The 229,418-nt window shown below is 43.1% G+C and overlaps 7 protein-coding genes across 8 annotated transcripts; 1 reads left to right on the top strand and 6 right to left on the bottom strand.

The window, feature by feature from the left end:
• Window positions 1-5,857: 5,857 nt before the first annotated feature.
• twist2 lies at window positions 5,858-9,196 on the bottom strand. Its single transcript, XM_079170348.1, has 2 exons — window positions 8,514-9,196; window positions 5,858-6,351 (listed from the first exon to the last, which is right to left on the bottom strand). Exon 1 carries the CDS (start codon window positions 9,041-9,043, stop codon window positions 8,549-8,551), a length of 495 nt encoding a protein of 164 aa, XP_079026474.1. The 5' UTR covers window positions 9,044-9,196; the 3' UTR covers window positions 5,858-6,351; window positions 8,514-8,548.
• Window positions 9,197-20,350: 11,154 nt separating this feature from the next.
• LOC306704319 (uncharacterized protein) lies at window positions 20,351-21,827 on the bottom strand (the record flags this gene model as incomplete). Its single annotated transcript, XM_079170612.1, has 2 exons — window positions 20,351-20,388; window positions 21,248-21,827. 2 exons carry the CDS (start codon window positions 21,825-21,827, stop codon window positions 20,351-20,353), a joined length of 618 nt encoding a protein of 205 aa, XP_079026738.1.
• Window positions 21,828-53,578: 31,751 nt separating this feature from the next.
• asb1 (ankyrin repeat and SOCS box containing 1) lies at window positions 53,579-59,569 on the bottom strand. 2 transcript variants are annotated; one of them, XR_013767298.1, is made up of 6 exons: window positions 59,349-59,569; window positions 58,367-58,505; window positions 57,206-57,508; window positions 56,237-56,619; window positions 54,370-55,206; window positions 53,579-53,909 (listed from the first exon to the last, which is right to left on the bottom strand). XR_013767298.1 is itself a non-coding variant. In XM_079169855.1 (5 exons), exons 1-5 carry the CDS (start codon window positions 59,443-59,445, stop codon window positions 55,076-55,078), a joined length of 1,053 nt encoding a protein of 350 aa, XP_079025981.1. In that variant the 5' UTR covers window positions 59,446-59,569; the 3' UTR covers window positions 53,579-55,075. The 2 variants fall into 2 exon arrangements, 1 of the variants encoding a protein (XP_079025981.1); XM_079169855.1 differs by having other exon boundaries at window positions 53,579-55,206.
• Window positions 59,570-61,616: 2,047 nt separating this feature from the next.
• On the bottom strand, window positions 61,617-80,716 carry traf3ip1 (TNF receptor-associated factor 3 interacting protein 1). Its single transcript, XM_079170494.1, has 16 exons — window positions 80,565-80,716; window positions 79,260-79,328; window positions 76,911-77,072; window positions 75,602-75,730; window positions 74,984-75,388; window positions 74,828-74,899; window positions 74,335-74,358; window positions 73,738-73,813; window positions 73,292-73,312; window positions 72,176-72,263; window positions 71,124-71,210; window positions 70,744-70,879; window positions 70,628-70,658; window positions 70,450-70,526; window positions 64,204-64,421; window positions 61,617-63,951 (listed from the first exon to the last, which is right to left on the bottom strand). The coding sequence occupies exons 1-16, from the start codon at window positions 80,685-80,687 to the stop codon at window positions 63,786-63,788; spliced, it is 1,884 nt and encodes a 627-aa protein (XP_079026620.1). The 5' UTR covers window positions 80,688-80,716; the 3' UTR covers window positions 61,617-63,785.
• A 1,092-nt stretch (window positions 80,717-81,808) lies between these two features.
• agr1 (anterior gradient 1) lies at window positions 81,809-87,720 on the top strand. Its single transcript, XM_079169596.1, has 8 exons — window positions 81,809-81,903; window positions 82,511-82,627; window positions 82,864-82,927; window positions 83,249-83,301; window positions 84,026-84,102; window positions 84,557-84,620; window positions 86,109-86,192; window positions 87,321-87,720. The coding sequence occupies exons 2-8, from the start codon at window positions 82,534-82,536 to the stop codon at window positions 87,368-87,370; spliced, it is 486 nt and encodes a 161-aa protein (XP_079025722.1). The 5' UTR covers window positions 81,809-81,903; window positions 82,511-82,533; the 3' UTR covers window positions 87,371-87,720.
• Window positions 87,721-98,712: 10,992 nt separating this feature from the next.
• Window positions 98,713-206,136, bottom strand: adarb1b (adenosine deaminase RNA specific B1b). Its single transcript, XM_079170623.1, has 12 exons — window positions 205,992-206,136; window positions 167,616-167,691; window positions 137,660-137,700; window positions 116,168-116,242; window positions 112,255-113,180; window positions 110,536-110,650; window positions 108,989-109,157; window positions 108,654-108,799; window positions 107,875-108,043; window positions 102,944-103,125; window positions 100,422-100,600; window positions 98,713-100,136 (listed from the first exon to the last, which is right to left on the bottom strand). The coding sequence occupies exons 4-12, from the start codon at window positions 116,193-116,195 to the stop codon at window positions 99,960-99,962; spliced, it is 2,091 nt and encodes a 696-aa protein (XP_079026749.1). The 5' UTR covers window positions 116,196-116,242; window positions 137,660-137,700; window positions 167,616-167,691; window positions 205,992-206,136; the 3' UTR covers window positions 98,713-99,959.
• An 8,566-nt stretch (window positions 206,137-214,702) lies between these two features.
• Window positions 214,703-215,632, bottom strand: LOC306704018 (olfactory receptor 6B3-like; the record flags this gene model as incomplete). The annotated part of the gene is made up of 1 exon (XM_079170228.1): window positions 214,703-215,632. One exon carries the CDS (start codon window positions 215,630-215,632, stop codon window positions 214,703-214,705), a length of 930 nt encoding a protein of 309 aa, XP_079026354.1.
• Window positions 215,633-229,418: the final 13,786 nt, after the last annotated feature.

The following is a 229,418-nucleotide window of genomic DNA, read 5'->3' as shown; positions in this document are numbered from 1 at the left end:
GTTTGGGGGATCCTCGAGGTGACCCAGTCAAGTAAAGTCCACGAAATCGGAGTAGGAAAACGCCTTGGCAAGTTCTTTTAAGTTTAAATTTGTTGCTGACAAATTTTCTCAACAATTTCTGTATTTAATCTTCCGTTTCCCTTAACTTATTTTATTCCAAGGATGGAAATGTACGTTAGGGAGTCTGCGACCATTTGCCGTTCTTTCCATTGGATGTTCCACCAGTCCGGTCGGCACCTCTGACCCATAGCATGTTTGAAAAGCTGCGCAGCGTTTGCTTGTCTTGCTACTGTATGTGTTTAGTCTGGTGTCGAGCGTGCACGGACATCAGAAGGGCAGGGACACACGAGGCTGTTGCAAACACTGAGGCTGGGGTCGCTGTCGGGCTGGGTGTCGAGAGCACAAGCGCCAGTGCAAAGTTCACACACGTGCTGCCTAACAATTCTTCTGCTTGATCTTAAAGATGGAGGACGGAGCATAAAGAAAAGACAGTGTTCCTGTTGTGTGAATGATTATGGGCAACCTGTCACTTCTGTAAAAGGCCAGATCACAACTGGAGGAAATGAAGGAGAAAGAGAAGAGAGACTCTGGCACTGAAACTCTCCTTCGGGCTCAGCTTTTTCTGGCAAAGAGAAGGTTTGGGGTTTTTTTTGCCCGTACGGTAAAACATAAGGAAAACATTACCACAGCAGATAGTTAATGGTATTCCCCTCAAACCGACATGACCAAAACTGATCAAAATATCTTCTATTTGTGTTTTTTTTTAAGTATTATTCAGCATTTCCTTTTTGTAATTTAGACTCATTTGTATTTCAGAGTTATGGATCCTGACATGAGGTCACTCGTGGTCCAACACCAGCTTTTTCGATAAATCGATAAATAAATGCATTGCATGGTCTTCATCAGTGCATGGCATTTGCTCAGCTGTCATGGAGAGGAATTTGATGAAGACCATGTGATTTGGTCAAAAGCCCCGGAGAAAAATCAAGTATATTTTTTTTCCCTCCTTTTTGAAAAAACAATTCCAATGGTTATAAAAGAGATGAATGTTTAACAGGGACCTGCCTTTTCTTTCGTTCTGTCACTTGTTTGTTTGCTGCCTTTAAGCCGTAGCACCAGTGTTTGAATGTTTTACATTAAAGACGAGGTTGCATGGTTTAGATCTGGAATACAAGCCCTGTAGCTGTTGGTAGATTGCTGCTGTTGTTTGGTTTGAACTCTGCCTCCCGGGGGTTCATCAAACAGCCCAAACCACTGTACGCAGACTATGTTTGAACAACGCATGGCCATTGGCATCTGTGACATTGTGCCCCCTTTTCACTTTTGAATATGCTCGAGTATGACACTTTGTACCCGGGGAAGAGTCTTGGAACTTGTCTTTTTCTTTTCTTTTCATCAATTTTGAAATGCAGTCCCATTAACATTTCATCCTTAGAAGTTCTCCAGTGAAAACAAAGGTGAGGAGGTACAAGACTTGGCTCCTGAACTGGCGTGACCCACTGACCTCCGCTGACCCTGACGCTCATCACTGGTGCTAATTACGAGCAAAGGGGGGGGGGATGTCGGTATATTACCCTACCTGTCTCCTCCACAGCCTGCAGACGAATCAAGTTTCACAGCATGAGATGAGGACGATGCTGGAACTGTTACTGCCTCTTGGATACAAATAGAGAAGAGACATGTACAGAGGCATGTCTAGGGAGGCCTATAGGTGCTGCTCCGTGGCCCCGCCTCAAATGTTTTCCTTGTTGAGAGGACATCTTCCAGCTTGCCCTTCATCTGAACTGGTTAAGAACTCTGCAATTATTCTTTGGCTAACATTGCTGACGCTAAAGTTAGAGATTTTCCAACTTTGTGGATACCGAGATGTAACAACCAGTGCTACCCCTTCGCTTCAGTCCACAGCACGCCCTTCTCAGCGAGCCACCTCGCTGTAAAAGCACCAGACAATGCCAGTGGAGGAAGACAAGGATGGATGATGAAGGATGATTTATTCAGGGAATGGAACAGATGACGGACATGAGGAATGAAGCCGTTTATATAATGTTGTTCACAGCAGTTGGTCTACACTTTGTGCGTGTGTGTCAGATGAGACCAGATGGACAGAAGACAATGCCAGAGGAGAAGATGTGCTGCAGGGCTCAGAGCCAAGGGCAGAGTCATACGCATAGAGAATAATGCAGTGCAGACACATTCCCATGCAGAAGCTGCTCAGCTACAGGTTATGTTCACATTGTAGGTCTGATAGCACTCAATGTTTATTGTTAGATGTATTTTTTTATTTTTTTGCCTAATTGAGTGTATTTCTGAACACAACCCAGATCCAGTAGTTGAAACAGCAAATGAACAACAAAAGCCTTTATGGTATGGACAGTTTGTCACAGCAGACACATTAATTACCCGTCACACCCCACAAATCTGCACAAACTATTAAGATATCTCACAGCCTGGATCTCCTCCAGGGTTGTTTTCTTTCAGCCAAAACAAAAACAACACGACAGCTCAGGCTGCGTTCACATGGCAACGTGAGATTAAAAGATAGTTTCACAGTATGACACAAATCCATTTCATGTTTCTGTCTGAACAGCACCACAGACGAGGAAGGAAAACATCAAACTACCAACAGGTTGCTTTTACACCGTATTTCCTGTCCGATGCGATAAAGATTTTGGAGGCGAGAGGAGGACATCTACTCAGCCATTTAAATAAAGAAGCGAGCGTCAAAGGATTGGGAAACGGAGGAAATTGTGGAATCTTACTTGGATGAAGAGAGAGGTATGGATGCAGATGTGGGCACTCAACATGGTGGTGTTATTTACTGTCACTGCATGTCCTGAAGACACGAGGTGCTGTTTCACAGATTGCAACGCGAGGAGGCTTTAACAGGTATGAGGATGCCGTTTGAGAGCCTCACAGTGTTCGACAAAGCCAATGTCATTTTGTTTTCCCAACATGCAAAGCCCTCTCCAAGGTTGCTTTGAGGCCAAATATCTTGACTGAGAGAAGAGGGCTTGTGACTGAAAGTTGATTGATTTTAATCCTCATCCTTTTCAGGTTATTTTTGCTTCTGTTTTCCATCAACAAGAGAGTGCATCTGGATCAGACAGAATTCAGGTGTGCCCACTTTGTCCACAGAGATGAAGTTTTAAAGAAGAAAAGAAAAAGGAAGCGCTGGCCCTGAGGTGTGATGATTATGCAGAGGGGGCCCTCTAGAGCTGGATCACAGTCTCAGGGAACCTGATTAAATGATGGAATGAAGGAAAGGCAGAGTGCAGCTGAAGAAAAAGACCAGAACCACTGCTAATTTATTTTTCATCCAGGCGGCCTTGACAGCCGAGGCTCTGCCAGGTTTCTCTGAACCCTGAGAGGCGTCTCGCTCTCGGCCCCACTCCGTTAGGTTTTGTCCGTTAAAGCAACTGCATCAAAGTTGCTCTGGTAGTTTAGCCGTCAAAATGTCTGCATGTCTGCACACACCAATGCCAAAGCCACCCACGTTATTTTATGTTTTTTACCATAAAAAAACATTATCTGAACGCAGCACCTGTTTCTGCATGTTAAACAGCAAAGATATGAGGATTTGAAAATATATAAACTTGTCAGCGAAACTCATCGAATAAAGTGCAACACAAAAAACAATCATTTCAGATAATATGGAACATGCTGGTATAAAAGTATTTCTTGCCCAATTTTATAGAAAGATTTAACTTTTAGTTTTTCTTGTTTGTGTTTTAATTATTAATCATAAAAGTAAGCTGTTTTCGGGCACTAACTAACACTATTATTAAAATGAATGATCTTGAAATGCACCTCATTTGATCCGTTTAACCAAGAGATCCTGAACAGCACACAATGAGAAAAAGAGAGCGAGAGATCAAAACTTAAGTCTGAGTCATGCTTCATGTATGGTCGTGGTGGCGGCTGAGACAGCTGACTTTCAGCTTTGCCAACACACACACACACACAGGAAGTTGAAAGTGGCGTAAGGCTAACCTTAGATTTTTTCTTATTTAAATTTTTACTGAACCAGCCGAACACCGAATACTGTTTGAGGCACACAGAGTGTAAACCTTCACTTTATTCCCTTTTTACTGCAAATTAAAGTTTTGTAGCTTTTTCCGTCTGATTTTACGGGAAACATCTGGATCTCTCGCACCGCTGGAGAAGTGGCCCCGGGTGATTCTGTGCTGCTCAGCTGTGAGGGCCCGGGATAATGAGCAGGTTTCAGACGGGCTCTTACGGATAAGCCAGCGTAGGTAGGAACCACCGTGCCAAACGTGCAGGACTTCTGCAACTTTGACATGTCGTTATGAAAGCTTTTCAGATTCTACAGAGAATGAGTGTAGACTCCAGCATGTGTGAATTCACCCAGCTGTACCGGTGTGTGTGTGTGTCGCTGCAAGGACTTAATGCATGCAGCAAAATTAGAATTAGTCACAGAGATCCCAATGTCACACATGTCTCCATGTCACATAAATCACTCAATTTAAAAATCACGGCCTTGAAATGAATACAGCTGATTTCCCTTTTTGCCTCCTTTAGCCACACTGGTGAACAATAAGATTATTAATAAAAAAGCAAGGGACACATGACTTGCTCTCAGCTCATCATCCACCAAAGGAATCACAGAAAAAGGGAAGAGAGTGTGTGTTAACTCTAATAAATAATGGGGGGGTTTGGTGCATCAGCAGCTGGACTAGAAAGCCACTGTTCTCACAGGTGTTTCCTCTTCAAACCACACTGACCTTGAGAGAATCAGACATACTGGCAATACCATCAATACTTTAATATTTCTCCAAAGGTTCAGGCTTTTTTTTCCAAGAGATTTTATGGCGTCCTCGTCGTGCCATATGTAGCATTTGTCATCCCCTGAGTGCTTTTATTTTGTAAAACAGTTTCCCAACTGGGAAATGTCTGACTGGCATTTCCTGGCCTGTTTCCATCTAAGATCCTAACGTAGATTCAATGCAGTTGAAGTGAAAGTTTAGTGTTTGTTTTTGCTGGTGATAAAACGATTAAGCTGTTTAAAAGTGCCACTTGAAAGCCAAGATTTCAACGGTGCAAAGTTTAGCTGAGACAGCAACAGAGAGCCAGCCTACCATTTTACACCAGAGAGCCCCAACGTTAACAATGAGGTCCTTTCAGTGTTTCGATTGCATCTAACTATGTCTGGGAAACGGAGATGTAAACAATTTTAATGCTTTAAGAGTCCGCGGTAGAGAGTCAAAGGAATGAATTCAGTCGTCTCTTCTATTTCCTGGCTTTTTTGTCAATAATTATTATTTTAAAGCTGCAGGCTGAGAGTTATTGTCCTTATCTGCGGTCGTTGGGGCTCCCTGCTCGTTAAAGAGCCCAAAGGCATCGCCATTTCCAATGATTACTCGTTATTCAAGCGGACAAGCATTTTATATGGCTGAGTTTGAAACTGGCTCAAATTTCCTCCACTGTTAATGAAGCTGTATATTTTATGGCCCTTTTTTTCTCTCTTTTTTTTAAGTCTGTGTTTTCTTTCCATAACAAGAGGAAGGGGGGAGAAAAGAAGGGGGGAGATTTTCACACCCAGAAGTGAAAAGAATAGGTGTTGTTGTGCTGTTGGTCTTTTTTTCCTCCCCAATCGAGCAGCCATAACCTGACACGCAAAACACATTGTTTTATGCTTCTCTAAATATATATATTTTTTCATTATCATCTTGTTCGATGCAAATTTGCATGAATTCGACTCGTTTTATTTGACTTTATTCAGCCTAACTAAACGCCATTATGTTAAAGATTAAAAGAAAAGAAAAAAAGCAACCATATTTTGTTCAAAAATATGTATTTTAATAAATAAGCAAAAACAAAAAATGCACATGGACGGAGTTTGGAGACTTGCTCAAGAAAGTCAGTGAAACAAATCCATGCAGCAAATGACTCTAAATTGCATTGGTCCCTTTACAGGCTACAGGCGTACTTACACAGGTATGTACAATATGCATTCATCTATATATATTTATACTTTGGTTTAAAGTCTTTGAAAAACAAAATATATATATATTCTTCTAAAAACGATTAAAGGATGGCTTTTGTTGAAATACAGGCCGAGCTGTTCTCTGAAACATCTTTGGCCTATAAGCATCGCAGGTCTGTCTTTCCCCTCCTCTCTCTGCCACAAACAGCTCCAGACACTCAGAAGCAGTGTGATGAATCTGCATCCACACACACACACACGCACGCACGCACGCACGCACGCACGCACACACACATTCCCCAAGAGTTTGTAGTTGTGGGTCACATTACGTCTCTCCGCCATGCCTTTGAGGTCGATGGGTTCTTCAATAATCCCTTTGGTCTTCGTACTTTGTAGAAGTAAACAGTCTGCAATGGAGAGAAGAGATACATATACAAATCATTATTTAAATGCAAACTAACTGGGATGCATGACACCTATTGATTTTGGCTTTGTGTTGTGCGGATATATACATTTTGTTTTACATTCACTGGCTCGCCTAGCTCGTGGGAAGTCATTAATGAATCAGTGATTAGCCACTGAGCTGAGTAAAACCACATGGCGACTGAAAAGCAGGAAAATAGTGTATTTTGAAATGTAGCCCTACAGCTGCAGTTAAATACAGAGGAAGAAACACACACACACACACACACACACACACACACACACACACACACACACACACACACACACACAGTTTCTCTGGCTTTTAGTTTGAAACACCTGAGTAAATTCACGCGTTTGCATTTCACTGTGGATTAGTGGACAGTCCTGAAACAATACAATCTAATTCCTCAGAGCAACATTGAGCCCAGAGTCATAGAAATACAAAAGCTCTATCAGTATGGTCACGATTTATTATATTTTGACAGGCCTTTTTTTCATGTTTGTGAATAACATCCACATGTGGATGAATATATTAATTTGTTTCCCATTTTAATCCTAGAAACCAAATGAATAACATGTATTCCCTGAGAGCAGAGTACCTCATGAATGAATGTGTATGCCACATATTATGATAAAGAAAAGGAGTGTTCAAAGATTGATATAAATGCTTCAATGTTATTTTCTTTAACATTCCATTCAACTCAGAAAAAAAAAATACCTTGTAATTTACTGTGCTTACACAAATCACTGTAATGACGTTTATTCGTCTCCCCCTCGGCACCAGGGTTGGTTTACAAGACAACAAAGCCCCGCTGATGGGCGGTCTGCTAACTACACGTCAGGCCCATGAGAACCAAACAAACCCTGCTCCTATATTATTCTAACCAAAGTGACATTTAGTGTCACCTAGTCTGTGCTCTTTCACCAGTCAAACCATCTCACAAGAAGCAGCCTTAAACTACATTACTAACCTGTGCTTTTATTTTGTAATGATTTTGTAATAATTGTCAATTCAATTACTATTTCAGCTCAAACTGACTTCATAAAAAAAAGCGGGGTATTTCCTTGTCATTTGGTCGTTATGTCACAATTTGGTATAGATGGTCAGTGCTGCCTGACTTCGCTTTATCTTTCACCTCTGTTAGCAAATGGAGATTTTGGAGCTTCCGCCAGTGAGAAGGTGAAAGCCAACGTTTCCCCATCGCTGACCTGGACTCTCACGACGTGAGCGAACCGGGCAGCAAATCTGCAAAACAACGTGACCAAATCCCGACTGCTCGCCATAATTATTTTTTTTATTGTCTTGCACTGGATTTAACTTTCATGTCCACCCGAGCTGCCCATTCCTGCGGTCTCCGCACAGGAAAGCACTCTATTGTGGATATAAATTACCCGCGGTGGCACTATGCAGCTGCGTTTTGGTGCGGCCCAGAACTTTTAAGTTCTGTTTTTTTTACCTCTCATTATTATGAAATGCTGTTAAGAGGGACTGAAAAAGAATTAACTGCATAAATCACAACTGGTTGATTTAAAGCGTTTCTCGTCAAAAATAAAAAAAAACGGACTTGTTGTCCTTCCTGGTCAGCGATGCATATTCTCGATTCTGCGTGACACGTGAAAACTATTATTTGTTGTGTTGTGTGTAGCTATTATTCATCTGAATTTAAGCGTTATGTTTGACTGTTTGCTTGAATGTATCGACGTGTAATCTGATGGACCGGTCGTCCATCAGTGGGCCGACCCGGCCTTGCGCGCAGCAGCAGCAGCAGCAGCAGCAGCCACACGCAGACGCGGAGTTGCGGCGTTGGAAAGATGCTGAGGCCTCGGTGTGAAATCTGTCACACGCATAACAAGCGCGCGCGGAACATGCGTGCTTTCGAACGTGTGAATTAAATTTGCTGGTGCAAAGCTGATGCGCACGAGTTTTGGTAATCAGTTCAACATCTGGGAAAATTCACAGTATCCGTGAACGTCTAGGAGGCAGACCTCATATGCACATCATAACAATATATTATATCTGTGTCCATATTAGTAATGCTCTTTTGAATCCCCTTATTCATTCACCATTTGTACAAAAGAAAATCAGAAAAGCACTACAGATATTATTATATGAATGTTCTTCTCTTCAGCTTGTGGTACCCACCGCTTTGGCATTGTAATTGAAGGTCTCTCGGGGCGCTAGTGAGATGCTGACATGGACCAAGCGCCCTCCATCCTCCACACGGAGAACGCGTAGCTGAGTCTTTCGTGCGCGACGTAGCTGCAGCTGGACATCTTGTTGTCCATCTCGTCGCTCTGCAGGACCTGACAGAGGAAGTCAATGTATCTGGAGGCGAGCTTCAGCGTCTGTATCTTGCTGAGTTTGTCCGAGGGCAGCGTGGGGATAATTTTGCGCAGCGACGAGAAGGCCTCGTTCAGAGACTGGGTGCGCTGCCTCTCCCGCACGTTGGCCAGGCACCGCTGGTTCTGCAGCTCCTCGTACGACTGGTTGCTGCTCGGACTCGGTTTCTTGACCCGTTTCACCGGACCCGGGCTGCTGCCGCTGCTGTCCTCGCTGGACTTCTTGCTCTGCCTCCTCTTCCCCGGGAAGCTTTTCTCCTGTCTGTCCAGCTCCTCCTCGCTGGTCACCAGACTATCCACAGGGGAGACCGGAGAACTGGAGCCCTCTTCCATTTCTTTCTTGAAGAAATGCAAGGATAGAGCAGAAAACGCGCCGTCCACTTTTGAAGCCGTGGTTACAAAAAAAAAATAAAAATGTGTCGATATCCGTAAAGATGAGGGGAATAATTTCAAGATGTCTCGCTCTCCGCTCCTCTCGCTTCGGAAGAAACTGGATTTCGAACTTGAGGTTGGCACGCTTCTCCTCACGCACTGAAGTTTTTTCCTTAAATTCTTTTGGAAACTTTATCCCGGTTTCAGATGCTAAATAGTTTTGAGAGTGGAAGGGGAGGGGTTTGGAGGGCGGAGGGGGAGTTAGTGTGCGTCCTGGTCCGCTAATAAGCAGGAGGGACCAGTCGGTTTCATGTGTCTGCTGGGATGTGACTGAAACAACGCGCTTTATTTACTGTTCGTTTGATTATTATTTTCCTATTTGTGTACGATCCGCCCCATCATCAAACACGCTATGTTTGCCTTTATTTTATTATTGAAACCACAATTAATCAAATTGTGAAATATATGATTAGCCTACATACAGTCCTGATTAAACCTCTTTTACGCATTTCTTTGAGTTGTTTTATTCATCTTGAATTATTGAATCTTTTGTTTAGGTCATTAACAAATATTTATGCAATTGTATGTAATATAATCATATAATTTCCTCAAAAAATATGTCTCAAAATCTCTAGGAACAAGTATATATGTTGAGGGGCTGTAAAGTGAAATCTCAGCTTGAACCACGGCTCTGTCTGCAGGGCCTTTCAGTTCAAACCGTCCATAAACAGTAAATAGTGTGTTTTTCTGTGCACTCGGGGCGATTTACGCACAAATTCTTCGGAATTGTGGAAATCTATCCGCTTGATCTATAATCGAATCAAACCCGTGCGCTCTCACAGTTGCTATAATGTGGAAGTCAAACAGGAAAGAGGCTTAAACTAACCGAGGAGCTCTCCGGTTTCTGCGGATACCTCCAGTGGACGGTTTCTCCATGCGTTTTGTCAGCGGTCCACCTCTTCATCTGACATGTCATGTTTCCCCGACACAGAGCGGCGCGCAGGTGGCTCACATTATGGAGCTGACTTTATCCACTGCGAAAATGCAGAATATGTTCAAATCAGCTGACCTCTGAGGTTTCTGTGGTTCTATACTGTTGTGGCTTTCTTGACTATAAGGACAGTGTTCTTGTGCTCCCAAAAATAATGCAATTTCAGCAGGCATTTATTTTGCAAAACGTTTATTGAATCAAATTGACTTTTCTTGACACTAGAGTGAAATGTTTAATTCTGAATACATAGTTTTAAAGATAAGACACTCAGCATCCTCTGTCCCAGGATGTCGTGCATTCATGATTTTGGGCTATACAAAATAAATGTATTTAAATTGAACTACATTACTTTTGCTTGTAATAAGACACCTCTTTAACCTTTTTGTGCAGTATAGGTTATTTTACCCACAACGTTGGATGATGTTCCTGAAATGCTTAAGGAAACAAGGCTTCAACTGTTAATGTGAATCTGATAATACTCACTAATTGCCTCTTATTAGAGAGCAATTTTGCTAATTTACACTGTAGTGAACACTTTAGTTCACCAAGAGTATCTGAAAATAATCAAACTGCGTGTATCTTTAGCGCATGTGCCCATGTTATGTGTGCTCTACCCGTCCGGGGAGAACTGGAAAGTTGCACAACATTGTTTTGAACCCATGAGTGCTCGTTTGGTACTGGGACATATCCTGGTTTCCCCTTGAAAGCTCCACTGGCCTAAAGGAGACCCTGGTCTGCTTTGTGTTTTGGGTTCCCCTGGTAATGGTGACTGTCACTATACTTTTACTCAGTGCCAGGGCTCTCAATTCAGAGCTGCATGCCTCCCTACAGGTCCAAACGTGTGGTTGCATTCTACTGGTCTCCCTCTTTATAAAGCAGGTTATGTTTCTCACAAGAAAACAGGAAAGTATTGCTCAAATACGTGCAGCGTGTTGGATGAAAGGAGGAACATGCACATGTGGGAGAACGCACACAATCACACACACTTTCCCTCATTATGCCCTCTGACCTCCTGCTCCCTGGCTCAGCTGCAGGAGGCCTCCGTGCCCAGGGGAGGAGGTTCTGAGCGAGAGGCTGATCCTGCACAGTGTCTGTGAGGTATGGGTTCTGCATGTACACAAAAGGAAAAAGAGCAAAGAGGGGCCCCTGGCCAGCACTTTTCCATCCACTGTATAATACTCTGGGAAATGATAAGCTAGCACGTATTCAGGCAAGCAACGAAATGATGAGGAAGACAGTTCCCCCGGTCTCAAACTGATTAGAATTCATTCCCGATCATATTCCACTGCAAAAGATTATGTGGAAAAACTGCGAGAGAGCTTGAGCGTAATAATTTAACATAGATTCTTGTAAAACTGGCCCCAGCAGCACACGCAATTGTTGTTATTTAACTCTGTTTGTGGTGTAAAATATATTTAATTTTGAGCTTTCCCCATCAACGTTGTTAGATATGGAAACAGTATACTGAACCTCTCACTTGGTGCAGTGGTTTTCAACCAGGGATCAGACAGGGGTCTGAGGGAGTTCCAAAAGGGGTCCCCAGAAAAAAAGGGGAATAGTTTATTTTCCTCATTTATTTCACTATAGAAGTGAGACTTATGTGAGTGAGAGTACTGAGAGGGAATACTCTGATCATTGTTTTCATTTCCTTCACAGTCATCTCCTCAACTCAACATAAGGAGGGAATATTGTAATTGACATCTGCAGAACAGGATGAGAAGGTGAATAGTGTGGTGATTAGACCCCGTCAATCTATCAATATATATCTCAAAGGGGTGGTGAAGAGTATAATAGGAAACCCCCCTGTGGAGTCTACACACTGGTGGTAGTGAGAGGAAGAGAAGACTGAGGGTCTGAATGTGAGGAGGAGAGGACTTCTGATGAGCTCAACCTTGAGCACCTTCACACGATGACTGGAGGTGAATGGGGTGCAGGAGGGCTGGGCGATTTCTCCTACAATGACAGGCGACAGCCACAGAGAGGAGAACTGATTTAAAGTTTTGGCGCAGCGACGTGATTGGCCGACGGAGATCGTGACAAAATTAAGGTCAGCAAAGTCTGTGTCAAACTTTTTGAAATGGAAATATCGGCCGTAATACCCATAAGAGGAGGTTTCTGGCTCGTTGGCTCTTTGTGGATGTCCATAAGTGATTCATGTTTATCTCACCCGACGCTCATTGGAGAAGAGAGGAATTTTCGGCCTCTGTGGTTCTCGCTGGAACCCCCTGAGAGCGATAAAGGGAGCGAGAGGCGGAGAGGCAAAGACAGCAGAATGAAGTGAGAGACAGAGGGTGTGGAGAGAGAGAGAGAGAGAGCGAGGGAGAACGATGACCTGCCTCCCAGATCAAAGATGAGCTTGGGCCGTAATTCAGCGGGGCAGAATTACGTACTTCTGTCTTGTCTGACACCTTTAAAACCAGCTCCACATGAGTCCAGGCCATGGCCTTAATAAGCCCAGATCCTCTCTGCTGTCACATCAGTGAAAACACATCCTTGTCGCATGCCACGGTCTTCTGCCTTCACGTCAACCTCATAAAGGGAAACCACTGGTCGCCAGACAGGAAGTGAGGCAGAGAGGTGCTGAGGGATAAAGAACAGGTTCGAAGAGAAGAAGAAAAGAAGGATACGGACGCTGACGGAGGAAAGAGGCCAAATGTATGGACGCGTGATGACTCCCCATGTCTTTGATCTGATGGAGAGGGCTACGGACGTGTGAGGGAAGTTATGGAAGGGGTGATTTGTTAGAGTCTGTGATGAGTGGAATTCTGCTGTCCATGTGCCTGCCAAGATTGGTTACCTTTGACTTCAACCCCCACAAACACTTGCGAGACTCACCCCAAATGATCTTGGCGAGAGGATCTAAAGCCGTGGCCTGTGGGCTGGCATATTTCTGCTTGTGTATGCATGTGTGTGTGTGTGTGTGCGTGTGTGTGTGTGTGTGTGTGTAGGTGTGTGTGTGTGTGTGTGTGTGTGTGTGTGTAGGTGTGTGTGTGTGTGTGTGTGTGTGTGTGTGTGTGTGTGTGTGTGTGTAGGTGTGTGTGTGTGTATGGGCTTTTTAAACTCATGTACAGTATCCATTATCACCTGATTATCGAACGCATTGTCTACATCTGTCTTTCCATACATGCACCTGTGTGTGTGTGCGTGTGTGTGTGTATGTGTGTGTGTGTGTGTGTGTGTCAGAAAGTGATTCAAGATGAACTAAAGATGTTGAGCAGTGAAAAAGGCCCAGCTGGTTCTCATTGTGCAGAATTGCAGGATTTCTAAGGTAATACAACAAAATGAATTTGTGCTTGAATGATACATGGTAGCTCCATACTCATTAGCTTTGCACAGTGGCCGAAAGTGTGGTGGTAAATATTGAATAAAACATTTTGATTTGTACCTGCAAGAAGCGAAAAAACAAACTTCACAAACAAAATTAAGACTGCTAACAAGGACTGGAGTCCACCATGACAAACACAACAGCCCAGCTGCTTCTTTTGTTAGACTTTATCTCATTCTTTCATGATATTGTAAATGCTCACCAGAGTTAAGAGTAAAATACATCAAACTTTTTTTCTGACTAAAAGTAAACTAAAACCAAAAGTGTACTGGTCCCCTCAAGTTTGTCAAACGCAAAAGTGATGTCTGTTTTATTGCCCAGTTGTTTTCCAGCAAGTTGTGAAAATGTGACTCACAAGTCGGTTCTGAGGAAGAGCGTCAGACTTGATGGCGATCGGAATTTAGTGTCGAAGTAGTATGAATGAAAAACATTGCAGCCTTTATATAAAACGTCAAAGGAAAAATAGTTTCAATCGCCTTTTTTTTTTTTTTTATTAAAAATAGTTACTCAAGTTCTTCTTCAGCATGTCGCAGCGTCCCAACGTACGTCAACGCAGACTTTTATTTATATGAAATTAACCAAAGTGGGACTTAACATTATCAGCCACAGGCGGTGTTTCTAATAAGGGCCTGTACTTAGCAGAGGCCTCCACAGTGAGCGAAACAACAGGCAATATCGGTGAAAGGTACATATTGGGCAATAAAACCATAGGCACCTCCACTCATAGAGTCATTCCTCGGTAACTCGGTAACGCCGTGTGCCCATTCATTCATATACATGTATATCCACACTTCTCCTTTCTGCTGCCCCAGGGCCGATGACAAGGTGTTTCTGAAATCGCATTAGGGGCCCTTTCGTAGAGGTTTCATTGGGGAGTGTGTAACAGCTTGAAGCATTTAGGCTTTGTTTAATACGATGCAGATTGCCGCTCGCTGCTTTGTCTCCTGTGTGGAAAGGAGCCCGGGATGGCTGAGACCCCCACTGTCAGAGTTTTCTTTGATATCTGGAGATGGAAGGGGGAAAACGGGGCAGAACCCCCCCCCCCCCCATCCCCTTCTCCCCAACACACACACTAACACCACCACCCTCTAAAACCTGTATGCTCAGTACCTGACTCTGCCCTGCTGCCCTGTAGAGTTATGGCCGTCCAATGAACAAGCCGAGCTTTGAAGTGCAGCTCTCCGAGGCTTTACACCCTACGGGAGACGTGCGTGGTGAAAAGACATCATGATGTACAGTACTGTGTCCATTTCGGGGCACATGCTGGATCTTTTAGGTGAGGTAGCCCGGTTCTAAAACACTTAACTGTTCATCCAAATGAAGCTGGAAAATATCACTGCATGAAAAGACGACCCGTTCTGGTTCACAGGGCGGCAAATACCGACGCTTCGTCACGTCCCTCGACAGGGCACCCTTCAGCGTCTGTATGAGACGTGTCAACCCAACCATTTCAAAAAAAGCTATTGAGAACATATCTATCACAATAATTTCACATGTGTATTTGTCCAAAGTGACTTACATTACTGTTTTCAACCAGATACACACAGTGGGATCAATTTGGGGCTTCGTTTGGACGTATGGACCAAACCACCTACCCCTATGATTAATGGTCGACCTGCTCCACTATGCTCTGCTCTTCCATGTATATACTCACACACGTGGATTAGTTGTGGAGGGCGCACATCGGTATGCTGTTTATTTCTTTCTGTTTATGAGTTTTGTCCAAGAAGAGAGAACTCTCGGCACAAACCTTTAATTCAACCCACACTTAACTCAAATGCGCTTCATTGACTTGACATTGACGAAAAACAGCGTTGCCAGAGCAATTATGTTGGCTATAACACAATTATATTCATTATGCACGTACTACTTCCAGAATCTGAACTTTAACCGGGGCCAAACAAGAGCGGCGGGGTGGGGGGGCGGCGGGCCTTGTTTGATAGGGTCAGAGTAAATTTGCAGAACAAACCACAGAGAGACTGTGCACTCGGGTGCTGATGGGGCAGCCTCCTGCGCAAATAACGCAACGTAATTAGCGCTGCACTTGTGACCCTGGTGCCAAGGTTAGCGTGGCGGTTGGCCCGGGTTCACAGCGCAATGTGCTTTGGCCAGGTGGCCTGGCTAGACTGGGCTGCTGCGAGGTTAGACTAGATTAGTTTTGGGGGTAGGCAGTGCAGGAAGGCTGGGCAAACAGTAGTGGTGTTTGTTCTGCTGATTGGCCTGGGACAAGTAGGGTGAAGATCACCGGATGTCAACATGGGGTGGGGGGTGGCATTTACAGTCCACTGTCACTCCCTCAATGTCACCTGTGTCACCAACAACACCCTCCGCTCGGTTAAAGACTGGACTGTTAGCTCACCCTGAAGCTACAGGGCAGTGAATCTTCTCTGTGTGGCCCACTCCAGCAGAATCATTTACGAAGTTACACTCTGAGGGGTGTGACGCTTGTTTCATTTCTCAGCTCACACGGCCCACACCTCAGCGCCTGGTCAGCTGACACTGTTTATTTCCCTCCACCGCCGTTCTAATCCGAGGAGGAAATTATTGAATGTTCCAGTGCTCATCTGAGAAGGCTTCAAATGCGTACCCCCCAGTACTGTACTGTTTGGGGGCCCTTGAGCGCAGGCTCCCGGGGACGCATTGTAAAGAAGACACCGCATTTCTCCCACACACACTCTGATCCGAGTTATTAGCTCTGAGGTCGAGAGCGTGGTTTTGTGAAGAGGAGCTGTAATGAGAAAAACAGGTGAGCTATTTAACTAGAGCTTCACAGCTATTAAAGTGCCAACACACTGGGTCACCATGGCGATGAGCGAGTGAGGGAGTAGTCAGCATTTCTGTTTTTTTTGAGAGGGGTGGATGTTTGTTTTCTCGTCATTTTCTTTTTCAGGCCGTGAGTCTGTTTCGCAGAACTCATTCACTTCATTGAGTTTTCACAAGAAACAAGACATTTCTCAGCAGATGTGCTGCACAGATTATGAACACTGTTGCACAATTTCAAATACTTCACTTCTAAGAAAAGGAACGCCAGCACAGGTTGTGGCTGTAAGAAGCTCACACTGTCACAGCTTGATATTCATAAATATTTTGATCATAATAACATCTGAAGCATTATAAACATTTTCAACAAAACACAGACGAACCTTGCCGGTATTGAGACAATCCTTCTGCCCCGTGCTTAATGATGTACTGTTCATGAGATGTTCTAGATGCAGCATATTGAAAATGGCAGTTTTGGGAACAGAAACGTAAATGATACATCGAATTAAGAGCGCCTAGCACCCAGCCTGAAGTTGGCATCTTTTGTACATTTAAATCAGGCTGGATGACGCTAAATATCACGCCACCACAGGAGTCTGTATTTGTCTTTCTCTCACTGTCTGATCATCTGTGCAGTAGCAGCCATATTTCTGTCTCTAACAGAATGTTTTTTTCTTGTTTGTCATACAGCAAGTGATATTTACGAGGTACCATCATATATCCTGTTGTATTCTTTCCTTTTTTGGCCCTTTTGGCTTTATTATAGACGGGATAATAGACTGGAAAGGGGAGAAAGAGAGGGGACGACATGCAGCAACGTTCACGTGAGTGATTTAAAAAGTTTCTGGTGTCAACATTTAGCCACAGAGTTTTCCCACTGACAGCTTTTTGACCCTTCGACGGGGCTGTTTCACATCTCCTTCAGCCAGACCCTTACATTGTTCCAACAGGATGTGATGCACTAATTATATTTACAAGTGCAAGGCCCAGACTCCACATTTACACCAGCGTGATAAACACACCTGCCGGCCGATGGCAGAACGGCCTCTCTCTGTTTGTCAGTGGTAAGTCTGCCGGATGTTAAATCAATAAACTACCTCAACACAAATAGAAAAAGAAGCCTGATGCAGTCCACAGACTGGAAGAATCGTGCTCATTTTGGCCCCCAAAATGTTCCGCTTGGCTGAATCTCATCTGAATGGTATTCAGTGCTGTTCCCTAGGGCTCAAGATCTCACGGTGAGTTTTCTGAACATTATCCATTTGGTTACTTGAATACACAGATAGTTACATGAATGGCTGATTCTATAGTTTGACCAAACACAATTGTAGCTTTCTCTGGAGCTTTCAACCATATCTCATGAGCTTCACCAGTGAATCGAGTTTGCTCAGTTGTCCTGCAGAATTTTAAATTTCTTTTATACTTTAAAAAAAGTATAAAAGAAATGAAAATAATTAAATACTTTGTGTTTGTTTCCTTTGTTATCTGTAAAACAGTGAGGAGTGTCTGTAATGCTCTTCTACACTTTCAAAGATATGAATAAAGAATCATTTTAGTTATTACTTTTAATTTGTTCATCTCAATTACTTGATATGACGTCATGCAAGTTAACGTGGTGTAACACATATTGAAACATCGCCCCTCAGCAGCGAGAGACAGTTGACTGGTTGATGATGCTGCTCCAATTGTCCCTTTAATACTTAACAGATTTCTTTTTGGACTTGTTTGTAAGTCTGCTTGGTATGTGCAACAAATACTACAAACACAGAGCTTAACAAATATCAGACTTTGTCAGGACAGTAAATTATTAAAATCTGTCTACAGCTCAAAGCTCTTGACTACGACACAAAGCATCAGAAACTCCTACATGAATAAATCCCTAAATAAATGAAGCCAAATAATACCACTAGGGGGACTCGAGGGTCCCTGAGCACCTGAGTGCCACAAAGGTCACATGCAGTTTGATGATTGGCTCCATCACATGCCTTGGTGTAATTCAAAATATTGTAGGCAATACTTTTGAATATCCAAATACAATGCTACGATACAGCTCTAAATTATATTTCATATTACTTTTATTAAATCATGTTCTTCGGGACAACCTGTTTCTTATGTAACCCAGGGTCTCTTGTGTGCATTTACATCAAACAGGTGTACAGTGCAGTACAGTGTGTAGACAGAGTCACCGCAACATCTGTGGCACCTGTAAGAGCAGTGACTCACTAAAGTGTTTGAACACGCACACGCTCACACACAGCGGGGCAATGGGACAGCTTTTCTCCCCGAGAATCCACTCGTCCAATTTAATTTTACTGCACTTTTGCTGAGTGCTAATAGGCGACGTCTTTGATGTTGATTTGCGTCCCGTTCATTCGGTCTCCAGAACAACTAGGGAGCCATTTGTGATTTACCGTGACCAAAACTCCCAAACCAGATATTCAGTAACAAGGTATGTCTGTAGACGTGATGTCTCATAACTGGGTTGCTTCTTAATTATTGCCTAAGGGCTCTATTACTGGCACTAAAAAATACACGTGTAGGAGAAGAGTCTGTATGTTGTTGACTCCCTTCGCCTGTATTACACATCCGACCTGCACCCTCGGAGCAGCATCTGTGGACTGTGGAGAGAAACTACCCAGCCGTGACATTTAATTTCACCATCTTTACGTGCTTTACATGCTGCGTCATAGAGTCGGATAATGACACTAACAGTCATCTGAAGAGGCTGAGTAACATTTTGAGAGTTAGCTAGATTGTTACAGTGCATGCAACTGTTCTATTTGACCGACTGTTTCCCCTCTGATACTTCTGATTGACAATTTGAGTTGACTATATTTTCTAGGGATTGTCAGTCTCCATTACTATTGAATGGATTGTCATGACATTTTGTACATACAAAGGATGAATCCTAATGACTTCCTGCAGTGCCACCATGAGGTTGGCGTGTAAGTGAAGTGTCTCCACCATCGTTTTTTGCATGTATGACCATGAAAAGTTTTCATTTACTTCTATGACACCTGTAACATTCCTCCCTGATCCAGGTCATGTGTGAGCAGAGCGCTCCATCTGGACCGTCCTGAAGTGTTGACTACGTTTATGGGGTGTTTGGTTAAACATAGTCTTCTGGTATGAATAGAAATAACCAAATCGGAGTGTGCTTTTGAGTCATCTATAAAGGTTAACACGAAAAGAAATCAGGGGCAGAGAGAGGTGATATGTCGGTGCTTGAATGACCCCTGTAACAGATTAAAGACCTCAATACGGAAAAAACAGGAATCAACCATGAAGAACATGGAGAAGGTGGGAAAAGATGCTTTTTATGATCCTGAGTGGAGATCCTTGTTAAGAAATACATAAAGCTGTCACAGCAAGGCTTTTCTGTGGCGAAGCATTTAAGGAAAACGACACTTTCACAGATCCCGGAGTAGTCTCACATGTACAGTAAATCACAAACAAAAACAACAACGCTCTCATCTGCATTACACATGAACAATAAATAATCACCGTTTGTTGGAATACATGTCCAAGAAAGTAGAACGGGCATTTTGTCATAAATAATTAAAATTAAAATTAAATACATAAATAAATAATTCAACAGCTGACAGATGAAACAAACAGTACACTACTAGCCGTATTGCCATGTTTGGAAACAACACCTGACATGCTAAAACACATTGCACCGTTCTGCTTCTCACGCCCATTGTCTCATTTACATGATCAAGGCTCTTTTTAACACATCGACTCACAGACTAATGAGCGGGAGTCCAAAAAACACTTCAGCGCTACATGCAGAAGTATGAGCCCTTTACAAAGTCCATTCAGTCTCATGCCAGTGTGCCCCCCCCCCCCCCATCTCTCTCTCTCTCTCTCTCTCTCTGTGACAAGTGCCATCCAATTGGGCAAACAATGCCAACCCTCTTTCCCTCCCCAGCCGCAGAAACAATGGCTCTCAATTACCAGTCAACAATAAATTAGAATATTAAAAGCGACGGAGGACGAAGGAGTGGGGTGAAGTTGAGAAAAGCCTGAGGTGTGTGACCCGATGAGAAGTCTGCAGATGTCGATCAGTCGGCTCTGTCATGCAGGGCCGGCCGCCTGTCTTTGACATGTGAGAGTGTGAGAAGAGGGAGGAACAAACTTGAACCTCCTCCCCGCTGCCATCTCCACACTTGGGGTGCCCCATGTTCCTCGGTTAATCCCACTTTATCCAAGAGAGGCGGGCTGTCAGGTCTGGGAAACGGGCGCACGGGGGCAGAGGGAGACAAAAGCAGGACAAACACATAAGTTTTGATACATTTGAATGACTGTTTAACAAGTCCTAGGTCTGGGGGGGGGGGGGGGGGGCTGGGGGCACACTTACTCCTGAAAAGCGCCATGAAGAGGCTTCAGAGCAGATTCCCACAGAATTAGTTAAGTGCAGGGAGGCCGTAAGTATACAGGTAATTGTGCTTTGGTAAAATGAGGCTTCATTGAGGATGAAACACGCCTGGGGATAAAATGTGCAGCAAACACACAGCAAGCTGCTTAAAATGACATTTTCTTCATGTCGTTACACTGGGATCACCGTGAAACAAACACACAATTGATTATGTATGTTCATTGAAAACCGTTTGGTTTGAATTCACTATTAAAGATTTATAACAAAGACTAAAAAAGTATTTTACATAGTGTTCATGGTGTAAATGTGTCCTCTATATCATGGTACTCTGGCATATTTGGCTAATCAACATAAAATCTATTAATTAAAGTTAAGATCAGGTATTTTTATGTTTAGGTGTGTTTACAACATGCCTTATTTTAATGTATATATATATATATATATATATATATATATATATATATGTTAATATTCTCTAATATCCAGAAAAGAAGGTCTCTTTTGCAAACATGTTGAAAAAACCTGTAGCCTATGCGTTAAGAGTGATGCGCTGTTAATATAATTAATTGATAATTGATAATGTTCCAGCCAACATATTTCATTTGGCTGAAGTTAGGCTGAACATTACCCTGATCTCATTTGCAACATCAGTCAACTCGGTCATTAGTTCATTACAGTTTGATTGTGGGCTAATGAGGGGGATCAGCTCACCGCTTGTGTTCCAGATGGCGTCGGTGTGATTCTTGTAGCCGTTCTTCATGCACTCGTCCACGTAGGATTTGGGGTCGCAGCCCGACACGAGGATCTCCCTCAGCAGGGCGATGTACGCGATGGCCAGCCGCAGACTGTCGATCTTCGACAGCCGCTTCTCGTAGGGAAACGTGGGTACGTGGCAGCGGAGCTCCTCGAAGGCGGAATTGATGCTCAGCATCCTCTTCCTCTCCCGGATGTTGGCGGCGTGTCGCTGCACCTTGTAGGGCGGATGGGTCACCAGCCGCCGCGCCCTGTGCTTGGTCACCTCCAGGGGGTCGTCCATGGAGGAGCCTTCTCCTTCCGTGCAGACGTCCGCCCCCGGAGACTGCACGTCGAGGTCGGTGAAGGTCAGCTGCGCGTCCGGGAACATGGACTGACTTCCCAGGGAGGACCAGGGCGAGAGCTGGCCGGCGGCTGTGGTGTAGTCCAGCAGGAAGTTGTCCAGCTGGGTCTGAAACTGGAAGTTTTGGTCCATTTGTCCCCAAAATGCAAAATCCTTCGTGCCATCCTGGTCGAAGTCAAAAAGCATGTCCTCCATATTTTATATTTTATAAACGCAAAAACACAATGATTGTGTTTATTTCCCAGTCTTGGCAGAGAGCGTGTTTTCCCTTAACAAACTGGCAACAGCCTACCTGCATGTGCCTGAATCTCTGCTGCTGTGTGACAGCGTCTCCTGGATTAAATACTTCCAGGGCCTCCGTGTTTCTCTGTGGGTTGCTCCGGCCATTGTAATGGCTGAAAGGGAGCTCTTAAGAACACTTTACCCCTCCTTGTGGATCGCTCATTGCTTTAAAAACGAATTACAATGGAATCAGTTGATCTCCAAACGACAAAAAAAGCGGGGGAAACACGTGTCCAATTATAAACTTCCCCTCAAGTAGTCCCGCTAATATTGACAAAAAACACTCAGTATTTAGCAGACGGTGAGGGGCTTGTGCCGAGCATTAAGGCGCAGCAGGCCGCGCAAACCCGGTGGCCTCTGAATGGGAGTGTTTCATCTATTAAAGCTCCGCGGACAACAAACACTACTGTCAGAAACACGTGGACGCTCTTTGTTATTCAAAATGTAACACGATTTGAACGGGGTTAATTCTGGTCTAGACATATTTGTACGCACTGGAGTCAGAAAATATCCCAGCAGGATCACCACAGTTTCTTCCCACATAATTTGGGTCTAGTAGCCACATTTATAGGCTCCTAATTTGCAAATGATATGATCGAATACATGGCAAACCATGGAGAGGGCGCGCGCTGTAATTACGCGGGGGTTAATCAAATAAGCGAGTTCTTTCTTGGAGGTTTGCACGGAGGGGAGCGCGGGGACGAACTCTAATTGAAAAAGGCTGAGTGTTTGTCAACACATGGTTTATATTCGACAAAGTCCTCCAGGACGCCGATTTGAATGGAATCTGTTTGTTGCAGCAAACACACGGCGGTGCGAATCCTTCTGCTGCGGAAGGGGTATTTATAAGGAGGCAGCAGCGGATCTCACCAGCTTTATCCAGACCGTGCACCTGATGCTGTGACAGGTGAAGCACGTGAGGAACTGCTGGGGGCTTTACCAAACAGTACCGCTTCGCGCGTGAAAGAGTGAAGGCCAAAATCCCATCGGCATTCTTTTCAGTGGGTTTGATTTCCCAGCAGGGACCTCGGTGTTTGTTTCAGGAAACACATCAAAGTTGCTGCTAATTTTCTTAAGGATCGAGTAACCTGCAGTTCCAGTGTTGCTCTAACCTCCTTTTCCATCCCGCAGTTCAATTAACCCATCAGACTGACACACAGGCGAAATTAGAAAGGACAACATCCTGATTAATGGGTGCGTTGTTATCGAATCCAGCATCTTGTTTCTAACTCTGCCAAAGAGTCAGTAAATCCGTTTGGAGTGTGAACCAGGCACGAAACGAGAAAATGTGTGCGTTGTGTTTAAAATTACAAATTTTGGATTAATAAGGCGTCATCGAATTTAGTTTCTTTACATTTCTAATCCCGGATGTCCTCTGATAGTTGTTGGGGATTTAATCGGCTAATGGGGGGAACTCACTCTCACTGGGTTTAATCACACAGGGGCTCTCTGTGGCGTGGAGCTGTTTGAGCTGTATTTTCAATGAATGAGTGCTGCTACATTTTCAGAATCAGAATCAGAATCAGACTCAGACACGGTTTATTGCCAAGCATGTTACACATGCAAGGCTTAGTGATTGGTGCATAACTATAAACTCAGTGCAATAGTAAAATACATATTTAAAAAATAGAAAATACGAAAATGTACGATAAAATATGATAAACAAGCAAACAAACAAATAAAGAGTACGTTAAGACAAGTACTGTATGTTATTAAAGTGGCAAATTAGTATTTAAAGAGTAGTTTTGCACAGGTGTGTAACTGTCCTGAGGATGTAAGTGTCCGAGTCAGTGAGGGTCCCCTGCATGGCTACAATGAGTCATATTGATAACAAATAAAAAATAAAAATGAAATACGTGGTATTATGTGTGAGCTCTAGGTACTGGTTGATTCAGATAACTAAAATGATCCACGATCCAGAAATGATCTCATTCCATAAAAGCGAGTTCAGGACTCAGGAGCTACTCAGTAGCTAGAAAAAGATCCAGATCCAGATTGGCTCAGTGGTGCGTCGTCTCTCCGCAGACAGCTTGTGTTGAGAGGTGCGCGGGTCCCTGTCAGGACCTTCTGCCAGCAGGCTGCCAGCGACATCTCTCTCCCAGCTGACGGTCTTTGGTTCGGTTTGGTCCGGGCTGAAGAGACGCGCCTGTCAGATTCAGATCTGCTCCTATTGTATAAAGGACAATTCAAGAGGACTGAAGGGCCTGAAAGGACCGATAGCAGCCCTTCAGCCAATTTGAAAGGAATAAGGAAAAAGTACAAACAGAATGATGAACTCGCCACAAACACTGAGCTGCGGATATTTGGCTTTTATATCTCCCGATAGAGAAATGGAATCTTTTGTGTGTGCTTGTAAACAGTTGTCAAAGCCTCGAGTCAGTGTGTGTTGTGCGTGAACTCATTACACTGCGGCACCAATGCGTGCTCCTCCGACGGACGTGCTGTAAACAAAATAAGAAGAACGTCCAGGAGGGTCGGACTGCGTGGACAAGTCTAGTGGGCCATGGGCGCTGCGCGAGGCCACATGCTCGCAATTACGGACTGCGGGTTTTGAAGCTGTTCCCCACCTGGGAGTCACTGCATGGAAAACAAGGAAGTTAATGGAACCGTAAATCAAACGGATCGGGATTGATCCGCACCTGCTGTTTCATGTCCTGTATAATGTTATGATTTGAAATCAGTGACATATTTTGGGGGGGATTAGAGTGAGCAGTGTTAGCTCACACAGGGCTTGTGTCATTTCCGACAAATTACTGTGGTGTGTTGCTTAAGTCTTTCAGAAGCAGAGCCAAAATACATTACAATAATGTCAAAACCCTCTCTCTCGCTTTTCTTTCTTTCTTTTTTCTCTAACACTTTCACTATGTCTGTTTCTGCCTCTTGTTAGCTCTCTCTCTCTCTCTCTCTCTCTCTCTCACACACACACACACACGCACACAAACAAACACACAAGCATGTTTACTTAGGTCTCTTCTGACCTAACCCTAACATTTCCTAAGTTAAGAACACTCTATAGCTTAACTTTCACAGTAAAAGCGACAGACATGAGACAGTCCACCAGCCATCGGCGCAACGGCAGAAAGACAGACTAACATTTCAGGGTTCTGTTCAGTGACGCACGTCTTGTTTGTTTGGCCACAGGGCTGATACACATCTTGGTTCTGAAATCCTCTGGGATCTCTGCCTTGGCTGCTATGAGAGAACGGCATGGCAGCCGAGTGGTGTAATCTTCTGCGTCGGCCACAAACAGCTCTTTGATCCGCGCTGGGACCGAGCCATTAGGGTGTCACGGCACATTGAAGCGATAGCTCAGAGCAGAAGTTATCCTTGACCACAGATTAGGATTCGGATAGCCTCAGGCCTTTACCTTTAATTAAAGGTAGGCCACATTCGGCATTACTGTAATGCCATGAGCAGTGTGTGCCCAGCATCAAAGGGCACGCCAGTCAACTGAAGGGAAAATGATGCAGGAAATGCCTCGACTGATTGCATGCAAATCTCTCCTGCATGCGAGGCATTTGTGGATTTGGGGTACCATTGGCTGGTTGTGGCATCTTCGGGGGCGACAACACATGTGTGTTGTGTGATCCTGCACATTTGTGTGACGTGTGCTTAAGACAAACTCAGGTACTCCTAAAAAGCCTATACCCAAAGAAATGAATCTGATTCTGATCCTTAAAGTTAAGTAGCAGCTTACTGGCTCCAAGCCCATTTCTGTCTGCATTTCAGTCCGAGGTCTGGTCTGGAAAAAGCATCATGGTCATAAAGTGGGCCTTATGCAAACACCCCTCCGGGGGCACCACCCCTCTCTTTGGACCAGCTTGAGCCTGAAGCTGGATGTGAGCCCCCGGCTTGATAGAAACACATCAGTTTGGAGCATGGGTGTGCATACGGTGCATGACAACAGGTGGTATTTAGATAATACGACATTATATGTGTGCACAACACATCATAAGCGTCCCCCCCTCCTTCACTCTACTATCGTATTTATTAATCCCAATCTGTGCATTCGTTGTGAGACTTTTGGCGTGTGTCCTTGTGGAATGCGTGAAAGGCCACAGAGCCTATATGTGAGAGGACTGATCTGTAGGAATGCATAGACTGAAATCATCAGTTGCGACACCTGCAGAGTACCAGATGTCAATACGATTCCCCAAAAATATATCGGCCCACTGCAAAAGATGGAGGTCCTTGTCAAAAATAAACTTTGTTCCCTTCATTTGGAATTATAAACTGCTTCTTTTTTTTTTTTTTTCATATTTCCAGAGCTCAAGGACAATGAAACTCACTCAACCCGTGAAATGGCCATTTTAACTTTCAGGTCCACTAAGAAAATATGACATTTCCATGACAGCAACAATACACTGGAGACAGGAGAGGTTCAATCTGCCTTCTTTTTCAACTGCAGCACTGTTCAACTGAATTTGTCTAGTGTAATAATCAAACCAACGTGAGGGCATCATGTCCAGTTCACACACATTTCTGTAATGAGTGACAGCAGCATTTTACAACCAAATAAAAGTTGAGAATCTGATTCATGATTTGGTGGATTTTGGCAGAGTATACCAAAACCACTCTAATAGTTGAAAACTGAAGCAGCAGAGGTTGAAACATCCCAGGCTGTTCTCATTCACGATTCATACTTATGAGAAGTAACACATTATAACTTGTATAACCATTTAATCGAGAGTCAGGAAGTCAGGTGACGTAGTATAAAGAGCGACTAAGTCCACAAGAGGAGACTGCTGTTCCTGTCCTGTGAGAAACCAAAAGTCAACGTTGATTTAGTTTAATTGAGGTTTCTTACATAATCTACTTACCTAACTAACGACACATACATACTTATTTCAACCCAAACCGCAATCTTTTCATTAGATATCATACGAACCTCTGTATGAGGATCCAATGAAATATCCTGACTTTTAGCCCGTATGTGTCATTACCCAGAAACCCTGGATCCTATTTCTCATAATGCAACTTGATGCATCTTTCATTAGACCCTCCCTGCCTCATAAATGCCAACATCTTTCAAACTCCAAATCCGAAATTTTTAACACAGACTTTCTGTTTCAGGTTTTGAATCTCAAGCAAAAATTTAGATAACCCTGATGACATCATCCAGGCTGGTCTCATCCAGCGTTCGTAGCTATACCTACGAAAATGAATGTGCCGTAATTCATAGATATTCCCGAAATCATGTAGTATGTTATCCAGGTAGACATGACCAAGGAAGTTAAAGACTGGAAAAGACCACACAGGCCGGGCGGGAGGCTGATGGGTCAAACAAACACCAATCTTTCACCCAGGAGGCCGCTGCTCGTTCCCGATGTGAAACGAGAAGTCAACTTTGATTTATTTGACACACAAATTGTGTACTTCAGTAACCTCACTTTTGTAGTTATCTTAACCCTAACGACGATCTTTTCCTTAACCTAATTTAATATGTTTTTTTCTTGTGAAGACAAAAGTTTATTTTGAAAAGACTGTTTGCATGTAACGAGCGAAACTTGACAATAGTTACTGGCTTTCGTAGGAAAAAGCACAAAAATGAGGAGTAACTTTTCATAAGATATCATACCAACCATTGTATGAGGATACACCTTTACTTAAGCCTTTTAAATATTTGAGTCAAAGAAGAAACCTCAAAACCAAGTAAATAGTGTTGTTGGGTGTCAGGTGAAAAACACGGGCACATTATACGCTGTAGGGATTTAATCTGATAATCTCAGACACAAGATGCCGTACGGATATTTTCAGTCGATAACTGTAGCCCGACAGGGACTGGAATATGGATGATTTCTATAGCCGTGATGATTTTGTTGCGTAGCCCGAATCATTTATGGAGACACTCTTGCTGAAACCAGATGTGAATTTGCTCCTCCTGCTACTCCACTTCCTTGGAACAAAACACTGTCAGGTCCATAGAGACACACACACACACACACACACACACACACACACACACACAACACACGCACAGACACACACACACACACACACACACACACATATACACACACACACACACACACACACACACACACACACACACACACACACACACACACACACACACAAGCCTGATACTCAGGAGATGGTCTTAACAGGCACAAGGGCGTCTTAGGTCACTGCAGAGACATGCCGGTGGACACGCTGCCCCTGAAGACCAGCTGCTAGCTTTGTTATGCACCATTTGTCTTCATCTCTCTTTGTCCTCACCTCTGTTGTTGAGGTCAGCGAGGTGTTGCACGTTTTCCCATCTTGATTAAGAGAAAATGAAAGACGCCTTTTTATTCTTTTCAAGGATTGAGCAAACTTTCCTCGGGATATGATTTAGAGCTGAAAAGAAACGCTGTCACTTAGGACATTCACACTTAGGACGGTCCTTTGCTTTCACAGGCCGAGTGGTGGATAGGAAATGGTGTCCAAAGGAAGGTGATTAAAGAAGATAGCCGTGGCTGAATTGGGAATAGAGCTCATCGGACACAGAGGGTGAATATGTTGTTGAATGCTCAGAGACGAGAGAGACAAAACAAAGAATGCAAACAGGGTGCATCTCTAATGTCACTCTATAGTCAACTGGGTGATTATCTGATAATCCAATTATCTCTTTTTTTCTGATAGCATGAATGCTTTCCCTCTGGTGACAGATGCTCTAGTCTACGTCTTTGATGGGACAGATCCTTCCCTGACCGAAAGGGGAATGTGACAAGTGCATTGGCTGTTTCCATTTAACCCTGATAGTTGGATGGATGGATGGATAGATGGATGAATGGATGGATAGATAGATGGATGGATGGATGGATAGATAGATGGATGGATGGATGGATGGATAGATAGATGGATGGATGGATGGATGTGCTTAGCGCCACCCCTTCGTGTCACTTCTGGTTGCAAATAACCAAGATGGCAATGGCCAAAATTGCAGATGGCTTAAAAGCTACAGTTCAACAAACCAATGGTTGACGTCACGATGACTACGTCCACTTTTTTCATACAATTTATGTTTTCAACAAACAAAAACATGGGAGTGCTTCTTAAAGTTTAAAAACATTTTTTTTACATTTCAGTATGAAACGGTGACCCCAGCTGACTCATCAGGCCCCATGATGGAGCATCATACTGGCCGTACTCCATCTCCAAAAACCAATACATTTGTATGGTTAACATCCTGCATGGGTGAAGATGTAAGGAGACACTTAACTCAAAACAAGTTTGTTTTCACCAAGCCAAGCTTTCACTCTACCAGAACTCAAACCCTTAGTTGCATCATCTCACATCCGAAGGGATCTATATACTTGATGAACATAAGAAATAATTAATTGCTTTTAATTTACATAACAACTTTTTTGTGTATTTGTATACTATTTCCATCATGACAAATAATCCATCAATAGCATTAAATATATATAGTCCAGGAAAAGCCATTGTATGTGCCAAAGAGGCAGAGGGTTGCAGATTATGCATAACTCAACTGGCATATGACAAAAACATCCCAACCAGGGGGAAATTCCTGCTCTTGCCGAGGATATAGAGAGAGGAAAGAGAGTGGGTGCATAAAGGAGGAAGGTTAGGCTGTTAAACATATAGAGACCTTTTCCAAACAGGTCCCATCTGAAAGAATAATGACGGCTCTATTATTTTTCCCAGAGTTGTTGGCACAATCTAGCCAAACCTGCATACTGGAGAAGAATAACAACTGCACAGAGGCACCCTGGAGATTAAAACAAGTTCCACGGAAGCTTGATCACTGTGGTCGGGTTTAAAGATAAAACTAGAAACTGACTGGGGAACGATGAAGAAATGATTGACTGAGTTTTTGAATCATCCACCAAATGCTGGAGAGTCACTGGTCTGGGGATACAGTTTCATGTTGCAGCGGAAGATATAAAGCTCATGACTGATTTTCATCCGATTCATATCAAAGTCTTGCTTTCAGCTCAGGCTCACACGATCTACAGTCGCCTGTACAGTCATGCACACCGTGTGAGATGGTGTGCATGACGAGCATTGTTGTATCTAAAGCTGGTGGATGGAGAAATATTTTAACTGAGCATCTGCATTCATTTTACATGTAGTGTCTATGGTCTCTTTTATCCTACAGAGACAGCAGATGAGGGAAATTAGCCTCCCAATGACATGCAAATTACTTTTTTTAGGCTGATCAAAGACTGAAACCAACTTATCTACATTATTTAATGATAATAGGTACCAACAATGCTCAATAATTGTTTCCTAAGTTAGCTAAGACTACTTGACTGCGGCCTCATCTACCCTCAAAATCATTCAGACCTCAAGCCTGGGAGGCACGCAAGCATTCTTGATCAACGGGACTGAATTAATCCGGCCTTAGAACAAAAGCAAAGTCACACATTACGTCTCACACCAAAAGTTTCAGCATCTGAGAACAATTAAACGTCTGCTTTCCGTGAGAGGCTGATTTGACAGTTGCAGTGAGGGTTGGGGGCGTTGGGGCTGGGGCTGGGGGGGGGGCACTGCCTGCACCAAATCATACCACCAGACAACACGCATTAGCAAGGAGCCCTGAGCAATTTTACGTTACAAAGTCAAAGAAAACAGCGTTCAAAATAAGAGCAGCAATTTGCAAATGTTCCGATCCATTTGCAGACGTAAGAGGTGCATTCCTTGCTGGCACACCATGCTCCCTCCCCATGCACCCAAAGCCTTTTTTTATTCCAAAATCACACCAAAGAATGAAGTTTTGTCTTTGGGATGCTTGCACTGTTTTGAAATGCAGTGCCAATCATCCTATTTGTCAAAGGGACAGTTCACCACAAAATGAAAAGTACATATTTTCTTTTGTGGTGCGAGTTGCTGACTTTTGGAGATATCTGCCTTAGAGATGTCTGCCTTCTCTATATGGCACAAAAACAAACATTTGAGAAACTCAACAGCAATGTCTCTTTACAAAATAAGATTTTATTATCTTGACTACATGAGCTTGAGTATATATATTTATTTATTTTGTATTTATTTGAGTCACAGACCAAAGTGATTTGTCTTTGTATTTTTTACAGTCCCATTATTTGGAGATAAGGCAGACATCTCTTTGGCTGATATCTCCAAAACTAACAATGTGGATTGATAAATAGCACTACACGGAGGAGGAAAAAAATGTTTTGTTGATTTTCAGAATCAGAATCAGAACCGTTTATTGCCATGGTATGTTGAACATACAAGGAATTTGACATGATGGGAGGTGCATAACATTTAACAATCAACACAGTGCAAAGTAGAAACATATTACAATTTATAGAAAGATATAAATAAAGTAAAATATAAAATAAAGTGAAATATAAAATAAAGTGCCTAACGGACAGATAACAGGACTATAAACAATGAACAGATAACAAGAATATAAACAAGTGAGATGTGAGTGTAGTGTAAAAGTGTTGAGTGTATTAGAAGGGATGTGCAGGGGAGTGACTGGTAGGAAATTGTCTTGGGGATGACAGAGTCAGTGGGGGACCCGGGCTCTGTTAATGAGCCCGACTGCGGATGGGAAGAAACTGTTCATGTGGCGTGAGGTCTTGGTCCTGATGGACCTCAGCCTCCTTCCAGATGGAACGGGCATGAACAGTTTTTGTCCAGGGTGAGAGGGGTCGGGTACAATCTTTCTTGCTCGCTTCAGGTTCCTTGAAGTTTTGCAGGGACGGCACATTGCAGCCAATCACCCTCTGAGCAGAGCGAATGATGCACTGCAGCCTGCCCTTGTCCTTGGCAGTGGCTGCAGCGTACCAGACTGTGATGGAGGAGCAGAGGATTGACTCAATGATGGCTGTGCAGAAGTGCACCATCATTGTCTTTGGCAGGTTGAATTTCTTCAGCTGCCTCAGGAAGTACATCCTCTGCTGAGCCTTCTTGGTGATGGAGCTGATGTTCAGCTCCCACTTGAGGTCCTGGGTTGTGATGGAGACCAGGAAGCAGAAGGACTCCACCGCGTCGACGGGGGAGTCACACAGGGTGAGAGGGGCTGGTGGGGCTGCGTTCTTCCGGAAATCCACAAGCATCTCCACTGTCTTTAGAGCGTTGAGCTCTAGGTTGTTCAGACCGCACCAGGTCACCAGATGGTCAGTCTCCCACCTGTAGGCGGACTCATCCCCACCAGAGATGAGTCCAATGAGGGTGGTGTCATCCGCGAACTTCAGGAGCTTGACGGACTGGTGACTGGAGGTGCAGCTGTTTGTGTACAGGGAGAAGAGCAGAGGGGAAAGAACGCAGCCTTGGGGGGAACCGGTGCTGATGGTCCGGGAGGCTGAGACGTGCTTTCCCAGCTTGACGTGCTGCTTCCTGTCATACAGGAAGTCTGTGATTCACTTGCAGGTGGAGTCGGGCACGTGGAGCTGGGAGAGCTTGTCATGCAGCAAAGACGGGATGATGGTGTTGAAGGCAGAGCTGAAGTTCACAAACAGGATCCTGGTGTAGGTTCCTGGGGAGTCCAGATGCTGGAGGATGAAATGAAGGGCAAGGGGTGAACTGTCCCTTTAAATATTCAAAACAATAGTTTGACATTTTGGGAAAATACACTAATTACCCTTTTAGATGAGGAGATCAATATTAAAGTCTGTATGATAAATATGAAGCTACAGTGGTTTAGCTTAATATTAATTAGCAAGCATTGGTGGTAGAGGTGGTAAAGGTGCTAGCAGGTGGATTTTGTTTCTTTTGGACTAGCTGTTTACACCTATATTCAGTCTTTATGCTAAGCTAACTGTCTGTTGGCTGTCGTTTCTGTACCATATTAGCAAATGAGTGTATTTTACAAACAGTTTAATTAACTATTTCCTTACAATGCTGTGCAAGGCTCCTAACCCCCAATTTCCCAGTCAGCAGACGTACACCGTGGCTATGCTAGGAAGCTCCCAGGTGTGAACTGTAGAAATTTGAAGCAGGGCGTTACTGAAAAGGAACACATGTGCTCGGTAAATCCTCCCCTGATAAGCAAAGTCAAGAAGATGCTGCCCATGTCAAGGTTTAATTAGATTATGCTCCAGTCAGCCTGTCTTCTTCCACAGAGAGCATCCACTCGCTGGGCAGAAGAGAAGAAAGTCTCCCATAGAGCCTGTGTAACCATAATTGACCTCTAACATCTAAGTGCTTGTGGCTCGATGCTCCAATCTTACACTGCGAGAAAGAAGAGAGAAACCAGCACATCATGAGCTGAGGATGGTTCTGTTTTGTGCCTCATTAAATGCATTTCTAATGTCTTTTCACAAAGTAGACTCCTTCTTTACTCCATCCAACGAGGAGTTTTCTGACCTCTTAATTAACAGCAGCTCATCAAGCTCATGGAGTGTAAAAAGAGGTTGACTTCATCCTGGAATAATGCGCTTTTTCCATTTGAGACAACCCCACCACCAACACACGCCCCAATATGGATGTTTGGATTGGATTAAATGGCTCATGTTGTAGGTGTTGCCATCTAACTGCTTTATCTGCTGCCAAGGACTAAAACCCCTTATCCTTGAGTCTGCCTAATCTTGGAACGTTTCATATAGACAATAGCGAGCAAAACTGTAAAAAGAAAGACAGAGAGGAAGTGGTAGGGCGGAGGAGAGAAGGAATAGAGACAGAAAAACAAAAAGGTTTTATCAGAAACAGACTGCTAAACATAAACACCAATCACTTGACAGGAGCCGAAACAGGAAATTAGATTCCCAGGAGCTGGAAAAGGCATCCATGGGAGAAAAATTAGCATCAATGATTCATTGTATTTCATCTGCCACAGTTGGACGAGGAAAAGGAGAGTGGAGAAAATAAATGAAATAGAGAGGGAAACAAAGAAACATAGAGATGAAGGAGACATAGAATGGAAAGAATCAGCCAGAGATGGAGGACAGAGTGGGTCAGGACGAAAAGACACCCAACACACCAGGGCTTCTTCCCTGGCCTGCCAGATAACACACAAGCTTCTGTCTTGGCTTCACCGAAGTCGTTTCACCAGCAGCTTTCCCCTTCATCATCTCTGCATCTGACTTCCAGTCCCTCTTCATGCACACTGTGAAGAGACTGAAAGTTGGAGCACAGAAGCCCAGCTTGCCACCATAATGTGTCCCAAAGACTCTACAAAAAGCCAGAAATAAGTGCAGCAATATTAAATGAATCACACTCCAAGTGAAGTGAAGTCAAAGAAAGACAAGTAACGTGAAATAAAGACAATAAATTATATTATCTCAGGATAACAGCTACAGTTTTGTGTGTGTGTATTTGCTTGTCATCCAGTTGATTTTATGCACTATCGCATTTTTATAATACTATTCCTTTTGAACAATTGATATTTTGAGAGATACCCGTTTTTGCTAAGAATTAGATGAGAAGATCGACACCGCCCTCAGTTATGTCTGTTGAAGCTACAGTTGGTTAGCTTACTTTAGCTTAGTTTAAGATTGGTAAACCAACCCGGTAATACTGAAGCTTGGTCAGTGCCCCTCGGCGTCTGATAACGACGCATCAGACTTTCAACTAACTTCCTTGTAAACGTACGTTATTATTAGACGTTCAGAGGAAGTGACGTAGTCCGAAGTGTCGAAGTAGTTCTTTAATAAGCTCATTCCTAGACGTATCCAATGACTTCATCATTGTTCTCTGTTTCTGTTTTAATAAGACTTTAAATACCAGTGTATGGGGGGTCCTGGGAGATCCCAGTCAAAAGCACCAAATTCTGCCAATGCAGTTTTATTAGATGAAGTACAACATATATATAGATAGATGTTTGCCATGGGGGCTAATTTAAAGTATCACACAGTAACATGGGGGTATAGGCACACTGCCAATCATTTAGAAGAAGACAGACCCAAATGAATCTATTTAAATCTATGTTTAATCCATGAACCATTGCTGTAATAATTAGTAATGAAATATTGTTGTTGTTTTTTTATTGCTGTTTCTGTTGCCTCAGAGTAAAATGCTAAAATGTTTTATGAGTAAATCCTCATGTGCTCTATTTTCATTTTACACAATATGCAGATTAACTGTAACTTTCCTAGAATAAAAGAAAATAAATTGAATATATATATATATATATATATATATGTTCAGATGGCATTAATTACATAACTAGTAATGTTTTGATAAGAGATAAGAAAAAAAGAATTGTTGCTTTGATAGGTGTTCCTTACAGTAGTTTATTATTGTCCGTGGTCCTTGGTAGGATGAGGGTTAAAACATAATTTCCCTTGGCTGGACATGGTGTTCAATTTTCTTCAAGTCTGAAGATTTGAGAAACAATTTAGAACTGTTAATCAAAAATTAATATTTTTACATTTCACACAATACTTGAACCCATATGACAATGTGTTGAGTGACAGAAGCTCCACTGAGCCCCTTGTCGCCTCCTTCTCTCCGCTCCTTTCATTTGTCTCCTCTGAGCTTCTGTCTTGTGGGAGGAATCTAGTTCTGAGTGTCTCGTGGAAATGAGCAAAACATTTTGGAAGCCACTGTGATCAATATCCTCGGTGGATTTCCTGCTGAGTCACCTGAAACGCTGGAGCCATCTAGCCAATCTGATGAGTCATTGCATTCTTGAAGCAGGAGTCATGACTTGTCACCCAGCGAATTAGAGCGAACACCCAAACCTCCCAATTATTGGATTAACATCAAAAAGAATTTGAGTCAGCTATGGCAGAAATGGTTCAAAAACAAACTTTTTGTCAAAGTTGTGTGTGGCTCATAATGGAAACCACAACAGAATACTTCAAGTGAAATACTTTTGGTAAGGGTTTCCCAGTCCCAAAAGCTAACCACTGGAAACACAAAATGTAATAACGGAACATTAAACTCTTGTTTGACAATAAAACCGCTGAGTCTCCCGCTTGAAACGTAACAAAATCAAGCTTGACAAGAGTTCCTCAAGGGACCCAGTGAAGATGAATTGATGCTCCTACCGTTTTAGAGAAGTAAGGGTAGTTCTTGAAAGATAATATACAACGTAGCCTAAAGTGGAGGAGGACTGAAGCCCTGCTCGTGACCTGCTTTTCTTGAATGTCTGACCTCACAGCTGCCCCCTCATAGGCAGGAAGAAGCTCGGCCGTACAACCTGGAGATGAGCATGAGGGGTACGCGGCCAAACTGGCAAGACTCGTCGTGTTTTAGGGGCAATGAAAAATAATTTCCTCCTGAAGATGTGCCCCAGGGGATCCGGCTTGGCCCCGAGCAGAGGAGCGTGAGCCACGCAGGAGGAATTCCAAGGCGGGGTGACTGAGACCATGAGAGACTCTGGGAATGTCAAAGACAGACAGTGGTGTCAGGCCTCTGTACCCCAGACCTGTTTGCTCAATACCTGATTAAACTGCACCATGAAGGAATTCAGCATCCAGAGTGGAGCACGAGTCAAACAAAACTGGCATGAAGTCACTAATGTGCGGCGCAGAAATGTCAAGTGGGACAATTCTATTTGAAAACCACCTTTTGGAATATATCATGTAATAGACATACTTTCTTAATTTCACAGTGATAGAATGCGACTTTGCAGATTCCAGCGTCTACACTGACGTGCTGTTCCAGTATTCTCCTCTTGTTAAATCATCATTTGAAGCCTGGAAAAATTTAAAAAAGGCCAAGATGGAAAATCCTCCTTCTGGATGTCCATCCATTTGTTTCGATTGAGGACACAATGGTTGGTATTTTTACAGGGCATCCACTGGTGTTCTTTAAGTGATTTCAGCAGTATAGGCAGTGGTGGCTGGTGGAAAATGTTCTAGGTAGGGCCATCCAATCAATTTCAGCAAACACCCCAGTATGATTTAATGTAAACAAATTAAGGTATCAAACACGCATTACTACTTTGCAGTTAAATATTCAACAATTATTCCAACACAAAAAAATCAGTAAATAACACTTTGATAAACACGTCAGGACATCTTATTTTAGTCACCCTCACAGGGAATTCAGTATAATATATATCATATAATAATATTCAGTATACTATAAAACACACGCTTATAGATATAAGCTATGATGAGTTTTCACTGTTAATTTACCATCTCAATTAAATGTTGATGCCTCCATGACCAAGTTGTCATGAAACTATGTAGAAGAAAAGATGTTCACTTTGCTTAATATGTAGCTTGACAGAGTTCTCATGTGTGCCCTGGTGTTCTCATGTTTCCTTACCTCCTCATCCCTCACTCCCTAACTGTCCGTGCTGGATCTGTCCCCGGTGTTTTAAAAAGCTAAATAAGTTATTAGCATGAATGCATCCAGCTAGCCAAACCTGTCTGGTACAGCTAGTAGAGCAGCTTCATGTTCTGCTTCCCTTTCCCGCTAGTCTGCTGTCTGATTGTGAGGTCAGGCTGATCTGGGATCAGCTCTTTCACTGTACTTTCTCCTCAAACTTCTCCTCTCAGACGGGTCTTGGAGGAGTAGTGCTCGCCTGTAGAGACTTCTCCTGACGAGAATGCGCAGCTAGTGGGGCCAAAACGATTTGGCCCCACTCTGAATCTATTTGAGGACGCTGATTGGCTAAATTGTATGTCACTCATTTATATCTTTAATCAGCGATTGGCTAAACTGCTTCATAGACCCGCCTCGGTGGGGCCAGCCCCACTAGTTGCGCGTTCTCAGACGTGCACACAAGCGGAGATGACGAGCAGACAGGCTGCATACAAAATCCCCTTCAAAATAAAAGCGCAGGATTTTATTTTTTTTTTTCTTTCGGGGCTCAAGGTGGGGCCAGGCCCCATGGCCCTCTATTGACCATCCGCCACTGAGTATAGGCATTAACTACCGCCGTCTGTTCTCACACAGGAACACATAGTACATTAGCAGTTGCACCATCCACTCAATTGGTGGATGGTGCTTTATTTCTGATGGGGGAGACAAGACACCATAAGACACAGCCAGGTCATGACCCTTACAGAAGCCAGCACTCTGCTGTACTTGTGTGTAGAGTTTTCCACTTTCCCAGGCGCTTGTTTCAATACCCAGACTTCAAAGAGCACTTGAAAAGGTAAAGCTATCTACCCAACCCCACATCCACTCCCCATTCATGTAGGGGGAAAGCGGAGCAATGTGGTTCACATTATTTGATAAGCATCCCATATTCTCAAAGGTATTTTAATGACCTGCGCCGAGTACTTTCATGGTCCTGCCACAAACTCTCCAATGACACTTATGGAGCCTGCGCATGGAAGGGTCTTTGGGGGAGAAAGGGCTACACAATGACACCCGGCACGAAGACATCGTTCCGTGTCAAGGAGAAGAAGATCGGTTTTCCTTTTCTCCCAGACCACTGGTATTCATTATGTATCTTCTTTTTCCGTCTGTCCGTTTATTTTTCGCTGTCTGGAGATGTCAGGGCAAGCGTGTGTTCTTCCCCTGCCGTGACTGTGCGAGTGTGTACCGATGGCCGTCAGGAGGGACACGTTGTGTATTGTTTTAGGCCGTGTGGCGAGCCAGCTGTCACGGATGGCCTTGACCAGGTTTTCCTCCGGCCTCTGAGTTTCTCAGACGTTACAAGTGCGGCCTGTGAGGTCTCTGGCAGCCGCGTCAAACCGTACACTGATAAGTTTAGACCGAAAACAGGGGTCCAACACAACATCAGCATAAGGATTCATCTGAGCCATGACGTCGGCCACCCAAGCACTGCTGGCAGCATGTTACGAGTGAGTCAGTGAATAGATTTTTAAATGTTTATGTCTCATATATACGGTATAGATAAAGTCATTCTAATGGTGTTAAAACTTCACATTACTTACTTTCATTTTGGTAGAAATAGAATTTATCCACCTATCAGCAGACAGGTTTTTCATAGAGATTGTCCATGTTGATCGTCAACAGATTGCTTCTATGGACAGTCCTTCAATGAAGCCAAGTGATCTAAAATAACATCCCTCAGCTTTCAAACTAACAACCATCCCAAACTTGTGTCATCACCTTCGAGTTACACCAAAGTGATTGCACAAATACCCAGCGGCAGCAATGGGATATGACTAATAAAAGTTACCATAAAACAAATTAATCAAGACATTTGACCTCTTTGGAGCGTGAATGGGAGGTTTCCCAGCTGCAATGTCTGGCTTGGACAAAAATTCTTGCCACTTTCCTAGTCTCCTGTCCCGTCCTCTCGTCAGCATACAGCTGCATTGTTTGCCTTCATCAGGCTTAACCACAAAAGCCAAGTCTCACCCTTCGGGGGTTGGAGTTCGGCCTCATTTACCGACATCAGAGTTTGTTTGTGTGGATGAGTTATGGACTTACTCTGCTGGTATGTTCTTCTGTGGTGATTACAAAGGCCCATACAGTGACTGGGAAGCTTCCACTAAACCGTCACACAGCGACTTCTTTGTTTCAGAAAGACTTGCAGGAGGTGGCTCTTTACACAGTAAACACCCCGATGTCCCGACAGCCCCACTTACCCCCCTACTGTAAACCTGCCAATCCCTCAGGGCCACCTGGCACCTCAACAGAGTCAAACAAAAGGGCCTGCATCAAAACACGAGGCTTTTACTGATGGATCTGGAATATGTATTTCTCACTCTTGTTCGTAGTGTGTATATTTTTTTGGGAATGGAATAATACTTCTGAGAAGCCACATTTTCCTTTCCTCCAGGGAGCTGCAAGGGCGGGGAGCAGGAGGGGATACCGGTCACGTTGTGGTTTTTAAGGCAAAATTCTAAATTTTCTCTGATCTGTTTCGAAACAGAGAGCGCGGTCCAAGTGACAATGCCCGGTGTCTTTGCATGATTCCCTTCCTTCTTTCATGTCTGGGAAAATGTGTTGTGGGTTCCCCAGCGTCAACATATTTTAATTTGAGTGTAAAATGACAGAACCATGTGAATTGCGAGGATCGATGCATCATGATCTAAATATGCATTTCGTGCAGAGTGCAGATTTGACTTGCTCTGTTTTTTTTAATGCCGAAATCTCTGTTCTAGTTTGAGGGAGATGAAACAGGGAAAGAATAGCATTGCCGGAGCAGTAACCAGACGTTCATTACTAATAGACCAGATGATAACTGTGTTCATATGTAGAAGGCTCTTTGAGCTTCAAAGAAAAAAGAAAAAATAATTTAAACACACACACACACACACACACACGCAAAGCCAGATAATGTTAAACAAGTATAACAATAGATGGTAAACAACAACGTCCTGCCTGGTTTGGTTAATTCTGCTTCACCGCCAGATGTGCAAGGTTTGACAAATAAGAACACAACAGGTGCCACGAAAAAAATGATCACAAGCGATTTCTTGGAAATCTATTTTGTTTTTATCTTGAACTGTTTTGTAGTAACATTTAGAATGATTTAGATTTGTACATTTGTATGGGCGCATGTGTCATTTTACTTTCTGGCAGCATTGTATATAGCCGAGTTTGTTCTGAAAGAAAGAAAAACATTGTCATGCATGCGGGTTGACAGTTTAAAGGGAGCTAAACAAAAACAAAAGTATAGAAAGTCACCAAAGTGAACCCAAATGACTTAAACTTGTATAATAACTTGTATACTCACATAAATACAGATCCAGCGTACTAACAAAAAAACACGTTTGGGATGGATTATGACCACTCAACAGAACCGTACTCATGCAGCTATGCTGACGATACAAACATGAAAATAATCTCTGTGACGATTCTAAAGATTTGGTGGAGCAACGTACTCAGACCGAATGCCAGCTTACTGGTTCATTTTGTGCAGTCCTGTTTTTCAGCTTTCCATCAAACACTGGTGTGTCACGTACTGAGTTGGAATATGAAAGGCAGTATAGTTTGAGCAATGCATAAGTCTCAACACAGCTGTTTGATCATTATGCGCAGAAAGAGAGTGGGTGTGATCGACATTTGGAAGAGTGAGAGACATAAAGAAGTTGGAATGGAGGAGCAGGGCATCAATCAAACAGCAGCACGAGAGAAGACCTTCACCGTGAGATACAGAGTTCAGGCCTTTCTTCTCCTCCTCCTCTCCCCTTTTTCTTTCTTTCTATCCCTTTCCTTTCCTTTCTCTGCATCACCCTCTCTGTCTTGTCTTTGACCCTCTTTGTTTCATGCAAAAGCCGGCATGTCCAGACGGAATAGATTTGGAGGACCGCTTTGATCCTTTTGTTATGATCCTTTTATTTGCCTCAGCCACATCCTTCTCTCTGCTGCAGCCACCCCACAAGATGCTTTGAATTAGGCCGGAGGATGGGACGGTGGGAGAGGAGGTGGGGAGGGGAATGAGGGTTGAGTGATGCTGATGTCCAGTCCTGAGGACGGGACCTGATCCGGGTCCTTAGTTTAACCTGGAATGAACCGGGGCACACAAGAGTCCAGTCAAAATTGTTTTCTGCCTTCTTATCTTTGCTCTCATGTGTCTTACAACGTTTTCTATATACTGTAAGCGTGAACTAGATTGCCTCAAAATATATTGATTAATATGCGCTGATATGAAATAACATGCTGTGTGATGAGACTTAGTCATTGTGCTGTTTGGATGTCTGAAGAAGTCAGTGAAGCTGAGGTGAAGATGTTCTTCTCTTTTGAGGTCACTTCCTACAGTGGGACCAGTCTTCTTGTCTATTTTATATTGTCTATTGCAACAAACAATTAAACAAACACAGGACTTTCATGCAGGACACCACTGTTCATGTCCCATGCAACGCTTAAAGTAAACATCAAGTTTAGGTATACCAGGCTCTTTTCCTAAACCTATAGCAAAGTGTTTTTTTCCCTCAACGTAACTTCCTGTGAAAACCGAATTTTATTTTGAAAAGACACTATGCAGGGAACGGTAGAAACTGACCTGCCATCCCTGCCATGTGACATGACGCTAGAGGGGAACCTAGAGCGTCATAGTTTGAAAAGTTTGGAGTTACAATGTGTTGATAATTTATTTTGTATGTAAGTCTTTTTCATCCTTTCTGAGTGCACAAGAAACTAAAGTGCTCCTCGGGGTAGTTAAATATATATATATATATTTTAAGTTGCTCTTTCTCCTCATACATATCTTTTAGAGACATTTATTAATTAGGTGTACATTGTTTCCTTTCAAACACCTGCTGCATGGAGCTTTTCATGAGAATGTACTTTACAACGCTGTGCAAAGCACCGGACCATTCAGTGTCATGGTTCAACTAGGATTGAGATTGGCTTGAGATAATATGTGCCTGCCCTGGTCTGAAGGAGATACATGACTGTTGACTTGCACTGATACAGAGAGCAGTCTGTGATGGTGCAAACACTAATTACACTATGCAGAACAGAAAACCTGGATTAGAGTGACATCATGAACACAGATTAAGGGATTTATCATACAGTGTAAAACATCTGGAATTTCCAAAAAATTGCTTAGTCACAGCAATCCCCCCTCAAAATTAATTTACCATTGCAGTTATTTTAGCAACTAGTATCCAAATAAAAAGCTGCACCTTCACCTCACAGTGAACAACTGAGTGTCTCGCTGGGTAAAGATACAGCGAAGCGATGAACATGGCGCTGAGAAAATGTCTCCGTATGAAGGAGCCCTGGAGCATTCAATTAAACTATTGTCGACAGACATCCCAAAAGATTTTGCTGACATGGGGTGGTTGTTTGATTCATTAAAACTGGGATGGGTACAGACAGGGCAGTAAGTATAAAACAACAAGCCACAACCAAATGAGGTTTTACAGCCACAATGAGTGTTTTGCCATGCTATGTGGTGGAGGCTTTTTTTTTTATATCATCATCTGCCTCAAGTGCTATGAAAAATAACATTTTTGTTGTTGTTTGTGTTTTATTTGTAGAGTTTTATGAATGTGGGTTTTTTTGTATTATTTAGTGATGTTTTATCCAAGCAGTAATATAAATATTCACTCAGTCAATATGTAGCATGCAGAAAATAGAGGCATATCACAACTAAGACTTGCAGTCATTTTCACTTGTATTGTTGTTGTCACAAAGTCAAATTGACCCAGCATACTGTCCTGTGGTACCCCATCATCACTTGTGAGAAGGTTGAATCGGTATGAAGAGAGCATTTTAAGTGCTGAGTAGTGAAATTGGAGTTTTTTTAAAGAGGAATTTGACGTTTTAAAAGCTTAGAAAAATCAATATCACGCCACCATTTTTAAGACTTTTGTTTGCACTTCAAACATGGGTATACCATTGTGAGATATTACTGACACTAAAATGTGTGTATTATTTTACACGTTTGTAATCATAATTACAATGGCCTACATAATGCATCCATTTTAAACGCTTACATAAGCAGCAATATCACAATCATAATGAAGATTTTCAGGCGCTATTAACTTTTTAAATCAAAAAACAACGCAGTAGAACACATCGTTACATGCAGAAAAACAATACAGGCTAGGCTAACACTTATCATGTCAGAACAAATATCTTTTGTCATGTTGTTTGCATTGAATTTTGTCCGTGTGAAAAATGCAATCATGCAATTCAATCATCTCAAAATGTATTTAGCAAACACTATTTAGCTCCATTGCGGTGGTGGCAAGCGTTAGTGCAGAGGAGAGGAAGTGTGCACGGGCTTAAGACCTTCACCCACATGTGGGACACATTTGACAGGGTAAACACACACACTCACTCACACACACACACACACACACACACACACATACATACACGTATCTGGCAGCAGCACTGTCCATCAAAGACAGTGTCAGGAAAAAAAGAGCTCGCCACATTGCATGTGAAACAGTCATACACAGACCAAAGCACATCGTATACCCTCTACAAACAATCTATATAGACTCATACTGTACACACACTCCATCTGACACCTTTCATATTTCTTTGTATAAACACACATTCACCCTATCAACAACTTCCTGGCACATGCAAACACGTCATACCCTTTCATCCGAGAAATGTGGCGGCCATTACCATAGGATGCGGCTGTGATAAATAAAACAGGATCAGAATCTGAAATGTTTATGTGGTACGTTTACTGTTATAAAAAAAAGCAACCACAGCAGGCCTGTTTCCTACCTTGTCTTCTAACAAAGACCAAACTGAATATACACAAAAACAATCAGCAGCAAATCTTACTGTAGGCTGATTGTTGCACATGCTCCCACAGAACCACATGTACACACATTTGAACACCTGCAGCAGATTCAAACCGTACCCTGTGATCTCCAGCTGTGAATTCAGAATCTTCATCGCAACATTTTCATTGACAATCATCATATCCACGAGGTGAAACTTAAAGAAATCTAATCTCAGTGTCACTGCAGGCAAACCCTGTGTCTGAAAAGTGAAGATAATGCTGAAGTGCCTCGATCTAGCATTCCTTCTAATGGCCATCAGGTTGCAAAAATATTGTATAGACGTCTATGAGAAAATCACTTCTCACTTGATTTATTTACCGCAGTAATGTATTACCTCAGTAAACATTGTAAACATGAGTTTATGGTCTCAATCACTAGTTTCAAGTCTTCTTCAATACAGCATGATGTATGATGTATGATCCTTTAGTAAATGATGGTCCTATCTAGAGTAAAATGGACCATAGCTTGGCTGGTTGCAGCCACAGCGTTGTCTAGTCTGGGAGTTGGCTGTAATGTAACTTTAGAATTAACCCTTTCACAGAGTGCTTTCAGTTCATGAAAGTTAATTGTTACATGTTTTCTGATTCAGCGTTCGATTGTACTCAGCTCCCCCCTCTCGTGTCAGTACTGGTTGCAAAAAGCAAAGGCGACAGCCAAACTCAAGGCTTCAAAACAGCAGGCCACAAACCAATTGGTGACCTCACGGTGACTACGTCCACTTCTTATATGCAGTCTATCGTAATAATAATAATAATAATAATAATCTTTCAAAGTAAACATAATGCTTTAATTTTTAAATCCTAATTTATTTCATATTCCTTATACACTGCGTAGCGATTACTGTATCTGTGGAGAGGTTTTGATCTTGTGTTGTCTTCCTGGCCTTTTCTCAGATTTGTTGTTGTGCCTCTGGACTCACATTTTAATGTTCAACTAGAGATTCTATCTGCACCAACATCCCCAAGAGGACCGACACCAGAAATACGAACCAATAGAAAATTAGTGATTATTAATATATTGATGCGAAAACATTATTGCAGGGTAAAGATCATAAATACAAATGTTGCTTAATCACATGACTGCAGCATTTTATATTTTCACCCTTTGACTGCATTGGTGGTGGCTCCCCACATATTTTTAGTTACACAGTAGCCACGGGGCCCCCCGAGGCTCCCACTTGCGTTCTTGAACCACCACCTGTCCACCTGTCACTGACGCACAGATGCTTTGACACACCGCAGGACTCTCCCACAGAGCGGGGGCGTGCCAGTGGGTGAGAAAATAAGAGAGGAGGCATACTGCGGTCAACAGAGCATCCTTCGGTACCTCCTCCAGCGGCTTGATTAAAGAGACGGGTTGTGCTAATGGCTGCCTGGCTCTCAGACCACAGGAGAGGACACGTCACAGATAACTCAGCCCAGAGAGGGGAGAGGAACTCTGCCTGTCTAAACCCCATCGTTAAGGTCTGTTTTGGGCTTGGTCTCCCTTCAATCGGAGACACTTCCAGGTCAATCAACTCCAGGGGTTGATTATTTTCAAAACTATTAACGTTGGTACATTCCTATATCCCATCCGAGGTTTCAAAGCCTTTGTTATTATTCAGCTTACATATTCATTTGGAATTCAGTGAACTAACTGCAACCATGTGACAACCAACAAATGACACCGGACACATGTTGCACATCATCCCATTAGAAGGCTGAGCTATTACTTTATCAGTCAATATAATTGTAAAATTATATAATTTATTTGATTAACTATAAACAATAATTATAGGCAAGGTCAAACTTTTTGACCTAACAGTAGTTTGCAGACCACAATGAAAGGTTTTGTGTGTGTATCTGTCATTCTGGAGGTGTTTGGAGTGAAGTTCTAGGTAATAATGGGGAGAGCTATATATGCCCTGCTCTTACCCATCCACTTTTATGACATCAGATTCATACATCAATGTAAACAAACCCGAGTTTACTAGCAGCGGGCAGTTCCATCAGTTCCTGTGTATCAATAAAAACACGGCATCTGCCTTCTCTTTAAGGTCAAACACTGAAATAACCTCTCACTGTAGTGAGTGGAATGCACAGCGCTAGAGATGACTTCAAACGTAAATCAAGTTACCCTTCACACACACTCACACACACACACACACACACACACACATACATATACACACTCCCTGTTAGCTGGGACTCTACAAAAAGCATCAGAAACCAAAGGAGCCGCACACTCCTCCATGGAATTCACTGAGGACAGGATGTTGGCTTCACAGTCACGCAATGCTGCACTCATCCCAGCCTACACTCTTTATTCCCATTACACATTATATCATCATGTATCTGTACCAAATGCTAAACACTGCCAGAATGGATCAAGACCTTGTCATTGTTATTCTGTTTCTTCAATTTATTCGACAATTACTGATGTCACTGTCATTTAGTGTTTGTTTTTTCGCCTCATGCAATTGTGCTGGAAACAAGTGCAAATGTCTCACAGCATATGAAGAATGTTGCACTCATTTAAGTTAAACCAGGTTTTGTGTTTCAGTGACAGAGTGAAAGGCTTACTTTCTGAAGTGTTAGAGCGCAGTTTTCCTGTTGCCAAACCTATTTCCCTTAATGTCCTTTTTTAAACTCTTCTTGCTCTCGCGAGCAGATCTTGGAAGCTGCTTATCAGTGGAGGAAATGCTCGATTTGATGTGGTGCTCCACTGTGGCCTCGCAGCCAAGCCTGTAGAGGCAGAAACATGCAAACTGCTTGCAGACGTTTATTTAAAGTGTAAGCATCAGCATGGCATTTAAAACATATATTATATAATATATTTTAATATTCTTCATGCTACATTTTTCAGTTCATTGATCCCTCCACTACAATATTAATTAAACAAGTCTTCTGAATGAGCAGCCAAAGGGAAAGCAGTGTTACCAGCCCATTCCCATCAGTACAAATATCACAACCATTATTACCATTATTGTTATTTTTGCCACTTTCCAACAACTGAAAATTCAACCAACTGGCTGGGTGTGAAAGTAAAGGCCCCTTTATGCTGTGTAATTTCTGTAGGCAGATCTGATTTGGATTTGGCGCCCAAAAACATCCTGCTGCAAAATTCTGACAGCAGCAAAGACGATGCAGGCGAAAGAAAAAAGGATGTTTGTAGGAAAGAAGACAACCTTGCTGAGCTGTATAGCAGAAAACCTGCACACATGGATGATGCAAGCTGATGACATCACTCCGCTATCATACACATTTTTTCTTTTTTCTTTGTAGCTGCAGCTGCATCGCATAACCAGACTTGTTTAGGTTTTATTAGCTCTCCATTTTCTAATTATTGCTGTTGCACAGTCAGAAGCTCCTGAAGGCCTCATACAAGTACTTACGCCACTTTTCATTTGCGCAACGGGGTGTATTTAATTAAACACAAATGTATTCATACCTACATTATAAGCATAACATAAATTGAAAATAATGAAGTAATTGAACCAAATTTTGACTCAGGGCTCTATATTAGAAAAGGCCTTAGTATTCGGTAAGTACTCAACTTAAGGTCCTTGTCATTTCATTTCATTCATACATTAAGCCTTTGAGCACATTACCGAGCAAATTTGCAACTGACCAAACTGCCACATCGGAATTGCCACATCTGAAAGCCTGTGGCCTTGGGGCAGTTGCCCAATATGCACAGTTGGTATGGGTCCTAGAGTTAACTGTGTAGACGCATCTGCTCTGTAAGTCAAAAACCTCCTCCTACTCTATCATAAAGAAAGAATACATGTTATGGTGACTCTTTTCCAAAGTGTAAAGCAGCTGATTTGGTGGAGAGTACCTCTGCACCTCACTCAATAAACCTTTGGTCCTCTGCATTGTTATATTTAGATTGTCTGTTCTGTCAAACTGCCCCCCTGATGCACAGTAGAGAAAGTGCGTCACTGTCAGCTCCCCCACACCAAGAGATCAAGTGCTGTTGTTTTGCATCAGAGACATCTCCTCTCGGGGGAGCCAGGCCCCGTTTTCCATGCCCGCAGGTTCCAGCTCTGGTGTGGGGTTCCCAAGGCCTCAGGAAAACCCAGTTTACAACATTCCCACAGTGGTGACCACCGAACGACTCTCTTCCTCTTCTCCCCTCTTCTGCTGAACTGGGCTTTCTTTTTGCCCTTGTTGTTGTCAGTCAGCGGTTTGGGAAGCTGCCCAATGGTTCCTGGTTCATTTAGTGAAGGGGACAAGGAGGAGGGGGAAGAGGAGGAGACACACAGTACCCCTAACCCTGCCATCCACAGCTCTACTGGTTTGTTCCCCATCCACGACATCCCCCTCCCCTCACGCACACACACGCACACACACACACACACACACACACACACACACACACTCTCCTAACCACTTCTCAGTGGTGGAAAATCCTTCCCATGAGCGGTCCGGCTCTACGGAAGTAATTAAACATGGGTAGTTTGGTGTAATGGACATTGTCATGCTGCCATTAACTGATCCCTAGGCTCACAAACTCAGATACACAACATAATGTTAGTACATGTACTAAAAAAGACTATTTATACCTAAATGTTCTGTTTTGACATGTAGAAGAGCAACAATCAGTCCACATGCTAAGCAGGTTCATCTCAGTATTTTAGGAGTGGAAGCGAACAGTCTTGTTTCAGTGTTTAGATATCAAGATGAATCAGTGAAGACTGACATGAATGACATCATAGAAATAGCCCACTACCACCACTAATTCACATTAACCTCAAAGCACAGCTGAGGCTGGTGGGATGCTTTTAGTTGAGCTGGTATTTAGTCATAAACCAGTTAGGCTACTGGACATAGCTACATTTTGACGTGATGAAGCATCAGGGGATCACCAAACCTATGAGGGGAACTTGGGTTTCTGTACCAAATCCCATATTAAACCAATCAATAGTTGTCAGTCTGAACCAAAGTGGTGGACAGACCGACCTAGCCGTAGAGCCACACCACTACAGTTTAGAAACGTAACTGTATTTTATTTGTATGAAATAGTTTAGTGTCTGCTAGATTACATGTTGAACAAGCACAATTTTCATCAAGCTCTCATTCCAGTAATGAGCTGATGATTCTTCATAAAGCCTAATTAGCAAAAAACCTATACTTCATATGAAGTATTATATGATTAACAGGGCAGCAAGAACAGAACCAGACAATCAGGTTCACAGTCCACTTCCTCCTTTCCCATCATCACTGCAAACAAATAATTGTTAATATCAGTTTATTGCAATCTGTCTTTTTTGGGGGGTCAAAGATATCACTTAATCTTTCTACAGCTTCACAAGTCCATGTGAGAAAAGCTTTAGCATACATGCAACATGGATACTTCACTTAAATAGGAGGGAACTAATTAAGAATAAGTGCCAAGTAACAGACTGTGACAGTAATTACAGAACGACTTGACATCCTTCCTGCCCTTGCCACATTTCACAACTAACGTCTCTTCAGGAAAACAGTCAAATTAAGCCTCATTAAGTGAGTTTTAATGAAAGCCCTCAGAGGGTAAAGCCCCTCTGAGGGCTGGAAATATAGTATTTCCAACCATATACTGCTTAATTATATCAATAAAGCTGAAGGAATTCCCTGTGTGTGCTGCTGGAGCACTGATTGAGTGGTTTATAGAGTAAGATGGCCTTAAAAGAGGAAAAGTGCTTCCTGACATGCAGTTGGGATCCAAATCTGTGGCATTACATGTTTGGCACAAAATTGAAGTAGAGACAATCTTGCATTGGGATCACACTGGCCGCAATGCTAAATCAGGCTAGGTGCATAAAGTGGGAGGGCCAATAGTAACTTCCCCACTTCCTACTCACCTACTTCCAGCAAATGCACATCTTTGAACTTAACCTTCATTTTGATGTCAACTACACATCTGTAAAGTTGAATGATTGCATTTTGTGGTCAAAATATCTGTCCACAGACATACCGACACAGATTCACAAGATAAATACAAAATTCATAGTATAGTATGTAAAAAAGAAATGTCAATAAAAAGTCAAAGTATATGTCGTAAAAGAGTCATAGTATAGTATATAATTGAAATGAAAAAAGTCATAGTATAATATGTCGTAATGTTATAAAAAGGTCAAAGTATAGTATGTTGTAAAATCTCATAAAAAGTTATATTATAGTATGTAGTAAAATCTCATTAAAAGTCATAGTATAGTATGTCGTAACAATTTCATAAATAAAGTCGAATTAGAATATGTCATTAAAATGCTATAAAACAATCATAGTATATCATGTCGTAAAAGAATTCCATTAGAAAGTTATAGTAAAAAACAATAAAAACGCCATAGTTGAGTTATCATCAGAATGCCATGAAAAAAGTCATGGTCATGTATTGTATAGCATAGTATGTCATAAAAACATTGACAAGAATGTCGTAAAAATGCAAAAGTCATTGTATAGTATGCCATGAAAAATGCAAAGTATATCATATCATAAAAATTACATAATAGGCATATAGTATAATAAGTATTCCCTGAAAGTTCTATAAAATACTTCTCGGGAACATTCCCTGAAGGTTCTTAAGTTAACCTCTAGGGATCCCTGAAGGTTCCCTATAGAACCTCTAGGAAACGTTCCCTGAAGGTTCTTCAGATAACAAACGAATACTAGGAAGGATCGTTTGAAGGACTCGACTTGGAAGGACGTGTCCTACCAGGAAGCATCCTTGGCTTTGAGAAACACCCACAGACTCCCAAGGTGAAAATAATACCAACGTCACGGCTGGTAAAGATTATCAATATTTTCATACTTCATCATCCACACCCAACCATTCCTGTTCAATTAATGGTGGTATTCTTGAAAGAAAAACTCAGTTCAATGTTTCTATGTTTGGACAAATTCCCCTGTGCTTACTGTAGTGTGACAAATGAGAAAGGGGAGAAAAAAGGAGCTTGAACTCGATAAATCTTGAATAGCACTGACTCAGAATACCTGTGTGCGTGTGTGTGTGTGTGTGTGTGTGGTAAACACTCAGTGATGTGGTCATTGGAGGAAACCGAGAGTTCCGGAAAGCCTGAGGAATGAGATCACTCGAATTAAAGCGCGTGGCAATTACCAAATGGTAACAGGCTACTCAGCAGTGCAAGTGCAGGAGAGCAGGCCGCCTGACAACAAGGCAGACACAAAGCGATCTGTGGCGGAACCACTTAACAACTTACAGTAAACACAGCAAACACGAGTTTTGATCGAAACAAACATGACTTTTACTCTCCTTTCCACAAACAGGGTCTATATTTTGTTCACCAAACACCATAAGCGCACGCACACACAAACACACACAAACACCACGCAGAATTTTATATGAAAACACCAGATCCGTGGAAACAACCTTTAATCCAAAAGCTGTGTTTGCCTCACGAGGCGAGCTGCACTGCACTAAACATCCCTTTGCATGCTGGTGCCCACTTTAAGCGGAACACTGCGGTGATATTAGAGGCTGTTGAGATTTTGATTGCTGCTTGTGGCACAAATAAAGCTTGGAATGAACCACACCATTCAACTTTTCTAGGCGGCCAGGGATTTTCTGGAGAAATAAACCTTTTACCATCTCCGTTTCCCCTTTTGTTGCAAAAGCGTGACAAAAGGAAGTGACTTAAGTGTTTAAATACTGCCAACGCTGATCAGGATTTGAGGTTTTCATGCGCAAATCAGCCAATAAAACACAATTTGCATAATGTTTAGCATTCAGCCGGAGTGAGTCTGTCATCTTGTGCTATCATTTTGTTCAAGTTTGTACTTCAGCGGTGCTGTCTCACTGTGGAATAAAGCTCTTTATGTGAAATCCCTCTGATAACTCTGCAGGGTGCCTTCCTGAATAAATGGTGACATAAAATAAATTTGACTTGAAAGAGAAGTCTCTTGCAATGGAAACTCCCCACAGGAAGATAGTGGTTTACCAAACTGTCCAATCTCTTCACTCTGCAAAGGGGTTGATTCTGTGTGTGTGTGTGTGTGTGTGTGTGTGTGTGTGTGTGTTCTGTTAATGAAAGACTTGCTTAAATGAGTTCTGAAAGGATGAGGCTCTTGAGGACACATGCTGAGGCGGATAGAGAGAAAAGAAGAAGAGGAAAAAGAAAGAATGAGAGAGTCGGAGGTCAGAGATGGGAAAGAAAGAGAAATGAGGAAAGACGGAGGGAAGGAGAGTTATGTTGAGACGTCTGCCACGCTTGAAAGGAAGACAGTGCCATCTAGAGACCTCATGTGACAGTTGTGCATTTTTATGCACAGGCAAACCCGTCACTTTCAAGCATGGATGGTGTTGTTATTCACGAATAAAACAATGATTAAGTCACCTTCATTTGTTTCATGGATAATTGAACTGTCCCATGAAAGCCTAACTGCTTTTTACAGATTGATTCTTTGAGAAATGAATGATTCTTTGAAACATGTTTGCAGGAAATCTTTAGTCCCGCCCAAGGCTTTTTCAGAGCGTGACCCCGTCCGTCTTCTCGAATCTTTACAGGAACTTTATTGGATTGACAGGCCTCTCCTCCCTCGGCCCATGGGCCCCCCCTGCTGCTTCCACTCGTGGTTCCCAGGCTCTGTATTTTCCACAGGGCCAGTTGGGTTTTCACCAATTTGTGGTTCTCGCAAACATTCATAATAACTTGGCTCATTTATCAGCTTCACAACGATAAAAAAAGTCACTATCCAGAGCTCCATCACACTTGTATTGTACTGTATTACTCTCTCTGGAGGATGTCACAAGTTACGAGACAACAGGTAAAATTTCAATTTAGTGTGCAACACATTACAGCTGTTAATCAACATGGTCGAATAAAATGCCTTATTCGCACACAAGGCAATTGTATACTGATAAATGTTGTCATTAGAGAGAAAGTAGCCCTCTTTTTCTTTGAGTTTCTTAACTTTCTTTTTATTGTCACATCTATGAAATTTGAGCTCTGCATTTAAACCATCCGAAGCATTTAGGATCAGTGGGCTGGTGTGGAGCACTTAGTCTCTCTCAAGGACATTTCCACAGGAGGAGAAGGGGATCGAACCGCTAACCGCTTGTGATTAACAGACGACCCGCTCTGACTACTGAGCCACAGCCGACCCGGCTGTCTCTTCATCTTCAGATATCTTCAGATCTCTTCTTCAATATCCACAGAGGGCCAGTCTGCTCACCTTGACAGTTTCTGTTGCATTTAGACATTTAAGGACACAGTTTTGGAAACAGACACGGGACCTTAATCACTCAACTATCCCTGGACATGTGCCTGTAAAAATGATACATTATGTACTTGAGATGGGGGGGAATTTCCCTCAAGAAATGATTAACTATTGTGTGCTGAAGCTTTGCTGCATAGAAAACAACAAAACATCTGCGGGTTGTGTTGAACTGATATTGACAGAGGGGAGATTTTCTTCCACTATTTATCCTCCAGAGATTCTGTCCATGACACTGACTCAGATATTTGGGACTAGAACAGAACGTTGTGACGGGTTGTGAGGACACGAGAATGAATCGTTTTTGCTAACAGAACAGGAAGCACGGAAAGTGATCCTACTTTTGGTTTCTGCTTTCTCGCGTCCGTGGAAGCCCTCCCATGTAGTTTTAGACAATAAACACAAACAGGAGAGAATATAGAATTAATCTACATGTACTGTATGCACACAGAAATGAGACACACAAAGCAAAATGGGCTGATATTTTATGTTGACCAGGAACAAGGTGTGAGAAACGACACAAAGCCATATGTGCAACAAACACGCTCAGAAGCCAATAGGTGCAACAGACTCACAGAGAAGGCAGCTTTCTGGGCAATAAATACAAAGTTGATCTATTCATCATGAATAAGTTTCATTCACAGAAAGAGTTTTGTTAAATATGACTCAACAGGGCAGGTTTCTCAAAAAAATAAATAAAATAAAGCATCTTGGCGTTAAGATGTCGTCGGCTGGAGAAGTGAAGACGAGTGAAGACGAGTGAAGACGAGTTGGTTTGTGAAACAGGAAGCTGTCACCTGTCAGGTTTTCTACATGATGGTAACATGTACATAAGTAATTAGACCTTTTCTCCTGCTTCATTTTTTAAAAATATTAAGCTTTTGTTAATTTTTCCTCATTAAATATCTACAATTTTATTTTTTGTATTTCTGGTCTGATCAATCTTCCAGGACTTTTTCCAAAAGTCAATGTTAAGGCACATGGATAAAATAAGAATCTATCTCCACCCAGCAACAAATGACAAAATGAAAGTGCTTAACGCATCAAAAGAAGCAGAATATGAATCTAATCTAGAGAACACGTCTTTATCCTTGTGCTTCACACCGGTGATCACTTCTAATACAAGGCATCTACAGGGTAAACTTAAAGGTGCTCCATACGCAATTTAGAGCATTTCTGTTGCCTCTCAACGGCTCTCAGCATGGCGATGGCTGAGCCGGCGGCTTGCAGCTAACAGTGCATACAAGGAGAAAAGGGCTCACTGTTTACCTGTGGGTGGTGCCGGAGGGTGGGTGCTATGCATCCGCAACAAGCCGCTGTATGAGAGCAGAGCAGAACATTCCTCCACTATATCGTCACATAGATAATAGTTGTTTGCTGCTGTATCAATGCTCTGGATATCCAATGGAAGACCTTTAAGAATACAGGGTTGCTGCACATTCTTCCAATCACTCTGGCTGAGAGTTGGTGAAAGACCTGAAATCCAAGTTTACATAAAACAGATAAATGTGCAATTCAATGAGCTGGATGTGGGTAGTGTGTTTGTCCCTTTGAATGGAATATTTAATACATGGCATGCTAAGTCATAGCTTCTCACAAAATGACATGCTCACTATGGCTTTTAAGCTGAAAAGTGCTACTTGAAGCAGGACCAGAACATATCCGGTGATTCAGGAAGTCACAAGTCAAACACTTAGGATACACGTATAGCTTCCACAAGCCAGGACTTACTAAGGCTTCTCTGATAACTTCAGGGGCATTTCAATACATTAGTATAATAACAGGAAGATAGGACTATTATTTCATTATTATTTCATTTTGAAAAATAATATTATGAACTGTCTAGCTTAGCAATTAGCATACAGGGATCCCAAAATCTCCTATTTGTGTTGTGTTGTGATATTCTGGGAGTTTTTTTGTTTTTTTTCCAAGGTTCGGGTCAGAGGAGCTCTGTAGAAGAAGAGAATGATGGTTGTCAGTTTTGGTGAAGCAGGAAGTTCTTGATGGGTTGTGGCAGCGGTAACGAGGGTATGTGATTCAGGCGATTTTTGCCCATTGCTTTGCGGATCCTGATGCGACACAGGTTTGTCAGCCTGCGAGGGCATCCTGAGAAGACACAAAGCAGAGGTGGATCTCCTTAGCAGCTGCGGCAGAACCACACTACAGGTTTAGGTAAACCCTAATAACATGGTACAGACCAGTTTATTATGGGTTTGTTTTTTTTTGGGTGGGGGAATTTTTGCTTTTATTTTACAGATGTCAGTGTAAAAAATGGGGGAAGAGAGAAAGAGAGGGATGTGGCATGCAACACAGGTCCCAAGGCCAGAATCAAATCCGTGACGTTGTTGTTATATAGCGTGAAATGTAACAATCAGCTTCACTAAATCTGAATCTTTTCACGTGTTTCTTTGACAGCCATGTTGTTAGTTATGTCAGCCCGTTGCTTTTGTTGTCAGAGCTGTGAACAAATGGTGAGACATAAAGTATAAAATGCATTAAGGGGTACTTGTGACATGTAAAGGCAGCTATGTTTCTGAGTTTATGTATATTATAACCAAATAGCATTACACTGGAAAGGTTTTCTAGTCCTACTTTGAACAACCTGTGTCATATGGGCCTTTTACACAGCAGGCATTTATATTTAAGAAAAGCACACGTGTCACTAATAACATAATAAATGATGGCTCAGCTCTATTCAAGTGTCTCAACAGAGAGCCAGCATGAACAATTCTTAGGGGAATTCCGATTACCTCTCACTGGCTTTCAACATGTCGACGGCAAGCTGGCGGCTCATAGCTAACGGTGCTAATGGTGCTAACAGCGCTGACAGTGCAAACTACAGCGACGGTGTTATCAGCTGTTACCGCAGCATGAGAGCGGTGAAAAGCAGCGGCCTCGAGCTAATCTCACGTGCACTAATATGCACTAAAAACACACACTGCCAGACCTGCGTCTACTTTACAACGTCAAGATGTCTTATAAGAAAAGGACCAATGGTGCATGTCAATTAAACCACAGTTGCAACACAAGTTATTTAATTACTAGAAGGCTGTGGATTGTCAGTTTCCAGGTGTAAATGTTTAGCAGTGCTTGGCTCAGCGAGGTCGTTTGCTCTTTATTCACAGATGTTACTCACTCCTCGCCTCCAGGAAGACCCGCAGCGCCTCCGGATCCACCTTCCTCCGATTGGGAGCCTCCAGCTCCAGTCCGTCCCAGGGCACGAAAGCCGGGTCGGCCCCGTGGTCCAGCAGCAGGTGGACGAAGGCCGCCTCACATCCGTGTCGCAGCACGGCATCCAGCAGGCAGGAGGCCAGGCCGCGGGACAGGGCCTCTTGGCAGACGGGCCCCGTGTAGTTGAAGTCAGGCTGAGCGCCGGCCTGGAGCAGCAGCCGGAAGCAGTGGAGGTGGTGGTAGGCCGCGCTGATGTAGAGGGGACACACCACCAGGGTGTTGAGGGTGCGAGCGCTTAAGAGGAGCCGGGGACCCAGCTGGTGGTCCATGTTTACATCAGCTTTGAACCTGGACGGAGGGAACCATGGACACGGTTTAACTTTTTTTAAACCTTCATGCCCTCTGAAGAAAATACACGTATAGGTTGATTGCAAAGAAAATCGTCTTGAAATAAAACATTTTGAGAAGACATTCTTAACTACAGATGTACGGTCCATATTTAGCCAATATATTGTGCAAACAAGCCGTGTGTACAACAAAACATTGAGGGTGAAATCAATCCGCTCAGAATGTTTCTTCTCGTTGAATATTTATGTGTCCATGTGACTGCTGTCCCACGTGGGCTGCTGCTGTTGACTGGTGGGAGCCTATGATTTGTTTTTGCGCATTCTGGGAAAGTTTAAAGTCGTAAAACAACCAAACTGTTGCCCGAAGCAATGGAACATTTTGTACCACACAGCCAGTAGTAAATCAAAACGCTGACCTCTAGATAATCCACTGCATAAACAAAAGATAAAACTAATGCTGTAAAAAGAAATAAAATAAAATAACGAGGAGGCTCAAAGATGGACTAGTTTGGCATGGAGAGCACCACCAGTAGTGGGAGAGGAGAGAAAACAAAGTGACAACACTTACGATCCTCTCCTGCCCTCACCTGATGAGCTCCTGCAGCACGTCCATCCTTCCCACCCGCGCGGCGTGGTACAGCGGAGTGCTGCGATGGTGGCGACTTCCGTTGGGGTGGGCTCCGGCCTCGAGGAGGATCCGGACACAGTCCAGGTGACCGTTCACCACAGCTACGTAGAGGGCCGTTTGACCTTTCACGTCGACCAGGTCCACCATGGCGCCCTGGGCGATCAGAAAGGCCACGCAGGCGGCGTGTCCTGCCGTGGCGGCGATCCGCAGAGGGGTGCAGGGCAGACAGCCACAGCACCAAACAGACTTCTCATTGATGCGCCTGGCACCAAAGGGGGAGAAGGGAGTCGTTATTGGTCTTAATGCAACATGTTGCATTTGTCATGCTTGCACTTACGTTTTATTTTCTTTAATAATAGCAGGCCAATGACCATAAAACCACATTAAAAACAACAAAACTTAGCAAAGTCTTTGTGGTCATCACAAATTAAATATTTACCACAGCTACCTGCTAAAATGAACTGCTTTCAACACCACTACCACTGCAAGTTGGATAAGGCGGGGCAGGGAGAACCCAATGAAGAAAAAGAAAAAAAGTGTTTTATTGAAATAACAGCATGTTGTAAACCATGTGGAATGGAGATGAACTGCCCTAAGCCGGTAATAATGGGTTGGCTGGGTGTGGAGTACGAGTGCTGCATACAACCGCTGTGGGATTGGGGTTAAACGAGTGCTGACCGCTCTACGATGGTCCCGCCTGGCTCTGATATTGTGAGCATTTACACGTTTCAGCACCTGTATGGACGCTCTCTCTATGCCAGAGAAGTATTACAGCCCCACCGTGGGCCACCAACAATAAACCACGACGCACACATTGAGGAGAAGGACGCGTTTGGTTGTAGCACCGTAAGGGCAATGAGGATGAAAGCTCCCAGCGTGCGGCCGTGTGTTATGCAGAGACTGTTGAGGGCATATTCTGTACGGCATGTGCTTCTCTCGGGCCGTCACTCACCGAACAAACCCACACAGCACCGAAAACCACAAACCACTTAGTGCCAGACATGAGCACTCTGGACAGAAGCTGCCACTTCTGCAGAAAGACGGAGCACGCAGCGCGACGGTTGAAACAAACAAAACAAAATCGTATTTGATTCATATCATGACCATCACTCCCTCCCACCGTCTGAAGCTGTCTTCCTGCAGCAGGTTCCTCAGGGTGTCCAGATCTCCGACATAGGCCGCATTGTGCAACCGCATGTCATCCTGCTCCAGGGGTTTGTCGGAGAACTGCTCCTGGAGCCATTCCTTCAGGTTACGGCCTGGGGAGGACACACAGGTAAGAAACCGCTGAACTGTGGCTTCTTGTGCAACCAGCGGAAACGCCAAAGCACTAATGCTCTGACGATTAGTCGTCTCTTAATACTTATTCGTGCTGAATGACTGATGAGCATATCCCTGGTACACAACCAAAACAAAACTGTTTTACAGATCTGTCCATTAAGTCAACTGATTGATTAGTCGACAAACTCGTACGAGTGTTCATCTACTAAGAATTTCTTTGGTCGAGGACAGCCTTAGTGTTTGATGTGTCAGACTGTACAGGATATCGTGAAAATACACCAATCAATTATTAGAGAATCATGCATTTGACAGTGCTTTTCTCACTGCGTATTAATTGGTTGCATAACTGCATAACAAGTGTCCCTGATGAATGTGGAAAGAATCAGTCATTTTGTTGTACAGTGACTCCCTGAAACCCTCATGGACAGCTGGCGGTCCCTGGGCTCATATTGTGGGAGCCACAAACAAGACAAGAGTTGTCCACAGTAACACAAAACACCATAGAACTACATCAAGACCTCTCTGAAACAAAACAAGCTGCCTAATATAATTGCCTCAGGGCTATGTGGAGTTAAATTGCATTTTATTGTGCACTTGTTGAATATATGCAGAAGAGCTCTCATGGTCCGAATGCATCCATTACAACTCTGTGACGACATTGGGCCACACCTAATTAAAAGGGAGTCAACCTCAATAACAACACCTCTGTGTCACTGTTACTGAAGTCTTCCTGTTGTTGTCTACCGCCGTCCTGCACGTGGAGGATGCACGCAAACACCCCTCGAGAGGACCGATGAATCATTGGGCACATTCACGGGTACCTGCTGCAGTGGCGCTGGGCAGATCGGAGACGGTGATGAGCGGGGGGAAACTGATACTGGGCGGGTCGTCAACATCAGCCTCCGGACCGTCGGCCATGCTCCCGAAATGTCACACCGTCACCCTGGAACTCTCGCTTCTTCAGGCAGGAGATCGACACCGGTTATAACAAACGAACAAGAGAGTCAGATAAGAGACAGTCAAAACACACTAACGTGACTGTGTTGACGACGGAGTCTTGCCTGCGTAACTTCCTGACTGCGCTCAGCTGAGCGGATTTAAAGGGGAAACGTCGCTTTAAATGCCCGAGGTTGAAACTGTTCAACACCTTATAAAAAGTAGACAAATAGTGTCAAATATTCAATTAAATTAGCTATACATAAACAATTAAAAAATGTTTATGGTAGATTATTATGTAAAGAAATACTTTCCAATGATACATTAAAAAAGTATTGCATGAAACACTAATATCAATGTAATAAAATGAGGTTCTTTAAATCCCAAATTCGGAAGAAAAAAAACTAATTTAGTTGATCTGAAACAAGTATAATTTAAATATAAAGAGTCTACAATATTGGAATCGGCCAATGAATGACCTCTTGTTAGTTTTTTGATGTTGTAAAAATGTAATAAACACAGGACATGTCCTCAGCATCATCAAGAGTAGTCCTTAAAGTAACAGTATGTAGCTTTCAGGGGAATCTATTGGCAGAAATGAAATATAATATGACTAAGTCTGTTCCGTTTAGTGTATAATCACCTGCAGATAAGAATCGTTGTGCTTTTGTTGCCTTAGAATGAGTGCTTTATATCTACAAACAGCGGGTCCTCTTCACGGAGCCAGCCACTGGGTTTTCTCAGTTGGTTATGACCTGCCACCTCCCCGCCACACGTCTCCAAATCCTACACACTTCACCTTTAATAGAATAGTGTGGCTGATCTAAAAGGTCATGGAGCAGTACCAAATGAAATACCGGATCCAAGGAAAGGAGTTTAGCCTCATCAGCTACAGTTAGGCATTCTGTTTAGCTGCACCTAAAATGTTGTGTCCACCGTCTTTCTGACTGTTGATCTGTGGGGAGTCATATTTGAGTGGGTAACATACACCAGGGAGGCATGCAGCCACTGAGGCCCTGGTGGTGCTCTAAAAATGCATGGACAGGTCAACACCTGCCCCGTGTCCCTAAAAGTGGACCGGTCTCTAACATACTTCCACCTCTGTAAAGACAACGCTGTTTCATGGAGGACAATTCTGAAATTCAGTTGTATTGATCATCAGATATCAGTTCATGGGGCAGTGATTTGCAATTATAATTTTGAGACGTACGTCATTAGTTATTGTAAGCTTGCAGCCAGATTCAAACCCATACTATCACAAGACCTGGGCTCATCCTACTGATTGCAACCATCAGAATAATGAGCATTCAATAGTAATTTAATTAAGGCTGGACAATGTCAGATCGGAGAGGTTATGTGACCGCTCCCAACCCCGGCATTGTGTTTTATCCACACAAAGTGTATTTAAATTATTATTAAAGTAAAAAAAAAAAAGTGATTGGGCCAAACATAAGGATTAGTGGGTAAGTGTAGACAACAAAAGTGAAAGTAAAAGATGTGGTCACTCATTAGCAGCCAGATCCATTGTAGAATTCAAAGGCTAAAGTCAACTGAGTCTTTTTTAAATAGTGAAGATTAAAAGGGAAACGCAGATGGACAATGGAGCTGTCCTTTCCTCGGACTGCGCTGTGGCCTTATCTTAATCCACCTGTTGAGACTGGGGCCAGCGTCTTTGTCCGTGCCTTCTGCTCGGGGGGCCTTCACATAAATCTCTGACTTGCATCACAAATGCTCCGTCCAAACCTTGCTCAATAGCTGTTAAAGGGGCTTCCTAATACGCTTTGTGCGTGTTGCAGCTGTTTCATGGCTTGCCAGATGGAAAAAAACTAAAGTTGCTGCTAATGTTACTTGAGGGTCTCAAAAAGAAAAGTTCAATGTTTTACTTCTGTCATGTCGGAGTGGGCTTCAAAAGAAAAGGAGTCCCGTTGAGAGTGTGACTTGGCCGTGCCAGACGCCTCAAGGACTTCACATGAACTCGTCAAAATCATAAACCAGGGCCGTTTATCATTTCGCTCACACTGTAACTCCAGCGATCCAGACCTCTCATTAAGTCTCCATTATAAGGCCAACTTTTCTCCCAACTACTCTCAGCAACAGTCGCCACTCTCCTCTGACTCTTAAAAACAACAAGAAGAAACAAGTATTTACTGCAATGTAACCGTTTATTTCACTCCACTACAAAATTATAGAATTATCTGAACTATGATACAATCTCCACATATACATAATGTACAGTTGAAAGAAACAGAGATTATGATACAAGTACTTTACATTGTTTCATATAAGACACATAAATACGCAGGGTCTCACATTTCCACAAGTGGTGTATGTAGTTTTCAATAGGTTACTTTGATTATAACTGATGGACTAAATATAATACTGACATGAAAAAGAAGTAAAATCAGACCAAATGGAAGTACATTTTAACTTTGGAATCCTCAGTGACTGGCTCTCAAAAAGATGAATGAATAGAATTAAAAGTACCACAGAAGAAGTGCAGCTTTTGAAAGATCGATCGGAGTAACTTTGCTTCGTTTCCTGTAGCTGTTGATGCCCATGAACATCTCTTCCCACTGCTAACTTCTGGTACCTGCTGTCTGTTCTGCCAGAGTAACAGCTTCCAGCTGTATTGAGGTGCTGTGCCACCGATCCTCGATCGAGAACACGTTGGTCTTACGAGGAATATGAAGTGGAAACCTGTGTGTTGGGCAGATGTTTTGGAGTCTAGCTACTGGATGTATGGTTGTCACATTAATTAACATCTGGAAAAAAAAGCTTAGTGAATAAAAATAAAAAAAATAATAAAATAATGGATTCATCGATCCAACCAAGTCTTTTTAAAATATTTTGTGTGAACACTTGGGAGTCGATATCTGAAGTAGAACTAGAAGTAGCAAACACACTTGTGCAATAATGACAGCAATGTGAAGTTACATCGGTACTACTTAAATATGTTAACTGCATATTCACAGAGAGATAGGCCACTATGCAAGGAATCACGGCTGACTAGTCTGATCTTATTTTGTTATTTGAATTTCATTCACACATTATTGGAATTTTAAGGAAAACCGCAATCATCAGCCGAGTATTGCTTCAGAATGTCATATTTGTAAAGCACACTTCTTAAAGTCACAACAGGAGCTAGTAACATTATGGTATTATTATTTTTTCCGTATTTATAAAGAATAGGAATGAAAGTTTACACAAAAAGTTGCCATCTGACCAAACATTGTCTCCATCCCAAGAAAGAAACAATTTGGCAAATCCTAAAGTAGAAATAGCGTGCAGGGATCTCCACAATGGCGGCGGTCTGAGTATTGCTTTTTACAAGATGGGATATGGTTGTTGTAAGCAGGAAAAGGTTGCTGAAAAACAGAATCAATCTTTTCTTTTCTTTTTTTTTTAGTAAGAGTAGCTTGAAGAAGACGGAAGCTTATAGAAAAATGTTTGGAAGCAAAAGTAAAGCTCAGTAGGACATGTAAAAGGTCCCAGGACACCACATCATGTCACATACATTTCAATAAACTAAACCATCAGGACTCACACATAAGTCCTACATTTCTCCATGCAAGCCCCAGAAATATTTGAACACAGGAATACTTCATTACTGATGTATAGCTAGGTCAATAGCACTATAGCAGATGTAATATTCACCTTAGAAACAGCACGAACTAGATCAAAAGACTGCTTCCTAAGTTCCCTTCCGCCAGGAAAAATGAGAGGTGAGGCAATGAAACCAAAACAACCACAATGTGCCACGCTTTTGTTTTGCGAGGTTAATAAAAATACAAAAATAAACAAGTATATAGGTTTTAGAATTGGGTCCAGGGATTGCTGAGTGCAGAACAAATCAAACTTTTATGTTTCATTATTGTGTATTTTGGAATATACAGGGCTTTTAAAGATATCACCAAGCATTACATGCAACTATTAAGTCTAACTGTGCACTGACTCATTCCACAAAGGCATCATTACAGAAAAGGGGTAAACGATGGCTACGGTTAGTGTGCAGAGCAGGAAGGTATTTTTACTATCAATTAATTCAAGCATCCGTCAGTGACAGCAGATATTAAGAGTCAGACCTCCAAGCCATCATACAGAGCTTTTATTTACCAGCACCTGACTGATGGTGCCTGATATGTTTGGGTCCATCTCCTCTTCTGACAAAACCCCTCAAAGTGCAGTGTTTGGTCCCGTCCCACATCACCTCCAAGAAAAAAACTAAATGGTTTTACCATTATTCTGAATGAGACACTGTTCATCCCTAAATCCTCAGTGCATTTATTTAGTACAGTTTTTCTTTGTAGACCTTGTTTCTCACTTCAGGGCCTGGAGGAGAAGTTGATTCCCGTCACCATCTTCTGGATCTTCTCCTCATTCCTCAGTATGTTGGACCTCACAGCACAAATCTTGTCCTGCTGGTCCTTGATCAGCTGCTCCAGCTCAACGAGCTCCGACTTCAGAGGCTCCACCGCCCTGTCTGTCTCTCTGCAGCATTAGCACGCAAACGCACGTACGAACACACAGAAGGGATGATGAATTACATAAATATATAACAATAACATAAAAAACAGGTTGAGAATGTGTCCACCGTGGCCAGAAAACACAGTAACGGAACAATCAGCTGTTAGAAAATGTTACTCAAGCAGCCACCTTAGAGTTGCTCATCCCTTTTAATTAAAGACTACAACGAATCGCACAAATATTTAAAATGACGTATGGTGTGCGAGGCGACCTCACCTCTGCTCCTGCAGCAAGGCCTGTGCGTGCTCCTTGTTCTCCCGCCGCCAGGTGTGCAGCTCAGCCTGCATGGCGTCCATGTCCTCCTGTATGTAGTCCATGATCTTACCCAGGGGCAGGGCGCTGCGGCACACCGTCTGGATGGATGAGCGGAGCCGCTCTATCTCCCGCGTCACCATGTCCCGCTCTTTCTTCCTTGCCGCTTCAGACACCACGTTCTGGAAGAGAATGGGGGGCGGGGGAATCGTTAGCGCTGTCGACTTACAAACTTTTCTAGGAGTGCGCTGTACATGTTGGTATTTCAGGAATGATTCATTCAATTTCAAATGCAGATGCAAAGTTTAAAAAAGGCATAGAAAGATGTTTTCAGCGGACAGCGGCGGCCGTAAGCTCAATAGTGTGGCCGCTCACATGCACTAAAAGCAAGTCCGGTTATGCCAACAAAGGATGGAGAAGCTCTTATAAGCACACACACTGAATTCAGTCTAAGGTAGACATTACTCCACTATATCTTTACATTGCAAATAGTTGTTTGCTGCTATATTAATGCTCTGAATATCAAATGTAGCACCTTTGAAACAAACCGTGTATCAAACACACAAAAATCACTTGTGCTTCCTGAGACCAAAACATAACAAACCCTCTTTAGGAATTCTACCTTTGCCAGCAGAGGCTCAAATGTCCAGAACCAGAGCCAGGCTGCATTTAGTGGTTTAGGATTTCAAGGCTAAAAATGTTAGGCAGGAATTCCACCAACCTAGCTGTATATATAAAGATCAAAAGGTGCTGCTGAATTGTGTTGGCCAAATGTAGGGGGACTGGTTGATGAAGGCCTCCAGTGTATGGTGTGTGTGTGGTTGTTGGGGGGATGGGGGGGTTCACCATATCCAAATTACACTCGGTCCCTCAATGGCAAAAAGGAGGGGGGAGGTATCAGGGATAGCCCTCCCTTGGCAGGGAGCAAATCCAAGGATGTTTGCTCAGCTGGGCTTCGCAAGGCCTTTGAGTGTGCGTATGCGTGTGCGTAATGCGAAACGCACGCACACACATACATACACACACACACACACACACACACACCCCAAGCGAAGGCGAAGCATACAGTTGGACACGCACAGCCCCTCTGCACTCTCGGTCTTTAAGTCTTGTTTATTTTAGTAACAAGCTGTGGCAGCGGGGTTATTTTACTACAGTATTGAGTAACAACTACTACACTTATGGCTCCTTTCAAGTTCAAGCCGTGGGCCAATTTATACCAATCGGCTCCACAGATGGGAGCACCTGCCCTCGCGAGGCAGCGGGAATCATATTCACGACGGTGTGTAAACCGAGTGACAGCTTCCTCTTCAAAACACACAGCCTGTCACACACGCTTGGCTTGGCTGGCACATACATCCTTATCGAAGCCATCTCTCAGAACAAACCAAACAGCTCAGCAATTACAGTTTGAGAAGGCGGCTTGACTGGACACGACCACACTGCAGGAATGACATCAAGCGTCACCGTTTTGCCATCGTGTCTTTCACAGGAAGGCAAGTACAGATTTCCGACAGCCTCGCTCTTTGTTACCTACTTGAGGCGGTTCAAGAGTGTGAGGGGTTGAAACGCCTGGGCCCGGCGCTCCCCATAACAAGGTGGGTGGCTTTCCACTGGGCGCTCTGGACCCGGCGCAGCTAGACAAACACTCCACGGCTCATTCGGCCCGCCTGGCTGCGGTCTGGTCTGCGCGGCCCAGACGGGACCCATGGCTTCATTCTATTTGCCGTCCTCTTCTCTACCCTGCCCCTCAACCCCCCGCCCCCCTCCCTCTCCCTCTCCCTCTCTGTTGGAAAATAATAATAAAAAAAAAAAACTCGGAGTGAAAACATGACCCCTAGTTCGTGTGCACTCTGTCCAGGTGGATATAAATCACAGCTTTATGGAGGTCTCTGTCGGGGTCTACGAGACCTGTGTGCTCCTAGTTTTCCTTTTTCTCACCCAGATCACAGAACAATATTTAGACGTGGTGACCGCAGAGGAGCAGGAGGTGAGAGAGAGGAAGGGGGGGTGGAGACGGGAGGAAAGGTTTTCCCATTATCTCAGACAGTGATGAAAGCCCCAAGCAATGGGGAAAACACAGCCACTGGCTGGAGCTAGAAAGGGCAGGTGGACTAATAAGAGGGGGGGGGGGGGGGGGGGGGGGGTCGTCGGTTTTAAGAGTTTTAAACCTACAGAACTGTCTTGTAGTTTGAGATGTCTCCATCTTGTGGAAGTACGTAAATAAATACTTTCATCTTGTTTTCATCAGGACTTACTGTACGTTGTTGGACTGCAACTAAGTTGTTGAGTTGAAATCTTTCATCTCAACTACAACCTCTCTGCTTAGGTCTCCGTCAAAAGGAGGGACAACAGGATGAAATTACTTCACCCGGTTATCGCAGGTCCAATCGGCTTAATTTGCAAGTTCGTGCAAATATGTGATTTATGGACTGGAGGCAAGAGGAAGACATTCCTCAGTCTCCTTAGTCTCCTTAGACCTTAAAAATGGCGCGCATGGACAGAAGTCGTCAGTGGCGGAGCAACCTCTGAGTATAATTAGCTGGGAAAGCAATAATTTAAACGCTAGCTGACAGCAGGAGATTAGCCTCCGTCATAGGGAGAGATGCTTCATTACTGGACATTAATCGGCTTCACTTGGAGGATGAGAGACAAGTGTACAAACCTCTCGTTAGAGCCGTTTAGCCAACATTCAAGTTGAATCAATGTAAGGTCAAGTTTAGGCTTTGCTCAAATGTCACTCTTTATGAACTCAAGCGAACTGCTCTTTCATCAAAGACACACAAAAAAAAACATGCAACAGCTTCAGAGCTTCTGGGGAACAATTCTACTGGCTACTGGTGACCATTTGAAGACACTGATGCACATCCCGGTGGTTTTTAGAATGTGTTGCCCCGTAGGAGATCCGGTGAGCGAAGCACAGAGTGAGTATGGGGCTCTGGGACATTGTTTATGGGCTTCCTCGTCATTTTTCATAGCGGGCCACTCACAAGTCTAGCTAGATCATAAAAATAGCTTGGAGTCAGTGAGGTGAGGAGAAAAGCTTACGGCCGCTGAGGTTACAGGATGTTGTTGTAAGGCCACTGTAGCCCCTTGGGGAGACAATTGAGATCACCACCCCAGGGCTACGAGGTGAACTGACAGAAACCTTCCAAAAGGTCCAACTGCAGAAACGGAAACTGGATTTCTTTTTTTTCAAAGAGGTTGCTCATCATTCAAAACATTTTCGTGGAGAGAAAAAGCTATTTTGAAAGGTTGGAAGATACTACTCCTGATCCTAACTGTGCACGTTTGAGGTCTGGCCGGCTGACAGACTGCGGGTGCTTCAGGTAGGTGGTACTCATAAACCTGACCCCATGCCTCTAACGAGTCAATATGACCTCCACAAAAGTAATATGACTAATGGAATGCCACAGGGCCATTTCCTTATGTTTCCACAAAAAAGATGTTTATAAAGACACAGAGGTCTGCAGAGAGGAGTATTTATTTTCTCGACAATTCTGCAGAGAGTATTCTGGCCCTTCTGCTCCGTGACTCTCACTCAACAGCAATCCATTCGTATGCCACAGGGTTTATTTATACATTACAAACCTTCATCAAGGCTAATTTGATGGGGGGAAAGAAAAGGGGGAGAAAAAAAAAAAAGAGTACACAAAAAAAATCTTATGAAAACGCAGCTGCTGCAAGGGGCAGATTCTGTCTAAATAAAAAGAGAGCTATCTTGGAATAATATACAATACCGCCGAGGGGGTCATGAGGAAGGGCATCCCCATAAATATACAGCAAATTCTTCAGTCACACACACTGTGGTGGGACACGGCGAATACAATCATTTGCCTGTTAAAGAATTCCCAGTATTTACATTACTGCAAAGCGGCGACTAGGCACTGGCTTAAACAATAGCTAAAATAATTCAGAAATGACAAAGAACATAAATTACAATGCGGGTAAGAATGTGTAGTTTGGATTTTCATGAAATAAATACGAAATGGTCCAAAGGTCGCCATTTTTTTTTTTTAACTGAACGTGATGCCGGATCTTAAATCAGGGTGGTTTGTGACTCTGTGTTTTGATAAACATCGGCCTTTAAGAGAATGAATAGCGGCAGCTGGAATCTCAAACCCGTCCGTCATACCACATTGAATGAGGAAGCTCAATATTTACATTTTTGACCCTGCGTGTTTTACCGTGATTACAAGAAAAAAGAAGAAGAAGAAAAAAACCACTCAATTAGGTTGACCTCTCCACCCTTTCATGTCAGGAAGGAAGTCATTACAGTTCTTTATACAGCTGACGAGGTAAGGCCAATAATGATGGAGGGCTGGACTGAACCGTTCCTATGTCCAGACATACCTGTTAGAAGCTGCGTGTGCACACCGTACAGGATACTCTGAAAACTGAGGAGGCTCCATTAAGAAAATTAGGATAAACTCTACAAGGCTATGCAACGCTCACGTTCCACAAAGAGCTCTTCTATTTTGGATGTTTTCCTGTGTGTCTGTGCATGCATGTATTGGTGCATGGGTTCTTTAGATTAAATCTTTTGAAGAGAAGAGTTGAGGTGGGTCGTAGGAATGGGGCGATATGAAAATGTCACGTCTTTATTCTGGCCAAAGTAATTGCGATTCACAATGTAATCCCGATAGTCATACAAATATGCTTAAAATGGCACCAAAGCATACAGGAATCTCTTTAACTTCATTAACAAATGGTTGTTTTGCTTCACAGATAGGACACAGATCCTTTTTATGTGAGAAACAAACACTTGAATAAGGTAATAATAAATCATAAAGGTCCACCTGCATAAATTAAGGATACATTTTAGAAAAAGCAACATTGCAGGAGTCTCTTCTTTCTTAGCCTACATATTCATTCATTTTTTGAGGCTCTATTTTTCACTTCTTCATCATGATAATGAGCTAGAGAGCTTTTTCAAGTCGTGACAATATTCATGATTATCCCGATAATGGAAATTTACCACAATCTAATTATTATGGGTGTATTATTATTGCGATCCACGATAGAAAATCCTACATCGTCCCATCCCGAGTGGGTAGAGGTATGTAAAAAGTACACACACACACACACACACGTAAGGTTGGTTAAATGCCTGGCCTACAAATTCCCGTCAAGCTATTTCAGCAAAGCTTGAGACAACTTCAGGTGTGAGTTACGAGGGATGCTGTCTGAGGCCGCCGTTAGGAGGAGATGGATCGGGGGATTTTTCTTTTTTGCATGAGTGACGGTCCAAAACAGAGCATCCATCAGAGTCAGGGTGGTCAGCTAGGAAGGGATGCCGGGAGAGTATGCTTCAGTGAAGAGGACCACCCAAAGCAAGACAGCGTACGCCGCCTCACACCACGGACTGCAGACCAAACTGTAAGCTTCACACTGATTCACACTCAAAATAACAATGAGAGATGGCTCTCTCTTCGGCTGATGAATAAACTGACGGAGGGGACTGCATGATCAACAGCAGTAATGCGTCACTTTGAAAAAAAATAAGAAGTACTAAGTACTAAGTAATAAGAACTAATATGAAGTCTAAATCAAAGAGTTGAGAAGAAAGTAGGAACTGTAGAAAGTAGAAAAACTGATAACTGAGTGCATTGGAGTTTAAATGGAGGACTGAAACCGCACACGGGTTGTGCAGTGTCTGTTTTCTGGAATAACCGAAGTACACACTAGGGGAGGGAGTGTGAACGGCCAGAACAAGATTGCTCTGAAAGCTAGTCTCCAAGATGGCAGATACCCCTTAAACTGTACACAGAACAGAGGAGTCTGTAATAATACAACAAATTAAGCATACCTAAGACATTGAGCAACCCCAGAAAACAGGCTCCAGACATCTTGATGTGTGTATCAATTGCGTGTGGTCTGTCAGAGGCCACACTTGCTTGTCTGGTTATTAGCCCCTCGGCCTCACCGAAGGGGAGCATATTTGTGGTTACGAGGCGGTGCAATTACACCTCTCCACTCCATTTGTTTATATCTTTCTTTGGATAATAACCAGTGTTGCACTGGGCCGTTCACTGCGGTTCCAACATTTGCCCCGGAGAGCAAACCTTCCAGAGAGAGACCGGCTGATAGAACGGATGGCGAGGTTTAAAGGGAGCTCCGAGTCACTGATGAAGGGTGAGCGGAAGAGAACTAGGCTGATACTGCCCTCTAGAGGAGAAGCAGAATAACTACTGCTGTGACTGCACGTACCTGCTCTTTAGACTTGGGGGAGGACGGGGACAGTTCATAGTCTTTCTTGGTCTCGAGGATCTTTTTCACGAGGCCACCTACAGTGAGAGAAGCAGTGAGAGGACCGGTGAGAAATGTGCTTCCTCACTGCACCAGGTTATTAACTCAGCAAGAAGACGACCAGGATACGACCGGGTACCATGTTTGTCTTCACTGTCGAGCTCTTGCCCCTGAAATGGAAAGAAAAAAATGTATTAGATAACTATCTGATGTAATCTTATTGTATTTGAACAACTCGCTGTTCAAGTCACTTACCACCTCCACCTCAGGAGCATCTGAGGGCGGAGGGACCGCCTCCTCCACGAGAAACTGCTCGTCTTCATCCTCCTCATCCTCAGACAGCATCTTCCCATCCATGATGACTGGTGCTGAGGGCTTGGCACTGGACAGCCTGGTAGGCAGACAGAGAGCGTGACTCATCTCTAACTGAAAACTAAGCCTAGCATTCACTGTAAGAAGAGACGTGTGCCATCTTGTAGACACCTTTGTCCAGTGTGACTGTTGACTGGTTAGACCTGCTCTATTATAACACAGTTATCCATGTCTCACTGACACTGGCAGGGATGACACTGAAGAATGTATTGAGGAAGAAGAGGAGGACGTATGGCATTAGTGAGCATGTGTGGTGAAGTCACCTCTCAGCCGGGGTCACTTCTGAGTAACTTTCCTGTTTCTTGACTCGGGGAGGTGCTGGACGAGCACTGCCGGGCCGTGGTATTCGCCTGTTGTTGCAGATTAAAAAAGGATGACACACATAACTGAAATAAGATGTTACACGAACCATTTTGGAGCTAAACATGGGTGCATTTATACAAGTAATTTTCCTTTGGCTTCACAGGCTATGTTTTAGTTTTTTCTTGACTTCCTTTACAGGCCAACTCTTCTGTTAGCAGCTCTCTGTGATTTGCCAGATGTCGACTTTGCGACAGCTTCACTGAGTCGTTCACATTTCAGGATGATAATTGTTGCTCGGAACACAAAACACGGAACAAAAACAGCGATAATGCAGCTGCCCAGCCAATCGACTGTCTCCGATTAATTGGTTAAAACACAGAACTTAAAAGGCAATGATTCAACTGTGTAATCTACTGGAACAGGAACAAACCAGCCTAAACTTTAAAGAAATAAAGAAATTGGATAAAATGCAATAACATTCGTCCTACACACTAAGAAATTACAAAAATAAATTGCCCAAACTGCAGGCCTGTTTGTCCATACTGTTCAACACCTACGTCCTCTCGAACGGATGACCTACTGCATAATACAACAAAAAGAATTGGAAGAGCGACGATGGGAAAAAATAGTGTGCAGATTTAGCCAATGAGACAGATCCTTCAGAATTATTGTTCTCATCAGGTGAAGAATTGTCATAAACAAAAAGAAAAAATAAGACATTACCACATAATTGAAATAACATCTTAAATCTTCTTAAGTTTCATAAGTGTATTATTTATTAAATGGCTACTGTACCATATTGCATTACATTTCGTTGAGCCTGGTATACATAGATGTGCACGTACATGTTTGACAGATAATTGTGAGAGCAGCTTAAATAATCAAAGTGAGATTTCTTTTATTGTTTGACAGTTAATGGGAGCTGTTTTTTTTGTTTTTGCTAGATCAGTACCCTGTACCTCAGCAGAGTGCTTGTTAAAATGAGTAAAGGTTGAGTGTTGACTCTACGGACCTGGAGGCCATGTCGGACGGCACTGAGGAGCCTGCAGTGTCTTCATTTTCCTGGGGAGCAGGTCTCTGGGCTAACAGAGCATCTCCGTCTGTGAAAGGACAGCAACGACTTATAGTTAGCTCAGTGTAATACAGCAAAGGATTAGATCTGCCCTCCGCATGGTGGACGCTGACACTAGTGTACATACCTTTACAACAAGTTCATACAGTACCAATGTTGCTTCTATGGCTTAAATGCTACCAATCTGACAAAGCTACAGCTAGTTCAAAACACTGTGGCAAAAGGACACGTACATCTAGCATTGTAACTTCAGCCGTAGCCGCCGTGCATTGACTTTCAACCCATTACGGCTGATTTGTGAGTTCTCCTTCTAAAACTCCACGAAACCCTTTACATACTCTAAACTCTGAGCAGGAGATTTGGGCTTGGAAAGATTGGCTCATAAATGGATTTTATCCTTTTGGACTTTACTCTTAACGTATCTGGAATTTCAAACTTTTTGTTTATTTCTGCAAATGTCCTTAACTCACCTACTGCTTCTACTTGATTGTTCACCTCACTGTGTAAGGAGGGGGGATTTCATGTGGTTAGTGGATTCTTTGAGCATTTTCTCGTTGTCTTCTAGGAGAGTTTAGTCTAGGTCGGGAACCGTTGCTTTAGTAATCCTGTAACGCCCTTGAGACATTGTATCTGATATTGAGCTTTACTAATAAACCTGACTGACTTGCTCAGACACCTTAAAAAAAAAGCATATTGTTGCCCTAAAGCAGTTAGAATGTCACTCAGTCCCTCAGTGAGTGATTGTACTCACTCTGTGACTCAATGTCGAGCCTGAACTCAAAGGAGCACTCTGACTCATTGGGGAAGACACTTCTTTGTCCCTTGATCCTTTCAGTACTGAATCAGTAGGGCGCTTACTTAAAAGTCACAACCAAATATGGGTTATTTGGTGTATTTATGGAATTGATCAATTTCAATACTGGCGTTTTCAATTATTGAAATTTACCAAGGCAATCCTCAAAATGCATTTTAGATCAAGCACACCAATGTTGACATCAATTCACCACATGGAACATTCTCGTGTGAACGTTAATGAGACAGATAGAGAACAATTACCTCCCTCGCTGTCAGATTCATCTGTTGGAGAGCAGAACAAGAAGAGGCATTGTTAGTTTCATTACCAGTGCAACTCTGGAAATCGTTACAGATCAATGTGACATGCAAATATGGAGTATGAAAAAAACTGAACCAATAGGCCGTTTATTTGAAAGGAAAATGTTTTTCTTAATGTCAGTTCTATGAAGCTTTTGTTGACACTGCCAACAGTAATCCTGATGAGTCACTACTACCTCCCACTAAGTGAAACCAGTCAGTGATTTTGTTAGACGAATAAAGTGCGCATAGAAAGCCTTCAACTGTAAAATCTATTTGGACATACTAAGAGCCCCTTTGTCAATAATTAAAGTGCAGTTACTTTAGACAGCTGGTATAACCTATGTGAGGTATGCCTCATTGGTGTAGCTGATTAAAATATGGTGCTGGGGGAGAAAGGATGGGATTACCTTGACCTCCAATTTTGGGTCTCCTCCTCTGCCCTTTGGCAGATGCAGGCCGAGGTATTCTAGCTGGACTGTCAGACTGTGAGAGAAGCAAAGACAAGCAGGCAAAAGATACAAGTTTAGGACAATAAGCGCTGAAAAGCAACACATCACTCACTGGCTGCTGGGGTGATTTGGAGGAGCGCTGTCTTGGACCTCTCTCTATTGTGCCATCCTTTCATGGTCATTCAGCATTTTCTTTGGTAAGATTGAGGTACACTGAGGTACGGTATAGTACAATTAGGCCCCAATAAACATGGGAAATTATTATTTAAACCATGCATACAGACAGACCTGTACATGCTAAATACAAAAGTTAAAAGTTATGGGAATTCAGTTGGTTGCAATCTGCAACCCCACCACTAGATGTCACTATATCCTACACACTGGTCTTGTAAACTAATGACAAACATACCCTGAAGTATCATACTAATCATAAAAAAACATTGGAATTTAATGAAGAAGTGTAGTAACCTCCTGTAGTGCACTACAAATTAAAAAAGCAACAAAGCGAAACTAATGGAAAAAACAACAACTGTGAATCGCAGATTAAGATCTTACCTGATTCTCAACTGCTTCGGCAGGCTGCACAGGATAAGAACACAACATTACATCACACACACCAAGTACTCACATTTAGCAATTATACAGATAATAAGAGGAAACAAGACCTCACATGTCGGCTAAATACTATAGCCCAAATTAGCACCAAAACAAGTAGCCAGCAACCAATAGTCACTGCATTCTAAACAAAACGCACTGTACTGTAAAGCTCTAATGTTCTATGCATTGTGTTTCTGCAGGGTTGAATACCTCATCATCTGGTTTTGGTTCCTTGCAGGAATAAGAGGCACAACATTAAAAAAATTAAAATAAAAAAGGTACAGAAATGTCAAGTTTAACTTAACATGTAAAATCAGAGATCAACTCTATGGGTCTGAATTGGCTGACTTGGCGTACAGGAAGCTCTGCCACACCATAATTACAGATGAGATAATCAGTTGGTTCAAACAATGTATCATGTGTGAAATTCCTGCCAAAAGATGGAACTTACCGCTGGCACAGGTTTGGCTGTTTTGCTGGGCTCGGGGCTGGCTTTCTGCTGTGGTTCCTCTGACACTCTGGCCTATGCACAAACACACACACAGAAAGTAAATAATGGCATTTGTTGCTAACATTTAAGGTGTGAGTGGGGTTACGGTGGGCATACCTTGCTATTGCCAGTCTCTCCACTTTTCTTCCTGTCTTCCCGCTCTTTGTGTCGCTCTCTCTCTTTGTCTCTGTCTCTCCGCTTTTCCTTGTCTCTTTCCCGTTCTCCGTGAGAATCTCTCGTCTTATCCCGGCCTTTGTCTCTCTCCTTGTCTTTTTCCTTCTCTCTGTCCTTGTCTTTGGCTCGTCCTTTGTCTTTGTCCTTGTCTCGTTCCCGGTCCCGGCTCTTGTCTTTGTCTCGGTCTTTGGCGTGGTGGTCCTGTTCACTGCGGTGGTGCTTTTCAGAGCGCTCCCTGTCACGGTGTTGCTCCTTCTCGCCGTCTCTGTGCCGGCTCTCTTGCTCTTTGGGCTGGTCTGGGTCCTTCTGGTCCCGGCTGCCGCTGCGCTCCGTAATGGTTTTCTTCTCCTGGAATAGTTCATGCCAACACAAAGGGTGAGGAGGACATAACGCCAGCCTCAGCTACATGCTGGGAAACTCATCATTTGATCATTGCGTTTATTTTTCAAACCAAGCCTGCAGCTTGCGAGGCTACATGCTATCACAGACCGTACATTTCACACTAGATGTAGGATTGAGAAGTGTGTAATTCCATTATTAGAGTGGACGGAGGACTCTCACCTCTTTATCAAGATGACGTTCACGTCCCTCCCTATTTTCCTTGTCCTGGGACCTGGAGGTGCTGGCCTTGGTCTTTATGTCCACCTTTTCTCCTGCAAGCACTCGCTTCACTGCATCGTCACTGGACATCTGTAAACCAAGAACAGGACAATCCTTCAGTTTGCACTTCTTTCTCATTTGCTTTGGCTCAATTCATTTTGAAAACAATAATTTCAGATCTCCGGATCTTTCTGAATTGACCCATATCTGTCAGACATACATGTACAGGACTGTCTCAGAAAATTAGAATATTGTGATAATCCCCATACGTGTGATTTAGTTTACTGAACCAAGCTGAGTGTTTTTCAAGGCTCAGGAAACCCTTGCAGGTGTTTCGAGTTAATTAGACGATTCAAGTGATTAGTTGAATACCCTACTAGTATACTTTTTCATGATATTCTAATATTTAGAGATAGGATATTTGAGTTTTCTTAAGCTGTAAGCCATAATCAGCAATATTAAAAGAATAAAAGGCTTGCAATATTTCAGTTGATTTGTAATGAATCCAGAATGCATGACATTTTTGTTTTTTTAATTGCATTACACAAAATAAAGAACTTTATCACAATATTCAAATTTTCTGAGACAGTCCTGTATATGACCGTATATGAAAGATCAACGGTGGGCTTTCTGTTTACTGTGTATATAAGAAATTGCTCCACAAATGTATTTACTGTATACATACATACTCAGATTACCCATTACTTATCTGAATGTTTCTTACTCTCAGAGCTTAATGAATGTTGGCGATTGTCATGTATTTGTGAGGTTTTCATTTGCTCTATAGTTAAATAAATCTAAAATACTATCTCTATTAAATCTAGGATGTCTTTTAAAGAACAAGAAGAAGAAGAAGTTGCATAAAATCAGAGAGGAACACGTACATTCTACATGTCTATCAAAACATTGCTTCAAGAACAACTATCCCATTGGGACCAGCTCATCTGTTTACACTCCTTCTCCAGGGTTCAATTAAAATACTTCAAAGTTTTCCTTGTACTGGGGTGGCTGGACAGTATTCTCAAGAGTACAACATTTTGATGTGAAACATAACACACATTAAAAAGTATTTCTTTTAAATGTAGCGTCATTATGATTTCGCTTTCCCAGAATGGAGACTAGAGACATTTGAGAATTGGAAAGTGAGCGTTTTCAATTTCCCATTCATCTTTTCAGTTTGTGTTTATGTGTGTGTGTGTGTGTGTGTGTGTGTGTGTGTGTGTGTGTGTGTGTGTGTGTGTGTGTGTGTGTGTGTGTGTGTGTGTGAGACCTTGTTGATGCAGCACTTGGCCATGGCCTGCAGCAGCTCATTGGTTCTCTCAGGCTCATGTCCGGCCACAATGCGCGCTGGCTTTGCCACCAGGGGCTCGCCACTCACCAGCATCACGACATCTATCGCTTTCTGGAGGAAGATGATCTTGGAGTCCTTCTCCTAAAAAAGGAAAAAAAGATGCTGCGATGAACGGGAGAGATAAGAGATTGGATGTGGTTATGAAAGCAAAGGAGCTCCAGTGGGAGTTAGAATGATTACACCCTTGAGGTGTGCATGATCTTTGCGAACTATGTTCTACTTTATGTGGAATACAATTCGGAATATGAATAGTCGTGCGTAGTTGACTCCGATTCCTCTCCTTTCTTGGCCAAACTATTTAAATAAACACATATCTTACTTTGAAAATAATTTGTTTGTGGCGTAATGGTTAGCTTTCTGAACATGATATCTAGCAATCCAGGAGCCAATGTTAGTAACATGTTGGCTTTTGTAAGGCAGCAGGAAAAAGGACATGTAACACCTGAATTTATAACAAAATCTTTCTTCAAAAAAAGAATAAACAAACACAACTCATTTTATAGCAGTGCTCCTAGTCTATCAGCCAACTGTGTAGCATAAGGAGTTACTGAGCCAGCCCTTCTGTGTAACATCCAATAATAGGCTGGCCTTTGCAGTGTTGATCCCTTTACTGATGACATTTCTATTGAGTGACAGGCCCTCAATAGAAATTATTATTATTATTATGCTTTTTATAAGTTGTCTAGTGTCTGGACAACTTATAAAAAACATAATTTACATAAAATATTAGAGATAAAGAGAGTAAGGTACATAACATAACAGATGACAAGAACACACAACGGTGTGATCCCTAGAAATACGATGTTTGTGACCGCATCCCGAAAATCACCTTCAAATAGGAACGAGTACACAGTGCTATCCTTGTTTTGCTCGACCAGGATGAAAGGGAAGCCGTACTTATAGGTTGCAAGGAAGAGAAACTGGACACAAAAAACAATTCTCGAGGATTTATCCCCCAAAAAACAGAGTGTGTGTCAGAGATTGGTGTCATCTCCAAATTTGCTCTTCATGGTCTGAAAAACACATCCAAAGTGAGACCATTGCTCTCTCTCTCTCTCGGCAACACAGAGATAATGTATGCTTTTATCAATAAGCAACTTGAATATTGTCATCTCAGGTCTACCAAAATCAAATCATACATCAACAACTGACTGTTCATTTTAGGTCTTCCTGACAAAAGCATTTCAGTTGTTCTGAGGGACAAACCTCTCTGTTCAGGAAGCGTTTAGCTTTTCTGCTCCAAGCTGCTGGAGCAACCTGAGGGTCTGAGCATACAGTAGCTGAATAAGTTTGATGTCTTCCAATGTATGCATTAAGACTTCTTATTAAATAAAATGTAGGCTTAATGCAACATGACATTTTATCGTCGTGGTCTAGCAATTCAATTGAGATTATGGGAGCTCATGCCTGAGAGGGCTTGTGGTCGCCATGATTAACATTTTAGGGTTGTATTAATGTTTTTTTTCTTTTATTCTGTCTGCCTATCTCTCTATCTGAAATACAAATACACCCTGACTTAAAAGGCAGTAAATTAGATATAAAATTGATCGAATACAAGAGCCCAGGGCAGGAGTCATTTATAGAACAAAATGGCAGCATTTAAAACAAATTAACTTCTTTTGATCTGTTGATTTTGGTTCAAAATGAAAGAATTAACAATAAATATGTTTTAGAAAGCAAAGCATTCAATACATGAATGATACATTATTTTGGGGAAGGGGCGGACTGTCCCGTATAGTTGGGGGGGGGGGGGGGGGGGGGGGGTCTCTCTCTACTACTGCAGACGTGCACGAGGAAACAATGCGAAATACTAAATGCAACAACCACAATTTAACACTATTTAACTACAGTAACGCGCCTGTTGTGAGACATCCAGTTTCAGTCGGTGACATTTATCAAAGCGCATGCAGCATCTTTCTATCCAGCATTGATTTGGGGTCAACTGTCAAGCAGCAGACTTGAGTTGTGACACTTGAAGGCCCTCTCAGACATGTGCTGCCAGATCTTCTCCCCCAGTGAGCCACAAAGGCAGCGTGTAGAGTTACTCCCACACACACCTCAGACTGTCCCAAGTAAGGCACAGGTGATCCCATACACACACAAAAGACTGCTGCTTAGGACATCAATGCATATTCTGTGTACAAGCAACACATTAATTGGGACAAACGAATACGAGGGACACACTAAAAATAGTGATATCAATGTAGTATAGCAGGAGGTCAGAGGGTACAAAAGATCAACCAGGAGGACAGAGTGTGGTCAACTTACCTTAACATTATCTGACTTCATTTCATTTTCTCCATAAAGACCTTTCATAAAACCAGTGGTCTTGATGACCTGAAAGAAATAAAGGTTTTACACTCGGTGGTCAGATTATTTGCAATATTAACGGTTTCATATACCTAAAAAATGTAAATATATAATGTGGACCACTATTAGGCATCTATACCTCAGCATGTTTAATAGCCCATCCGTGCAGTCGAACACATTGCTAATCAGAGGAAAGGAGTCGCACATGCTGACGCGCTTATCAAATATACATGAACCTGATATATTAGACTACTGAACGGGCGTAGAGTGAGAATGAGATCTCGGTTGAGAAAGGTGAAACAGATTTCACAGTGCTTGACACCTTGTACCAAAGGATTCAGGTCACTAACAACAGATGGAGCCCTAGATATGAAGCAGTGTTTTATGGAGCACAATGTTGGTACCACATCTATTACATCTTTGTTACCTATAGCCTACTGCACAGATATGTTTGAGTGTTGATTATGTTAAGTTTAGTCTGATCCATCTCAATGATATCAATAAACTAGTTTAGAACAACAGTTCTCAGTCATTATTACAGCAAGTATCCAAAGCTGAAATGTCCCCGAGTGGTACATCACCTCTATGTAGATCAAGAACATACGCAATACGCAGTGATTAATTACAACACAGCGTCACCCTCGGTGTTATCAAACAGACCAGCTGCAGTAAGCTGCTCAGCATCCGTGATCTCAACGTGACGGACGCATTTAGCCAACGTAGTCCTCACAAACGTCTCACTCTAGTTAGCGAATAGTGGACACACAAATGGTTTGATCCCTGTGTGCTCGGGTCGTGCCTAGCAACTACACGACGCCGTAGACACGGCGGGCTAACGTTAGCTGACTAGCTAACCCACTGTGTTAACTTACTAACGTTAAGCATCCTAACATTGAATTGCTAGTGAACGTTAGCATCTCTTTGCTTTGGTTCATGGCCGACCTTAATGGTATAGCTGCTTAATCGACCTTATTCGTAACACGGAAGACGGATTGACGGCTTGAGAAAAGCTGCGGAGAAAGTAACGTTAGTTACTACGAAGTTAATGTTAGCTGAGTTACTTGGTTAGCATAGTCCATGCTAGCGTTGTTCAGGTTATATTAGCTGGATAACTGGCTAGCTTGTCTGTGTTTTTAAATTATTAGATTGAACGGACCGGTTGGCGCTAGCCTTTTCATATGCATGAGCAAAAGTGGCTAATGGTGATAGTTAAACAAACGACAACTTGCTAACGTTATCGTAACGTTAGCATATCAGTCTCACCTCGCTGAAGATGTCGTGGAGGTATCTAAACGGTGGCTTGGTGAGCAGTTTGTCCGTGAGAGGCGGTTTCTTTATCACTTTGCCGAGCGTGTCCTGAGTCTTCTTCACCACGGCCCCGTTCATAGCAGCAGTCCACAGTGAAGCCAAGAGGCTTTAACGCAGAAGAGACAGCAAAACTATCATGGAGTGTAAAAACAACTGCTGGCTCCGTCGCCTGGTTGCTATGTCAATATTCAGCAATCCCACAGTGCATCATTGATGAAGACTGCGCCTGCGCCGAGAGTTACGGTTGCTAAGCACCGCTTGTGTCCATAGCAACAGCTAACAATCTGCAAGAATCCTGATGGTTAACTAGTTTGTTGGTTTGGATAGATAGACAGACAGATAGATAGACAGACAGACAGACAGACAGACAGACAGATAGATAGATAGATAGATAGATAGATAGATAGATAGATAGATAGATAGATAGATAGATAGATAGATAGATAGATAGATAGATAGATAGATAGATAGACAGACAGACAGACAGACAGACAGACAGACAGACAGACAGATAGATAGACAGATAGATAACAGACAGACATATAGACAGACAGACAGACAGACAGACAGACAGACATATAGATAGATAATAGATAGATAGATATATACTGTAGATAGATATATAGACAGGAAGACAGACATACAAATAGATAATAGTCAGATAGATGGATGGACGGACAGACAGACAGGCAGATAGATAGACTCACACATTTTGGCTGAAAGAAAAATCTAATAAAACGGGAATGAGAAAATGTTGTTGTTTCTGTAAAACTGAGTCTGCCCTTTTGAGCTGAACCTCCTTTAAAAGCCCACGAATGCATGTGTAGGCCCACATGTTTTTATGAACCCCTTAAGAAGACTGCCATTAGGCGTTAAGGTCAGCAATCAGAGTAGACCAATAGTTTGAGTTAAAGAGATGTCTCAGGTAGGCCTAAGAGGTGTGCCACATACAGCGTATTGCTGAGCCCTCTCATGGTTTGTTGCTAGTACGATTTGATCGCACACCACACCGGTCCCCTTTCCTATAACATCAAACATTCCCCCAGTGTGAGACAGAATTAACAAGGTGGTTTTCGAAGATTGCCCGCTTCGTATCAATCAGTCTGTATCACTCTGTATCTCAGTTCTAATTCAAACAGTGTGTGTGATTCAGTGAGTGGTTTCCTTTCTTTAGAGCACACTGCTCTGATCTACCTGTTTGGTGAGTTCACTTAGTAGAAAACACACCTGACAAAAGAGAACACTCACTATATCGAAGGATAGGTACAGGCGCTGGTTGCTTCGTGTTGTCAAGGTAAGACATTCAGGGTCAGAAACACTTGAATTAGGAATAACTTTTTCTGTAGAAATGAACATAATGTTTTTATAGACGATAGAGGCCTATAATTAGAGATTGTTTAATCCTGCTTTTTGACACAAATGTGTTTTTTAAGTCACAGTAATGTATCAGCTTTTATCATTGTTTTTATTTTCATTACAAAAATGAATATGTGTATAATAACAGCTCACAAACATGGCCATAATGATCATAACGTGGTAACAGCTGGAGCTTTTAATGAGAACGATTTTACATAAAGACAGCGTCTAGGAATTATTTGTTAACTATTTCCACGGTTGCTGCTGTTCCACCGTTTGAATACCAGCTTTGTTAAACTTGTTTGGTGAGTTGGCCAAGGAAAACGTGAACTGCAGAAATTAAACAGGTTTGGTTGATTTTGGTAGGAGAACGCACGGAAAATGAGTAACTTTTTCGTAAGATATAAGAATGGATTATGAGGACACGATGATGAGAAAAGTGTGCTGTTAGTAAACCCTGTGATTGCAGTGGGTCTAACATTGTCTTTCTAATTGCAGCAGCTCGCTGAATTTCCCTCTTATCTAATTTCCAACTGTCATTGCAGATCTCTCAAAGGACGGGGTAGAGATGTTTCGCTTGGTCGTGTTTGCTTTGTTCCTTGGTATCTGTGCAAGTGCTGCTAAACTGAAAAAGAAAGAGACGCCTCAGTCCTTGTCCAGAGGTGGGTGATCCTCCTTTTTTTAAAGTTTGTACAGCTTTAACTTCCATCTCAAGAGTCATTGACTCACTGAATGTAAAGCTGTGAGCTTGGGTTTGAGTCACACGACGCAAACAAATAAAGTTTTGAATTTGAACTGAGCTTGTCAGGGAAGTGATTCAGTTAATATATATAGGAACGAGGAGGTATTGTGCCATATTTATTAGTTTGGGCTTTTTTTTCGCTGTGTTGTTCTGCAGGATGGGGGAATAACATTCGTTGGGTCAAAAGTTATGAAGATGGCCTGTCGGAGATGGTCAAACGGTAAGACTCTACACATTGATAGCAGCCTTGAATATTCATTGATTCTGTTTGAGAGGGACTTTTGACATATTTTCCTGTATGACTCACTGGTTCACATTTGGGTTAAAACAATGTATAATGCAGAAGACCATCTGATCTATTACTAATGGCATGAAGCAAAATAAAAGCATAAAATGATTTATTTGTCATTATTCTTTTGAAATATGTCCTTGGGACTTCGATATCTCAGGGATCCTGTTGTGTAATACCGCATCCACACCCATCATGCTCATTGTGTTGAGGAATGTGTTGAGTCGTTTCTCTGTGGTTTTGCTCTCACAGTAAGAAGCCTCTGATGGTTATCCGTCATCAAGACAACTGCCCGCACAGCCAAGGTACTGCCGTCACTCTGGTTTGTCAAAGCGGAATAATATTGAATATAATAATATAGGCTGACATACCCCGCATTGTCCCTCTAACACAGACCTGGGCTTGGTTTCACGGGGAACACAATGGGTGCATTCCTCAATAATACCTAGCCAACCAAACAGGTCATACCCATCAATCACACAGCTGGTTTTCAGGAAGTAAGCTCAATGGAAGTCTCCGCTGGCATTTCTGAACTCATAAACAATAAAGGCCACCTACAGGGAGAAATCTGGCTTTTACTTTTGTCAGGTTTGAGGAATAAAGCAGAATATTTGACAGCCTGCCTTTGAATGCCGGAACATACCAGTGTGTTTCTCATATATAGTTTGGTTCCAGACTCAAATATACTTACTTGAGGACGGTTTAAGTTGGGCACAGCCTGTTACGATGCATAATCTCTGGCAAGAAAACTAGACGTGCGTACTTTGTAGGTCCCGCCCGCAAAATTGTTCCTAACTTGCCCGTCTGTCAAAAAGTGACCAGAGGTTTATGAACATGATATATGTTAACTGAAAAATGGTTGAACACATTTACAATTCCTTGCACACACGTTTCTTTTTTTAATCTCTATCGGTGGGTTGTTGCAACCACATTAATTATACAGTACATAAAGTATTTCTATATAGGTGACTTTAAAGCCAGTCCTGTTTTCTCATCACAAATCCAAGCTAAACAGAATTCTTTCAACAGCGCTGAAGAAGGCATTTGCTGCTGATAAGTCCATCCAGAAAATGGCGGAGAAGGATTTCGTCATGGTCAACCTTTTGGTAAGTCCATTGGGCACATATGAGGAAATGTTTTCGTTAGCGTAAAACCGTGCACACATGTACAAATTGCAGCAAGTGGTGAAAAATGCTGACTGAGTGACTGATATAAAGAGGTAATGTGATGGACATGATGGAGTTCCTGTAGCCCAGTACAACGAGGCGATGTTTCAACTAGTATTTAGGTCCCTTCTTTTGGTTGAAGCATATTATTTTTTGTATTGTATTTTTGGATTGTAAGCACTACTTAAATTGGTATATACAATACCATACAATACAATACAATACAATATACGATACAAGTCAAATATCTCACGGTGAATCGTGGACACTGTATCAACCTCAGGCATAATTGATATTTATGTGCAAAGATGAACAGCATCTCGAAGTAACCATCTGCCAAATACTTTATGTCCACTTTTTAGTGCTAGAAATTGACTAATTGTGCTTTTTACAGCTGGAGACCACGGATGAAAATATAGCCCCCGATGGCAAATATGTTCCCAGAATCCTCTTTGTTGGTAAATACTTACACTATTTATTAGGGGTGGAGGAAAAAATCGATACAACATAGTAACGCAATGTTTTAGGTGGCAAAATGTTATAGATACACAGATGCCAAGAATTCATCTTTTATCATATAAATAATTCATCTTGCAGATACAAATGAAACGTTTTGGTAACAATTGCTTTTTCGGTTCACTTCATAGTGCTTTTTCTTTGTCAGTGGGATTGGATAATGTAGACTGTGATACTAACAGGTGATTTGTCAGGTGCATGATGCAACATTTATCACAAGTTTTTAGTCAGTCCGTCTGCTTGAATGGCAAACCCATTTTTACTGCAATTAAAAGGATTAAAGTCACATGAATCGAGTGAAAACGTTATCTATATTGGATAACACAAATGTTTGCAAACTGCATAATTTGCAGGTGAAAAGGGTAATAAATTGCATTGCATTATTGCTGTACTCAGCATATCACAAAATGTTTAAAGCCGCAATAAGATAAAATCGTGGCTCAAGTATTGGGATCAAATCGTATCGTGGGTCCTGTAATGATTCCCACTCCTACCCCATTTATCGTGATTTAAAATTGATTTAAGCAATATTTAATTTAATAGGATAATCAATTGAAAATATCAGTTTCCCCTTTAATGTATCACTCTCCCATCTTATGAGTTAAACAAGAATGTATTTGAAAATACTCACAGAAGATTTTAAGTCTTTTTAGTATATACAGGACTGTCTCAGAAAATTAGAATATTGTGATAATCCCCATACGTGTGATTTAGTTTACTGAACCAAGCTGAGTGTTTTTCAAGGCTCAGGAAACCCTTGCAGGTGTTTCGAGTTAATTAGACGATTCAAGTGATTAGTTGAATACCCTACTAGTATACTTTTTCATGATATTCTAATATTTAGAGATAGGATATTTGAGTTTTCTTAAGCTGTAAGCCATAATCAGCAATATTAAAAGAATAAAAGGCTTGCAATATTTCAGTTGATTTGTAATGAATCCAGAATGCATGACATTTTTGTTTTTTTAATTGCATTACACAAAATAAAGAACTTTATCACAATATTCTAATTTTCTGAGACAGTCCTGTATAGCACGGATGAGAAGGAAAGGAATACAGGCTAACAGACTCAGTAGTAGTGTATTCATAATAATGTGTGGGGAGTGTTGGGTGAACTAGGATGGGAGATTCTATTTTTCCCACCAAGTCCAAAATAACCACTTATTTGGCTGAGATGTCACCCCATGGCTCCTGGATGAAACTGACACCTGCCATCTGTTCGCTTCTCTTTCACATGTCCTCACTTTATCTTTTTAACCATCACCGCTTGCCCTCCCTCTTCTTGCCATTTCATATTTTCACTGCTAGTTGCTCTTAACGGCTGTTACAGAATCACTCGGTATTACCAAAGTGAGCAGCCCAACACTTATTGCAATCATCAGATCATGTTGATCCTCAGCCGTCTATGTGTGTGACATGTCTTTCTGCAGATCCATCCAAAACTGTGCGCACTGGAATTGTAGGAAATTACCCGACCCACCTCTACACCTACGGGCCGGATGACATGAAACTCTGTGAGTGACTGTCCACTCTCTCTGATGATGGGGGGGGGGGGTGTCACCTGTCGGTAGCGTGAAGACAGACTGTTTTTAACCCTCATCTTCCTCCCTCTATATTTGGACAGTGAGTTGGGAGAAATCTTGCAGCTTCTCTGCTCTAACTGCTTTTAGAGAGTTTGTGTAATTTTCAAGACATCCATGTCCAATTTGCAGAATGAAGTTTAATTTCTAGAAACAAAAGGTAGGGCACTTTTATAGAGATGATGATCATTAATGAAAGAAATAGGGACAAAATCACTCAAAAACTATTTTACATCATGCATTAAATGTGATTTTGCCAAAATGTAAAAGACAAAAGAGATGGACTCAACACTGTACTGGCAACACAGAGGGGCGCTTTGAAAACACATTTTGAAGTAAAGCTGCAAGCAGCGATGTGTTTTGTAAAGCACTGCAAAAACTATATTTCAAGGTAAGTGTGATTGTCTTCATAGCACTGACTATACAAGGGCTGGTTAACAGAATTCAAGTATATGTCTTCTTTGTCTTAATTGGCAATTCTATCCTATTTGCAGTTAAATTCAGATACAAGAGACATGTTTGTTACAGATCCTCCAGTATGCTTTGATACTTATTCTAAGCTCTGAAGTTTCAAGACTAAAACATCTCATGTCAAATTTTTGTGTTTTGTTGCGAGTTCATCACAAGTTCTTACGTTGAACCGTAACCTTTTAAAATAATTGCGATTCACCCTCTGGGGACCATGAATATCTGATCCAAATTCAGTCTCAATCCATCGAGCAGAAGTTGAGATATCTTACTATAAAAGTGAAAACTTTGACCTGCTGGCGGTGCTAGAGATAAACCCAAGGAATCATCAATGTCAATAAGATGCATCCTCTGGGGACCATAAATAGAGGTACCAGATCACATGGCAACTGTTGGTGAGATATTTCAGTCTGGACAAAAGTGGTGGACCCACAGATTGACATTGCTATGGCCAGTTGTACTATCAAACACAGCTCATGTCTAAAGTGTTTTTTTTTATTTTATTTTGATGGGGCATTTTTGCAATGAGCCTTTTATCAGCAAAGAGAAACGACTTATGTTGCATATTCTAATTTGTCTCTTCTCTTTCAACAGTGGCCAAAAACATGAAGAAAGCCAAACTAATGTTGAAGGCTGAACTCTAACACGGTTCAATCTGACATCGGACTTCTCTCCACCCCGAGTCATGCTGCAGCGCCTGCTCAGTGTTCAGACTGACATTTTGACTCAATAAAACCAAAATAAGTCATTAGACAGTAAAGTGTCCATTTTGTTGTACGCCATAGTAATTGTGCCGATAGTATCCTGGTGCTGTTGAAGCTTGCATGCAGGATAACTTAATAACTCATAATTGTTAAGTTCAATTTAAATTCAAATATATGTTTTAATTTTAAAAAAAGCATGGTAGTATTGTACTTAGAGCTTTTAAAGGATGAGTCATTTTGGGACATACGCTTACTAAGCAAAATTAAACTCTTCCTCTGCTGTTCTTTTATCAGCTGTCAGTTGTCCATTTTTATTTACATTTAATTAAGAAACGGATCTATTTAAAACATAAAGGAGATAAGCTACAGGTATATTTAGTGAAAGTGAGTGCTACCACAGAGAGTCTGGGTGTAGGCTTTCTGAAGAACTCTGTGGACTTCCATCAACAAAAATGCTGTGTTGTTGAACTGAATATTTTATTTTTAAAGTGAACAACACTGAAATAATGTAAACGACGATCTCAGTGGATACTGAGTGAAAAACCTCCAACATGGTGGCATGTTTCCACCACTAAGGGGCAGTATAATATAGATGTACAAGGTCCAATGACCTCTTTCACTGAAATCATATTTGTACTATTGTCAATGCGAATTAGATTACACTTTATGTTTGATTATATGAGTTGTATGCAGTTTGCAATTAGAGCGTTAGCACAAGTTATATAGGCTACTGTATGTTATTACATACAACTCTGTCATCTTGCATTGTCTAGAGTTTATCTTCCTTTCAGTGCACGTAAGTTTAATGTATTCTCCGGTGTGTTCGTCACTTCTTGAAGCTCGTCTGCGATTACCTTGCTGCACGTGTGGTGCTTATTGATCCGTAGTTTCTAGACAATTCTCCAAAGACGTGCATGTGGGCTGCATCTCTGTTTCTCCCGCTAAATGGTCCTCCCCTGACAACTGCAAAAATACCATTTCTCAACAGCTCAGGCCTCGACAGAATGAGACCGTGCTGCAACGCCACAAATAGCCCAGATGTCGTTTTTCTGCCGTCATAGCTAGGATTAATGAGCTGTTTTTAATTGTTATGGCTGCACTGTGTTGAGCATTCTTGTGCCTCCACCTTTTGAAAGAAAAAGTACACCGAGTGGTGCAGACATATATCAGCAGCGGTGACTGTTCTGCAAACTCAAACCCTTATTAGAACTAATAAGATGCATCCTTTTAACCCAGAAAAACAAGAAAAGCAGAAAACAGAGAGCATTTAAAATGGGTCAGTAAGTTTCATTCCTTAATATTAGTTTCCTTAACATCTACTGAAGGAACTGATCACTGAGGAATGATTAAATTATTCACACTTCCGTTGCATTTTCCCCCCTTTTTCCTTGTGTGCCTGCTTTTTTTCCCAATGTTTTTCAGTTTTCTGTCTTTCATTTGGACCCCAGATGATTCGTCAGAAACTCTTGAGATTTTCTAACTATTTCCCCGCTGATGTTTTTCACAAGAAATGGGTTTCATAGGCTTACACTCCTGGTTTCATAACAAATGTGTTTTCTACTCAGACGTTCCTATATCCTTGGCCTGACAATTCCCTGTCTGGCTCATTGCAGTGCTGTTTCCGTGCTCTGTGAAAGAAATTCTGCTTCCAAAATCATTTCCAGCACTTCATGCCTCCAAGAAACTGTCATATTTTGCTTCAGGTATATAAAGCATGTCTACCATTAATGACAACAAATACTAATCATTGGGTGTTAGTTGAAATAAAACAGAAAAAAATTGTTATTTACAAGAAACTACCGAGACAACCTTCCTAAAAAGAAATGTAATATAGCGGATGTGAACACAACACGTACTGTGAAACCATATTTCTGTATTCCATGCAGACAAAACACATTTCATCATGTTTAAATGTCCCCCTAAAAGACAAGGTTGTTCCACACCTACACTGCAAGTCTCAAAGTCTCATTTTCTTCTTTCGATTCTTTCCAATTTACAGTGTCGTGATTTTTACTAGTGGTGCACCATTCAGTACACGGCCTACCAATAGGTACAAGGGAATGAAAGCGTTAGAGAACAAGGGGCTAACAATGTGGGAACCTAAAGGCTCTCTCTACGACATTCAGAGCATTAATGTAGCGGCTAATAGCTACATAAAGGTACAGTGTAGTAATGTCTGCCGTGGCAGAGATTTAAGTCGCTCTCCCACTGCGTGTTTTTGTAATCTGATATTCTCTGTGCTTTGTTAATATTGGTTAATTCTGAACTATGAAAGATTGTAACAATGTCGATGGTATAAAAAGGTAACAGATTAAGTGAGTTTGTCTTATAAGCATTGCCTAGTACTATTCAGGAGATACACAGTCTACTAAGATACTGTATTCCATGTAAGAAGCTCAGCTGAAACTGAGGCCGGACGTTGAGGGTGCTGGCTCCTCTTGTGTGTCCGACTATTTCTTGGATTAGCAGCCTGATATTAACCCGTTGCAGATGTGACGGGATCAGTTCCCGTATCATTTATTTGCAAGAACAGGGAGGAAGCCTAGCACACCTCTAACTCTTGCAGGGACAACCGGAAGTCACGGCCATAGTTCATCACCACCATCATCACCACCATCATCATCATCATCATCATCATCATCATCATCATGGGGCTGAGGTTAGTGTGCAAAAGTTGTCCTTTTAACTACTTTTCTAAAAGTAGACACACCAAGGTGGACACGAAGCAGGAACCCTTGCATTTACAGAAATACTGTTACATGCTGCCAAACACACACACACACACACACACACACACACACACACACACACACGCACACACTCAGGTACAAGGTTCTTCAGTTTGACTTTGGGTCCGCCTGTGACAAGGGCATGGGGCTATTAGTGCTCGTTTGCACACTGCTTGGACAATTTAGCTATTCAAATAGAGCCCGCTTACTGGAAAACAGCTCCTTAATGAAGAGATGGGCTGGGTAATATGCCATGAATCTATTCTTTTATTCTTTCCCACACACTCATAAATACACACTGCCTGTATGCATATATAGAACCATTACGTACGCCAACGCATATGCACTCTTAAGCACAAACGCATAGTTATACACACACGCTTCACACACATATACAAGGGCGGACTGATATTATAATGTGTTCTGGAAGAAACGGGGAGCAATTTTCGCCACGTAAATCAAAAAGGTCAAAATGCAAATGTCAGCGTTTCATCCCCCTCTCCTTTTTAATTATTCCGTCAGGTTCAAAGAGCCTTCATCAGAAAGGAGCTGCTCTGACAAAGGAAGGCCTGAACTCACAGATAAGCTCAATCTTTGTCTCCTTTTGACACTTCCTTCTCTATACTTAGCCTATCTACACTCCTCTCACACACGCAGCGACACTTAGCATCGCCTCAAAGTAAATTACAATGTATCAGTGTGAACGCGGTGCCAAAGAGATGGTTTAGCAATTACCAGCCGACTTGTGTGAATGTTGAGTCAATTAATTTACACCGTGGGGAGCAGTCTTGTTAGCTGATTTTGAAAACTCAAAAGTAGAGTTGGTTCAGATCATATACTTATAGATTTGCTCTCGATTATTCTATATAGGTGACAACAAAAGAAAGTATCCCCTGTGCTATGGCATTTTAAATTGATTTCATACTCGTTAGTTTAGCACGTATTAAGACATTTCAATTTGATGTTCCCAGACGAAGGCCACAGCACGGAGAGAACGCAGGAGTTATTATCTCATATTTTCTGTTGACACTTTTGGTGCAACACAATAAGGATTAAGACTCCCAAGGCTCCCAATTAACATTTTGTTTTTCATGAAGCAACAAATCAAAAATGAACTGCATTTTCAAATACATCCATAGAAAAAAAATAATAATTCAAATGTTTTTGTTTTTTTTTAAAGAAGAAAGCACTGCAACCTTCAATTAAATCGTTGATTATTTGCAACCAAACTGTGTATAAACACACTGCATAAAGCATACATGCCACTGGGGCTGTACTTGCTTGTTTCCTTCACTCCACGAATCATCCTAACATGGACAACTTTGCTTTTTCCTCTGATTATGGATAGTTTCAAAATCACAACTCGTTAAAGTGTTCCTGCCTGTGAAGTAAAGTGAAACAAACTTATTTTCACTTGTCAGAAAATGCTGTTTATTGTTGATCTGATTGTGGGTACCTCAGGCCTCAATCGGCTGCCGTCTGTCCCACTGCAGCTCATTATGCTCCTCTCTCTCTCTGTGCCAGGCAGCATTCATCTGAGTTCAAACTACATTGTTTGGCAGTCGCTTCCCATGCATTTCCCTATTTTCTCAAGTATTCTTTATTATTATTTACAGCAGTGAAAACAGGCCATGCGTCACAACCTTCTACAAGTTGTTTACCTATCAGGGCATTTTTATAAATATTCATAGTGCTTTATAACAATAATCAGTAACACTTTATAATAACTACACACTATGAAGCATTAGTTAAGCATGAGTAAACACTTAATTCATCATTTATAAAGCATTATTCCTGCATTAACACTCATTAGTATATAATGTATAACAACAGTTATAAATGTTTTATTCTTGATTAATAAGTAAATAATCTATTTAGTGTTTCGTGATTGCGTTTTCATACTTTATAAATGATGGATTCTTCATTTGTAAATTAAGTATTAAAGATATTACAAACTAATTATTAAGGAGTTGTAGGTGATTAAAAACAATTTATAAAGTGTAAGTAAATTATTAATAACTTATTTAGATGTACATTATTCATAAATTTATATATGTGATTTAGATATGCACTAATGGTTAGGGACTATGTTAATATATGCTTTATAAACGCGTATTAACACTGCAATTGATGATTAATTCAGGTAGTTACTAATCAGTAAAGTATTTTGTGAGACCTCATCTAAAGTGGGGACTATCTATGCCTTACAAAGCATTTATTAATGACATTGAAAGGCCATCAGTGCCTCAAAACCCACAAAAGTCTCAGTTATCTCAAAAGAAAAGGCAAATTGACAAAACACAAAGTGATCAAGAAATGGGGAATCCATCATTCATGAAGTATGAAAACACAATCACGAAACACATAATAGACGAGCTTATTGATCAATAATAAAACATTTATAACTGTTATGAATTGTATACTAATGAATTATGAATGTAGGAACAATGCTTTATAAACAATGAATTAAGTGTTTACTCATACTTAACTAATGCTTCATAGTGTGAAGTTAATATAAAGTGTTACCCAATAATCACAACACAATATAAAAATGTTATAAAGGTCAGGTATCATTATAGATATGGGCATCATAGAAAGAGTTGCCATGTTTACTTCTAGTGAGGCCAGTTCCATCTTTTATTATCACTCTGTTTATCTATCTTCATCATCAGCTTGTATTATGAAAGACGTTTCCCTTCAATGGAAACATCAATCTTACTTTTCCGTTTGGAAACACACTTCCACCCAGAGACTCGTCTGTTTTTTGCGGCGGACTCTGGTGACAATGGGTGTCACTCGGGAGACGCAAGGTCACAGAGACACTCCCGCCGGTGGATAACAGGAGGCTGGAGCCGGGGCCGAGGTGGGGAGCGGTCCTCGCCGTGTGATTCGCCACATATATCAACTCTGTTGAGCAGAAAATTGAAATGGAAATGTGGGCCTTGAAAGAGTGTGGCTCCCATTTACCCCTGGACCAGAGATAATGATTTGTCATTTCTCTCAGGGGCACAAGCTGCCGGCCTCGCTCTCACCACACTCGTACTGCACCGCGGGGCTGATGCAGCCTTTACCATTCCTCTATACTGTACCGCATGTATTTACATGTGTGTGCTCTCCAATTCCACATTTGTGGTTTCTGTTGCACTCAAATTCTACCTGCTGCAATTTCGTTTAGCTCGAATCCGGTGTTGAATTACATAAATCGGTGCGAGTCCTACAGTAAAATGTGTGACTTTAAAAATGTATTGCTCATCGAAATACGTTTCATCAAGTGCATCAGACCAGGGTCCAATAATAGTCAGAGAATAGAAGTTTGCTAAACTCACCCAGCTGATATTAAGCGCACTATTACAAGCCAATAAAATATCGGACACTAATACCTTACCCAAGATATATATATTGGATGTGCATGGCTGCTGGCTATGGTGAACGGGACATGGTATAAAATGTATCCGGATCGATGGGATACTATTAATGTTTCCATAAATCAGCAGCAGATGGGAGCTGAATTATTGAAGACTGCAGACTTTCTAACGTGCTTCGGTCCGGGCCGCGTTCGCCTGTTGTGACTGTCTGAATCTCCCTTTGCATGAGCTTTCATCATGTCAATGGAGTTATGAGCACGTGTTTAATAAAGCAAAGCTCGAAGTGATGATCTATTATTGATCTGATGGCATCTGCTGGGAGGCTGAACAGACACACATGCACGCCGTGCTCTGCGTTTTGGAAAAATATTCTCTGTTGACTGGACGCCCTCCATGATTGCTACCTTTTCCTGCTCAATGGGCTTTTTCCAGACTTCTCTGAGATCTTACTTCATCGACTGAGTTTGAGGATTGCTTGAAGGTTGGTGTTCAGTATGCTATGGGTAACACTATAGTGAAATGTGGGGTTATATTTAACAGTGCACATTTCCTCTCAGATGTCACTCAGATTAACAATTAACAAAACTTCACTCTTGTGAAGGCGTTGGTGAGTTTTTGTTCTACTTAAGCTAACATTAAACAGTATCGTAAACACACACACACACACACACACAGAAAACTTGACCTGCCTTCACTCCCTGTGAGAGTTGAAGATCAAAACCAGCAGTAAAATGCACGAGACGCTCCCGTCTGACTAATGCGGCCTCACCTTGAGTCTGATTGACACCAAACACGTTTTGCAATTTACGTCTGCAAAAAATGTTCCTCCAAGCACCTCTACTGAACATGGAATTTGAGTATTCATAACATATATTATGATACGTTAACTGTTTCAGGAGGATCACTTTATCACTAATAAACCAATGTTTTACTATGTACGATGTAAAGTGTTTCTGAAGACAATATGTAGGGGTGCACTTCAATAAAGGTGCAGTATCTGTATTGACTTGCCTGCACCAATGGAGATCTTCAGTAGCTGCTGGATGGATGACTTCAGTCAAAAAGAGTGAAAGGTCAAAGATGCATTACACCCATGGGTAATGTCTGCTCGACATGTTCAGGTATGTCCATTCTAGGGGCTTCCTGACAATATACATGCACGATTACTGTTATATTGAAGCCTAATTAATGTTCTTACCTTTACCTACAACCTGTTGTTCATCACGGCAGACAATGTGTTGCCTGTTTAAGTTCTCTCTGTTCTGTGGGAATGCATTATGAAGACGTCCAGTCAAGTACTGTAGAGTAACATTTTGAGATTCTTGCATTTAAAGCTAGTTTAGTTTTACTTCATCCCACTACATTTCAGCAGGAAATTAACTCTACTACATACTATTAACGGCTCTCTATACATTATTCAGAGCATTAATACAGCAGCAAACAACTATTTGCTATTTAAAGATCTACTCGAGTAGAGAATGAAGTCCCTCTCCCTCTGCGTGTTGTAATGGAGTGCAGGAGTGAGCCCGAACACCCAGAAATTTCTGTTCCTTCGTGTTTTTGGTTAGATCCCTGAAATAAAGGTCTTTTAGCACAAGCTTAGGAGATTTTAACGTTTTGTTCTATGACATAAAATAGGTAAATAAATATCCCATTAGTGAATTTTGAAGCTTTTAAGTGTCTTACAAAAGCTGGTTGCTAACAAAGTGGCTAAAATGACACTACAAGACGCCATCATGGTGAACGCCAGTCCTCCTTTAGCTGAGTGGTGGTGAAGTGAAGTCATGTGATCGTGGTGTCGTTTGTTTATAGCCTAACGTTAGCTTTATACTTCTGGCGATTGTGTTCACGCTTAAAAAGAATCATAAAGTGTAACGATTATCTTGCTGAACAAAGTTTAAGTATCATAAAGGTTTGTTAGCCACAGAGAGCTTAACGTCAATAATATAAAAATCACATTGGCTTTTAGCCGTGGTAACCAGTGTGATGCTATCTTCTAGGTTGGCCTACAACAATAAAATATGTCACCCCTGCAGAAATCCATACAAGCTTCTCTGTGCTTAGTGGACATAGTGGGGCCGGCCCTGCGTGCCCTTTAGTGCCCCACCGGCTGGTTCATGGCCCCCACTGTGCGCTCATACGGCGGTTACAGCTGATAACGCCTCCTAACCGACATCGTCGCCACACTTTGGTTACCCCTCAAGGAAAACGGTTATTACTGTCAAAACTGCCGTTGTTTGCACTGTTAGCTGCCAGCTGCCGCCATGTTGAGAGCAGCGTGGAGTCAATAGATATGCTCCGATTTTTGAATTTAGGACCTTTGAAGTTTAAACCAGTAGCTCCTGACAGTTTTTGGGCTCAAGACTTTACAAAAACAGCCTTGTTGGGTTACGTTTCAGCTGCTATGAGTCGTTAGCAGTTACACCAAATAAACATGGAGTCGAGTACAGGATCTAAAATACGTTGGTTGGATCAATGTCCTCGTTAAAATCACCGCAACGGCTAGTTCAGCAATCAGAAGAGAGACGCAATTCATTTCAGTCTTCTTCATTCAGTACACACAAAACACAGGTAACATATATGGACAAAGCATCTCACGTGAAGCATTCCGCTCCTTTGTGAGGGTTGTTCAATCAAAACACACAGAGAGACAGCCGCACTCACAACGTGATAAGAAAGAATCCCAACCATGTGCAAAAGTAAACTAGGAACTCTTTTATTCTTTTTTTTTGTGTTCATTTTATAGATCTATGTTTAGCGGTTTTTTTGTTTCGTTTTTTTTCTACTCGAGTCCTTTAAAAGTTTGTCTTCATGCTAGGTGCAGCTTCGGTGTTGGTAGTACATGCAGGGTCGTGGATTTTGTCGGTGGAGGTTTTCACACATCGGACAACTGGAGAGAGGGAGAACGTGGGACACGGTGGCTCTGACAAACCCGCCCCGAGTGGACGGGCACTGACCACTCTGGAGTCGCCACAAGAAATAAAAAATAAAATAAAAAAAATGTCACTGCAGGCACAGCTGAAGGAGGAGGAGGAGGAGGAGGAGGGGGGTGGGGGGGGGCACTGACCATCATCGAGGATTCACAAAGGGTTAAGCGGAAGCAGTTCAGTTCTTGCTGTGATAGTCGCCATCCGATCCATAAACGGGGACGGTTTTTTATCATGACATCATCAGTTGACATCTTTAGTGCAGTCAAACGAAAAAAACAACAACTTTAGAAGCAGGCAGTCGTTAGGGGGCTTGTACAAAAAAAAGGAAAAAAAATAACTCGGCAGAGAAAGAATAGAACAAAGACTTGGTGGGGGGGGGGGGGGTAGACTCCTGTTTGTGATGGGGTGACATTAAAGGAGACATCAGGAGTATTGCTTGTGACTTTGGTCTGGGTCTATTTGTTGGGGGGCCCTCTGGATTCCACTGTTTTCTGTGATCCAGATTTCAGAGTTTCTATCTTCTAGGTTCTCCTTTCCTGCTTTTCTAATACAGACTCATAAAACAATCAAATAGAAGTAAAAAAAAACAGAAAAGGTACATATATGACATCACACGTGCCAGCTTGTGGATGCCACTTTTAGCTGAGGCACCTTACAGTGCATATTTCTTTTTTTTTTTTTTGTTATTTCAAACATCGGTGGCTACAACGGGGATGAAGCCTGTTAAAACCCCGGCAGTGTAGGTGCCATGGTTTATGGTGCCCAGTGACTCATGGAGAACCGCTACTACCCAGCAACATCTTCAGGGGAAGAGTCAGAACAGCTTTCTAGGATGGGATGAACTGATTGTACAGGGAACAGGTTTTACCGTTGTTCCTTATATACAGAGAACTGCTATACTGCAGCAATAGTGATCGCTGGTCACAATATACACGTGGCCACGCACAGCTACAGATGCACTGAAGAAGAACGGACATTTGGAAATTTCCCCCCATATTGAACGGCATAAACAGTTTCTGTAGCAATCAAAAGTACAGTTTTCAGTGGATATACAAAAAACAAACAGTAAAGGGTTGGTTGAAAGAAAAATAAATGAAAAAAAAACAAAGAAGGAAGCTAATATAGTGGGGCAGAAACACACATGGACATCATCTTTGGTGGAGATTCCACAGAGTATGCTTAAAGACGTCTGAGCACACGCATACTGCAGATTGCTTGCACACACACACACACACACACACACGCATACACGCACACACAGCTGGGAATAGGAATTGACTGCAGTTACTTGGTAAATATGTCGTCATTTACAAATTGGAAAACACATCAATGCGCTCTGGGTGCAAAGGTGAGACCACGGGGGTGTTTGCTGGAGATGTAGAAGACGTGGAAATGACATCACACCGTGACACATTTTGGTTGTAACCCGCTGGCCGGGGGTGTTAGCAGAGACATTAGCTTCACAACGTGCGAGTCCGCTCGTGGGCCCCCCCCCCCCCCCCCCCCCTTGGTGCGAAGAGAATTACGCTGAGGGATCGCTGACTCTCACTACAGACTGGCATGACGTGGCCTCTAGTGAATGTGACTTCACACACTGTATGCGGCCTTCCATTAATAGTTCAACCACAGGGTGACACAGTTGCCCGATCTTAAGAGGTCTGCTTATCACTAGTTTCACTGCAGTAACATCCCAAATCCTCAAAATGCCCAATCTTAAGAAAAATAAACAAACAAACAAACAAACAAACAGTCCCCTCCCCCCCTCAAACAAACAATCACAATACATTTAGAAAATAGAGACAAAGATTCAAAGCTGCCTGTGGAGGAAGATGCTGGCAATCATTCAAAATCATTCACTGACGGGCGCACGGGGCTCTCCACCACGTGTTTTGTTTTTTTTTTCTTCTGCTCTGTAGGCCTCCCAAGTTCAGTTCCCATGCAAAGCCATGGCTTGGATCAAGGGAAAAAAATACAACGTGCAGCACCTCCCAAAGCTCGTCCAGAGACCCAGGCGAGGGGAGGAGTCGGAGGCAGGATCTGGGGGAGGGGAGGGGGGCGCTGCGATGCTCTCAACACGACCCCCCTCCACCGCCCCTTGCTTTTCAAGTATGAAATGAGAGTGACATAAAAGATGACTTAACAGATCATGTGCGCGGATTAATGAACGAGACATAAAAACTGAAGAAAAGTGTGCTTTAGCTGCTGCGACACCTGGCCTGTGTTACTCTTAGCAGTCAGTGAATCAAACAGGGCCACACTGTTTTGGAACATTTTCATCTTTAATACAGGGTCTAAGAACACGTAGTCTCATCTAAGGACCAAATGACACACAATAAAATGTTATAGAACTATCGGCTGTTCTCTTTCTCTTCAGCAGTAGATTTACATCCTGAAAATGTACGCATCTTTAAAATAACTTCGTCATCGTCATCCTTTTTCTTTTTTTTTTTTCCAGGTCCATACACAATGTTTTTTTTACTTCTTCCTGTGTTTCTAGGCCAGTGGTTCTCAACTGGTCTGGCTGCGGGACCCACCATCAACCCCTTAATGACAGGTCGCGACCCAAATCGAATGTTCAACTTCTCAAATGTATTTAATGAAAAGATGGTGCAGTTTGAACCTGAGCTGAACATGTCCTCTGCAGTCGTAGCATAGGGAGCTCTCTTGTGCAGAGAAATTGTTCCTGTAAGTCCCCGTCCCTCACATGTTTCACGTAAACAAGTAAAACTGCTTTGTTTGTGTCTGTAGATTCGTTTGTAATGCAAAATGACCACTTGCCTAAATTCGAGCTGTGGTCTGTTGTTTGATGTCATCCGACATGTCTTCAATTCGTCTACTTATAGTGTCATTTGACAGAGGTATAGTTATCAGTTTATCCTCTGCTGATATTAGCATTACAAGACATTAACGCCAAACATTGTTAAGGAGTGTGAATTTTTTCACTGAAAACGGGTCCGCGACCCACTTTTGGGTCGCAACCCACCAGTTGAGAATCACTGTTCGAGGCTACATTTCACCCTAAAACTGGCTACACTCGATCCAGAAAATAGATTAAAAAACTGCATAATTTCAACTTCCACATCTACGAGCATAAAAGCATGGATTCCAGTTTTAAAACAGAAAACAAGCCGATGGAAAATAAAAAAACAGCATCCATTAAAATCAAAACAAAACAAAAAAAAAAAAGGACAAAAATCAAAATGATGAGAAAAGACATGACGAGGCCGAGGTCCTCTGAGGAATGGTCATGATGGGCTATGGATGGTTCGTGAAACTACGCACGTCTATTTCCACAGTGCAGCACGTGCCGACACATGGGACGGAGGTAAGTGTCTCTGTGGGCTGGTTCTTAATAGGTGTGTGTGTGGGGGGGTGGGGGGGCTCTCTTGCTTTCAGGCCTGGGTCAGGGAGGAAAGGAGTGTGTGTGTGTGTGTGTGTGTTGGGGAGGCGGGGGGGGGAGTGGGGCGAGGGAGGTGTTTAGGAATCCCATGGTCCCTCGGCTCCCTCAGGAGCACAGGGTGAACTGGTCTTGCTCACTGGGCTTTTTCACCCAGGCCCCCAGGCCGGCCTTGTGGAAGGCCTTGATGAGCGCCTGCTTGGCAGAGTGGTACTCTGTGGCCACCTGCTTGGCATCGTGGTAGGAGGCGGGCTTCAGCACCTTGATCCACAAGATGGATGACAGCTGGAACGGAGAAAGGAGGAGAAGTTGCGCTCTGGATGATTATTTTTGTAACTACATAAAAAAAGCTTGTGACATGACGGCAGCTTTCTAATCTCTCTTTCTCTCTCCGTGTTTCAGAAAAATAAAAAGATACCGCAGCTTTTTTTTTTTTTTTTTTTTTAACTCAATCCAGCTTTTTTTTCAATGAAGTACAACATTTGTTTCAGGCTGAATAATGTGACATCTCGTAGCCGGATCACTTGAGTTCAAATTCTTAAATTGTTATCCAAACAAATGATGCAGTACCTTGGTGTGTAGGCGCAACCAGCGGCTGTAGAGAGCGTGCTTGCAGAGACGTGAAGCGCGGCCCATGTCGTCCTTGCCTGTGGTCGCGTTGATCACCTCCAGGGCCAGATCCCCCACCGTCCAGTTCACGCTGAAGTTGGGGGCCTTGCCCGGCTGCCTGGCCTCTGCATTACTTATACCTGGGAATCAAAGACGACAAGGATGAATGACTGAGCAGTACACCAAGAAAACATAATGCCTTAAGGAAAAGCATGTATCCAAGGAATATAATTAAGTGGTGATGGGCTGAATCAAACCGTGCAAAACTGCATTGTCACGAAGCTAAAAACAACTTTTCTTAGCTCGTAGACATTTTGCAGGTTATCACTGGACAGCGATATTTTATAACAGGCTGACACAGTAAATTAAATGTGTTCCTGTTGCAGCACTTTCCACAGTTTAAGAACCTTTTTCCAAACATTGTGTCAAAACAGAAAATGTCTTCGAGCTTTCAAGTGGAAAAAGGGCTGTGATGAGATAATAATTTTCTTCCTCCATCCTCCAAAGTGTCCGTGGGAGGCCAACAGGAACTTAACCTCCTGCTACCCGACCGCATGGATGTATTAAACAATGGATGTATTACCAAACCTGGCAACCCATTCCTTCAAATGAAAGCTGCTCCCACCCATCCACCCAGGGGGGACTATGAGATCAGAGCCTGCTTTCTCTCAGCACAGCACTGGGCATCAGCCTCCTCTGTATCTGAAGCGTAAACGGGAGATATATGGATGCCATGAATCCCGTTGTCCTGCTCTCTCTGTGTGTGTGTGTGTGTGTGTGTGTGTGTGTGTGTGTGTGTGTGTGTGTGTGTGTGTGTGTGTGTGTGTATTAAGCTCCTTGGTTCCGTTTGACAGCACTTGTGGCAGAAGATGATTTAAAGGGGATGAAATCCTCAGCGCTCTTATGCCAGAGCCCTTCACCGCTAAAAACTCTCTAAAGCGGAAAAGGTTAATAACCCCCCCCCCCCCGCTATTGTCTCCTTTACCCAACATTTAGAGAGCAACCAGGGAGGCGGGGCAGGGGGAGCTGCACATGGCTCCAGGCCATGTGATGAGATGCCCCATGGCCTCGTCATCCCCTAGGATCTAAAAAAAAAATGATCTGTTCGATTTTTAGTGTTTAAGAAGATTTTATTGTCGTCTATTTTGTACTATTGCTGTCATGGATTGGGTTTTGTTTATTATTAATTATAAAAACTGATGATCTGCTAAACTCCTCCCCCAAAGAACAATTGTACCGTTTTTAGCCTTTCATGAACCAAGAGAGTAGGGAATAAATTCAACAGTGTGTTTATCTGCTCTAACGAATGTTATGTGGTAACGTAATAGCTTACTACCTACAGCAGCGCACATCATTAACTAACTATACTAGTCTGTTGGTTACAGGTTACGTTAAAAGGTCCTGTTTATGGCTGGAGCGTCTACATCTAGAACAATGTCTGGTTCTTTTCTAGCATGCTAGCATGCGTGTAGCCATCAAATGCATATTTAGAGCCTCATTACAAGATTCTCCATTTAAAATGAGTCAGCTGGAAACATAAAAAAGTCGTTAACAACTTTCAAAGCACTCATGGAGCAATCGTTAGCTAGCTAGCTAGCTAACGATAGCTCCATGAGTGACTCTTACCAGAGACGGTTGTTGTTTCAGTTGACAGTGGCTAGCTAGAAAATGAAAAACCTTCTTATGTCTACCTCAGTTTAACATCAAGGGGACTGTTTAAAAAAAACCCACCGTTATCACTGTAAACTGCATTATGTGCTGCGTGAGAAAGGAAAGCTCGACATAGCATAGCAACAGCAGGGCTTAGCAAAGATTCTTGGTCTGTCGTGAAAGTCTGTAGCAGGTGTATAGTACTTTGTATAGTACTTTTTCATATGAAAATGAGAGGGGGGGGGAGAGGGGGACAGAAACAGTAATACAAATGTGTAAAAAAGGAAAGAAAGATGACAAAATGACAGAGGGCTAAATAACAATGAAGAACTAAAACATTTGGCAAACCTAACATTTGTTCCAGGAAAACGTAACATGCTATTGTTTTAAAAACAGTCCTCAACCAGAAGGCAAAGGCTGAATTCCACATCTTAAAAAATGAAAACGAACGGCATGAGTCCTGGTCTATACGGCCTTTTTAAAAAGGTCAAGCCAATGCTGAAACCTTACACACAAATGTAAAGCTATTCAAATTCCACAGGAACAATGTAAATGTCAGCTCAGATCAAACAGAGGGGCAAAGCAATAACTGTCTACCTGCTGTGGACTGAACAGCGAGGTGGATAAATGTGTTTACTGCTCACGATTACCGTCTTACTCTCTGATATTTAGACAGCCGGAGTTTGATTGGAAAAAATTAACGAGGAGACACGACAATGTGAACACGATCACGCTATCGCCTCAGGTCTTTTTCTTTTTTCCGGTTAAAATTCCAGCGTCTATCAGCGGAAATCTTATTTCCCCAGCTACTCCAAATCAAAGCGGCCACTCACCACTGAGCAGAGGCCTGTTGAGAGCGAACTGCTGGGGCAGGTCCTCGATTTCTGCGATGCGCTGGTACATGGCCCTGGAGAGGTGGTCGCCGTGGTAAAGGCTGCCGAGGATGATGCTGGAGAAGTAGATTGGCTCTGTGAAGTAGCTCATCAAAGAGCCCTGGATGCCCACCACGTTCCACCTGCAGAGCAGACACACACACACACACACACACACACACACACACACACACACACACACACACACACACACACACACACACACACACACACACACACACACACACACACACACACACACACACACATACATTAGATAAACTGGAATATAGGCTTAATTGTTGGAAATATGCAGTTTTAACCGTTTTCTTCTGGTGAATATGGATGCATTTGATTAAATAATGGTAACTTCCATTTGGAGGTCTGACTTTCTAAACAGGTATTTAGAAGATGACAGCAGACCAAACCAAACATCCTGGTTCACCTCAAAAGACTTTATTCACGTTCATAAATATCAGAAAACACGGAGGCTTCTCGCCACCACGCCCGTCTACGCCGGTAGATTTTACCCACGAATCGCACAAGGATGAAATATGGAGGAAGATGATTTTTTTGGTAGCGAGGCCATACGCGTACACGCTGAGAGACAGTCTTATTCCCGCGATGGAGCTGATGCATCCCAATGGTAGGCTTGTGTCTATATTAAAGGGCTCATTGAATTTTTCATTGCAAAATTAAGATAAGCCGTTATTGATCCCAGAAGGGAAATATGTCCCAGATTGCAGGATGAGTCATCAACATTTTCTTTTATCGTTTTTCCAGTAAATTACAAACTCTGAAATAACATTAAGTAATACGCAACAATTTCCTAAAAAACTATGTACAGACTGATACAAAAATAGACTTATGACCAACTAGAAGTGTTTGGCGGTGTCTGTATCTGCAGAGACCGTGCTGTCTGCCTGCATTTTCTTTGGAACCCTCGTTGGGATGAAACCACCAGCCGATAACGCAGAGTGTGCCGTGCCGCCGGTTCTCATTCGCAGGTCAAACATCGCCGCTTTGCCCCGCCCCTCGGCCTACCAAGGCTCACAGACCTCACAGGACGGACACACAGGGAGCAGGCAGGCCCACAGCAGCATGATGCGTGCCTTGGGCGGCATCATTTTTCAAGCTACTGTAGCGGACATATTTGTCGACGCTGCGTCGAGGCTTTAGCCGTACGGAAGTGGGCGTGGTTTCATTCATCAGCTCTTGCCCACTTTTTAGCATTGTGGGTGGACTTAGGCTCCGACTTGTAATGCGTGACATGTAGAAATAATTATAATCAGCTTAAAAAGTGCCCAGAGACTCTGTGGTCTGTATGATGAACGTGAAAAGGAAAACAAGTCTCTTGACTTTTGAGAAGACTGAATACACAAAGAAATTCTGTATGGGAATGTGCATAAGTGGACACACACATACAGCTGCACAAGCAAAAATATATTAGCACATAACCACCCAATGCAATCAATCACACACAATCACACACAACCCTACAGTTGTGTACACTCTGGGGTATCCAATTTCATTTCCTACAAACTTCAGTGTATTTCTATGCTGTGTCATTAGCCATCTCTCTACCCAGTCATTTTCCCATTGACATGCTCTGTGAAGCATCGCCCGCCCCACCTCACGGAGGGAGAGAGAGAGAGAGAAAGAGGGAGAGTGTGAGGAGGGAGGAAAAAAGGGAGAGAGCAGAAGTTACATGGAAGACTTAAAGGCTTAAGGCTGGTGGAACTTTCCCTACCCTCTGTGTGGCATTAAGCCCCAAGCCCATTCACTCAGTGCTAAAACATACACCTACAAAAACAACTCAGTAGTTATTAAACAATTGTTTTAATAAAATAAAAAAAACAGCTGGGTTTTATGGTTTTAGAAAACATTACTCAAAGAGGAGTAAATGTGCATTGGATAGGGACTAATTTCAGCTTTGGATTAATGCACATTTGACATATTAGTAATAATTTGCGGCAACCAGATGGTGTATGGGTGCTCATGTTCATGGAAAGAAAGAAACTTGTCGCCCAGTGCAACAGTGTGGCTGAGTTATGGATTTTGACTATTTTTACGAAAGAGCTCAATGGCACAGAAGAATAAGTGGCAACACTTTCTATGTCTAAAATACATCACAGACATAATCATGATGCGTTACAATCTTCTCATATTATATGGAGGTCTGACTTTCACATATATCAGAAACCATCAACTACATTTAAACAACTTGCTCGATTCCACAGCAAGCAGCTGCACCAGCTGCCACAATCAGCAGACAAAGCTCGGGAACAAGTGAAGTCAAAAGTTATTTTACAACCTTTTGTGTTTTGTTCTTGCTTAAATGTAATTATCTAAACAAAGCTACAACGTCCTTACATGATTTATAATAACATTATAATGCATAATAACAGTTTTTATAATGCATTGTAAAAAAGATTATAATCTAAATACAACAATTGCAATTATAATATACAATGATTCTGTCAAAAAAGAGAAATGTTAATGAGTGACCACCAGCAATTATAAAGTATAATGATACCTGACCTCTTTATAAACTGCTTTATAATGTGTTATGATTATTGTGATACGTATTATGAATATGTATAAGTGCTTATAAGTATAATTATTTAGTTCCATAAACAGAGTATATATAAGTATGTTTATAATGCATTATAATAACAGGCGTCATAGATAGCGTTACCAAATAAGCTATGAGAGGCTTCGGCTACACAGACAATACCAGAAGTTAGTAGGATGAATGCATTGTTGGTCTTGGTCTTTTTGTTGATATTAGGAAACATATTGAAGTGCCTTCATCCTTTAAGGGCCCTTAAAATTCACAAAACAAGACACTGAATGCGATGACGAGCTCTTCTTCTTCTCCCTTTCACTTCAGGCAGACTGCTTGAGAGTGTGTGAAATTACCAACATGGACCGAGAACAATGAGGAATATGCAAGCATAAGACCCCGGGCTACTCAAGAGGTACCATTGTCTCCCTATGCAACATTCCCTGTGTGTGTGTGTGTGTGTGTGTGTGTGAGAGAGAGTGCCTGATACCGTGCGTGTGATAATGCAATCTCAGAATTCATAGCTGCGAGCAGTAAAGCACACATTCAGCACAGTCAAACAGCTTCATAATATTGCGCAGTAACACACACACACACACACACACACACACACACACACACACCTTTTTTTCCCCATCAGAACAGGGTTACACAAATACACATGGGAAAAAAGAAACACTCTAAAGGACACACAAGGTATGTAAAAAGAACCACAAACACACACACATTTTGAGTTATGTTTTTGGAGGCATTCAATTTCATTCACGTCCAACATCTATGTATTTCTTTTGTTGTTATATTATTAAATATCATGCTCTGTGCGAGCACACACACGCACGCACGCACACAGGACTCACATAATCAGCTGTTAAAGAAATAATGACAGGAAGAGAGAGGGGGAAACGGAGAAATATCCCTTAAGAGCCTTGCACCTTGTGCTAATGAGCTCGTTCAAACAGCACTAAGGCAGAGAACCGCTTGTTCTCGGCTGAGGCCGTGGGGCTGGGCATGTAATCGAAGGAAAACGAGAGGAGAGAGAAAACATTGTGTAAGGAGGGAACGTTACGGTCAAAGTGTGCCAGTCGGTCGCTGTATTAAATAGCAGCCCCGCGGCTAACAATCACTCACGCCGGGGACAGGAGCAGGTGGGCGGCAGATTTCTCACCTGGTTAACAGCTGTGTCATGAGAGGACGGAGTCAGGCGGGGTGAGACGCCTCGCGAACAGTAGTCTCTTACCTTACACTAGAGGAGATATACTCACAATACCTTATCTAAACTGCAAAAGGGTTCATGTTCTGATGCTCTACTCCAACCTTTTAAAAAAACATATCTCGTGTTTTTCCTTGTTATCTAAGTAAAGCTTGGTCAGAACCCCTGCATGACTAAATGTAAGGTGTCCAACCTATTTTGCCCTCTACCGACTTGGATCGCTCCACTTTGGCCAGCCACACACACAGATCTGAACCCTCTAGCACCGGCAACAAGACTCGTCGCGCAGCGCTAACAGCATCCGCTACTCGGTCGACATCTTCCCCCATCAAATACGCACTTGGCGTTCAATCACTCCGCGCGTTCAGGCAAGGTATTACCATCCTGGATGGAGGAGGGAAAAAGGGCTCCCGAGAAGAGTTATGGAGAAGTTTTATCGTTCATCACGAGGGAGGCACAGTGTTGCCTTGAACATGGACAGAGACTAAAGACGCTATGATCTGCCTGCAAAAATGCCCCAGGGACAGAGGATCCATCATTTCAGCTGTCCCTGACACTCCCTGGAGAAAATGATAGACTTGAAATGACAAAGCCGGGATATAATGCAATTCATCACAGCGCGAGTAAATAAAACAAATGAGAATAAACAAAAAAAAGAGTATCATGAAGCTATATGGCTAAATATGACGTAGCATATGAAGCTAAATGTACATTCTGATTAAAGAACTATTTGGGGGAATTTGGGGATTAAATGTGTTAAACAATAAACTTTAGAGGGGTTGGTAGGTGGATTTTCTTTGCAACAGAGCCAGGCTCCATGCTAAGCTAGTCTTTATGCTAAGCTAAGCTAACTGGCTGCTTACTTTAGCTTCACGTTTAGCGTACAGACACAAGAGTGGCATCGATCTTCTCGTCTAACTCTCGGCAAGAAACTTAATTAGCATATGACCCAAAATGTTGAAGTATTCCTTCACTGATACTCCGTGAAATAACAGAGAAGAGAACAACAAAGCTTTAGCTGCTGGTTATAACTAAATATTAATTACAATATTAATGATAGTGTCTGCAGACACACTTAGTAAGAGCTACGATTGTCCTAAGTTTGAGACAAATCACCTTGCGATCTTGTCACTGCAGGACATGGTGAGTAACCTCTCCCCCTGCAGCACCCCGTCCCAGGTCTGGATGGTGTTGCTGGACCTCACAGGGATGGTTCCTTCCCCCGACTCAATTTTGGTCCTTAACTGGCCCCGTGCTTTCCGGTTGGGATGTCTGTCTCCTTGGTCTGCGCGAGGAAACACGGGAAGAGAGAAATAAAATAAGGACGAAAGTGATACATGAAAGCGCACAACTGTCGAAGTAATCAGAGAATTGATGGACATTTTTGGATCCCTATCAATGTGCAAATATCTTCAAAAAAAAGAGATGCCAAGAAAGGACAGATGGAAAAATGGCTTCCGCAAAAGCGAGGCCTATTATTTATTATTATGTTATCAATGTTTTCTACTGTTCCGTCAGCAGGCACCATCTATTCAGCGACTAATTGAATGTGGCTGTTTTCTATTAAGTCTGCCATGTGCAACGGAAAACACTTTGACAAGAGTAAGAGGGAGGTTAATCAGACCGACAGTGCGAGTGTGCTGGGCGGGAGGAAGACTGATAGAGACAGACAGCGAGTGACAAAAAGCTCTAATTACCAGAGCCTTGTTTAAATGCGCCTGTAATGCATATTTGGATTCGGGGTAAAATTCTAATTAAATGAAACCAAGCATAAGAGGAAAACCTACAAACTGAATTAAATTTAAAAAACTACGCCTATGTTGAAAATGAATTCTGAACAATAGCCCCCCCCCAAAAAAAAAACATGCCGGCTGAGCTGAGGAGGAGAGATGTACCTTCAACTCCGGCCTCGTGTGGGGAGAAGATCCGGGCGTCTCCACAGGGCGAGGTGCTGATGTAGAGGTGGAACTGAACGTTGTCCTTTAACCTGTAGCCCCCCTTGTCACACGGCACGAATATCGACTTATGCTGGTCGTCCTTGCTGCGGTTGTGAAAAAAGACTTAAATCGGCCAAACGGCTAACAGAACAGCATTGCAGCTCATTCAACTGGACTTCAAATGGATACAATTAGATGCCACACGAAGCAGTCTAAAGACGTGTAATTAGATTACCAATACAAGCGACCTCCCCGACATTGCAGGCTAAACAGATCTGACGCCGTGCACTGACCTGAGGAAGAACTCCAGCTGGCCGTAGAGGTACCTGATGAGCGAGCGGCGGGCGATTATCTCAGCGTGGCAGTCGTTGAGTGCCAGGCCGCGGTCGCTCATGTACTCCCCGTTGATGCATTTGGTTCCCGTGGAGACACAAATTACCTGTGCCTCCTTCACATCTATCCCTGTCGGGGGTAAAGGGGGAACAAAGGCACATCAGTCAACGCACTCTTAAAAGTACAAGCTGTACATATGCCACCGGTCCAAATTGTGTTTTAATGCCCTTGATCGGAGAGGAGGCAATCGTTTGCAGAGTTGTCTGTCGTATTAATAATTTGCAATTTAAAAAAAAAAGCCAATCTCTTTAGCTATTGTCCTTGTCTAACCCTCCAGAGCGCCCCCATCCGTCTGCTGGAGGGGGAAGTGGAAGTGGAAACTTGAAGCCACCAGAAAAGGGCTTCAGACTTTTTAACTCCCGATACCGATACCTGGGCTTTGACCGACAGGGTTGTACAAATTCAGTTATAATCTATTATTACTCGTTATTTGAATATTTTAATTGTAATAAGACATAGGCTCTGGGCGTATTTGAAGGCAGAGTCTGTGATTCTAATCGATACACTTTTTGTAAAATTCAGTGAACATCTCCTCTCGGTCCGCTAGCAGCCCGTTCTTGTGTGAGTACTGATGCAAAGATCTGGTGTTCATATACAGAATCTTTTGACTTTTACTATAAATTGCACGTTCCACGGTACTCTAGGTGTGTGTTTGTGTTCTTTTTAATCATTAATAACAACAGATCAGGCTTATAGATTGTGTGTCTGGACTCACCAGACTCCGTCAATGACGGGAAATATTCGGGGGACTGATACCGAGTACCGATCTGATACCAGTGTTAATTAATAAGCGACTGGGATCATTCTCTTATGCGTCAGGCAATATCAAGCCTGACTTACAAATTGCTTTACTAACTTGGTAAAACAAAATGTAACAAACAGATAAATAGATTTAAATGTCCTGAACTGTTATTTATTAGTAAAATAATTCATCATATACCAGCAACTTGGTAAAAATGAACAGTTAAAAAAATGTTAAATTTAAATGTAATTGAAAACCTTTTAAATGCAGCAACAAATTGGTAAAAACAAACAGGACTCCAAATTCCAGTAAATGAATGATGTATATACTGAGAATGTTGAAGTGTAGGAGACTTGAAGAATATTCACACATTCATAGATTGTTTTAGGATTTTCCAGTAAGGAAGAGATAGTCATGAAACATGTCTAGAGGAGATCTTTAACTACTTTATATGCTGTTGGGTTGTCTATTCTATAACAATGCATCACATTTCATAAGCTCACCATATATATTTGCATAGTTTCCGTTCATTTTTGAGAAAATATCAGACTGAGCACATTTAAACTTAACCGTGTTTTTTTTCTCAGCTTCTCAATGAGCCTCGCAACTTGAATTTCCCTTCGGGTAACACCTGAGAATCGACTGCCGGTACCGTATTTTGTAAGCATGAAAAGCACCGAACACATCTTTCCCACCGTAACATACCTGTTGTCATGACGACTCCTGCAAGCACTTTCCGTCGCGCATGGGGGGAGGTGAAGTTTTCTGTCAGCTCACTGAACTTATCCACCACCAGGCGAGACACTGCATCAGCCAGAACCTGGAATCACACAAACAGACACACACACACACACACACACAAACAGACACACACACACACACACACACACACACACACACACACAAACGTGAGCTTGTGTCAGATATGTCAGTTTACAAAGCGCGTCTGATGTTATCTTCCCCTAGAGCACCCTGCACCTGTCACAGTGTTCGCACTCGGCTCCAAAGCAAGCGACGGAGCGTTGAAACGGCAACAAGTGAAACTGGGTTGACCCCCTGAGGTATACCGAACCCTCTTTTCAAGCAACGCTGTTTGAGTCTGGCATGACAGTTATAATTTACCATCTCCCTTCTGACAGTGAACGAACAAGTAAACCCCCGAGCAACAGATGTGAACAAAGTGTTTGTCGGCATTCCACGAGGTTTAAAAAAAGCTCCGGTCTAAACCTCGAGATGAACTTCACACGTCTTTTGTTCTTTAAAATAGCCACCTCCTCCTTCATCCATTGCTAATGTGATGAAAAATGACGACAACCAAGAGGAGAGATGACGGCTGGATGGCCACGTATTAAAGAGATTAGTCCAATATTACTTCCCTGCTACTTTGGAGTCACCCACTCGCAGCCGGATCATTTGGCTTTCGAATGCCAAGGTCGTCTACGGTGTCTGGATGACTGTTAATCTGTCGGGCTTATCTGTCGGGAGTACCGATCACGCAGAAAAAACCCCACTTGTGTCCAAAATAATGTTTCCTTTCGGGAGTGAGTACAAGAACACTTATTTTCCTCCTTGTGTGTCTAAATGTGTTTTTTGATGACTTTTATGGTTTGAGCGTCAACAAAACAGCTCAAACTATAAAATACTTAACAAAAGTTAACGTGTTTCTTCTTTTTTGAAACAGCAGTGGCATCCAACCATTTGTCCCCATTAGTTCCTTGCCAGATGGAAACAGGCTGCGGAAATTAAATACAGAGCGACAGAGAATTAATAGAGCAATTAGTGGGGGGGGGTGCTCAATCGTTAAAATGGGGTTCTCGTCGAATAAATCAGTTGACAAGTGGAGAGAGTGAGTAAAGAGAAGAAAAAAAAAAACCACACTGTTGACAGTGTGTTGTGCTGATTAGCCTTGCCGACTGTGCCGTCTCTCTCCACACACTCTGATAGTCACCTCTACAGTCGCATCACACGCAACCAGCCAGCCTTTGTCCCTGCACACCTGAGGCGAGTGAGGTTTTTATTGTTAAACAACGATACTCTCTCGCTTAGTTCTGGTCACATCACTCAGGAGTAAATTAACAAATTATACTTTCATGAATTAATTCGGTCAGCCATTCATTTTTTTGGAATACACTCATGAAGAAGAGGGGTGTAGTTCCTATGAAATCTTTTGTGCTTTACCGAGATGAAGAATTAACGTCTAAAAACTCATCTCAGTGTTTGTGGTTTTTTTTACCTCTCTCAGCTCTTAAAAAGCTTAAAACCAGGTAGACCTTTTTCAATGCACGAGAAGAAAGCATGAGGTTGATCGTTTGGTTCCAATTGTCGAACATCTTGAGAGAATACATGAAATGCTTGAGTTTCTTTTCTGATGCGATGAGACTCTACACGTATGGCAATCTACACCGAGAGAAAGAGACATCTTACCTGGGGTAGGTGAAGCTGCAATCCCTCTCTTGGTATGGGTTGCCGGGATGGCGTCTGGTCTAGCTGCATGTTGAAGAGAGCCGAGAGCGCCGCCTGCGCTGCCCGGGCTTTAGCCAGCTTCTTGTTGCGCCCTGAGCCTTCAAACGTCTGTGCATCCACCGTTACTGACATCACAAAATTCTTTGCGTGGCTCTCGCCGCTCTCTGAGACAAAGTCATATTTGAGGCCTGGCCTGAGCTCATTGAGGATCATGACTGGGTTTTTGCCACTGGAGGGCGAGCTGAATGTCGACGGAGGGGGCAACGGGGCCTGGGCGAGGTTGCTGCCGGGCGGCGTGGGCAGCGGGTACTCCCCGAGTGAGTTTAAGGAGTTGCTACCATTGGAGCCTAGATAGAAGGATTCTTCAGGTGCGGCTGGGGTCTCGAAGCCGTTGAAGAGCATGTCTGGGAAGTCGGCTTGGTCGGATGTAAAGTCCGTGTTCACCGTCAGCGTCCGACCCATGGCCAGGTGCGCCTCGGAGGCATTGGGGAACTGGACGAAGGAACGCAACGCTTTCTCCGCCGCATTTAGCTTCGCCTTCTTCTTAGTCGGGCCCATGCCCTCGAACATCTGTCCATTGACCTCCACAGTCATGACAAAAACTGGTGCGTGGACCGGTCCCGTCTGAGACAGCAGCTTGTACTGTAGACCCGGTTTGATTTCATTCAGCTGCATCAGAGCGTTCTTGGGCAGGACCGGACCCGGCGTTTTCTTGCGTTTCTTGGCCCGGAACTTGGAGTGCGTGTGCCCATTGCTGCCCTCTTCTAAGGGGCGCTTTCGACTGCCCAGGCCGCTTCCATTGGGGAGCTGTTCAGCCACTCCCATCCCGTCTTTGCAGGACACGTTGTCCAGGTTTCGGTTTTCTTTAACATCGGTGCTGCTCGAACCTGCGGTGCCCAGAAAGAGTAACTTACAACGCCTTCGTTGCAGGATCTTGTAAATGCAAAATTTATAGATTCCTTTATCACTCTTTGGAACTGAACCAATGATTTGTGTTCCTTATCTTTTAATTTTGATTGAACATATTAACCTGCTGACTATAGATATTACTATACACCATCAGTACATCTATTGTTGTTAAAGAGTCCAGTGTCGGGACTTTTTGTGGTCATTTTGAAATGAACCTCCTAAAGTTATAGTTATGAAAGCTTGTTATTCTGATGGTGAGGGTTAAGTGGGAGACATATTTAACTACTGTACTCTTCTCAGGTCTCAAACATAAAAAATGCACACACATCAACACAACAAAGATGCACACACGCACAACAGAGCTGTTCCTCATCCACTCTATCAATTTGTAATCGCTTGAGTGCCTACAGAGGAATTAGGTCAATTTTAAGGGTTCAGTTTGAAACTGCAGGTCCTGATCTACACCCTACTGGGGAACACATATCACCGTATCCAGTTAGCAAAGTGGATGGAATATTGGCAAAAATTTTCATTTATAACATCCTTCAGCAAAGGCTTGATAGGTTACTCCTTGCGGTACTCAGGAGAAAGAGAGGCCGCAGTGTGCATGAGTGGGATTGTAGGTTTGGGTTGAGGGGGTGCAGGGGAGGAGTGCAGGGGGAGGAGCTGAGGACCAGGCAAACAGGAGGATACATCAAAGAGGCGGAAGGAGAAGACTCCACCTACTGCAGGATCCTAAAGTCGTGACTGGTGACACTGGTGGGAGGTTAAAATGCTGTGTGCCCGTTTTTTTTTTCATAAGATTTGGAAAAGAATGACTGTTGTGTTCAAAATGAGGAAACTCGGAATTCAAAATCTGTGTTCTAATGAGGTGCCATTCATAAGACCCTGCGCCTCTGAGATCCCCCCCGTGGAGCTTGTCAGAGAACACAGTGTTTTAGGTTGCAAAGTGTACCGGCATGCCGTTACCATCTGCATACTGCAATTGATATTTCTAAAAAGGCAGCACAAACAAAAACAAAAAAAGACACTTATTCCTAAAATCAAGAACACAAACTGCATATCCTTCAATTTACGAGTGATATCTGCACAGAGAACATGCAATATGAATTGGTGTGTGCGTGCGTGCGTTCTACAAACAGGGATTTTGCAAATAAACAAGGGAAAGGAGAGACAGCAGTGCACAACCGTAGCCAAGACGAAACTATCACCGATCAAAACGGTGAAATGTGTGTGTTGGACAGAGACGCAATCCCAGCCAGCGACCTTTAGCCACCACAGATGCTGCGGCATGAGGTGAGTACATTTATGCCGTGGTGGACGAATGTACACGTTAAAGGAGGACTTGGACTTTTTATATGAATTGTTTTAAAAAAACACAGCATGTAGCGCTGTTGCTTGTTATGTTTCTCTGCAAAGGATTGAATGCACAGAGCTTTCAGCTACTGCAGATTTCCATTGAATTGAATGCAAAATATGCTTGAATACCGTCAATACCTCTCTTAAAACAGTTATACTCATGGGGTGTAGAGAACAATAAGCCAATCAAAAAACAAATGTAATCACACACTGAGAACTCTAGCATGCTGCACAGACAAATACATTGAAATAACAGCACACAGGAAAAAAATAAACTGGAGCTCCCTCTCTCCGTTTCAAAATTGTCTCATTCATCACATTTAAACTGTTTTCTGCAGGGTTGAAATTCCAAAAAGCTTATTTTATAGTGTCATAACTTTTTTGCAGGACGATGGATATCCAGTAGTACTCCACAAAAAGCCATAGAGCAGCAGCCATGACACCATGCAATGAGTTATGGCACACACATGCGGTTGTGTTCGTTTTCATGCCAGCGTCTGTGTAATCAGCTCCATTAGTTATGCGAAGACAAAACATCCCATATGGCACGGATCTGTCAGAGTTTAAATTCCCTGGAAGGGTTGCATGAACCAAATAATGCAGAAAACAGAAGTCTTCTATTGTTTGTTGGGCTTTTTGATTTGCAATGATTCGTGTGATTAAAGAATTTCGAGAACTGCAAAAAGGTTGACACATGAAAGCCCAAGATTCTTTCATGTTTTCCTATGGTGTTCCCTCGGTATTAAAGGAAATAGGCTCGTGTGAGTCTGTGTTTTATCTTCAAATATAGATTTTGACTGGCAGCAGAAATGTAAGAAAGAGGCTTCAGAGGCTTCAGAGGCTTCGCTACGCTGCGTGTTTGACTCAGCGCATAACACCGGAGCAAAGACACAGAGTGTGACACCGCAACAGGAACGGTTCATTTGTACCGCGTTTGAAGGCACTGCGAGGCGGCGACGGCGCTCTTTGAACGCGAGTGCGAAATCGCTAAGGTGTGCGTGGGGGGGGGACACACACACACTTAATCATGCCTCTCCGTGCCTTGTGAAGGCTCAGTTACCGAGCTCAAACCGAAATGTCTAATTAACTTTCAATTGGAGTTGAGAGGACTTTTCTGAAGAGAGAAGCGGAGGCACAGGCAATCTGTAATATGACCCCGAAGCCTCTCAGATGTAATGATTGCTTCCTCCCTAAAAAAAAGTTTCCGTATAATCAGCTGTGTGTGTATTTGTGGGTGTATGCACTGCTCTGCGTCTTGGTTCGGGTAAGGACAAATGATGGCTGCCATCATGCTTCTCATGGAGGGGCAACTGAATGAGAATGTGATGCGCAACACAACAGTGTTTTTTCAGACATATTTTTGAGGAAACATTTGTATGTACGGCGTTAGATTTGCGTTCTTGTGCTTGTTACTTTATTCTGTGAAATGTGGGATAGGCACTGTGCTAACACAAAACGCGTTCACGCTGATTACACGTCAAAGGAGGCATACGAGGGGGAGACGTGCAGGCAGGAAGACGGGAGGGGAAACAAAAACACAGACGGACATCTAAAAGTAAGACCAGGAAGACGGAAAAAGTGGAAAACAAATCAAGAGTCGACTCACTCATATTCTCCTCCTCGTCCACATCCATGGCCGCGGGTTTGTTCTGACCTGAGAGCAGCCTCGCCCCCGCTGCACCTGGAGGATCAGAGGACATGAAGGGTGGACCGCATGAGCAGGGACACACAAACGCATTCAGAGACCTTGAGTGGCCACGGAGACGACCAATTTCTGGACGCTCCAGCATGCGCACACACACACACACACACACACACACACACAGAAAAAGAGGAATGCACATATTGCGATTCACGGACTACCGTGCGAGTAGTGATGTATATAAATATTCAGAGACTGAGAGATAGCAAGGTGAGAGAGGAGGCCAGGGCTGACAGGCCTTAATAGCAGGAGCAGTCTATTGTGACTTTAATATCCCTCCGATTAGACCTCATTTCCCACTGCCTGCTGAGAGGTACAGCAAGTGACATGGCCAAGTTACTCCATTACCGCACGTGCACACACACACACACACACACACACACACACACACACACACACACACACACACACACGGCTTATCCCAAGGTGGAGAGTGCGATTAAAGCTCCATTAAGCAATATTTTTCACACTAACAGAATCAAATGATTTCCCGCAACCTGAGAGTTGCGCTCGTGCTGCCAATTACACACGGACAACGAACGCGCAAACGAGTTTGTTTCGACCCACTTTTTCTGGCACTAGCTCCGTTTTGCCATTTTGCATGCATGTGGTTGAATCCAAAGCAGCAAATGAGTGGCTCATTAAGAAAGCCAAACATGCAGAAACCTGTTTTTTTGTCAGCCTTCTTGAGGCTTTTGGTCAGTGGTTGACATGATATAAGTCAACAATGAATGGGGGAGGCACGAATGTCAACTTGGTCGTCTCTCTCCGGATGTGAAATGCCAGCAGGGTCAACACCACATCCGTCAACGCTGAACTTTTTAAAACATTGATTATTATTTTTTTTGGCCACTTGGGGCGGAACCAGCATGCCTGGAGCAACACTCATTTTGAGTCTTGCTTTCAGCCACTTGACGTATTTTAATCTAATACACACTCTTAGCTCTGTTTTTGGTCTCCACCAAAATTCGGAGTTGAGGAAATCCACCACTATGTTGTTATTAAGTGTGTCTGTCTGCTATTTGGTGCTGGGCAGGATGTGTACAGTGGTTTATGAATGAAACAACATTAAAGAAACCAGTGAGTGACCCTAAAACAGTTGCTGCAAATAAAACTGTGAAAGATGCTAAAGTACTTTATTGAACTAGTCTATAGAGCGTTGGACATTCTTTCTTTCTTCCAAAACCTGCTTAAGAAGTGCTTAAAGGAGAACTCAGCCGATTAAGTACTTCGCTCCTGTAACATTGTTAGACTCACAATGGAAAGTGAAAAAATAGATCAAAATCTGTATCTTTTCCCATACATTCTCGTTCTTTGTTAAACCCAGCTAAACTACACTACCCGCATTTAAACTTGTCACGATAACTACTTTTGTTGGACGATATATTTTGGCCCAGCTGGTCATGAATTTATTGATCTCCAAAAATGGATCTTTTTGGATGACGGGCTTACACGGACAAGTTGCACCACTGGCTCAAACTAAAGTGCTAATTACAGAATTAATAGTAAGAACGTTTCAACTGCTTGACTTGCCCCATCAGTCTCCCCCACCAACCACTTAAAAGTCGTGGCGCGACAAAAAAAAAAAGAAAGAGTAAGAGAGTAAGTTGGATGAGAGAAAGAGAACGCAGCAGAGAGGGAAGAGGCAGGGAGGCGAACGACGCAAAGAGACTGAGAGGAAGGCAGGAGAAAGATGGCGTTATGATACAGAGCAGATTGTGCTGATTCTACTCCCTCTCTCTCTCTCGTCTTCCATCGGTGGGCCCATTCCTCAACCAGACACTTTCTTAAGCTAAACTAAATGAGCTAATTAATCTGGGCTAATGGTGGGTGACAGCAAATATGCTAGCACAATTATCAACCTATTAAAGATTCATATTCCAACCCATAATTGAAAATGAAAAGGTGGGGTGAAGGGAGGATGGGTGGGAGTGGGTCCAACAGAGTGGAAGATGAGAGTCATTTGTCTCAGGTAGCCCGAGCCAGGTACCCCCCCCCCCCCCACCACACACACACACACACACACACTCATCCAGCAACTCAGAGCCACTACCAGGACCAGCTGCACTACTTACAGGTTGCTACCTCTGCAGCGCATGCTTCTGATTGATTTTATTGTTACACTATTGGGTTTAACATGTTGGCTGTGGATAGTTTTAATATGTTAAAATTGGTCTTTCACCGTCAAATAAAGCCCATTGCGTCTTCATGTTAATGGTGTGGACACACGTGGGCAATTGTGGATAACAGACGTACATTCAGCATATCTAAGCGTACAACTGAATATTAAAGAAGACTGTGCTTTTACTCGCATTCGTCTTCTTCCTCCTTTAGACTTCCTCCAACACACACTGCTGTGTATTCTAATCAGCGCACGATGCAAATGTGGCTGTCAGTTTCCATTTTCAGATGAGACCGCCTTGGTCATACATCGGTAGCTATTCCTGAAATCAGGTGCAATCACACAAAGAATTCTTAAAATGAGTGCATGAGCGTGCGCTGCTTTCTGTGTTGAATAAGATTATTGTTCTCTATTTAAATAATTGTATAATTCTTTTTTTTTTTTTTTTTAAATATGAGAAAATCTGTGTACTCCTAAGACACGTGATGACTGGACCAGATCAGTGCTGTGCTGTGTGTAAACTGTGTCGAGTGGGTCTTAGTGGATGTGTATGCGTCAGTGCGAGTGTACCTCCAAGGTCATCCAAATCAAGTCCAGCCCAATGCTGAGCAAAAGGGACAAATTAGAGTAATCTGAATCCAGATTAGAAAATATATCAAGTTGACGGATCGTTAATAAAAGGAAAAGAAATGATGCCTTGCCTAAAGGAGTACCACTTAGGCTGAAAAGGCATTTAACATTTTCTTTAATATGGCCCATTGCCTGATTCCCCGAGCTATTATCTTAAGATTTGTAATATCGAGAATATTAACAGCAACAGTGGTTGCTTTGTTAAATTGACTGGTAACTTATTTCAGAACCAAACAAACTGTGATTGAGTTGAGGTATGAATATACTTTTAGGAACAACGGTTTGTATTCTCACACTGACGTTACAGAGGAATTCATTTCTTTGGTTTTTGGTCGTAGCAAACCTAAGCACTTTGAATATGAAGGTTGACCTAATGTTGACCACTAATGAGAATACGCTGTGCTATCAATCAAGAATTATGATCTACTGGCAGCTCGTTTGGCAGTAAGGGGATATATATATATATATATATATATATATATATCACATTCAGACCACGAGCCAAGGAAATTGCTCATGAAAGGCGGAAAAAGGAACATCAAAGATGAACGTTTTCTGAAGGCGCTTCTGCATTTTTCTTAAAAGATCAGCCAATTTTGGACGTAAAAGTCTGCAAAAGTAAATTGTACATTTGCATGCATGGAGATTTAGAAGACAGGGTCCATTTTTTGAGCACACACAACCAAAGCGGTGGATTTAAAGTGAGCCAGAAGAATCAACGGTGAGTGCCGACGACCGTCTCCCTCCACTGTGCACAAATGATACTGCGTCATCGAGTTGTGAGACGTCTCGGATTCCAGGTAATTCTGAGTGGACGCCAACGGAGGCAGGGAAAAGAGAAAGATGAGAAAGAAGATGAAAAACCTCAAATTCAATCTGGCACAGTGAGCGGGACTGAGGGGAAATAAGGTGGTTTTGATTTGTCTCTCATTCCTCGCTTGCGCTGCGACGGAGCGATAGAGAATCGCCACCGTGGAGGGAGCCCCGGCACCGGCCAACTGACGGGAGGGGGTGGGACAGGGGTGGTGGTGAGGGGCGAGGGGGGGTGGAGCGAGGGATAGGGAAGGTAAAGGTGAGGGAAGAATAGAGGACGAGAGGAATGGAAAATGCAATCTTATTCCAAGTAAAAGAGAATCATTATCTCCTCTAAAACAGAAGGCGATGGAAAGGTCTGCCCTTGGCGGGCGGTGGGGTTCAAACCGCCGGAGGCTCGTGAAGGAAGTCTGGTTCTCCATCAAAATCAATTCACACCAACTTCTGCCCTTAAAAAAACACAGCGAGTCAGAGGCATAAATAATGAAACAATCCTCCTCGCATGAAGGGTTAACCGAAAATAAAAATAAATATTTTGAAAATGCACCGCATTAGTAGCACCCTCTGTAACCAAATTGTTACGAGTTCTAAGCAAAAACATGAAAGGTAACTTATCATGCAAATGGAGCTCAAAGCAAAAAGAAAATGTATATCAATATATTGAGTTAAAAGATCCATCGGTGGAAAGACTCAAAATGCCTTAGCGCTGTAGCAATGCATTAGCAGCATTTTCTCTTGAACTAAGACGAAACCAATTGACCGCTGCTACTCCTCAATCTGTCACCATGGAGCCCACACTGTCACTAACTGCACTCACTGAAGAAATATTATCCAATTTATGAGAAAAACGAAAAGGCGATTTCAGAAAAGAGCAGACGGAGAGGTCTGCAATGTGTGTTTGAAGGATATATCCCGGATGTCGAACTAGTTCAGCAGTGAAAACAGGTTAAAAAGATAAAGATAGAAGCTAAAGCCGACAAATTACTGTGTAAAAGTGAACGAGACAGAAGATAATGAACAACACTGTTCCTATAAAGCCAAAGTAATGTAGGTCTTTATTCCCTGTCACAATCATTAAAAAGCAAAAGCAGCATGTGTATACATTCAGTATACCTTCAGAAGCTAGCGTAGCATAGAAGTGCTAACGACAAGTTAATGCTGTGCTAACAGAATTTGCTAGCGTTAGCTCCACGGGTTTTAATGTAGAAACGTAACGTTTTAGAAACGCATATCTCCTTCCAACCTCTCCGGGTAGCCAGTATCACTATTACACAATGTTTACCCATGACTAGCTCCAAAACCAGCCTGAAAGTGAAGGAAATGTGAAACGATAGAGGGACTCCGTGAAGGGTTGATTCTCTGAGTAACGTTTCCAAGTCATCTAATTGCTCCTTGCTACATTCAACTCGTGTCCAGCAAATGATCCAGGCAATTAACGACATGAAGATCTTACGAAACGTATGCGTCCTAACCTTCTACTTACACGTCTTTCTCAGTAAAATGAGGGAACTATTTGGGAAGCTGCCTGTGCTTTATCTACCCGACCGTTCACAGCAAATGGTAAGGGACAGATCCTAAAGAGCTCGGGACATGGATCTGCCCTGACCAGGTGGGTAGCTTTTATAGTGTGTACATGAAAAACTCAGTCCCTCTTTTCAGTCTCTTCTTTCTACATTCAACCTTATTATTTATTCAGTCTGAATGACGTGAAGCCAGTTTCATCCACTCCAAGCCAGTGCATCACCTGTTGCTGCTGTCGTTGGTAGCAGAGTGTTCTGGCTTTCATCACACGGGATAGCTTTAAACTGTCCCTGTGTTCTATTCACTTCTGTATATTTACTCTGTAGCCCAACGTGCTTTCTCTCAGAAACATGTTGTGTGTGCTCAGTTTCTCCAATAGGATTGAGCTCTCTTTATCTTTTTCAGTGTCAACTGACTTATCAAATTCGAAAATCAATGGTCATTTTTTGCATTTTTGTTTCGGTTTCTTCTCAATGTTTTCCTTTTCCCCACATTTTTGACAAAATGACATTAAATGAATGTGATTTTTTTATCTTGTATCTTAAACTTACTTATTTTCCCTTTACACTGCACACAAACTTATACTGCCGTCTTGAGCAATTACGGTCAACACCCTTGAGTCTATATCACATGTAGCCTACTGATGATCCCAGTTTGAAGGGCACCATTGAGCAGCTAACAAACTTATAGTGGGCAGTGCTTTGTTTTGTTTTTCAGACAACTCTGCAGTACATGTATATAAAAGGCAATGCATTTCAGATACAGCGGGCAACACCACCAAAAGGGACGTGGGGCGACGCAGTTGTAATTTGTATCAGTGATAACATGCCAATTGGCCCACTGATGGAATGAAGGCGCCTATTTGGTCCCTTGACAAGATGATGGCCTCTGATTGGTCCGACTGTGTCATCTGATGTAAAAGGTTTGCTCTTTGGTGTGATTATAGAGACACTGGTGAAGGACTTTGAAAAACACTTATCTTTACTTTTACTTTTGTCTTTCACCTTACACTCAAGCTATGTGGGGTACACTGTCGTTCAAAACATACTTGTTTTCAGCACACAACAACACTGCATGCTTGGTATTAAATAGTACCGTTTGACAGTTAAATGCAAACAACTCTATTTAACTAAACTCTTACAAAAATAAACCACTTGCGTCTTCACTTTTTGGATAAAAAATTACTTGTGTGCAATTCATTTAGCTCTTCTTGCTGCCGGCAGAGAGTTTCAACGATGCCGCTTAACGCTTGTCCCAGCAACGGATCTACTACCGTCACCCAGAGTACATTAACAGCATATTAAGAGACAACAGCCCCCCCCCCCCCCCCCCCCCTTCAAACTTTCAGGAGCCTGACAGGATGCCGCGTTGACGGGACCGACAGGCTCTAAAAACAGCTCCTGCTTAGCGCCTGTCAAAAAGCAAAGCGCGCATCGTTGCACAAATACAGCAAGTACATACTTGCCTCTGTGATATTTATGTTCCCTTCCATGCTGCGGAAGGACATACCCAAACTGATTCCGGGAATTGTTGCATAGAAAAAGTCTTGACCGTAGTGATTTTCTCACTATTTGGTCTGTAAATCTGCTGCTATATTGATCTTTGCATTTTATCTACATTTATCTTTGAACTAAGTTGACTCTGTAATCCTTTACACGGTTTTATCAAACGGAACAACTTTTTTTTCCTTCATTTTATGGATGAATATTGCGTCACCTAGAAGCACAATAGTTGATGTGGCCCGTCCTAAATTATTGGCTCTGTAAAAGCGTTAAAAGCTCTACCAACCAACTCAGCAAAGTCAAACAAATTGAAAAGCACCCAACAGGTTTGGCGCATTCAATACTAACCTATGATGAAAAATGTAATTTAAAAAAAACAAACATGATTTTCAGGATGAGAGAGATGTGGACGGAGGCCTTGTGAATGAATAACCAAAGAGGATCTCAAGGAAAGAAAGCATGTCGGATACGAGACGAAATGAAAAACGACTTTTCAACTCATCAAAGATAAAAACTGATTTAGCATTTACCTTTGCAAACCTCCCTTTGAAGAGCCCCTACTGTGAAAGAAAATATCATTTTGAATTCACGTTTATTCATTCCAACAATTTATGTAGGCATATGTAGTTTCAACTGTTTTCTGAATGTTTGCCATTCCCGAACTGCAGAAAGTCCTTGACCATGACCAGTAACATCAGTAGAGTTTTACGTTAGAACTACTTGGATAAAAACTACTGTATTGACAACCTCAAAAGTGAAAACGCTTTCACTAAAGAATTGAGGCGTGCCAGCCACCATCACAGCTTCAAATCCTTGCTCATTTGCAGGAGACAACTTGCTCGGGCAACAGTCCGCCTAAACTGACCGCTTGGTCGGACAGGCTCTCTGAGGTGGTGGTGCATGGTGGTCTGCAGCCAGGACTCGCTGGGTAATGGACCAGTACAGAGGCTCAGCTGGGCAGCCACACACACACACGCACACGCACACACGCACACGCACACGCACACACACACACACACAATCACTAGATACCCTACGCACAGCTAATTCAGAGGAGCACAGCTCAGATTTAGGCTCGGTGTGTGTGATCTACCTTAGAAAAAGTGTCCTTTCCTGCTCGTAGTGGGTGGGTCATGTCTTTTTAGAAACAGTTTTTGTTATATTTGTTGGAATTCTCTTTACATACCGACAACAAAAGAATACATTTGACGCACCGAGTCCTGTCAACCGGATCGCACTTTGCCCGTGCACTCACTGCACGAGTCTTCTATAAGGTGTTAACTTGTCATTTGAGTACTAACAATAGACGAGTTGGTTGTTTGCCTCCATTATGATACATTTGGGGTGTGGCTTTAAAGGGAGGCTTGAAGGGACGGGCTGTCAGCTAGATTTAGAGACCGTTGGAGCTAGTGCTGCTAGCTACCTTCATTGGAAAAGAGTTGGTTGGGTTTTCCGGTTCGAAAATCAAATTTACTCTTGCTGGTTTCTCCCGAGCTTCAATCTATTCATACTTTTTTTCCGTAGTAACATAAAAAGAAATATTGAAAAATCATAATTTACTATCCCAAGGTGAGGTCTTCAAATTAGCGGTTTTATCTGACCAACAATCCAAAACCCAAAGTGATTTAATCTCCTCGCATATATGACACAGTAAACAGCAAATCCTCACATTTGAAAAGCAGGACTCGAAGAATGTTTTCCTCCAAATATAGCTTTTAACAATGTCTTGGTGATCAAAAATGGTTTGAATTGTAATCTCGAGTCACAGAACGGATGTTTAACATGAAGGCTTACTAACTGTTGCGCTTTGAGTCCATATGGATGAGAAGCTCGGCTGGATTTTCCCCAAAACAAAACTGAGAAAAGAAAAGAGAAGTGCAGAGATGTGGAGGTGTGGAACGTGGAGAGAATCGGTCTTTTATTGTGTTGCAGACTTTAATATCTGACGGTAGGTCGTTTATCATCATGGACTGCTGATGGTGAGAGAAGGGGAAAAGGTGGAGTATCAATATGAATTTTTTATTTGATGGGTTTTAAAGGGAGATTGGATTTCAGAAGGCTGGCACAGCCAAGGTTCATGGAAAGAGTGAGGGGGCCAAGTCTTAAAGGCCAGGTGAGAAATAATGGTGTCCCCGCACACGAGGAACACACACTAACACCTCTGTTTGCAACACACACTAAACCATGCCCTGCTATGTGTGCAACAGAGGCGACTGTAAATCAAATTTTATCATTCGGCTTGAAGCTGAAAACTCCCCGATGCGTTCTCCATCTTTAGTTTCTTTAAACCCACACAGACAGCTTTTTTTTTTTTACTATCACACTTATTTCTCTCTCTCACACACAGGCTCTTTCTTGCTTGTCTTTTTCTTTGTTTTTCACACACACACACACACACACACACACAACTGGCTTCAGGTGTGGTCATTAATCATCAGAGTGAGTGGCTATGATTCCCCCCAGCACCAGCAGAGCCAGGAGGGCAGAGGGGGGGCTGCAGCTAAATGGCTGCCCTCGCTTCCTGTGTCCATCTGGGCCAGAAGGAGCGACCGCTCAGCCTCTGGGCACGACGCGTCGCAGACAGCCGACACCAGTGACACAGACACACACAGCGGGGAGGGAATGAACACGTTTAGATGGACACAGACACAGACACACACACACACACACACACACACACACACACACACACACACACACACACACACACACACACACACACACACACACACACACACACACACACACACACACACACACACACACACACACACACACACACACACACAGGTGAACAGATACAGAGGCAGAACACGGTATGACGAGGATTGTTTGAGGTGGAAAACAACAACTTCCACCTCGAGGGAAACCAGAGCTGAACATCATCTTGTAATGGCTTTATATGGTCCGTTTTAAACTGGTGTGGAGTTAGATAGTTAGTCAGGCAGATTAGATAACTGTGTTGTTGTCTGGCTAAAGGCTATCGCAGGAAAATATTTAAAAGCTAGTTGAGTAAATGTCCTATTTCCTCAGAAACGTATTCATACTGCATGGAAACAGAAAACAATACCATGAATTATTTTGCAGGGTGTTTTGACTCCGGCCTGAACCCTGACATTTTCATCCCTGGTTCTCATATTGAGGTCACATTTCTGCATTTTATGGCCTTTCGGTAGCAAAGACTATCTAAGAAAACTGTATTATTTATCAGGAGAGGACTTACTCTGTATTCTTTGGTTGTGCCAAGGTATTGATTGACTGAGCTGAATTCACTGTGTGATTTATTTTTGTATTGACTGGAGAGTTCCTGTGTTACACATATTACTTTGTGCTTCGTTTGTCTGGCCCGAGGCGTTTAATATATAAGGGAACAAAAACTAAACAAAACGTATATTCAACTGATTATTAAGTTTCTGACTTTTGAATGTGAAAAGTTGTATTGAGGCTAATTTGCGGCTCCAGAGGGAGCTGCATGAAAAATCACCCATCACCTTAAGTGATGTCACTTGAGTCAGCGTCAGTTGACCCCTAAAGACTACGAGTTTGAAAACAAACAAAAAATAACTAACCTGGGGGGTGTGAAGTAAGAAAGAAGTGACTTTACCAGACCTCCGTAGCCCGTCATCAACTCTGCTTAAGGCTAGGGCCTCGAGGCTACATTAGCCGCTATTAGCATTGCACACCCAAATTTCCAACCCGAACTGTTAGTGGTTGAGTTGCATTGTGGGCAATGTAGGCGTCTGGTTTCGACAAAGAAGAAGGTAGAGAAATAAAAATGATATCTCTGCTGCACAGATTCTTATCCTGTTCTTTGAAACAGAGAGCCTGTCGATTATATAGGAGTGCAATGCTAAATCGGCAGAGTACTTCCTTTAATGCTAGCCAACAAGCTACATCCCTTAAAAAAAAGTGACAGAAAAATTGCCAAAGGAAATGGTGACAAACATAGATTAGATTGACACGGCTTTAGATGTTGTTGCAGGTCGACTTGCAGAAATATCAGCACTTTAATCAAATTATTTCTTGGATAGTCGTGAAATACGTTACGCTAACTATCGCTAACTACTCTTGGACGAATCCGTCACTCCCTACTGAAAACAAAACATCATAATATTACTCCAAGACATAAATCACATTACTTAATGAAGACATCCGGCTGAATAAATAAAGTAAAACAAATCAACCATGTTCTGATGAATATGATATATGAATGACAGAGATCCATAATAAACCAATCACAGTTGAGTATTCACAAATACAGACGTACAAAGTAGTTACGTGTCTTTCCTAAAACTAAATGCATTTACTTTAATTAAGTAAATGACTCCTATCCATAGCCAGATGTAAAACAACTGGTATCCTCGGAGGAGTAGCTGGAAGAGAAGGAAACCAGGAGAGTTGTGTTGGTTACAAAAGCCCGAGAGCCGGAGTGAAGAGAGGAGAAACAGATCGAACAAGACTGAGAGTCCAAAATGAGGAATCGACGATGAGGGGCAGGAGGAGATGAAAGAAAGAAAAAAAGAAGAAGAGGGGGCAAGGAAAGGGAAAGGAAACTGGACAGAGACAAATGGCCATGGGAAATGGCCGGTGCAGGAGAGCCCGCCTATGAGACAGCCCTCTCAGCGGCCCTAACACAGACTGATAGGCCCACCGGGCTCCACTACCACTCCAATCCATTCCAGTCCCGTCTGATTCTTCCCCGAATTCACATCACATTTCAAAAGCCACATCAGGCCAACCTAACTCACCGGAATGTGGCCAAATGTTACTCTAAGCAGGAGCGCTGCGGCCATATTTTGTTATCTACTGTGAACAGCTTCATTGCAGGAATTCAAGGAATCATTTAATAATCTTGTGATCTTCATGAGGATTTCTTGTTTTCACTGGGAAACAAACCAAACAGGCTTTTCCTTTGAGGCAAGTGCCGTAATGTGGCCTAAAAAAAAAAAAAAACAACCACAGGAAACAAACATCGCTGTGTCCTCCTCTATTTTATTACTTTGGCTTTCCACTCCGCTCAATATTTTTGATTCATTCTGATGAAATTCAGACCACACTTTGGTCACACGCAGTTTGGCGTTGGCAGCTTGAGATTAGATCTGTGTACTATGCGCTGAAACGATCACATTTCTACTTCTTAAAAAAGCGTGCGTTTCATACTCCGGCGTGTGCCAACACGGTCCGGAACTTTCTATATGATCTACGGTCATGCACAACAGCGGAGGAGTGAGGGCACTTTCCTGTAAGAAAAGACTGAGAACGAATAGACGGATGAATGCCGCAGAGGCAGCCAGGAGACTTACAAGTTGAAAATGAGGGGGGGGGGGTGCAATGGCAACTAAAGAGGATCAGGGGATCATTGGTAACTGCCCGTGTATGCGGTTAGGTAAGCGAGGACTACTGTCGCCATCCCGCCATCCCATTACTTTCCCCAATAAAGCTTTGGCAGTCCGCTGAATACCTGAAGAAAGTGCGGGAGAGGAAGAATCTTAATAGAAATGGGATCAGGGGTTTTCTGTGAAGTCAGAATCCTTCCTCATCTCTCTCTCGGTGTGTTGCCTCCTCAGGTGATGTCCCCGGGCACTGACCAGGTAATGCACCGTAATGGAGTACACGTGTGGGCGGCGGTGGCCTAATGGAGAGGGGTCGTGGCAGCGAGGGGAGTGCCTGTCGCGCTGCCTGATTGAAACTGATGGGGCCGAGGTAAGGGGGGCCACGGAGCACCGGCCAACCGACACAGCCCTCCCAGTCTCATCAAACAGACGCGCACACACACACACACACCTCCGAGTCCATTATTCAATTTGGCCCTTCTAATGACCAGTGAATTAGGCTGCCAGAAGCGATTTGCCGTCTGAGCCCCGCTGCTGGACGTACATGCCTTTCTCCGCTCTGCATATTAAGAGGAAGCCGTTTCGGACACTGACATCCAATTGGGGACTTCAGTTGGATGAGGAAGGCATCAGAGACTATAAAACACTTGATTAAAAAACCGGGTTACATGTCGCAAAGATTTAGAAGTATAGCGAATGTAGCTAGAACACACACTCTTCATGTTTTCTACACGTCCAGGTAATAGATGTGTAGAGCTGTGTGGTAGAACTGGCAGAACACAAATATGCGTATACAGTAGAAATACGATGTCTTTCGTCATTAAACTGCATTGCTAACGTAAAAAAGGACACAAAACTATGGGCCATGGCTAAAACTAATGGCAACCACAGTTTCAGGTCATTAATGAACCAAATCTAGACACTTGCTAGGTATTTATTTTTGCTTTAAATGACACCGATCTGTTCTGAACACCTCACGTGAAAATAAATCATACTAGATTTGGCTTGAGTTTTTCTTCCTTTTGCTTACTGTGCACAATCTTGCATCATGTCTGACAGCAACAAAGCTACACTTCAACTGTACAAAACCATCATCCTATCAACCATCAACCTCTCGTATGGACTTATTGTAACCCGAGGATCGTACTGATGGGCCGGTCAGTGCGCTCACCCCACCGAGAGACTGATAAACTGTCCCGTCATTCTTTATAGATTCCTCAGGTCCAGGTATCAGGTTTAATAACAATAAAACCCTCTACTTTTGCTTTCCACCATATTTTCAAGGTTGTTGGATGGCTGCCTCTCTCCTTTTTTTTCACTGGGAGCTGTAAAAATCTATCTGACAGCTTTGATTTATGACACGGCACAGGTACCGAATGCCTGTGGGGGGGGGGGGGGGGAGGGGGGGGGGGGGGGGGGGGGGGGGGGGGGGGGTATGTTTGGAAGTGTGCGAATGTGTGTGCGAAACGCCCGACTCGCAGAGGACCACCGCTGCTGTGCTCAATGTTCAAGCACCCAGCGGAGCACACGGGTGTAGGGAAGTCCCGTGTGTACGCAAATATCCCAACACGGACACCTGTGATCGCACATCAACAGAGCTGTCATTACCAGACAGAGCTCAGCACATACGGCATCGTCTGAAGCTGTTGTTTAACCCATAAGAACCCAAACACAGTTTTCCTTAAAGGAACATTATAGGGGGGATAAAACGGACTAAATGGACCACATTTCTGAAAATATTTTCTAAATACTAACACCTAGTGCTTTTTGTTTTGCTTGGTAACAAAGATATGCCTTTTTGTTTGCATTTCCACAACACATATCAAAATGATAACTTTTCTGGTTAGCTTTAACCAAAATATCTTTTTCAGATTTGTTTAAAAAGACAAAAATGTCTCCTGAGATGATCTTCAATGCATCCTGAACACTATCGAACACTATGGAATTACCTTTTAAATAGGACCACAATAGGATCGTTAAATCTTGTTGGTGTTTTATTTACTGATATGCAAAAAATAATTTCATAATACATTTGACTAATAATCATTTTATGTTTACATTTGTTTAGATGTGTTTTGAATTAAACAACAGAACAGATTATAATAAAAAATAATTTAATCAATTGAGCGTTTCATTACTAGTTTTATTATTGTGACAAATACAGCACATTGGTTGTTCTGAGACAATTATAAAGTTAAAAGCCCGATGTGACATATCGGTCACAATGTTTTCATAACTTTTTGTAAATAAATGAGTTTGAGAAAGATGGTTAGAACCGTTTAGCTGTAATGTAGGACATTTTATCAAAGCATTAGAATTGTGTTGAAAACAAAAACAAGCTTTTTGAAATTAGCTAGTTCTGCCAAATGTCATTTTGGGAAGTGATGTCATGGGTACACAAACTAACTCACTGTCACATGACCTTACCAGGATGTTCAGTATGTGTCACTTTGGGACTTCAAGAGTTAAAATCAGGGATAAAACTGCACTGGGTGCGCATGGTTCTTTTCCAATGCGGCTGTTTACTTTTGCAAAGTTAAAGTGTATTTAGTCAGCCTGTGCCTCCCTCCGTCCATCCAACTCACAATCCCCCTGTCCTCCTCGCCTGGCCGTTTGTCACATATCAAGGGCGGGGAGGGGGAGCTCTGCAAATGAACGCCCCGGCGAGAGGACATAGATGCGTCCGTGAAGGTGTGCGCGCGTGTGTGTGTGCCTGCACCTGCCACGCTGTCATCTAGGGAGCTGCATTTCACACCTCGCGCCCTTTTTGCTATCGTCAGGCAGAGAGGTACCGTTGACGGACAGCAAAAGAGGGAGGACAGTGTGTGTGTGGGGGGGGGGGGGGGGGGGGGGGGGGGGGGGGGGGGACGTCTGCCTGATGAAAAAGGTTGTGGCAGCTGACAGAGGGTGGGAGAAAGTGTTCATACCCCCCGAGAGGACGCATGTCAGAGGTGGTGGGAGGGGAGAGGAGGTGGGAGGACGGATGTAGCATCCGAGATCAAGCGGGGGCTAAAAGCTATATGGACTGTGATTGAGCTCTGTCTGTGGTGAGACTCTAGAGCATTGGTCACCAATAGGCGGACCGCGGTCCGGATCCGGACCCAGACGCTGTCCTATCCGGACCCGGACTTATAACTGATGGATAATTGAGAATTAAACATTTTGGCGGAGCGCTTCTATTTTAACCTGCACAGCCTTTCCAGCCTTTACGGCACTCGTTCAGCAGTCCAGGAACTACACCGACCAATCATATACGTTGTAAATCATCTCACGTGACGCTACTCAGCCAATCGAATATCTGTATTCTGAAACGCATCGTTCGTGAGCAGAGTGCGATTTGCACACAGACACGGGAGACAGAGAGAGAGCAGTGGGAGAAGTAAGTCGGAGAATTTTACGTGGCGTGCTCTAAAAAGAGAAGTGGACCACGAAAACAGAGCTTTTAATAAAGAATGGACGAACTCTTATTTGTTCATTCTTCCTGCTGGCGCTACTAAACGACTCGTATGTTCAGATACCGTGGCCATTATTAAATGCGCGGATGTGAAACGCCACTACGAGACCAAACACACATCTTTAGACCAAACACTCCAGTCTGAACTGAGGGCAAGATGTTGAGATGTGTAGAGATTGTTTAGTATAAAGTTGACTGAGACAGTTATGATGTGAAATGGATTTAACAAAAGAGAAGAAAAAAAGTTCACTCCAGCCACACTTTCCTTTTTTCCTTTTCATTAATTTTTCAAAAATCAAGCAATTTCTTTTAAGATGCAAGGTTTTCAAAGATTCATTTCTGTGTATTTTATTTTTAGATGGATCCCTTATTTTACTTGAAATGAGAGAAGAACATTTATTTTTGTATTTCTATGTATTATTTATAATCCATCCAGTTCAATTTGAAAACATAATTATATATTATATTTTAAAATATAATTGATGTGTACTTTCTTTATTTGATTTGACAGTTGTTGACTACACAGAGACTTTGTTACTATTACTAGGCTTCTTGAATATATATATATATATTGCACTAAATAGTGCAAGTTAGATATTATTGTAATGTTCCGGACCATTGCACGAGGAGATTTTCTCAATCTGGACCTTTCGGGAATTTTAATTGAATACCCCTGCTCTAGAGTTTGAAATGAACCTTTCCTCCGTACTGCCAGCAACAGTGTTATATATTTGGTTGGGTTACATTTCGTCTTGTTCCGTTAACACGAGAGAAATTCCTCTCCGCGTACCACGTGGAGTTCATCTCTGCGACGATGAAGGGAGCCGACATGAATCCCTGCAGACATCTCCAGGGGTCATGAACGTGCCTCTCCGCCAGCTAAACACACCTCGGCGGTTTGTGCATTCTCGCTACAATGGTTACCCCACCCGCTGACTCTGTCAGTCTGGTACAGTCAATAGCGGCGTGCTAATCAAGGCTAATTACACTGAGACGGGCAGACAGCTCATTTCTTATCATGACAGAGCGCCGCCGTGCCTGGAAATGTTGTGCCACTAAATAAAGCGCCGCTGGTAATCAACAGTTGTTGGGTAAATGAATGGGACCGCGTTTGCTATGTGATTTCCATTGTGTCTGTTGTCAAATGTTAATCGGTCTGTCTGAGCTTCTTTTTTTTTTTTTCTCAGAGGCTGTAAATCTTGTTTCGCGTCGAGATGCATTTGCTTCGAATATTGTAAAAGGGAAAGAAAACGAAATCAATTAAGAAGCCGCACTTTTTGTTATTGTTCCGAATATCTTCTGAATGACTTTGACTCGAAGCCATTGAGTCAAACAATGCATGAATGTATGAACATGAGAACATTCCAAGGAAGGAAGAAAAAGCCGGGGAAGAAGTTGGTTTTGAGGAAAGGAGAGAAGGAAGGAAGGGAGAGGGAAGGATGTAAGGAGAGGAGAAAACTGCAGAAACAGAGTCTTGTTGGAGGCAAAGTCGCTTCCACAGCCATGGATTGTGAGCACCAGACGGTGCCCCCCGCCCCTTCTATCCCCCCCCACTTCCAAGTTACAAAAGCTCATTTTGGAGATTTTTGCTGGCACGGCAGAAAAAGACCTCTGTTCCCTCATTTTCCATATTTCATACACGGCCCATTGGCAAGCATCGTCTCCGAGTGTCATGGCGTGGCACATTTATGAGAGGTGCACTGAAGAACTTATCACTTGGAAGATATGCTTGAGTTCAGCATTTTGAAAGTCACTGTGCTCTCTATGGTAATTCACTTAAACTGTAAAGGAAAGGTAAATTATGATTACCTACATCGACAGTAAATGCGAGCCCTACCGGGTATACAGAGTTGCAGGTTATTGAAATAAGTAATACAATAATAATTTTATTTATATAGAACCATATAAACAAAAGGTGAATCAAAAGGTACTGCAACACAATATTAGGACAAGGCATACAAACAATAAAAGGAGAAGATAAAATTGTATTAACAAGCTGCTTACATAACACTGCAGTAAGATGCTTGTAAAGAGCCATTGATAGCCCGTTCAGCCTGCGGCCGTCTGACAACAGCTTTGTGTTCTTATGTAGCTAAATGTGACAACACAATAAATGAACCTCGTACACTCAAATAGAGTGTTGGAATACGTTTTTAAAACACAAAAATTTGTTTATTTTCACTTCCGGTTCCCTCGTCTTGAGATCGATGTTTCTTTGGGGGGGATTTTTGGTTAGATGCGTGAAATAAAGTCTGTGGTTCACACAAATTTAAGAGATTTGAACGTTTAGTTCTATGATAAAAGTTCAACGTGAAAGTATCATAAACGGAGATCATTTTATGGAATTATCCAAAATCCAATGGAAAAAATCTCATTGGGGTTTAGTCTACAACAATACGTCGTCCCTGCACCACTGTACAGGGAACTGTACTTGTTTTGCCCGATGAGACCTTGTGTGTGTGTGTGTGTGTGTGTGTGTGTGTGTGTGTGTGTGTGTGTGTGTGTGTGTATAGAAAGTGCTTGATTGACACCTGCTTTGTTGCACCTGTTGGGACAAGCAAAAGCACACTTTTATCATCCTCATTAGGTATAATGTAACATAACATAATTCCCAGCTTAGCAGGTGTTTTCAATTAACCAAACTAATTGAAAACACCTGTGCTGGTGTGCAGGCTCCCCTGAATGCTCCTAAACTGGGTAAAGAATGACTAAACTGCTTTTGTACACGTCATCAGCTAAGTGGCAAAGTACTGAAGTCATAGTATTCAGGTACGTCATGCTAAACAGTCACACAATTACTGTGAGTTGGAATAAAACGTGTATGACAAATTCCACGCACAGATTAAGGCTAACGACCTCTCTGTGATCCAATGTGTGACACGTGCACACGTTCCAACTGTGCTGGACTAACGAAGCCTTCGACCAATCAGTGGGGCGGAACCAGTACCTCAGGAGCACATATTAAAGAACAGTGTTCAGGGCCGCGGTGTGGAATAGTGGTTATAATGGCTCAAACTCAAACAGCTGACCCTGGTCCACCCCCTGTATCGACGTGTTCAAGTGTCCTTGCGGAGGACACTAATCTGCACTTACTGTAATGGACTACCCGGCCTGGTGCTGCGCCGACTGTGACCTCGCCGACGAGCCGACCGAGCTAAGACATTTCCTCGAGTCAGTGTCGCGTTACGATTGTCTTAAGTAAGCCTGTGACCTCGTCCTCGTGGCTAGCCGCTAACCCGACGGGCACTAAAGCTGGAGAGCACTAAGCGACTTATCAGGAGGGCTTCCAGGGTTTTGGGGGGGGGGGGGGGGGGGCATTAAAGCTGACTGAGAGAGAGCGAGTGGAGCAGCACACCGGCCCTCAAAGTCCCGCTTAGTCATCGCTTCTCTCGGTGTGGTGGGAAAAGTGCCACTTTCATTCCCGTGGCGATAAGGGAGAGTAAAAAGGACGGAATCAGACCTGTGTAATGCTGATGGACGTAGTCGGTTTTCTGAGCGAGCGGCGCTCCACTGAGAGTTTTGGTAGGGGGGGGGGCGCTAGAAATGCAACATCAGCAGAGGTGGATTTACTTGGATGAATGGACGCGGCTCGATGAGTAGTGTGTGTGTGTGTGTGTGTGTGTGTGTGTGTGTGTGTCTGTGTGTGTGTGTGGTGGTGGTGGTGGGGGGTTGGTGGGTGTCAAAGCGAGTGGCTGAGACACGGCTAATGCTGCCAGCGAGCTGTGGCCACCTTAGTAATTACTACCTGTGCGGTTTGGCTAATCCCCAGAGCAGGGCAGCCAACTCAGGGGGAGAGAGGCTCAGAGCCTCCGGGGGGGGGGGGGGGGACCTGTCTCACTCAGAGAGGGACAGAGAGAGATCGCCTCTGAATAATTCTGATCTTTAAACAAATACACAGACATACAGAAACGTGCGTTCAATCAAAACCACATAATGCATGTCTCAGGCTTCAGATTCACACGTTTTCTTTAGAACGGTGGCTTCCATCAACCACTGAATACAGAATGGAAACATGCGGTCGAAATACAAATACAAGACACATTTGTACCCTCCTGGTGTTCCCTGAATTGATTAGACAGCTGTTGTTTTTAATACGCATGCGAACACTAGAGTCAAGTGGTTAATGTTTCCTGATGGAGCGTCTACTGGTTAGGACTCATTTATACACAGTAACTGTAGCGTGGTGAAGAGTCCGGCCATCCCCCGACTCTCCCTCTCTCTCCCCCCATTATCTCCTGTTCATCTCTACTGCCTCCTGCTAATAAAAGGTTTAATGCTGAAAAATGACAGAAACAAAACAAAAACACATGATTGGTGTTTATGGTTTGTTTATATCAGACAGAGTTGTGAACATAAGAGTAAAACTATGTATACTTTTGTTTATGGTCGTATAATACAATAAAAAACAAAAGCTTAATTGGAATCTATAGGTGCGTTTCCTCCTATAGTACATAAAAATACACGTGCAATCCATGTGGTCAATAATACAGTGATAAGGCCTCTAACTAACGGGACGAAATATCTAGACTTCATGGTTCATGTTTGTTATAAAAATACAATAAGTTTAAATATACGTTTCTCTTAAAGGAAAACTTATTGAAAAATCACATTAAAACCATATATTGACTTTTTGTATCAGCAATTACTCCGGTCAAGTACGAAGTCCTCTGTAACAATTGTCTTCCAGACATTATTGTGCAATAAAATGCTTTTTTTTTTACAAAATGCAGATTCAACGCAAATAAAAATAAAAAGCTCTGCGTGTAAACCACCACAGAAAACACGAAAGAAAACGGATGTTTTTCTATCCTAAAAGACAAACGCGCTGTAAAGAAATGAAAGCTCTTCTACAAGGCACAGTCGGTGTCACATCTCAGAGCAGTCCGCCGATGCCGTCAACAACTTCAAACTTCGCAGACAAGTTGTCATAAACCAGGCGAGTGAGCAGCTCTGCTCTCTCTCTCTCCAGCTCACTAAACACGACAAAGTCCACAACAAGCTCGGCTGTCAACGTGCTGATGCTGCTGCTGCGGGGGGGTTTACCTTTGCGTTCGGAGCGTTTCTTGCGCCTCCTCTTGAACCTGCGTCGGATCAGGCAGTAGTAGGAGCCCAGATGCTGCGCGCCGTTGGTGAGGAGGGCCATGGCTCGGTCAGCACTTACGCCAAAATCAGCCAGAGAGCGATGTAGACTAACCCCGGAGCCCAAATGCAAGTTCAGCTGCTGGGACCTCACTGTGGACACATGGTCTGCCCGTCCTTCACACTGCCGCCAGTCTAATGACGTTCAGAACGCCACACACCTGCAGCGTTTCTTTGATTCTACTTTAGTCCTTCCCGTGTATCCCAATTCTCCTCCTCCCCTCCCTACCTCTCTCTCTCTCTCTCTCTCTCTCTCCTCCTCCTCCTCCTCCTCCTCCTCTTGCAGTTTCTCTCCTCTGTTGACTCCATGTCTGCCCTATCAGTAGTCGGCGAGGGGAGGCGATGGGGTAGAGTGTAAAAAAAGAAAAAAAAAGAAGGAGGGGACTAGCAGAGGAGAGAGGCAGTTGTGAATTAACACAGGGGAGCAGAATCAAACCCTCCACCTGTCTCATCCCCTCTCAAAGTACCGGACGTCTCCAAGAGCAGCGTCCTCCACAAAGACAACAGACGTGGTAATCACTCAATACAACTCCAACATGCTCCGTGTGTACACCTGCTAATATGAAAATGATTTTCTTTTCATATTTCTTGTGCTTGTGTTGCCTTCGGTACCTCACCAGGAGTGAAAGGATGAGAGGCATCTCAGAGAAACACTGCCTCCCTCTAGTGGTCGTCTTTTGTAATTACATCCGTCATGGCGCCAAACCACATTTTCCTCCCTGATGCTTGAGATGAGGATTATTGTGGCTGATTTAAATAGTTATTATGGGAGTTTTGTTGGTAAACCAAAAAGCCATGAGACAAAGAGAGAAAGAAGAAGAAAAGTGAGAGCGACAACTGAAATGAAAGAAAAATAAATAAATAGTGGAAAAAACCACTCACCTTTGGCTCTGTGGTGATGTCTGTGATCAAATACCAAAAACCTGATGGAAAGACAGAGAAGAGGTTCAAAGTTAGGAATCAGTTGAGTTACTGTCAAACATCTGGATTAGTGTGGAACAGATGTGGTGCAACCGAGTTAGTGGTAGATGAGAGGGAGTGAAAAGGTACACACTCTAGATTTGTGCTCTATTGGTGGTGATTGTTGAGCCAGGTTCTCATGGCGGCCATAAACCAGCGGAAAAGTTCCAAAAGAAACTGGTGTTTCTGACCGGTTGCAGCCATCATCTGAAATAATGCAACGCAGGTTTTTTTCACTGAGAGTTACAAGATCTATTCATTTATCTAATAAACTGTTGTTTCCTTCTAATTAATTCAATACAACACACCCTGTAAGCACACTGCGTTCAGCAAACACCAGGCCCTTATTGAGAAATGTGATGTGCTGGTTCACGCCGCCAAGTCTTTCACAGAACACTGATCTCAACCAGATCAAATAAACATATTACTCAGATGTGTTCTCTGGAAAATACGTCGTCTAAATGCCAATAAAAGAATCCAGACATCAGCATCCCCCAATAGACAAACCCATCCCTGGATGATGGGCAGACAATCCGGTTATTTATCCTAATAAACAAAGTAACCTCTAAGTCCCACAGCATTCACTATTTGACCAACTAGAATTGTACACAGCATTCATATTCATGTTAGATTATTGGCACTAAAGTCTAGGGTTGTGTTTTGGCAAGAATCTGGTGATACAATACGAAGCATCATACACGTGTCAATGTGTTGCGAATCTGTCTACAAGGCGATATATTGAGATTTCTTAAATCTAGTTTTAGAAAAACTGCCAAAGTATAAAGAACACACCACCATATGCATATATTCAGAGTAAACAGCGCATTGTTTTTTTTATTTGATCACCACTACCCTTTGTGCAATATGAGCCACTGTCTGTATGTAAACTATTCATTAAAAAAAATCAATAGTTAAATGATATTTTATCATATTTCAAAAACCGACGTGATGAAGAAATTCTGATAAAATGGACCATGTAACCTATTTTAATCACTCAAAAACATATATATACACGAAGTACTACAAGATACTACAAGTACTACCACAATTTCACCTATTTTTCGCCAGGAGAAGGCGAGCAATGTTCTCCGTTACCGATCCCAGCCGCGACTTTTGACACCCCGCATATCAAACAGAACCAGCACAAAACACTGAATCCAACCATAGCTTCCAAACGTCTCTCCGTGAAACCGTTCAAAAGTTACATCGAAGAAGCCACACAAAGCATAACACCACACTGCCAAAACATTAGAACCGTTGCATACCTTGAGGTGGTTTCCAGGGCGAAAACGGAGAAAAACGAAGTCAATCCGAATGAGAAATGTGTTCCTTAGCTCGCCGTGTTCGTCTGAAACCTAAAATGGCGATTTTCCGTTCATCTGACACAAGATTGAGGTCAATATGCCGACAGGCGAATCATACAGGGGCTTGGGCCGGGAGTGCGGAACGGTTTTGGCTTTTTAGTGGCTGAAAATTCTGTCAATCACTTCATGGAACACACTGGTGTGTTTGAAATAATCACCCGGTTCGAATGCGGGGTTACATGACAAGATCCGCCCACCACAGGCCGACACAGACAGAGACGAGGAAGTTGCATGGAGGAGAGATATGAGAGGTCAAAATGGGTCAAAATGATGCCAAACAGCTCTGTTAGGATAGATTGTACATATGAGTGATAAACAAATTTAAATATAGTGAAATATATAGTTATATAGTATATAAAAGAACAATGGAACAGCTGCAAATCCTGGTTCGAAAATGAGAATTTGGCATGTTTTTTCGTACATAAACACCTATAACTGGGGTTTGCTTCACTTTATTTACACCAAATCTTTTTGTGAGGCACCTGCACCCTTTGTGCTATGAATTGGGAATGTTTTTTAGGCTAGCCAGGGCCTCATTTAAAGAATTAAAGTGCTTTTTCTTCAGACGAACCTGGGAATTTCTGCTGTGTTCCGTCTTCAGCTACTGTTAACCAGTAACATAGACACAATATTTAGACACAATATTTACTCATCTCAACAAATAAACTCACAATCCCTAGTGTTATTCAACCATCAACATTTTTAAAATAGACCTTGTAGTTACAGAATTATAGTCTTTTAAATATGGGTTACAATTTTCAAGCAGAGGACTAAAAATAGGCCTGGGGGTTAAAAGGTTAAGGAGGATTCAGCTTTAGCCAGAACCCTCCATAATGTCTCCCCTTATTGTCAGGAGGTGGCGCTGATAGCCAAATGTTATGCCTCGGCCCACCATAAATCTGGACCTTTGCAAAAAACCTTCTCTGAGGTTCCTTCCTAGGTTCCAACCCACCACTGCTGCTGTTCACCGTCAGACAGATCTCTTCCTGAACCGGTGTAACAAAGATTAACTTATTATTACATCGTCATTACGTCAAAATTCGGATTTCTGCACATCTCCAAAAATGCAACATGTGGCCTGTAGAAAAAGAAAAAATGACTTGACGCCCACAGAATGCTAACTAAACATGACCGTTAAAAAAAAGAACGCCTTAAAGCTCCAGAGCCTCTCTTGTAGATACAGCCGTTGGGACGAGAGACGATAGTAAGGGAATAAGAGACCAGGAAGAAACAGAGACATAAAAAGCTTGAAAGGAGTAAAAGAAAACCCTCGAGTGAGGATGTAAGATAAAGAGTGAGGAAATGAAGAGTGGGCGATAAGGAAGAAAGGTCAGAGGAGGTGAGGGGGAAAAACATAATCTCCAGGTATAAAACCGAAGAGTTGTGTTGGTTCAAAAGACATCTAACCTCTGGGGTCGCTTACGGTCGCTGCTGCCCAACTCCTCCACAGCTTCACCTCCCACCGCTCGGTCAAAACAACAAAACGTTCCTAAAGAGCTAAATCAAGAGCTTTTTGGGTAAAGCTTTTCCAATTAAGCACATGAAGCTAAACTGAGCTGAGAGAGAGAGAGAGAGAGAGAGGCAGACAGAAGAAAGTGAGAGACGGCGACTGAGAAATGAGAGAAAGGGGAAGATGGTTTGGAGCAAACGGGCAAAAAGAGAGCCAGCACAGAGATTTGGGATGAGAGTTGTGGGGCAGAGAAAGTCCGCCAGAGGAAGCAGATTAACTTAAATATCCCCCCAGATGCAAACTCATTCATGCCTCATGTGCGCAGGCCAACGATAACCGAGGCTGGCCAAGTCTCGCCGCAACCGCCTCGGCACCGGGGAGACTTGTTTTTGTTTTGGGTTTTTTTTCCGAGAAGAGAGACTGCAGTCGGTCCACACACACACCCCTCCCCCCCCTCCCCTTTAGTATTTTTTGATTTAAAGAGCAGTAGCTGCAGATGTGGGAGAGAAGGAGACCCGCTTCTCTCTCTCTCAATCTCTTTCTCGACACATACTGAAGCGGGACGAGAGAGAGAGGGGGAAAGAGGGCTGCGGTCGTGTAGCCGATACTCAGCGGTTAGAGCCCCGGCTCTGAATAACAGCTTGACTTCCTGGTGGCCCTCTGCAGCGGCCAGACAGACCAAAACACAACCATTGACAAAAACAACCTCTCTAAGCTGTTCCACAGGCAGCCCACTTGTGGTGAGTCCATCTGTTTGCTTCCTACTGTAGAGGTGCTCACAGTCAACTACAAAAGCACCGAGCTCTAAAAATAGACTCAGTGGGAACAGCTGCTTTTTGTTTTGTTTTAAAAGCCATTCATCTGACATTCTTAAGCCAGTTCCAGAGATTCATAAGAGCTCGGCCTTAACCGATAAGCTGTGCTTAAAACATGCGTCTCTTATTCTATGTCCCCTCCTAACTTGTTTTTAGACTTCCACAAACAATATGGAGAGCTACACAGCAACATACTGGAATATAATGTAGAACAGCCAGACACCAGCAAGGGGAGACACTACGGAAAAGGGGTCACATGTCAAATACTGCAGCGTCATTAAACTGACATGTTGACATCCTTTTTTTTACAGTGTGCGCACGAGACCCTTCGGCTACACCGAAACATGCTCATTATTTATAAGCATTGCTCATTAAACTTGGGCACAACTGAAGAAAAAGCCCTCCGTCTAACAGGCGAATTAGAAAGCGAGCAAACAGCAGCTGACGAGCTAACGAACATCTGGAAGACAATAATGTAAAGTGTTCCCTCAGATGCTGGTGAAAATGTGAGAAAAAGAAAAGCGTCTTTTAAAGAGCGAGTTTCAGCTGTGTGCCGTCGTGGAGAACCGACCGCAGACTTATCTCGTAGGCATGAGCCTGAAAACCTGAAGCCTGGAGGCGGATGAAAAAAATGTCCAGGAGAGGACCGGGGTTGCATTGCCTTGTGAGGAAGTCACGTTCCTGAAAGCAGCACTCACCGACGCTCATCTTGCACACATGAGTTTGGCGAAGACTTAGAGAGAGCGAGAGAGAGAGAGAGATTGTGTTAGAGAGATTAGCAGAGACAGAAGGGGAGAGCCTTTTTGGAGGGTTTTTTGAGTTGAGGTTAAGTGCAGCGTGTGTGTGTGTGTGTGGTGTGCTGCTCATATTAGTCTTCGAAGACTGGAGTGTGGAGGGGTGTGGGGGTGTGTGTGTGGGTGGGGGTACAGAGAGACACGGGGGCTTCAGTCGACTTGACAGCAGAGGCTGGACAAGAATGAGGTCAGAGAGGTTGATTGTGAAAAAGAACGCTTATGAAAGAGAGAAAGTGAGTCAACTGCGCCTGACAATAGGAGTGCGTGACCGTAAACCCCGACTACCGGTCTTCAGCCAAAAATTAGGCCAATGGCTCACTAACCACTAGCCCCACACACACACACACACACACACACACACACACACACACACACACACACACACACCCCCCGTACTGAGTGCCAGTAGACGCTACACCCCCCCCCCCTCCCTTCCATGTGACCTAGCTTTTTCTCATACATGCGTACACAGGGACACAACTTTAATTAAATCTATAATTTAATTAAATGTGTGTGTGTGTGATTGTAGTGTGATTAATTGTGTTTATTTATTTATATATATATATATATATATATATATATATATATATATATATATATATATATATATATATATATATATGTGTCTGTGTGTGTGTGTCTGAGAGAGAGAAGCTGGCTCACCCACTCCTCATCCTCCCTGATGAACGTCTGGCAGTGTTTTTGTTCTACTGACGTTTGACCAGCAGAGGGCGCCACCGCTACAAGATAGCCAAACACTCTGCAGCGTGTACACAGAGAGCATTCACATGCTTTTTATCTTATTTTCATGCGTGCCGCTGTGACTGCTCAACATGTGTCACACTCTTCTATCCTTTGAAGAGTAAAATCTGTGAACTGGTCTGTTGAGTAAAGCTGCTGCCCTCCTTACGGTGCAGCGGGCCAACATAGGGGAGCACGGTGAAGGACTCTCATCACATGCAACAGGGCTCTGGACTAACTTTTACCTTGGCTGCACTGGTGCAAATGAATGAATCGTATTTACACAGAGAATTCCCACTTCGGAGATAAACGTGGTTCCTCACAATCAGGCATCTTACAGGGGGACAGGGGAGACCCGATGGTGTCGGGTCAGGACCGGGCCCTTTCAGTGCCGGGGCCATTTGTCTTACATTTAAAAAAAAAAGAATCAATAATTCATTTTGATTCACCGGTATGTTTTCAGGGTGTGATGACGCTGCAGGAGGAGCACAGGACGCGGGTTTCACACATATACAGAGACAGAGACACATAGAGAGAGACAGAGACACATAGAGAGAGACAGAGAGAGCGAGAGAGATGCTAAATGTCAGCGACCGATGGAAATGTCGCACTTGACACATTTTTGGTCTCATAACGGCAGCGCTCCGGAGACCCTGTACGCACACTAACGTGGTTTTAGAACGGCTGCCAAATGACGCGGCCACTTTAGAAATAGCGTCAGAAGCCAACGACCTGCCCCAACATCTGACTGTAACAAACTGAGTTAACACAAAAGGTCTGCGAAGGATTTTAGTAAGAAGTTCCTCGGGCTGTTCAAAGAACGACTCGTCTGCCTCTGTGGTTTCCCTGTACTGCTCCTCAGTATTCATGTCCACAGTCTGTGGTGCTGGTTTGAATCCTGGGTAGTCCATGTTAAGAGTGCACATTTCAGTGCTGCAAGCATTTAGGTGATGGGTAGAATTCACAATGCAAGGGATTAGAGGTGAATTTGTTGTCCTATAGTGCAGGGATCTGAGGATTTTGTGTTGCCAAAACCATTTTGGTCCCACAAGGCACATGGTCTCTAGACGCTGCACTGCTTTGTTAAATATAAAAAAAAAACTGATACATGTCAGGGTTTAGCTTCGCGGAGAACTGTGTTCAATCCCTGACAGAGACGCTCCGTCAAACACAAAGGGCAGAGGTGGGAAGCCAGTGTGTGATGAGGCGGCGGAGAACCTTCATATCCTCTCCGGCTTCTTGACGAAGCCTCCCAGTGGCGGGTGAAGAAGCAGCTGGTGGCTCCACGTGGATCAAACGCGGCTGTCGACGACCTCACCAGCACTGAATGGCAGCCGTTGCTTCTTATGAGGTTTAGATATTAATTGGGAGGAAAACAGTCTAATTACAGTCGGAAATCCCGTCTTTATCGGTTTAGGCATTTTTAGGAATTGTTTTTCGGTATTAAAGAAAGATGTTTTCTAACATCTAACATTTTTCTAAGAAAAATATCCAATCTTCTTTTAGCTAAGATAAGATGGACAAGTGGTGAGGATATGATTGTGTGAGAGAACGCCCAAAAAATAAGTAAAAATATACCAGAAACTGTAAAAGCGCACCACGCTGTAGTGTGTGGTAGTGAATATTGGCCGAGCACAGCATTTATTCTGGGTTAGAGAGGCTGAACAAGGGTGCGTGCGTGTGTGTTAGCGTGTGTTCAAATACACAGTACCACACAACCATCCAAGAACCATCTATAAACAAACCAGACTGACAAAATTGACTTCTAGTAGCTTCCAAATATCTGATCATCCACGTTATTTTGGAAAAACCTACTGCTTTGCCTGCTTCTGTTCTAAATGAGAGGGCCCGTAAATAGGAACGACTTTTATTCTTCCTATGGGAGTTTCCTTTGGTTCCCAAAGACCGCCACGAGCTCCCACTGCTGGGTGTGGTCCCCCTCCTTAACCAGCCTGCAGCTCTCCGCCTGGGACAGATCCGCTCCACTGCTTGTTAGCTTTTTGGCTGGGTGCTTGACCAACAGCTGTGTGTGTGTGTGTGTGTGCACACGTACATGTCTTGCGTGCACGTGCGATTAACTTAAGCACGAGGGGGACAACAATGGCCGGGTCTGTGTTAGCCCTTCTGGCAACAAATACACACCTGAAGGGCAAAGCCAACAAGCTGGAACAAAGGAAGGGTGGGATGAGTGCACGGGGACCTGAAGCCACACGGTCTACGTGTCACACCGCAGGTCCTAATGACCGTTTATGAACACCCATATTTCATACCTATAGAACCCACATGATGTCATTACACACACGTGAAGTGTACCCGTAGGACAGAAAAGCGTCGCGACCCCTCTAGCTTCTCCGGTTTCCCCTCTTTTGAGATGAGGCGACCTGAAGTGAATACCGATCCAGCTGAGCCGCTCAGTTTACGTCTCTCCTCGTGTCTCAGCTGAGCTGCTGCGATCGACATTTTTGACAACAATCTACGGGAAATCCCACACGATTTGCATGTTGTCATGGCAACACGGACAAAATCGAAGCAGTTTTTTTTTTTTTCTTCTTTACGTTGCAGGTATGAGCTGCACGGCTCTGGGTGTGGTTTTGTGTCTGATCAATTTAGAAAAGAAAAACAAAAAAAAAATGACTTTCACACTTTCTGGGGGGCATTATTGAGATGCTCCCTGTTAGTGTGAACATGACGCATACTTGTACCAGGAGGTATCAACAGAAAGCACCTGATAGTGTTTTCTCCACGGAGGATGCTCGAGGACTGGTGGTGAAGTGATGACAAACGCAACGTGGCTGCCAGTATCTTTGCGCACACACACACACACACACACACACGTTGCTCATAACAGAATTTCTACCCCGCTTCCCATCACACTGAACCGCGGTGCATTTCTCCTCGCCCCCCCCCTCTCCTTATTATATGTTACAACATGGATGTCAGCACTTTTGTCCTATGACGAATGAGCCCCTCCTCGGCCCATTCATCTCTTTCTGCCCCGCTGTGTGCCCTTGTTGACGGCACAGCCTTCCATTTCCCCGCATGTGTTACGGAGAAGAGGAGGGGGAACTTGAGGTCACGGGGGAAAAAAGAAATGGACCCGGTATTTAATTAACAAGGCGAGGACAGACGGACCGGGGTGGAGGGAGACGGACGGCTAATGTTTGAAGAAATATTAAAGCTGCCTTTTAAAATGTCAGTACTACCCTCAGATGGTGAAACACAAACCGAGGGAACCCTGCCCTGAAACTATTGGATTGACTGTGCAACGGACTCAAAAGGTTTTTTACTGCACTGCAATGCGGTGTGACATTGAGGATAATGACTGCGCGCGCACACACGCACACACACACACACACACACACACACACACACACACACACACACACACACACACACAGGTGAGCAGGCGTGGTCTTACCATGACATTGCAGTCCATACGTAGTTGTGACAGGTGAGTATTAGGCACTGTAGTAGACTTCAGTTGACCCCCAGTGTGACCGACGATTGACCTTTTTTTTAAGCCCCGCCCCCAGCTGCTACTCCGTCAAGCTGTCAGAGGTGCCGTGGAGCCCACACTGTCACTAACTGCACTCCCTGAAGCAATACGATCCGATTTATCGAAAAATGAAAAAGGCGATTTCAGATTGAAGCACACAGAAGGGTCTACAGCAGGAGTTTGAAGGAAACATCCAGGATGTCAAACTGATTCAGAAGAAACCGCTGTCTGAACCGTCGACCGTGTGACCACTCGTGTTTTTGAGCTATGTCGCCATGTTCCAAGATCTCCAGCTTGATAATCATGGTTCAATCATTCATTTAAATTATTCAGCCTGACATTATGTTCAGGATAGCCAATTTCCCTGTGGGAGTGGTATGCTTTTTCTGTAAGTTACCATAAAACAACCTGTGTTTCCATTGCTGGAGTTACATAGCACTGTTTCTTTGGTGAGGACAATGAACATGAAGAAAGACAGTCTCAGTGGGTTGTTGATGCTGATGGACTTCACATGTCATTGACACATTTTAGGAGGGGGCACAGCGGGGCTATGCCACATTTCTCTCCGGCCATGAATTTTGTCGTTTACCCACCGAGAATAAATATCCCTCACGCTGACAAACCGTTGCAGCTGGAAGAGGACTACACATTATTAGAGTGATATTGCTATTGTGTATCGAACCTCTCAGCAGCAGGTGTACTGATTAAAGCCGTATGAAATGGGTGGCTGGGTGGTTCAGACTTCATCATGCTCACTCCAATGTGTTGGATTTCCCCATATGGCACAGAGCGCAACACCCCACAGCGACCCGCCGGCCCTTTGGTTGCCAAGTTCTGACTGCGTTTGTCTGGGACTCTGCGACCGTTACTGTCCAGCCCTGCATTCATTCTGGACTTCGTGCAATATGCAAACTTGAAAGTCGCTGAACAAACTGTCCCGATTTACTGCTGTGTAGCACGCCTTTGAAAAAAAATAAAGAATCCCGTTCCGATGAAACTTTGCTGCATCAGGAGAGTTTGAGGTCATCCCAAAAATAAGCTAGAGCCAAAAAAAACAAAAAGAAGCTCTTTCCTCCCTCACCTGCTCTGATGGGACCGCATGAGCATCCCTGTGCGAAGGGTGCCCACGCAGGTCTACATCAGAGTGTATGTGTGTGTGTGCATCAAAGAGAGAGAGAGTGTGTGTGTGTGTCCGCACTCCTCTCTGGCTGTGTCTATCTGGGTCAACCATCTGGGGAGTTGCCAAGGCCTTGGTAAAGTGGGCAGCTGGCCAACACAGCTGGCCAGCAACACACACACACACACACACACACACACACACACACACACACACACACACACACACACACACACACACACACACACACACACACACACACACACACACACACACACACACACACACACACACACACACACACAGGAAAGCGTGGCGCCACCAGGTAAACATCTGCACTGCCACCGCCCAGTGCAAGCATCCAGCGCTGCCACCTGAGCCCACTTTTTGTTTCGGTGGGAGTGGAGGTCCGTGACCACGTGAGGGCAAAAAAGGCTGGAGAATTAGTCTGGCTGTAATCATTGGGGAATGTGAGAGTATAAGCTTGTGTTTTCATGCATGTTTGACATCGACGTTGGGTACAAACTCATTGAACAGGAATGTGGAGTCCCAGCCAACCAGCCGCTACCAAAATGGAGACTGAATCGAGCCCTGGCAGAACCACTCCGACCTCCTTTTCTTTCCGCCTTAGCGGTCGCACAATGGTGGTTCAGGCTTTCCCACACTGCTTCTTTTCAGCGGCCGCCGATACGATTACAACGCAGCTACTCGAAAAAGTAGGCCACAGCCCCTTGTGTTCACGTTTCTGTGTGTGTGTGTGTGTGTGTGTGTGTGTGTGCGTCGCACATTGCGAGTATATGGGAAGGCAAAACATCACGTCAGGGTGTCCAGTAAAGTAGGCTTAGGTAGGTAAAAATCAAACCCATTGTGTTGAGGATCCAGCAAATGTGTGTACACGCGCGCGCACACCAAAAAAAAAAAGTTTTCCATTTTATTTACAAACCCAATAAATCATTCAAAGACTTTTCATAGCCTCTTTCATGCGGCTTGACTTTGTAATACGACGTGTTTAAGTTGGTCTGTAAAATCAATTAAAGGGGAGAAGTGTAGCATTTCCAGGTGAGACTGGCAGAACTGACTGAAAAAAAAAAAAAAAGGTAGCGACGTTATAGGCCAGGTGCCGGATAAAAGCGGACTTGAAGCTCAAACGGAAAAAAACGTATTAAAAACATATTAAAATGTAGTCATTTATTACGTTCACAGCCTTCATTGGGTAATCCCTGACAAATTGCCTCTGAGAAATGTAGCTCTAAAGCATCCGGAACTGAAGTCCAGCGCATGGATGTATTTTTTTTCTCCCCCCCCACTACAGGTGCTGTATCTCACCACCAGCTGGTCTTCCTGGAAAAGAACTGGGTTGGGCGAGCCCCCCCCCCCCATTCATATTAATAAAGCCTCAACAGTTTCCCATCTTGCACTCGGGGGGGAATAAATGAAGCAAGATCTGTGGCAACATGCGAAATCTACCAGACCAGTTTTAGTAGTGCGGTCAGTTCGACGACTGCTCTGGAACAAGTCTCTCCACCCGAGGAGAACACCGCCGGGATGTCATTGAGCGAGGCGTACGTAACCACAGACTGCTCAAGCAAGTCTGCCAAACAGCGTTAGTTTGGGCAAGTGGATGGGTCCCTTGTGTTAATGTGGAGCCGAAAAAAAAAAAAAAATTAGGAGGAGCTCGAGCACGACCCTTTCGAATACGAAGAAATGGAGAATCACGCTCCTGAAAGAAGGGTCTCTGGGAGAAAAAGCACCACAACGGTGTAAATAAGACGAAGTGACAGCCTCCCGGCGCGTTGTTGTTGGTGTCAATGTGCCAGGCCGCGGAACCACAGAGGGGGAAGCGAGGCATGGGCAGATGAGCCTGTGGCGCTCGGGCCTCCGTCCCTCTGCTCAGGCCTCCCTTCCCCACCCCCCATTATTCCCTCCCTTTGATTTTTCCCTCTATCAAAAGTCGTCTTCTGTCTGACAGACACACACCAACACAAAATAAATTCCACTTTGAGCCGCGTGTGTCCGCTTTGCTGTCCGCGGCCGACAGCGGTAGTGCTATGGTCGCACCGGGCAGCTCTCAGGTGTGAGTGCGAGTGTAACTGTATCCTAAGTGAAGTCTCCTGTCTGATGAATGCATGTTAGAAGATAGACAAGGCTTCCTATAAAGAAGACGAAGTAGTACGAAGCCTCGTTAAAACACACGTGAGCTGCACAGGCGGCAAGTCAGTATCAATAAATGGCGGGACATCTTTCCGGGTTCACCATCTGGCCCCTAGCTGCCTCGGGCCTGCTCTGCTGTGGACCGATGAACAACGCCGGTCTGACTTGCTATCCATCTACATGTCTGTGTGACTGCCTGTAGCCTTGATGTTTGAAACTACAATTTCCCGACTCACAAGAGACCAGAGGAATTATTTTACAAATAAAAGCCTTCAAAAACGGGGAGTTCTGCAGAAGCCCTCTCGAAATACAGATGTATGTACAGATGTAGCTCACTAATGAATCAGTCAGAACTCGCAGGTGATAAAAAATGATAATATGTTGGTTAGTACTTTGCCATCCTTTGATCTAATGATCCAAATTATTCAAAACTGAGGGAAAAGTCTTGGAATCAGACATAATGTAACGCCACTTCAACATGCCACACTTTGTCTCTCTTCATGTCTTACTCAGAGGATCGTATTTTTAGAAATAAACAAGACCATTGCCAGCCAAAATGGCCTGTTTGTTTTTAGTTCTCCCTCCTCTCCTGTTCTGTTCTCTGCTTATTTCGTAGTTGCACTCTGAGAACGCTTTAAAGCCATTACACTGCAAAACTGCCTTTGACATCTCCTTTCACCAGGCAGCAGCCATGGTTACGTAAGGGTTGCTATTTTAGTTTGGTAACGAATAGGGAACGGTACACTAAATTCATGGTTCGCTGTCTTCCTCGGTTTAGGGTTCACGGCTCAGTACGTTTTCGGTAGATCAGGGAAAAAACATAAATGATAATTATGATTTTTTATGTAAATCATCAGTGGCTAATTGCCCATGATTACTGATGTAACAGTTCAGGCACTTGAATTCTGGCATATTGCCAAAAGGAAAAATAACAAAAATAAATGACAAAAATTGTATTAATACCTTAATAATAATAATAATAATAATAATATTATTAACAATTATAATATTGATAATAACTGATAATAACATCAATTATTTTATTAGTAGTATTAAACCTATATTTAACCAGGTAAATCTCACTCACATTTAAAAATCCCTTTACCAAAAAACAGCAGCAAAGCTCGGACAAGTGGACGTAGTCATCGTGACGTCACCCGTTGGTTTGTGGACCGCCATTTAGAAGCCTCGAGTTCGGCGATTTGGCCGTCGCCATCTTGGCTTTCTGCAACTGGTGAACGGAAGTGACTGTATTAACGTGGAGGAGTGACGTAGAGACGGCGTCTAGGTCTCTGGTAGCGGCAGCGACCTGTCAATCACAGTAAGCCCGCCCTAAAGCACACTCTGCTTTATCGTATTTGACTCTAAATAGACCATAATTAACTAAATGAACATCATGCTGTATTGAATAAGACTTGAAACTAGCGATTGAGACCATAAACTCGTCTTTACAATGTTTAAAATCAAGTGAGAAGAAGAGTACTTCCTTTTGCAACCGGAGGAGTCGCCCCCTGCTAGCCAGTGGAGAGAATGTGAGTTATTAGACACTTCACTATTGGCTTCACTCGTCTGAACCGAAGTTCGCCGCTGGGTGAAGGCCCATTGTGGAGGGGCTCTAACACTTGGACCACATGCTTTGAACTGGCATAGTCTATAAATCAGGTGAGGTTGCATATACGCATCAATAAACACTCTTATAACATGAGCTATTGCTCTGGCGTGGTCTGAATCTGCATAGGGAGGTTGCCTGAACACTGTGGGGAGAAGCACTCGATGTTCAGTCGGTTTTTGTTTCGTTTGGCGGATCGACAAATTCAGGTGACGCAGTCGCAAATTAAATGTAAAAAAAAAGTGTACCCGACAGATATACCCGACTTCTGTAGAACAATGTCGGCATACGGTTGGGACACAAAATCGTTTTTACATAGAACTGGATACAGCAGATCCTCAGGCGATCATGCTCATTGTTTGGGCCCATAAAATAAAGCATACTCGGGTCTCCTTTAGCCCCGCCTCCCAGCCCAGTATTCCCATTTTATGTTTTGTTGTCCGTTACAGTTATTAAGCATGCTGTAACTCTGACATATGAAAAGAGCTCAAACAAACTGCCTCACTCTTCAATAAGACGTTGCCATCTGCTTCTGATGGAAAGCTACGCTGATTCAACATGAAACAAACATGCTTCGTCTGAAGGGGTTCCATGACATTTTCCAATTGGGTCATTCAAGGTAAACCAGAGACAGAAATAGAGAGAATGAGTGGGCAGATTAACAGAAGACAAGCAGCAGAGCGCTTATGACAGAGGGGAAAGAAATGCCACTACAGGAGTAAATGTAAATGTAAAATTCAGTGCTTTGTTGAGGTGAACAATCGTAAAAGCTGCATTCGTATTCTTGTGACCCGTTTGCTCTCGTTTGTTCACCATGAAAGAGCTCGACTTCAAAGCAGCGGCTAAATAGGTAGAATTAGATCATTAGAAAATTCAGACATGCTGTTGGCTTCAATGACCAAACAAAGTGGCCGTTCATATAAAAGGACACGGAGCTTTCATGCACACCACAAAGTGACAACAAAATGCTGCAACGCCCATTGGTTCCCAAACTGGGGCGTGCTATAAGAGCTTAAAAAGGTGCCCTGTGGGGTTTTCTTGTGAATAAACAAAGTCATGTTTACATTCACAAGTTACTCTCCCAAATGGCATTGTGTCTACCCCCTGAGATCTAACAAACATTTCTATTTGAAAAAGCCTATTTATTTTCTGTCAAAGAGCAGGATAACGTGAAACCTGCAGCAGAAATGCGTACCTTGATGCCCTTGAGCACAACAAATATCAAAACCTGGTTGTAAAAATGTTACAACCGTAAAGCTTCTAGTGATCAAAAAACCCAGTGTCCCTTTAAGACTTTCCCCAATTTGGAAACCATCGGCTTGCACTATTCTTATTTTTTTGTGGTCACCTTTTCCAACATAGTGGTGTGGCATGGCCCCCAGAATATCTGTTACATCAACCAGTTTATTGTGTGTCTTTTATCTCTATGTCCACTTAGAAAGACTTCAGGAAATGCATGCTATAGGTAATACAACTTTTTGTTTGTCGTTTTGTTTTGTGACACTTTTTGGTAAAAAAATAAAAGTAAACAAAAATGAGCTTTGTATTAACTTCAAGCAACATTGCACATCTATTCTATGTAGGAGGTTGCAGCAAAGGAAAATGTGTGTTAATGTCTGTAGATTGGGACATTCGAAATATTGAAAACACTTGTACCTGCAAAATTAGGACCTGACAGCAGACGATCAGGCTAAAGGCTCCACTGCTTTAAAAAAAAAAAAAATGAAACTGCCATAATATTTCAATGTTTAAACCCGCACTGGAAAGCGACCCATCATCTTCTTTATAGGATATTTTGCAAACCTGCAAATTGCACCTTAAAAGCCACATTAGAGCTGCGGTGGAGAAGCTCGCCCTCTCCTTAACAGCGTCTCTGGAGATCCGCCCCATTTGCTCCAAATTCTTCTGTCAGGCATGGACGCTCCGCCACCGACAGGAAACAACACATTAGAGCTTTTCGGAGTAAAAATGCTAACTATCTCCTGAACAGCGACAAATTGTACGTTTCCCCTTCTCCCCTACAATTTGCTTTTCTAAGAGATCTTATTGATACTAACATATTTCGGTTAGGTGTTTCCGTACAGTAAAATTATATCGTACATTTGTCAGATATTTCATTGTGCTTTTCACCGTGCACATGACGGCATGCTGATTCCACTGAACTACTTATTAGAGCCCAATTTGCATGCAAGCCAGATTCACCAGACTGACAGAACAATCAGTTAGAGAAACTTCCTCCATCACCTCCGTTTAAGCCCATCATCACTTCACTTATGACAGCCTAATCAATTCCAAAGGGCCATCTCCTGGCTTTAGGTGTATGTGTGTGGGTATGCGTGCATATGTGCGCGTGCGTGTGTGTGTCTGCGTGCGTCGGGGTATTTGTTTGGCACCGAGCAGCAGCAGATGTGAGAGGTAATTTGGAGCCCTGAGAGACACACTCTGATGTGTTACAAAGCATCATGGGTAAATTCGCTGTCATTGAACTTGAGTGGACTTCAATGACACGGTGTTCCGTTCTTTCCGGACACAGACGCACGTTTCTTTTTTTTAAGCTGGCCTTGAGCTTCTGGGTCCCATTTTATTGTGTGATCTTTACAGAGTGAAGGTTTTCCTTTAAAAATAAAAAAAAAGTCATGCAGTTTATTCACTTTTAAATGTGTTGTTTTTTTTGTATTTGGTGTACACTCACTCATTAACTTGCACTCCAAATGTTAAATAGTGAATGAAAACGGACGTAGCGGTGAAACACACTGTACACTGTGTGGGGCGCAGGCTGGCACTGGTGTTTGAACTGCTCGAGGCCACGTTTATATAACTAGTTTCCTAACACGGGAATGGGTCACACTCATGCTGCAATTATGACACAACAGAGAGAGAAACACAGAGGGAAAGATAAATGAAAAAAATGCTGACCAGCTGAACAAGGTATAATGAGTCAAATAAATGTCCTCAAGAGTGGGCATGGCCAGAAGAGTGGGCATGATACACCGTTGATATCATCACACACAAACTGTGCTTGACATCAAAACAGGGTGAGAGAGAGAGGCGTGCGTAGCAGAGTTGAGATGACATAATAGGACAAACTACTAAAAAGGTGGGCAGTGACAGTAGCAAGCAGATGCAAACTGACTGCTGGCAGCAGTTGTTTTTGACATGAACAGACAATGAGGTCAGGAGCCGCCAGGGCTGTTTTTTGTTTTTGTGCTCACCCAGGGCCTTTGGCGGCACCCTCCAGGTCTGAAAAGAGAAGCCGATGCGGAAGAGTCTTCAACTTGCATTCTCTCTAATGGCCAGCAGGGGGGGGGCAGGTCCTCTGGTTGCTAAAATAAGTCTATGAGAAGATGACTCTACTTCTCACTTGATTTATTACCTCAGTAAACTTTGTAAACAGTTTATGGTCTCAATCTGTAGTTTCAAGTCTTCTTCAATACAGCATGGTGTTCATGTAGTAAATTATGGTCCATTTAGAGTAAATTAGAAGATAAAGGAGGATGCGTTGGCCGTGGCTACCTTGTGATTGGCAGGTCGTTACAATGTCGTTTTCAGGTTTAACCCTTTCACAGTGAGTTTTCCTAAATTGTAACCTTTCTTTGTCCCCCAAAAAAGCTCCACCCTCTCGTGTCACTTATGTTTGAAAAAAATAAATTAAAAAAAGATCACAACAGCCAAAATCTAAGAGGGCGACAGACAAAATCCCTACCTCAAGGCTTTGAAACATCGGTCCACTAACCAATGGATGACGTCACGCGATGACTACGTCCACTTCTTATATACAGTCTATAGGCGGCACCCACCCATAGCATAGCTTTAGCCTTATCAACAATGGGACGTTGACACCAACTTGTTTTCAGCTTCTCTCCATTCATTCCTTTTGTCGCCCAAAGAGACACTAAGCCAGGGGTGTCAAACATACGGCCCGCGGGCCGGATCCGGCCCGCCACGTCATTTTATGTGGCCCGCGAATCTACCAGCAAAAAAAAAAAAAATGGAAATCGCGCACGGCGGAGCTCCTCCCCGATCCGCGCGCACACACCCCCACCAGCGTATGCAAAAAACACACCAGCACTGGCCCCGGGGGGAAGCACAAAAACGGCGGCGGGAGGAAGTGAGAAGACGCAGTCACATCCACGGTGTTGAGCAGAGAGAGGATTCCCTCCACCGAAAAACAGAGGAGGAAGGCGGCTGGCCCACAGAAGACCTTCTCAGTGATGGGTTTTGTAAAGTCAAAGATAGAAGATCACCTCCGCCGCTGTATACGTTTCATGATCATGTTTACGTCAGAAGTCAGCCATCGGCACATAATGTCACCAGACTGCTTTGAAGTGCACTAAAAACGTGCCGGCAAATGTCTGTCATTCCCTGCATGCAACATTCAAGGAGAGGCCATTTGTCATTCTATCACATACATTTTTCATGAATTGACTGCGCAGTCACAAATGGCTTGGCATTCGACAACACCACGAGATGTAAGTGCAGCACAGCACCTATGTTTTAAAGTGAGCACAGACAGTATGGTGGCAAGGGAGCGTAGGCTTGCTGTTATAGTTGTATGTTCTAATTATTGAATTAAAAACAGACAAATGGCATAAGCGTCTCCTGCAGAAAAAATAAAAGATGTCTCTCAATCCTTTCGGCGTTTCCCCTGAAGGTCAGTCTGCTCCTGATGTTGACATCTGGGTGAAAGTGATAATATTTTCACTGGGGCACCTTCAGCCAATCTGCAATAATCAATATGAGGGCTGACTTTTAAATGGAACTGGAACGGCTGCATGATCCCCGACTCACCTTGATGCTTTGTTTATTGTAACCCATTGGGCTCCGGGGGGACAACGGCTTGTCAAATCTGCCCCAGAGTGCCATGTATAAAAACCCCTGAGCAGCACTGCAAGTGTGGAGCGACGTGAACAAATAAACTGCAGGAGGCACTTTCAATTAAGGAGAACTGCAGCCAGCAAAGTGAGCGGAGCCGCTTCGAGGAGAACAGAATAGTTGCGTTTGGCTCCGTTTTAGCGGCGCTCAGCGATGCAGCGTGCCTATGAAGTGCTGCTGTTGTTTGAAAATCCTGTCCGAACCTTCATGCACCGACACCTCCAGAATGACACTCCTCTCCCCATGGACACCGCACAAAACACTGGGAAACCATAACAGTGGAGCTGGCTCCGTTTTCTCAGATTCAGAGCTGCTCAGCTGTATATCTTATGTAAATTGGAAAAGGCAACAACTTAGAAGCAGCTGAAAAAGAAGTCATCGTGTTTGTCCAGGAGCAGTTTATTTTTTGATATCAGTGTCCTGAATTTGCTTCACAGCATTTTGACGAATGATGTCGAAAGCTGTGAAAAAAATAATTATGACCACACACCTTCTGTTCGCCGTGACAACAAGCTGAAATTCCACGCGTATGCGTTTGCTTTGTTTACAGCGTTTGCTTTCCCCCCGTAAATAGAAGGCCCGAACAGGCAAAGCAGCCCACAACAAACCGCCTCCTGCCAGCATATAGCAAGCTGATAATGAGTGACTCATCAGTGCTAATTTGCTGTGCTAATTTTACCAGCAAACCTCGCAGGCTTGAAGACACGCCGCTATGGCAGAATGGGTGAACAGCAGGAAGCTCAACAGCAACACGGTCACGCCGTCAACATGTGTGAGTGTGTGTGTGTGTGCTGAAATGCCGACGCCCATATTTTTTGTCACCACAACCCCACTGATCATTGTTAGAGAAGAATAGAATATATCTGTGTACACGGGGTGCTTTGTTACCACTGAGCTACTCTTTCTGCACTCCAAACTGAAATAATTAACTTACACTACCTATAAAACAACAACTTATTTATTCTTTTAGAAATGACTGCAGATAGGGCTGTAGAATTTTTAGAAAGGTTTTCCTTTAATTTACCTTTAGCCATCCCAAGCATAACATGCAACAAGCTTGCTTGCTCACCAATAAAATATTCACCACAACAAATCAATTGCATTGGAAATGATGTTTGCCGACACTAGCAGCACTGCGGTAGGTAGTGTGAGAGAAACAGCACAGGAGAGAATGACAGTGAGGGACAGCGAATGGTGTGGCGCTTCAACATAGCATATGGAGAGCAGTCTGCTGTGCTGTTAGGCCGGGTTTCCCCTGCCAATCAAATGTAAGGTGGCTAAATCTGAAAAATAATTTTAAAAGTTTTCTCATTTTACATTAAGCCTAAAACCACCGCCTTAAAAAGATAATATGCTAGACATGAATGCAGTTAGTCTCAAAGCAAGACTATGTTGTTTTTGAAAGATGGCTTAACGCATTGTTATAAAAATAAAATACATCCTTTCTCGCTTCACTACATAGTGTGACCAGTAGCTTACAGTATGGTGGCTAATGTTGGCAATCTTTAGATAGATGTAACTGATTTTTTCTTTATTCTTCTATAATTGTGCTGCTGCACTACATTTTACAATTTACCATCATCATGTAATTGTCGAAAGCTCTATGCTTAAGCTAAAAAAACATTGGCTGGAGCTGATTCCATGGAGCAGTTAAGCATTAGTATTAAGAAGTTAAACATTATGACATAATATGAAAAATGCTGCCTCTAATAATAATGTGTTGAATAAAAGACCAACAAGTTAGGGAGTTATGGGCTCCGATATGAGGCTTAAGTTATTAGTGTGTTTTAACATTTCAGTGCTTATACATTTTGTTAGCTTGAATTAATGTATTATATCTTGCTAGAGGAAACAAAGCTCTGCTTTCAGTCCATCAGACCTTTAAAACAGAGGTTTTTGTAAATTTCCAATTTTTAATCGCACAATTAAACAAATCATGAATTCACATAATTTGCAGAATACAATTGCAGTTGGTAGAACATAAATGATTATCTTATATTTACAATATTAAGCTACAATAAAGACACTTTTCTGCGGACTTATATTTTTGGCTGGAGCGTAGGTGGAAACAATAATTCTCTGAAAAAGCCTGCTCTCCTAGCAACGAGGAGTGAGGAAGAGGGACATGGTTGAATTAGTAAGCTAGCTAACTAGCCAGCTAAATTAGTAAAAAACTCGATGCTTTATCCACACAATGGTATTACAGCGCAGCAAAACACATTGCTGTCAGCAGATAATCGACACCTTTGTTTGAATCATTTTCTGTAACGGAATTAGCAAGCTAGCTAAGTAGCAGGCCATCCACGGGTTAGCTTGCTAAATCCACCGTGCTTTCATGCTACACTGGTTACAGAAAATAAGGCCAAGAGCTGGCCATCTCTTATCTTTCTAATAGTTTAACCTTATAGTAACATTTCTCTCCGTCTCTCTCTAATAATTTAGCCTGTTGTGGCGCAGTGGCCGTGCCGGCTGAGGATATTAGCGGAGGGCTAAAGTCTGAGGTGATTTGTGTTTGCCTCTAGTCTGTCCCTTGTTTTGCCTCCCCCTAACATTGCGACGCAATCATGTCTTCGACCGTAAAAGGGTCCATAGATCATGTTAAATTTGAGACCGTTTTTGGAATAGTAAATAACCACTCTGTCTTGGCCTTGTCTCTGTCTTTGAGATAAAGTAGGGTTTAGCACGCTGTAGCTGTAGCGGCTACGTAATCTATTAAAATCACGCTGTCCATTTGTGCGCTCCTTCATTCCGCTTGGCTACCCTTGGTCACTGACTAAGACGTTTGCTTTGGGGAGGGAGGAGGTGCTTAGCTTGTTGAAAACCTGGAGTGCACACAAATAGCTCATGCATGCACAATGTCTGATATAAACTCCATCTCTATTAATATTTGAAATCCTGCAGCTCAATCTCTTATCGCTCCCTTCCTCCCCTTCCTCCGCTGCTCTGAGAGCAGTTACATACTATCCATCTTGTTGGTATCAACTGCTCCCTCAGTGAGGCAGGGGTTTGCTCAGTGATTCAGTTAAAGTGGAAATCTCAGAATATGTCATCATCCGCGGCTGCAAGATTTCTCAAGGCCCGAATCTAAGGACAGAATTTATATTCCACTGGTTGGCGGGTGGTAAAACACTGGCCATGCTGCTCTGCACTGTAACTGCATGACTAGGGTTGGAGTGTAAATCTGTAATAGGGTATAACTGGGTATTGAATTATTAGTACCATCACATGAGCGCTCCTCTTCAAGTTAAGAGACGGATAAGAAGATGCAAACAAGTTGGTCACTCGTGTGAACGCAACGGCTGTCATTTGGCAGCAAAGTAGGTTTTGCAGCAAATGACAAGTGACAGCCAGAAAATCTTGATGACACTGTGTAAGATTTGCATGCAGACGGTGGCAAGCGACAAGGGAGAAAAAAAAAAAAAAAACCCATTCCCATCTAAGAATCAATCATCCACAAACTGCTACGAGCATGAGCGTGTCGGCAAACTCAACTGACAAGCCCTGAATCCATCCAACAACCGACAATGATGCAGACATTTGGGAAAACAGTGAAATATTGAAGCACTCATGTTTAACCTCATGTCCCTTCACGTCCATCCAAGTTAGTGCATACAAAGCCCAAACAGTAAATGCTCAAATCACTAACCATTTTTTGTATGTCTAATTTACAAAGACAGAATATAATATAAAAATATATTTTCAGTACAGTCAAATACAGTCTTTTTCAGGTGTACATTTCTCTAACTGCAGTATACTACTGCTTTAGAATCTGTGTCATCGTGTACTTTTGCTTTCATATTGTGGTTGTTAATATTATTATGAAGTATTTATCAATATTATTGCTTCTATGGGAGGGATTTCTAAAATCATTAATTGAAATCATGCAGAAGACACAGTAACCTTGCTCTGTCACTTGCTACGCTGTAGCTGCACAGATCATTTCTACAATATCTGAGTTGGTTGACTGTCACGGTAGAAACATAGCAGTAATCACAAGTCATACCCAGAGGTGACATAGTAAATAACATATCCCTGCTTCTATTTCTAGCTGGTTGGACTATTTTCTCCCCAAAAAATCTCAGATTTCCTAAAGGTATCAGAGTCTTCCTTCTATGTGCTTTGACAATTTTAGAAATTGGTTTAGTATTGAACGAGAACACTGTGACCTTCAGACACTTTATGTGCTGCAACGCAATCCTTCGATGAAATTGTGCAGCGTCAATGGACGTCCACTAAAAGTGCATGAGTGGACATGACGGGCTAAAAAAAAATTGTTTTTGTGTCTGACAACATTATGAAATAGAATCCAGCAAAGAAATAAAATGTTTTTCTTTATCCTTCGCTTGATCCGTTCCGTTTATTATTGCTCCTATTCAAGTCTTCCTCACGGGGAAGTCTCGTTCTAAAGTCTCGCGAGAGGTGACTTATAGCCGGAAGACAACAACGTAAACGTGAGTGATAGTTGAAGAGAGGAGTGCCGGGAAGAGTTTGTTGTGTTGGGAGTACATGAGAGCGTAACTTAAGTGCTATAATAGTCAATGTCATGGATGAATATTTAGCCGATAACCCTCTAGCGAGACTTCCCCTTGTGTGAGACTTTGATAGACACAATAACGGACACAAACACATCCTATTTTAAAAATACAGCAGTTATCCTTTAATACCGTTGGGTATTAAATGTGCTCAATAAATAAAATCATAAAAGTTAAATTATGGTATTACATGCAGTGCTACCCCCATGCTGTGCACAGCTACATTTTAATGGAGGATGATTGATTAAGTAGGAAGGCCTCAGAGGTTATTAAGATTAACAATGACGTTATTGCACATTGATGACAGCTTAGGCCAAAATGTCAATGCGACTTACACTCCCCTGTGTGTCATTTGAATAAAGTTCATAAAATAACACAGTTTCAGTGTGTTGAAGCTCTTTCACTCTGCTGTGTACACCAGTCTGCTTCCTCTGATGTTCACACACATTGACCATTTTAATTGGAGTAGTTTGGTTATTTTCTTAGGCCTGAGCCAATCCCACTTTCAAACCAATTCAACTACTTCTTCTGAATTGCCATTCAGCACACACACACACACACACACACACACACACACACACACACACTCACTAAGAGGAGTATGCACACACATCTTAACAAATGCACAACCATCTTTTCTTCATCTCATTTGCGCGCACACACGCACACACACCTACAGTCTCCCCTTACCCAGAGTGATAATTATAACTTAGTTGCCCATTAATCAGCGACAGCTGTAATTATACTAATTCCAGTGTGTAATCTGATCAAGGTGAGGGAGATCAAATCACGGCCTTTCTCTCCTGCTAGGCTGTAAGAGGGTTTCAGTAATGGCAGCGACAGCGGTGGGGTCGTAAAGAGAATCGGTTTGGACCAAAACAATCTGATTCGACTCGGCATGGTGGCCGATTAGCGGGGCGAGGTACAAGCATGTGCGCAAGTACAGCTATCTCTGTTGTCTGCGGGCCATTGTGGCGGCTAAATTGCTTTTATTAATTCAACAAATGCGTTTATTTTTAGACGTGATAGCAACCTACGAGGAATGGTTGGCCACCTGCAGTATCACAGAGACGAAAACGGTGTAGTCCTGTACCAAGGTATTTCTGTGTCCACTGTCTATTGGAAGGGTGACTTTACATTTGTTTCAACAACCAGGTTTCAATGTTTCATAAAATATTCACATATCAATAATAGACCAGATTTCAGGCATTTTCAGCATATCTTCGTCCTATTATATTCTTCCCTTTGCTGCTCGTTTACCCGGAGACCCAAAAAGTAATAACTATAAAACTACGATTACTACACATCGCTAATAATGCAAGTGTTGATGTAAAAGATAAGAAAAAATAACTGAATCAGACAAAGAGTTGCTGTCCTAAGTTTGTATTTTACTCTTGGTGCAACACAAGTTTCTCCAGTAGCTCTTAGTTTGTTTTTTTACATTTTGTGTAGGATATAGACTACATATCCGGGATGTCTGGATCACTTTTTCTGGCCTCAATCCAGATCAGAGTCCTTAATTATACAACATTTACTTGCCTATATGTCGATTAATTTTCGACAGAAACACGTAGTCCTCTCCCAGTTGTACAACGGTGGTACAGAGCGATGCTTCTTTTACCTCAGAGCACGAAAACCTGACAAGCGGCCACGCTGCCGCCTGCAACATTTGTCATTTATTTGGCTAAAAAGCGAAAGCTGCTAGCTGACTGTTGCGTGAAGCGCTCTTTGCTAATGAGAGTGCAACCAAATTCTGTTTCATATTCTCTTATTTTCCCCTTGCGTGTGGAATGAAATGCCCTCAGTGTAGCGGTAGCTCCTTAAACCCACTTCAATCCTGTAAGTGCATTACGAATGTGGTAAGCTAGTTAGCCGGGTTTGCTCACACTAAACCAAAATAAACACACTACTCAAATCAATTGCTTGCGCTTTTGCTGCAGTTGTGGTTAACTCGTTATATAACCAGCGCTGAGTTTATGTTAGCTGCTTAAATATTGGCATTGGCGAGGGCCTCAGAATTCCAGCATCAGTCAGGTCACACACTGAAAATGCCACAAGTGTATAATCATACTCATGCTATGTACACAACATGTCAGCACCAAATCACGGGGGTCATCATTTATCCTGTAAAAGTACACAGGAAACCATGGTCCAGTACAGAGACGTAAACACAGCCCTGCTATTGTTGTAGTATACATGACGTTTAATCACCGGTCCAGACGCACCGAGTCCCATCTGTAGTCTGTACAGTGTAAAACAGATGTCATGAGACAGTGAGCAGACTCGCTCGCCCCGGTCAGACCTACGCTATCAGTGACGGCAGCCTCTTGTCTCGGCTTCGCCTGGACGTCTGCATTGTTTTCACATCTGGCCGCCACTTCCGGTCCCAGGTTCCAAAGCAAACGTGGCGCCGGATCCACCCCAGGGTCCCGTCCGGTCACAGGCACGAGTGGACGGAAAACCAGCGCGCACGTACGATGCGCTATTTGTACAGCAGCGAGCGAGGGTTAAAAAAAAAGAGAGAGGGTGAGAAACAGATCAACGGAGTGTGGGTGCCGAGTGTGAAAGAACACAGGTACTCTCCAGATGGATTATTCTCAGAGAAATACATGCTCATCAGCGTGGCAACGGTGCTGCTGCAGCACTCTGGCTCACACGGAACATATGGTGTCGGAGCATCTGAAGAGAGACGCCAGAGTACAGTAACATCATTCTATTAACACATAACGCAATCTCTATTTTAAGATATTGTAGCGAGGGGGCTGATGCTGATTCACATTAGACTACATGACTGAACTAAAAAAAAAAAAAAAAGAGTCAACAGCTTTCCTAAAGCAACATTCGAGGGAAAAGGCTTCATGAGAAAAAAGGATGGATGTTGGAAGGAACTTTTGAACGGAGGCCAAATTAAGGGAATTCATGTCCCGTTTGAACCTGGAGCGTTTCTTTTCCTGCATAGCTCAATCACTACTAATGCAGAGCTCACTAGCTGCTCTGAGTGAGGGCGTCAGCCCAAAATGTAAAAAAGAAAAGAAAATGTCTTCCACTTTCTTCAAAACCTCATCGGTGATGCTTGGACTCTTGGGCACATTTTGAGTTGCTTTCTGTTTGTAATTTTGGAAAAACGCATGACCAGCTGTTACATTTGGTCAACGCCAGAGGGGTCAGAGCACCTGGTGGGGGACGGAGGTTTTTCAAACTACAAGGAGAGAGCTGCAGGAGTCGTAACGCAGTCAAACCTGAACATGAAAACCTATAATTCTTTGATCAATAAAACCTTTATCTCCAAATGTCCACCACAAATAAAAGTCTATGAATCTGCTTCGAGATCACAGAAAAAGACGTTCCCTATAACTCTAGAACTTCTCCTTGTCCATCCATTGCTAAATTGCTAACAGGAACCGCTAACAGCTACTTCAGCATACTTTAACGGGGCCAGTTGGCCACAATGTAAACAAACCCCTGGTGTGGGACATTGATTGCGGGTTCTCATTAATTGGCAAATATTTAAGAATAAGAAATTAGGATACGGAGGGCGATATCGTTTGGAAATGATTAAATTATTTTAAACTTTTAAACATTGGAACTCATTAAATGCTCCAGCAACATAATCCTGAGCATCCCGGAGAGCCGTTTTAATAACACTTCACTAATGTAGGTCAGTCCGGCAGGTTTGGTATCAAAATTCCAACAAAAAAACCTCCACATTATTGTCCAGAGGGGTTAGCCTGAGCATTAAATATATAAGCTGAGGATTTCACTGGTGCAGAATTTTAAAATGCCCCGGCTTGAAACGCTCTGACTAAAGCGAGAGACGGAAAATTTCAGCGAAAGCCCCCCCGGTTGCTGCTGATTGAGGATAAAACCTTGGTCACAGGTTCACACTGTGTGTAGCCACACAAGCAGTAAATACAGTGTGCGTGTGTGTGTGTCGATGTGTGTGTCCTCAGACAGGGAGAGATAAACTCTAATCTCGTCTCGTCCGGGGCACATACAGTAGCAGACCTTCTCTCAGCTTTATATATATAACCCAGCTTGTTTTTTCGTGACACCGCAACATTGGGACACAGACAACCTTGATTTATTAGTCCTGGCTGTGGGACCAAAGGTCACCCTTTCCAGAAGCTCCCATTTCATTGGACCGCTGCTTAGATGTACACACGAAAAAAAAACAAAAAAAAACACGACACCGATGAAATATTGCTGGCCTACTTCCTGGTGGTATGAAGATTAAATCATCCGAGGCGGCCGCCCTTGTAGCAACAAGACGAGAAAAAAAAAGAAAAAGATAAAATAATATGGTTGTTATTGCGAAGCTCCCATCATCACCAGCATCACCAGCATCGGGACCTGACACTGTATCATCTAAAGTATCATAGACATCAATGTGACCTGCTGCAGTGACGCCAAGAAAAATGTGCACATCACCAACAGCTTGCACAGTGGATTTAGGAAGCGGATGCTCTGAACGTTCAGAAGTATTGTAGCAACTGAAGAGGGTTTCACGGTCTTCCTATACAGACTTTCACAGCTGGTCTTTATATATATATTTTAAATACTACTGGAGTGCCACAAGCTCGTCCAAGGTCCGTCTCACTCTACCGCCAGCAGCAACTCACTGCGGCCGGATGAGCGCTGGCTACCTCGCAAAACACTGCACTAAATATTCATTAGAGTGACTGGAGGGAGGTGGATGCAAGAGGGCAGGACGCCACGTGTTGCTTTTCAAACCACATGGACTGCCGGAAAAAAAAAAACACGCTCGCAAATGTCAGCGCACACGGAGAGAACAGGACATCGGCTAAAAATGCAGATTAACAACCAAGGCAAATCAACTGCAGGTTTGGCTCGCGCCCCCGCACGTGAAGGGGCTGTTTGCAGGTCGATGATGTAAGCAAACATCTCGCATTGCCAAATGCAAAAAAAAAAAAATGTGTGCTGTGTGTCCGGGGGCTGATACAGAAGCTAATGCCGGTCATGTTGCCGGTGCTTTAAGGGTGACTGATCCCTACATGAGCGGAAAAAGCAGACAGAGCTGACGACATTTTTTTGTGGCTTTCCATACTTTTTCTCCACCCTTACCCTGGGAGAGAGTCCCAACAATCACAGCCCGGTGCCGCTACCTGAGCGCCACCGGGCCACAGCGCCCGCCCCCGCACGTAGCGACCCGCGGTGATCGGCATCATCTCAAGGCGGCACTCCTTCTCTACCTGACAGTTCCTTCCCCCCGGCACACAGCGGGGAAACGGAGACCGTTTAAGAGGAGCGCAAGAAGGGACGACAAATGTCTCTTCTTGTTAATAACGCCACAGGTGTCTCTCTGAGCCGTCCCCGGCTCTCAATAACAATAACTGAACTGAACAATAGCTGCTCAACACTACGTAAAAATGTAGAGCAAAAACATTTTAGCGAGTGCTAAAATAAATAAAGGATGGTCAAAATTGAGGAGGAAGAGGTCAAGACATCCTGACTTTTAGTCCCTGGCTCAAGATAGAACTAGATCCTACACTTCCCACAATGCAACTCTATAGCGTCTACCCTGCCTATATGACGAACACCCTTGTCTTTCAAACTCCCAAGTTGACATTTTTAAAATCTCAAGCCAAAGCAAAGTTAAACCTGATGACATCATCGCGGACATTTTCCTTTTTTTTTTATAAGACTTGAGAAAGCTCCTTCAGAGACACAGAGGATATTATACAATCATTTCCACAGGCCGAGTAGTACTCCCAGTGATGAGTAAACCCATCTTTATCTTCAAGTGAGTCATCACAACACGAAAAGGACAAAAGGGACACGCATGCATACATCCATACATTACTGTACGCACTATACGTAGATGTATCTCCATGCCCTATAATTAATCATCCGTACACAACAGAGCACACGGGGTTTTGAGATGCATTCGAACGGGGGTAAGTGGAGGAGACAAGCAAAGAGACAAAAAGGAGACGGAGGAGTCCAGGATCCCCTGATATTTGAGCAGATCTAAAAATAGCCACACTGGGAGCACAGATAGGAATTGTGCTCGTCAAAGTCTTCAGACGACGTAGGAAGGAGAAAGGGGGGGCGAAAGCTGCAAAGCTTCTCTTTTAGGGGAACACCGGGGGTGAGGCGCGTTGCCTTCAGGTGCATGGATAAGTTACATCATTGTTTATGAGCTTTGTCTGGTGCTGAATATGAGCCCCTCTTCACTTCTGTGTGATTGGTAACCTTACGCCTCATTTGGCTCATCATGTCACTGGAGTAACGCCAGGGTTGAACAAGTCGTGTTGTCTAGTCCTCCGCAGCTTCAGCACAACACGGAGTTTGTTTTATCATGTGAGAGACCAATGGGCATATCTGCAAGGATCGCCACGTTTACATTCACATATATATTTTTCTGCGCATTTTGAAGCAAGCATTAGAAAAGCTGCAAGCGGCACGGAAACGGGCGAATTCTCGGGAAAAAAAACATGCACAAAAACGTTTTTCTGCTTGCTTGAGCTGTTTTTCTGCCTTCGAGTATAAAACAGTGGGTGAGATGAGTGCGATCTGGAAACGCCACATTAATCCAGACGTATAGTTGTGTCAGCGTATTCCCATATACAGTATATTCATAATGCCTTCGTTTCAGGACAGCATGAAACACGGCCAACACTAAACTCTACTTCTTCTTCTCTGTCAGCCATGCTTAAAGCGTAGCCAAGACCACCAACGTTTGACTTAACTAAAATGTAGCCTAGTTTACGGAAACTCGGCTAATTCACGTCTGTTTTTGAGACATTTCAAAAGTTTGCTTAAAATTCGTGCGACAATTGAATGGAAACACTTTGTGTTTTTTGTTCTCTTATTGAGCTTCTCTCTCCGTTGATCACTCTCCCACCGTTGCACCCGTTCGTCACAGTGTGTATGAGTTTCAGCTAAATGTCTGAGACATCGCCGTGTCTGAACTCACCGTTCCACCGAGTAGTCGAGGGGAAAGCTCTTTTATTTGCCGATCCTTTGCAGTGTACGAACACCACACGCCGCGCCTGCAAGACAAAATGTAGATCATTAATACATGTGTGATGTGGCTCAATATATATATATATATATTAAGTATTCTGGACTAGCTCATTCAGTATCAGGTCTATGGACATGGTCTGTTAATACCACCATAATATTTAAATCATTTAAACATTAGAAAAAGACAGAGATTACTGGATTAATTCCTTAAGTATGTCAAATAAATGTCCAATGTCCAGTAAATAAACAAAGTAATTAATTATTAATAAATTTTTGTTTTAGCGCACTTAAAAAGAGGATTTGCAAACAAATAGCCGAATCTCTTTGTTTCTGAGAGAGAACAAACATTTATAAACGTACATTAATAAAAAATAAATAAAGATTGTTAATTTAGTGGCCTTCCTGGTGTTGGCTAACTCCTTTCCACGGCAGCCACACTGAGAAGGCTGTCTGCAGATATGCCTGCAGACATTTTTCTGCTAATTGGCCTTTTGAGCGCAGGTATCGGCCCGTGCTGCTTATCTCATAGTGGCATTAATTGGCCCAACTACTCTGTACCCACTCAATACGAACACCCTGCTTTTAACTGGAGTGTAAAGGCTTTTTAAAATGATTTATACAGCTTTTGTTGTCACGCACAGGGTGCATGTCTGCATGATTTCTTGAAAAGGAGCAGACGTGTGACTTTTTTTTTGTTTAGCAGATGCCGCACATTCAACCGGAAAGCAGCGACGAAAGAGGAAACAAGGCCAAGAGTCCCTGCAGGCGGTCGGTGGGACGTCACGGACCACCGCTGCATGAGAAGGATAAACCCCCCCAGTGGCCCTCCTGACCCGAGCAGCCCGCCTCCGAGCGGCAGTAAACGGCCAAAACCTCCACAGAGGTGTAGGGAGAGGAAGCCGACGCTGCCCCCGCCGCCCAATCACATTAGTGGTTCCACTGTTGCTGGCACAAGGACGGGAAAAAATAAAAACAACAAGTGAACCTGACTTGCATGCTTCTAGATAAACTAAAATCAAGTTATTTGTTTCGCACTGCCCAACCAACCGGCCGCTGAGAAAACTAAAGAAGAAGCAAACGATGCACTTTCAGGCACCAGTAGCACATATAATGCAGGTAACATACATGAGCAGTGTTACCTTATATAACCTCCAAAACTTCACGATCCAACTCAAACAAATGAAGGTTATTTAAGCCCATACTTGATATACTTTACGCTCCAGCAGAGCAGGTCCACACTGAAAAGCGTTGGCTTGTAGCTTAAAGGAAAGGTGGGTGTTGCGGACCATATGGTATCCTCTTGGGCATATGGGCAACTTGGTTGTAAAAAAAAAAAAAAAAAGACACTCTGCATCTACCGCATCCTCCAGTGTCCTGTGGATATGAGTGTGTCTATGTCGTGAGTGTGTGTGTGTGTGTGTCCATTATTTGTATTCAAGGTACCCACCAAGGTGCTCTACACCTGTCTGAGCTGCCACAAGGATCTCTTGCACAGGAGTCACCTTCCCAAAAGTTTGCTTTAATTTACATATCACACCATGCGGCATGTGCGTGTAACGGCGCATGTGTGGCTAAGTTCAGAATTGGGCTGCTCTAAAACCAGAGCTCTACCGTGTGCCGGCATTCTTACTTCTACAGGTGTACCGTATCATCGCAACCGGACGCAACCACAGAGGCTCAGCTGAAACAGAAATGCTGCGTCTCGCTGTCCTCGTTGTGTTCTGCATTCAACAATGAACTGTCATCTTTGTCATTTAAAGAGCAACAATATAAGCCTAAGAATGAAGCTTATTTATACAGCACTAAATTAAATGAAGTAATTTGCACAAAAAAAAACCGTCACTAACACCACATATTGTGCTGTTGAGCTAAACATTATCACCGCAGGGAAACTCTTTTCCATTATTCCTTTACCGCGACAGCCATAGTCAGGTTAAATGTATTTACTTCATGGCGTAGATTAGTCCCAAACGGTCGACTCTTTCTCAGACTTGGCCTTGCAAGATTAGGGCTGATTTCAAACAGTTGATGGCGTTTTGAGCCATTTTTAACCACGAGATGCAGATTTTGTTCAACTTTGTAAGAAATGTCCTCATCAACACCAGCACTGATGCGTTTCATCACAGGACAGTCATATCATCGAGTTTACGGTTAAAAAAACACACAGAAGTGTGCAGTTACTCTTTAATACAAGCCTAAAATCAAACTATATTCCACTGAAATTGAAACTCCTATTCTCCATATTTTTATATATATATATATATATATATATATATATCTGAAGATGTCCCAGCTTTGATGTCATGTAGATTAAGCTTATGTTTTAAATGGGCGTCCTTGGAAGGATTCTGTGATTCCAAAATATCAATATATGAGGAATGTCCTTGACACAGTGTTGTTACATTTGCTAACCCTGCACAGCATGTACCAGCTTTGAAATTAATTTTGTATTATCAGTTTCCAGTTGCAAGACTTAATGAGAGCTAAATGTTGTGCAGACAAAAGAACAAGAAGAAGTAGAGATGCACCAATCTGATACTGGCCAAAATAACTGGATCAGATATTGAATGAAACGAAAGAAAGTATAATATGATACAATCCACTTGACTTGGTTCTGAACCCATCAAAGTCTTGATCCTGACTTGGTCTCGGGTTTAGGTTGTCTCGACTACAGCACTGCCGGCAGATGCTCCAGGTTGCGGTATCGGTACCAGTATCGAACACGACTTAGTGGCACAGAGCCGTCCCCAACAAGAAGTCTACAACCCTGGAGCCCCTTATGGGACTGTATGTACAAGAGAGTTGGTTGGTTTTTGTTGCGTAAGAAGTCGGCTGCGAGTTGCAGTGACTCACCTAGTGTTTTTCTCTCACTTGTGTCTCGTGACTGAGCAATGCAACAGAGGAGGAGGAGGAGGAGGCTGGGCTACAGCAGCGCTCGTGCGGCCAAGTCTCTCAGGGCAAAAGCGTACGCTGCTAATTTAGCAATCAATTTGAGAACGCTCACAGACTGCTCTCTGGTCTGGGGGATTCTGCCGCGCCTCCTCCACTAACTATCAAGAGCAGAAGAAAAAAAATGATATATATATATAAATAAAAGGGGCTAGTGGTGACAGCAGAGGTTGCTTGCTGCTAAGCTGCGAGGATGTCTGTGGAGAAACAACCCCCATAACAAGGTGAGAGCTCATTATAACGGTGCATCAGGACGCACTGCCTTGCCGGAATGGAGGGGAGTGACTTGTGTCCCAGAGATGACCCTCGCTTCCCTCCAGCAGCAGCGGTTCACCCTGACAGTCGGGTTTCCACTGTGTTGCTAATTCTGTTACAAAATCCTCAGCAGCTGCAAACCTCGTTGCACACAGCTCCTGATTCAGGCTTATTTTTCTTTTTTTTTGCACAGATGCTATGCTTCCACATGAGCAGCCGAACACGGCAGGCAGATGTCAATCATGGTGCATTAAAGACAACAACCAGTAAGCAATTTAATGTTAATGAATCGGGAAGAAAACGCTTGGGTTGCTGATTCTTAAATGAGCTTCTCACGTCGAGGCGCTTCTTAATTTGTGAAACCTGAAGACAAATTTCTCTCTTTTTTTTTCTTGAGTGCCGACCGCTGTTAACGGAGGAGCCTGCCCCCCCCCTGAGCTAATCCGAACTTTCAACACAGCGCAATTAACCCCGTTTCCAGAGAGTGAGAAAAAGTTCACTCGCATTTCTGACATCACGTCTGCCAGAGGCGGAAACCCAAAACGGTGCTCAACGATCTGTTTCCCGCTTCCAGTTAGTTAGAGAGACCAATTAGAAATCTTTAGGACTCTCTCGTCTCTTCTGCTGTAAGGTCGAGACGTAACACAAAGATGACGTCTTCCTTGAGACCGCGTTACCGCGGCTGCATGTTTACAGAAAAGTTTGCGGGACAAACTGATAAAAATGCAGTCCATGTTACACTCGTCTCCAAACATGACATCTTCTTGGGAGTGCGATTCAGTGAAGGAAGACATGCAGCATCTCTGTTGTCCCTGAAGCATTATCTCATACATATGTATCCAGTAGCGCTTTTTCTTTTTAAGTTCAAATATATTTTTCTTTCCCCTTTTTACAAAGTTGCTGAAAATCACAGATAAATGAAAGTTCCAGAGCATTATATAGGACAAGGCCATGCCCGGATGTCCACAGACGTTCCACAGAGAAAGAAAACCCCCATCCGTCACCAACAACTGCGAGAGAAGCTAGACATTTCTGCGAGGCTCACTGTATATATTCTGGTCGGATTTATTTCTGATCCGTTAGTTTATGGTGATCCCGTTGCACACTGGGTTCACCAGCGATCAAAAACACCCCAGTGACCTTCTTTAACAACACTGGATCTCGTTCCTAACAGACGGCGTCAGTGAGCCGTGCGGCGCACCAGTGAACAAAAAGCAGCCTTCAATTACAATGAATGATGAATGACAGTGTTAGTCGGCTAGTGTAAACCTTCAGTGACCTCCCGGTGACACAGAGGTATTGTTCCCGGGTCAGATGCATTTGTTAGGAGTGATGATATCTACTGTTCTGCATTCAAATCTCTCTAAAAGTTGCAGCTGAATTTATACTAAATAGATATGGGTCAATGACATGACGTGTCCAAGTCCACTATTTCCTTTTAAAATAATTGTATCAAATCATGACATATATCATTTAATTCTATAAAACCTATCCAGTTTTGATACATTTTCAGTACAATCAAATAATATATATATATTATTGTTTTGGCACCTCAAACCCTGAAAATGTCAGGCGGTGCACCTGTCCTAGCAGATGAACAGACTAAGAAAATTATCAAAAAAGGTATTTAAATGATAATAAATTCAAAATAAAATACTATGGCATGCTGTTATTGTTGAAACGATTCAAATAAACATACACATTTATATATATATATATATCAAGAGACTGTATCTAAAGTAGTGATGCGTGACATATGTTCAATGACGGGCCAGGGGTCTCATTTATTAAATAGTGCGTAGGATCCACACTGAATGTTTGCGTACGTTTAAAAGGAGGAAATGCACATACGTCAAAAAAAAATATTCAGATTTAGAAAACCTTGCATACACCTGCCAGAGCGCAACTTCTTTTTTTATGAATCCCAAATCAACCAGTAAATGTGCGCAGCTGGTTCGGCCTCACATCCCGCCCACATTCATCCATAAATGGTCAATGCAAAGCACCTTATGAGTGTTGGGGAATAGAAATGAGCCGCTGGTCAGTGGGTCTTTACATTGAATCACAGAGATTACAGAGAAGAAGAACACTAGTTCACTCCCAAGTCCTCCATTGACTCAGTCCTAACAGTGCCAGAGTATCTATGGTGCAGCATATCACATCACGAGTGTCACTGTAGTGTTTATATGTTTACAGCAGACAAAATGATTGCTGGATATCATTTAATAAAAGGAAGTTTGATAGATGAAGTGAGCTCTGATACTCACATCAGATAGCCGTTTACAGTTTGTCTGTGTACAATATGCTGAGTCTGTCACTATGGAATAAACCATGACTTCATAAATAAAGTTGTGTTCACTGCAGCGATTGTACTCACGAACACTTAATGAAAACTCAGATCGTACTTGGTGATATCTGCACAGTATTAGAAGATTATTGCTCTGTTCTGCAGTTCTTCAACGCTGGTTGACGTTTTCTTACGGCTGATGATAATTTCATCATCGCCAATTTCCCCGTGTCTTAAAAATATTCGTACGCATGGGTGTGAGTTTCCGTAAGTCTGCGCACATTCTCCCGTCAAGTTTGTTTTTGTAGATGGCGTGGGATGTGGCGTACGCCTCTTTCAGAACCCCGTTTTGTGCGTACGCGACGGTTATGAATGAGACCCCCCGATGATGCTGCCGACAAACCCCAGCACGCTTCCGCATCACTGTGCAGATGGCGTGACAGCTGATGGCTTTTCGAGGGGGCCTGTTCGCTGCCAAAAAAAGCCATCACTTCTGAAAACTGAAGTTGGGGATTAGGATGAAAGTCCCATACCGAGGGAGAGAGAGTGGGTGACTCATTTTCGCCTCCTCGGAATGCTGCTGCAAAGGTGTCTCTGGGGAATTAACATCCGAGTCAGTCCAATCGAGCTGCTGGGCCGCCCGATATCGGAACGCTGTGAATGTGAGTGGCTTTGTGAATGGGGATTGTACAGACAGCGCTGAGAATTCAGTGTTCAAGCCTCCCCTGGTTAGCAAAGTTCTCTTTTTTGGAGAGAAACCTAGCAGGATAAGCCCCTCTGCCCTGTGGAATTAACACTAGTCTGAAATGTGATGTTTCAAACCAGAGACATAATGAATTACTTGAAGAACAACAAAGCACTAAGCCAAGTCATGAACCATCCCGAGGCTAAAGAAGGATTAACCTCCAATGTAAGATTTAAACACTTTTTGTAGCCAACGCAGTTAGTTAGCACCTATCGTGTTTCTTTCTGCTTTCAGACCGTCTACCCCACATCCTTTTTTTTTTGCCCTACCCATCTGCTTTTCTTGCTTGCTCCAAAAAAAAAAAAAAGGGTTTGACTCGTTTGACACCTCTGTTGACAGCTTGGTGCGCCTTGACAGTGCACAAGGCAGCAAAAGGCAGATTTCATCCCAACCCCCACAAGGAGCTACAGAAGGTTCGGTTTCAGCTGACGCTTGACTTGTTGCCTGAAGACGGCAAATATTCAGGGCCAGCGGTTGGAAGCTGCACGATGAATCAGTTAAGCCTTGCCGCCACCACCGCAAAAAAAAAGGGCCAACACTGGAACGCTATCCAAACCTTTTTATTGATTTTTTAAGGAAACCATTAAAAGGTCCCTTTTTCATGACTAATCTTGAGGAGAAATAGAACCCCAGAAACCGCCGAAAAACATGTTTTATTGAAACAATCGCCACATCTAAACCGTTCATCGTGGCCAGAAGCAGTAAATAAACAACATCATTGTCATCCTTTCATCTTTCCGAAGGTCCTTGAATATATCTTGTGGGATGACTCTCCTGTCAGGAAAAAGCAACCAAAAACATGCTTACAATTTTTATATTTCACAAAAACACTATTCTGAATTTTTCATTTGAAATGTTCCAAATTAACCGTTTGCTTTAACCAGATCCTGTAAAAAAAAAAAATCCATACGTCGACTGACCTGCAGGCTGCTGAACACAGTGCATAGAGCTTGTAAAAGTGTCAATACTTGTATATATGTAGCACGTGGATACGTGGTTTTGTTTTGCCAACTTTGGTATTACTTATGGACACTTGGAAAAGTGTGGAAGCTATATAAAGACATATAGCTTCCATTGTAACTGTATCATGGTGCATAAAAGAGATGTTTGAGTCTCTACTTCTAGCCATGATTGTGCCGTTTCCACAAAGGTGCAGGACTTATATACTGCAGTGAAAAACGAGGCCAGACAGTGAAATGTGACAGGAGCACAAAAAAACAGAAACTGCTTGAACTCAAAAGCAATAGACACCACATTTCAAGCTCAATTCAACACACTTGCCGCTTTATCCTCACTCAGTCTGGTCTGACCAGCTGTTTAAATTTGAATTTAAGTTAGTTGTTGTGTAACTGACATCTCTACTTATACTGTTTTGCATTCAACCTTCATCCTGTAGCCACAGTGCAGCAAACGTTAACATAGGTTAGCTTTAAAATAGGTTCAGGATCGTTAGTATTGCGGCTTTTAAAAGGACTATAGTATTATCAGAACAAAAGAGTGTTTAGTACATCTTGTGGCACACTATATTAAAGAGCAGCTCTTGACATTACTACAAAAGGCTACATGTTGTGGAGGCTTCATAAATAATTGTCACCCCATCAAGAGAAACTACGACACACACACACACACACACATACACTATAGATTATGAGTCACAACTCATTAGAAGGGGACTAAACAGAGCGGCTGCATTAAAAGAGGTCACTCTTGGTTGACTGACTACATCACATACATTGCGAGTCACCGTGGGCAAAAGTGTGTGAGTGTGTGTGCGCGCATCTGTTTGCACGTGTATGTAACAGTTAACTGTTGACGCCATGCACAATCTCCATGACATGTACATGTCAACAACTGGATATTAGCAACCATATTATGCTGTGGTTCGCCCCTCTGTGCTCATTGGGCTCAATGTAATTTGAATCCTGACCGTAAACTAGCCTATAGGCAACAGTTAGGCATGGGCACACACAGCATACTTAATGTAAAAGATGTCTGAGGGGTTATTCGTGTCATGGTGTGATTCATTATTGCATAATTAGTCAAATAACTTTGTGTTCGTTGTTGTTTTACAGTAGTTGCATGTACATGTGATGGTGACATGCTGGCAGGTCTGTGAGGTTTTGCTAGCTAAATGCTAACAAGAGCAACAGCAACAACAGCAAACTAACATCAGCAATGCTAATAACAGCAATGCTAACAGCAATGCTAACAACAGCAATGCTAACGCGCTGATGTTTCGCAGGTGTGATGTTTACTGTGGTTCACCGTCTCAGTTTAGCATGTTAACATTTGCCAATTAGCGCTAAACACAAAGTGCAGATGGGAACGTCTTTGCAGGCTTTTGGTGGTAAACTAAACTATTATTAGTTAAATTATGGGCCTGATGATGTCGCTATTTATAGGATTACCACGGTTGCAAATCGTCAGTGGACCATGAATGTCGATATAAAATGTCAAGGCAATCCATCCAACTGATATTTCAGTCAAGACCAAGGTGGCACATTCCCATCCCTAGTGCCTTGCCGCGCTAGCACGGCTAAAAATGGCAGCCAAAACCCAAAGCAGGGAGCTATCGAAATGTGTTCATTTACTGACTCAAAGTGAACAGGTTTCTGATTAGCGTGGTATACACTTGGCAAATGCCACAGATGGGTTCAGTTAGCTGACATCCTCTGCAGCTTGGAGGGTTTAGCACTCGCTCTTCCTGCACCGGTACCCATGTAAACACTGACTTGGGTCAGAACCTTATTTGTGAAATAGAAAACAGACCAATCAGGTTCTAATCCGGGGCTCAATGTATTAGCGTGTCTGAGCAAACGTTCACTTCAGAATGAACAAAACCACAAATTAAAAAAGGTAATGAGCTTAAAGCAAGGTGGGGGAAACTTTGACTGACTTAGTCTGTATGCCAAAAACTTGACACGATTTACTTTAACTTTGTTTAAAGTCTGGCCGTTCGTTCAGTGTAATACCAACACGTCAAACGTTGAAGGGCCTAAATCCCTTTTAGAGTGGCTGTTATTTGGAAACATTTCCTTCATTGTCATCAATTTTTTCCAGATGACACAACCCTCCTGGGTGTGCGTTACTCATGTCACTGTGACAACTTACCGAAGTGTATGTATGATGTCGCCTGACAGCAGTGGATGGAGTACTGCAAACTAGATATTTGCTGGGTGCACTTTGTGTGGAACAGGTGAGCTAACCTCAGAAGAAGAAAAATAAAAAAAACTGATGTTATCCAGACAGACGAGGTCACTTTTCAATTTGACGGTCAGAAAAGGACAGAGCACGAAGAGAACTTCACCGGAATTAGTGAGGCTGCAGATTTTTGTGCCGTAGACTGTGAGAAATAATTAATATATTTAAGCTGTAAAACTACTTTTGTACATTTGTTGCACTTATCCTATTTATTTATGAGCACCCACATTTTTCTCTGTACCTTTTTTGGCACTGCAATAATACATTTTAAGTGTTACGTTTTGTGTCAGTTCCCATACTGATTGCTTAACACATTGTGTAAATGATTGTAAACCGGAATAAAAGGTGCGGATAAACACTTGGGCCAGATGAGGCCATCTCCACCAAAGAATGCTGGATCGGAAGTGTGACAGCAGCGGACCATTAACAACGGAACAGTTTTCATCTGACTAATTTACTTAACATCATGTCAAAGGGGAACTTTGGGAATTTTCGACATTGGACCTCATTATCCTAAGATCGAAGAAAGTCGATGAGAAAACCGGTTTATGTGCTCACACCATATGAAAGTCTGGGTACATCTACTGCTGTGAACATGATCTCAGTCACCTCCAGGAGTTGTACTCTTACTTCTTGCCCACGCACGTCTATTTAAATGAGGCGGGAGTTGCTTTTAGCACAAATGCACAGTAGTTACTTCCATTGTGAACGCTCCGCCTTGGGTGGCGTCCAAAGGCAGAGAGCCTGAGTTGGGAATCGAACGGTTTATCAAAGTTAAAGGTCAGCACAAATGTCAGAGCAGAGGGTGTAGTTTGGTGCTTTCTTTATTTTCTTTTTTCAAACTGGGAAAACATGACTATGCCAAGTTTTTAAAATAAACTTATTTTACGTGACTGAAGAAACAAACAAATCTTCACTTTTCATATATCAAACAATGACATGAAGCTAATGGAGACCACTTTATTTGAAAATCTACAACCACAGTACCAATCATCAAATCACATCGAGCCTATCCCCCACTAGCTGTCCCAACACTAGTGGGGCACTCTGATCAAATATACGATGCTTTCATAAAGGCTTACGGTGCATCTGATGATAAATCTAATGGCTCCTTTCCACTGCATATTTCGGCTCGACTTAACTCACTTTTGGTACCAGGATCTTTTCTCTATTCAGTTTTCTTCTGCGGACATTACCCCTTCAATGTAGGCGTGGCATCTCAGCTAATTGCCTTAGCAATGGCTGCCCGCCGTGAGCAGGTAGCTTGCCTAGCTAGTGACAATGTGCCAATCAATGGTTTGCGGTGTTCTAAATCCACCTTTTAGGGTCGAGTCAGCTCACTTAGAACCTCGAATGAGACGCTACGGCATCGACATTTTCACCTGATGATGGTGCTCAATGAAAAAGTTCAAATTCATTCCCGAGTGGGACATGAATATGTGTGATTTCGCGGCAATCCATCCAATGTTTGTTGACATGTATTTGAGTCTGGATGAAAGTGGAGGACCGACCAAGCGACTGACTGATAGATACACAAGAGTTGCCTCCTTCAGAGCTGCTAACAGGACGTCAAAAAAGGGTAAAACGTGCCTGTTGGCAAATCAATAGTCTGATTATTGTGATTTTGAAACATTTGTTCAGATATTTGGGACACTGAGGGAATTTTGTTGTCATATACATGCAGAACTGGGAGCCGTGTGACGGCGTAGAGCGTGCTGCCAACTGAACACATGGAAACCAGTAAGGGAGAAGAAGCAGGGAGCTGTGATGTGGCCCCGCCGAGGTGACGCACGGTGTCTGGGAGACTATTTTAAAACAGCTTTCATTTTACAAGCCAGCCCCACCCTTGACTTCCTTTCCAACTGCAATGGCGACTAGTTAGCGACACCAACATTTTTTTTTTTTGTCTGGGGTCTCGCACACAGTCAACAACACCACCCATTGTCATCATTAACAACTTTTACTGCACAGACTTCACAACTGGCAGCTACGGAAATGTTTTTCCAAAATGAGACGGGAAACAAAATAGAAAAGAGAGTGTTTAGCAGGTGGGAGGGCAGGATTATAACCTGTGCATGTAGGCCACCCGCCAGGCATGCTGAAGGCGAGGCCACGGCTGGTAATGAATTATGCAGAAACGCATTTACAAAAATAAACGTGAACGTGCACTGCGGGTAAAAGGGGTGAGGAAGAGGGTGGTGCCGTGGGAGCAAACACAGGAACCGCGAGCAGCGACTGCTAAAATAGGCGGAGCTGATCAGATTGATGTGGATTCAAGGAGGAGATTTTAAGCCTGGAAGATAGTTTATGTGTGTGTGTGTGTGTGTTTGTGTCCACTCTCGGACCCCGCAGAATTCTCACTGAGATAAAAGCAAGTGTAATGCAGCGGGGTTTTCCTGAGCCATCAGCCTTTTTTTTTTCGTAGTCTCTCCCCTCTACCTTTCTTCCTCTCTCTCTCTCATTCATTTGATGTGCTTCCTCCTAATCTTCCCTGTGCTGCCGACCTCACAGAGACAGAGGACACACTCAACCATTCAGCCATAGCTGCTCATTCACATCGTAGAGAAAGCTTTCCTTGTTCAGTGTGCTTAAGTGTTTGCCCCTGCGTGCGCGTGCGCGCGTGTGTGTGTGTGTGCATTTTTAACAGTATAATTTGCTGCATGATATCAGTCACCAGCTGCAGAGGGAAGATTTTATACATCCAAAACCCATTGTGGTACTGAAATACAACTCTGTAATTGAGTGCAGTACTCTACTCAGTCATGAATGGGAACTCTGTGATTCAGCGATGACTGTAGATGATTCAATAGCTGAAAGGGGGAATGTCACCCATTTTTTCAAAGCCAAACAAGTGTTTCCTCCGACCCCTCTAGGACGCTGCCGGGCCAGGCCGGAGCAGGTCACATGACTTCTTGCCTTGGATGCTGACGTGGTGCGCTCCGTTTCCAATCCAGCACAAGACCAAATAGAGTCATGCCAATGGAAAAGGGAAAAAGGGAAAGAGTATTTTTTTTTTATCTTTCAAAAGACAAAAAATATTATACGTTACAAAGTTTTATCACTATTCTGTTTAGCATTGCACTGCTTTGCCGATACAGAGGAACAGGTATCTCCTGCCATCACCACGGTAGAGTCTATTTTTAGCTTGTTTACCCCAAATCTTGCAACCTCTGAAATGGGAAATCTGTTAGAAAATAACAGAGCCCCTTCTGCCAGAGTGGTGAGCGTTGAGCAGCAGCCACGCTTTTGTTTGTTGTCGTTGTTGCGGTTGATGTAGCATATGTGCACTCGTCTTCATCCACTGCCACAGAAGTCCTGCTAAAGTCAGAGCAAGATCGGTTTGTGAAACTAAAAGACGGATTTTTTTAAGTCACCCTGAAAGGAGGCAGTGGTCTGTTTACACAAAAAAAAAAAGATGCATGGAAAATTGTAACTTAAGCAACATAAGCTGCTTGTGATCCGACACATTTCAGAGCCCTGGCAATTATGGCTCTTAAAAATGGTGGAAACATCTTGCGTATAATGACAATACCCTTTCAGTTTTGGTGATACATGTGAGTAAAGCAGGCACATAAGAAGTGGATAGAGTCGGGTTAGAGTCGCAAGACCAGCAGGGAAACTCCAGATTAGAAAGGTCAGCAATGCTTTGGTGCCCTCGAATAAAACACTTCACACTTACTGCTACAGGGGAGCATTTAGAACCAAGTAAGATTTTATTTCCCCGAGTGTCTCTACGCAGTAAAATGTCATTATTGTATGAAGGGAGTTGCTGGAAAAGAGCACGCAATACACGTGGTATGAGAATGTTTCCAAGCCTCCTATTATGGCCACAGGCTTTTATAAATCCCTGACATGCGACAATAAAACGCATCGCCCCTCCAAGTGCTTTTCAATGTCCAGTGGGCCATGTCTGAGATATCACTTGTGACACATGGACAAACAATGGAGAGCACCCTTGGGGCAACTGGCATAATTGTAAAAATGCCAGGACAGAGTGGTGGAAAACAATCAGTCCCCAACGGTTTTCATTAAAACATAAATCGATGAGATGACGGGTCAAAACAAAAAGGAACGCAATTTTGTTCCATTCTTTTAAAATGCCGTTGTGTCACGGAAGAATACTGTGACGTGGCTACATTGTAGCCAACTACTGGGAAAGGGAAGATAATGGGACACGAAAGATGAAAATGAAACCGCAAGTGACTGAGCCCTCCGAGGACAAACGTGCCCCGTCATTTATTTTCGCCGGCCACAGCCGAAGCCCGACCGCAAAGCTGTGGTGGTGGGGGGGGTGGGGGGGGGGGGGGGGGGGGTGGGGGGGGTTTGCCACACGGGGGACAACCAATCTGAATTACTAGCCAATAACATGTAGCGCCTTGAGTGTAAACACAAACATGCTAATTAAATCAATTCATATCAATTAGTGAAATTCACAGCACACCCTCAGCCAGGAGTCAATCACATATAGAGCTTTAATTTGTACCCCCAAAGCAACATTTTCTGCTCACAGCATGAAGGGACATGTTGAACAGTATCAATAGGCTGTAGCTATTTGGACTAAGCTGCAGGGAATCATGAGCCAAGTCTGTAGGATACGTCTGGGTAAGTGAGACTCTCAGAGGACAATTCAAATGAAGCCACCCTTGGCTGTCTATGCTGAGCCGTCACAAGTGGCATAGTTAAGAGGGTATTCCAAAAGTCAAGCTCTTTGGATGGACAGCAACATGGGACACAAATACTGTATGGGTTTGCCGTAAAGGTTTTTTGGGGATAATAACACATTTTTAGAATTTGATTGCACCTTCCAACGGGCAGAGCAATGGAGCACTTCATATTCCTGTTTTCAGAAAGAAAATAGCCAGCCCCCCCCCCCCCAAAAAATAGACAGTATATAAAAAGTGGACGTAGTCGTCGCGATACAATCTTCAATACAATCTGACTTCTTTTTGCAAACAGAGGAGTCGCTCCCTGTGGATTGGATGGGATGGAGGGTTGGATATTCCATATGGACAACTGACTGGGAAGAAGATCAACTGTATTCCTTCATTGAGCGCATCGCATTCAGCACATCCCGGCTAGTGTACCTTGGCTACTCCTTCTGTCTGCATGATTCATTCAGTGTACTATGCGCATCACTTCTCATGAGTCAAATTACACATCACTCCGGGCGGTATGTGTTACACATTATGTAATGCAGACCCTTTCCTTATAAATTCACAAATATATAAGTCTTTTAGGTTTTTTTGTCTGTATAAACTATGCGGCCACACAGAGGTTACGTGCAGGCTAAATAACAGAAAAGGCCATAATGCTAAAAACAGCACAATTATAATATGTACTGTGGGTGGCTCCTTTGCAACAAGAGGGAATAAAAATCCGAATGGCCACTGGACCTGATTCATAACTGCAGATTGACCACTGCGGCAAAGGAAGCTGCATTGGACGCACACACACACACACACACACACACACACAGAGAGGGACAAACAATTAAAACTACTTCTGTGATGTGTGAAATGAGTACTGCAGTACTGAATTGTATAACCAGAGGAGCATCCAAATATATTTATTGTTTCTTCAACTAGTATTTCTTGTTGTGTGGCTGAAAAACACACCTCCTTTTGGGACACATTTAATACAGTCCTGTATTTGGCTTTAATTAGCAGCACGGCATACAAATTAACTGATCTGCAGCTGGGCTTATTTACATCATCAGTCCTACAACTATAAATACCCCGCTGAACTGAAGACGTGGCGGAATGAAATATTGCAGCTGTGGCGGTGATTTGTGATTGCAGAATCAACCCCCCTTGTGTCTTTTTTACTTGCCTCACGAGCTCTTTACTGCACAGCAGAAGGTGCACAAGTCTTTCTTTTACATCCTCTTACAGTTGACAAGAACCTGTCCCACTATACAGCAGAGTCTTGGGTTGTTTAAAACCTTACATTGTCAAGCCCCGTTGAATTATCACTATTGGTACGATTTGTTTGGGCGGATCTGAGCACAGCAATGATACTCATTGCAGACCTAAGTAGCCGAGACCTTAGAGCGTTCTCCTTTGAGTCGTAACTCTGTACGGCCATTAAAACAAATAAACATCAATAAATCCTCCTCGTAGCTCCAGGACTTGCCTAAGAATCATAATTCTTTTAAAGGATCAAAGTAATCCAGTGATAGCAAAAAGGAAATGCTAATTGCTAACTCTGTGTACTTTTAATGGTGTGAATTTGATGAATGTAAACAGATAAAACTAAGCTAACTAACTGACTCCATGGCCACATACTTCCTGTCATATCCCCCCCAAAAAGACCAAATTATGGGAACTTTAGTTTTAAACCTCAGAGCACGATCATCCCCAAAATAGAGGTAAGAAAAATAATGAAAATAGGAGTGAAAAAATCCATTACTTCCAACTTTTTTTTTTATTATTTGGTTTGATGGGAGGCCCAGAAGTGTCCGACATTGAAAACCCGTGCTTTAGTGGAGGTGGTCCGGGTTGGGCTTCAGGCTCCCACAACCAGGTCCGCTTTGCATACTGGGACGCAAATGACAAAAATCAATACTTTCTAGCAGCTAGACAGAGAATGAACCAAGGACTGACCTGGATGAGCAAACAAAGTACAGAGAACAAAGAAAAACGCATTGCTGAATAGTCTGTATTTTGTGTTGGATGTACCCTACCTTTTACAGCAGCCGTTTAGGCGCCTATCTAGCTATCGACTGATGTCACGATGGGAAATTAAGTGACGTGCAACGGCACATGCAACATGCATGGGGGGCGGGGTTGGAAACAGACCAATAGCTGCTGTGTGACTATTCTCACCCGGGTTTAAATCCGTGAAATACAAATAATCAATCACCAGGCAATTGCCGGCTTGCTGATGACACAGGACATAAGTGTCACTGTGTAATCAATCAAAAGCTTTTGTCCTGGAGTTTATGATGGCTTCGCTGAAAAGGGTCATGACTGACTGCAGAGGGGGGGGGTTCGTACAGAAATACAGATACACACATACAAACGGGCGGACGCGAGGCCCAGCTCACTGGCTGACTAACCATAATCCCATTTATCTCTGCCACAGAGCGATCAAACGGTGGCCTCATAAATCATAACAGCTGTCACTGTCTGCGCTCCCGTTAGCGGCCCACAAGACTACAAAACGAGCGGAAGGGAAATTAATATTATAAAGAGTCTTTGGACTGCGGGCACGAGTCCGACCTCAGCCAGCGTCGCCGGGATACATATTTCATCCTCTGTGGTCGTTTCACAGATAAGGCAGAGCTTCACTGCATACAGACATGTGTCGGAGGTCTGGAACGACACGACGAAGGTCTAAAGTGCAAATGCAGAACTCTGTGTATTGACTTTGTGGAGGGGGAAGGAAAAAAAAAATCAATTGCTATTGATCAGAAACTTCCAGCGTTTCAATATCTAATTAATATAGGAATTAGTCGATGCGCCTCGTTCATGACACATTCACACGCACGGGCACGATGGTTTTCCTGGGCCTGACTTTCCACTGTGAACACTGCGGCGGTGGTTGGCCCTCGTCGGGGCCGTACAGAAGCAGGGCCACAAACGTGACCTTTTCCGTGGCAACTATCTCAAGCTTGTCCTGGGGGGGGGGGGGGGGCCTTCTGTAACCTGAGTGGTGCTATCCCTCCAATGCAAAACCATGAGTCATTTCTTTTCTGTATTCTGATGTATACTTACAAGGTATACACAAGGAGATGGTTTGGACACAGAATGAGGATGATGCTTGTTTTCATGTTCTTACACGATTTAATACCGTTAAACAGCTTGAAAGGCAAATGAGTAAGACGACCAGCGCAGGCAAATGTGTCCTATTCACCAACGTGTCTTCAAGGATACAGTGTCTTCATTTTTGGCACTAAATCCTTATACTAAATTATCTGGATAAAATATAAATATATATTATGCGTATTGAAGAGCAAAGTCTGTCCTTGCGTGAAGTCACAATGTTGAACTATTGAAGCGGTGACGCACGGACGAGATGGGAAGAATACGATGAGTGAGGTCAGCCGGAGGCGCAGAAGAGGCCCCAACGCCGTGCCCTTGAGGTCTGTATTAGGAGTCATCCTCCTTGTGAAAAGGTCACTCCTAACCCCTCAGTGGGTTCAAGACGACGTCAAATGAAAGACAAACGGCGGCTCTTCAACTGTGTTCATTCAAGCAGAATTCTGTATATTACATTTGAATTACAGCATGCCATCGTCAAACACACAGAAAAGCCCTTCCACAAGACACCAAAGTTGAAGAGTGCCATAGAAATAAATAAATATATATATACAGGACTGTCTCAGAAAATTTGAATATTGTGATAAAGTTCTTTATTTTGTGTAATGCAATTAAAAAAACAAAAATGTCATGCATTCTGGATTCATTACAAATCAACTGAAATATTGCAAGCCTTTTATTCTTTTAATATTGCTGATTATGGCTTACAGCTTAAGAAAACTCAAATATCCTATCTCTAAATATTAGAATATCATGAAAAAGTATACTAGTAGGGTATTCAACTAATCACTTGAATCGTCTAATTAACTCGAAACACCTGCAAGGGTTTCCTGAGCCTTGAAAAACACTCAGCTTGGTTCAGTAAACTAAATCACACGTATGGGGATTATCACAATATTCTAATTTTCTGAGACAGCCCTGTATATGAGCTTTATCTAACAATAATTTAAAAAAGCCTAGTTGAACTTCCATTCATAGCTATATGTCCATGTGAATGGCTTCATATCCATAATAACCTCACAGAACTCTATAGTGCACCGAAGTGGGATTCAGTGAATGAATGATGGCGATTCAATAACAGGATATTGAGCTTTTCCCATAGAAACACATTCAATAGATCTATTAGGGGTGTAAAGAACCATCGCTATGGATCGGTGTATCGATTCAATTATCAACGATCCAATACCATCGATGCAAAGTGATGACGTCGATATGCGTCATTTTAAAAAACGCGCCTTTATTTTGAAATTCCCATGGCGTGTCCATTTAATTAAGATCAAAAACCCCTGAACTGAATCAAAATTGTATTGTTGTCCAAAGAATTAATATAATAATTGCAATATTATTAATATTGTAAAACTTGGGGTAACACCCTTAGTGTGTATGCAGACAGGATTTACTTATCAGAATACCAATATGTATTCAACATTTTGAGTTAGCACTATAGCTACCAACAAGTAATTAATAGTGTTGAGGGAGGAAAAACAAAAAATCAGCAATTAATGAGCACTGAGTTCCAAATAAATTTTCCACCAGTGCCTATACCCTATAATCACACCGTCGGGGAAACTACAAGCGCAAGTTTTCTTTTGGGATGACTTGTCTTTGTATCCCATTGGCTGGTTTTAGCTGACCTAGCTATTTTTACAGGGACAACCACTGCTGTACAGAATGTGTGTACCGATGCTGGTAGAAGTACCGTAGGTGGTAGAAGATGCTGAAATGCTCTATCGCCTGTTAATTTAATCTGATTTATGGATTTTGGAGTGTAATTTTGACTTCTGGGCAGAATGGCATGGCGTTTTGTCAAAGCCAAAACGTAGAACTTCACTTGGATAACAAGACATTTGAAAAGAAAAAGGAGACTTCAGTACCCCTCACACGAACCAGTGTTGGGTTTGGGCAGTTTAGTCTTGTTCCAGACCTCTGAATCACCGTGGAAATCTCAGATTTATTAAAAGCAATTTAAATAGTCTGGGGGTTTTTTCCCCACTTCTAGCAAGTCAGATGCACATCAATGAAAAACACCGTAAAATGGCAACAAAATTGGCATTGTGAAAAATGTTACGGCAAGAAGGCAAGACAGACAAGTCACTCCCTACTGATTGGTTAGTGCTAAATAACAAACAAAAAACGCTAACCAGAAGAGAGACCCAACTGATAAAAGGAAATGAAATGTCTATCAGATCTGATTATCAGGCTATTGCTTTTAAACCTTAAATAAGCAATGATTAAACTAGACATTACGTGGAAAATATTCATTTTCAACACATTGCATGACATTAAGGTGTTACTTTTATCATCAACAACAGAAAAATCTAAGTTGCATAAAAAGGCCCCTATCATCAGGCGTTTCTCTTGCAGCTCCCATCGTTTCTAACACACAGAATAAGCAGCTGGCAGCGAGGGAGACTGTGAGGGACTTGACTCTCTACACGCAGCGGTGGATGAGCTGGATATCAGCGCCAGATTAATTCCAAAATTCTGGAGGGATTACCCGTTCTTGGGCCAGCAGACTGCAGACAAGTCAAGCACGATGGGGAACTGCAGGACTGTATCCTCTGCAGATCAAGTTTCTACTCCTGAGAGCCCGACCAGCGTGAGCATCGGGGGATGCAAACCCATCCAAATGAATTGAAAACATTCACTTTACTTCCATTTTTACATGGGCCCAAGACAGAAATGTGTTGCTTTTAACACGTGAACCTTTTTGCAAGAAGCTGCTACCGTTACCTGCATGTTCTCAAAAAAAAAAAACGGTTCAATAAGACATTTGTAAGCATTGTAGCTATTCAGAACCAAACCCCCACAAGTAATATATAGTAATCACAGCTGATCCCTCTCCTCAGTAGCAGTTAGGCCAAACCAGTGTTTGGAAAATAAATCTCAAGTGTTTGTTTGTCTCATGCAGACTCTTAAGTACCAAAGCTAGCTCTGATTTACGTGTAGCGAGGACCATAATTTGCGGTTCTTACAGCCCTGAGATGCTGCCGCTGCTGATGCTGCAACAACACTTTATACTCAATGACACAAAACAAGTCCTTTGCAAATGTCATTCCCTTTTTTTATATTTTTCCTAGACTTCAAAAGGCAAGTGGCCTTCAATCACTGAAAGGCTGTTGGCCAGTTGAACAGTTGAGTGACATCAGTGGGTTTCAATGGGACCAGACGAACCTTTCGGAAAACATATCAGACAGGAACCTTGTAAATTGGTACATTCATCTTGTGTTGCAGATCTGTGACTGCTCGCTTCCTGACCTCCGCAAACTAAATGAAGTATGTACAAACACAGATTTGGTTCCTGTGCGACTTTCTTACTTGGTTCTGTAAATGAAGTCGTAATCCTAATTTCCTCTGGGGGGCCAATGACTTTTGTCTTTCAAGTGGAGGGAAGATACACAGAACCAAAGCACGCATACATGATTTATGAACGTACCTGCAAAGCATCTGCATTTTTTATGCGTTTTATGTGTGCCCATTGTTCGAGGTGCACATTATGTTTGGCAGAAGGCTTCAGAGGAGAAATGCTTACAGCGCTTGGGGGTTGGGAGGGGGGGGACTGACCTCCGGATTAACTGACCCCCAGAGTGGCAATCGGTTGGATGACCCAGTAATAAAACACCTTTGCATCGTGTCACCTTGACTTCATGGATCTTCTGTGTTGATCTACAACCTGTACAACGAAAATAACAGCATAGAAGGGGAAACTAAAATGAAAGGGTTAGGTTGCCAACGGAAAAAGAGAAGCGTGCCTCTAAATTACGGTGTCGGTGAGGGGCTGCATGTCTTCGCACGCCGCCATCCATCTACAACTGGAACCTGGATCAAAAGCTTTTTTTAGAACCTTGACGGGGGGGATTTCCCTCCCCTTGCATCTCCTAATAGATAGCTTCAGGATAAAGAAACGGCGTGAGATGTATGTGATATCTCCCCTTTGGCAAGTCATGGCACACATTGCTCCGGGCCTAGAATTATTCGGGAAGCTCTGCATTTACTACGCTGAAGGCTGGTGGAAGGTTACAGCTAGTCTTTCTCAACAGATGGTAGTCGAGCTTCCTAAATCTGTTCTCAGCCTGCCCAAATGTAACAACGACATTGTCACAACCCATTATTTTACTACACAAACTCTCCTAAGTGAGTTGCCTTTGGTTCGTGCTGACTGCATCCATTCGTCTGGAGCCCTCCAGAACGCAATACGTCTGCGTCTTGTTTTTGCTACTCCTTCTCACACATCCATTGAATAAAAACAGAACTGCCCTCAAATTGTCTGTAAACCGGAGAGCCCAATTACCAAGTTATAATGGCGGCAGTGCTGGTGAACTGCGGACCCAGCCTGGGCATTTCATGTTGCACGGCCCCTAAAGGAGGAAGCTTCAAAAGCTGAGAAGGCGCTGCCTCTGCCGCTCCATCGCGGTGTTCGAACATTTAAAATGAAAACTGCCATGGGGGGTCAGAATATTTGTCTCCATGCAGGAACGGGATGCCAGTTGCACATAACAGCTCCGGTTCTTTCATACAACAGTCACTTTATTTCCTCGTAATTAGCCATTTAAAATAAAAAAAGGCTTAGAACAAGGTTGAGCTCACCTGCCACTCTCTGTGTTGTTATAAGTTTACTTATTCATAAGCTTCCCTTTGTATCTGTTTGAATAACAGTTGCTGCTCACACGCTGCATGTATTTCTAAGTAGTTATTATCTGCTTTTGGTATGTATGGGCCCAATCTGCGCCCTCGTTCCATGCGTTTTGTTTTAGTTTTGGTTCTGTTTTCCCTCTTCCCATTACCCTGTGTGGCCATATGGTAAAAATATGTGTTCTTATCTTTTATTCAAGGATCAAGACATCAACCATCTGTCAATCAAACTATTGCCAAAAGCAAGCCGGGAGAAGAGCGTAACCATCTATTCCATCGAGAAAAAACCCGCAGTGCCATTCTTTGCCCTTCTTCTGCTTAAGAAACACACTCCAGTTGTGATATAACTGATGCTACTGTAGCATCTACGTTAACCTCTTTGGGAGCCGCCAACTACACGCAGGACGCCGATTGGTCAAAGCCAAGTCAGTGTTTATCATTCATTTCTGTACACTTCTCAATGGGTGGACGTGTTTTCTCTTCACTCTAAGATGTGCAAATATTAAATCGCCTTCATACAGATGCTACGAACTGCCTACCGACACATCTCCATAAACCAGTCACCACACACTCAGATCTTAGAGCTGTGCCAAGATTCCCTTCATTGATACACATTTGTTTTCCTATCACTATTACCTCTGTGCTGGAGGGTTTCAATGCAGACAATAAGCGGAGCTAACACAGGAGCTAAAATGCATTCAAGTGTGGGAAAATAATGACATCAGTCTGTACGCCACACCTTTGTCCTGCAGGAAACAAATAGTCATAGTCCATGGGGGTCGGTGGCAGATTTGAAGTATGTATAATCTGGACAGTTCTGGTGTTAAATGAGGGAGCACAGCCTGCAAGAAAGAACACTTCATACTTGGAGCAATCGCATCCGTCCATCAGCTGTTTTGTTTTTTGTAAACACGTCCCTGTGGCACACTGACTTTACCCTTCAACTCATATACCCAGTGGGAAAGATAGTCTTAACTCCGAGGACGAAAGACCCTCTCTGGCATCGGGCGCATGCATCAGCAGACCTGACAATGTGACGGGGAGGAACTCCACACTCGCAAGGTCACGCTGGAGGACGCCGAGGAGGAAGATTGGTGGTGGTGGTGGGGGGGGGGGGGGGGGGGGGGAGTGACGCGAGGGGGCAACAGGGATGGAGACTGACAAAAGACGGGGGAACTGTCGAAGAGGGGGGGTGAATCAACAAAAACTGTGCTGTCAGCATCCCCAGGGCCAGCAGGGAACGTCAAGCGAGTTGACGTGAGACGCTGAGTCTCCCCTTCTTCTCCTTCCTCCTCCTCTCCTCCATATCTCCCTTTGTCTTTCTCTTTCATCCATATGGCAGATTCCACCTCTTCCCCTCCCCCTGCTGCGCACTCTATTGAAATGGCCACACGCACACACACACACACACACACACACACACACACAGAGAGAGAGAGACCCACGCTTGCTTGCACAAGCATCCCACATCCTCTGAGCCACGTCTTATTTACGGTTCGATTACGGCCCGACCGCCCCCCACGACGGACGTCGTCCTCCTCCTGCCTCCTCACCGCACAGTGCCCAGATGTTGTTCAAATGATTAGGGGAGGAAAACCTGCTTTGTAAACCGGGGTCATACAAAAAAGAAAAAAAAGAAAAACATCTGTGGCGAATGCAGCACAAAAAGCTGCAGTGGGATCATCGCGGCGCTGGTGGAGGAGGAGAGGAGAAGGATGAAGCCTGACATGCAGATATGACCCATAGCAAACACGGCTATTATTCTTTAAAAAAACAAACACAGGAGCCGCTTTGTTTTTTGTTTGTTTTTTTTAGGTCGATAAGAACAAAAATGCAGCTGAGAACAGCACAAAGCCTACTGTAAACACAGACAGCAAATCCCTGTGCAGCGTACACAAGTTGAGAGCGGAGGGCTCTGCAGCAAGAGTACACACCTCCACAGAACAAGGTAATGAAGTGTGCGACCAATGATTGGACAGAACCCCTGGGAGGCACAGCACAGCACTATCACTGCTACAGAGGTGAGTAATAGGACTGCTACGTCTTCCTTCCCAAAAAAAAAAAACACTAGCACTGCCTGTGTGCCTGCTGACGCATTCCACTGGAGTCTGCAACTCTCTGGCTCTGCAGCCTGTAGCCAACTGTTAGAATGCAAAGCCCCTCTGCGGGACGCAGACGCCTCCTTCATATCGGGGCAGCAAGTGTACATGTGAGGTCTTTATTAATGCACAGACTCTGGCCATACCATCAGGTCAAGGGGTTATGTGACACTGATACCAATAGAGCACTTCTTTTGATACCCATAATGTGAATGGAAGCTCCGTGTGTGTGTGTGTGTGTCTGTGTGTGCAAACTGGCAAAATTGTAATTTAAATCAAAGTGAAAAAGGAGAAGCGGCCATCTGCCCTTTCGGATCCCAAACAAAAACTAGAGTGTTACTGGAAGTGTTGTTCCCAGGCTTTCAAACGGCCCTCGCTGTTGCACTGCCATTTGAAAAAGGCAGCGCGACACTTCTTCTGCATGTGTGTGTGTGCGCGTGTGTGTGTGTGTGTGGGCCGTTGTTTAGACTCCGTCTGCCTGACAGCACTCTCCACTGTCTATTTAGGTCATCGGGTTGAGTTACGACACAGCTCAATAGTTTCATTTAATTGATAGACAATCACCCTGGTAAATGGGTTTCGTCTGCAGCGGTCACTGTTTTTAGCCCAGCGGTCCTTTGCCCGATATCATTCCTGCCGTACAAATGAGGATCTAGTCTGAGACACTTTGATCAAACATTTTCTCTTTTGTTGGTTTTCTTTCACAAAGCAGCACTAAGATGTGTAACTTGTATAAACATGCATGTCAGAAGTGGTGAAATGCCGTGACATTTTCATTTAAAACTGATATTCCAATAATGTCCGACCCTTAAATAATAGCCAGAGGTGGTCAGCACAAACCAATAAATGCTGGTTGCCAACAACAACGACTCGCATGATGAAGTCATCATTAGGGTCCACTGTCAGGCCATCCTCACTTTGCTGCTCCAAGTCCAATATTTTCATTTTTACGTTTTTTCCTCGATCGGCATTAAAAGTGCCGTCGTTGAAAGTCAACACTTCCTGTAGATGTTTCACAATAAAAGCCTACCTACTCGAAGGCTAGAATATTTGAATGGGAAAAATAGAAAAGTGAAAGTCTCTAATATACATTTCAACTAAAAGCCTGGTTGTCTCTGCCATTGAGGTAAGTAAACACATTTGAGAATTAACGGTATTTCCTTGTTGTTTTTGTCTTTATGGAATTAGTTTTTTAAGAGCCACGTTCAGTTACAATGAAGCTGAAATTCCAAGTATCCAAATACTTTGCCAAAGTCGGTCTCCCCTTCCTCTTCCTGACATCAACAAACAGACCACTGACTCTATGCCTCTGGCCTGTGGGATAAGAGTCTAATTTAATATTCACTAATACTCTCCAGGAGACTCACATTTTCACTTAAGAAAAACAAAAGCCTTGTGCAAAAAAACACACACACACACACACACACAAAAGGACACACGCGCCGGCTTAATCGCACGCTGCACCTCAAGGTGTTGATGGGAATGTAAGCCTCTTAAAGAAAGAAAAGCTGCTAATGAAGTTCAGCGCCGCGCACATCTGAAAAGTGCAAGAATCGGGGGGCTAAAAAGTCACACGTCCTAATTTAGGCACATCTTTCAGCACCGCTCGGGCTGAGTGAGAGGGTGCGCAGCCTGGGGAGGAACTCTCTACCATGGGAATAACAAAGAGCATGTGATTCTGAGAGAGTGTGTGTGTATGTGAGTGTGTGAGTGTTTGCCCCGCGGAGGGATGTCTCATAGGCATACACGCAGACAAACTGACAGAAGGAAAGAGCCAAAGTGACATTACAGAAGCCTCCGAACGGAGAAATAAAGTATGGATGATTCACAAATAACAGCAACATTTTATTTCTGACGACGAGCTTGGCGGAAGAAAAGCACCGGCGCTGGATATGAAGAGGGCCGTGTGTGTGTGTGTGTGTGTGTGTGTGTGTGTGTGTGTGTGTGTGTGTGTGTGTGTGTGTGTGTGTGTGTGTGTGTGTGTGTGTGAGAGAGAAAGAGACCCGTCTGACTGCCAGTGATGAACTTCTGATGCGATCCTGCGACCGGCACACTTGTCGGACGACAAGTCAAAAGGCTGAGAGCCAGAGTTGTACTGACAACACAGCAAGCTTTCTCACCCCCCAAAAAAAACAACTTGCAAGGCCACACTAGGAGTCTAACACACTGTACTTACAACTTTATGAGAATTCTTCTTTTACCACGACGAGTGGTTGTGAATTCAGGGACAACACGCGGATCAAGACGGACGTGGATAAAACACGAAAGTTTTCTGAAAGTTTTTTTAGGCTCCCTAAACGTTCTGCGAGAACTCTTAAAAACAAATCAGCAAAGGATCAGCTGATTGTAAAGACATTACACCCAGTCATCGGAATCAGCTGTCATCAGACTGATTGCCTGAGAGCATCCATACCCACTGCTCTGGTCCATCAACTAGAGGGAAAGCCCTCACAGTGACCGCCGCTGAGAGGAAACACCAAGGGAGCAGTCTGCATGAACACATTTCCAGATAGATTCCCTTATAGGAAAACCTAACCCTAACATTACTATACAGTTCTGACAAACACCGTGTAATAAATCCTGCATGAAATTATTGCAATGCAAACCTCAGTTTTCTTCTTCTTGTTGTGTTATTGATACATAATGTGGTTTTGAGGAGTTGAATGTAGTTTTCATGATTTTCGAACCTGCAACTTCAGGCACGCAGAGACACACAACAGAACATTCCACTGTGGCGCGCACAGATTTTCCACTACTTAATAATAAAAAAAAACAATACGGTCGCTATCTGTCCTAACTGCAGGCCGCGTGCTGAGAAAAATTCCAGAAATTGACAGACTTGTCTCAAGTATTCTCAGAATGAATGGAACGTGTATTAAATGAATACCACGGCCGGCCCAGCAAGATGCATGTTATGTGGTGCGGTGTCTTTTTTTTAACGTTCCAGGTTAGACAGACCATTTCCTGACTTTTTAGTGTGTGATCTTAAGCAGATCACACTCTAAAACCGTTCCAGTTTTTCAGAGATTTCCTAATTGGCGTGCGTGTGTTTTGACGATTGTTTTCTGAAAAGCACGTGGCGCCGCGTCGCTCCGGCATCACCGCAGCAGCTTCTGTACGAGCACTGACACAAATTGCCCGGGGCCAGAACAAATCCTGACCTGTTTTATAGAAACAAAGGGATCAAATTAAAATGTTCCCACTGAGTGAGCAGAGTACACAAATATGACCCCATGGGCTGGCAGCACCTGCTACGCTCTGCTCCCAGCAGCCCCCCTGAATCGTGTTTAGATCCACTGTGGCATCTCTATCGGCTCGAAAACCACCTGACCAGAGAGAGGCTCAGGATTTCAAACCAGTGCGTTTATCCGTTTTAACCGCAGTTAAAATGTTTAAGTCAAGTCTGACAGTGAGGCACAGAGCTTGTTGATTTACTGTTAAGCCGAGGTATCGCTAAGGACATCGGGACTGAAAGAGCCGGAACAGGGCATCCCTAGTTTGTGGGGTTTCGTTATGAAAGTCCCGTTCTCAAGCAATTCTTAGCAGTAGATCTGAACAAACGCAGGATCCAACATGAGTGGGATGTGTACTTTAGAAGTTGTGTTCAGGGACTTCAAATGGGCCTTGAGGGAGTCCTCTACTAGCCCCAACAGAGACAGAGAAATACCATAAAACTCTTCGCTTATCAACACCAATAATCCGGTCTATTACAAAACAGGTTTTGCTCAATTCTGACACATCATAGCCATAAAAACACAGGAAGTGAGGAGCTACAAAGGCTGTTCTTTCACAAAGGGCATTTACTCCAGAAGGCATTGTGGTTAATTGAGGAAGTCTTTCTCAGACTACCGGGGCTTGACCTCTTCGCCTTGACTCACTCCAGCACAGACAAACGCAATCTACTGGCCAAATCTGAGCATCATTAACCCGTTCAAATGGGAGCGTGAAGGCGAGCTCGCCCAGGACGGAGCACTAAGAGGCACTCTATTTTTTTCTTAATCTTGCTCTTCCTTTTCTCTGCTATATATAGCCATATCACCAAGGGCTCCGTGCAGAGCTACATACAATATGGAGGACGAGAAGGAAACGGAGATGGTTGATGAATGTGAATAGGGCAGGCAAGCGGAGGAGAGGGGCGCTTCATTCATACACCAAGCTACAGAATCTCTTCACACATTTAAAAAGTTTGAAGAAAAAGAAGTTGTGCGATACGGCCAAATTTGATATCTCGATAACATATTATGATGTAATATTACATTATAGTTTTATTGTAGTTTAATAAATAAATATTGTATTTAAAATTACAATATGGTAAATCCTGTTTTTGCATACTCCTTTATGAATTATTTTTCTCAATTAAAAGTTACTGTGAGGAATTTAATACTGATGTCTCCATGTGACCTCCATAATTAAACAAGACCATCAGAGAGAAGATTGATTCTTAATGCTTGTCATTGGTGCCACCGGGTTGGTTCACCAGAAACTCCTTCAGCTCAGAATCCAGCGGGGCCTCCGGCCGCGACCAGCCCACCTCGGACAGAACCAGATCCTGGCTTCGCTTATGCCTTCTACATGCAGTCGCAAGCTCCGGCGGGAGGTGGAGGGCTCAGCACCCGGCAGAAGCGTCCACTCCTCCAACCAGGAGCAGAGCCTCGCAGCGCACAAAATGAAAAGTTCCTTGTAGTAACTTTAATTAAGCACTTTTGTGCAAAATGTTTCAAGTGAAATTAAGAGAAAAAAAAATAACTAGATGTTTACAGCTTCTTCTTTGTTTACATGTATGCACACTTAGTAATCAGATTAAGGAAACAGTTTGATTTAAGTGAGTTTGATTTCTGAGAAATCTGAGTTAGTATGTGCTTGTTATCAATTTAGAAGGCATAACTGTGTCCCACGATATCTCGATACATGAATTCATCGAGATACGGTTCCGTTGAAAGACAATAAATGATCGTATTGAATTATCTAATTCGATCCTATTAGCGGGCAGAGGATTTACTTTAAAAGCACAAGGCCTCGGAGCAGAGTAGCGCTTATAAAACAAGAAAAGACTGTTTCCACAGCTACTCCATGTGGCCTGCATTATTGATGGGCTTAGCCTAATCCGCTGTGAATACATGTACAGCCACATCATGACACAATCCATGTTTTCGGGAGCGATACACACACGGTGAGCAGCTATGATGTGAAACCTTTGTGAGGCTGTCTGTTCCGGTGCATACGTTCACAAAGCCTGCCCGAGACAGTGTTGGAAAAGCACGCAGTGGCTGTACGGAGCATCGCGGCAGCACACTAATATCAATACCAGTATCAGATGTGCCTCTGATATGGCCTAAAATGCTGGGTCGGGTCTTCGCCAGTACTCGAGTCAATGCACCGATCTGATATCACGTTATCATATCATCTTTCAGCTCATTCATGCCACACAGGAACAACAACACAACGCTACCCAATCCGATCGGTACTGCACATGTGCAAACTAGTACTACACCCCTGTGGTTAAAACGTGCTTGTGCGCCCTATTTTTTCCCCTGATAATGCTAAACAGTTCAAAACAAATCTGTGTTGATATCGGCAGCAGGATAGCTAATAACTGTTAGCTGTTAGCAGCCGCTGGGCAGCACAGCACTGCTTCGCTAAATGAGGGAGCTAACAGCTAACGTACGGAGGTTCCATTAATTTGCATTACGGTGCGTTCAAACGCCATTTCAGTAAAAAGGAGTATTCGGCAAGAGTAAATGATGACGTCATCATGATGTGTTCAAATACAATCTTGTAAATTGTAGATTTTGATGAGAAACTTGAATAAATAGTTGTTTTAAAAGGAGATGTTTTCACAGCAATATAAAAACAGATAGAGAAGGAATTATGACCTTGATAAAAAAAATGTAAAAATGATTGTCAATAACCAGCAGCAAAGAGCAGCATTTATGCCGATGAGTTGTCCAATCAACTGGGACTTGGCCTAGTCCTGGTGGTTTCATGGAGGCCGTGAAGGTGTGTGTACAGCATTGACTGTAGCATTACATTCAGGCACTGACGCTAACCTGGTGTGGCATATGCATTAGCCCCGTCTGCCGTTTCCTCTGAGAACACACAGCTTTAGTCAAAGAGAAAAGAGGTTACAAAATTCCTCAAAAAAATAAATAAAAAAGGAACACAAGATTTACCCAAAGTAAAGAGTGATACATTATGCATTCAGGAGTGTGTCGCAATTCCCATGTATACTGCATGAATAATGGCCACAACCTGCTCGCAATTTGGTGACGGAGGTGGAGGGGGGGGGTTGTGCCCCCCCCCCCTCAGGTAAGTCCAGGATGCCTTAGCAAAAAATAAATAACTAAATAAACCTACCTCGCACCATCCTCCATAATTACAGCCTTTTGTCCTACACTGAATTATGTTTGTCACTCAAATAGACTGATATGGAATAATCCTTGGGCCTCTGATTCTGTATCTTATAGTGAAAGGATTAGACATGAAGGTCTGATTTCCAAGTGATTCGCAGACGGTCGATTTTAATTTTTTTGTTGGTTTCGTTTTGCTTTTTGCTGGTCTGAATAGCAAAGTGCACTTAACATGCCTTGCAGGACAAGCGGAACTCAGAAGAAGAAGAAAGGAGTTGCTTTAGTACACAAATGGCACGACAGCGGAAAATGAGGCTTGCTTCAAAATGCAAAAGTTCTCAGCAGATATTGCAAGACTTTTCCCCCTTTCCTCCGAACAGGCTTTTCCATGAAAAAATAAACAAATGATGAGAAAAGATATTCCTACTATTTGGGTTTTAAGATGCGTTAGGAAAAGTGAATGCGTACATACGGACAAATACATTATACATCGCTGCTCTATTGGATGGTCAAACACAATCTCCACAAGCTACTGCGCTCCACCCATCATTATATCTGTGCAACACACCAGAGATAAATTCATACCGTTGACCCTTCACTTTCCAGTGGGTAAGTGGAACAGTTGTATTCAAATGACTTGAAAGGCAACCGTGGCTGCCCAACACTCTTAGAATAACATAAAAATGATAATGTGCATCTTTAATATCCTGCACACAACTGCGAGTACATGGCTTTGACGCTAACGTACATAGACTGGTCTCCAACACCACCCTGTGCATGAGGCTTTGACGCTGGTGTCTAGCTTGTAGTTAGTAACGGAAGCCTTGAGCAAACATTATCCATGATGGCATGTTTTACACAGACTGACTGATACGGGCCACTCTTGTAAAATGAAGTCAAGTATCGGTTCTAATTTGAACCGCGGGGCGCAACAGAATTGTAACGCTCAGGCCACTCAATTACAGACCGTTTCATTTCATTGTAATGTCAACTATTCGTATTCATTTTCAACAATTTAGAAGAGTGTGCTCATTCGTACATAATAAAAATTGGTAATCAAATAACTCATGGAGCCGTGCAAGTCGCTGCATTTTCTGAAAAACACTGTACTGAAAACATTTCAGTGTCTCTACCCTACAGATGCAGACATTAAACCTGTAGTAATGTTGCCGATATGATGTCAATATACAGTCTAAAGATCATTTTTGTCTATTTTTGCTGTGAACAACATGGGACACGTGGGGAAGAATAAAAATAGGCGACGCTTTGAATCTGTAGAAGAGACCCAGCAGACACGCAGCTGAGCCGCACCGCACACCTGAGCTGCTCTGACCTGTTGACACGGGCGCCGACATAGAAAGCAAGAGGTTCCACGGCACTGCTCACACAGGCCGTGTGAAAGACGGCCCACTGATGACTGTACTTACACGGTGCTTTTCAAACAGAGAACAAAGCGCTTTACAAAGCCTCTCAATCGCCCACACACACACACACACACACACACACACACACACACACACACACACACACACACACACACACACACACACACACACACACACACACACACACACACACACACACACACACACAATAATAAGTTTAAGTGTGATCAAAGGAATATTGTTTTCTATTTATTTTTTGCAGAAGTATCAGGGCACATAAATGCTGGCGACAAAACAACAGATTTCAAATAACTGCACAGTTGGTCTGACCACATTATGGTGCGCCACTCGACACTTTAAGCTTTAATTATTATTATTACAACAATCAAAACTAGAAATAGAAAAAAGAAGAAAAACTTTAGGTATGAATCAATAATTTAAAACTCAAAATACATCTAATCAGGACTGTCTCTACTTTCTGATTGGTGCACAGATAACAAGCGGCCCCCTTTGTCTTGGTTCAACTTTAACCAGTTATACTTACTGCATTCACTTCTATTTTTACATTTGGATTAGAGTTTTATTAATAAAAAACATTGGCTCAAATTGGGGATGTCGTAGTAACATGGCATGAGTGTTGTCTTTTCCTGGTTTTAAAGGCTGCATTACAGTGAAGTGATGTGAAGAAAAGCTCCGCTAATTCAGCGATAAAGGAAATGTTGGGTTTTAATCAGCAGTTACTCAACAGCACGACTCTTCCCTTTAGAGGAACTCCCGTGTGTGTGTGTGTGTGTGTGGGCGGGGGGGCAGATGATTCGAGACCTACATTTGATAAATGGTCCAGATTGTGCCCACATGTTGTCCATACCTGAAATCTGATCTGAACTCGTTTGGTCTCGCTTTTAGGATCCCAACGCGAGCAAGATCTGAACTCGGAGCAGTACCGTCCTGACAGTTAACGCGTTCTGGCGTGACAGTAGGGCTGCACAATTAATCGAATTTTAATCGCGATCACGATTTTGGCTGCCACAATTAAATGAGCATGATCGTCAGCGATATTGACGTTTAAAATGCTCTGCTAACAGTCAGCCAACCACCAGGGGGAGAACGAGAAAGGTAAATCAAATGTCAGGAGCAAGACACGGTTCTTCAGGTGAATGAGAACCGTATACGTTTTATTTTGATGCAAAGACGAGTACATTAGCTGGAATGTAGCACAACATGGAAGTGAAAGCAGTGCTCTGTTGATTTAATTTTGGGTAAAAAGTGTTGATACTATTTTATTTATATTTTCCTTCTACGAGATGCACTGTGATAAGGACCAGTCTGATGCAAAGATGTGTACATTAGCCAGAATGTAGCACAACAATGGAAGTGGAAGCAGTGTTCTTGTTCATTTAAACGTGAAAGTGCAATAAAAAGATGTCCCGAAAATGTATGAATAATCGTGATCTCAATATTGATCAAAATAATCGTGATTATGATTTTGGCCATAATCGTGCAGCCCTACGCGACACCAAAAAAGACAAACGCGACCACGGTCAATTGACTCCTCTGTGTCTCCTCCACATCAGAGCCAGCCTATCTGCTCGCGGGAACTGGGACCGCTCATTGGTCATTTAGAGCTAAAGGCATCTTTGAAGCTCTAAACGGGTAACAGGTTGTGAGCAACCCCTTGCCTTCTTTCACATGAAGGTGATGCAGCTCATGTGTATCCTGTCCTCTTAAAACTTTCTTCATATTTGGCATTGGGAAATTTAGAAAAGACGAGACAGGACGGTGTGTCTCTCACACACACACACACACACACACACACACACACACACACACACACACAGGACTGACTGTTGATGAGACAGCGTGACATGCTAGCTGCCGTTTACTCAGATCTGCTGATAACCCAGTGAGAGAGAAGAAAACAGGATGCGTGTTTGAGGAAAAAGCACACAGGACAAAGGGCGAGTAGCTGGAAGCAACAAATGGCACGCGAGTGGCCACTGATAACGAGCGCACGGGAAGTCAATGAGTTCTTTTGACTTCCCTTAAGAAAGGTTTCCTTTTCGAACAATTCAAAAGTGCCGTTGGACAAAAAAGCGGTACTTCCGCTTGTAATTACAACATTGTTAGCCTCATCGGAAAAAAACATTCATCCCTGCGGACGGGCAGCTCGCTTTCATCCCCATCACTGTTCAAGGAATTGTTCATGACACCTCGTATGAGCGAAGTGAAGTCAACTTAGCGAAGCCTGGTCCTACCAACCTTAAGATAACGCTAGAGCACTGCAGGGGGAACCCAAATATGTCCAGGAAGGCACCCAGCAGTGGAGGCAGCTAGACGGATTTCATTTTGTGCTACCTGTGCGTTCAAATATTTGGCTTGCAAACAAATTATCGGCCAGTCCAGCAGGGCACTCCAAAAGGGACAATTTGCCCAAATTTGGTCCTTGGCAGGTATACATTTGGTCTGGCAAAAAAAAAAAAAGGAAGCCAATTCCTGACAGTGTGACAATCATTACAAAACCCCAAACTAGCTGCTATCGCCGCTGCAAAGGGAAAGCAGAGTTACACAAAGTGACAAACAACACATGCCCTTTCTGGGAAGAAGATAATTCATTTTAGAGGTTGTGTTTCGGTCATCAATCACGTTTTATGTAGGAGTATATTTCCTGAAGGTGAGCTAAAATACTTGCATTAGAGAATCCAGCAGCGTATGACACTAACAACTGCTCCGCACACACACACACTTTAAATGTGTCACCTCAGCAAGTGGAGTTCTGCAGCAGTTCCTGTGAAATATACACAGTAAGGTCTGGTGTGTAGAGCCAGCCCCTTCGACTTAGTTTTGATCAGTATTTGCTACGGGTGCCCCCCCGACAGCGTTTAGTTTTAGCTGACTACTCGCAACTGGATTTTGCAAAACCTCAATTACTCCCTTTAACTCGGTACATCAGCCAAATTGCTTTTCCCGCTCAGCTGCGAGAGGATTCAATCACTCCGCATTATTTCTTTAAACGAAGGCGAGATTTTGTCGGGGAAATGCTTCTCCTTTGCATTGCTTTTCTGTAAGAAAATATAATAACAATCCTACTATGCTGCATTGTTTAAAAAAAAAAAAAAAGAAAGGAAAATGTGAGTGTTTGTCACTAACTCAGAAGGGAGGGAACACCGCCGGGCTCGAGAGCAAACTTTGATACCGTCACGTTACACTCATTCATTATTATATCAAACAGTCTTACTTCAAGGAAGTGATGACACCAAAAGAAATGTACACATACGCACAGAACCGCTGTGTAGTTCACGGTCAGGTGCAGTGGAAGCATCACCATGTGGAACTGAGAGAGGTTGGATTAAAGTTCAGCTGGTTAATAAGTCACATACTGGTTAGTTACAATAATTAGCACTCCAGCCACAAATGCATGAAAGACTTCAGTTTTATTTGGTTTTAAGAGATATTTTCTTCAGAAAGTAATTCTCCACTTCGTTTAAAAACCGGTCAACGCATTAATTTAGCGATAAGGTGAGAAAATGTCAGCTAAAACCTTATGTTTCCAGGGACCAGCTGATTTTACCGTGCATTTCCCCTGAAAATAGTCTTCTTTCTAATCTATAACGCAACACAATCAGCTCTCGGTATGTATCGGCCGATTAATCGGCTAACGGCCTTTTCCTGCTCCAAACTATCGTTAATGTATCGGCCTTTAAGAATCCACTTATCGGTCCACCTCTACTTTTAGCCCTTCGAGTTCCAGGGATCCCCCTCATTTAAGACCCCAAGTTCCAGCCTGCCCATCCCGTAGCGCTCCTGAAGAAACACTATGGGTGTTGAAAATTAACTGGATCTTGCCAGCGGTTTCAAGAAGAATCATTGAGCCTTTTGTAATATGTGAAAGCCTAAAAGCCTGTTGAGGTAAAGACACGTACTCCCCACCATTCTCATTGGACAACAGTTAGCGGTTACATTTTATTGCCGTTACTTTCATTCATTGTTCTTGACCGTAATAAGTTGAAATTGTTGCTGCCAATATAACGATCGCAAAGAAAACAAGGAGCACTGCCAATGGGCAGATTTCAAGTTTTTATTTCTGCCGTCTGGCTGTTTGGTGCCTTTGAATGTATTGCCGCCAGCAGCCTACAGAATCCCAGTGTAACACCAGAGGAGCAGTTGCTTTTGTGAAACCATCACAGAGAAGAACGTTATAACCTTTTGAGCACTTTATCGCCAAACGTTGCAGCATTCGCTCCAGCCAGGGCGAGACCTACAAATCGCTTTCTATTCACTTTTTTCCAGATATATCGTGTCAGCCGATAAGTGAGACGAAAACATCAACACAGACGGAGCTCTACAGCGTGAGCAACAGTTACTGTGCAGGCATTAAAACCTTTGCAAGTAGAAGGTGATACGAGTAACTCAGCCAAACGCCTGTTCAACAAGCATGAAGTTGCCCTTTTTTTCCCCCATCCACCTTCTGTGCTCAGCCAAAGATTGTTTGTACACTAAAAGAAGCATCACTCTGTCACTCCACTGTACATTTGTGTGTTTTTGTAATTCAAACTGCTCCAACAGTCTTCTGTAAACCATCTGCTCATCACGTCACCGAAGTTAGGAGTCAAGAGTCTCACGTTCATCATTTCGTATTAATGAACCCTCAGAGATCCCAGCCAACATTAATAACTTTAAGAGGCTGCAGACGGCTCGGTCTTAGAATGAATGAGGCTGAATGGAGACACTGCTGTCATACAAAACTGGTCAACCTGATGAATCCATTAGTAACAACCGTGTCATTCTAGCTTGTGGGGAAGGGAGATGGTCAACACTTCAAATTTAGGCAACATTTTGTCGAGGGAAAACCGGCCTGCCGATTTCTCGAAGGACTCCCTTGACCTCTCACCTCAAGATGTCTGAATAAAAAAGGGGTTCTATGGGTATGACTGATTAAAGCAATCAGTTTAACTTCATACTCACACTGCACACACACGCACACACACTCACGATGACGTAACGGCAGGCAAACTCTGACAAAGTATGCCAGACAGACAAACAGCTGACAACTTGCAGCTAAACTAGGAGGTTTACTGGGAACCTGGCCGCATGTGTCTGTCGGAGGGAAAAACCTAAATACGTATCATAAAGTGAGACCATTTTTTTCTGAAACCTGCTGTGACCTCTAAAATAATCCCAGCCTCAGCCAACCCTTTACAGACACACACTACAGACCTAGTTAGAGGATGTGTGGCTTTCCTAGGTGTACTGACAATGAGGGGTCTTCTGAGCAGAACAAAAAGTGTACATCCAATTGCGGAAAAATGCAATTATTGTGGGAAACACGGCCATTTAGAGATCAAAACCGTATTCTGCACCAGGCTGTAAACACCTTTAACTCTGCTGTGAGGTTTGACATTTTAATATGGGGGATGACTCTCTTTTGGACCAGCCTCTAGTGGCCATTTGAAGAACTGATGTTTTCGGCACTTCCGTTTTGGCTTCATTTCTCAGCATCGGAGGGTGTCGCCTTGTTTAACCCTACATCCTCAAAAGATGTAATAGATAACTTTTATTAAACGAAAAAAACAGAATGAAAACAACCAACCAGAGCCAGGAGGAGACTCAAACGGAGTGTCAACCACTGCTAGTGAGACAGAGACGGACGGATGGCTCCATAGCTAGCTAGCTTGCTAATTCCACCCTGCCTTCATGCTACGGCTACAGAAAATGAGTCACTCATCTGGCGATATGCGCAGACGAATATACTTGTACGCAGAGCCGGTCGGACATCGGAGAAGTTTGCAATGGCTAGTTAGCTTGCCTTTTCCCACCATGCTGTTCGCGCTAAACTGCTTTCAGAAAGTGAGCCACACAGCGGGGCTGGCGCCATCTGACCACTTCTCCCACATGACGCAGAAAATGCAACACTGCCAGAGCATCCACGGGTCCAGGTGCATCGTGGGGAAACTCCACTCTCTGGATTCAGTACTTGCAGAGATGACATGCACAGTTGCAGCAAAATCAGATTTCATCTTCGATTGTCCTCGTGCTTCCTTTTAAGTAAAAGCAACAGGGGGAATCAGATTGGGTGTTACTGACTTTTCAATAATCCAGTTGTTACACTTTTTGGACAGTAAAAGAGGCACTTCCAAATACCGTGCAGGCTTGCACCGCACTATGTATACGTACGTCAGCCCATGTCGTTCAATCTCTTTTAACCTACTCGCCGGGGTTATGCAAACCACGCGAGCACATCCGTACACTGAGACGCATACCTGCATAACACTTCCAATACGTTGTTGCAGCAGCAGCAGCTAGCATAGCATCCATATGACTGTATCCCTGCAGATCGTGGCTACATGATACGGTCTCCCGGCGAGACCTTCACAGGCACCACTGACAGGGCAAAGCTGAGGTACGATGACAGCCATAAATCCCGCTGTCGCGCTGCGGGCACACAAACATGAGGTAATTTCGCAACGCTCACAGAGGTAGAAGTACATATTATGGTGAACCACTGTTGTCATTTTGACCGGCGAGTCACCACGTCCGCGCCGTTCAAGAGGATCGCCAGCCTTAATATTACATAAACACCACCGGAACCTCAAATCACATTAGCAAACCCCGTTGGTTTCATCCTCCGCAAAAAAAAACAACGAAATAACACGCCGACAGCCTACTCACGGTTTTGGTGCTGCAACGGAAAGTTCGGATTTCCGGATACGTTGGTGATCTTCTCCGCCACTTCACTTCAAAACAAAGGTGACTGTTTTCCTCCGTGTCGTCGCTGGCGTTGGAGAGAAGGAGAAAAAAACCCCGAACAGAGGCTGAGGACTGTTGTACGCTCGCATGTACCGCAGTGTTCACAGCCTGCTGTCGGCATTCTCCTTCGTCTTGATATCTTTGTCGCGGTCGGCAGAGGAGATGGTGTACTAGCGCCGCCGAGCGGTGTGGAGGCGCTAGGGGATGTTCCTTTCAGCCGTCGGCCTCGCTTAAGGAGGAGTGTCAAGGTAGCGCCAGTTAAATGTACTTCCGCTCAGGATTTATAGAATAAAAAACAACAGAATGAAAAGTTTCAAATGGGTTAGATGACTGTAGCATGTTCTCACTCATCATTACATGTTCATTTCAGCCGTAACATTGAGACATAAGAAAGGCTTTGTGTAAGTGTTTCACACCAGAACCTTTCCTCATTGCTTCACCTGCATCTTTTGATGTTGACTTTTACCTTCACGACTCACACTAACAATTCCATGTTGGACATAACATATACAAACCATTTGCATTGCATCATATACTCCACTCACACAAATGTAGTTCGCAGGAATAACTGCAGATGACTTGGCCATTAGCAAAAAAATATATATATATACACTACCGTTCAAAAGTTTGGGGTCACTTAGAAATGTCCTTATTTCTCAAAGAAAAGCACTGTTTCTTTCAATGACGATAACATTAAATTAATCAGAAATACACTCTATACATTGTTAATGTGGTTAATGACTATTCTAGGTGGAAACGTCTGGTTTTTAATGAAATATCTACATAGGTGTATAGAGGCCCATTTCCAGCAACTATCACTCCAGTGTTCTAATGGTACATTGTGTTTGCTAATCGCCTTAGAAGACTAATTGATGATTAGAAAACCCTTGAAAACAGTTATGCTGGTGAGAGAAGCTATAAAACTGGCCTTCCTTTGAGCTAGTTGAATATCTGGAGCATCACATTTGTGGGTTGGATTATACTCTCAACATGGCCAGAAAAAGAGAACTTTCATGTGAAACTCGCCAGTCTATTCTTGTTCTTAGAAATGAAGCTATTCCATGCGAGAAATTGCGAAGAAACTGAAAATTGACACAAAATTGACTGGGTGACCCCAAACTTTTGAACGGTAGTGTAAATGTGTCACAATCCACCGAATGTCACAATTTCATTTGACTTTTAATTTTATTAAAAGTCATGATTCCATATTTCATTATTATTATTATTATTTTATTCTTTTTACTTAACACCTTGAGTTTCTCAGAGTTTAAAGTACACCCAGTGTCAGGGCCGGCCCTGTACGTCTGGGGGCCCTGCTCACGCCCTTTTTTTCAGCAGTAATTTGAATGCTTACACAGTGTTTCTATGCATGTATAAAGATAATCTGATGATGCTACTGTTAATTAAATGCACTCACTAAAACACTCAAAGTAAAGCTGACTGCAGATGACATTTTATCTCCTACTTAGTTTTTGTCTGAATGCTTTGTGGTGAAAATGTAAACATTGACATTAACTGTGTGTGTCCACTAGGTGGCTCTACACCTCTGACGGATTGACGGATCCCTTCATTGTTTGATTATACAGCTGGTCTACAAGGCTCCAGACTATTTTTCTTTTTTTTGCCACAGTCCAAAAAATAATTGTATCCGCTCTGAGGTCAGTGTAAACCATAAACAATTATAAATGTTACCCTTTTACTTTGCTATATTCATCTATAGTATTTTTTCTTCCGAAAGACACACAATCCAAATGATAAGGAAATCAAATAAAAAGGAAGTGCTAGAGACAGACTCAGCAACATCAAATGCACCAGTTAATAAACTGGGCTGAATGTCACCACTGAGGGGGATGAAGACACCATATCAGCTGATTCAGAGAGTGTTAGATATCATGTGTTGTAACTGCTGATATTTTGCAACATTAAACCTTGTGACATTCTTGATTATATCCTTGTCCACCAACATTGCCGGATATTAATATGAGGAAGGGGGGTCGTTCCCCTCAAAGTAGAATTGAGTTTTTTTCAACCCTGCAAATAAGACACCAAACTGAAAAACTACTTAAGGTTGGGTAGTTAGCAAAAGAAGGATGTATTAAGTTTTTGACAAAAGTATTTCTATTATTGCATTTTGATGTGAAAGAAATAAAGAGAAAGGTGTGACTGTCAATGTTGTGACAACATTATCGAGTTGTACACGTGCAACAATTATGTCACACAAACCTTCTGAATTCACTGAAAGTTGAATTTATTAAGGTCTCACTAACACAAGCAAGGTGTAACAGAACCATTTTTTAAAATGTAAAATATATGTAAAAAGATTTTTAAAGCATGGGAGTTATGGTAAATAATCTAGATACAAGATATAATATAATGATATGCTTGTATTTGTGTTTTGTAAAATAGACAATAACATTAGTTGATCCTTTTTGCTGAAATGTAGTAATGCACATTTAAAATATGAACATCAATTTCAACATTGAAAATCGCCTTAAGTGAGTTAACAAAGCTTAAAATTTCACAAAGAAAAGGCCTCTTAGATTTGAAAGGTAGAAATGCTCTTTCCTCTGTTCCTCTATTTTCCTGCTCATTAGGACACGAGTTTCACTGATGAAATGATACACTGAAGAACTTTCAAACAGGCAAGTAAACATCCAAAATGCATTTAAGGAAAAGTGCAAAGATATTAAGAGCAAACAGATTAATCTCCTGTACAAGGATCATAAGATATGCACACAAATAATATACAAATATACATTTAACCATTAGCTATAAGCAGATAATGTACTGTGCATGTTACTATGCAGCCCAAGTAAGGTACAGGTTACTCCTCTGCCTTTGGCCTTCATGTCATATAAATCTTTTTTTTTGTTTCAGATAGCAAGTTCACCTGTGTCAACACCTTCTTTCTACTTTGGCATATCTGTCTTCTGACCTTTGTGCATGTACTGTCTCTAAAGCAAAGCCACTGACAAGTGTGATGAAAATATAATGACAAGTTTCAGGTTTTATATTTACATTCATTTAACTTCTAACTGCAAAGAGGCAGACAAGCAAGTGAACATCCGAAAAGCTTTCAATGCAAAACAAAAGATATTTAAGGCAAACAATTTCATTTACAAGGATGATCTGGGATGTGCACACAAACAATCAAATCTGTAAACTAACCTAAAACATTAGCAAAAGGCAGATCATGTAAATATGCAAAAAGAAGTTCATATTACAAAGTACAAGAATTCATATACAAAAATAATATGAGTGCATTATTACATGCATTAGAGTTTCCTTATCTTTTAACACCACCTAGAATTTTGTTCCGAATTTTGGTCAATTTAAAACCATAAACGAGAGGATTCATCATGGGAGGTATGACGATAAGTTCTATTGCAAAACAAATTTGAATGGTTGGAGGGAGATTTGAACCAAAACGCACATTAAAGAAATCAATCAGTATAGTCACAAGAAAAATGAGCAAGGAGGTTATTAATAAAATCTGTAAATTTACCGAGACCACCACAAATGCATTCAATTTTAAAAGTAATACCACCCAGAATTCTCTTCCTAATTTTGGTCAATTTAAAAACATAAACGAGAGGATTCATGATGGGAGGTATGATGAGAAGTTCTATCGCAAAACAAATTTGAATGGTTGGAGGGAGATTTGAACCAAATCCTATATTACAGACATCCAAAAGTATACTCACAAGGAAATGAGCAAGGAAGTTAAACATTTTTTTTAATTTTTTGACACAGTCCAAAAAATAATATAATCCGCTCTGAGGTCAGTGTAAACCATAAATAATTCTAAATGTTACCCTTTTACTTTGCTGTATTCATCTATAGTATTTCTCTCTTCCTAAAAACACACAATCCAAATGATAATCCACACTCACTCCTTTAGCCCCTCCCCCTCAGACCTGGTCAACCTCTACACTAACACACTATCCTCCTGCCTTGATCAGCTTGCCCCTCTCAAAACCAGAACTGTCTCTTTCACCCACACTGCTCCCTGGTTCACCCCTGAACTCCGCATCATGAAATCCCGGAAACGCAGACTAGAGCGACTCTCCAAAAAAAACGGCCTCACAGTACACACCCTGGCTTACAAGGAACACATACAGCAATACAAACTGGCTCTGAACTCTGCTCGCTCCACCTACTACTTTGGCATCATCCACTCTGGTTCCGCCAACCCCAAGGTCCTCTTCTCCACAATAAACAAACTCCTCAAACCTATGGACAATCTCTCCCACTCCTCCACAGCAGAGAAATGCAACTCCTTACTGTCGTTCTACAAAGCTAAAATTGATACCATCTACAACCAACTGGCCACTTCCAGCCTCGCTTCGTCCAACCCTGTATCTGTAAATCCTCCACTAACTGACCGGTCACTCTCCCGATTCTCTCTCATCTCCCCCTCGGATCTCAATAAATCACTCTCTGGCATGAAGACTCCGGCCTGTGACCTCGACCCTATCCCTTCCACTTTAGTTATGGCCTGTATCCCGGCCCTCTGCCCGCACCTCCTCTGTCATCAACTCCTCCCTGTCTACTGGCTCCGTCCCTCCCGCCCTCAAACTCGCCTCAGTCACACCCATCCTCAAAAAACCTGGCCATGACCCCGACATCCACAACAATTACAGATCCATTTCCAATCTCCCTTTTCTGTCTAAAATACTGGAACACACTGTTGCCCATCAACTGAAAACCCACCTGGACTCAAACCAACTGTATGAACCATTTCAATCCGGATTCAGATCTCATCACAGCACAGAAACTGCCCTCATCAAAGTCATCAACGACCTCCTTCTCTCCTCTGATGACCACTCCCTCAACATCCTGATACTACTCGACCTCAGTGCAGCCTTCGACACCATCAACCACTCCATCCTCCTTTCCCGTCTCGAGTCCCCCTCCACATCACTGGCACAGCCCTCTCCTGGTTCAAATCATACCTCTCCGACCATGAACAGTTCATTAGCATCAACAAATCCAAGTCTGACACAGCCCCGGTCTCTCAAGGTGTCCCCCAAGGTTCAGTACTCGGTCCTCTCCTCTTCATCCTCTACCTGCTCCCCCTTGGCAACATCATACGCCACCATGGTCTCCACTTCCACTGCTATGCTGACGACACCCAGCTCTACATCTCCACCAAATCCATCACCCCCACCATCCACTCCACCATCACCAACTGCCTCACAGATAGAAAAACCTGGATGCAAGCCAACCTCATAAGCCATATGAACGTAAAAACTAAATGTGGAGAGCAACCGGAAGACAGATGAATGTCTATTTCTATATAGAAATTCTCAATGCTTGTCATCGGGGCCACTGGGTCCGATTCTAACCATGCAGGTTTACCACACACAGGCAGGTAGCAGGCAAACCGGTAACACAGAACACCATCAGGGTGGGGAATTCACACAGACGTGAAACAAATTGAGGCAGGAAGCAAAAGTTCTCGGAAATTAGAAAAAGGTAACTATATCAAAATAATACAGGAAACTATGAAATATTTGTCAACTCCTGCCCTGTATGTAACCATCACAAGTCATCATACCAGGTCCAGCAAAACAGCAGCTGCTGCAAGTCAAATACGGCCACAACACCCTGATCAGCCACAGGGTTGTCCGTGTTCCAGCCTGCCTATGGGTTCCAGCCGCGACTGTTTCCAGCCCTAGAGAAAGAGGTTTTCTGCCCGTCTGGCCAGGCCTTAATCCTACACTTCTGCTGGACCAAGCCAGGAAAGCTCTCCGCTGCTCAGCAGACCAAGACTCATACGCTGCCAACCGCCACCACACCGAAGCCATCTCCTACCTAGGTTCATCGGACCGTTTGTGATCCAAGAGGTCGTCAACCCAGCAGCAGTGAGGCTCAAGCTGCCCCGGTCCATGCGGATTCCCCCAATATTCCATGTCTCCAAGTTCAAGCCGGTTCAACAAAGAACACTGGTTCCTTCTACTCTGCCTCGACTACCAACCCGGTTCATTGATGGACGTCCTGCCTACATGGTTTGCTGCCTGCTACGTTCCCGCCGCCGTAGAAGTAATAGCCGGTTGACTGCGAAGGGTATGGTCCAGAAGAGAGGTCCTGGGTTTCGCCAGAATCATCAAGGAGTTCCATCCAATGGGGCGCCATCCTGGAAGGTCTTTCCTCTCTTTCCTCCGTGGCTTCGACAGCGAGGAAGGCAAGGATGAATCACATCATGATGCTGAGGAGGAGGCTAAGATGGACAACTCTGACGTTGCGATGCTCTGCTGCAGGGGTCTTCAACGTTTTTCAGGCCAAGGACCCCCAAACTGATAGAGAGATGAAGCAGGAACCTCCGACTATATATATTGTGTAAAATTGTGTTTTATATTAAACTGGGCCTTGTGCCATGCATAAACATACCTCTGTATTGTGCATTCAATACTAAGCTGTTCAAATAATACAGAGGTTCATATATTCATGTTTTTATTTTACATGTGCAAAGGTACAGTGAGTAGGGTGGCCATGCCACTGCCATTTAGAAACATACCTTGTCAACTGATACCAATGCTAATATCAATCTAATCATGCATACAAGCTATTCAAATTTACGTTTTTATTTTAAACATAAATGGGGAAACGAAAATGAGTGATGGCCTATTAGTGCCACTGCCATGCATAAACATAGCTGTTATCTTGCATACAATACTGAACCAGTAAAATAATGGACACATTCATGTTTAAAAAAAAAAAAATAGTCCAATCATCCAAGAATTTCACGGACCCCCTGTTGAAGACCTCTGCTCTACTGAGTTTGGCATTAAAATTCATTACCTACTCTTTCTGGTCTCCTTGTGTGTTGCAATTGGGTTCCATATAGATATATATTTAGCCTATATGTTTTGTATCTATAATTTGACAAAGCCAAAATGAACATGGTATTAAGTGAAGATGACAAACAAAAATGTATTTTAAACAGGTAAGACATATTTTGCCTATAAGCCTATGATTGATGCCTCCTAGGCCATTGCAGTGAGCCTAATTTTGGCAAACATTTGGTTACTGTGAGACAACTGTCAGAATACTGTACACAATATGTTTTGCTTTTTGAGTCAATCACTGTGTCATATTTGATGATCATAGTGTCAAATATTCTTGGCCTACAGACATGGTGGACTACACAGTGGACCTCAACCAATCCAAGCTTTCCTTCTTAAAAACTTGCATGGGGTACAGGTGATTGAAAAGGAAGTGCTAGGGACAGACTTCACACTTCCACCTGACAGCTCAGCAACATCAAATGCACCAGTTAATAAACTGGGCTGAATGTCACCACTGAGGGGGATGAAGACACCATATCAGCTGATTCAGAGAGTGTTAGATATCATGTGTTGTAACTGCTGATATTGTGCAACATTAAACCTTGTGACATTCTTGATTATATTTTTGTCCACCAACATTGCCGGATATTAATATGAGGAAGGGGGGTCGTTCCCCTCAAAGTAGAATTTAGGTTTTTTCAACTCTGCTGCACATAGGAGACCAAACTGAGTTGTACACGTGCAAAAATTATGTCACACAAACCTTCTGAATTCACTGAAAGTTGAATTTATTAAGGTCTCACTAACACAAAGCAAGGTGTAACAGAGCCGTTTTTGAAAATGTAAAATATATGTAAAAAGATTTTTAAAGCATGGTTTATGGTAAATGGTATAGATAAAATGTATAATATAATGATATGCGATATTTGTGTTTTACAAAATAGACAATAACATTAGTTGATCCTTTTAATTGTGCTGAAATGTAGTAATGCAAATTTAAAATATGAACATCAATTTCAACATTGAAAAATTCCCGCCTTAAGTGAGTTAACAAAGCTTAACATTTCACAAAGAAAAGGCCTCTTAGATTTGAAAGGTAGAAATGCTCTTTCCTCTGTTCCTCGTGTCCTAATGAGCAGGGGGCTCATTAGGACACGAGTTTCACTGATGAAATGATACACTGAAAAACTTTCAAACAGGCAAGTAAACATCCAAAATGCATTTAATGAAAAGTGCAAAGATATTAAGAGCAAACAGATTAATCTCCTGTACAAGGATCATAAGATATGCACACAAATAATATACAAATATACATTTAACCATTAGCTATAAGCAGATAATGTACTGTGCATGTTACTATGCAGCCCAAGTAAGGTACAGGTTACTCCTCTGCCTTTGGCCTTCATGTCATATAAATCTTTTTTTTTGTTCCAGATAGCAAGTTCACCTGTGTCAACACCTTCTTTGTACTTTGGCATATCTGTCTTTTGACCTTTGTGCATGAACAGTCTCTAAAGCAAAGCCACTGACAAGTGTGATGAAAATATAATGACAAGTTTCAGGTTTTATATTTACATTCATTTAACTTCTAACTGCAATGAGGCAGACAAGCAAGTGAACATCCGAAAAGCTTTCAATGCAAAACAAAAGATATTTAAGGCAAACAATTTCATTTACAAGGATGATCTGGGATGTGCACACAAACAATCAAATCTGTAAACTAACCTAAAACATTAGTGAAAGGCAGATCATGTAAATATGCAAAAAGAAGTTCATATTTCAAAGTATAGAATTCATATACAAAAATTATATGAGTGCATTATTACATGCATTACAGTTTCCTTATCTTTTAATTTCACAAGTAACACCACCTAGAATTTTGTTCCTAATTATGGTCAGTTTGAAACCATAAACGAGAGGATTCATAATGGGAGGTATAATGAGAAGTTCTATTGCAAAAACATTTTGAATGGTTGAATGGAGATTTGAACCAAATCGCACATTAAAGACTTCAAACAGTACAGTCACAAGAAAAATGAGCAAGGAGGTTAAATGTGGCACACATGTCTGCATGAACTTGGCTCTGTTTTCTAAAGAATTCACACAAGTTTTGATGACATACACGTAGGACCAGACTATGAACACACCATGAAGCATGTAAATGATTAATGTAATATACGCAACTATGTTGTTAACAATAGTGTCAGCAGTGAAACAAGCAAGTTTCACAATAGCCCAATTAATGCAATAAAGTCTGGCAATATATGGGCTGCATAGCTTTAATCTAGATATAAGAATCATATTCATTGCAGAAATGCAAAAAGGTGTTAACAAGGAGAAACACACTAACAGTAACACTCTTTGCTTTGACATGATAGAGTGGTACACTAGGGGTCGACATATAGCCACATATCTGTCATATGCCATGACTGCAAGAATAGACAGATCAACGCAGACATATGTGGACATCCCAAAAGCCTGAACAAGGCATCCAGAATAAGAGATCACATGAACGGGAGACAACAGATCCCACAGAATCTTGGGGTAGAAACCTGTTGTTCCATAAAGTCCATTCATGCAGAATGTGCACAATAGAATATACATTGGTTCATGCATGTTCTTATCCAAGATGATGGTGACAATAAGAGCAACATTTACCAGCACAATGAAACAGTAACACAATAAAGTGAGAGAGAAGAGAGCAACTCTGTAGTTCATTGTTACATTTAAACCTGAAAGAACAAATGATGTTACTCGAGAGACATTATCCATCGTGGTTAGAAAACGTCCTCAACACTGTGCCTGTTTCCTCATCTCACTGTTGTTAATATCCTCTGACCATAGCAACGCATGAGCTGGGAATTCAAACCAACCAATCAACTTTTAGAATGAGCAAACTCGTTTTTAGCGTGCTGCAATCCACTGTATGAGGTGAACAATGCAGGAAATACATAAAAACAAAAACAAGATTTTTCTTCAAATGTTCAGAATTATCTATGTTAATAGGAAGTTGAGGTGGCGGACATAAGTTCCTAACTTTTTTACAATTCACTATGAAAACATCCTATTTCTAGTTGTAGTAAAAAATAAACACATTTAATGAAGGGAATGATGAACAACAGAAAGTATATTGGGTTTCAGCCAACACCTAACAAAGTGAGGATTTGTGTAGAAAAAGCTTGCCTATAATTTTGCTGATTATAAATTATTTGTTAAATCAGAAACTGAATCTAAATCTGATTCAGAAACGGTTTATTGGCAAGTATGTTACACATGCAAGGAATTTGGCTGAGTGATTGGTGCATGACAATAAACATTTTACAAAAATGTACAATAAAATATGATCAACAAACAAACAAATAAAGAGTATGTTAAAACAAGTATGTTATTTAAATGTTGTTGAGGCTGGAGTTTCTGGAGGAATCGCAAGGCCGCTGCCGTGTTTACTTCTTTCTGCGCAGGCGCATCAAAAAGCAACTTGATCCGGTCCAAACTTATTTAATTTAATTAAACGATAACAACTGTAAACTGATGATGACAATTACAATCTAAAATACACTATCGATAGTATGCTTCTCAAGAGCAGGGACCACGTGCAAACTCCACTCACAGGTCCGTGCTGAAAAACCGAGTGCCGTGATCTAAAGAAACTCCCTAAAACATTGTTCTTTATACTCCTGAAAGTCGGAAAGTGTCAAAGCTGTCCCAAAACGTTGGAAACAGATGTCCAGGCCAATCAGTGATTGGCTGTAGTCGTTTTGTTCCCTCCTGGTATCGATCCGTCATTGCTCCGCTTTCTGGCAGGACTTCTGATAAGCCCTGATGGGTCACCTGGTCAGTTCCTCTGCGACCACTTTGATGTCTCTGGCCCTCGACCTATTCCCTTATATGGTCGTGAAGAGCCTGTCCCCTGCATTCCTCACTCATCCTTATCTTCCCTGCACCCTGCCTCATGGCTCAGAACCCCCAAAATATGTGACTATACTTTGGTTCAATACTTCCAATGATTATGTTTAAGACTCCTACGAGTAAACTTATTGCAAACATATAATATATTCTATAAGTAAATATCCTGTAAACCTATAATACATTCCATAAGTAAATACATTGTGACTCTTAACATAATTTACATTCTTATCATTGTGAAACTTTTATTCACCACTAGGGGTGTTATTAATTCTACTAAATAATGCTTTTAATACTGCAATTCTTCACAGTGTCAAGTGTATATTTAAGAGTAGAGTTGTGCAAGGATGTGTAACTGTAAGTAATTGTCCTGGGGATGTAAGAGTCCGAGTCAGTGGGGGTCCCGGGCTTTGTTGATGAGCCCAACTGCAGAAGGGAAGAAACTGTTTTTGTGGCGTGAGGTCTTGGTCCTGATGGACTGCAGCCTCTTACCAGAGGGAAGGGACTCAAAGAGTTTGTGTGCAGGGTGAGAGGGGTCGGCCACAATCTTTGTTGCCCGCCTCCTGGTCCTGGAGGCAAACAAATCGTGGAGGGACAGCAGATTGCAGCCAATGACATTCTCATCAGAGTGAATGATACGCTGCACTCTGCCCAGTGTCTTGACAGTGGCTGCAGCGCACCAGATGTTGATGGCGGAGGTAAGCGATCAATGATGGCAGTGAAGAAGTGTACCATCGTTGTAGGAGCCAGGTATGGCCTGTGCCATTTTGTACACCCTTTTTTGTCAATTCCGGTAATTGAGTCACGTGATGTTGGGGATAGCAATGGGGACACATGCTGTTCCGTATTTTAGTTGAATGAATGGAAGGAGAGGGGCTGAGAGAGGTAATCTTATTTTTTGCTGACCTTTATTTACGCTATTTACACTACTATTATCCCTATGTAGCCTTTGTTTTCTACTGTGTGGCTTGTTTGGAACACAGTTTGAATTGGTTACTGCCTTACGTCGAAGTGTTGTGTTGTCCTTTCACCGTGGTTTGGCCGCTGCGTGGGTTTACGTATGTTGTGTTTGGAGCCTTGAAGCAGACTGTTGTGTGGTGTGGACTCAGCGTGTTGGATGTTAATATGGCGCCTTTGTGGCAAAATAAGTCATATGTAGTTCAGGAAGTACAATAGTTGCTAGGGTGTAGTGTAAGTTAAGTGAGTTTATTATGTTTCCTATGTGTTTATGAGGAGAAAGTGTTCATTTTATTTAAAATGTGGGGTACAGCGTTATTTATCACCAGCTACATTTGTAGGCAGTAGATCCAGTGGATCGCCAGTAGATGTCAGTGTTGCGACATCAACAGTGTCTGTGACAGAAAACCACAGGGAGGTCTCGCGAGAATACTTGAGAAGTGATGAGAATCTCTGAACAGGATAGATGAAGAAAGCACTGAGAAGCGACTGGATACCTAAACGCATATCTTTGTATTTTGCAGAACCATTTTCATTAAATGTGTAGCACCAGATTGAGCCTGTGTGACGTCATTCTGTGCACCGCTACACCTTCATTCCAGTGTTATGGCTGCTGAGGTTGTTGGCTTCAAATGTAATTCCTACTGTGACGGTCATTTCCTTGTTTGTGTGAAATGAGTGCCATCAAGGAATGGTTGGCACATCTGAAATGGAGAAAAGAAAAAGATCTTTAAATGAAAAGGCTCTGTCAAGCAGAATTGAGACAATACAGAAGAAAAGAAAAAATTAAGCTCTGCCAGGGAAAGAAAATGGGGCTCACAAGGAGTCTCTATCTCAGGGGTGTCAAACTCAACCACAGAGAGGGCCAAAATTAAAAATTGGGTCTACATTGAGGGCCAAACAGGGTCAACATTTAATAAACAGCATAGAAGGGATATTGGACAAAGTGCAAAAAGAATACACCTTTATTGGCTACATTCTTTTATGCAGACAAAGACATCAATAATTGTCTTAATAAGGCAAGGAACGCTTTCAAAGTACTAAATAACATATGGAGGTCACAGCAGTACACCATCAAGACCAAACTTAAATTGTATCAGAGTTGTGTTTTATCCACCCTATTGTATGGTTCTGAATGCTGGAGAATGACACAAGAAGATCTCAACAGACTATCAACCTTCCACACCAAGAGTTTAAGGCGAATACTTAACATTTTCTGGCCAAACACATTTCAAATGAAGAACTGTATGACAAATGCCAACAAGAATGCATGGAGACCATCCTAATGAGAAGAAGATGTAGATGACGTGTTGAGAGAAGACCCTGCTTACAAGAACAGCCTCACATTGGACACCGGAAGGTAAAAGAAAAAGAGTCCGACCAAGAAACACATGGAGAAGAACTGTGGAGAAGGAGATGCAGAGCCTAAACCACTCATGGGGCACCATCCAGCGACTCGACAGACGGGAGTGGAAGACTTTTGATGCTGCCCTACATGCCAGGAGGCATAAAGGTTAATGATGATTCTTTTATGCAGATGTACCAGAGCCAGATGTCTGGCATTTTTTCTTGGCTGCCAGTTCATTAATGTCTGGGGTTAGGTTCTGTGCTGTGGAAACCCTCAAAATGGAGTGAAGGTGTGCATCGGTGAGACGACTCCTGTGTGGGTTTTTGTTCATCTTTATCACTGAGAAAAGCTGCTCACACAGGTATGTGCTTCCAAACATGCAGAGCATTTGAGCAGCATAGGCGAAGTTGAGGCATCGTTTCAGGGATGAAGCTTGTAAACTGTGCAGCGTCCACAGAGTCATTCCTTGCCTTGAGTGTGTCATTACACTGGAGGTCTATCAGCTCCATTTGGAAGTGCACAGGTGCTGTGTCGACGTTAACCGCAAACGGATTGTTGAGCAGTTCAAATTTACATTTTTGAGCTGCAAAGTCGGCAAATTGCTGAGTGAACTCTGCCAAGTGCACCCGGTGTATCGACAAAATGTCGGGAACACAGCGGTGGAGCGAGGGTTTGTCAGTGTTTGGCAAGACGGAATGTGACCCAAGTTTCCTTGCTGCATCTGAGTCTCCCAAAAGCCGCAGCTTGGCTTGGAAAGCTCTTACTGCATCATACATGTCCGTGATCAAATGTCCCTGAAGCTGGAGGTTTAGTGCAGCTCATGCAACTTAAAAAATCTATTCAGCACTTTCCCTCGACTTAGCCATCGCACCTCTGTGTGATAGAGCACATCGCCATGCTCCTCAAGAAAAGAGCAAAATTGGCAGTGATTTAGGCCTTTAGCTCTGATAAAGATAACCGGCTGGGTTACGGTGCTCATTACATGCTCCATTTTGAGAGCTTTACCACACAGCGTTTACTAGTGCATGATGCAGTGATACGCTGTCAGCTCACCTGCACATTTCTCCCGCATCCTCCCCGCTAATACGTTCTTGTTACCGCACATCGCAGGCGCTCCATCTGTCGTCAGTCCCGTCAGTTTGTCCAAGGGCAGTTTCATTTCATTCACACATTTAGATACTTCCTCAAATATGTCTTTTCCCGTGGTTGTGCCATCCATCCATCCATCCATTTTCCTCCGCTTATCCGGGGTCGGGTCGCGGTGTCAGCAGGCCAAGCAGGCTGACCCAGACTTCCCTCTCGCCCGCAACATTTTCCAGCTCATACTGGGGGATCCCGAGGCGTTCCCAGGCCAGCTGGGAGATATAATCCCTCCAGCGTGTTCTGGGTCTTCCCCAGGGTCTCCTCCCAGTTGGACGTGCCCGGAAAACCTCCAATGGGAGGCGTCCAGAAGGCATCCTAATTAGATGCCCGAACCACCTCAGCTGACTCCTTTTGATGCGAAGGAGTAGCGGCTCGACTCCAAGTTCCCTCCTGATGTCCGAGCTCCTTACCCTATCTCTAAGGCTGAGCCCGGCCACCCTACGGAGGAAACTCATTTCGGCCGCTTGTACCCGCGACCTTGTCCTTTCGGTCACGACCCAGAGTTCGTGACCATAGGTGAGTTTAGGAACGTAGACCGACCAGTAAATTGAGAGCTTTGCCTTCCGGTTCAGCTCTCTCTTCACCAAGACGGTCCGGTGCAGCGCCTGCTTTACTGCTGCAGCCGCACCGATCCGCCTGTCGATCTCCCGCTCCATCTTACCCTCACTCGTGAACAAGACCCTGAGATACTTAAACTCCTTCACTTGAGGTAGGCACTCCGTCCCCACCTGGAGGGAGCAATCCACCGGTTTCCGGCAGAGCACCATGGCCTCAGATTTAGAGGTGCTAACTCTCATCCCTGCCGCTGCAAACCGCCCCAGTGAATGCTGGAGGTCACGATCCGAGGAGGCCAACAGGACCACATCATCTGCAAACAGCAGAGAGGTGATCCCGAGACCCCCTAACCCGACGTTCTCCATCCCCGGCTGCGCCTAGAAATCCTGTCCATGAAAGTCACGAACAGGACCGGTGACAAAGGGCAGCCCTGGCGGCGGCCAACACCCACCGGGAACGTGTCCGACTTATTGCCGAGAATGCGGACACAGCTCCTACTGCAGTCGTACAGAGACCGGATCGCCCGTTGAAACGGGTCCGGCACCCCATACTCCCGCAGCACCCCCCACAAGAACCCCGGAGGGACCCGGTCGAAAGCCTTCTCCAAGTCCACAAAACACATGTAGACTGGCTGGGCAAACTCCCAGAACCCCTCCAGTAGTCTTGCGAGGGTAAAGAGCTGGTCCACTGTTCCACGGCCGGGACGGAATCCGCACTGCTCCTCTTGAATCCGAGGTTCGACAAACGGTTGGAGCCTCCTTTCCAGCACCCTGACATAAGCTTTCCCCGGGAGGCTGAGGAGTGTGATACCCCAATAATTCGAGCATACTCTCCGGTCCCCCTTTTTGAAAATGGGAACCACCACCCTGGTCTGCCAGTCTGCTGAGAACAGCCTGGGGTAGGCCCTTCTTTCCCTTCCTGAGCCGTCAGATGGTTTGCCAGAACCTCCTTGAGGCCAACCGAAAGTCCTTCTCCATGGCCTCGAAGTTCATGATTCCAAAGCAAGTTCACAAGTCCAAAGCAAAACATTGCATCATAAATACTGAAACGTAAAAGTTGCAGCTGCATGAGTGAATGTAACAGTCTGGTTGTGCCATGCATTGATTTAATTCCCCAAAGTTGCTCAACAAAACTAGCTTTCACGGCAGCCTCACTTTGTGATTTTGCCTTTGTGAACATAGTCTGCTGTGACACCAGTGTCTTTTTTAACTCCTCTACCTTCTGCTGTCTGTCCATGTGCTTATACTTCTCCTGGTGTTTTGTCTTATATTGCCGTCTTATGTTATATTCTTTAATTACGGCCACGCCAGCTCCACAAACCAGGCAAACTGGTTTACTGCTAATGCTAGTAAACATACTCTGCCTCTCCCCGTCCTTGAAAGCCCCTGTTTTCAGAGTCCACTTTTCGTTTGGCCTTTTACTTTTGGAGCCTTTTTTTGGAGACGAGCGTAGATGACCTCTGATGAGTGTGCGCAGGTCTTGGCATGCTTGCTGTTGCAGTGCCTTCTGGGACTTTTAGTATCAGTGGTGTGCCTATGATAGACATATGATATTTTCTATTTTCTCTATTTGCGTTTGACATGTGTCGTAGAATATTTCTATGTTAATCGGGAGAAGAGAGTGTTATTCGCAAATCAAAATAATCCAAGTCTCCAAATCATTCAAAGTTGTCCTGTTCCATTTATTCTCTTGCAAGAGGGAGAATCCCCAACACAGCTCTTCACACAGAGTCTGCTGGAAGCATTCTTCAACATCAGTTCAAATCTTCACATACTATATATAACAGTCTCCGCCTTTAGACAGGTCAAGGATGTCTTACGCTGGCTTATCAGTCTTCCATTTTCCCTTGATCTCATTGTCAGATACATTTACGTGACCCTAAACATCCCCAGGACAGGAAGAACCCCCAGTGTGAACTTTTGCTCACCTTCCTGTGTCTGTCTTTACGGCCCTCAAAAGTAAAACAGTAACACTCAGTATGCGGTCTGGTCATAAACCATGTTTACACAAAGCTAAATGTCTCTACCTCTGTTCTTCTAAGCCGTAAAATGTTTCTAAACCATTTCATGATACTGATATATATTTTTTACCAATACACATGTCTGCTTTAGGACATCGGTGGCACCCAGGGTCTCTCTCCAAACTGTAGACCAATTCTGCAGTAGAGGCCTTACCACCTCAGGTTGGGCTTTCAAAAGTGGAATTGCAGGCTGTTTGACATCAGAGTCTTCGATTACCACCTTGTAACCACACTTTAGTGCATCAGGAGTCTTTGAAACAAACTTATACTCGTTTCCACCTGGCATGATATATCGTCTCAGGTGTAACCCCTAGTACTATTTTTAGGCCTCTTCTCGAAAGTTGTAACCCATACTAAAAAGACTAATTCTGTAACTACAAGGTCTATTTTAATAATTGTGATGGTTTAATAACACTAGACAGATTTGTTGAGATGAGTAAATATTGTGTATATGTTACTGGTTAATAGTAGCTGAAGACAGAACACAGAAAACAGGGAAAATTCCTAGGTTCGCCTGAAGAAAAAGCACTTACATTTTTTAAATGAAGCCCTGGCTAGCCTAAAAACATTCCCAATTCATAGCAAAAACGGTGCAGGTGCCTCACAAAAAGATTTGGTGTAAATAAAGTGAAGCAAACCCACGTTATAGAAGTTAATGTACGAAAAAACACACCAAAATTCTCATTTTGGAACCAGGAGTTGCAGCTGTTCCATTGTACTTTTATATACTATATAACTATATATTTCACTATATTTCACTTTGTTTATCACTCATATTGTACAATTTACCATAACAGAGCTGTTTGGCATCATTTTGAGCCATTTTGACCTCTCTGGGGTGTCATCATATCTCTCCTCCATGCAATTTCCTCATCTCTGTCTATGTCTATGGAGCGCTTGATCAGCCTATGGTGGGCGGATTTTAGCATGTGACCCCTTGTTCGAACCAGGTGGTTATTTCGAGCACACCAGTATGTTCCATGAAGTGATTGACAGAATTTTCAGCCACTAAAAATCCAAAACCGTGCCGCCCATCCCCCCCAAGCCCCAAGCTCCTATATGATTCGCCGACCAGCATAATCACCACCATTTTGTGTCAGATGAACGGAAAATCGACATTTTAGGTTTCAGAAACTCACAGTGAGCTAACGAACACATTTCTCAATTACATTAATTTCGGTTTTCTCCGTTTTCGCCCTGAAAACCATCTCAAGGTATGATGCGGTTCTATTGCTGGCAGTGTTGGCGTTGTGGTTAGTTTGGCTTCTTGGATGTAACTTGAATGGTTTCATGGAGAGAAATATATTGTTGGATTCAGTGTGGAGTCCTCGTGCTCTTTGATATGCGCTTTGTCTGTGAAAGTGCCGTAGGTCGCGCCTGGGATCGGTAACGGAGAACATAGCTCGCCTTCTCCTGAAGAAAAATAGGTGAAATTGTACTATTGTGTATTGATACTTGTAGTATCTTGTAGTACTTTGTGTATATATATGTTTTTGAGTGATTAAAATAGGTTACATGGTCCATTTTATTAGAATTTCTTTGTCACGTAGGTTTTTCAGAAAATATCATTTAATTGTGTACACTCTGTCGCCCCCCCCCCCCCCCCCCCCCCCCCTCTAGGACCAAATTGGGTCCCGTTCGGGGTTAGAAGGTTAAGACAATTTGGCTTGCACAGATGAAATCCAGGCTGAGCAGTAAAGGCATGCATAGCTGGTTGTATCCGAGCATATGTATGCCGATGGTTATGGGGGCCCCGTGGAGGATAAGGAGCAAGGTTGTTTTACCTATTGCCCTGCTCTGTTGCCCATTTGATACACTTCAGAATCTCACTTGAACTCATTGTTTCCCCAGCCTTCTTTATGCTACTCCAAACCGTTCCGCTCATCAAAGAGTATGTCCAACCCAAATCAAGGACTGCGTCACCTTGTAAGCCTCGGACCCTTATTGGCACCACCAGGAGAGTTGGAACTCCCAGCACAGAGGTCACATCTGCGCCGTGACCATGGCCTTGTCCCTGTACAGGCCTCTTGCCGGATTTTTTGGCAGAGCGATCTTAAGAGACCGTCTGTTGTGTTCAATTCCAATAATCTTTGGAGTTACTCCAGTCTTTTTCAATCAGGGAGCCCACCTTGACCACCTGGTCCACAGTGGTGACAATGCCACGTAGGCCACTTGCCAACCTCGGATTACATGCCCTGAGGATGTGCCACACCATCTCTTCCTCCGACATATCGGGTCTCCATTTCAGGCAGAATGCATGGTGGTCATATGCAAAGTCCCTCAGGAACTGGGTGGGTGATTGCACACTTGTGCGCAGTTGCTCCTCAATCTCAGACTGATAGTCCATTGGCAGGAAAGCTTTACCCAAGCTAACCACCAGCTCCTTACTGGCCTCTTTAGAACAGCATTGAGTGTGCTCACGAGCTCGAGGTCACTCAAGGGTCTGAGGGTGAGAAAGTATTATTTTTGATGGCCTTTTTTAGCTCTTGTCCCCACGGTATATCCCTTCGCTCCAAACAAGCCACTATGGCCTGATCGAGGCCCTGCAGCCTGGCGTCGCTATACCCTTTAGCCTCCTCAGCCATTGCCTCAACTGCAGCTCTGAGTCCCTCTCCACAGTTGAGTGTGCTATCAACTGCTTCTTTGAGCCGACTTTCTAAGGTGTCACCCCTAGCTGGAGGTCCTGAAGCTGTTCTCTGCATGCAACGGCTTTACCATTCTCATAATCATCAGGATGTTGATGTTCCTCCTCAGATGGCTCAAGATACATGGATTCCAACCGGCTGGTTAACTCTGAGACGTCACTCCGATTTTGTCTAGTAGTGACATGACAATAAGGGTCAGCATCAGCAGGTGGGGTGGCATCTTGAACTGACTCCGAGAGTGGAGGTATGTTCCCTGGTTGAACTGCTGCACGCGACCGGCGGCTTCGGATGCGAACAGGACGTGGTAGGTATAGAACCCATTACTGCCGAACCGCAAGGCTAGGTCGAGTATATGTGCCAAGTAGTCGTCCAACTCAGCCCTGTGGTCTTGGAAAATGGAGCAGATGATATCACGGTACAGGGAGAAAAAGTAGGCGAATTCGGCAGAGGTGAGTTCCTTGGATCAGGTGGGGAGCGGCTGTTTGAGTTCGATGGGTCCGAAAGCGTTGATTAATTCCCTCGGGATATGGGGATTGCATGTGGCTGGATGGATTAGTTGAGCAAGGTCGATGTAGTTACCTGCGAGAATCTGTTGCCTAAGCATGTGGGGCACGGGGGATGGTCAGGCGGATACTGGTGGGCGTGCTGGAGGTAGTGCTGTGGCTAAGGTGTAGCTGGGGGGTGGGGGAGATGAGTCGGTAGGAAACTGGGGTTGGCTGCAGGTGGACCCGTAGAAAAAAGGGGTGCATTTAAAATGGGATGGTTAGTTACATATGGGTTATGGGGAGGGGAAGGGTAGGGGAAAAGAGGGGGAAAAGCAGAGACGAGAGGGAACGAGGGGTTTTGGCCGTAGAATCCTGCTGTTGGAGCTGTCTGTGTGGCTAAGGTGGCCTGTGTTGTGTTGAAAGGAAAGGCAGGAGCGAGGGAAGAGGAAAAGATGCTGGGATGAATGGCTGCATGTGCAGGGGTTGGTAGTGCAGATTGGGGAAAAGAGACTGCAGGGTGAGATATCCCTGATGCAGAGAGAGTATGGAGGGGTCGCGATACAAACTGGCCCTCTGGTGTGGCTTGTCTGGCAGTGTTGTGCATCATGACGTCTTCGACGTAGTGCCTGACGCTGCGCTGGGAACCTGGAACTGCTCTAGTGGCTCGGTGATCGAGGGAGGTGTGGTGCTGAGCGTCCGAGAGTAGTTTGAAGAGTTTTGCTTTTCTGTCGGACTGATGGAAATGGATATTGAGCTAGGTGAGTGCATGCTTCAGTCAAGAGACTGTCCACTCTGAAATGCGGGATGTATGGGGGCTATCGGAGCGTTGGCGTGGAGGAGAAGGGTCGCTGTGGTTTTGGCCGTTCGGACGGCTGGATCTCAAGCGGGTGGAAGAGCGGCGTTGGAGAGGGACGATGTCCCTCGGACGCCGGAGTCGGGATCTCCCCTTAGGGCTGTTGGAAGGCGAAGGACCGACGGCTTCAGAATTGTCCAAGGATGGATGTTGGAAGCCGCGAGGGTTGTGGATGGTTGATCTCAGCCGAGTTTGCTGGTGGCAAGAGATAATGGGAGAAGGTGCCATCTCCGGGACTTCTGGAGTATCTTCTTCGAACAGGTCATTGTCGGAAGGAGTGAGGGTGATTCCCGGGTACATGTTGTGAAGTATGTGGTTGAGGGCTCGGGAATCGCACGTCATGTGGAAACTGAGTTGAAAGAGGAAGTGAACAGGTTCGTTGTGCTTAAATACTTGTGCAGAGGAAATGAGCTGTGTCCGGGGCGTGGTCCCCGTTCCTGAACTAAGCTTATAAAACTCAATATGTCCCATTATCCACGGCTGCCCTCTGCTGGTTTATGGTGGACATTTTGGTGTGCAGGTATAGTTATCTAATCTGGCAATATGTATGCAATGTAGGGTTGAGGGTGTATGTTGTGTGTTGGCTGTGAAAACTGTACCACCTAGCTACCATTACCTACACAATAAACACCAAACTACATTCATCCAAAAACAAACTTGGTGTAAACAATGCAATTTTGCTAGAGTGTACCTCTCACTAAGGTCGAATTTTTATTATTCGTAAGGCCACAACACAAACCTAAAATGGGAAAAGTACATAAGCTAAAGGTTAAGGGCACGGTCAGATCTGAATTGGTGGTCTACAGACACTTCAATCTGACTGCATAATATGGTTGAAAACACAAAACATGCTGAAAGGCTCTCTTTAATACTCATTCAAATGACAGACCAAATCAGACCCAAATGAAACCCACACCACCAGTTAAATATAACACCATCTATTAATATAAATCAAATTCATTCAGAATACGGGTTGCATCAAGCAAACAATAACCTTAAACCCCGTTTCCCAACAGTTCCAAAGTTCCTTAATGGAACACAAAACAGTCCGATGACAAATGAATCCCCAAAACAAAGTCAACAACAGGTGTAAGCGTGGCGACACGCCGCGATTTTTTCTTTATTAAAGCAAATAAGTGAGGAAACAAATGCACAAGTCCAGTAGGTTGTGCATTCATCTCTGATAAATGCTTTAAACACAGATAAACAAATATTGATAAAAATGTCTTATTGAACCAGACTAGCTCTGAAGATTTCAGCATAGTACTTTTGAGTGTTATGATTTATAGTAGTGTGATTGTATTTAGAAAAATTCATCTCTAGAATGATTATCAAATAATTGCTTAGACCTGTAAACAAACAAGTATCCAACAATAACTTCTGTATACCCATGTGTACCAATCTGAGTTAAGGATCAGAAGAAAACTGATTATTATGGAACACGTGATGTAATCTTTTGATTATGTTTTGTTTAATACAGTACAACAACTGGTCACAGACATTCACACACACATAAGTCATGAGTGATGAAAGGTTTGTACTTTTATTGGTCCTTCAGGCCTCCTTAATTCCCACCACTGCCCTGACATTCCTAGTGTATCTTCACCAGGTGTGGAAACAGTACTTGAGGGATAGTTACGCTGTTTACTGGCTTCAGTGACAGAAAATCTGAAAGGACGTTAGATATGATGAATAATGGGTTTCCCTCAACAACTCTGATGCAATGTTTGATGATGTCAACACTAATGAGAGCCCATGGGATGGTACACAGTATGCTTTATTTTTCAAAGGTTATTAATGTAGAGTAACTAAGTTGGAAATGGTCAACAGGGCATTATCTCCATTATCCCTGGAGAGCAATTAAACATGCCTGGCTACCCTGGAGTGCCACCCTGGGTAACCAAACCAAAACAAATGTGTTTTTCAGTTTGGCAAATGGTCAAGAGGATGAACAAGCAACCACACAAGTGTAACCTTGGTTTTGGAAAAACAGAAATGAACTGACCTTGTGACCTCGCACATGTTTGACTGTGATGACCAGCCTGATCACACACAAGTACGTGAAATGACCACAATCTCTTAACAGCGCGTTACGTGGTGGTGGGAAATGATGAAAGCAAGTTAATTAGGATTCTTTTTTCGTGGTGGACGCACAACTGAAATGCATTCACGTGAATATACAAGGCTCAGAGCTAGCGACTTGTGGGAGAGGAGACACAGGACATTCAACCAAGAGGCCGGTGTCTGAGACCAGTGTTCTCAAAGTGTAGTTGAGTTATTGTGAAGTGACGTTCACGATGTGTTAACATATTTTACTTTGTTTACGTAGCTATTTCAATTCCAACCCTGACATTTTCTCTAAACCTAACTATGTGGTTATGTAATGATAAATTATTTCTGTGGTGATGCACTGTTGAGAGGTTGTGGTTATGTCCCGCATTGATGTGAGATCATGTGGGTTATGACAGTAGAAGTCACACTTTTTATGGTACTTTCATTTAATGTACTTTGTGACATGTGATCCAAGACGTTGTCAACCCAGCAGCAGTGAGGCTCAAGCTGCCCTGATCCATGCGGATTCACTCGATATTCCATGTCTCCAAGTTCAAGCGGGATAAAGAAAGCCCACAGGTTCCTTCTACTCCG

Source organism: Pholis gunnellus (assembly GCF_910591455.1).
Source record: "Pholis gunnellus genome assembly, chromosome: 12".
Lineage (NCBI taxonomy): Eukaryota > Metazoa > Chordata > Actinopteri > Perciformes > Pholidae > Pholis > Pholis gunnellus.
The sequence above is the reverse complement of the archived record's forward strand: the minus strand, read 5'-3'. Positions and strand labels throughout refer to the sequence as shown.

What these genes read in the sequence shown, in the direction of transcription:
- twist2 (XM_079170348.1), bottom strand. Translation starts at nt 9,043, where the DNA reads ATGGAAGAGGGCTCCAGTTCTCCGGTCTCCCCTGTGGATAGTCTGGTG.
- asb1 (XM_079169855.1), bottom strand. Translation starts at nt 59,445, where the DNA reads ATGGCCGACGGTCCGGAGGCTGATGTTGACGACCCGCCCAGTATCAGT. An exon ending in GTGCTGCAGGAGCTCATCAG is followed by an intron (nt 56,620 to 57,205) that starts GTGAGGGCAGGA and finishes CCCTCCGTCCAG; the next exon opens with GTTCAAAGCTGATGTAAACA. An exon ending in GGTCTTCCTGGAGGCGAGGA is followed by an intron (nt 55,207 to 56,236) that starts GTGAGTAACATC and finishes GTGTCTTCTCAG; the next exon opens with GATGCCCTCGCAGGCTGACA.
- traf3ip1 (XM_079170494.1), bottom strand. Translation starts at nt 80,687, where the DNA reads ATGAACGGGGCCGTGGTGAAGAAGACTCAGGACACGCTCGGCAAAGTG. An exon ending in TGAAGTCAGATAATGTTAAG is followed by an intron (nt 77,073 to 79,259) that starts GTAAGTTGACCA and finishes TTCCTTTTTTAG; the next exon opens with GAGAAGGACTCCAAGATCAT. An exon ending in CCGAAGCAGTTGAGAATCAG is followed by an intron (nt 73,814 to 74,334) that starts GTAAGATCTTAA and finishes CTTCTCTCACAG; the next exon opens with TCTGACAGTCCAGCTAGAAT.
- agr1 (XM_079169596.1), top strand. Translation starts at nt 82,534, where the DNA reads ATGTTTCGCTTGGTCGTGTTTGCTTTGTTCCTTGGTATCTGTGCAAGT. An exon ending in CAACTGCCCGCACAGCCAAG is followed by an intron (nt 83,302 to 84,025) that starts GTACTGCCGTCA and finishes TTCTTTCAACAG; the next exon opens with CGCTGAAGAAGGCATTTGCT. An exon ending in GCCGGATGACATGAAACTCT is followed by an intron (nt 86,193 to 87,320) that starts GTGAGTGACTGT and finishes CTCTTTCAACAG; the next exon opens with TGGCCAAAAACATGAAGAAA.
- adarb1b (XM_079170623.1), bottom strand. Translation starts at nt 116,195, where the DNA reads ATGGATGTGGACGAGGAGGAGAATATGA. An exon ending in AGGAGTCGTCATGACAACAG is followed by an intron (nt 109,158 to 110,535) that starts GTATGTTACGGT and finishes TACCCCCGACAG; the next exon opens with GGATAGATGTGAAGGAGGCA. An exon ending in TGCAGTGACAAGATCGCAAG is followed by an intron (nt 103,126 to 107,874) that starts GTGATTTGTCTC and finishes TCTGCTCTGCAG; the next exon opens with GTGGAACGTGGTGGGCATCC.